This window comes from Onychostruthus taczanowskii, unplaced genomic scaffold (genome assembly GCF_017590055.1).
Source record: "Onychostruthus taczanowskii isolate IOZ18803 unplaced genomic scaffold, ASM1759005v1 scaffold229, whole genome shotgun sequence".
Lineage (NCBI taxonomy): Eukaryota > Metazoa > Chordata > Aves > Passeriformes > Passeridae > Onychostruthus > Onychostruthus taczanowskii.
In genome coordinates, this window is record NW_024499562.1 from 1 (window position 1) to 246,509 (window position 246,509).

The 246,509-nt window shown below is 42.1% G+C and overlaps 1 protein-coding gene across 1 annotated transcript; it reads left to right on the plus strand.

Annotated features, from left to right (window-relative positions):
* Positions 1–105,000: 105,000 nt before the first annotated feature.
* LOC121336283 (metalloprotease TIKI1-like) lies at positions 105,001–227,324 on the plus strand (the record flags this gene model as incomplete). The annotated part of the gene is made up of 12 exons (XM_041405284.1): positions 105,001–105,391; positions 106,429–106,559; positions 107,115–107,220; positions 108,705–108,975; positions 110,476–110,611; positions 144,456–144,524; positions 152,367–152,927; positions 200,684–200,830; positions 202,980–203,154; positions 216,386–216,476; positions 223,359–223,610; positions 227,164–227,324. Coding segments are annotated over exons 1-12 (2,491 nt in total), but the record flags the coding sequence as incomplete, so codon positions are not given.
* Positions 227,325–246,509: the final 19,185 nt, after the last annotated feature.

Sequence of the window (246,509 nt, forward strand, 5' to 3'; positions counted from 1 at the left end):
ATATTTTTATTCATAACAGATTTGTTCATTGTTCGTACTAATTTCAAGTTTATAAACATTTTTACTTTATCGAAGTGCTGTTAGTGAATTGTTGCACCAGAGGGACAAATTATGTAGTAGGCGCTCAGATATGATGCTTTCTACTGAATGATATTTTAAATCATACTTCTGGAAGGACTTCACCTAGCTTTTAAGTGATGAATAAACTCCCCTGCTGGAATCCTCTCCTCGCCTTCTTTTCCGGTCCCCAGCTCCATCTTCCTCACCAGTACACTTCCTCTCTTTGCCTTCCTTCTGCTTTGGTAGAAAGAAGCATAACTCTTACAAACTTGGGTGGTAAAAGCAGCTTTGTGTTCACCACCTACCTTTCACAGGTCAAGGACAGTTGTGTGAGGTTAAATTAAGAAAATGGGGGAAGAAGTGGCTCTGAACAAGCAACCCTGAATTTGTGCAACTTGTACTGCTGAACAATGCATGCAGGGGTTCCTGGTAGAACAGGGTATCTTTTGGTGGTTATCTTTTCTGTCCAGGCTGGATGCTGTGCTGGAAGCCTAGCTGGTCATGTTGCAGTAAGAGCAGTACTCTGCTTGGCTGTGACACTGGGGTGGCCATGGCACAGGCTGCCAATCCCAGCAGATGATCTAAAGGAGAGACCAGCTCTTTGTCACACAACTGTCTGCACTACCCAAATGCCATGATCACTTAGATGCAAACATTTTATCTATTTCTGTGTGTCAGGATAAAATTTATGTTTCCTGCTGTGGCACTGTGTTGATCTCTTAGACTGCATATAAAGGTATGCAAGACAGTGCAGTGGGACAGAAGGGATCCCTGCCACCTGAGGAAAGAGTGTGCTTTCTAGGCAGCAGTAACCTTTGGAGATTGAGTTCATACATGGAGATCAAGGATGAAAATTTCATCCATTTGGCAGATTATAGAATAGATGTATGCTCTGTAGAGCATCCAGATTTGTTGTGAAATGGAAAAGGAAAGTTTCTTCCCATCTTGTCTGTTCTTATCCTGCTGCCAGGTATTGTTGCAGACTGACAGGAAAAACAATAGTCATATGAGCATCAGCGATGCAGCAACAGATGCAAAAGCTCAAGACAATGCTAGAAGAATCTGACACATGCTTTCCTGGATGCTGATCATGATGTTTGGTATATGCAACATACTGTGTTACAAAAATCTTTAGTTTCCAAAAAGGTTGGACTATTAATGCCAGGTCCCCATGTATGTGTCTTCTGCCAGCCTTGCTGTCTTAGCTGTTTTACCAGTTCTTGGTCTGCAGTTCTTGGTCATAGATCTTGGTCACAGATGGCATAAATCCAGCTTTTTTTCTGAAAAAAAAAACCAAACTATGGTCAAATTATGACTTGCTTTTGACCAAATATCCCTGCCACAGCATGTTTGTCCCATAGTTGTGTTGTCTGGCTTTAAAGCTAGTCCATATTTTAGGCTGGTGATTTCTTTTGGGGCTGTGAAAAATTGTACTGGGTGCCTCTCCCATCCTAGCAAGTAATGACCTCTCCATGACTTGATGATTATGCTTTCCACAGTGGAATGACTGTACCACTTCCCGGCTGAAGCAAATGTTTGTACAATCCCTAAATATATGTATATGGCCAGAGGTGCTCAGACAGCAGACTCCCAGCCTTCTCCAAGGCTCTTTCACTGTTTTCTGCTCCCTTCCTTCTCATTTCTCCTGAGCTCTTCTAAAAGTCTTCAGTTTAGCACAAAATTAGTTTGAAGAGAAAAATAGCCATTGAATGCTTCTCACCTTCATCCTATGTGAGAAACTTGAGCTGTTGCAGTGCTGAAGATAATTTGTCTGTGGATTCTGTTGCCTGAAACTGCTCATGGGTAAAAAAACAGCATTCTTTTTAAACCACTTTCACATCACAGTCATCACACCTCTCCAAAGCACTGCAAAGCTTCACAGAGTTCCATGTTTAGCAGTAGACAGTACAAGCCTGTTGATGTTTGCTGCCACTGTGCAGAGCTAACTTGAGAAAAGCATCATCATTCTTTCTCTGTGAGGTCTTTAGTCAACATTTTTGTACTTTTGTTTCTATGAACAGCACAACTGTGGATGTGCCTCGCAGGCGGAATCCATGAGGGTTAAGTGGCTTCTGTCTGCATCATGCTTCATAAGACTCAGAAGCATTTCAGCTTATTCTGACAAGATAAATATAGAGTTGCATTTATGTTGGGAGTTTAAATCTCTGCTGTGTGATTTTCAAAGAGATTTGTCTTTAGATGGTCTTACAGATGTTTTGTGCTTCCAGCTTTATTGTGAAGTGTCTGCACTTTTACTCTGGCTTAAAAGTCATGTTGTAACTAACCAGCAAAACTGCTTCGATACCTGTCCTTCGATACTAACCAGCAATACTCCTTTGAGGAGTTTGTGCTTCCTTTGAAAAAATTCTATCTTGTCCATCTTGATGTCATGGTGTATTATCATGCTACTTCTTTGGAACGGCTAAAATGCTGTTAGAGGTGAAAGAAATGTCTGCCCTTTTAGTTCTTTTTGTGAGAAAAGCATTGATACCTTTCCTCTGTCTTAAGGCAAATGTAGTTAATAGCTCTGAAAAGGACTGAAAAAATAATGCAGACATGAATTAAGTTCAGTGTTTGAGCTGTGTTTCTTTTGGAAGGATGCTGGAGTTTGTCAGCAGACTATCTTGGAATAGCTGTTGCCAGGAAGAATATTTAATGATGCTTCCATGAAAGTTATACTTTGAAACAAATGTCTATAGTGTAAAAGGAATCTGTGAACATTCTCTCATGTTTCTTTACTCTTTTTTTCCAATTTAGTCTGCATTCAATTGATATCAACAACTTTTCATTGTATCATAATCTTCATTCTGATAAATAGGGCACTTTGGGTAAAAAAATGTTTAAAAAAATTTTTTTTCATGAATCAGTAAGACCTGTTTTAGCTTTTGGTTTTCTTTTCCTGCACCAAGAGTTCTCTGATTTTCCTTTTAACAAATCAGTCTCCTTTTGCAAGGGCACATGTCAGTATCTCCTCAAAGCAGTGAGATTTCTGGTCAACATTTGCATCAAATTTATGTTTTCTGAACTAAACTTGGGCTATCTGTGTCCCTGCTCTTCCCTGTCTCCAGCTGTACATTTGTTTTGTGTGAAGGGGCATCAAAGCATGAACACCAAGTACCTGCTCCGTCACAGCACCCATCACAACAACCACCCTACGGACTGTGTAAGAGCTGAAAAGACTATCTGCTTTAGGCCTAATGGACATTCTTGCTGAGACAGGGACATGCTGTTCCTGCATCCAGACATGTGCCCATCTTTCTCTTTGAATGACTCTGAACCTCACTGAACACTGAGTCCTCCTTCCCATGACCATCCAAGCTGGAGATTTAACAAAAGGGCTGACTCAGTAGGATGTCTGCTCTGAGAGTATTGATGGTTTTAGGTTACAGCTTTGCGATGTCTTGGGTTAGAGAAAGGGTGTGTAAGACCGAGATAAACTCTAGTAAGACTGTGTTGTAAATGCTTGAAAGCATTTTCTGTATAGCTTTCCTTAAATGCTGCCTATATGCTCCAAAGAAATGTTGCAGCCTTGGAAAGATGTGTATGGATGCGCGAGGTATTGTACATTGCTGTGTGTAGATATCTGACATCTGTGAACTGTTTCCTCCCTGTTTTCTCAATTTTTCTCTTCCTTTATGTAATCTGACCTAATGTAGTGTCTTTCAAAAAATGCCTGTGGAAATATATGCGGAAGGCTATATATTCCTGTTAGCTGGTATTCAGCATAAAATCAAAAGCAAGTGATGGGAAAACTGATGACCTACTCTCAGATACACAAACCCTAACAAGCAGAAGGTTACAGACAGTACCAAAGTTCAGATATCAGCTCACTAGTTGGTGGGCAGGAACCACTCCTTGGAGAAAGTGAGACAGGAGAAGCAGGAAGGGAAAAAATGAGGTTACCATGTGTCTCAAGGGAGAGAGAAAACTTTGTATGGGATATTTTTGAGTGCTGTAGAATTGTATAAGAGGTTATTTGAAGATGACAGTGGGAATGTGTGTTACTTATGAGATGTTCAAGCAAAGGGTCGAAGCAGGAAGGGTGGATCCATTACAGTGGATCCTGGAGAAACAGGTGTGGTGAACAGAGGGAATGGGAAAAGTAACACAGAGTGTAAAACAAGTTGCTAGCCACAGACCTTGTGTGGCTGAATCCTGCACCCGGTCACCACAGCCTGTCCTGCCACGGTACGTAACAGCCTCTTCCTATTTGTTTTCACCATCTCACTCTCTCTTCAGTGTGCATTTGTGTGGGTCTGAGTGCCAGAACACAGACTGAAAGTCTGTCCTGGGTTACAATGTGGGATATAACCAAGCTAAGCATTCTTCTCCCACCTACATTTTTCCTGGTGAACTGTGAATGGTAGGTCTCTTGCAACAGTTGCCCAGTGCACTGAACCTTTCTGCCTGAATCTGACTGTACAATCTGGGCACTCTGGGTACTTGGGACACTACCACCACTGGACAGATCCAGAGGACGACCTGAACTTCCACAGGAGGACCAGACTTTCCACAGGACCACCACTTTTGACAACACTGCAACCATCACTTCAACAGTGCAACCACTACTTAAATGGACTGCAACCGCACCCTGACCAACAGGGTGCCAGGTTTTACTTTGTGGGTTTAAACTACTTTTCCTGTATCATTGCATTTATTGTAATCTTTCTATTAAATTGTAACTCCAACCTGAAATCGCTCTCAAGGTATTTGTGTGGAGTTCATTTCTCCCACTGGTTTCAAATCAGCAAAAGTCCATAGGGACCCCTTGTTTGAGGTGTCACTAGCTGGGAAAGAATGTGTGCTATCTTTCCTAGAGGATTTCAGGTGTCTGTCTGTGTTTGTGTGCAGCAGTGCTATGAGCATGAGCAATCTGCTAGTTAACTCAGAATGGACTTGCTCATGAGGACACCTGCACCAGGAGAGACCCAGGTTAAAGACAATGACTGGGTAAATACACAAGGTTCATGTGAGACCACAATCTGTTCTTAAACAGTCATGCAGAACAATGTGAATCGGCATAGGATAAATGTGTCCTTTGAGGTGATCCCTATGAAATAATACAATGCCAAAGCCAGATCCTGCCACTAAAAGCTTTTGATTCTCACACAAACAGCCTCTGTCATATCCCATATAACTGAAATATTCAGATTGCCTTCACTGACCTGAAAGGAGCTAACAACATCTTCAGTGTCTTTATGTCTATCTGCCTGTCCTGCTGGACATGAAGGGAAATGATTCTGCTAGTCCATTTGCAGATGGGCTCTATGGGAGCTCATAGATTAAGGTTTTGAGTGGTGTTCCTTTGGAGTCAATGCCAGAGCCAATATTTTCATCAATGATGTGGATGATGGACAAAATGCACTTTATGTCCTTTGTGGGTGACAAATTTGGGATGAAAGCACATTGTTGATACACTGGATATATTGTTCCCATTACAAGAATGTCATAGTCTGGAGAAATTAACTGACAGGCCCTCAAGAAGTTCAGCAAAGGAGAGTGTGAATTCCTGTCTGTGACAGAATAACCACAAGAAAAAACTTAGGCTGGGCTCTAACTGAATAGAGAGGAGCTTTGCTAAAAAGGAACCTGATGATGGACAGCAAGATGAATAAGAGCCAGAAATGATCACTTGAAGCATTTAGGGACCACCATGTATTTTGTTACGTTATGAAAATTGTAGTCAGCATATAGAGGAAAGTATTTGTTTCCTCTGTTCAGCAGATTTGAGGCCTCATCTAGAATATTATGTAAAATTTTGGACTCTTCAGTGCAAGTGAAATACTGAGAAACTGGAGTGACTCCTGCAGAAGACAGGGATTAGGTTGAGGAGTTTGGCAGAGAACAAGGTATCTCCTGGAAGAAGATAGATTTGTTTAGCCCAGAAGTGAAATACTGAAAGAGGGAGTCTAATTTTGGGGGTGTTGTTTGACAGCCATCTGAACATGATCCAACAGTTCAGCAATAGTGTGGCCAGCAGGACCAGGGCACGGTACTCAGCTCTGGTGAGGTCACACCTTAGTCCAGTTTTGGGCTGTCATTACAAGAAGGACATTACAAGAGCTGGAGCATGTCCAGAGAAGGGCAATGGAGCTGATGAAGGATCTGGAGTACAAACGTATGAGGAGTGGCTGAGAGAACTTGGGGTGTTTAGTGGAGATGTGACCTAATTGTCCTCTACAACCACCTGAAAGGAGATTGTAAACAGGTGGGAATTGATCTCTTTTCCCAGGCAACAAGTGACAGGATGAGAGCAAACAGCTTCCAGTTGCATTAGGGGAAGTTTAAGTTGCATATTAGGAAAAATATATTTTCACAGAAAGGTTGCCAATCATTGGAACAGACTGGCTAGGAAGCTGTTCAGTCACTGTCCCTGGAGGTGTTTAAAATAGGTTAAGATAAGGGAAGGAGGGACATGGTTCAATGGTGGCCTTGGAAGTATTGGGTGAACAGTTGGACTTGATGATTTAAAAAATGTTTTTCAACCCAAATGATCCTATGATTCTGTGATTTTTATTCCCATCTTAAATTGCCCATTGGAAAGTTACAGAGAAGAAAGAGATAGACTCTGCTCAAAGGTGAATGAGGAACCATGGAAACAAGTTCCAGCAAGGGAAGTTTTGACTGAATGGAAAAAAAAAAATTCACCTGAAATCAGGATTGCCCTTGGACAGGGACCAGAGTGATGAATTCTTAGAGCCATGGAGATTTTCAAAATCAGGGTGTTGCACTGAAGACCCCCAGAGGCCTCATTCAACATAAATTGTTCCATGATTCTCTAAGGATTCAACAAATGGAATTTCTTAAGTTGGACAGCATCAGAAGCCTTGCAGAGTGACAATAATTGATTGCAGACATGAAAATGCTACCAGTAGGTCATCCTTTGAAAATAAAGGAAAGCAAATCCTAAGAGGTTATTTAACTCTTGAGACAGTCTCCAGACATATGTTGGCTTGACAGGGATTTTACTGAGGGTCCAACTACACCTGAAACATAATTGTTATAAAATATAGTGGATATGGAATAAGATGTAAAAACATTGTCACTGATTTATTTCTGAAGGTGAGTCTGTATGGTACTCTGGAAGCAGATAAGGGGTCAATCATTCCATGCCCTGAGCCAAAATCAGTGTAGAAGTTCTATCGTTGTGATATTACTTAGGGAAGAGTCACCACATAGGCACAGGACATTAACTTAGCCCCAGCAGTTTCAAGCTTCCAGTCAGCACAAAAGCTGCAAATCGAGCTCTTTCTGCAAAACTTGATGAAGATATAACTCATCTCTTATTCCCCAAGCAGGTACTACAATAATTTGCTGGCAGTATCTGCATGTACTTTTATTCCCCCTATGTAGAAATTTAGTCTCTAAAGTCGAGGGATATGAACCAGTTTATAAACCATTTTTTTTTTTTTTGGAGATTTTTGTCATCTTCACTATTTTGAGGTATTTACTGAAAAGAACATATTGCTAAGGAAAATGAGTCAGGCGTTCTCAGAGAGGAAAGGGTGATGAAAGAAGATTAGGCAAGCAGTTTTTAGGAAGTTCTTTTTTTATTTGATTTTTTATAAAGGATGCCATTCTTTTATTTAGGTTTCATTGTTTGTGGTTACTTGCCATACTCCTGGGATGCTTTTCAAGTTATAAATTGCTCATTGAAGTTCTTGATATTAAAGGTAAGACTGGGTGTATGCTGGTTAATTTAGAGTGGTCACATGTGGGGCACCACATGTCCCTGTTCCTTTTTATTCTCTAGATTGGAAATGTAGAACAAACACTTGCCCTTCACACTGAAGACTCAGTGTATGTTCTTCAATTTTCATGGTTTTTTTTTTTTTTTTTTTTTTTGTTTAGAACTTGCAGGGAAAGCAAGTATGCAAGTTAATATGCACTGAGGTTATTTATTTGCTATGGATTGGCAGTTCTGGTGTCCAGATAAACGGAGATGGAGTTTTGATATTAAACACTATATGCTGTGTGAGCTTTGGCTGATTCAGCAAAAGTTCCTTCAGGCTGCTAAAAATGATTTTTAAAAAAGTATGAAAGAGAATGGACTTCATGCTGGAATAGTTAAGAAGTGCCATTTCTTAACTTCAGAGATTTTGGAATAAGCTTGCAGGAAAATTTCCCCACACTATTTTATAATATCACTGTACTTTGATTTGATAAGACTTGGGTCAAAAGATTACTTTACTTTTAAGGAATGGGAGCTTGAGTTAAGAAAGATTTCAGTTGCTAAGGCAACCATCTCACAACAGTGCAGTATTGCAGAAAATAATAACCATTGTTCAATGATGTAATGAAATTAATGATCTTTCGGAAACATGTTTTGTTTTGATGTTTTAAGCAGCTATGAGAGAAGGCTATTACATGATAGTAAGGTTGGGCAACATATTCTTCTATGAGCACCTGTTTTAATTTGTTTGTAACTTTTTTTCTGCTTGAAGAACAATGAGGACCTATCTTTTCTTACTTCCTCAGACTGGCTGTTTTGAAATATTGTTTGGTTTTAGAACAAACATTTAAACTTTCTCTGAAATAAAATGTGGTAGGTAAGGAAGATGAAAACATGTTCACCTTTAAAATAAATTCTTAAATTATCTCATTGTTTCTCCTACTTACTTCCCTAACTTAGGTAAGGAATTTGTCGTTCAAGAACAGATTAGTATTTTAGTAAGAAAAAAAAGCAAACCAAACCATGGTTATGTTAATGTTTTTGTTTCTTTCTGAAGTGCATCAAGTTGTTCTTAATGAACTGGAAAAGTGGGCTGAATCAGAAAGATGAAATTCAGTGAGGAAAAATAAATCAAATGCTCAATTACAAAAAGAGAATAAGAAAATGATGAGGAGATGTCAGAGCCTAGTATTAGGTTCTTTAGAATATATTGTTGTGAAAAAGCCAGATTTTGTCCTTGAATTTAATAATAGCATAGTCTGTGAGACAGAAAAGACAATTATTCCGAGGTTGGTAAGGTTGTAATGCACATGTACGCAATCTACTGCATTACAGTAACTCTTGAAGCTGTATGCCAGCTCTAAAAATATACAGGCAAATTGGAGAGAGGCAAATTTTAAAAGGCTTAAAACATGAGTTCTGAAGAAAGGCTAGAGCTGGATCTAGAAAAAGGTGTGGTTAAAAAGGACTTGGCAAATCTTCAAAAGTATAGAAAAGATGGAAGAGGATGATCATTAATTGTACCTTGTAGACAAATGAAGCAGAACAAAAAGTAGTTTGTTTAATTTTGGGGACAGAAATACAGATTAGGTGTTAAAAGCTTTTTCATAATTTTGCTATCATTACATGCTGTAACTGAGGCAGTCATTAAACAGGAGTCATGAAGAAATGGTGGGCCCTGACTCACTGGATGCCCTCCCATATGGGCAAACTGGAGGAATATTAGTCAAGAGTGGTTTAGATGTTGTTTGTTCTGCCATGGGGCTTGGTCTTCTTATCACTGTGTTACAGTGTGCATTATTTAAACACACCACAACCTTACCAACCTTACTATCAGTCTGCCCTTTAAATGCTCTGTTAAGCAAATGCCATGAATTTAGGAAAATCAAAATTACTAGCAGCAAGTGTAGTTTCCCATTCAAATTGTTTTCTCCTTTGGCAGTAACCCATAACTGAGAAACACAAGAAGTCATGGTATGTGTAGAAAGAAGCAGGAAAGAGGACAACCATTCATGGATCAGGAAAAAGAGTGAAAAAGAAATAACAAATTTTAGTCTGGTTGAGATTTCCAAGACCCTCTGGAGTGTCTGGACTGACACGACACACAGCTTGACCACATAATTTACCTACAGATAGCAAAGTGTGAGTTCAAATGAGGCCTGAAGAGTAGAAATTCAGAGTTGTATGTGATCCTGGTACCTTGTTTCCTTAAGAAAGGTGTATTTTTCTTGTGCTAAAACCTTGACCTGTTCAAATTAGCCCTGCTTGCAATACAAGGCATTGATTGAATTTAAGCTGTAAGCCTCTTGTCTGATGAAGTGAGTTGAAATACTAGCTTTTTTTTTTCTGATTTATTTTCTTTTACTATCATAATTTTTCTTTCTAAGACATTTTTTTCTAAGTATTTTTATTTCTTCCTCTGTAGACTTCTAAAATACACACTTTCTTCTCAGTGTCTCCCACTAAATTCCTTGTTCATTTCTAATGTCAGCTACTGTAGGATCCACCTACCAAAGCCCACCTAATTGTTAGTCATCTCTCCACCTCACCATCTGCAGGCCATGCCATTCATGGCATCAAATCCCTGCTCACCATATTTCAGTTACTCATATCTTCCTTTCAAGGTACCATTTACTTGGGTGCTCTGTTGTTTTTTCCTCCTTCCTTCACACCTCTCCTTCTTAAACCTGTTTTCCTTAAAATGAGGCTTCAAAGTTACAAGCAAAATATTTGGTTGTATAATAAGAGAGATGGTCTAGTAATGTGGTGTGCAACAGCCTTCATCCTTAATTTCTGAGATCCAGGTCCCTGCATGGTCATGGCTGAATGGTTCATAGGAGAAGAAAACAAAAAAAAAAGTGACCGACCTCAGGTACTCCTTGTTTGTCTTCCCCTTGAGGCCCTTCACCATCTTCACTGCCCTTCTTTGGTCACTCTAAAAGCTTTTTGTGCTTCTTATATTGTGGCACTCAGAACTGCCCCCATCACTGCAGGTGAGGCTGCCCCAGCACAGAGCAGAGCGGGACACTCCCCTGTCCTGCCTGGCTGTGATGCTGTGTCTGATGCCCCCCAGGGCAGAGCTGTTCTCTTGGCTTCCAGGACACTGCTCACTCACTTTCAACTTGCTGTCAACCAGTATCCCCCTGGTCCTTTTCCATGGCACTGCTCTCCAGCAGCTTTTGAAATAATAGCTTCTAAAATTTAATAATTGCTGGCTGTTACTCATATACAAGCTAATTTCAGGACGTTATCTCAGTGACATAGATACCAGAATGATAGACTCATATTATTATATAGGTTGGAAAAGAACTGTAAGATTTTTGAGTCCAACTTTAACGTACTGCTGACAAATCTTCCACTAAACCATGTTGCTGTGTGCCATATCTACACCTTTTTAAAGTACCTTTGGGGATAGTGACTAAACACTTCCCTGGACAGCCTTTTCCAAAGCCTTTTGGCAAAGTTCTAGTGAAGAAATTTTTCCTAATATATTTGCAGTGAAGTGAGACACTCAACAGTTATTTGATCTTGAGATTTTTAGTCATGCTGGACATTTGTTGGGAGATGGAGTATTGGCTACAATATTAGTGGGATGGAAAATGATTATGTGTAGCATTTCAGGGGTAGTAATGACAGAAACAGGATATACGAAGGCATAACTGCGACCCCCTGAAAACTGGAGCAGGCAAACAGACCAGATGAGCTGTAGATTTTTGATTACTGGGGAGACTGTGCCACTGTACTGGATGAGTGGGCAGTGAGATGAGAGAATTTGCTGAATGGCAGATCCCAGAACTCCATCATCAATGGCACAGGGTCAAGTTGGAGGCCTGTCACTGCTGGGGTCTCACAAGGTTCAATATTGGGCCCAGTGTTATTTAATTTATTCATCAATGACTTGGATGAAGGGGCAGATGCCTTTTCACCAAGTTTACAGATGACACAAAGCTGGGAGCAGCAGCTGATGCCCTAGAGGGCTGTGTAATCTTTCAGAAGGACCTTGACAGGCTGGAGGGATGGGAAGAGAAGAAACATTTGAAATTAAACGAAGGCAAGTTCAGGGTCCTGCACCTGGAGAGGAACAACCCGAGGCACCACCAGAAGCTGGGGGTGACCTGCTAGGGAGCAGCTCTGTGCAAAAGGACCTGGGGGTCCTGATGGACAATAAACTGTCCATGAGCCAGCAGTGTGTCCTGGGGGCCAAGAAGACTAACGGGATCCCGAGGAACAGGAAGAGCATTGTCAGCAGGTTGTGGGAGGTGATCTTGTCCCTCTGCTCAGCCCTGTGAGGCACATCTGGAATGCTGTGTCCAGTTCTGGGCTCCTCAGGACAAGAGAGTCAAGGAGCTCCTGCAGAGGGTCCAACACAGGGCTAGGAAGATGATGAGAAGCCTGGAGGATCTCTCTCATGAAGAAAATCTGAGGTAGCTGCGCTGGTTCAGCCTGAAGGAGAGACAACTGAGAGGGCACCTTAGCAATGTCCCTGGGGGTTATGTCCCTGAGTCTCAATGTATCTGAGTATCTGAAGAGAGGGTGTCAAGGGAAAGGTTATCTCCAGTAGTGTCCAGCAACAGGACAAGGAGCAATGGGCACAAGCAAAACACAGAAAGTTCCATTTGAATGTGAGGAAAAAATTATTTATTTTGGGGGTGAGAGAGCACTGTGAAACAGGCTGCCTGGAGAGATTTTAAAGTCTTCTCTGGATGTATACAAACTCCATCTTGATGTAACCCTGTGCAATATGGTATAGGATGGCCCTGCCTGAGCAGGGAGGCTGGACTACATGACCCTACTGGTGGTCCTTTTAAACCCTACCTATTCTGTGATTTTGTGGTTCTGTTTTAAAAAGGCAAAGGGGCAAGGAGGCAGCCGTATGACAATTCATGTAATGCAGTGAGAAGAGTGTAAAAAAGTGACATGCACAGATGCATTCCTGTGGCATTAATCCGACAGGTATAAGTGCAGCCATCAGGAGGGTCAGATGGATCAACACCTAACCTCCATTTATTCACCCAACAGCAGTGAGAGAGAGGACAGCAGTGGATTTTGTCTATTTCATATGAGGAGTATGATCAATTTTTGCTGGAAAGCAAATCAGAAGGCTAAACAACCTCTTCTGTCTCACTGCATGATTCTGTTTGACAGCCTGATCTGAGCCATGTGTCCCACTCAGGCATGGATGTCTTCCCTGACTTGCTGGAATCAGTCATGCAGGAGTATTCCAGGCAGGGCTGCTGGCAAGCAGCACATTTTACCTGAAAGCTGGCTGCTTGTAGGAGCATTGTTCATATTCATGCAAGGGTGAGACCCTGCGTTTCAGAAAGGAGAGTAATTTAGCAGTATGAGAGTTTTGGAAGGACACGTGAAGATCCTTCTCTTCTGCTGTCTGTGGGAGGGAGGGTGAGCAAAAGAAAGCTTATTTTAAACATGAACTAAGTGATTTTAATGACTTCTTTGAAGAAAGAAAAGACACATTTTTTAGTCTTCCTGAGTAATTTAAAGTGACAGAATCTGGTGAGAGACAGCAACATTTTATTCGGCATAAAATCCTGAAAAATATCTCACAGTTGTAACTCTGAGACAGAAATAGAGGTGCAAAAATTTTGTAATATTTTGAGTGGCTTGGTAATATCAGCATCCTCAATCCTCTCTTTTTAAAAATATGTCAGCCATCAGTGAAAGGAGTGTGGCGGGTGAGAAGACTAGTTTGATCAGGGATGGAGAAGCTTCTTCTGAAGTTCCTCCTACAGCAAAGTCTCCTTTACATTACAGCCTGGAAGAAGATAGAGAAGGAGATATTTTGCCCATCCCTGTTGTTACACCCAAGTCAGAAGTAATTTTTGAAGCAATTTGTGTATTAGCTGAAAACAATACCTGAATCTGATGCTGTCTATGGGGAAACACTATGATGTTTTACAAAAAGGGAAAATGAAACACAGGGCCTTACAATCTTGGAAGCATTTCAACATGGCAAAGAGAAAGAATACCAGGAAATAAGTAATGATAGGGATTGCAAAAAGGAGAGCATAACAACATTTTCAACATAGTGAGGTTTTAGAAAGATTCAGTCCAAACAACGTGCAAACCATTTGTATCTACCACAGCATGAGAAACATTGAAAGGCAATTCTATTGTTGCTTCCCACAAGGGTAACAACTTTTCCAGCATGGTGCAGGGAAAGTAGGTAGGTCAGTGTTTTGCTTTTACCTTTTAGGGTAGAGATTAAAGTGCCTTGCAGATGTGTCTCTGGTTGGTAAATAGCAGGAAAAAAGCCAGGCAGACTGTCAAGCATGAACTCTGAGCTGCTGTTCATGGTAATGGTACCAGCTGCTCTCTGCTCACATGTAGTTTGTCAAGAATATGAATCAGGATCTCAGAGGCAGTAGCTTGCAGCTGACACCATGAAGACCTTAAAGTGGGCTCTTGTCATTTATAATACCACTATCCAGCCTCTCCTCCACCCGTGGGTACAGAATTCAGCCTCTATTCTCATGGGTCCCTGCTGAGTTTTACTCGCATGGTGTTTATAAGGTATGGGAAGCATGTCACTCTTCCTGACTCAGTACAGGCACACTTGCATGAGATATTTTTTTGGACACATTTTGTGTAGCCAGGTCAAGAGTTTCCATAAACACGTGTGCAGTCCATTTATGTTGTAAGTTGCATGTTTTATGTAGACTGTGCAGAAAAGCAGTGAATCCATGAGAGATATTTGGTGTCAGCTGTGATCAATGATCACAGATTGCATCTGTGCACCTTCCATCTCTTTTATCTCCTTCAACCTACCTGTGTTCAACAGAGCAGCACCCTTTTAAGATGCCTGTTTCTCTTCATGGAAAATTGGAAGCATTTTAGAGTTTGCCTACCCCATGCAATGAAGAAGCATTGATCTCAGGTACAGAAATGTAATTCAGGTGTGTTAATACAGCCTCTATTTGATGGCAGCTAGCTTAAATAAAAGGTAAGATGGATTAACCAATGTGAAGTAGCAATCTGAGGTGTCCTCTGTACTTCTGTTGTCCCAGGTTTCTCCATAAGCTGCTGCATCATGCTGCCTAAGCTCACCCTTGCTTGAGTTTGATGGGAACTGGGTCAGGCTAGTACTGCCAGTCTGAAATTATTCAAACTGCGAAGTCTGGGGGTGTTTTCACAGCTTCCTCAGGAAGAATTGGATGGAAAGGTGCCCACAAATCTTGCCTTATTCAAAATTGGTCACCCTCTGTAGCTGACTGTAAGACAGAGCCAAGTCAAATGGATGCTCTTCTTCACTTATATCCTAAAGTGTACCATCCCTTTTCAGCTGTGTTGAAGGGATGCCCAAAAGCAAAAAGACAGCTGCTCCAAGTTTGGGGAGGGTGAGATGCTGTGCGGAGCCTAGCATGAAAAAGTGAAAGGGTGCAAGTAGTACTGGAGGAGAGAGACATGACAGAAAGAGAAGAGTTCAGCTTGGAAGAAGAGCGAAGTGTGGCATGGAAGGTTATTGAGTCCTTGACCAGAAAAGGGGGACAGAAATGTGGCATTACCACCCTCATTAGCTGGGGGGGAGCAGGCAAGGCAGGAAATCTCAAGGATATAGGAGGGATACTGGTTTTCAGAGCGGTGGGAGGAGAAAGGTAAAGAGGAACAAAATGTCTTTCATTCTGTTTGGGAAATCATAATTAAAAGATTTGAAGCAATCACGTTCAGATAAATAGAAATTATGTGCTTTGAAAGTATAGGAATAAAAGATTAAAATTACCCACAGACTGTAATTATAGCTCCTGCCCTCTGATCAGATTAAAGGGTTTCCAACAGGTGTAAATGTGGCAGCTATTGTAAAAATATTGTTTTAGTCTTACATGTAAAGCGCTGTGCAGTTCACACAAGATTTAACAAAAAAATTACTTGGTAACTGGATACATGAAGACAAATTTTTCTTATGGTAGCTATGGCCATTCATTTTCACTCTATTTTCTTTGTGCTGGAGGGAAATTTCAAACTGGGGTGAAAATGAGGAAGAAGTGGGAACTGTAAAAAATAAAGGGTGCTTGTTTCTGTGGCTGGGGAGGGTACATGGAAGGGAAGCAAATTCTATAACCAAGCATCCAGGCTGAATCATGGCTACTTGCATATCACTTATGTCTGACTTTGGAACTGAATGTATTATACATGCTTTGGCAGAAGCATAAGGAGGCATAGCCATTTTAGAGGTTTGGCTGAGGACTGTGGTTTGTGTTTTCTCTTCTCTTGCTTTCAATCCCACAGTGGTTGTAAGGGTTCGATGGACATATTTTCCCATGTCATAGAGGAATCTGGATAGCTAGCAGTACTGAGGATGACAAAAGATTACCTTGCTGAAGGCAGTGTTTCTAAAGTCTTGCAAAGGTCAGACATAGGTCCCCTGCTCCCTTCCTTGAGAGTCAGACATCACCCGTGTCTGGAGTACAATACTTTCTGTGCTCCTGCCTGTGTTTCCCCCTGCACTCTGGAGAGGAATGGCAGTTCTCCACCTAGAAACTGGCAGTTTTTCACAGCTGCCGAAAGGAGAAGACGTGCTGATTTCTACTGTGTGGACCTCATTAAAAGGATCCTGCAGGCTACATGAAAAGCAGATGAGGTAGTATTAATTGAGGTACTTGTGCAGTCCAGATTCCTCACAGCACCCCAGCTCTTCTCTGATTGACAGCTACATTAGAAAAATGAAATTTGAACACAGCTTTGCAGGCAATGCAGAATGTGGGTCATATGAGTTTTCCACCTGAGTGTCTTCCATTATCTGTGTTCAGTCAGGGTAAAAGAGAAAGCAAAACTCTGACATTGCCAGTGTTATGCAGATTGTGTTTTCATAGATTTTACTTTTGAGAGTGGAGTGACTTGCCAAACCTCTGATGTGGAGATAAATTTCCATATGCTGTTTAAACCTTGTCACTATCACAGTTCACTTGTCATTTATAAAAAGAATACTCATACCTTAAGTGGAAATATCAACATGCAGAGTTACTACCTTGTAGATATTGCCATCCTGCAGATCTCTTGTCCCAATCCATTCCAACTTTATAGCAGTGTTAGATGTAATGCCAGGATGCAACAGCTAACCTGAAGTCTGTCAATAGGGATTATGAAGTTCTCTGTATTTCTGAAAGAAATATAAAAGAAAGCATCTTTAGCTAGGTAATTAATTGCTCAGTATCCCTGTGTCTCAGCAGCCACATACTAAGTCTTAACATTCTCATTTCACCTTTCCCATCTGTTCTATAAATATTTATTATACCTTGATCTACCTGATCTTTGTTTTGCATTAACATTGGTTTGGATATTACAGGGTCTCTGTCTCTGAACCTGGTTTTCATAGCAGAACATTTTTAACCTTTTTTGAGTGAGCTTCTTTGTAACTCTGGATGTGTCCCAGAGAAGGAGGGACAGTTGCTCGACTTTAAGTGGAAGAGACAGTCACATAAAGATTGACAGGAACAACCTGAAAATCTTGTGAAGTATTTGTTAGGTGCTTGTTTTTATGACTACAATGCTGTTAGCATTCCCAGAATTTGTACCCATTCAAATATTGAACTTTGAATTTTCTGTTTTGCTTTTATGACAGTTGATGTGAGACAAGTATTCCATCTGGTCTATTAAAAGGAATGAAGAAAAATCAATATTTCAGCATTTAATTGTAATTGAATACTTAAAGCTACTTTTGTTATTTTTTCTTTTCTTTCCAATCTGGATGCACAGAAAATATTTTTATCCAATGGATAAAATACAGCTACACTCTGAAAGATCATATTTCTGACGTGCAATTTTAGTGTTCCTCTTGCTTTTGTTTCCTCTGTTAGCAATTTTTTTGCACCAGCATTGTATCATTTCTGTCTCATAACTACTAATCAGAATGAGAACTCTCTAGTAGAAAGAGCGCTGTGCTAGGATGTGCTCATCCAAACAGGGGTAAGGGGCAAACAGGAGTAAGGATATGTATTACTATTTAGCTTTTGGGCTCCTGGGCATCACTGTAGTACAAAAAAAAAAAAAAAAAAAAAAAAAAAAAAAAGCAATCTAGCATAGATTGGACACTAGATATCTTCCTGCCTTAAGTCCCTAAATCCCATTGAAAATGGGCCAGATCTGATTTTCAGATGGTACATTTCATTGTACCATGACTGCCTGATTTTCAGGCAGTCATGGTACAATTAAGAAGCAGTATCAATGTTAGGACCTTTCATTTTGCTAGTTTAAGGTGCCAAAGACAATTTAAGCTCCTCAATTATTTCCTGCCATGAATTCATAGTCAGGTAATTATTAGCAGTGAGTCTTATTTATTTAGATTGCTTGAGCAGAAAGAATCTTTGTTCACAGGATCGTTGTGTGGGGGATGTGAAACAGCCACCTGAATATCCTCAGTTAATTCTGCTTGAACACGAAAAGTCTTTGCCCCTGAAGAGGCAAGTGTGTGCACCTTTCAGGAGAGAATGTCGCATCACAAAACTGTGTTACAGGAATAGGCAATGGAGCACTTTGTGGGGTTGCTGCTCTTAAATAGCTACCAAAGGAAGGAGTAGTCACGCTAATGACACCATTGCTATGCATAATCTGTTGTCCTGAAGACAAAAGAACAAATGGGGAAACTGGGACAAGGGGTATTCCTGGAAGGATGCTTGCTGGGATTGATCTTTACAGACCAATGTGAAGTAAAGGACTTAGGACATGAGTCATTGATTCAACTTTCCAGTGTTTAACCAGCCTCTGTGTACTATGCCTGTGTGGGTACAAGATTTCATCTCTATTAGGATACAGATCCCTCACCATACTGCCAGCCTTCCCTAGCTGCATTTTGTCTTGTCCTGTCTGTCAGTTCCCTTCTATGGACACCAACATCATTTCCAATCCTTTTGCACAAGGATATGCGGGCTAAATCCTGCTGCCATTATACCCACAAAGACAGGAACTGGATGGACTTTGGCATCCTGAGGACGTGGTGACATGCCTTGGCGTGTTTGCTGAGTCACAGTGGAGACCCATGTCAGTGCAGCACAGGCTTTGTCTGGCACAGTGCATCGCTGCTTGGTGGGATAGCTCTGTCTGCATTACCAGAAGGAAGTGGGAGATGAGAATGGCTGTAGAGAGCAGAATAAGGTGAAACAGTAACCAACAATCCTGAACAGTGGTTGCTGGCAGAAATAAAAGGTGCCCATGTGGCTTCTTCTTGTAAAATACATGTGGGCCAAACATGCTAGTAACGCTAGGGATGAAAGAAAACAGAGTGAGCAAAAGCAATTGCAGAAGGTCATTGTGAAAATCCTCAGAAGAAAAGGGAGAAATGTATGAAATCTTTGGGTCACACATTTAGATTGTGTGAAAATCCTCAGCTGATTTTAACAGGGTTCATCTGTTTTATGTCGTCATGATGGTATTTCTTTGGAGGCCATGTCACAGAAAGTGAGGCAGTTGTGGGGGAGTCATGTTGGGAGACTCATGAACCTCTGTAAGAGACAAAAAGCAAAGGAAGGGCAAAATCATTGAGTTTCTCTTTGAAGAAAGCTTAGGAAGGGACAGGGAAAGTCATATGTGTGCTTTGGCACTACCACATGGATGTGTCCTCCCTCTGCCAAAACCTTTATCACAACAGGGCTGCCTCATCAGCAGGCGAGTGATCATCAGACTCTTGTGGTGCATTGTCTTCACTAGTCCTGGTAGCCTGGGAGTCTGGGATGGGCTGTGTTTGGAGACAACAAGCATATCTGCCCAAGCTGCATGGGTCTGCCTCCTATCCTTCTCCCTCTAGAGAGTGCAAGACCACAATTTGCACCCTAGATGCTTCTCAGGGGCCTGGTGCTGGGCTGCCTGAGATCTTGGGAGATTCATCCCATGTTTTCTGACTCTGACCTTTATTGTATCACGAATTTGAGACAACATCATATATGTCCTCTTATATTGTAACAATAAGGAAGACAAAGAAAAATCAAGGCAGAGAAAAGCTTCCAGTAAGTCATTAGTTTGCAATCATTAGGGTTTTTTCTCCCATGCAATGATTGTTTCCATGGAGACTGGAGCAAACCAGTGGCTACAAGTGTGCATTCTGCTGGTCCCAGTTTCCACAGAAACATGTACACTGGATTGGAAGAAATTACTCTTGTCCAGACAAACAAAGTGGCATGGTTCAGGAGTAACAAGTTTCCCTCCAATTTTGTGCTCAGATGATCAGTCACAGAGTCCGGGCTTGGCAGAGCATGTCACAGCAATCCTTTTAACAGGTGCAGTGTGCTAATCCCAAAGAGTTTTGCTAGCTGTGGGGTGGGATTACCAAACCGAAGACACCATTGCAACCTAGAAAAAAGCAGGGGTGTAATATGGTCAGTAAGTGTTGCTGATTGCTCTGCCACTAGAGACTGCCCTGCCACTGCATTTGGGTGCTGCCCTCGGCAGGCTGCGGGAGCAGGAAGAGGTGCCTTGTACATACGCGGAGCACACAAGTGCCCTTGTGAAGGGCATCCAGCCACAGTATAAAGATTTCCCAGAAATGAACACTTGTTCCTTTCAGAATCTGGGGACAGCTACTCCATTATTTTCTCTGCTGAAGCTTTTGGATGACCAAGAAAATAATCTGCTTAGGTGACTTGCGCTCGCTGCTGTACAAGTTCTCCCTTTTTATTGGTGTAACTGCTGAGGTTGTCTTGCTGGCTGGTACAAAACCAATGAGCATTTTGGAAGCAGACAGTCAGCTAATGTGTGCTTCAAGTTGCATAGGGAATATACTATCGTGTACAACATTGTCAAAAACTGAGTTTATTTAGATGCCAGATTTGACTTAATTTCTTATCAACCCTTATATAAACTGCTTTATATGCAACACACAGAAGACAAGTTGATCCCTTGTGTGGCTATAAATGTGCAACATTTTCTATTCTTTTGTTTGTAGGATTTCTGTCACTGGAAACTGTTGGTTCTGTCTAGAAGATACACATTTTTTTACTGCAGTTTTCCTGCTCTTCAGACAAACTCTAAAAATATTGTTCTTGGCACAGCAGGCCACTGGAGAAGAGCTTAGAAAATGACGCCCACTCTGGCTTAACAATGGCTTCAGTTGGGGCATTAGATCAATTTCATGTGGATCCAATTGAAGTTCTTTAGGAATAAAAAAGGAAATTATTTTGAGATTGGAGATATGGTTTTAATGTGCTGGATTGTCATAAATAGCCAGATTAAGGGCCATTGTGAGATTAAAAGGTATCTCACAAGTCTGACACTTACCTTCAAACGGGTGTTTGCAATAATTGTTGGGTTTAGTATTTTTTACCTCATTTCAGAGAAAGACAGATATGAAGGCCAGAAGAGACATCCAGCCCAAACTGCTGCAATAGAGATGATATGCTTTCATCTATTACTGCTATATAGGACCATAACCTTGTGGAATAAGCTTCCCTGCCAAGAAAATATTCTTTCAGAATTTCAGTAGAAAAAAAGAATCCACTGCTTTCAGAAATGTCTTGTTCTAATGGTTAATCATCCTTGCTGTAACAAATTGTTCCTTGTTTCTAATTTGTCTGGCATTAACTTCCAGACAGTGAGTTTATGCATGGCTTTTTTATCCATTTTAAAAATCCCTTTAAAATTTGTGATTTTCTCTCAGTGAATCTGCCTGTACTCTGTAATCAAGTCACCCCTATACTGGATTTTTTTTTTTTTTTTTTTTTTGGTGATAAGGTAAGCAGCTCAGGCTCCTTGAATCACTTATACAATAAGGCTGTCCTGAAACCACAATTTCTTTTCTCATGAAAGTCCCTTCAATTTTTTTTTTGACATCTCTTTGCAAGTATAAGGAAATCTATTTTTAACATCCCTTTAAAAGCATAGACAAGTGAACAATTTATGGGATTCTGACATTGAACTCATCAGTTCTGTTTAGAAAGCTGGAAAGACCTCAGTGCTAAATCCTATTCCCTCATTCATACATATGGAAACCCATTTACTTTTTAAATATCATGTTGCACTAGGAGCTTATGTGTTATTTTTTTCTCTTGTTAGTCTTGAATAATTTTTTGCCTCCTTTTATCACATAGTTTGCTGCTGAGGCTTAGGTCTTAAAGCTGGCTGGTGGTACTTGTTTAAATCAGATAATAGCTTATGCCTCTTAACTCAAAGATGTAAATTTTGTGACCCAAGCCTCACTCATTTGTCCAATTTTATGAATAATTATGGGTGTCTAGACATGGGACTTTATCACAGAGCTGCTCTAGTGGATTCAGTGTGGTACTGGGTCTGAGTGACCAGGTGCTGCTTGTCATAATCTGGCTTCAAAGACTCAGTCTTCCTAGAGACCTGGCAAAGAAATTAAAATGTGCATAATACATGTGCTCTGTACTAAGGATTTGTACAGCTGCAGTGCAGGGAACTGGAAATGCTCTTCACATTGGAGTGGTTACCTTCCCTGCAACCACTACTCATTTGCCTTCCCATGTGTTACGCTGTGGAGCCTTTCATCTTCTGCAAATAACATTCATTTCTTTAAAAGATATTCATTTTAAGTGGATGTATTCTATTTTTGACACATCCATTTCATATCATTAGAATATCACCCTGCAGTGCTGGGGTGTATTTATTTATTTCTTTTTAATTTTCAGTTTCTCTCATATCTGCAACTGGCTGTCACTATGGCATCTTTCCTCCATGTGAGTCAGGAGGGGAGCCAATTTCTCAAGTCATCTGTATCTTCCATGTGTCAGCTGTCAGCTGTACACCAACACGGGTGGAACAAAGCAATCAGCTGCAAATTGCTTTGGGGCTCTGCTGAAGGGAGAGGCATGGTCTTCTCCCACACCACTGGGATGCTGGGATGCTTGAGTGGGACAGCTAACTGTCCCATTAAAGCCACTGATCTCTAGCTGCTGCAGCCCTGAGCACAGCCATGGCTGAGCCTGGGACTGAATTCGGCTGCCTCGTGCTAGGCTTTGCTTCACCACCTGACTGTCAAGAGACGAACGAGGGAGCCAATAGGGCAGGCAACCTCTACCACGATGCAGAGAGGTGTCCAGGTGCCCTTGACCTTGGTGGGAAGGGGATAGAGCACACAGCAGGAAGTGGGCTGCTCAGGGCTACCTCTGTATCTTAGAGGTCTCTACCAACCTAAATGTTTCCATCACTCTCACATCACTCTGTGTTGGCTGTGCTCCTGCACAGCTGTAAGGGCAAGTATGGAGAAGCTCAATTTTCCAGTAAACTTCTCCATAAGGAGAATAACCCTTTTTGTCCTGGATCTCTGGAATGAACTGAAAAATATCTGACCTACTGGTTACTGCAGATGGAACTTTGAGAGCAAGGATCAAACTTGCAATATTAATTATTTTGTTATTGCAGGGTGGTTTTTTGTTATTCTGTTGGTAGCTGTCTGAACAAGATTCTGGACTAATCAGTGCTGGCTCCGCTTGCTGGCAACTGTTCTTCTGTTCACAGAAATGCTGATGATATGACGAGCAGAAAAGAAATGTATTAGAGTAAAAACAAGTAACCCTTTGGACCAGAATGGATACTCTTTGGACCAGAATTTAGAACCTGAATGTGAGAAAATAACAGCTGGATACATTTGTTAGTTTTTGTGATGTAAAGTACTTGAAGTATTTACACAGTAAAAGCATAGTAAGAAACCAAATGACTCCTTCAGCTCCAACAGTTGGAAAAGTAATCAAAAAAAAAAAAAAAAGGTTAAATAACTTATTATAAATTCATGAGCAGTTTTTGCTGAATTAGTTACTAAGTGCACTCCAGTGCTTTTCTTTCCCTGTCAGGTTGTTTTACGGTAGCGGGATGATACAGGCACCAGGCTGCCTGCAGTCAGCTTGGCCTGCACAGGGAGCAGGACTGAGGGATTCCCAGCCAAGAGAGGACAGTCTGTTGGAGCTCAACACACTCCTGTTTGCTAATTTGGAAGGAGCATATCTGGAACAGGCATACTGAGGCAACAGGTGAACAGCAGTGCAAACAGCATTTAATTTAATTCCTGTTCATAGGATGGCTGATCTATTTCAGAGTGGGAGAGAAACAAAACACAGTGAAGCTGACCTGGGCATGTTTGTCACTCAGGGCCTTCACTTCAGCTCTTTCCAGGTTATGCCCCCTGTAAATAAAGGTTGTGCTGTTGAATGCAGAACTGACTTCAGGGCTACATAACTAAGAGTGCATACAGGTCTGTGCTGCTGCCAGGAGGGCAAGAAGAAGACTAGCTCCTGAGTGTAGAATCCTAGAAGACAAGGGGGCTCCTCTGTGTGTCTCAAACACACACATATCCGATAGCCAGATAGCTGTGGAGCCAGGATTGTTGCTGATAACAGCCAAGAATTGTTGGTAAAAATCAAATGAGAAAGAACAGGATGTGGCTTGAGGAGAGGCCTTAAGGAGGTAGCGCACATTTCTGGCTCATGGATATGAGCACAACGCTGCACAAGTGCATGGATGAGGCTGGGAAGTGGGCATGGACCACCCAAGACCCCTGAAGCCCTCCAACTCTTTTCCTGAAAAGTCTAGAGGAATGGGCTCTGCATGAAAACAAATCTGCATAGAAAGTGAAAAGGGTGCAGAAATAGTAAGCCCAGGTGTATAGGCACCCCCAGGACACTCCAGCTGGTTTGCCACTGGAGCCAGGAATGGTGATCCCTCTTCCTCTTTACCTTTCATTCTCTCTCCTCATCTTTAATTCATGTCTCTTTCTCTCTTTCCTTTCATTCTACTCCTTTATTCAAAACCCACTGCCACATGTTTGTATAGGATATCAGGAACTTATACAAATTTCCATGCCAAGAGTGTAATTTACTAATAGAACTCTGAAAGCTTTTGTGGACCCCCAGAATTTTGTCATTACTTGTGACCATGAGCATTTATGAATGTTGTGTGTTCCCTTCCCTTTAAGGGTCAGGGTGCGATGTCACAATGAGATAAACATAAGGCACCTATGAAACTGAGTGTAAATGCTGGCACAAGCTCCACTTCTCTGTAACATCTGGCATACAGCCCCAGTCCAGTCAACAATTGTTGCTTCACCAAGTTTCATCTCTGCCCTGGTAGCAAGAACATGGCATGGTACATATTTCACACATGTCTGCTCGTGGGTTGAGAATTGTAATCTGAAGAGCAAACCTGTGTTCAGGTGTCACTGCTCAGAGAGCTGTCAGCTGTCAGTTGTCACTGCCTTCCCCACTCCAGCGCATGATGGTGTTTTTTAGCAAAACTACCCTCAAGTCTGAGACATGAGTGCTATCATATTCTGCCAACAGCATGGCTGCTTACAGTGGGTAGCAGTGGTGGGAATATCTCAGCCCAGCACACCCAGAGTCACAGCTCTCCCCATCGAACAGCTGTTTGGAGATCACAAATCAGATGACACAGACAACACTTGTCCATGCTTTTCCAGTGGTATCTGATACATGTCACGTACAGCACTGAGCACCCTGATGCTGAGCAGGTGTTACTAAGGAAGCCATGTCCCTCTGTGCTCCTGGCCCCAAAAGAAAGTAGTAAGACAGGATACATGAGTGCTGCAGTATGTAGAGGATAGAGTGGTGCCATAGAGTATGGATGAAGGGCTATTCTGCACATAACGGGAGGTCTGTGTTCTCTGTACCTGCAGGGAAGGAGAAAGACAATCAGGAGGAAACTTGGTGCAAGCCTGGTCCTTGGCTCTTGTGTGTTTATATGAAGCATGTTCTAGATACATTGCCAAGGATTATAGCATCTCTGGAGTTTGCAGTAAATTCAGCAGTCAGCCCATTAGGCTTACAGAAGAGGATTTACAGTTATTGTGAAACCTCCCAGGAGATGCTGTTATGTATAGGCTTAAGTTCATCTTGGTGTGGAAATGGTACAGCCCTCGAAGGAACACTTTTATTCTTGAATTTCTGATGTAGAAACTTCTCTGGAATATATCTGTAGCTTTCCTGGCTTTAGTTTTCTCTGTGCTTTTTTTCTTCGCTTAGCATCAGTTCAGGGAAACCAGCCATAATTGTTTTGAGTTGTGGTTTATGAGTAGTGTTGCTACAATGTGAGAAATATACTAGTATCCTGACAGAAATAAAATTAGTTATATGGTGTTATGCAAACTTCATATCTTTTACTTCTTTACAAATTCATCCTATAAAACTTTGACATGTGCTACCTCTCAGCAGAGGGGCTTTTCTAAAAATTATCATTTTAATCACTACAGTTACTTCATATTCTCACCAGCAAGTCAATAGTTTACTGTTTCCTTGCAACTGTGCCTCTACATTACACAAAGTGTCTAGCAGGAGAAAAATTCAGACACTAAAAGCTTTTGCGAATGGATTTTTCTCAAGAAACCAGATATTGATCATTGTTTGCTAGATATGTATCAAGAGATGGTTAAGAAAGTATGTTTTTTGTTACAGCAGAGGAAGAGAAATACTTTAGTTTATGGAAAGCCAAGGTCATATTAAAGAAACTGTAGTACCTTTTAGATATCTGCTGAATACACCTGCAGAGTAGACATATTTCTAGTGCTGATGCAAGTGCGTTGTGATTACTAGGCTGGGAGAGACATTGTCACATTGGACAAAGAAAAAGAATTCATTTTTGGCAGTTCAGGTACCAAGAAAATAGGTGGATAAAAGGTGAAGAACATTTATCTTCTGAGAGGAAGATGAAGGACTGAGCAGTTGTAGCAAAAAAGTAATTTTCACATTCATGGCGTGTGTTTGCATTAGTATACAGAGAGAGAGAGAGAGAGAGAGCAGTGCCTTTATATTCCTTTCCTGAAGAAGTCAGCTTAGCTTTAATGAATCTTTTTTGAGTGCTATATCTCAGCCATGATTTACATGGCCAAGAAATCCTGGCCCCTACAAGTCCTGTAAGACTGTATTCAGAAGTGCAGCAAGGGTTGAACCTTGGCTAGTCCACAAAGTGGAGGCAGCTGACACCGCAGGTGAGTGAGTGGCTTGGGGTAGTCCTCTCTGTCCTAGGGACATCCAAGTTGTTATGATCAGTCTTGCAGAGAGAAGGCTCCTTGCAAGGATGAAGGGTCTGTTGTGCTAGCTAGAGGCAGAAGAACAAGGTAAAAACCTCACTGAGGCAGCCTGTCCATGTAGTGCCTATCTTCTCTGGCTGGAGAAGTGGAACAACAGCTCACAGTCACTCTTTTTGATCCCATCTAGGTGCTCTGCAGCATCACATAATCCTCATGTTCTTCTCTGGAAACATCTTACCCAGAATGATGACTTCTTTTTCAGCTGGAGAATGGACAGGTTGAGAAGAGATGCTGTGCAGTACGTTTTTGAAGTGGAGAGGCTGGCTAGGGAATCTGTCCCAGCTCCATGGTGGTAATTAAACTGGATGACTGCTATCTGCCCTACAGGTAGCAAATAATGCCTCATTTCCTACTACCTGTTTAATTTTGAACATGAAAACTCTATGGTAGGTATATATTATGTGGAGTGTGGAGGTTTACATTTTAGATTTCATTTTGCTCCCTAATAACAATGTGCTGTAGATTTACCACATAGCACTCTCCAAGTTAATTTGTATTTGTTCAGCCTGATGTAGAAAATCTTAAATGCATCTAAATGATAACCATTTGCCATAGTTCAGGCTGTAGCTTTCTGGACCACTTTCATATAAGGCACAGATGTAGCAGAAAATCTAGCATTTCTAGGGAGAATCATCAGTTGTACATTGGGAACAATTAACATAAATAAGAATGAAAAAATCTCCCTAAAATAAAGATTTTGTTCAGAGATCAAATACATATTAGAGTAAGTATCCACCAATTGCCAGAGGAAGGTCTGGGACTGATTACGTTTTAAGCCTGAGAAAATCCATTCATTAAAGATGACACAGTTTTAAAAATACACTTGATTCTCATGCTTATGCACCAGTCAATTTGCAGATACAGGTTTTGAACACACCACTGAAAATGGTGTTTTCACAGCCCATCGCAATTACAGCCTGTTAATTGACTGCAGCACCAGGGGATGCGGATTAAGAAAGGGTTTGGGAGGTGGAGAAGCAGGCACACCAGGGAGGATGAAAGGATACTTGCTGGAATTGGAGAAGAAATTTCTATACTCTAGCCCTTTCTCTATTATTTAGGTAAATAGGCCTGGATTCTAAACAAGATAAGATTCCTGTCAGCCTGTTTCAGGGCATTTCTCAGTACTGTAGTTAAACTCAGATGGCAACTAAGTACCATACAGCCATTTGTGTATGTCTCTTCCCTGAGGTGGGATGTGGAGGAGAATTGGAAAATGGCAAAAACACCATGGTTGAGACAAGAACAGTTTAATAAATAAAATAAGGTAAATATCTAATAACAACAACAATAGAAAAGAAAAAAGATATAACAAAAAGATAAAGCGGAATAAAACTCAACTTTAAATAAGTGATATGTAATAAAATTGCTCACCACCCAGTTAGGACTGCTCAGTCCATCCCTGACCAGTAATGGATGCCCTCTGGGCAACTTCCTTCATATAGTGAGCATAAAGTTCTGGGATATGGAATATCCCTTTGGTCAGTTCAGGTCATCTGTCCTGGCCATGCTCCCTCTCAGTTTCTTGTACATCTGCTCACTGGCTGAGCACATGAAACTGGAGGAGTCTTTGACTTAGAGTAAGCACTCCATAACAACAGCTAAAATATCAGTGTCTTGTTGACATTATTCTCACAGTAAATTCAAACTACAGCACTGCACCAAATACTAGGGAAAAAAAAATTATCCCACTCGGAATCAAGGCACTCAGGAAGCAAGAAACATGGCAACCAATGCATCAGACCTTGTCTGAAAACTGGCAGTAACCTTACAGACAAGGGTCACTGAGTTGGTTTGTGTCTGTTCAAGAATTTGTCTTATTATTCCTGGGCTATTTACAGCAGGAACCTCCTCCCTGTGATCTCCTATCTTCACAGGACTTTGTAATTAAACTGTCCCTCAGAATTCTGGAACTTTTCAGTAGCATTCCAGGCAGTTCACTGGTTACAAAAAAACTGCTCATGCAAAAGCTATTGATTTTAATCAGATGAGCAAAGCCAAGCCCCAATTCCCTGTCATCCCTAGTCCCCTTTGACAGATGCCTTAGGTCCAGTTCCACCAACAATTTCTGGGCTGTGCACCAGTTCTGCAAGTTCACCTGATCTTGGAGCCTTAAAGGGGCTCGTCCCTGGTGCAGGACTTCCTGGCTCAGAAATCTCTAATGCCTTTTTGCTATAGTATATATATGTATATATTTATATATATATAAATTTTTAATATATTTAAATTTTTACGTATATGAGTGGCTAGGAGAAGAGAAAAAGTAGCAGGATAAAGAGGCAACAAGTCCATGTTAAACTGAATTGCAAGTTTGTCAATCTCTTGTCCAGGTCACTGCCCTTAGTACTTGCCAGCACCACTCATCCTATGCTTTTCTGCTGGGCCAAAGGGACCTATATGTAGTAGTAGGTTACTCCTAGGATTTGATTCTTCCTCAAGTTATTCATTCTCTCCTCCTGACTTGCCTCATGCAGAATGGCACACCTTGGCTTATTGATGTGCCTGAGCAATTCCACAAAGAGTGGCACTGCAGCGCACTCAAGGGAGGTTTTGCACTGTCAGCCATCACTCTGACTAGCTCTCAGTGGGGCCAGCTTCCCTCACGTGAGAACAGTACCATCAGAAGAGCTGGTTGGAGTCATTGTTAAAGAAAGGAGAAAGGGGGGAAAAAAGCACCTTACTTGGCACCCTGTATCATAGCAGCTGGGTGTCCTCTGTCTCCGCTCTCCCAGCTTCTGGATGAGTTACATATGGAGCATTTGAGCAACGCGCAGGCTTCATAAAACAGTGATGTTCCTTCATGAATATTTCAGTAATTTCATCAGATTACAGATACAATGTTTTTTGTTCCCTAGTTTCATCATTATGCCTTTTTCTGTGACTGTAGATAGCTATGTACTGCAGCTCTGTTTTCCTTCATGACTCTGGGCAACAGCTTTCTACAACAATTGGTGATATGGGTGTCTCTTTTTCCTAATTTCTGGATGAAAGAGGATCTTGTTCTAATTGGTTGGTTCCTAGATTTTTTTTTTTTTTTTAACAAAATCAGATATTATTAACAATTCCAGCACCAGAAAATGTTTTCTAAACTGGAGACTTCTACTTTTGGCAGGCATAGCCTAGGAAGAGACATTGGTTCTTGTGATTTTTGGAAAAAAAGTTTTCACTGGGGGAAAATAGCTCTGGCCTTAGCATCTCCTGTGCTGTCCATGCAGAATAATTTTCAGTAGTAGGGAGGCCAATGTCATCTCTGTCTTTATTGATGATTTGCATGTCTTTTTCATGGCTGAGTTCTACATCTGCCACTTTTCATGCTGTTTCTACTGACAGTATTATTATACAGACTTTTCAATACTTTGCCCAGACATTATCACTTCTAGCAGTGCATGGCTTCCAAGACTTGGCAGACATCTATTGCCTTTTTGCAAGCACAAATCCATTTCCCTTAATAACCTCTCTCCCAGCTCCTTGTCAGTCACATGGAAAACAATTTTTTCTCTAAGCATATCATTTTTGGTAATCTCAGACTGTTGCTGCTGCTCATTGTGTCTCAGTTTGGCTGTATATGTGTCAGTTCCATTTGTTACAACATGATGAGGCAAAAATTGCTGCTGCTCAAATAAAATGTTCAATTTAGGGTTACAGTGTTTCCTAAGTATTTTTAAAATGTCCAGCAAAATAGATTTATCTTCTAGTTGCAGTGCTGATACTATGTGTTGATAGAGTTCAAAAACTTCCTCACCCACTGTGTGGAGAAAAACCCATGCACCACTGTTGCTTGAAAACTTTCTCCTATTTCACTTAACTTTTAGGCTTTAATTACCTAGTAAAAGCATTTGCACTCTTTCTCCAGTTCTCTCCTGTAACCCAGAAAGTCTGGTAGCTGCCTGAATAAATCTGGGATGCACTGCTTTGGCTTTGGGCTGTGCAACCAGTTCTGCACTTTTCTCTCCTTCTGTTCTCTTTTTAAACCACATGTTAGAATCCCATGGTACATAATATGAATATTGTCACTATGATCATAATCCAAGAGGTAAATGAGGGTCTGTCAATGCACTAAGCTTTTTCTAATATTTCATAAGTTTGTGAGTGAAATGTAATATCCTTCTTTTGGCGCCAGTCATAATTTCCCCCTCTTTATGCATATATACTGTATAGCCTGTAGTGAGCAGGATGGGAATGTGTCGGGGGTGGATCAGTCTCAGGCCTGCTTGAGCAGGTCTGCCGGAGGGCAGCACGTCATCCCACTGCACCAGACTGCAGAGTGACACTGCCCTTTCCCTTTGCAGGACACAGGGTGGAAGGTAGAGTTGTCATGACCTCACCTGATTCCTGGTTGTGGTGGAAAAAAGTGGCAGCAGGAGAGTGCTGCACCTTCACTGATCCTTGGGGCAATCCTGCCAGTGTGGACTAATGGGTGGAAACAACAAGTCTGTAATTTTTGCTCAGGGTAGAAACAAAAGCTGAAGAAGCAGTTGCAAACTAAAAATGTGCAAGTGCCTTTGGGCAGGCAGGGAAGGAAGGCGAATATGTGCTTTAGCAAGTGAAAAGAGTGCCAGTTTACAGCTTTGCACACGCTTTGCTGATAGGAGCCACAGATGCTGTCCTGCCTGGCTCTGAATCATCAGTGGCCTCAGCTGACAACACAAGAAAAATAGACAAAGACTTTTAACTGCAACAGAGTCATTTTTCCATACCAGATCCGGCAATATTTTAAATAAATTTAATTGAATCCACTGCATTGTGAACAATGGCAGTTGTGGGAATGAGAGATGCATGTGGTCTTTTTTGGGAAGAGTTCATGGTCCTGCTTACCCTGTGGATATGCTTTCATGGCCTGATGTCTGTGAGAGCTTTAGCTGAGGCCAGCGACAGTGTGAACAGCATGGTGTAATTCCCTCTGGGTGACTGGGCTGGCACCATAGAGGCTGGTGCTGCTCCTCTGCATTCACGGTCTGCTTCCTTTGCAGCCTCACTGCATGTCAGCACGGCAGCCACGGCCCGAAACCTCAGCAGCAGCATCCCTGCTCTCCCACCACTGCACCTCATCTGTTCCTGGGTCAATATCCTTGTGAAGGGCAGGAGCAGTTCCAGTAGCCATGTCCTTCTCACAGCCAGGTCTTTTGTTAGGATGCATCCAGCATAACACAGGTAGAAAAAACAGCCATGCATGAGTCAAAAAGGTGAAGAGGGTTATGTTTTGGCTCTTATAAGAAGGGCTAAGCAAGGTCAAGGTTATAAAAGATGTCAGACTGCTGCCTAGTTCCTGCCAGTTGTTGGCCTTACATGTGTGGAGTCTCAGATTTCTATTAAGTGTATAGAGACAGACTCACCACAGCCCACAACCAAATGCTGTGGCAAAACTAATGAACCTGGAGGAAGAGCTGTACTAAGAGATCATGTTGGTATACCACCCATGCCCTGGCTTTTTCTCTATTTTGTGTAAGCTCTGAATTTGTGTTAAATCTGTTAGTGGTCCTCTCCTCCTCTTTTTTTTTTTTTTTTTTTTTTAAATCTCCCTGTGTCTTCATCTAGGACAGGTCATGAAACCAGATGAACTATTATACTCACATTATATAGTTTATCAGAAGAAATAAAGGTGGGTTTTTGCAGCACAGAAGAGATGGTAGGAAGATACATTCCAAGTGGTTTAGATCTCAAAGAAAGGCTAATGAATCTGTTTTCCAATAATGACAGATAATTTAATAGTGACTTTAGTGATAATGGAAATGAAAATAAGTATGAAGTTTATGGCCTGTAGGTAGCATATCTGCTCTTATTTTTTTTTTCTCTCTGTTCTGTTACTCAGATTCTCTTTCCTAGTTTCTTTACTCTCCTGAATGTATTTTCTTACAATTTTGTATTGATCTTAAACATTATGAAGCCTTTACCTTCTTTCTGAACTGGTGGAGGAGAAAATACAGAGGGAGTAAACAACTTAACTAGGGCTATCCTTAAAAAGAAGTATTTAAACAAGGACCTAGGGTGAAATAATTCATGTAACAGGATATGACAGGGCTATGAGATTACTTGGAACTGTCTGCACAACGAGCAGATGATAGCTCTCTGAGTGCAGACCTCTTGGGAGGGCCCAGAGACAGGTACCTAGATTTGTTGTGGCACTAATACAGCAGAAAGGCTTTGGGCTCAGAGCTGTCTTTTAACCAGATATCTCAGATATCAGTTATCTCGTCAAGTACCTTTTAAGGCATTGTTTCTAGTTTTCTCTCTGCATGATAGATAGATAGATAGATATCCCATTCCCTTATTCCAAACCAGGAGTGCCTGAGATTCAGACTAACTCTGTCATCCTTGGAATTGCCTCTGCTGCCCTATTCCCCTCCGCACACACACTTTCCCTGCTGTTGAAGAAGTACACGATGGGGGAGGGTAGCATGAAGACATATTGCATAACTTTGTTCTGCATTTGTGTTGCTAGTGGTTACCTTCTGAATTCTGGTATTACCATACCCATTTAAAGTCCCCTGACACCTGTAGGGTTGAAGTAGAATGAGGCATTATAGTATTACCACATTAGTCACAGAGTGCATTTGTATTGCACATAGATTTCTAATTAAAAAGGTAGCTTTAGCTGTCTGGATGGGTCAGGAGAACCTGATTTTCCAGTGTTCTCCCTGTAGAAAGAATGCCAGCTGAAGACTTTATGGCATCACTAGAATTACACAAAGGGAGTCTTCTGTGGCAGGGTGCTTTTTTCCTGAAAGATCTAGCAAACACCAGCATTTTTCTCAAATGGAGTGAGTAAAATTGAGATTAGCTCTGGCATCTCTCTAAGTGGTCCTTCAGAAGTGACTGGTGAGGATGGAGTAGTGCACTTCACTCATAAGAGAGAAGCAACAGTATACTTCAGTATATTGGTATAAAGTAGTAAGCTGACAAAGTTTAATGATGAAGTGGCAGTGGTTGAACTGCATGGTACACTTGATTATTGATTTCATAGGTATAGGGCCGGACAAAATACTCAGGGAGATCCTGCTATTGAGTCATAAGCTTCAGAAAGGATCCCATTGCTTTCTATACTTCACAGAAGTGAATCTAGATGCACCTGGGTTCAATTCTAGCCCTAGAATTGGTCAACACTTTATATCTAAAGGATTGTATGAACAAAATAATCTCTTTACTTAGCTAAAATTCCTAAGTTTAGTATGCTACTAATCACTCACCAAAAATGTGCCAAGGAATCTCTTGGCCTCAAAGAGTAACCTGGGGAGGTGTCTCTGCTCAAGAGGACATCCTGTTGTGCAGCCTGCTGCCAGTGAGCTCTGCGCTGTCCACTTCTTACAGAGTAAGATGGGTATGGAGACAGAAACATCTTGGCAGCAACAGAGTTTCTGCTGGTAGAAACTCTTTTACTGGAATGCTTCACTTCAATGTCAAGTTCCCTTTACATTACCTTTCCAATAAACATGTCTTCTGCTCTTTGCTGTGTTCAAGTTCAAGGAAGAGTCAATGCAGAGACCATGCAGAGAGAGACCCAAGACACAAGTATATTTTGAAGGCTAGTCACTGTTTTGACTCCCTGCAGTTGAATTCCTCTCTGAGACTTGCCAGTGGACCACCCTACTGGCTTCATTTTGTTGGCACAGAAAAAGATCAAGGCATGATGCAGCTGAGCTCAGCAAGAGTGTCTGCAGCACCTTGTTCTGTCAGAGGGTTTCTTGCTATGATGTTCAGCAGGAAGCCATGTATTAGTGATCTGCCTCCTTCCGCTGTTTTATGGTGCTATGTCTGGCATTATCTGCTACTCACTAATAGTGTAGGACGTATTCAAATTGTTCTAACTGCTCTGCTTTCTGTTTGACTCCCATCTTTTAGGTAAGTCTGTCACTTGGAAACAAGATATTTTCTTTCTATGTTGTAATGCCCCTGCGCATGAGAAATGGAAGCAATGCTGAGGAAGACCTTTGTAGTCCTGTTAATTTCCTGTTTGCTGTAGTTAGCTGCAAAGACCAAGAAAATTGTTGGATGATCTTTCAATGCTGCTTCCACAGGGCTTAGGAGGTGACCAGCACGGCTGCTATCCAAGATATACTTACTGAAGTTGTGCTGAATCTGCTGCTAACAGTGAAATTTCAGGGTCTCCGAGCTAGGTGAAACTCTGACTGGAGCTGCACAGATTGCACTCCCACTGAAGCTGAAGTTTTCAATGGATTCAGACTGTTAAACTACATTTAAACAGTGTAATTTGCACAAATTTTCCACCAAATAATTTCATCCAAATTGCCCACTAACTTGCCAAATTATCCTGCAATTTATTGCACCAATTTGTGACATTTAGATGGTCCAAAGGAACAGAGAATAAAAATTTACTCTAAGTCTAAAAAAGTCTTATAGTTTGGTCAAGTAATGATTATTAATCTGTTAAATGAGGCTAACACTTATAGTTCAAATTATATACAGTCAGTTTTTCCAGTCCATATCTGAATTCACCATTTATGGAGACTTCTTTATATAGAACACCTCTTGCTTGTTCTCTTTGCTACATCTGAAGCTGACGTTACTCAGATCATAAGGTTGCATTCATTTGCTGACCAGTAGCTGACCTTTTAGTAGTGAGTTTTAGTAGCCCTGTTACTGTTCTGGTTATATTAATGAAGTTGTATTTTCAAGTCCTCTGCTCTCTTCCCATGCCTGTGCTCCTCTGTGCTACATTTTTATTCTAGGCTGACAAGTTGTTAGGAAGAATACCTACTTGCTATTGCTGTCTGTCATTCAAAAGCAAAAACAACATTTGGGGTCCTGTCCCGGTGAAGGCTATATAGTTCAGGCACACAACTGCTGTTTGTATTCACCAATTTTCTCATTTGTCAATGAACTTCCAGAAGAGATCAACAGGAAAACAATAAAGCTATTCTTTTCCTGACAGAAATGCTTTTCCTTGATTTTCTTCTAGCAATGCAGTGTGAAGCATCCTGAAAACTTGCAGTTCTGGAGTCCTTTAAAAGTGATTTTGATGGTATTTTAAACTAATTCAATTTTCTTTTATGCATTGAAACATTTGGTTTTTAAAAAATTAATAGTCCTCTTCTAGTTACAGGAAAAAAAGCTGAATATCTTAAACACTTTATTTTAAATAGGTAAACTGTTCTCATTGGTTTCACCTCTTTTTTCCCTTTCTTTTTCCAATAACTCTCCTGAAACAGACTTGTTTTTTCTCTTGAAAGTAACTGAGCTACTAGAATACAAAGGGTCACACTTAGGATACCATACTTACTTACAAGAGGTCCACATTTGCAGAAAAGTGTGCTGTTTTGTCCCTTTCATTTAAAAATGATGCATTTCTACTTTTATATATATATATACTGGAATTTTGCAGGTTTTATAAGACTTGAAATTTTTATTTTGCTTCTTAATTCAATTGTGTTCAGCTGAATTAGAAAACAACAAAAGCATTGCAAGCTTGTTTTCTTGAAAATGGAAGTGAAAAGTAATAGTGGGTGATCAGTGTTTGAAAAGGCTGAAAGAAGAGCCTCCCTCACTTAGGACAAAACAGCCATTTCCTGGGAAAGAAAACAGTGCAGGAACTGCACAGAAAATGAAAGAGCACTAGTTGGGTACAGAATATGAATTGCTACATGTCTGCACATCTGGGCAAATCCATGCTCATGTTCAGAGCTGCAGCAGCAGGAAGCAGCTGCAGCTTTGTGCAGGACTATTTTGGGACCTTGCTTCCTCAGATGGAGATGGCTGTTTGCCAAAGCACCTCAATCTAAGATTCTTCCTTGGACATTTGTGGGAAAACACAATTTCCCAGCAAATAGGTTTTAACTCATTTTTTCTGTAAAAAGAGCTACTCTCTGATCTTACAGCTTCCTTATGTTATAGAGCCTCTGGTGAAAGCTTGTGAGATGTCTTCCCAGCCTGGGCAATCCCTTGGGGAAAATGGGCCATCTTGTCAGATAATGTCTTTTCTTTCATGGTAGCTATGGTAACCAGTGGCACCTGAGCTCAGATTGACCAGAGGAGCTGCTCGGCAGGTTGTGTCACCCAAATGTTTTCAGAATTTTCCCATTCATGGAAATTGTCTGCTTCATGCTACATGAGGGTTTTGTTTTGTTTTGTTTTGTTTTGTTTTGTTTTTATTTGGTTTTGGAGTTTTATCCCACATTTTCTCTAGGATGAGTGAAAGTCTACTTCTACTGTCATTAGTTGAAAAAGAAGCCAGCAGTGGCTAGTGATTTTGTTTGAGGTCTGCATGCACATTAACATTGCAGTAAATTGGTATACACCTAAGGAAAAAAATTGACAGTCTTTTAAAAAGCAAACTGTTCAAACAAATATAGGCTGGATACTCCCCTCACTGGCACTTCATAAATAGTTTATTACTTTTGAAGTTTAAAAATATCGTATCTGGAGCTGCTAAATGTCCTTGATTTCTCTGCTTTTAAGTAAAAGTGCGTATGGTTGCACATCAGCCATCCACAAAGCTCTGATTAATGTGATGTCTAAGACAGTAAGCATCAAAGGGAGGTACTGTGTTTTAAATCACTCTTTCTTCCAACAGCAGAGTTCACCAGTGCCTTGAAGGCTGTGCTCTCCCTCTGGAAAACAAGAATTTCTCTTCTTTCACTTTTCAATGATTCAGAAATATCAGATGTTCATACAATATGCTGCTATGTGCAATGCAGCAAAAGAAAATTCAGAAGAGTTGCTCAAGTCCTGGGTTAGAATTGCAGTGGGAGTTGGTCACTATACAGGCTGCTTTCGGCAGCTCAGGTGTCCTGACTGCTCAGGGTGGGTTCTCCATTCGACAATTCTAGTTCACCCTGGGGCAGAGAGCTTCCTTGCTAGTATTAGAGTGGGAGACTCTCTGGGGGCTGCACCAGGGCTGCATGCTTCAGGGAATACTAGTAGGATGGCTCAGTGTCTCAGAGCTGCAGCTCTGCTGGCAGAACTGGAAGCACGTCTCTGGAAAGGTTTGGAACACCTGATGGAAACTTTATAGTTTAGTTATGACAAGGTTTCCTTTTTGAAGGGACCCTGCCCTCAGCTTGACTGTCATCTCAGACATGTAGAGTAGATAGTAGATTTGCATTTGAACATTGTCATGGTTGTTATTTGTGTTTATTAAGAGTGCCAGCTGGCTTAAGACAGGGAAGTGGGCACAGTGCCTCTATAACCACTGTGAATATCCATGAGCCTGTGTCCTGTCTGTCCACAGGGAAAGATGGGCCTTGCAGAGGCTCAGCTGGAGCTGGAAGGCTGCTCAGTGGGTTATGCTGCCCTCTCTTACACTGCCTGCTTGTGCTCCTCTGCTGGACCTCCTCCAGCACCTAGGAGAGAGCTGGATAGGGTTGTTGGCAGAAAGGCGGTGTGCAACATGCATAGATCAGCCTAGCAGAGGGGAGGCAGCTTTTAGAAACCACTAAAAAGATAGTGAAATAGGAATTTGCAACTTCATCCTAAACTCCATAACACAGTATTCTTCTGGGGAGATCCTGAATATTCCTTTTGATGCTGACGTGAGCCCTCTGTTCTGAGAAATATGAAGGAAGGCACTTAGGCCACAGTATGGAGTTCCACCTTGCAAAACAGCCTTCAGTACTTTTACCACTCACTCACATCTGAGCTGCAGAAAGAAGATTAACCAGGGCCTAACATCTTGTGTAACCCTTGCTGTTTTTAGGATTAATCTTTGCACAAAATATTCGTTTAAATCCTGATGAAGCTTACTAGTAAGGCTGAGAAACTGTTGTACTATGCAATAACTCAGTAACATTTGCATTTTCTGTAATAGCAAATTCATTCTCTGTAAAACCATTTCAAGGTTGACAGAAGGACTGATTGCTGCTGATAAATTGATAATTTATCATTCTAACCTGTTATAAAGTATTAAGCAGGTGAATTTGCTGTTACCTTAACTCTCTCCCTGTTGCATATGGATTATGTTTTAGTATACAATAATGCTATCAGCATTATTCAAATAATGCATTATGCTACCACATATTTTGCAAATGTATTCTGGCAATTTGGTGTAGTTATCTCTTGATTTAGCTCTCTTCCATCCCCCAGTTACCTTTTGTCTATATCCTGCTTACCATAATCATTTCTTTCTAGACTGCACCTTCTGAGAGGCGGCACTGCATCCAAAGAAGGGAGAAGGGGAGTGCTTGTTGATATTTTAGTCTTTTCTAGGGCTGAGAGAGTAAGTGTTCTGTTGGAGGCATGGGGGTGGAGTCCACAGTTGTTAGGTTAGGTGCTGATTACCAGCACTAGCTGGGCTGTGTGAGGACAGTAAATGTTCTGCCCTGAATGAAGAAGTAACAGGTGATGGGGAAGAAGCTGCACATTTATCTTCCTATACCATCAGCTGCCTGCTATCCTCTCTCCCTCTCTCCAATCCAGAGGGCAGGGCTATTAGACAGTTTCTTCCCTAAGCCCATCACAGCAGTGATGTCCAAAAGCCCTCCCACTGTTTGTTTTAGTTTTTTACCCGTACTATTCCCTTTTCTCTACCCTCTGGCTAGTCTTCAATACAGGGAAGGCCCACAGGCTACCAGGTAATGAGGAAAGTTCATTGCAGCTCCTGGCTGGTTAGTAGTAGGAGAATGGGTGTGGGTGGCCTTCACAAACTCTGTTAACTAGGTAGCCTGAAAGAATCAATCATGTTCTGCAAGAATGGGTGTGAGGGTCCTTGCAAACATCAAACCACCCAAGTTTGTTACAGAATCCAGCTGGGTCTAAACTTTTGAGCTTTAGGGAAGAGCGTGCATGCTTAATGGCTTGTGAGTAGTAACTTTTCTGCCAGGGTGGGCTTTGAGCTAATTTTAATGATCACATAATGTATGATATGTGGGGGTACATGTTAAAGGGGGAATATGTATTAGGCAGTCTGGGTTCCTCAGTCAGTTGAGAAAGGAAGAGAGCAAGCTGTGGTTGGGAATTTAGAATAAAAAGGGAGCTACGTGTTCCAAAATCTCGAGAGATGCCACAGGGTTATTGCTCCACTGGACTCTCTTTTATATTTGAATAAAGTTGATTCTTGCAGGACTTTGTCTTCCTTATGGACAGTGGCCTTTGGCAGGTGATTTTTTGCACAACTGGGGACTCACACAGGAAAGCTTTCACCTTCCAGGAATGGCAGACCACAAACAAAGTTCATGGTGCACCTCACCCACTATTAGATGACCACTCCCTTCAGTGGCAGCCAGCACTGAATGACTGATTGGGTACTTGAGGGCACCAGGGAGCGATGGACCAAAGGGGTCTGTGAAAAGGTCCACAGGGAGGGTCCACTGAAAATCTCACCACAGACTGCAATGGGAATTTTGGGGACTAAGCACGAAAGGATGGCCAGGGGAAGCAGTGAAGGAAAGATGAGAAGAGATGTCAACAACAGTGATTGCAATCATGGAGTATCTCCGGATAGTTCCTTGGGGAGAATGCTGAGGTTCTGAGATAGTTTGTGCATCCCCTCAGAGGTGGCTAAGGAAATAATCATAGAATATTGTTATCTTATCTGGCCAGAATATGATCTGTCAAGTGGATTTAAATGGCCTCCTTCTGGGACAGATGATGTTAGTCTTCGTCAAAATTTTCATTATATTAAATTATTCTGGGAAAGGATTGGTTGAAAAGAAATGTGGAAAAATATGGTTAAGGCAAGTACCAGCAGGAGTCCATGTAGTAAGAAAAAAGAAGGAGGAAAAGGAAATGGGGAAAATAGGGATAACTGGGACGTTTTCCAGTACCTTCTCTTCAAAATCTACAAAGATCCAGAGTAGGATACAGATCCCTGTATGTCCAACTTCCAGGACAGGGAAAACAAGAAAATACTGTTCCTACAGCCCCCCTCAGATACAGCAAGGCGAAAGGACAGGATACCATATCCCACTCCAGAACTAGAGAGGGAGCCCAGTGTAAGACATAAGTGCCCCTAGGACACTGGAGACAGAGATCTATCAGATGCCCCTATGTCAGGTTCCATTGGGAGCCCAGGGTGGAAGATTTGGGTTTTTAATTCTGCCAGTTATCATTCAGATTATAAGAGGGTTGAAAAATGAATAAACTCCTATATTTGGATGAGTCCATAGGGGTGGGGGAAAAGATAGAGGAATATTTGAGAAGTGCAGATTATGCTTGGAAAGATTGGGATTTCCTTTTTTCAGGATATAGGAAAATTGGATGATTTGCAGAAAGCTCACCAGCTGTGGGAGGATGAACACCCAGAGGCCATGGGAAGGACTGGACAAAATTTACCTGCAGTGGTTGATGCAATTCCCCAGGCAGATTCTCACTGGGACCTGAATAGTTAAGACTGGCCTACATTTGAGATGACAATGGCTATTTAATTAGAGCAATGAAAATGGTGGTTCCTAGAACTAACAATTGTATGTTCTTACAGCAGAAAAAAAATCAAGAGTCCCTTCTCATTGCCTAGAAAGGACTAGGGGTGCCTTAAGGAAAGAAGGAAGTCCGTCTTGGACACTGAGGGACCAGCCTTTGATACATTGCTGAAGGTAAAGTTTGTTACCAAATCCTGGCCTGATAAAAGAATACAGAAATATGGGGAGTGGCAGGATAGGCCCGTCAGTCAGCTGGTTGGAAAGACAAGCTCTATGAGGTCTGGTCTTTCTAACTAGAGTAGGTGTATGTAAGAAGGGATGAGGAAAAGGCAAATGTGAAGGCAAGAATAATAGCACAGTTTTTGCAACCTCTGAAGCTAAAAGTGCAGTGATGTGCAGGACAAAAGGGAAGGGGGAATTAACCAGGAATTAACTAGGAATTTAACAGGAATATATCTTCCCCAGTGGTAGAGGCTCAGCCAAGAGAGCATTGAGGAGTTAATGTCTATTTTCAAGAAAGAAGGACATTGGAAGAGGGAAGGTCCCCAGGGGTAAGTGGGCCCTTGTGCGGATGAAGTCCACTGGCTGATGGAAATGGTTAGTTAAGGATGTCAGGGACTTCCATTACACCAAGGATCCACCACACAGGATTCCTTAATAACATACAATCTGGGTCTGGATCAAGAGGAAATACACTTTCTAGCAGACACAGGAGCTTCTTGGTCTACTTTGAATCTTATGCCAAAGTAGGGGCAATTGTCAAAATGGTCTTTGTTTATTCAAGGGATAGATGGAAAAGATGAGTGAGTGTGTCTCATTCAACAACTCCTAGTGGATGTGGGAGAGAAATACAGGATGCGTGAATTTTAACTTGTTCCAAATTGTGATTGTAACCTATTGGGAAGAGAATTAATGGCTAAATTGGGAATGCAAATCCCAATTATAAAAGGTGATACAGAGGCTAAAGCTTCTGTAACACTGTGTAAAGCTAAAGTGGATCCAGAAGTGTGGGCAGTCTCAGGGAAACATGGAAAATTAGATATGGAAAATTATACTCTGCAGATTATTTTGAAATAGCCTAGACAAGTGGTTTCTAAGAAACAATGCCCTATTTCAAGAGATGGAAGAAAGGGATTACAGCCTGTTCTTGAGATTTCAATAAAGATAGATCTTTTGGAGCCAAGCATCTTTTGGAGAGTGTCCCTATAATTCTCCCATCCTGATGGTAAAAAACCAGATAGAACCTATAGAATGGTGCAGGACCTAAGAATAATAAATGAGATTATTAATCCAAGGCATCCCATGGTCCCAAATCCTTATACTGTCTTGAGCCATTTTCCTTCCTTCATTTAAAAGATGCTTTCTGGGGATGCTGACTTAGAGGATAGTAAACAGTATTTTACTTTGGAGTGGAAACTCAAAGATGAAGAAGAGAAAATAAGAAAGCAGCAATTGACATAGGCAGACCTTCAGCAGGGATATATGGTCCTATTTGGACCAGCCTCACAAAAAATATTAAAATAATTTACTCTGCTCCCAGGGATTAAGACTGCATCCACTGCAACGTGTGGATGGTTTGCTCCTATCAGGAGAACAAGAGGAAGTGATAGAAGAAGCCACTGTGAAATTGACTAATTTTTCAGCTAAAAAGGATCTTAGAGTACCTGAAAAGAAAGCACAAATGGTGGAGAAAAAGGTTAAATATTTGGGGTATACTTTGACTGAAGGCTTGCGATATATTGACCTAGAGGAGGTCCAAGGAATTTTAGAAGTACTGTTACCCAGGACTAAAAAGGATTTGTGACCACTTTTAGGACTAATAGGGTGTTGCAGAACCTAGATTGAGGACTTTTCTCTCTTAGCCAGACCCCTGCATGACCTTTAACAGAAGACAGCCCCAGTGTTGTGATATGGACATCAGAAGGAAAGCAGAACCTCAAAACTTTAAAAAGCAGATTAACCAAGGCTCCAGCCCTAGCCCTTCCAGACAGGGAAAAGGAATTTGAATTACATGTGGATGTAAGGGGTTTAATAGGGCCATGCCAAAGGTATTCTAGTGCAAGGACATGGGGTACTCAAAGACAAATGGTTTATTTTTCCATAATGTTAGGGCCAGTGGCAAGGGGATGACCCCATTTTTTACAATATCATGTAGCCACAGCTTTATTGGTGACTGAGACATGAAAATTAACAGCAGAAGGATCTCTTATGGAGACTTTAGTCGCGTATGAAGTTAAGGTTTTGTTAACAAAAAGAGCTTCAAAAGAGATGACCAGCATTAGGTTATTACAGTATGAAACTTGTTTGATGGAACAGGAGGATTTAGAATTGAGAAGCAGGAAAGAATTTAAATCTTTTAGCCTGGAGAAAGGTTTAACCCAGCCTCTAGTTTAACTGGTCCCAAACCACCTGAAGGAAACTCATGGCTGTATTCAATTAATAGAGCTCCAGACCCCAGCTAGAGAAGATTTACAGGATACCACTTGGCCAAAAGGTGTTTATTGATGGATCTTCAAGAGAAATAGATGGAAAATTAGTTACAGGGTATGCTATAGTAAAAGGAAGGCATTTGTGTGAAAGAGGGAATCTACCATCCACATGGTCAGCACAGACTACAGAATAATATGCCTTAGTAAGAGCCTGCAAATTGTGTCAAAGAAAGGAGGCAATATATTTACAGAGTCAAAGGATGCATGTGGGGTGGTACATGCATTTGGAAAACTGGGACAAAAGAGTTCCATTAAATTGCAGATGCTCATGAGGGTTTAATGACTCACCTATTGGAGGGAGTCAATTTACCAAAAGAGGTGGCAATGATACATGTTAGGGGACATCACATGGGATACTCAGGGGAGGCAATAGCTAATTCAAGGGTGGATGAAGAAGCTCAAAAATCAGCACTTTTCCCAGAAATCTCTAAGAGCCTCCTTTTGCTCCCAGTGGCTCAAAGGATGCTGGATGGTAACCAAGTGGATACTGAAGGTTTTGGCCACACAATTATTAAAACAACTCCATGAAGGGAGTCACTGGGGCTCTCGGAAACCTTCCTCAAGGTGTATGCTGCCTTGGGTCTTTTTTCTCTGGCAAAGTGAGCAGCAGAAGGTTGCTAGATATGTGCCAAAGCCAACAGGCAGATTACAGAGAAACCTGTCAAGGAGGGAGGCCTTGGGCTCTATGCCCATTTTGATGCTGCCAAGAGGATTTTAGTGAAATGCCCTAAGTGAGGAGACTTAAATAACTTCTGGTGATAGTCTGAGCTAACAGGGTCACCGGAAGTGTTTCCAGCTTTTTCAGCAGCTACTGGATGAGATATTAATATAGTTTTGGAACCAATAATTGCAAAATTTGGGATTGTGAAAGCAATAGACTCTGATAGGGAACTTATTTTACAGAAAAATTCCTCAAGGGCAGCTTTAAGAATATAATGGGACATCCATATCCCCTGGCACTCACAGAGTTTGGGCCAAGCAGAAAGAATGAGTGGAGAAATAAAGAAACCCTTTTTGAAGCTGGTGTTAGAAACTAAGATGCCACGGATATGGTTTTTGCCATTCACTTTAGCCAGAATACGAGCCACATGCAGAGAAAATATCAAATTTTCTCCCTTTGAATTATTGTTTGGGGTTCCTTACCCTGCTACCCTTCCCTGTCAGCTCAGCTGGGGAGGTGGAGACAAGGGGTGTATATTTAAAACTGTAGATGGCCAGAATACTGTCTCTCATGAAATCTCTTCAACAGGAAGCCAAATTAGCACACACGCTGCTTTTGGACTTTACTGAGTCCTAGCTGAGAACTGGAAATAAGCACTGCTGGTGGCAAAGTGGCATAGGCCATACTAATTTTTATTGCCCACAGAAACCACAGCCATGAGAGCCGAACATGGGTGGATCCATCCATCATGTTCAAGTCTCTACAACTGCAGAAATTTGGACTTCAGATGGAGGAAAAAGATGGGAAAAAGACTCTGGCTAACTCTCTACAAAAGTGGACCAGATCAGTAGCCACAGATCATCTACAAGGACCTCTCTCCACTTTGGATTTCCAGTGACTGGGGGGGCTAATACAAGCTGTCACTCTTTCCTTTGTGCTAAGTTTTTTCTGTGTATTTACATAGCACATCTGGTGTGGAGGACAACATACAAATTAAATCAGTTAATCTTGTTGGCAAATAGATGACAATGGAAAAGTGATAAAACAAATAGCAAAAGAAATAAGAAAGTTAGCACATGTACTAGTCCAGACGTGGAAAGGTTGTGAGTGGGACATATTTTCGTGGTTATCTGGTGGGCCGTGGATCAAACAAATGCTATTCTTTTACCTTTTTGCAATAACAGCTTTAATTTTTATACTATGCCAAGACTAAAAAAGTCGAGTTAATGGTAATTAAAATTTACAATGACAAGTATTGAGAAATAAGAAGAGGAGAGATTTGTAGGAGAATCGGTGTATATGTCTATACAAACAAACTCTGTAACTAGGTAGCTTGAAAGAACCAATCATGTTCTGCAAGAATGGGTGTGAGGGTCCTTGCAAACATCAAACCACCCAAGTTTGTTACAGAATCCAGCTGGGTCTAAACTTTTGAGCTTTAGGGAAGAGCGTGCATGCTTAATGGCTTGTGAGTAGTAACTTTTCTGCCAGGGTGGGCTTTGAGCTAATTTTAATGATCACATAATGTATGATATGTGGGGGTACATGTTAAAGGGGGAATATGTATTAGGCAGTCTGGGTTCCTCAGTCAGTTGAGAAAGGAAGAGAGCAAGCTGTGGTTGGGAATTTAGAATAAAAAGGAAGCTACATGTTCCAAAATCTTCAGAGATGCCACAGAGGTATGTCCCAGTGGACTCTCTTTTATATTTGAATAAAGTTGATTCTTGCAGGACTTTTCTGTCTTCTTTTCCGACTGTCACCTTTGGTAGCATGATTTCCCACATATTAGCATGGGTCAGTCATGAATAGGGAAAGGAAGTTCACTTATTGAGCTCTGTCAGGCCACTGCTGTGACCACCTCCCTGGGGAGCCTGTTCCAATGTCCAACCACCCTCTGTGTGAAGAACCTTTTTCTAATATCCAACCTAAACCTGGCAGAGTTCATATCATTCTCTTGGGTCCTGTAACTGGTGACCACCAAGAAGAGATCAGTGCCTGCCCCTCCTCTTCCCCTCGCAAGGAAGTTGTAGACTGCAATGAGGTCTCTTCTTGGTCTCCTCCACCTTGAACAAACAAAGCGACCTCAGCTGCTCCTTGTTTGTCTTCCCCTTGAGGCCCGTCACCATCTTCACTGCCTTCCTTTGGTCACTCTCTAAAAGCTTTATGTCCTTCTTATATTGTGGCGCCCAGAGCTGCTCCCAGCACCCACAGTGAAGCAGCCCCAGAGCAGAGCAGAGAGGGACAATCCCCTCCCTGCCTGGCTGTGATGCTGTGCCTGATGCAGCCCAGGATATGGCTGACTTACACTAACACTAGTGTTAGTGGTTAGCTACGTAGAGTCATGGCTGGATGCCCACACCTGGAGACACATTGTGGAGTTGCATGTTCCCCACTGGCTGTGGGGTAACAGATTATGGCCAAAATGTGCTCTTTTTCTCAGATGGTTTTCTCATATCAGTCTCATTTGGGACAAAATCTTTATATTGCAGTTAGAGGTTGGCGAATAACCGTGATGTGTTTTTACTAGATTCATTCCTGCTCGTGCTGGCCAAAGGGTTAGCTGTTGAGAATATTAGGATGTTCACGCATTTTGTTTATTCAGATGACTTCGCTGAGTAATATCATTATCAGCCTAAGTACTCAGAGTGAGAACTGCATTATCCACCACAATCTCCAAATATATCAGAAGAGACTTGGAAAGAGATATTTTTAATTGGAAAAGCTTAGAACAGATGATAGCCACACATTAAAACTACTATCCACCATTCTGTTTCAAATTTTCCTCTTGTCCAAAGCCCCTGAATGGTGCTGTGAGTCCATGGCAGTGGAGGTGTTGCTTAGAATTAGGCTTGACTTTTTGGCAAGTGATTGTCTCCTTCCCTCATGGGATTGTTGTGTGTCAGTGGAATGCCCACATTCTCCTTCTGTGTGGATGGAGGCTGATGGAAGGATCCCTATCAAAACTGTGCTGCTCTGATGTCTTTGTGGCATGTGCTCTGCAAGTTGCACTGTCTTGCAATGCCTCAGACACCTTCTGTGAAAGGAATATAATCACCTATATGACTGAGAGGTCCTGTATATTTCTAAGACTTAATTTATTTTAAAAATTGCATGACCATAATTGAAATTTTCAGGAAGAACTCAAACCTAAGATTCTGTGCTGTCCTTTCTGATCCGTTCCATTGTCCCTGCAGAATTCAAGAACCTTCTATTATCATACTGAGCAACATATGTTATGTCTGACTAAGCCATGTCAGTGCTGTGCTGTTTTCCATTCTCTCCTGGCATCTCTGGGGAAAATGGTTTATGTAGCACAGTACTCTCAACAACCTACTGTGTTTCACTTCTTTCACAGGGGTATGTAGTTCTCTGTTTCCTGATGGGCTTGCAAGCTGAGGAGGCTTAGGGATACTGATTATTCACGTAATCAGATTTTAGAGGATCCCACCCACTGATTTGTGCCGAGAATAATTTCTATCCTTGCTTATTTAGAGCAGGATGGGGTGGAGGGTAGCACGATATCTGGCAGCTAATGATGCTCTAACCTATACAAATATGTTCAGCTTTGGAAAAGCCTTATCAGTATGCATATCTTTGCTCTGGCTTTCACAGCATTTTTGCTTTTGAGAGAGAAATCAGAAACTGGTAATGCAGGTGTGCTTGACTGTTGCAATTGGGTGGATAAGCTCATTTAAAAATGAGTTGCACCACTAATTGTTTTGTCAGCATAGGAGCTCTAAGACATATTTTGCATTTTTTAGGGCTTTGCAGAATCTGGAATTCCAGAAAGTGCATAGACTGTGAAGGTTGTAACTTTTCCTTGCACATGATCTTGCCAGGCAGTTTTACACTTTCAGTGGTGATTACATTGCTCTACGGTAACTCTGCATTCTGTTTAGAAACCCATGAAAAAATATTTGACTTTATTAAATTTTAACTGTTAATTAAAACAGATTTAGCTCTCAAGATTAAAAACACCCCTGTGCTAAAGCAAACCAATGAAAGCTACTTAGCCATACCTTGGAGAAAGTGGGTTAGTGCATGTTGCCTACTTGACTGTTAATGACTGATTTCTCATGATCCTGAGCTCTGCATTGTTCTTTGCATTAGGTATCACCTCTTTTCAGTACCTCACAATATACAATCCAGAGCAAAGCTGAGACACAAGGAAGCAGTGGGTATGTGCTTCCAGGCACAAGTTTTGCAAAGAAAAACATAGGGAGGCATTCTACTGCAAGGATATCCCCTCTATAGTTATCATCTCTGTGGGCTCCATTTCATTGCTTACCATCATGAGATTGTGTTTTCTTTAGCAAAAGCAACAGTGGTGATTTGAATGATTTGTCTCCTTACTTTGGCCTTACTGCTCTCTTCACACTCACCCAAAGTTTTTGTTAATGCAAAAACAAGTACTCAGGCTCTGAAATAACCCATAAGCTTCCAGGTGATGTCTGATAAGCAGAGTTTTCTTGCTGCCAGTCAGGAAAGGTTGAGAATTGATCCATCTAGCTGTGATTTTTTTATATGTTAATATAGCCCTCAAATAGAATAACTTATTGGTTTAAAGAAAGTAATTCTTAAAATAATGATGATATTTGTGTTCTTCTTACAAAGTGTAGGGAGGAGATCTCACAGTAGATAACATCTATCTCTGCTAGTCTCAATGTTTCTTAAAGAGCTAAAACTTTTTGATTCATCTTACAGTTCACACTGGAGTTTAATAGCATAGTCTCATTGCAGTGCAACGTGTGCCTTCTGGCCCTGCATGCTCCTTCTTGATCTATCTGTAGTTCTGGTTTATCAGTAAAGTGGAGGAATGTCTGTGTAAAACACAAATAACTTTAAAGTAAGTTATCTCAGTGTTTTTAAAAGTAAAAGCTGAGAGTTTTGCAAATTCAGATTCTGGAAGCAGAATTATGGCTTAAATCAACATTTGTACTTACTAACTGTAACTCCAAGTGTCTTTCACTCTCCTGATGCAGCTGTGTCAGAATCATCATATTTATTTATTTATTTATTTATTTATTTATTTATTTATTTATTGACTTACTTACTTATTCATATTTCAGCTAAACTTAAGCTATTATAGCCCAACAAAGGCCCTACTGATATCCAGAATATAATTGTAAATTAGAAATATCCAGATACTCTACTGTATGTAAACACAGCGATATCAGCTGCACTTGGAGCAGCTCCAAGTCCTCAAGCCCCTCAGTGCTCTGCCTTCTCTCACAGAGAGCACATAACTGGTGCCTAGAAAAGATAACCACAACCTATGTGTAGCTTTATTCCTTGTCACAAGTTCTAAGCTTCCAGTGATTTGTAAATCATGGCTCAGGGACAGGAATGAAGGGTTAGAGCCCTTTATTACATCATGTCAGACCTCTAGCTCTCTAGCAAAGATATGCTGGGTCAGAAAGTGCTGGAAATACTGAAACTACGGTAGAGGTGTAGCAGTGTCTCGTCCTTAACCCTGGGGCTGTGGAGGAAACTGAAGGGGAAATGCTCTCTTTTAGCGTTATCTCAATCTCATTCTGGCTAAATCTGTAAAAACCGTACTAGGGGCATTTCCCAAATGTACGTTCTCATTGTTTCACCAACTCTGGACATGCTCCTGGGCCATGATGGGAGGACAGACCAGGGACATAGGGTCTTAACAGGTTCATCTTGGAAAAATATGTAAAGAAACACCTTTAAGATTTTCAGAAGAGAGTGAAGACATGTTAGTATTATGGTTACATAGTACACAAGGGTTTGCTCTTCTTGCTGAATTTTTTTTTTTTTCAAGTCCAGAAACTTGAAAATCTTTCCAACATATTGAAAAATCACCTAGCATTAAGATAGGGCTTTAGGATGACAAGAAGAGTGGTTCTGCACATGGCCATTTTGATGTCAGTGACGCAGGAGTGACAACATTAGTGGTCTTGATTGTTATGCCAGTCATCTAGTCCTCATTGACTGCAGAGTGAATATGGTGGCCAAGACTGTTGTAATGAGATCCTGGAAAAATAATGGCACTTTCTGAGCTCAAGTAAAAGTAAAAAAGTATCTCCCTCCTTAAGCCAGGGTACCCTCTTTTCTCAATCATATATTTTTTTTTTAAATATTTGTGTCCCCTGAAGGATGGCACGGAGGCTGCCTGATGATTCACAGTATGTGATTTGTGATCAGACAAAACAGACTTTCCGTCAGATATGCTGTTAGTCTCTTGGTACATCCATCTTCATCTTTCCTTGCTGTCTTCTGAAAAGAGCAAGAAAGAAAGCAAAGGCTTTGTTTCTGACCAGGCTAGGGGTCCTCCTAAAACTGGGTGAGGCACGCTTTTGGAGATTTGTCTGGGCTTTCAACAACCTCCCGTTTTACTCGGGGAGCAGGGAGGAAGTTAGGAGGCACTATCATCATGTATACATTGGTGTAGACATTATTTTTGCTGAGCACCACTGCTAGATATTCCCTTCCCCCTGCACCAGCATATTTTCATGGATAATGAGTGGGTTCCAACAATTCTAAAAACACAACTGTGACTGCAGCAGAGGAGTATGTTTTCTGGGTACATTACCACCCACAGGAAACGACAAGAGGTTTTTGTTGCTTATTTGGTTTTTTTTTAAATTTGGTTAGAATAATGGTATACCTCTAAATCAAGTAGACTGAAACGAGTTCCACATTTATGTTTGTTGTGTGATTTGTGGTGACACACAATACACCTAAATCCCCAGACATGTGATTGTGGCTCAACTCTCTCTGTAAACTCCTGTCCGCTTTTGAGCACTTCTACAATTGCATTATCATCTCTCCCTGAAGCCTGGCTCCTGGTTCTCTGTCATCAAGATTCAATCTTAAAAGCAGCAATCAGGATGTAATGATCAGCAGTAGCTTTGGAGCTAGCAAGGACTCTGAAGCAAGAAACATGGTGTTCATCTCACTTCAGCCTCTGGAAACAAAGAAATTGTATATTACTGAAGGACATCAGAGGAAAGGAGCTGCTCAGTTCTGTGTGCCTGCAGACCTCAGCACAGACAGGTCACACTGGAGGGCAGAGGGTGCTTCTGTGGTGTGGATGTCTATGATTTATGAACCTATGCCCTCAGATCTCACTGACCTCAGCACCTTGTAGGACTGAGAGAAGAGAAGCCTTGGTTCTGGCTCTGACACCAGGGAACAGGTTGTTGAAACTCCTGAGAGTACACAGTGGCATCCAAGCCTAGGCATGAGTATAGATTTGCCCTGAATCCTCTTTCTGTTCCATTCTTGCTCCTGATTTGGGAAAACTTCTACTTATTCCTTTGGTGAAGGAAGGACCTTCAGGCTCTGCACCATGGTCATTCATGTCCATTCATACCTTTCCCTGATGCCAGGACACCATGGCTTCACTGTGACTTTTCCACATAGCAGCCTCCTCCCTGGAAGGGAAAACAGCTCGCTCTCTGTGGCCTCAACATCTCTGGCACCTGCATCTAAAGAGGCATCAAAGCAAGAGCTAAATCTAGGGAACAAAATAGCTCTCTCATGTCTGTACGGGAGGATGAAAGTTCCTGTTTCTGTTAATCATGGCCAAATAGGAAGTAAAACCCAAGGTCTCTTCCTTGGTGGAGGCAGAAGGATGGGGTTAAGTGGCAGGAATAATAGCGCATCTTGCCTCCTTCATCACTTTGTGAATCTACAGGCAACCCCCGTGGCTCTTCATGTTGTCAGGCTGTCGCAGAAACCTCTGCAATGTTTTGTGAAGGACCTGCAGAAAACAAAGAAAGGGAGTTCCAAAAGAAGATGGAAGCACTTAGAGAGCTCAGAAGAGTAGGAAAGCCCACAAGGCAAAACATGTATTTGCTCTTTATTACTCAACTGATGATTTTCTATTCCTTAACTGTCCCCTGTCCACAGTCTGCTTTTAATAAGAAAGTAAACCACTAGCGAGTGAAAAGTATTTCAAAGATCATGAGTTATGTGCCAAAAATTCATTCTGTAGTAACTTTTCATTTTAAAGCTTCTCTCCCTACAACTTCAAAGATATCTTGCCCTTCATAAAAACATTGTTTTTCTCCTGAATTCAGTACCTGGGGCTAGAAATGAGGAAAATAACTTCAAGCTAAATATAAAAGTGTAAAAAAAAAAAAAAAAAAAAAAAAAAAAAAAACTGAGAAATTTTTAAATTGTAAGTTTTCTGATTTGATGACACTGAACTACTGATGATATTAGTGTATAGGCTATGTATATGTATATGTATTTGTACTGGTGGGTTCAGGGCAATAATCTATTCTGATCTTAATCTAAAGAAAACATGAAAGGCTCTTTTGTAGCATTGGAATTTGGTAGAACACACAAATATCTAGCAAGTTTCTATTTGTTTGCAAAATCAAGACAGAAGAACTCTGGCTGCCTTTTTTGTAGATCCAGTATGAAATACAATACAGTTTGGCATCAGTCTTCATGCATGAAGAATCAGAGTAGAGTCTGGTATGTATGAGTGATGTAAAAGCACATATATTTTTGAGCGCTTAGTACCAGGATGTTTTTGGGAACATGGGGAAGCTGGTGGGAATAGTACAATGATGGTGGAGTATTATGAAAAGAGATGGATGCAGGATAGAAGAAGCGTAAGAAACACTGAAGGTAGCGTTCTCAAAATGCAGATGTAACTCCTTGCTCAGGCACAAAAATAAATGGCTTGCTAACTCCATTCTCTGTCCAAATGGAGCTATGGGAGGTCTTGGACACATGGTGGCTCTTCCGTTCTTCCCTTTCTTCTGTTGCTGCAGTAGGATGTAGGGGTAGAAAAAAGGCCCAGGTAGGAACCGTCCTATCCAGCCCCCAGCCACAGACAGAGACAGTACTAGATCTGTATTTCCTGTGGTGTGTGGCCATAACATAACAAGGCAGTCTTGCCTGGGGTTATGGTTTCTGAAAACTAGTTATTCATGCTGTGGTGAGAGGAGGGAGTTTGCTGCTCGGTGGGGCAGATGCACCCCTGACCTGCATGCGGGAGCACCTGCTGGCTCAGCACAGGTTGGTCCTATTCACAGAAAGAGGAGCAATTTACTTTCTTTTTTTCCAGTTCCTTTCCTGGGGGCAAAATGAAAGCTGTGCCTGTTATGTACACAAAGATGAGGAATATTTTTGCAATGCTCCTGTCCCACTTGCAGTGGCATTTTTCCTGTCTGTTAAAAACCCTCTCCAGTCTCCTTATTTCCTTATTTAGCTGCTTTCACCTAGATTTGGTAGGGTACAGGGTTTTGGAGGGTAGAAAGTGGGGAAAAAAAAAAAAAAAAAGAAAAAAGGGGAATATGGTTAGAAGAAAGGGGAGAGGGTCCTGGTTTGTGTGCCAAGCAAGGGCACACAAAAAGTCAGCAGTGTTGCAAGATCAGCCTCTGCTCAGTGCTAGTGGATTTGTACTGCAGACTGCACCGATAGGAGCCAAGCTGCATTCACTCTCTTTGTGGTGGAACCATTTGTATGAAGCAAATAATGGGTATTTTTTAAACAGCTTTTTACTGACTTTTCACTGATTTTTACTGAGCTTTCATATTGATGGGATGTGCAATTTTCAGTGTCAATCACTCAGAAGAAAATCAAAAACTGGTGCTGAAATTGACTCTTTCCAGGAAGACAAAAATTTGGTTGGACTAGGATGTCATTTATGTCCTTCCTATTGGATGCACATTGTGTGTGGTGACAGCATCTTCAATACAGATGTGCTAACACATCTGGGAGCTTAAGCTGGGTGAAACTGAATGTGTAAGGGAACAGAATGTCAGATTATTGAGTGTTTGGGAATGTCTGTATTTTGTGACTCTAAAATGCTAGCTGAATAAGCAGCATTAGAGATCATAATAGCATTGCATGGGTTTTAGACCTAGCACTTATGTGGTTCTTTCCTCTCTGAGATATTACTTTTGGATCTTAGTTATTCTAGTACAATAGAGATAGCCCATGGAATTGCTTAACTGTGCTACAATGAATTATTTTCATTAGTGTCTAGGACAACCTAAGACAATAGCTCCATTATGTTAGGCACTGCTGATGCCGGTTGTAAGATAAAATCCCTCCTACAGAGGTTTTGCTATGTAAATAATCGGTCACAGACTGCGAGGAGAAGGTAGAAGAAAAATCCAAAGTGTTACTTTTGAGAAACTTTGTAGAAATTGCAATAATTTTCCTTTTTAAGCATTTGAGATTTTGAGGACCTTGTTTAATCAAAAGAACAAGCCATGCTAATTTCACAGTCAGAAATTATTCAGGGACTATCCACTAAAATTGCTTTTCTCTACCATCTTGGTAAGAGAATTTCTTCATACAGGAGGGAGCACTGCCCCAACAGGAGCCATCCCTTGAAGGGATGCCAGTGAGGTCAAGGCCAGCTGGTGGTTTAGCCCTCAGATAAGACCAGTTTGGCACTTGTCCCACCAGCCCCTAGTGATGTCCTTTCCAGTTTTGGTGAGCACAGCACACACACAATCTGCCCCCATGAGTCATATGGTAAAAATGGGCCATCTTCTGCTGTTAAGTTTCACTTTGCTGATGCTTTAGACTTTGAACGGAGGCTTTTCAGATCTGGTCGCATTCATTTTTTATTGTGGGAAAGTGTATTTTATCCACTTGTTTTGTATGCAAAGTGTCTGTCCTGCTACAGCTCAAACTTGCACAAAAAATTTACCATAGAACAGAACTGAGCATAAAAAATGTGAGCCTGCACAGATGTTCCTGCAAGCCCTAGCCAGGTAACTTTCAGGGTGTGGATTTAAGGCCTTGGTAGACAAGACCCCCACTCCTCCTCCCCCTTACTTATATGCAAGCAATTTAGCAAGACTCAGCCCTTATAGAGGAGCTTCTCCAGTCATTATGCAAATCAATCCTTTCAGCTGCATTTGCATAATTGAGGAGCTGCAGGGAGGGGCTGTGTCCCTCCTCCCTGACTGTTGGAAAGGATTGCTTTAGCTTGTTTGCTGAGCTGTTGAACATGTAACCATTTTTCTAAGTGATCCTGTTTGTTCATGAGCCTATTAGACTGTGCTATTTTTAATTCTTTAATACAGTGTATTATATAAAAAAATACAAAAAGCAAATTAAGTTAGTTACCATAGCAGGTAGCCTCTTGGACTGCAATCAGTAAAGCAGATATTAACATGGAGAAAGGCTCATTAACTTTAGCAAAGAGACTCTTTCCTTGCAGCTAATAAGTGAGTCATACAGGTACGTATTCTTGCAGAAACTACTTTTTCCCATCACAGCCAATTGAACTGCCCATATTTTATAGTCATCTGTCTGCTTAGTGGTGTGTGTGTGTGAATTGTGTAATGTACTTTAAAATCCTAGCTTCAAAAGCAGAAGTAAGAATAAAGGATTTGTTTACTCTTCAATATTTCCATTAAGACTGGGTAAAATCTTCTAAGTAGCACAGCACTGTTGCCTGATATTATGTCATTTAAGGAGCTGAATATAGTGTGTATCTTATAAGCTGAGGACTTGTAACAGAATAACTTTGATCCTGTGATATGGATTTTAATTGTGTATCTGGGGCTCTGATCCTCAGGATTCATTACCCATCCCCTCGTCTAACCCTCCTCTCATTAGCTGCTACCTGACACCTTTGTAGCTGTCCCCAGCTTTGGGAAGGGCCTGTGATAAATAAGACCACATTGTGGCAAAAGGTAAAATGGTTTTGTTCAGTGCATACTGCATTTGCGGGGAGCTGCACACCCTGACAAACATTTGATAAACTCTGACCAATGAGGCTGACCATGGCTCTGTGCAAAGCACATCAATCCTTACCTTCTTCTTGGTCAAATGCAAGGACGTTTTCTGCTGTATCTTCTCTGCTAATACATTTTCTTGTATTCAAAAGTAATAACAACTTTCTGAAGATATGAGTGATCACCACCATATATGCTGGCCAGTCTTCAGTGAGAGAGGTAATGTGAATATATAACACAGTAAAACACAGGTTTCTGTAAATATTAGACCTTAGCCCTCCAATATGATTTTCAAACTGAAACAGCTGATTTCTCTGGTTTGCAGCTGAATAAATAAAGAGTAGATTAGATTGTGTCATTCAGTTTGTGCTACTACTTCTTGCATCTTTAGACACAAATATTCCTTTTGACATTATAACACAACACCTTCGCCTGAAAGGAGAGCAGAAGAGCTTCCATGTTTAGGCCAGCAACACCAAGGCAGCAATGGTCACAGTGAAGGCTTCATATAGATTAAGATGGAGGGCACTAGCACTTCAAATCCAACTATTTGTTATTCTGGTCAACCAAAGTTGTTGAATGGTACCTGACAGGGTTTTTTTTCTGACAATACAGAGAATTTGAAGTTAGGTCCCCTACTATCAAGTAAAAATAGTCCCCCACTGTCAAAGTGCCACAGCGGCACAATGCAAGAAAAGTCACCCTGCCCATCCATGATTGTCATAGACATTTTGCCAGAGTTAAATGGGGTTTTTTTGTTTGGTTTCTTTTTGGTGCCAGAAGGTTTCTTGGATCTCTCTTTCTGTAGCCAGAGCAAGCTAAAGTGAACCATGTCTTCTGGCTAGCACACAGAAATTGTACTTTTGGTTTGCTGGCATTGTTCTGATGCTGGGGCTGGGGAAGCTGGGCCTGGGTTTTTTAGCGCTTGAGAACTGAAGTGTTAGACACATACATGAGAAGAGAGTACCAAGACAAACTAAATCATGAACACCTTCTCTCTGAACTGCAAAAATAAGAGCAATAACCAGTCCTTTAGTTGGTATGATTTGGGCTCTGAATGTACAGTATCCTCTGCCTTATCCAAAAAAAAGATGACAAGACTTAGAATGTGTATGTTTTCCTGAGGCATGGTGTGGACAGTTGCTTAGAATTCAAACCTCAGGAGACACAAATTGGTCTTATGTAGCTGATTGCAAGAAGAAAACACTTCTATAATCTGGTGGACATTTGGTCTTCCTTATTCTACTTTTTTTTTTTTCTTTTTTTTTTCTTTTTTTTTTTTCAAGGCAGAAAATCAGCCAGGTATCACACAAATCATAAGAGCAAGGACATTACTTTGAGAATCTCAAATTAACATTACTTCCACTAGAGGAAATAATCCTCTTGAACCAATCAGGGAGAAACAGAAATCATTCTCTGAAATTAAAGTTGTCTTTTTATTTCACTGTTCATATAATTTATTTTTTTTAATACAAGCATTGCCATTCCAGTATTCAAATTACAAGTTAGCCTTTGATCTAGATAGATTTTTTTCAGCAAACACATGCATTGCACTCTTATACTTGGTATATTTAATTAGATCCTCCTTATTTTAGAGAAACAACTTCTTTAGGCTAAAAAATGCAGTAAAGCCTATTGATTAAATGAGCTCACATATCACATATACATATGGTTGATAAAAGCCACTTAGTATTTCCTGAGTAGAAAAGAGAATTCAGCATTTTCATGTGGCCTCTATTAGTGTCTTATTAAACATTCATGTAATTTTCTTCCTTTTCCCTTACTTGTCTAATAAATATACCATTATAGCCATTAATTGCCCAGAGTTAAGTTGTTTAAGTGCTATAAGATATGCCAAGTAAATTGTTGGCTCCTGAGGTATTGTTTTTCTGTCTAGCTATCTGGTATTTTCGCAGTCCCTTGAAACTCCAAATTCAATCATCTCCACAGCAGCAGAGAGGTAATTGAAACATTAGGCACAGCTGAGTCCCCAAGGGAATGAACAAACAAAAGACAGGCAAGCTTACAGTGGTGTTCTATGAAGGTGAGTATATTCCATACTAGGGGAAAAAAAATTTTATTATTAGAATAAAAAACCTGCTGCAGTTGCAATTCATAACTTTGTTGGAGTAGTACAAATGTAAATTATGTTTTTCCTGTTAATTGCATAAACATGGTGTTATAAAATGGTTTAAGTAGCCTGGCAGGTCAACAGATAGAGCTTTTGGGAGCTTTGAAATACACAGCTCACGATCATTCCTGATTTGGGGAAATCTGGAAATGTCAATCCTCACCTTAGATTATTATTCCATAAAACAATCACATTTATTTCACTTAACACATATCCCGTGCGAAGCACTCGCAGGTCTTCCAGAAGTATAGTTCCCCCATCAAAGGACAAGGTAGATATGCCAACAAACATTAGGAAAGGAGGACAAGAGGTGATTCATGCACAAGTCACCTTGAGGCATTGCAAGTAGGGCTGCTGCTGCTGTTTAGGAGTACCATGAAGTGAGAGGAGACTCTTTGTGGGTAGGCCTGGACAAAATAAGCCCTGAGCTGCTTTTTTCAAGGCAAGACTTGTAAAGAGGAGAATAAGGTGGAGTTAGGCAGTGGAGACTCAGACATGACAAGCAGGCAAATGGAGAATGACAAGGGGCTCTGAATGTAGCTCCAGGAAGAAGTGAGATGATAATTAGGGAAGCAGACAAGGGAGTGGACGTGTGGAGGTGATTGCTTTTGGCAAAAGCCAACAGACAAGAAGGGAAAGCTGAGCACCAGAGAATCCAAAACCAGGATATGTTGGCCACTGAAGGAAGATTTAATGAGATTGTCTTCAAAAAAGAGCACTAAAAAATGAATGTGATTTCATAAGAAAGATGATAGCTGCCTGCTGACTTCTTCCAAAAGCTGACACCCTAAATCCACCTGTTCCCTCTGTCTGAGTGTATGATATGGTCTCCCAAAATTATTTTGGCAGGTTGACTTTTAATCTCCCCTCCAGCTTCTCCTGCAGAGCCATTATTTCAGCAGAGGCTGCACAACAGCTGCAGATAAGAAACAGAGGTGTTTTGACTTACAGGTATTTCTCAGCCAGTGACTGTCACCTGGGATTGTCCAGGTGACATGGAGCAGCAGTAGAGCCTGTTCAGCGTGACATGGAAGGCAAGTTGAAGCAAGCAGGATGGCCTCTTGGCATAGAATTGTCACGAGGTCCTTACAGGAGCTCACTGGAGACCACATTGCTGAATGAGAAAACATAATTTTTATACTTGCATTTCACTTTTGTTGCAGGACACCATTTGTGTCAGGGGTACTACACATTTGTATCTACTTCTTAAACACTTCAGCAGACACGGCCTCAGTTACCCACACTAAAGCTCTTCTGGGACCAGCCCAGTGCATGGGTCCTGGCCTCAACCCACTTTGGGGAATAACAGACAAATGGTAGATGTATTATCTCTTCAGACAAATGTTTTGTGATTGAGTCTGTCACTTTGAACTTTATATTTCTAAATTAATCCCCACCTCAGCAATTTATGAACAGAGGTTTTGTCTCCATCTCTCCAGTGCTTTTAGGTCTGCAGTGTGGTTTGTAGAATGTTCCCAGTTTCTAGGCTTTGTGTTTCACTGTTCTCCCTTCTGCTTTAAAGATCTTCTGCTCCGGCAAACTACAGGTGCCTCAGCAGCACATCATAAATCAGAGCCAGTAAAGAAAACCTGCCCTCAGTACACTTTAGGAAAGCCTTTTCCTCTCTCACACTTTGAAGATGTTATCAGCTTTGCAATTACTCTTCTGCTCACAAAACAACCAGGACACCCTTTGTTAGTCTGATCATGATGCTGGAAAGAGGAGAACGATCTCATTACACCTCTGTCACTGTCTTGGTGTTTTACAGGAAGGGTATTGTCCTGAACAGCAGGACTTATTGCACTGAAATGTTTCTAAGATCCTCCCACTTGTGAACCGTAAAGTCAACTTTTTCTTGCAAAAAAAGGAGCAAAGATATTATTTGTTTGTTGAAGCTACCATCCTCTTCTACTCCAGTTTATCTCCAGTTAATCGTAACTATGTTAACCAAAATCATTCCTTGGGAAGTAAAGGGCATGACTGACTTAGCTCTCGCGTCTTCCATGCAGAAGAAAATCCTTCTGTTTAAGGGGCAGGATCCTCTGCAGGTGATCACTCTCCACCAGTCTTTACTCAGGCATGAGTCAGCTGTTGCACAAAGTCAGTAGGGGCCTTTGTGCATCTTCAAACAGCTGCTGGATCAGATGCTGCCTGAATGTGCTTGCTGAATAGGAGGGAGCAGAAAGCCTTTTGCTGCCTGTGCTGTCTGAAGCTTGACAAAGCTGAATCTTACAATTTACTCCCTCTCTGCCTTGAACATGCTTTTCATAGAAAGCTACACTGGGTACCTGCTGCTCACTGTGCACAAGTGAGCTCAGCTTGCCTCTACAGCCAAAATGTTCTACTGCAGCAGAGTTTGAGCCACAAGAGAGAAAGCCAAGTGGGAGATGGGTGTGAGGGATGCAGTCAGGTGTGGGAAGTGACTAGGCTGTCCCCAAAGTCCCGTAAGGAACAGAGTGCCCAGGCATCATCCCTCTTCACTGCTGTTTGCTGACTTCTTTGTCAGGCATGTTGTGCAAGCACCATTTCACAGAAAATCTTTGCTTGTGGTCAGATATTTCTGACATCCCTAGTCTGTCATCATTAAAAGTTACAACCTAGCTTTTTAATGAAGTTTTTTCCACCAGTTATAAATATTCAGCAATGACTAAATACTTAAGAATCACTTTTTATTCTTACAAAATTCCATCTTTGCATTTCCTGTGAATAAATTAATGCATGTGGGAACTACAGGGATCTTGTGCCAGGAGATCTCTATCACCATGTTCTGCTGAACCACAGAACTGAGTGGAACATTTTCATGTACATAAATTAGTTTCACACGCAAAAATTGGCAGATGTCACAAATCATTTCTTGAAAAATGCAGCCTAATAAAGCATAGACAACCCCACTGGAATAAGCAGGATCTCCCAAAGCACGTAGCATTTTGACTGTGTGTCTTGAAGCTATTATAATGTAAGTCGAGTAAACATTTGGCGAGTACAGAAAATGGGCAAATCTCCCACTTATGAACCCTGCTGTGATTTCTGCATTCACTAGGCAAGGGCTGTGGGATTGGTTTCCATAGGAACCATGGGAAAACGAAGGAAAAACATTTACCTGAAAACCAGTTGCATAATATTACCACTGCAAGACTGTAGTGAGGCACTGGGTACAGACCATGGCCACTAATCAGACCCTTTGAAGTGTAAGGTATCCCTGCCATTCCCACAGCATTGGAAGGCACATGGGGCTCTGGTGTGGCTGGGCTCCAAAACCTGCAATGGAAGATGGATATGCAGCAGTGAACACCCAGAATTACAGAGGACTCTTCAAACACAAAGCATTCAGCACAACCCCCTTAGAGGCCTCCTGATTTTCAGAGCAGTGTTTGGATGATGGCAGAATTGAGCACCTCCTCAATGTTTCCTCTGGACGGGTATGCAAAATGCAGGGGTGTGCAGTCCAAGGACATAATCCCAAGTGGGCTTGGCTGCTTCATCTTTGTGCTTTTAGTTCCTTCTACTTCTCAGAAAAGCAACTGTGTCTGCCTCTCTTCTTTTCCTTCTGCTTTGCTACATCAGCTGAAGGAGAAAGGCTCATTTTGTTCCCTCCCTGGGTCTGGGATCACAAAACCAAGACTCTGTCTCCCTTAGCTTTAGGCCCAAAGGCAGACTGGCAGTGGTGACAGCCCAGCATGGGGAACACACCTTGATGTGCATGATTTAATGGAGCATGTTCATAAAGCCTGGTCCACACCATCAGCTCCCACTCCTCACTTACACCTCCACTGTTTCTGACTTTGGAGTCTCAGGGATACTTTCCTCAGCCTGCAATCTGCACTGCAATAAGCAATTCCTTGCCTCTTTTAAGATGAAAAATGTATCTGGCACTAAAGCTCAAAATTAGCAAATTTCCTCTGCAAAACACTATCACTGGTCCAACAACTTCTTGTGGCTTTCAAAGTGTGACAGTGTTCTGTATCTAAAGGCAATACCAGCATTATGGTGAGCTGAGGGAAGAGAAAAATTGCTGTGTTCAAAGGTTTCAGAGGGGCATGAGTACCTTGCGGAATGCATACAGTAGTCAGTACAAAGACGTGTAAGGCACAGGTAATCACTCCCTCATAAATGCAAATACAGAGGAATGGCAAGTTAAATTACTTGCTCTGTTGAGAAATTGCAGTATTTTTCAGGGCTGATACTGAAACCATTGCAAACTATCTTGGAAGCCTATTTATGAATATGAGTTTCTGGAATTTGTTTACCCACCTGGGCTTCTCTGCGTGTGATGTAAACTGGGGAGTCTACTACAAACTTGACATTTATTATGCAGATTGGTCTGAAAAAGCAGGTGAGAATTGTCTGCTTCTTGGTCTTTAAACATCAGAAAAATAAAATTGTTTTAAAATCATGGCTCTACTTTTTAAGATCAAGAAGAGTCACTTGTAATTTATTTCCATCCCATTTCAGTGGAGCGTTGCTCTCCGAAGGATATTAAGAGAGTGGTGATGACTTATTGTTGAAAACAAAGTGACTGTGTTAGCTGTCATACCCATCAAAGAAGCAGATCACTGTGAGAGCTACTTTGCGAAAACTAGAAAGTAACTAGGTTTGGTTTTATTTGAGTGCCACGTTTCTTTTGGTCCAACGAAAACCTCCAAATGTGCCCTGGAACCTAAAACATGGGCTTGATAAAATCATGAGATCTCTGTCTTTGTCTTCTGCAAGTGCTAGCAGATTGGCTTGAACTACACCTGAGAACATAATTCATGTAATCCAGAAAGGAGTGAAGTCCTTGGTCTCTCCTAGTTCTTTCTCTGCTTGGTTGCTGTACTGGATGACATCATATTCTCAGTTCTGAAGTTGTAGATGACTATTTATGAAGGAAGGCAAGTGTTGAATGGCTTGAGACAAATTGATTTGAGGAGCTGTTCCCAGGAGCCATGCTAGAAACTATACTCATTGACTCTGGTATCCCTATGAATTGTAGATAGGCCTTGCATTTTGTCTGGCTGCTGCCAGTGACATTGCAGGACTTGGCTTGTTCACTTGCCCTTCTACTTCCACACTCTGCCTATATAAAGATATTTGTGGGAAAAGAGGTGCTTTGTCCATGGGAGAACTTGGACTGGACACTGAAGCTACAGGAACTTCCAGGCTGATGACTGACAAATGCAGTCCTGATATTCAAGTGACCGCTTCAGCCCCTCTGCCTGCTCATGTGTCTCAACATCCCTGTCATGCACAGATAGCAAGGCACCCTTCCTTGTGTCCTATACTTCGCTCCAGCAGAATCTGTGTGGCTGTTCCTGGATGAATGCCTAGATCTGGAGCTCATCATTGTGTGATGAGCCAGTTCTGCTCAGCATGTAGCCTGATGCCTAAGTATCTGGTTTGGGATCCTGGGCAGCAGAGATTTCTCAAGGGGAAAGGTCTACAAAAGCACTCGTCTGCGAGTCGATGAATGCTTCGGAAAATTTAGTGTGTCTGACTGTGCACTGCAGCACCTTGCCACAGTATTTTGGAACTGGTTTTGAGATGGGAGAAAATGGATTTTGCATGTAACACGTTTTTGCATATTACTTATAACTCACATTGAAACACACACATTAGGCAACAGCACACATCTGTAGTAGTAGCAGCCTTTGATTCACACAGAGAGTCACAGGAAGTATGTATCATTCAGAAGGCAAAAGAGGAAACAGAAAGCACTGTGGTGAAATGGCAAAGAGTAGGGATATATTAATACAAAAATATTGTTTAAGAAATGGAAATCTAGTTCTTGTAATGATAATGAAGTGGAAACTAATCTCCCGCCTTATCTGCTAGAGTGGAAGGACGATAAAAGGAAATTTCAAGAGCAAATAGCCAAGGATACCAAGGGCAATAATAAATTATTTGCTGCGTATCAGAAATATGAAGTTTGCAAGAAAGTCAGTGTCTGTACTAGACCAGTAGAGTGTGAAATGGTCAGTCCCATTGTACAGATACTAAATAGTACTTTTCTCTTGGCTTTAAAGGCAAAAGTTATTGGAAAATAAGGATTCTCAGTATATTTTCTGTTACAGCTGTAGCTGGTAAGCATGAACTATGGAGGCCTCAAAAAACCTCAACACATTCCTTAGTAATGAGGTACTAAAAATAAGGCAGAATTTATATATACTAAAAGAAAGAAAGAAAAAAATAAGGGCAACTATCTTTAGCCTACATACAGCTGTAGTGGTAGCAGACAATGCTGGAAGAGACCAGGACTGTACAATCTGAGCAGGCAAGATGAAGGGACTAGACCTCAATGAAAGATTCAAGAAGAAGATGACCCCATGGAGTTTGTACCCAAATTTTCAGATTGTTTACTATTCCGTTCCTGACTTGTCTGACACATAAAATTTTCTTCTGTCTTTCTCCAAAATGCACTGTCCACAGGGAAAACTACTCTTTTTTTATCCTTCTCTGGCTGGGCAGGAGCAATGGTTGTGACTAACTCAGAACCCACCGGTACATTCAAGTTGTTTCAGTTGTTTCTTTTCTTTGTGCACCGCCAGTTTGCAATGCCTTTCCTTAAACTGAAATATAACTACAATTGTGTGGCCAAATAGTCATTTTCTCTAGGGACTTTCTGATGGTCTTCATAAGGCTCTCCTCACTGATCTAAATCATCAGGGAATCTGCCACCTAACTAGTCCCTTCCCTCTTCAGTCCATTACAAAACATGCTGAAGCACAGTGGCCCTAATGCTTCTCCTGACAGTGCCCTGCTTTCTTGCTGAAAAATTGCTGGTTTTGTATGCTGTTCATTACCTACCTATTAACAACATTTTAATATATTACAAGACCTATGCACCTCACTGCCACTGCTCCAATAGCCCTGATAAAAGCCTTCAGAAATCCTGAGGAAACATCAGTTCTAATGTAACGAGGTAGTTTATCTCGAAGCCTTCGTTTGGGATCCAGTCACTTAATCTTGCTGAAGCCACAAAAAGAAAGGGAGAAGGTAGGGAAGGTAGCAAACATGAGAGACATGGAAGGAAAGGAATATTGCCTTCTGTGAGATTGTAAGACTGAGGGCTGTAAAAACAACTTTGTCTTCTCCCTGTGATAGTAATAAGATAAATAAAATAGAAGTACAGAGTAAAACCACAGAAATCAGGAGCACCAGTAAGACCTGCCCAAACAGTCCATTGAGTTAACTTTCCCCAGTCAGATCAGTTCTGATGTGGGGAAGGTGTTCATGGCTGCTGCTCTGGGTCCCCAACCACCCATCTCCCAAGACTGAGCTCCCCTTTGTAGGGATTTGGGGCAGTAGTCATCAGCTGAAGGCTTTTCTGCAAGACTGAAGCTGTGGTTTTCCCCACTTCAGGAACCAGCACCTCTGCTGCTTGGCACTGCCTTTCCAGAGAGCCTGCATGGCCCAGGAAATGGTTCTGCCAAGTAACTGCGTCTGCATAGTAAGCTGGAATTCACTTCAAAAAGGCTAGATTCACATTACTGACACAGAGATGTCATTTGGAGTCCCTCTTTGCAAAACTCCTCTCCTCTGCCTGGTTGGTGGAAACAGGATCATTAAAATTTCACATCCTGGGCCCCAGGATTCTTCAATCTACTCTTATCTGGGCTTTTCAGTCCTTAAGAAGCAAGCAATTACTTTTCTCCTTATGGACAACTTTCTACATCTTGTTAAATAGCACACTCAGAGATGTGCTGTCACTGAGGTGTCTCCATTAGCCCATTCACTGTGGAAGCAGTCTGACATGCATGACTAGGTAGAATGAAATGGTTGCAGAGTTCCTTAGAGAGTTCCCTTGAGCCACATTTGTGGCAGTGGGAGTCCAAGCAGCTTCAGCTCATGTAAAGCAGGCAAGCTGACTCCCCACATTTTTCTCCTGTGCTTCAAATCACAGTCTTCTTACAGATAGCACTCCACATAGATTCCATATCAATCAAGTGGGTGAATGATGTTCTCCTTTCCTCTTTGCCCCAACAAAAGGGTCCATGAAGAGCTGAATTCTCTATGGGGATGCAATGGACTGATCTGGGATTTATCCTGTGTGTGCATTGCTTCAGGTTGCCTTGGCAGAGGAGACTGTGGATGGCAACATGAGGTGATGTGACCTCAGTCTGCACTCAGAGCACCATCATGTTGAGAATCCAAGCTCTGGCTTCAGTGTATTTTCTGCTGCTTACTTTTCTTTGACAATTCCTCCCTGCCCAGACTGCGATATCTGCATGAAATGAATGCCTTTCTCTCTCTCTCTGTGTAGGCTTGTAATAGCAAGCAGACAATCAGGTAGCAGATCAGTTATACGTCATATTGTTGTGCAAGGTGTGATGCACAATGCATGAAGATTTGTAGGCAGAGTTCATAGCTGACGACTTGCACTGATTCTAACGATAAAATAATTATTTTTAGATGAAAAAAAAACAAGCCAGGGAGATTAAAACAAGCCAGGGAGATTAAAGGTAAATTCAACTAAATACTAAAAAAAAAATTAAACAAAGGTTGTATCTCTGAGATATCTGTTGTCTAAACTGGCTGGGCGTGTCACTGTGGTGGGACCCAATGCTATTCAAGCACAAATGTCAGGAGACAACTCATCATCCAGAACAGGGCAGCTGTGGCAAAGAATAGCCATGGCCCCTCATACACCCACTTCAGGGGAAGCTGGGGCTGGGGTCTGCATAAGGGATATGGCAGGTCTTCTCCTGCTGCTCTACTAAGTGATCTGATCCCAGTTAGCTCCTTCTGCCACGAGCTGACCTTGACCCTGGCAGAAGACTAAAGACTAGATCAGTTCTGGACACTGCCTTTTCTGACCTAACAAAACGATTCTTGGTAGAGAGAGCTTCAAATGTAGTGATTTTGTCAAGCATCACATATTTGTCTTTCTTTGTGGTCTGTTATGAAACTTGGCTCATTGCTGTTAATGTTCTGATTTTGTTTTCTACAGCTGTACTCTGTATGGTTCTCAGTGTTAACCAAATACACTTTAGAATTCAATTCGGCTTCCCCTAAGGAACAACCACAGGAATTGGAAGAGATTTTTGCATAATGCTGGATCATACTAGGCAACTTCTCAGCACTTTGTACATTTAACAGATTCTGAGTCTTGATTCTTGTGGAAGAAAGTAGTAACCCTCACAGGTACTAAGTGCTCTTGTGATTGAAGACAAAGAATTACCAGTGGGCTGCATGATTCATCTCTGCCCTCACTGCTGAATATATGAGACAAAAATAAAGTGTTTCAAAATCATCTATCCTATCCCAAAAAAAAAATTTAAAAATCAATACTAAAATAGTACAATCTGGGCAAAGTTCCCCTAAAACAGTAGGATGGCAGTTTCTATTTTCAAATTGATTGTCTGTTGTTTTTTTTTTTTTCTTTTCTGTAGTACAGGAAACAGCTGCAGTGCTGTGAGAAGGAAAACTCAATCAAATAAAGCGGGAGAAAAAAGTATCCTATCTTTACATTAAACACATCCTAGAGGTTCTTTACTAACACATAACTGTGTTAATAGTTTCTCATCATCACAACTGCTGACGCAAGCCATGGACTCATTCTGACTCAGAATACATTCTGAGAGAAGATATGGAGTGAGGTGACACCAACCTGGACATTCTGCTCCCGATGCAGCAGCCTCTGGAGTATAAATCAGACCCTGACTTTACTTTAGCCACAGTTTCTCACTTTGATACCGATGCTTTTGCTCTGTTAGATGTACAGAGGATATCATAATAGTGTCCTACCTGCAAAAACTAGACCAAACATCAGTGGATTCATTGAAAGGGTGCAAATGGCAAGACAGATATAATATCCTGCAGATTGTCTTTAGAACAGGTTTCCCAGGAAACTGAGTTCTGCTCCTGTCCCAGACCTACATTCCTGACAGGATTAACTCTAGTGGGCTGAGTAAATATCCCCCTGCTCTTCTGTGAGCAAACTTTTTTCAGCCTCAGTGGCTCTTAGCCATGTTTTCAGCACACAAACCTGTACAATGCTCAGCTTTTTGTAAGACGGGTTCCCTGGAACTCCATTGCTTCCCAGACATCCAATGCAGATTATTCTTTGGTCTGGTCATTTTTAAAGCCTATCATGATTGTTCTCTAAGCTGTGCCCTTAGCTCCACTATTGATCAGTGGCTGCCCACCTGTAGCTGTGAGCTACACCCATGCATCTTGCTGTTGCTGTTTATCCCTGGGAAGCAGCATTTAGCTTGAGATTGGACCTTGCTGTGTTTCAATATCCCTCCACTTCCTTTAAGACCTTTGACTTGGGCCCAGTTGTCCATGGCCACACGACACTAGGATCCCAGTACTACAGATGAAGTGAAAAAGATAAAAGAAATAAGGAGTAGAGAGGGAATGCGTTGGTTTTGAGAATGATCCTTTGCCAGGTACATTCACCAGTGGTGCCCCCTTCTCCCTCATTGGCTGCAGTCATCAGGTGGTTGACTCCATGCACTCTGGGAATTGTATGCAGGTGCAGGTGAGAGCGCAGAGGGCAAAGCTCTCAATTTCAGTATACTCTCTTAGCAGCACCTCCTGCAGTCAGACAGTGCTGGCTATGCCTTTTGTAGGTTTCTATCTGTGGGCTTTTGTGCACAGGGCTGTGGGCTTCTGCCATGTGGCTTCCCCATCCTACTGTATCCTAGTTCAGATATCAGTCCTGCAGCTCTTGAGAAAAGTAAACACTCCAAAAATGTGAATTTGCCCCCTTCTGGCATGTCCCTTCTTTGTACTATATATTTCGGCTGAGCAGCTCAGTTTCTTGTCCTGTCTTGCCACTTTCTTTAACCCAATTTAATGCAAACAGCGCTTTAGGTGATGTTTGAGCTGTACAATGAAAGAGTAAGCCATTACCAGCACTGGCCTAGCAAACACTCTAACTTTACAGTGAGAAAACATTTTAGTTTGTAAGAATTAGAATCAGATAGTTGTCATAGTACTGACAGGCAATTATAATGATGATCTCTGGTCTGGGTGGCAGTGATTGTCTCCAGGCTCTGGCATGGATCTTGACCTTACTCAATAAGTTAGAGAAGAGCAGAAAAAAAGTGCCTTTCAGTGCCACCAGCAAATGCCTTGACTCTCCCAGTACTGCATTGCTGAAGATATGTGAATTAGCCATCAGTAAGAAAAATCCCTTGATGGCTGTTACACTGCCTCCCTATCATGTTAAATAACCAATGGCAAGACACAAGCCAGATGAGCTGGGAATGTATAAGTTTATAATCAAGTAGAAGAAGTGCTTTTGTTGTTTCATTTTTGAGGATAAGTCCCTTGTAAGCTCTGTTCACGCAATAAAAAAAAAAGTAAAGGAATTCCTGGGGGAATGATGAATAGAATGTAGGAAGGCAATATCTTGGCTGATTGAGGGTTATTTGTGCTTCTTTTTTTCCCTTCCAGCCTGCAGTGTTATTTTGAGTAGCAGAGTTCAAGATAAACACTCTTTTGGAAATTTAAAACATGGAACTCTTTGTCCTCACTTAAAGGCCTTAGAGCCTTCATTTGTTTTCTGTTGCTCCAAATGAACTACAGCAAAAATACATGGTAGTTTGTTTCTCCTTTGTTATTTAACAACCTCAGGTGGAGGGTGTACTCTGGGATGGCAGCAGCTCAGCTGGCTGAGATATTGGCTCAGAAGGAGGACTCTGCTCCCATCAGCTGACAGAGATCACAGCTCCACTCCCAGGAGATCCCCAGCACATAATATATACAACAGAAATATAAAAACTTACCTCATGTTTTTCTTGCTCACAAAGCAAGCTGTATTTAAAACAAACCAAAACAAAACTGGTTAAAATGGACAGTTCTATTCAATTTTTGTTTTGATTCTGAAACTTAGCTCACATTGAGAGTTTTAAATCTTTTCTAGAAACACTAGTATTGCTGTCAGGAAGACCATGAATCATCTGATGGTCACCTTATTAATGATGTCTTCTCTTGGAATGAGCAGAAAGATTTGAACAGTGAAAAGGAAGGAGGGATATGTATGACTATGTATGGCTACTCTAGGTCTGGGTCTGAAAACTAAAAGATGAATCCAGGTGGAGGAAGCCTAGGTAGATGTATTTCCTTGGAAATACACACACATACAGCCTAAACCTGTTTGGTATATGTCACCCTGAATGACACTCCTCAAAATAGCGGTCAAGATGAGCATTTTTTGTCGAATTTTGCCAAATCTGCCAGCAAATTATACCTCAGTCATGCTGATTTGCTAATAGAAACTAGACCACTTTAACTACCAATGCCACAAAACTAATCTCTTGTCCAGAAAATGAAACTTGTCTTATGTGCTCCCCACATAGTCACCAACCTATTTTGGAGGAGGAATAGTTATACCACCAATGATTGCAGCATAATCTCATGGAGGGGAGACACGGCAGCATCACTGCCGGTGTCAAATAGGGGCCACTGCCACTAAAAAATGACAGCAGAACATTCAAATCTGTACAATCTTCAGATACTTCCACTAATTTCCTTTATGTTTCAAGAAACACGGGACCACACCATCTTCCTTTGGTGCTGGTGGAAGAAGTGTAGGTGGCTGAAGACCTGCACTTCTCCACATCCGTCTTTTAAGCAGAAAAGATTGCTGACGTTGAAGGACAATGGTATCCTGTTCAGCATGTCCTCAGCTCCTGCAGGCAGCAACTACTGAGGACAGCAGGATAGCCTGTGTGAGCAGCAACAGCAGAAAAGAACAGAAATGGATCTCAGAGTGTTCCCAGAGCAAGGCTTGTCTGAATAACCTCGCACTGTCTGCCATACTGTCATCTGCACACAGGCCTGCTCTGGAGCAGCAACCCTACCCTTCCTTAGGGCATGAGAGTGTTGCTGCAATGCAAGTTCTCTCTGGAAAACCTCTCAATTTCTTGCCAGCCTTTCACCCATTTAGATGCATTTACAGTCCTTTTCTGGTTTGATTTTTGTTTTGTTTTGTTTTGCTTTGCTGTGTTTTCTTCTGTGTGTGACACTGAGAACAAGGAAGAGATTTGTAAAAACTTGAGCCTAAGATGCATTTTGTATGCTGGCTTCATACCTTAAAGGGATTTAACTTGCATAGTAGAACCAGATCCTTGCTGTAGCTGAGCATTTTGCACAAGGTCATTGCAAAAGGAATTGCTTCTTTTGTTTCTTAGCAAATTATGCTGCTCTCCTCAAATAAAGTGTTCAAGAGAAAGGCATAGCAATTCTGTATTTAGACAGGTATACAAATAATACAGTCATGATACATAAATATACTTCTCTGCTCCCTGCTCTCAAGTGACTTGATTTTGAAAAATAACTATAAGAGGTGAATAGGTGAGGAGTTTTCTCTCAGCATAACCACAGTGAGGCAATTTTCCTTTTCCCCTCTTCTTTGGTCTATAACTGGATCAGTTATACAATGTAACTTTAATTATCTGAATACAAAATTTATTTCAGTTTCTCATGACTCAGATAAACATGAACATTCTGAGTCTGCAAATGCTACAAGGAAAAGCTCAAATAGTCTTAGAAATGCAGGGGAAAGGGTTTTGCCTGTTTTGCTAGGATTTCTTTTTGTTTAGTTTGTTTTTTTGGAAGCATTATTATTGCTGTCATCATCCTTATCATCAGATTTCTTTGCATTTTTCCTCATCAGCAAGGAAGCTGGAGTTAACCAGGGTTTGGATAAAGTACACAGTGACTGGGAGACACCATTTTTATTGCAGAGGGTACAGCACTCTGTCTCACCTGCCCCTGCTGTAGCAGCAATACAGAAATTTTCCCGTGTTTAAAGGGTAACTGCTTTTCATTAAAATATTTTTTTAATGAAAATGTTTTTTTTTACTGGGTCTTCAGACAGAATCAGCTGTGTAAGTAAAAAGTGGAAACAGATAGGCTTTCTTGTGTTCACCCATGCAGCTGTGTTTGTGCTGCAGCTCAAAGCATTCAGCACCAGCAAGCAGCAAAACTTACTCTGTCCTGCTGCCTCTAAGAAAGCCCTTCCCAAAGGATGCACTTTAGGGTCAGAGAATACAATGGTAGGTTATTCCAATATTTCTGAGGGTATTAAGCACATACAGCTGATATTTCTGTGTTCACTGATGCTTACTTCATGAAATGAGACACAGACTCGAGGTACTCTAGAGAGGCTTTGTATGAATATGTAGGAGTATCAGAGGCATAAATTTCAAAGCTCTGTACCAGTCAGTGCGCTTTAAGAAGCCTGGGAGACCTCCTACTCAGCAAAATTGCTCTTAAATGGCAGGTGTATTGCAGGCAAGTGATGTTACCTTCATCAGAAAAAGCCCAGGCAAGCACAGATGCATTTTTCAACTTAGTGGGCACTACCTGTTTTATGCTTTTATTGTCCATAGAGATATTATTGCCTCTATGACTTAAAAGAAGTCCTTGCTTTGAAAAGTGTGGATGGAGGTATTATACCATCTTTGATTCTCTTTTCTGCAGGGCTCTTTTATTCTCACTTTAGTGGCTCGACCCTGTCCTAGTGTAACTTTTCTCCCACAGAGATGGATAGGTTATGCTTACTGTATAAAGAATCATTTAGCTCTTGGATAAATTATCCAAGATTATATGGAAATTTCCTGTTGTTTTTGCATTAATTTGCTTACAGTTGGCTTTGCAATATCCTTTAAAGAACATCCATTTGCATGCACTTGATCTTGTAATATGTAATTCTTGAACTTGAATGAATGATGAAAAATAGTTTTCCTCCACAATAAAAAAAAAGGAAATAAAATTAAGAGTTCAGAATTAATTAACTGTTGCAATTCAAGACTTCAGAATCTTAAACAACCTTTTTTTTTTCAGTATCTTTTAATACAAGAAGAGGTACTTATCACAAATAAAGGTATTTGGGATGAAAATCTTGTTAGTGAATCTTTTGATGACAATGATATGATGATGATGTTGAGGCAGTGTTACTGTCATTCCAGTTCCACTAAAGTGGCTAAGACACATAACCAAATACCACTTTGGAGTGTCATGGACATTGTACTTTAGTTTCAGAGTAGAGCATTAATGTTGGTCCTCATTTGCAATGAGGAAGTCTTAGTAATTTCTTCTGAATATAGGATCTTAGTGTAAATTTGAGACTGTTGATTACATCTCACTGCAATGCAGGACAAAGAGATATAGACATGAGCATCCAGTGCTTCATAAAAAATGCATTAATGTCATATTAATGTGTAAAATATGAATTACACATTATCCCTCTCCTCTCCTCCAGTTGAAGAAATGAGTACCAGTATTGTCCTTAAAACCACTAATTACACCTTTCTGTTTATGTCATAGTTAATGTTACACTTCCACGGAATACAGTGATTTGAGGGGCATAAACTTTCACATTATAGACAGATTGTAAATAATAAAAATCAAAAGTCAAAGTTTTATACAGTTTATTGATAATATCTGTTAATTTTTAGATAGCCTTTCAGATTCTGTAACACTACAGCTTTTGTCAAATGTGTTATGGGACTGTAAAGAACTTGAGCTTGTTGAGCTTCTCTCTGAATTACCTTGTGGCTATTTAGTGCAGCAAGCATGTGCCATATTCTGCCAAACACAAGACAATGTGAAGCTAGGAAAGCAAACAGCAAGCTGCTTTATTCCCAATCACAGGGTAGAGAAAAATAGCTGTTTACTATCTTTCATCTGAAAGATGGTTTCAAGCATTTTGTGATATATATGGTTGCCTTCTTACTGTGCAGGGAACTACACCGTTAGTATTGAAGAATATGTACAGAAACAAAGCATGAGGGAAATGGGAATATATTCTTGTGGCTGTACTTCTTTGAGCACATATGAAACATTCCTCCATTTCTGATGATACTTGGTCTGGAATTTGTCACTTTAAAGTCTGAACTGCAGGGAACCCAGCAAGGCACCTACTCCAGCATCAAGCCCTAAACATCAGGTCTCCTCCACTGCAAGTGAGAATTGTCCTCTGCAAAGGTGCAGTGGGTCTGCTGTGCTGTTTAGCGTCACAGAGATAGAGTGAATGATGACTGGTAATGGATCTGGATGCCAGGGTTTATTTAAAACCCACAAAGATTACAGCTTTTACCCTTCTTGGTATCTTACATAGACATTATTTGCTCTTTGGCGTTACATTGGTGAGGTCTCAGCTGCTCTCCCTGCAGTGAGGTTTTTGCCGGTGCAGGATACTTAAGCAGAAAGTCATGTTGCTTTGTGCTGTACCACTACACAGAACTACCTAACTTTGGCATCAGCAGCTGAGGACTGTGGTAATTTAATTTCATTTTTCTCCATCTCTCTGATCTCTAGAATCCTCCACTACTTTCAGGATCTTTCCTCCAGCTAGGTGGTTTATCTTCCTCCTTTCTCATCTCATTTTCTTTCTAAAACCACATCTTTAAGGGAGAATTTTTCTTTTGGCAACAGGTCTCCTTTCTGATTTTCTCAATTCAAATCATCTACCTGCAGAAAGATAATGTATGATAAGCCTCCTAACTGGTGGTGCTGTCTGATGGCACTCTACTCACTGGGTGATTTGGAATGTGCCCCTTTTCTGTAGTCCAGTTGCTGCCAGGTTTACAACCAGTCTGTTCTGTTGGTGGGTAGTAAACTCTCAGGCTTCTGCCTATGTGCTCAAGACCCCAATCAAAGTCTGTCTCGCACACCTTTACACATACTTAATTATTTGCCACCTGTGATACCATGCTACTGCCTCTTCAGTTTTTATCACAATGCAGCACAATGTATGACACTTGAATATTGGGCCCCCATCTCCTCAAATGTCTTGTTATTACTGTGCATGTGAAAAGGCTCTGAGAACCTCTGCTACTACCTGCTATGCATTAGATTCCAGCATCATCTAGCCACCTCTCCAAGCACCACAGCCTCATTGCAGGGCTCCTTGAAGCCAAATGCTGCTTTGCTGCTTGCCACCTTCATGGAAATCCTGCTTAGGTGGAATTACAGCTTATACATGCAAGGGCACTGCAGCACAGCAAGTATGACAGCGGCATAGTGCCACAGAACTCTGGCAGGTTTATGCTTTCTGTCATGAGACAACACATGAAACAAGGTGGTACATTTTGTTTCCTCACACTGCCATCATAATCATAACAACATGCCCAGGAGAGACATGGGGGTAAGCAGTGAGCAACAGCCAAGAAGAAGTTCCTTGGAGCTAGCCAAAGCCAAGGGCCTTTTCAAGATGAAGAGCTAGAGATGGGCCCTGAGAAGAGGCCTGGATCACTCTACGCAATGCATCAGGCCAAATCTAGTTACATTTATACTGAAAAAAGTGAGGATTCAAATATATGTATAATGTGTTCTCAAGAACCCTTCATCAACTCCTGTTAAGAACACTTTTTCTACAGGCCAGTAGAAGTTTTCCTGCTGAATTATTAATCCTGTGAATTTTTGTTCTACCCAGCAAGGATAAGAACTCCTTTTTCTCTTTCACTTTGCAAATTACTCTTAGGCTTTTTATGTAGCTTGTAGGTTGCTTCTGTTCCACTCTCTGCAGGGGTTGTCCAGTCCTCCATTTATGCTGTAGAAGTTGACATGATTCATGGTGACATTCTGAAAATTTTACTGGTATGAAGATTTTTAGTTCAACTTTTTTTCCAGGTAGTCATTTCTTCAGAAAACTATGCGAGGTATTAAGGGCACTATTTTCACAGAACTTACATTTTGGAGAAATGTTAATATTAAGCTTGCATGGTCATTGTTCTTCAAAGCAATAAGTCTGTGCAATTCCTTTCAGGTAGTTCAATCCCTCCATAAGGATTGCCAAATATACCTTACTATAGCACAGTAATGCCCTGCAAAGTCTCTTCTATTCCAGACAAAGGGTTTGGTTTTTCTGTAGGTGGAAACAGTTTTGCAGCAGGTTCTCCAATTCATTTCCTCCTGTAGTTGTTCTTTGTGCTCATGAAGTGCAGTTTTATCCTAGATAGTTTGAAATTGAGCTTAAACATCCCACTTTAAGACAAGTAATAGGGATTTATGTTTTTGTAGGTTACCAAAGATTTGCAACTTTATGTTTCTAAGCATCAACTTCTGCATGGAGACAGATCTGAAGATCAGTTTCTTCAGATTCAGATTAACTAACTTCTCAATATCTCCTTACCAAAAAAAATATATATAAAAAATACCTGTTCAACAGTTTACTTCTGCATTGCAGTTGAGCTTTGTCCCTGAGCCATTCCTTCTTATGAACCTCAATTCAAATATTCAGTTCTCCAGCTGGTCTGAAACTAATTAATGGAAGAAAGCAAGTGTTGGGTCTCTTTCTAGTTCAGAAATTGGAATTACATGTCAATGAAGTAACATGCAAGCTCACAGACCAATTTTCCATCATTTTCCTGAAAACTGCTAGTAAGTTCTCAATGACTGTCTTGGAACCAACTTGGAAAGAACAAGATATATCTAATAGTTAACCAAAACATTAAATTTCTATAATGACATAACATCAGTGTAGCTCCATCAGTACTCAAACAACCCTGACCCTGATTCAGGAATTATTGTTATTGTGCAAAATGTTACAGGCTGCCATCCTAAGTAGCACTAGATTAATCATTTGGCTATCTTAATTTCTAGGAAACAGATGAAAGGAGAAGTGTTACTCTGCATCAGCAGTTCAAATATATTTTTGCTGCAGACTCTGATGGAAAATTCTAGTGTATTGGATATGTCATCTAGCAAACAATTTTTCATGTGGTTGGTAATCATCTCAAGATTTGTTATTATTTTAAATGTGTGGCTCTTCCAGGCCACTGAAAAGAATGTGTAGCTCTCCTCTATTTTCTTTAGACAATCTCAGCTAAAATAATTTGGGAAGCAGTGAAATCATTACTCATCAGCAGAAGGACACTGACTTCTTGTTGGGTTACTCTCTAACAAGTAGGTGAGAACAGTGAGTGGGGTGATCAGTGGATGAGTCTCTGCCTTCAAGGCAGAGGCAAGTGCATGGCAGGGACATGTTTCCTCTGTCTAGGGCTGAGCTACTTTCACAGGGTGGATTGTCATCCTCTCAGTACTTTGCTTTTATATATATTCCTAATAGCAGCACTCTGACACAAAGGAGAACAAGTGTATGCACAAAGAGACAACATCTGGGTCTTAGGCAGGACTATAGACAGGCCTTTAAGAGTTGCACCCAGAAAAAAAATACACAGCAGGCAAATGTTCTTGACATAGTAACAAGCTCCTTGGCTGTAATATGAGATTGTTGTGTGTAATACAGAAGAGGCAGAATCTTAGACTGGTTTAGGTTGGAAGGGGCCTTAAAGATCATCTCATGCCAACCTCCCTGCCATAGGCAGGGACATATTCCACCAGACAGGATTCTCAGAGGCCCCATCCAACATGGCCTTGAACACTCCCAGGGATGGAGCATCCACAGCTTCTCTGAGTAACCAGTGCCTTACCATCCTTCACAGCAAAGAACTTTTACCTCATATATAATCTAAAAATGTTCTTGTAAAAATCCCCCTCTGGCTTTGCTGTAGGCTCCCTTCAAGTACTGAAAGGCCACAGGTAGGTCACCCCGAAGCCTTCTCTTCTCTAGGCTGAACAAACCAAATTCTTTCAGCTGTTCTTTATATGAGAGATGCTCCATCCCTCCCATGATGTTGGTGTCCTTCCTCTGGACTCACTCCAACAGTTCCGTGCCCTCCCTGTGCTGGGACCCCAGAGCTGGATGCAGGGTTCCAGGTGGGCTCTCAGCAGAGCAGAGCAGAGCAGAGGGGCAGAATCCCCTCCCTCCCCTGCTGCCCACGCTGCTTTGGATGCAGCCCAGGACACGTTTGGCTTTCCGGGCTGGGAGTGCCCATGGCTGGGGCATGTCCAGCCTCTCAGCCACCAGCACCCCAAGTCCTTCTCACAGGGCTGCTCTCCATTTGTTCGTGCTTAGCCAGTGCTGCTTCTGGGTGTTGGCATAATGAAAGATAAATAATTGAGTCTACAAAAGAGGTATGAGGGAGATAAGTGATATATAAAACCCAAGGGATTTGGAATTTTTGGTTTTGATGTGGGGCAAGTAAAATTACCACCAAAAAAAAGAAAAAGGTATAAAGATAGAAGATCAATATGCTAGACATTTCTAAAAGGGAGTTAGACAAATACACATTGAAGTTGAATTGATATTCCCAGGAAATAAATTACATTACTTCCAGAGAGATCTTCAAGCCTTTCATTGAAAGCTCCATCCTTGAAGAGACTGTGTGGGAGCAGGTTACCTGGGCCAACATTAAAATTCCACTCCCAAAACCAAACCAAGACTGTGCTGTCCTGCACCAGCATCTCCTCCTCATCACAGAAGGACAAACACATAGAATGACAAAAGCTAATCTTTACACTGACAACATCAAGACTTTAATACTGCTTTAATGATTGCAAAAGATAAAAACTAGATTTTGGTCTCATCCTGGTATATCTCCTTCTCTGTATCCGCTTTCCTGCAGACACATTGCTGCAACTGATAGCCCATCCAAATTCCCTGTGCAGGCAGGACTTCGGCCCGGGTGAGTGAGGCCATCCATCATATCCCAAGAGTCAGCACTGGGTCATGCATTCCCACCAGAAGCATGCTGCACCTGCATCTGGGTACAGAGCAGAGATTCCTGTGTAGGCGACGTGTTTGGGAACAGGTAGTGAAGCAAGCAGAGTTTTCTCCTTGTGTTGTCTCTTTTCTCCTTGTGTTGTCTCTTTCATGAATGTGTTTAGATGCTATCTTTCATTTGCCAAAACATTACTTCTGAAAGGTTTCCTGGAGAGGATGATTGCATCAGGAAGGTCCTGGAGATGTCACTCTGAATGCTGGGACACCACAACATGAAGGCAGTGCTTTATGATAAGCACATGCCTTTCCCTTTGATCTTCATTGAGACTTCCATTCCAAAGCCTCAAATAAAATAGATAAGTGAAATAGTAATTAAAAAGCAAGGCCTGGTCCTTCTCATATTCACAGCTGTGCAAATCTGGTGGAATTCTGGTGCAATTATTCCTATTTAATTGCTGTTGAAATGAGCTAAGAATTAAACCTACTGTATCTATGCCTTCTTACATTTGCAAAGAAGCATTCTAACACTTTTAGAGGCTTTTAGGGCTCTGTGAAGTCTTTAACAAAACTACAGAAACACAGAAAATGGAGACTGAGAATCAGAGAACATTGCAACATCTAGTGATACAATTGTAGTTTTCAAATGGCTGATAAAGGTGCCATTAATGTTTAAAAACCTGGAACCACTGCGCATACATTTTTATACACATGCAATGCCAGCCCTAAGCAAGTTTTGAGGTATAGGGGGGGAAAGTAATTTTGCATTTTTATGTCAGATTTGTCCAAATTTTTAGGGTTTTAGCTTAATCATTTCTTGGGAGAAAATATTTTTTGATTATTTGGCAATAGCAGCACATTTCTTCAATTTTTTTGTTTTTAATTTTCTGTGTGTACAGTGACACATACACTTATTTCAAATTCTGTGCAAGGAAAGATACCCAGTTTCTACTATAAATAAACAATGACTGTATCTATCCCTTGTGCGGATGTGACAGTTCGTAAACACAGGTGTGCTGTATTTGAACTGTGCAGTAAGATTGGACAAGCACTTAAAAATTAGCAAATACTACAGTTTTGGCGTTTTTTAAATTCAGATTATAACAACTACTACTACATTTAAGCTTAAGCATGGATTTAAAAAAAATAAGACACAGGGGAAATAGAGTGCTTTTGAAATATTTTCATTAATGTTTAAATTCTATGCACTTAAGCTAGAGATCAGTATATTGGAAGAAAAATCCAACCAGCTTGTCTCCAAAGACAGAGCAGTAACTGGGGACTGCAATGAGAGTGAGCAGCTGGGAAACAAGAAAAACAACATGAGTAAGGATGTTTAAAAAAATTAAATGTGCCACTGCCAACATCTCTGTGATTTTCTTCCTAAGAGTTTAACATAGGATCATGGTGCTTAGGGACGTGGTACAGTGGTGAACTTGGCAGTGTTGGGTTAATAGTTGAACTTGATGATCTGAAAGGTCTTCTGCAGCCTAAATGATTCCATAATTTTATGATTTTATGAGCATGTTGAAGTTACATCAGCCTTTCAGCCAGATTGCTTGTGTGTCATATCCAGGAAAGAAAACAGCGAAGGTCTTCAGGAGAGCCATCAGTGATTTAATTCAAGGAAAATCTACTTTGTGCTTGAGTGCAAGGCAGGCATAAGGAGGAGGTGAAGGACTTCCCTCCTTTGGTTTCATAACATTCAGTCATAGCAAGCTCTCAGCAGATCTGGTAAGTGTTGAAATTCAGACTGTGCTTCTGAAGTGCAGACAAAACATAGTTTTCAAGAGAACTAGTGTATAAGGAGAACAAGAGCTCCCTAAGGTTGGAAGGGTACCCCAGGGTCCGGATGAGCAAGGCTCCTGCACAGCTATATGTGTTCACTTTGTTAACACTCACACATATTAAAGATTATGCATTTTTAATTTTTGAGCAGAAATTCTGAATCTGAACAACAGTACAATTCTTTTCACTGAAAGAGAAACCTCTAATGTGAACTAAATACTAGATGTTAATAAATGATGAAAATGAAATGGTATCATTTCAATCAACAGTCACAACAGGCACATCTCTATTTGCACAGCAATAATAGGTTTTCATGGCGATATGAGTGGTTTGCTTCAAAGAAGTGATTGTGCATTTTAAGAGTAGGTAGGTCAGACCTGCAGAGAGCAAGGGAATGGTAAGCCTGAATCAGAAATGGCTTTTATTGAGAAGGAAGACTCTGATTTAAAGTCAAAGTAAAAGCTGAAGAGAATCTAAATAATTGTGGCAACTTGGCTTATTCGTCAGGAAAGTTATAAAAAAGAAAAGTCCAGGAACTTGCTAGAGCAGATTGTACCTGACTGGTAGGTATTTGCCATGGAACAGCTCCAACATAAACAAGAGCTCTCCTGTCAGTGTACGTGCAGCAAAACCCATACCTAATAAGCAAATAACATATGTTTTTAACTAGGTGTTGGTACTTGAAAGTAAAAACAAAGCTTACATATTTCTACAAGATACTCTTTTAAACTGAAAAATATATTGCAATTTATACTACATATGCATTCAGATAGGCATAGGAAAAGCTGATGAGCAGTGCAAGGAATTATAGGGCTTGGCATTCTGGTTGAGTGACACATAGGACTTACGTCTTCGGCTCCTGAAAAGATACAGTTTTGTTAAATTATTTTAGTTATTTCAAATGCCTCTCCAAATCTTTGGTGCTTGTTGTGCCCATTATATATTTATACTGCAAGCTGTTGAGAGATGTCATGAACATCATCCACTAACAACAGATTCTCCCTGCTGACTGGACGATCTTCAGTGGCAGGGAGTTCAGGAAGGAGCTTGGTACTTTGCCTTGTTTTGTATGTGCTTACAGCCTCTCAGTACACCCATGACTTAAGTTACATTATTCCAACCAGTTCAGCTAAGTGCACTGAATTGCGAATTCTAGTCAAAGCCTTTCCAGGAACTGCAAAGCACAGTTGCAAGTCCATTAAATTTCTTGATTTTGTAAAATGCTTTGAGGTGTGAGGATGGCAGCCAAAGTGGTTCTCCTGTGGTTAATTAGATACCACTTGCAGAAAGCAGTTGCTCTCACATTTTGTTCCTGGAAGAACTTTTGGGCAGCTAGTTCTTTACCTGATCTGAAGAAACTAAACAGCTTTGATTAAGACAAAACTGGAGCAAAACACCTTTAGTAAGGTCTCATCCTAACTGAGAAATTTAAAATGGAAAGATGGAGCCAGAGGCCCACAAACCCCTCACAGCTGGTGGCAGGGCCTGCATTCATTGCCCAGGGCCTGCAACATAGGCTCCTGCTAAATAAACGTAGTATACTTCACGTACATGGGAAGCATTCTTGGGTGGGATCTCTCAGAGACCGAGATATTTAAAAGAGGAGGGGCTTTTGTTCACCCTTCTTTATAAATAGTGTGCTGTCCAGACCCGTATGGTTTCAGGACACAGCACAAAACATCTTTCTCTCCTAAGAAAGGAAAAACACAAACACACCCTTGTCCCTTGTGTCCTGCCCCCACTCTCCCAAAAGGGAGGTAGCCCTTTTTGGAAGGATTAATTAGTAGGGAGGTAAGTTTTTGTCTGAGGGGGCAGTTGCTTAGGGAGGGGTAAATGCAGCAAAACTCTAGACTTAAGGTTGTATGAAATGGTCCTTGCTAAGGGATGCAGCAAAACCAGTGAATGTCAACATTGTCCGTGTCCAAACTGACCCTGTATGTGAGTAACTTAATGTTATTGCCTTGAAACATCAACAGCCCTTTGTCCAAGGTCTCATTGTCAAAGGACTCCAGGAGGCTGGTCCAGCTCCCTGAAAGGCTTTCCAAGGTATAACAAAACCTTTGCTAAAGGGGCAGGCAATCTTTCCAGGGATCAGAGATAGCAGCTGAGTGAAGCAGTGGGAACCAGATGTCAACTCACCATGCAGAAAGCAAAATACAAAATATTTTGCTGGACCCAACTTTCCTATAGTTGTACACCACTGGTAAACAGACATTCTTGCTTTTCTATTTCTGTGATGTGGGCAGCTCTGGGGCTTCCTGGAAAGGCTTCAGGCTCCTCTGTGGACGTGTCATCAGTTCTTGTGCTGCTGCTGGCATCCCAGTGTAAGCAGGGAGCTGTCCAGGAACCCCGCTAACACCAGGTGACAGAATTTAAGGGTGGTGCCAGTCTGAATTAACATGAATTACAATGTCTCTGCCTGGTCTTTGTTGCCATAAATGACTGTTACTTCAGGGGTGTTCCTGCATTGTGACCCAGTGTTTAAGTGATGTCCCAATGGACACTTCCCTATGCCAGTCAGAGGGCAAGGACTAGATCCCAAATTTGCTCACTGCTCTTCTTTTATAGAGGCAGGTGAGTAAAATTAATGAGGCAGTTTGCTTTCTTCCCTTTCTTTGTACTTACAAATTCTTTGTAAAACAAAGATGCTTTTTTCGGAGGTCAGAACACCAGTTTTGTGCGGAAATACACTCCTTCTGCTTTGCTTTGCTGTTGTTAGCAGACTGATTTCAGGGAAAAGCAGGAGCATCTCTCCTTCCTTGAAGTGGTTCAGCTTTGGACATTACATTGTACTCACTGAAACTATTCTTTCAGTTTGTGAAATTCCTGTGTAAGTAAGGGATAGACCAGCACTTTATCACGCTGTAATAACTGGCTTATCCCAAGGAGAAGACCAAAAATCATTTAGATGATGTAATGCATGATGGCAGAAGAATATGGAAGAATTATTTTCTATCTCTTCACCATACATACTTCAGCTTTAGAGGACTCATCCTAATTATTTCACATATTCATGGGTTTTTCTAAATAAATATTTGGTATTATTTCTATGTGATGCATGCTAAAAAAATTCACTTTGACTGTGGGTAAAACACATCTATGAAATGCCTGTAAATATAGTAAGCCAACTTACTTATACTAGAAATAGTCCATTATGAGAGGTCATCTTTTCATGTGCACAGCTGGGAAAAAAATTGGAAGCCTGATATTTATAGAATCAAAAGTTCAACAATCACATCTTCAAGCTAAGTTCAGCATATAATTTCAAACAAGGTAAAATGGTGACGGGCAGGAATTAAGACCCTACACAGTAGGGTCTTAATTCCTTAAACTTCCTGCCTTGTTTTTAGAAATTAATCTAGTTAATGGTTTGAATGACAGAAGGGAAGAGCTTGGTCTCTCCAGAGGGCTGCTTGGGTAAGCCACCCACATGTGTTCCCCATGCAGATGGAACAAGAAACCCAAAGGGACCCTTGATGCCTTTTCCTGTCATGCCTGTGGAGAGCAAGACATGCCTATCATATCCACAGCTTACCTTTGGATATGGCAATTCGTTCTGTGGGGAGACTGAAGGTGACATGGTGGATTTACAGGGTGGGGAAAACTATGTTCTTCTGCTATTTGCACACACAGTGGCTGCAAGAAACTGCAGTTACAGGTGTGGCAGATGTCTTCTTTCTTCTGCAGATGTCTGCAGTTGTCTGCAGTGCTTTGTGCTGAGCACTGAGGAACAGTCATACAAGACTGCTGTAGCTCGCTGTCAGGGATCTGGAAAGCAAAAATTTCCAAGCTTGCTGTCAACAGACCGTCCAGCTTGCTTTGGATTTTCATGGTGGCAGCTGTCACTGCTGTAAGATGTGAAGAAAAGTGTAGGGCTTTGTACTGTGACATTCTTGGATAGTCTGCCTGGCACAAGGTTCATCCTAAACACTTGGTGAGATGGGTTTAAGTATTAAAGCATGGCATTTAGTATCCCTCTGCTCTCACCACTCATCACAGTCATTAGCTGCAATAACTACAGATGATAAAATTATACACAATTTACCTTTATTTGCATGCTTAGCACCAGTAATGACATCTTTATGCTGTTACTCATTCAAATATTTTGAAATGTGCTATATACATCACTGCTATATAGGAATTTATCATACAGAAATTAGTTTTTACGCTATGAATTTGTCTACATGTAGAAGAATGAATGCTCTGTATACAATGTCTTCAAAAGAAATCATCAAAAGGTCTTTAGACAGATAAAGACATCATATTTAAATAGGTGACAAATGATGTTAAACATTTCAAAGTATTCTTTCTTCACATTTTCCTAATCTTTTATCATCTCAGATGTATACGTCACTACCTCTCTACAGTACCAAATATCCTTGGGAGACTTTTTTGGAGGATCTGCAGGACATTCAGGGTGCAGGGTGAGATACAATCTTCCATCAATGGAAAACTGTATTCAATTTGAAGACTTATTTCTCATACTTTTTGGCATGCAGTTCTGAACAGGCAGAATGTGTCTTAATATTAATTAGGAAGCTGCTTTGCTTCTTTGTGCTTGGTACTCACTAGTCTAGAGCAATGGCAGAAGACATTTGCTCTTAGTCTTCCAAAAGACAAAAAAAAAAAAAAAGAAAAAAATCACATCCTCAGGAGCTGACTGTTAATCAGAAGCTGTTAAAGATGACCTGGAGATCTTTCTCTCTCTCTCCATGTCTCACATGTGCTAATGTAATTGGAGCTGCCATTCACTGCATCATGTTTTTGTGCTATGATACATTTCTCTGTACCCAGTGGTGACTTTAATGTTGAACCAAACAAAATTGACCATGTCTGAAAGCTTTAGACTTTGGATATCTGGTATGAGGAACATTAGGTCAAGAACACCACTGGACATCTGTCTTTTCCTCTAGCCAGAAAATTCAGAAGATATTGTACTCCTTAGTCACAAAAGATTTTTGAGTTACCAAAGACCAATTCTGCACCTCTCTGAGGAATGTTGGGGAGAATGTTAATGTCAGGTTAACAATGTTACTGCAGAGATAATACAGTAAAAGTGAAATAAAATAACTTTTATGGGGATTGACGTGGAATTTTTTAAAAACTTTTTTTTTTTTTTTTTTTTTTTTTTTTTTTTTTTTTTTTTTTTTTTTTTTTTTTTTAAGAGTAGAAAGAACATCAAAAACACCTTAAATAACTCCTGAAGTATTTGACATGTGGGATGGCTCCAAAGACAGGGTGTAACAGCTGGCCATTACTACTGTGGCCAGAAATCAAAATGCACTTTGTAAAAATCTTACTTTCTACTCAGGAAAATACTCAAATTAAGTAATTTATCTGCAATGAAGAAGACTGCCATGTGGTACAGGTAGCTCTGGTAAGTCCTGGAAAGTAAATTTTGTTTGGAAAGGCCTGTTCCCAATGACAGTCCCAGACAAGGGAGTTTTCATAGCGCTGAGAATGTGACCACCAGTTAGTCTGTTGATGGTATATCCATAGGTCAGCCCCATTGCCTGGTTAGCAGTGAAACAGTGAAGAAACACTGTCACAAAGGACACATCAGTACGGCAACTAAAATCTTGCTGTCATCAGCTGAGAAGTCAGAAGTCCCACCAGGGATACAACAAACAGTGCATGCCAGTAGATTGCTGAAGCTGTTTAGACTGTAAAATCTATGAGTTCCAGAAAAGGGAACTATAGGGTGGAGCCAAACTTTGTAAAAAGCCTTGGAAGGTCTGGTCTGGAGAAATCAGAGGTAGAAAATGGTTTCCAGCTCATACAGAGGTGACCTTGCAAGAGAGGAAGTGAAATTGTCATGACCAAGGAGTGAGGATGCAAATCACCAACCATTAACCAGTGAAGGGAGAAACACTGTCCATTTTTCCTAGTCCCCACCCTGTGAGGCTGGAAGAGGAAGAAGAAATGCAATTTGTCATGTCTAGAGACAGATGACAGAGGGCTGTCTGACAGGCCAAGTCTCCTGACTGATTTAAATGCAATTGTATGCCTTGTGCATGCTAAGCACAGCTCTCCTTCCTATAGCTTAAGTCCCTCCACCCCCTACAGACACCAAGCACAAGCAGCCGCTGCTGGAGAGGATGCAAGCAGCAGCACAGATGAGGGATGGAGTCTGGATCCACACAAGAGGCTGGCATTTGCAAGCTGTCATTGAGCCCTGCTGTGAAACTGAAGTCTGCATCTCATTGATCAGGTATGGCTCTCAGTGTGCATTTCTGAGAGCGTAGCTGAGATACCATGCCAGCACAATGCTCAGCAGCAGCAGCAGCAGGATGCTCTGGGGTAACTGGAATTCAGACTTTGAGCATCACAGTATCTAACTGGACTGTCTCTCCTGTTATGTAGCAGATAGTTACGCTTTTACCAGTTTGTTTTCTAATCCCATTCTCTGGAGATCTTTCTGTGACTATGCCTGAAAAAAGAGCATGATCAAGTCATGTGTCTCTTTCTTCCCAATCTGGTTTGCCCCTGCAAGCTGCCTAAAGTGCTTATGGTTTGGAAAACCCTGGCCTGTGGGTATGAAGAAGGGGGAAGCATTAAATACAGCAAAGTTCAGAAGCATTTATCTCAGGTGACTTAAAATAGAAAGGTTGCAAATCTACCCTAATTTAGCCCTTTCAGTTTGCTATATTTAAGACCCACTCCCACAAGGTTTTGTGGACATTGTCTATTCATTGGAAATTGCTGAAAACAGTGAGGTGGGATTCCTGAGAAAGAGCAGCTTCCTTTTGCTAGGACAGTATAATAATGTTGCACGGTGTTTTTACACTCTTACACTGTCAAGATTTACTGCTTGAATGTTTCTTTCGCTTCTGCCTAATCAATAGTGACATTCACCAAGGAACCCTAGAAATCCATGCTGAGTCCAAACTTCAATAATGTTAGCCAGATTGATAACACACAACTTTGTTATGATCCCATGGTGTTCATGTGGAATTTGAGACCACATCAATTTGAGTTCAGCTCCTGGTCAGCTCTCATAAGCTTGAATGTGGGTGAAATCACACTTTAAAAGACGTATTATTTTTGAAAATTTCCTGTCTGTCTGTTTACCCACACACAAACATGTGCTTACATCCCCATATGAAGTACAGATTGGCAGAGGGAGTAAACAGTCTGATAAGGCTCTTTGCACTTCAAGGACTGTCCTTAAGGAGCAGGACACGCCCTCAGCTACTATAAATCAGTGCCAATCCCCTGCAGTCTAGCTGAGCAGCTCTGGAGAAGACACGGGTTAAACCCTGCTTGAATCCAGTGCCAGGCCTGTGATGGTGGTGCTGGCTGTGGACTGGAGAGGACAGCTCTGCTGGAGAAGCTGTGTCATTTTACACCAGCTGGGCACACAGCCCAGGGCCCTCTCTCTTCCCATTGCCCAGGGAAACACATCTCAGAGTGGAGATAAGGCAGAGACCAGGAGGCTTGTGACATGCAGAATACTCTCTCAACATGAGAGTATATGCTCTCCCTTTACTCTTTGAGGTAAAAAGCTGAGAGCTGAAAAGATTTGTTACTTTGCTTTGGGTTCAGCACTCTCCTCTGCTTATCAGTGTCCCTCTGGGAGCAAAGGGAGTTTTCAAAAATATTTCTGTCTCTGGGAATTAGACAGAATTCACTAGATTTTTTTCCTGCCATGTTCCTAATTGTGCTCCCACTGAAGCTGTCTGGCAGACTGTCTTTGTGCACAGAAGCAGGCAGGACTGCACCTGCTGAGGTGGTCCATGCACTGCAGGCAGAGAGTGAGAGAGTAACCTCACCATGCACCGCACACTCTTCTGCAGGTCAGAAAGCGGGTGTTGCTTGCAAGCTGGTGGCATGATTTGTTCAAGGTCTCCATACTCTCACAATAGGATAGCAAATGCGTCTGGAGTTGAAAAAAAGAGTGCCTGGTCTAATCCAGTCCACCAGAGCTCTTGTGGCCTTGGCTTTGAACCGTGTAAAGCTGACAGACAATCTGACCTGCATCCTTCTCTGACTGAGAAACTGATTTTAAGCATCACATTGGAGGTGCAGGAGGATTTTAGCCATGTAGAAAATGTTCCCTCTTCACTTGATTTCTTTCCTCTGTGTCTTTGTTTCTCCCTTTAACACAAGACATGATCAATATTTAATTTTTCTCTTTATTATATACTCTGCACTGTGGGTCTGGCTTTGCTGCAAGCGTTACTATCTGTCACTCTTGGCCAAAAGTTAAGGGATATTTTGCAAATATATTTTTCAAAATATATTTGCAAAATATATTTTTCATTTTTCAAAATATGCTTTTTCAAAATATGCTTTCCTGTTTTTCAGTCTAACTCCCGTGAATGTTTTGGAAATCCTCTTCCTGGTACCTCAGTGAGCTGGGCTGTTTTTTCTCACAGCAAAGCCTAGACAATGAATACACAATGGTGAGAACTGGCTGAACAAAAACATTGACTTCAGTTTATGTCAAATGCAGATAGAGTCTGATAAAGTGAAGGTGCTTCCCAGGTGAGGGGACAGTGGGTAGAAACATATGTTTGACATAAGCCAGGCAGCTATCTGCATGTTGAGCTAATCATCTGGGTTGCTGTACAATGATCATTATTTATAACAGCAGCACAATACTGTGAAAAGAAGGTAGTCTGTCATAATTTGTACATTTCCATGCAGCCTGGTGAGTGTCAGTGTCTGCTTTCTGCTCTGGCAAAGTGTCCTGCTGCCTAAAGACGGTGCTGAGTTACTTTTTTTTTCTCTACTAAGTAACACAAGTGAGAGGTGAAGCCTTTTTTCCCCCCACCCACTTCTTTTGACATCTTTGGCCCTTGCTATAAATGGTTTCTTCAGTTGTGCTCTGCAAATACGTCTTCATAAACATGTGTGTTTATAAAAGTGTGCGCCTTCACTCCATCATACACAGGTTATTTCCATACTGGGGTTTCAGGGATTTCCACCCACCAAGTATTTTTCCACGGCTTACCTCTGGAAGAAATGAGCTATGGGGAGATGAATAGGTTTTTTTGATATAGCCTAAAAGAGCTTCATTAATCTTCCTGTAGGGTTTTAAAAGCATTTTTGAATCATTGTAGGGATTTAACTATGCAGCTAATAACCATGTAATTCTTTGCCAGTTTTGAAATGTATAAAATTTATTTATTTAATACAGAAAAAATTTATATTAGCAATATGGGATAACGGATAAGATATTTTGGGCTGCAGGATGTACAAATCAGAAGGCAGACTGATTTCCAGCAGCTAAATTACTTGCTCCATTGACTGTCTTTTTCTAATAGGCTGAGCTGAAGGCTCAGAAGCACGATTTGACAAACTCAGAAAATAACAAGAAAAGGGGAATGCAAAACCTGACTGAAAGAAAAGGTTTAGGAAAAATTGTTCTGGGACATTGAGAAAGATTTAAAGTTGAGAGAGTGTCACTACTTTCCAAGCAGCACAAATGGGGGCGGAGGCAGTGATGATGGTGATGAGAGGACACGGGGCTAGTGAAGAAAACTACTGTCAAAGGACCTGCAGACCACACCAGTGCTCTGGTTCTGGCAAGGACAGGGCTAATTTCTTGCAATAGCTGGGAGGAGGCATGGCTGGGGCATTGAGGTTATTCTGTACCACTTCACATCATTGCTGGGGCAAAAGGACTGTCTTCTGGGGAGAAGTGGTTCTGTCTGGAGGAGAAAACATGGTGAAGGGAGCTGTCTGGCTTTGCCTATTATCAGGGGTTTTTTGTATCTTTCCTTATACCTTTTGTTATTGATATTGTTGCTGTTACTGCTTGTTTTCTTATGTCATTGCTATTTTCAGGAAATAGTTCTTTTCTCAACATGTTCTTTAGTGATAATATTAAACTGGAGAACAACATTCTTAAACTGCAATCACCACTTGCCTTCAAAGTTTTGTCTCAGCTTTCTCATGTTGCCAATGTGGACTTCACTTCTTAGTACACTTCAAACAGAGAAAAGAAGTGGGGGACAGGCCTTTCCTTCTCCCCTGCTCCATGCAATATGGCCACAAAGAATGGGGAGAAAATTGTGAAATGTGTGATAGAAACATTTCAAAGGCATGGAACAAACAGAGATGATGTTAACACAAACTCCCCTGTCACCTTTCTCAACAGTAAACCTCCTCTTAGCTTCTGCTCTTCATAGTTTTGGCATCATTTTCTAGTTGTTTCCCTTCTTGGAAAGATACCTGTTTTAACTTGTTTCAGGCTTATCAGACACCCATTTTATTTTGTTGGAGGACTTGTTTGTCAGTTTACTCTTCAGTATGCATTAGCATACATTTATTTCAGTTGGAGTGAAATGTCAAAATCCTCTAAGCCACTTTTCTTTTTTTCCCTTTTGTTTCACAAAGATCTCACTTTCCAGTGAAAGTTAGCATTTTTTGAAATTTCACATATTTCAACCAATTTGTAGCTAACTTCCATCTCTTGATGATATAAATTCCCAGTAATTATTCTGAATTTAAAATGTCTGGTATTTTGGGATTTGGTTTGTCACTTCCAAAAAAATGGCTGAGATTGCTTTTCTGAAATTCCCTGAGTTACCTTACAGACAGTTTCAGTCACTGGTTGTCTTCAGGATCCAGAACAGGACTCTCCATTAGGTGCTGTGGCTGAAAGCTAACATTCAGAGAAGCATGTGTGGATTATGAATTCAAGGTTGAATCCCCCATCACTGGATCACTGAAACAATTGCTCAGCTGTCAGTTTGGAGACAGAATTGTCATCTCCACTAATGGTTTTCATAGGTAGCCATTCCTGTTGCTTATTTCAGGAAAGTGCTTGTGAAGGTGACATTTGAGTTCTGACAAGCATCCCTTCATTTTTCTTGTTGCTTCAGGATCTGACAGCTCATTTTCAGCCATTAACTGGTCCTGGGTTTCTGCTGTGTCCAGATCTTTTATTACCTGAGAAAAAGAGTTAGAGGGTGTTGAGGAAAGCCTCAGTTTTGACATGTTTACTGGAAGCTGTTACGTTCATTCCAGACCATTAAGTAAGGCATGGTAAACCTAGGGAAAGAAAATAGTTCTTCATCTGCATTTCCAGGTGACACACAGTTTTTAGTGTCTGAGAAAACAAAACCAAGCTAAACCACCCTGCTCAAAAACATTGTGATGGCAGTTGAAGAAAAAGGTAATTTCCCTATTCCTCGGTGGGAATAAACTCACTTTTTTATTTCATTTTTAATTGTCAAATGAAAACTACATACACGTCTATACTTGGTGTGCTTTAATAAAGTCATTAATTTATGAAGCAATGTCTAAACAGTAAACCTTAATCATTTATGTGTACAAGTAGCACCAATATATTGAAGCCTTCTCTAACTCACTTCCTAATGAGCCTCCAAAGCTCTTTTCCCTGGTGCATTTTTCCCAGTTACACTAGCTGTGCAAATCCTGAACTCATTTGTATCACCTTCCTGAAGGAAGCAATGCATTGAATATATAATAATTTGAATACCATCTACTATTTTTTCAATTCCAAATCATGTGTTAGGTCAAGTTTTGTGACTATTTTTCCTTTCAGTGTTACTGTGATTCTCATTGCAGGAAGCAAAAAAATTTCAGCAGTTAGTGGAGGTTTTGCAGCCTTAGTAATTCAGTTGACTATTCTGAAAGATGTGGGCTAACATTCACAGCAATAAATGAATGGATGACTTTCAAGGTTGTTGTGATATACATATCAAACTTCAAAAATTTTGTCTTTGAAGCAAGAGTTGTTTGATTTGTGATGGCAGGAAAAATTGTGTGGTTTCACTGATTTGTTAGTTTTGTCTTTCTAACAAAACACAGGATGAGATGAATTGTGACCTGGTTCCAGTGAAATGTTCTGCATGCCACATGTGTTGTGCCTTTGTGCTTTCCTTTGAATTTGTGTATAATGGACCCAAGGGCATTCTTTTGACACATACATCTGCTACCTGGAAGTTCAAGTAATATTCTGACCTATTTTGAGATTTCTAAACCTCATAATCAACTAAACGTGAAACCCCTCACAGTTACAAGTTTTAGCATTGTGCTCCTGCTTTTAGAAATCCTTGCACTAGTTTTTAAATGCTAGGAACACAGGGAAGAAAAGTAATTTAAAGATTAATTTGTTTTGACAAAGGGTGAATGTGACTGGGATTACTTTAGGAAATGAGGAGGCCAGTACAACAGCACTGAAGCAGTAATGTGCTATGATCAGCCAGACTGTCAGCAGTGGTAGCCAGAAAAGTCTTGGACGGCTTTGAATATCCAAGTCTAACTGTTTCTGCACTTTTTATCTGCAAAGGCAGGGAAAATGCTGCTGTTAGACAAGTTGGAAAGACAACCAAAGGACTGGAAGAAGATGTAGATATCTTAATGATACTGGCTTTCACTAGAATTGCTACCATTTAATCACTTTTGTCTTGAATACTTTGAACAGCATGAGGGAGTACTTTGAATAGCAGAGATATTCAGGAGTGCAATGTGCCATGGGACTCTCTAGTGTCAGACAGGATTTCTACTAAAAGAGGTATGAGGGATTCTACCTATTTTGGGCTGTAAACATATGGATATGAGATACAGGATTTCCTGTAGTTTGGGTTTCATTACAAAGTTCAACTTCTGGTTTCTGTTGGTTTGCCATGATCTTTTAAAGATCCCCTGTGTTCTATAGCCTGCAGCAGAATAAAACTCCCATGTGGGTGAAGAACTTGTTGCGTAACTTGTGTCTTTACTGCTCTGTATCAGCAGAGGTGCACCCAGAGCAGTTTAGGCCCAGCCTTGGTGCTGTAGACCAGAAGTTTTCTGATGGGATGGCTACCCTGTACGGACTTTTCTGTGCTGACTGCCATGGCTAACCCAGTGTTGGTCTGGATTGGCTATGGGTTGCAAAGGTCTGAACTCTTCTGCAATCTGTTCTTCCTCTTGCAAGAGCTTTCCAAACATCAGTTACTTCAGCTACAGAGTGTGAGAGTACCACTGACTGTCTGACATTCCCGTCTCTGTGGCTGACACCATGGCCTCTTCTCCACGTCGTATGGCCAAGTTATGCATATATTCTCTGTTGTGCTTTGTGGAGTTTTTCAGGTACCTCTGACCTATTCAGCGATCTCAGCTTCCTCCTGCCTTGGACTTCCTTCACATGTCTGTATTTATCCACAGACCTTTGCCCTGTCCAGCAGAGAACTATACTGTACTTCCATGTACACCATATTACCTAGCCAGCTGAGATACAAGTGCCTCTGCATTAGCAAAGCTGTGGAGGAAATTTGTGTTTCTCATAAAAGCAGGGTGGTTTATGTTTCCAGACATCCACACAGTCCATTATGAACCTTTCTACCTCTTTGCTTCTAGATTTTTCTTTATTATGTAATAGAACTGTCACCACAAAAAGTTAGTTACCTTAGAACTACATATATGCTACAGATGTGTTTAAAATCTCACTACAGATTCATGGGGTATTTGTGTTCCTGTATCTGTTCATGGAAAGATCTGATCTTCATTCTGTGGGAAACTCTCAGCAGAAAGGACTATAATCAGTAATAGACAACTGGGACAGGACAGAGGAGAAACTCTGCTCTGACTCATGGATGCTCCAGGTCTGGGTTGGGCTGTATCCTCGGGGAAGCAGCCTGAGGATCCTTGCATTGCTAGAGCCTGTGCTGTTTCACTGCTAACAAATAAAGACTTTCATCCCTTGAGTCTGCATTTTTTCCCTTGAGACAGTATCAGCAAGTGGGATTTCAAAAGCACAGGAAATTGCTTTACCCTTCTGCCACTGAAATCACTGAGTGTTTTACCCTTGGGATCAGTAGAAGGAGAATTAGGCCCATATTGAGCTCTTCTGAAAATCCCATTCTTTAATAAAAATAAAAATGGGATGTTGATGGCTGTGTTCTAAAATCTCTTCATGAAGATGGAATTTTAAAAGCATGGATGCATGCTGCAATTGCCTGTGTGACCTGCTATTTCATCCCCAGACAATAGTTTTTTCTTTGAATGATACTTGTAATTGCTTGTGAGATACTATGCCTCATCTAGTGAACATAAATGTGACAGAGCAGATTCTATGGAAAAACTGATAATCTATAGTAACAGAATTCAGCTATTCTGAAGTGGATGACTTTGTGTTCCAGCATGATAATAGAGAAAAAAAATAGGTGTATTTTGTGACTAGCACTGAGACAGACTAATTGCTCTTTTTTTTTTTTTTTTTTTTTTTTTTTTTTTTTTTGTGAATACAGTGGTCAAGTGAGCAGTTGTAGCTCCCATAACAACAGACAACAATTTTGAAAGAGCATATATTTCCTCTTAAAATAGTCTCTAACAAAGCACATGTTATACATTAATATACATTAATTTAGAAAACATCTGTCTGAAAGCATCTGTAGGTGAAACTGGCTTCATTTCTGCAGAAATATAGGCTAAGCAATTATACAAGATGAAAAATTGATGTCCTGTTCTTCTGTTATGAAATGGAGCAAAATGGATGGCAAGCACCCTTTGAGAACCCAGTACTCAAGACAGTCAAGGATAATACAGCCCCCAAACCCTGAAGCTTTCCTGACAGTATCTGCCTACTGAAAGATACAAAGTCTCAAGTTTACACCAGTCATAAATGTTTTGGAATCCTTCCTTCATGATGAGTTGGACTTTTGCTCTTTTCCCCATTACTCAGTGGACTTTTGCTCAGCAGTGTGGCCGCTTATAGCTTTGCTCTCAGACTGCCTCTCCCTTCTTCCCTCATCTTCTTTGTTCTCAGCACTGCACACTTCCTTCTGCAGACTGATCTGAGTGTCAGGGCTCTGTAACGCATGACTTATGCAGCAAGGCTGCATCTGGCACAGCTGCAACCCCTTCAGTGGTTGTTTGATCACCTTTTTTTCATTTCCAGCTAAAAGGCAAAGAGAAGAAAGTTCCATCTCAGTGAAGGTAACTGAGAACTTCTTGGTATCTACACTTTTGCACCCACTCTCAGTGGATAAAGGAAAGAGTTAAGAAAATCCTGTGCCTGACTTCTGATTCTTTTTCAGACAGGTGAGCAGCTGCCCTGGAGAAAGGTTCATTAATGCTGGTAACGTTGAAACAAGACTCCAAGTCTTAAATACTCACCTTGGCCCATCTCTGCCTGATCCTTGACTCTTTGGTAGAAGACAGCATGTGAATAATCTTTGCCTTCCAGATGTGCTTTGAATGCATTATGGGTCAAGGCCAGCTCATTAATTTTATCTGCATGTTCCCTCTCACTCTTAGCTTGAGCTGTCATATGTCCCTCTCTGTTTGCTTGAAGACAACCAACTAAATCCCCACTGCACAGGTATGTATGTGCATAAGAGCTGTACAGTGTGGTTAAGATTCAGTCAAAAGGGAAAAAAAAAGTACAGAGAAACTTGGGTAAACTATAACAATTTCTTCCTTTTTGTAATTTTTTACTCACTTAGGATGTCGCTGTCTATGCCCCAGCTCACTGGGACATGCAGGGAGAAACAGGGGTTGACTGTGAAGGAGTCACACAAGAAAAGGCTACACAGTCCATTACAAGACCTCTGCTGGTTTTTTTGTTTTTTTTTTTTTTTTTTTTTTTTTTTTTTTTTTTTTTTTGTTTTTTTTTTTTTTTTTTTTTTTTTTGGTTTTTTTTTGTTTTGTTTTGTTTTGTTTTGTTTTGTTTTTTTGCAATAGCATTTTTGCCAATGAATTTCCTGCAGTGTTCTTGGTTCGTACAACTTACCTGTCTTTAACGCTGCTGTACCATACTGTCACTGCAAGCCAACATCAAAACAAAGAAACATTTTAACAAGGTTCTGTCAGGGTGGTCTCTGCTGACCTCAAGGCGACAGACAACCCACTTTATGTGTAAACTGTAATATACCAGCAATAGGGAAACCCAAAGGCTTCACCTGGGCTGAGCAAAATAAATACAGGCAGGAAGTAAATCTGCAACCACTTGTTTCTACACACACATAGCATTGCAAAACCTTTGACCGCTGGGAAGAAGTCACTGTGGTGCCAAGTTTTGGCCAAAAGAAGATTAGCTTGTGAAGCTAAGGAGAGCCCTTCCCTTCCCTTCCCGGCCCGGCCCGGCCCTTCCGGGCCCTTCCCTGCCGTCTGGCGCTCTCGGCTGAGCTGTGCTTTTTCTCTCCCGGCACTCGAGGGCACTCTTGTTTTACTTTTGCAGCAGCCGCGGCGCTCCCACACCGTTCCAAGCCCGTCTCTCCGAATCCCGCAGGCAAGAGCCGGCCCCCCCCTCGGACGTGCAGTTTTTGGCCTTTTCCAGGTAAAGAAATCCCATTGCTTTGCTACCCGAGTCTTCCTTTTCAGTCGTGTCTCTTGACACTTGCGGAGGTAAATGTGGCGACTGCACAAGGAGGAACAAAAACTTCGTGTGCGGTGGGATGTCTTTGAGGACTTGAAATGTTGGCAGGTTTGAAGCAGCTAGAGTTACATTTAATGAAGGCTTTACTATGGAGAACACAACAGGAGATTTTGAAAATACAGAAGTTTGTGTGGAACAGAGCAAACAGGAGCAATTATTACACGTTTGGATAACTTAAACCAATTTAAACAGTTCTTCCACATTTAGACTACCATATAATAAGGCAGCCAGGGAAAGGTAGTAACGTCTATGCGCGTGAGAAAATGACAGCCTTGAAATCTTGAAAAGACACTCAGGGCCTGTGGGCACCCCGGATGTCTTCAGGAGCACATTGTGTTTTGCCTTAACCTTACCTCAGCACCTTAACAAGGTGTGAATTGCTACAGATTCCCAACACTAGGAAGTGCCTGCTGCCCACTTTTCTTCTGGACCAGCCACTCTGCAACCCTTCATACATAGGTGCAACTGGTCAGTGTTCTCTAGTTAGTACTGCATTTAGTGGGGTCTGAAGAAAAGCTGTGATACCAAATCTGCTTTCACCTGTCAGAAGGATAATTGAGATGCTGAATAACCCAGTTTTTTGGCTGAAATAGGAACAGTCTCCAGGCAGATTTGCACAATCTGACTTTCCCCTCATATCCACACCCTAGTCACTTTCTCTGTGCTTGGACATTTGCATCTATTCCTGCATAGATGCAGGTGGTGATCTTAGCACTAAGTGCCAAAAACCATTCTCTGGAACATTTGCTGGGCATCAGGGACCACACAATTATTTCAGCCTTTTTTATGAGCCCTGGTTTGTGTTTGAAACCAGCTGTGTGGCTTTATGACTTTACACCAGATTATCTAGTTTTATTCTTGGGGATGGAACAAAATATTTCTAACAGTTAAGGTCAATATTTCAACAAGCCATCAAAAAAAGGGGTAAATGGTGTATTTACTGATGACTCAACAGCAAGAACCGCAGGACCACATTATGTGCATCTTTACTACAGCTAAACGAGGCTGAATGGTCTAAAAGATCACAGATCAGTCAGATGTTCATGTGAACAGAAACATGCCAAAAAGTTAGCACTATTAAAGACACTTCATAATGCAGACCCTCCTAAAGCTGTTTTAAAAAATAAAAAAACTCATAAAATTAAAGTGGAACTGGAGGTCAAAATAAAAATTATAAGGTTCAGTGGACCTGTTGTGTTTTAAATCTTGAAGGCTGAATTTCCAGACTTCCTAAAAGCTTGGGACTTTTCAGAAATGAGGAAAGAGTTAGATATGATTTACTTTAAGTGCAAGTAGAAGCTCTCATATTTTTCAGGCAAAGACTAAACTTGTTGGGTTTTTTAAAAGACATCAAATTCTCACTCTTGACCATTTCTAAAAACAGATATGGACAATACCATCTATTGTTCATGAGGTATGGAAGTGTGTTACCCTACTAGCATCAGTAAAACTAAGCATGAATCCAAAATCTAGTGTTTTTTCACAACTACTTAGAAAGAAACAAGTACTTTTTTCTTCAAAAGAATTCGGGGCTCTATGTTTTGAATTTCTTGGAAGATTTTAGTTCAGTTCTTGTGTTTATTACAGCCAATATACTGACTCTTCATGACCCAAAAGGTAGGGACAGGGGATGGTTTTGTTGTCCTACTTATCAAACGCTTTTTGCTTTGTCCACATCTGCTGGAACTGCACACAGTTTGGACTTGTTGACACTTTTGAAGGCACAGGGAGCTAAAGCTGCTTTTCCTGGGGCCTGGCTCAGTGAATAAACCTTCCCCTGAATGTTCATCACTTCATGCAGCCCACTCTGTGCAAAGATATCATTCCTCCTTTGAAGCACAAAGACTTTTTGCACAAGTTCATCAGACTTTTACTGATGACATTGATTTTCAGACATTGGAATTTATTTTTACCAGCACTAAGCTACTCCATGGGCTGAAATGAGTAGCAGTCTATACCAGTTCCTAATCTCACATCACTCTGACCGTGTCCTTACTGAGGGTTTTCCTCATCTTTGGCGAGCCTTGTCATGCACTCTCTGTCTTCCAGGGATTTGGAAAGATGTGACAGATTCAATCCCACTGAAGTCAGATGCACTAATGTGTAAGGGGTAGGGGCCCAGGGGTAGGGTGGGGGGAAGGAGCAGCCTGAGTGGCCTTCAGGACTCTGGTCATGCTACAGCACAGAAAAACTTGCCCAGTATCAGCCCTGAGGATGTAAAATCTGGAGGTTAAGGCCTCCTAGGAGACATGACTCAGTAGACAATGCTATGGAAATAGAAAAGCTTATCAACTCTCATACTTTTATGTCATGCATGTCACTACCCTCAATAATTCTGCTTAGTGTATTGTCCACCAATAAAGTAACTTCCAGGCATCTTGGAGGAACACATACTCTGTCATGCAAGTGACAGGTGAAGTACCATCCATAAAAGTACATAAAACAACATTTGGGCAAGCTGACTTTTCCTGCTGCATTTTTTTGGAAGTATCTATCAAGGAATGCTTGGCTTGCCCTCCCCAACAAAATGAAGTCTCAGAGAAAGCATGGGAAATATGCAGAGGAAAAAGTGCTGTTCAACCCAAACAACATACCACCAGTAAAAAAAGGTGTATGCTATCCTAGGATAGAAAAGTGGAAAGCAGATGTGACAGTGGAAAGGCTTCTGGTCTCGGATGTAAGAACAGTGGCAGGTGGGAGGATGAGACATTTCTGCACTGATAAGGTGGGAATTAATCCCTCAAAAAAAGAGCATGTTAATCTGCAAAACAAGGTACTGGAGTTCTATCCTAGATGTCCTGCTAATCTCCTTTCCTGTGTTGACCAAGTGATTCAGCACATGAAATGTCCTAGTTGTGCACAAGAACACTGCCTGGAGCACTGAAAGCAATGAAAACCTAAGGCTTGTCCAGTATGAGTAGCTTGAAGACACTTTGCAGTCCATACAGTTGTGCAAGTTTCCTGATGTGTTATTTCACACCTAAAAAAAAAAAAAAAAAAGTCTATCAAATACCAGAGGTCACACCTCTGGAAGTGCATGTATATATTGGATACATTAGAAGATTCAGACACATCATAATTCAGGTCTTTTAGGCCAAATACATCAGTTTCACACTCAGGGTTAAGGATATATGTCCAGCCAACCCATAATGACTGAAGTCCTGTCCTGTGCAATTCTGGAGTTTCCACTCTGCCTGAGGATGTTTTGGTCCATTTCTTCTTAATTTATTAAGTCAATTTATCATGGCCCTACTGAGATGCAAATATGCCTGAGGAAGTCTGTGGACTGCTTTCATGAAAGTGTCAACATTCTTCATGTTAGTTGGTGTGATTTCTTGTCTTTCTACATGGTGATGGTTGTATGTCACACAGCCCTTGGTGACAATGCTCTGGAAAGGAGAAAGGCACCCAAGAAGCCCAGAGCCACCTGACTTTTTTCTTTTTCCCTGGTCTTGGTAGCAGGTGCATTAGAAAACCATCTCTAATACACCACAGGATAAGATCTTTTGGTAGGTCACCACAGCACTGTTGCAATCAGTTAATAAAGTCTTTTTCTGAGTATCCATCTATTCTAGGCAATTTGTCCCAAGTTGAACAGGGCTGGCGTGCAAGTTCATAAAACTGCAGAGAGTCCTTGAACTTCTGAAGATCTCCTTGGACATCTGCTTTCACACATTCTGAATTCCTGCTTGTAACACTGACTGGGGATAACTGCTTGCCCTTTCATCTTAGATTTTATCTTACATTACATATGAATGGTCTTCAGCAGACCTGCCTGCTCTAGCTGAAAATTCCACTTCATCAGAACTAAGCAATTCTAATGAAGTTCATTAGGGAGAAAGAGAAGGCAAAAGATATAAACAATTTTTTTTTAAAGTGTTGAAAATGTGACCTAGGGAAATGTTTCAATGGAAAAAACATATCCTCTAAAATGACTTTTCATGCATCAGGGTTCATTAGGTATGTCAGTATTGGCTCTTCCAGAAAGTGGCATTAAAGAAACTAATTTCCCAGAGTTTAACTGAAAAACATAACCACTGTTGCACTGTTACTTTCACCTGCAAGTAAATAAGCAGTTTAAACCCTAACACAGGGAAAAGTTAGTGTAAGTAGGAACTCCAGTGTTATCAGGGAACACTTGAACTGAAAAACAATGGTCAGAATAACAGCTTTACATCTCTAGTCTTATGGAAGAAAAAGAGCTGCAAATATATTTTGTCTGTATTGAGCAATGAAAAAAGGTCACTTTATTTTGTTTGTCATACCAGGCCTTAGTGTTTACCTGATTTCATTCCTGCCTTCAGTACCTTTGCTTAAACAATAGCACATGCTTTTCTGGGCCTTCCTAATGACTCAGATATCTGTTCTCTATTGAAACTGCACCACATTTCTGGTTCAAATTTATCTCAATTCAGCTTGCACTGCCCAAGGGACCTCTATGCCTATGCTGCTGCCAGCTCAGAGACCCTGTTATGATCAAATTTCCCATGGATGCATTTTGAGTGTGTAGATCAATCCCTCCCTCCCTTTATGCCCCAGGAGTCTCTTATGTTAATGCTTCTAAATTCTAATTGTTCTGAGATTTCTTGCTAGAAGTCTCTGCAGCTAAATTCTGTTCTTCTGGAAACAGTGCTTCCTGAATTTGTTCCCATACTCTTTTCACTTGTACCCTTTTGCACTTCTTAAGAAAGACTACAGGTTCTTTTTGCACAAGGCTGGAAAAGCAGCATGAATATTGTAATTGTTTCCTCGGGGAAAACAGCCTCTTGAAATCAAGGTTGTTTTTTTTTTGTTTTTTTTGGGTTTTTTTGGGGTTTTTTTTTTTTTTTTTTTTTTTTTTTTTTTTTTTTTTTTTTTCTCTCTGTATTGTTAATATTTTTTTTTGGTGGGGGATGGTGGGAGTGTGGGAAGGGACACCTTTGGCAAGTCTTATTTTATCTTTTCATTTGCCAGACAGGAAATAATCTTCCTCTCACAGTAGAGATTATGCTCCTTATACAAGTATTTCTTTTGCACTTAATCACCCCTACAAATGCAGAAAAAGTAATATTCCCTATGCTGCAACTTCAATACAATGCATCAGTCTTTGAGGATGGTTGAAAATATCTGACTTGTCTCCTGAGGAAAAATCATGCCTGTAGCTCTAACTTCAAAGGCAGTGCTTTCTCTTGGGACAGAAGTTGGAATAAATTCCAAAAGTCCACAACTCCTTCTTGTGGAATAACATTGGTTGAGTCTACGTGCCTCAAACTTGTAAGCACAGTACTCAGCTTTGAGGGTAATATGGTTTTCTCGTGCCAGTCTTTTCCAAGCAGCAGGTAACTTTTCTAGAGCATCCATGAACTTTCAGTTTTGTTGACGTGAGTGATATAGAATCACAGAAAAGTTGCGGATGACCCATACCTATCAGAATTCCCTGTCAGAGGCCAGACTGGATGGGACTTTGAGCAACCTGGTCTAGTGGAAAGTGTCCCTGTTCATGGTGGGGGTGGTTGAAATAAGATGATCTTTAAGGTCCCCACCAAGCCAAGCCATTCTATGATTCTATGAAAATTCACTCTCTGCACAAAGGTGGGGAGTTGTTCCAGTTATTTGGAGCACTATTCTTTCCTGCCTCAAGGCCATGCTTCTGATACCTGGCTCTTGTGACAAACTGCCTTCACAGATAAACCTTTTTGCTATCACTAGTTTAATGCGCAGAATGGTTGTTTTGCAATTTCAGAGTCCTTGCATATCTTGTACTTTTTCTCTTCTAGTCAGGCCCACTCACTGCATTGCTGGCACCAACAGAAACATACACACAGCTGTTGTGTTCAGCCACTTTGCTGTGGTGGCCAGTGACAGCACGAGACAGCACTGAAAAGTGGGAGGTTCCTTCTGAACATCTGGAAACCCTTTTCCACTGTGAGCATGGCCAAGCACTGCACAGGTTACTCAGATAGATGGTAGATGTTAGGAATATGATAGAAATTCGTGCCTATGAAATATAGATTTGTGTATTAAACATGTTATTAAGGGGGGGGACCAAGATTTAATCCTAGGATAACAAAACCGCGGCTGGCTGACAAGGGTGGAACTCGGCAATAACACACCAAGGAAAGCTCGGCTGCACAGAACATGGTCATTCACGGTGGCATGTACCCAAGGACACCCAGTGATGATGGTCCATGAAGATACACATCTGAGATAACCAGGGCCATCAACACCTTCCACCTGAATACAGGATTCCGGGAATCAGAGGAGGAACATTGATCTCTTCCCGAACGAGGTTTTGTGCAGCTTTGAGTGAAGAAAGAAACCAACATGAATATGATGAACTTTGAAAGGAGACAAAGGGACTCTGCTGCAGGCAAGAAAAAGAGCATAAGAACTGTCTCTGTGGAGCAGCAAGTCAGGATGAAAGGGGGATTCGGTGCGATAGAGGCCGAATCTGTTCACCCAGCCTGTATCCCGGGGTCTGTGCTGTCATTTTTGATTGGTGGCTGTTGGGACTGTAATACGGTCGCGAATAATTTTTTTTTTTTTATTTTTATTGCAATTGGGTCTATTTATATTCTTACCTATAACAATCTTGGTGACCTAGCCTGACATGATCTGATATCGGATTCCAGGGTCCCCTCTCCAGGTCCGGGCGGTGCCCTCCTGAGTTCAGCGGCCAGACAGGATTGGCAAAAGCCCAATGGAACCAATCAGATAACACAAACTATTAGCCAAAAGCCACAATCAAAAGGTTAAAAACGGGCCCCGAGCTCTCAGGGAAATGGAGTAAATTCTCCAAAGCTGGCAAATTTTTTCCCTCATAAAACTACGTGCACAAAGATTCCACACGGGAAAAGGACCGTAAGTATCATGTGGTTGAGTGGGATGTGATTGAGTGTGTGTGTGAGATGTGATATTATCACGAAGCGAGCGTGGACCCCAAGATCGCAGTTCCACTCTTCAGCGAGGAAAGTGGTTGTTCGCGGGGGAAGCGGGGGAAAAACTCATTAAAAGCTCACACACACACCAACCCAAAATCCTGGGAATTGCGGGAGGAAAGGGGGGGTGTTTTTTGATCACGGGCTGGAGAGGACAAAGGTCCATTGATGACCAGGAAAAACAGAACCTCACTGGATCCAGGAGAAAGGTAAGAGAGCTCTTTTTTTTTGTCGATCGAAAATCTACAGATCGGTTCACTGTACAACTAGTAGGTTGGCAAAAGTTTTTTTGTAACTAAGAATCAAGGATTGTACCCGTAAAAGGAAAGCAGGTCAGTTTGGGAGCCTATCTACCCAAAAAGGAAAAAGGTAAGCAAGATTAAGAAACATGGGACTGAAAAAGAGTAAACTACAAGGGAAAATCCAGGGGAAACCAGAAAAGGTGGAAAAATATTGTACTCCCAATATACCAAGAAATAGTCCTCTGGGGTGGATGTTGGAACATTGGGAGGATTGCTCCACGAGGAGGGGGAGGTCTAAGGAGACAAAGATATATTATGGTGTGGAGAAATGGGCTCATGTGGAGGTCAAGAAATACTTATTTTGGCCTATGTTTGGGACTTTTGAGAAGGAAACATGTGTCAGGCATTGGAGGAATTTATATTGGAGGAAGAGGGGTCAACAAATGGGGAAAGGGTGTATGCATGGCTGTGGGAACATGCCAGTACCAGGGTTAGTTCCTGTAAAAACCTATAAACAACCTAAGAACCTCAAAAAAACCTGGGAACCCCTGGGAAACCTCCCTCCCCCATACCCGAATCCCCAGGTACAGGGTGCCCTCCGCGAATCCGGCGCATCAACAGGCAGCGGTGCAGGCGCCGCCATCTGAAGCAATGCCTCTACAAGGGCAAGCTTCGGCAATGCCGCTCACACACAAACAAACCCTTCCCCTTCCCACTCCTACACAACCGGAGGGGAACACAGCACACACACACGTCTGCAGGGAACAAGTCCCTGCCCTCCAGCTGAACGAGACGCAAGACTTGGAAGGCTAATGCGGATGATAGTGAGGACAAGGAATGGCAGCAGAGTCTCTTTCCGCTCAGGGAAGCCCAATGGCTCCAGGAGTCCTTGGATATGTGAATGTGCCAATAAACTCGGGGGATGTGCATGCGTTCAAAAAGGAAATGGGGAAAATAATGGATGATCCATTGGGGGTGGCGGAGAGGTTGGATGAGTTTTTGGGGAACAGTATTTATTCATATGATGATATTAGTGCCATAATGAGGTCTTTGTTTAATGCAGAAGAATGAGATATTATAAGGGTGGCAGCAATAAAGGATTGGGAACATCGGAACCCACAAGTGGGGAGTGGGGAGGTGTCAAATGGCCCAGGCAAAGGCCATTGTGGAATGCACAAGCAGAAGAGGACTGGCAAAATATTGTAGATCTTAGAAATATGGTGATTCAGAGTATTCGGGGGGCGGTACCAAAGGGGCAGAATCTGAGTAAAGAATTGGGGGAATGCCAAGGAAGGGATGAAACTCCTACTGAGTGGCTGGAGAGGTTAAGAAAGATTCTCCAGATGTACTCGGGAACGGACCTGGATTCCCTAGTGGGAGCCATTTTGTTAAAAACACAATTTGTGGCTAAATCCTGGGAGGCCATAAGGAGAAAAATGGAGAAGCTGGAAAATTGGCAGGAAAGAATGTTACAGGAATTGTTGCGGGAGGTTCAAAAAGTCTATATGAGGAGGGAGGATGAAAAGCAGAAGGCACAGGCAAAGGTCCTAGTGGTGGCGGTAAGGGAAGCACAAAAACAGGAACGAGACACAAACACTGGGAAAGCCGGTCAGGCACAAAAAGCCTCGGGGAAACCCACATATCCAACAAGGAGGCCTGTGCCCTGACAGAGGGAGGCGCCAGAGTGCTATTACTGCAAGCAAAGAGGTCACTTTAAAAGGGAATGTAAAAAGAGAATGAAGGACGAGAAAATTTTTCAAGAGGACTAGAGGTGCCAGGGGCTTTTTAACATGGGGTCTGTAACACCAAAGGAGCCCTTGATAAAACTAAAAATAGGACCCCAAAAGAAGGAACTGGTGTTTTTGGTGGATTTAGGGGCCAAAAGGAGTATTGTCCAACACCTACCATGGGGGTGCTCAAAGAACAAGGATTCCATTATGGTAATCGGGGTGAAGGGGGAACATTTCAAGGTACTGGTAATTAAAGATGTGGAAATTGAATCCGAAAATAAATTGTGTTTGGGGAATATACTGTTGGTGGAAGAAGCAGATTATAATTTGCTGGGGAGGGATTTAATGATGAATTTGCGTATTAGTCTAACTGCACAAGACTCTCAACTTATGGTAAGCTTTTATAAACTCACTGCTGAGGATGAGGGAAAAATAAACCCTAAAGTGTGGCACAAAAAGGGGGAGGTGGGGAAGTTGGAAATGGAACCTATACACATAGAAATTGAGAAACCAGAAGACCCTATTAGGGTCAAACAATATCCAATACCCATGGAGGGAAGGTGGGGGTTAAAACCAATAATTGAGGATCTAACAAAAAAGGGCACCTTAGAGCCGTGTATGTCTAGACATAATACTCCCATTCTTGCGGTCTGTAAACCGGACGGGAGTTATCACTTGGTGCAGGATCTAAGAGCTGTTAACCAGTGAACAAAAACCTTATTTCTCACATCTCAAATCCCTATACACTCCTCAATAATGTGTCACCGAATGATATCTGGTATAGTGTAATACACCAGAAAGATGCCTTTTGGACTTGGCCTCTAGCAAAGGAGGGTTGGGACTGTTTTGCATTTCAATGGGAGGACCCAGAGACAAACCGTAAACAACAACTTAGGTGGACCTCCCTCCCTAAAGGGTTTGTGGATTCACCGAACCTGTTCGGTCAGGCTCTCGAGCAATTATTGAGTGAGTTTGTCCCAATGGAGGGAACAAAACTATTACATTATGTAGATGACTTGTTAATAGTGAGTCCTGATGAAGATGGGGTAAGAGCAAACACGACAGCTCTCCTAAACGTTTTAGGGGATAAAGGTTTAAAGGTTTCAAAATCTAAGCTGCAATTCACAGAGCCCATGAAATATTTAGGACACTGGTTGGTGAAAGGTAAGAAAAAGCTAGACCCTGACAGGGTGGCGGGGATTATTGCATTACCCTCCCCTCAGTCAAAAAGGGAAGTAAAACAAGTACTTGGCTTCTGGGGTTCTGTAGACAATGGATCGAGGGGTACAGTGAGAAAGTAAAATTTTTATATGAAAAACTAACCATGGACAAACGTAAATGGACTGAACCGGACAAAAAAAAAATTAGAGAATTAAAGAAGGCCCTTATAGTTGCTCCAGATTTAGGAAGAAAGAGGTCTAATTAATACAAAAGGGAGGGGGCTGATGCATGGGGGATTAATAAAACAAATTCTAGAGGCTCTCTGAGAGCCAGAGGCAATTGCTGTAGTCCATGTAAAAGGACACCAAACAGGAGCACAATTCCAAACCAGGGGAAACAGTTTGGCAGATCAGGAGGCTAAAAACACAGCACTCCTGCAGGTCAGCACTCCAGAGATTTGTGAGGGGGAGATTCGGAAGTATCCTCCACAACTCTCTCAAAAGGAGATTGAGGGGTATGAAAATATCAGAGGAAAATTAGATGGAGGTAAGTGGAAATTACCAGATGGAAGGGAATTACTGTCAAAGGAATATACTCAGAAAATTTTGAGAAGGTTACATTCACAAACTCACTGGGGAGCTCAGGCTTTAGCAGAACAATTTTTAAAATTTTTCGGGTGTAAAGTGATACATGAATTACCAAAACAGGAAGTACAAGGGTGCATCATATGCCAAAATGTGAATTGGAGCCAAGCCAGGCAAGTAGCACTGGTGAGCCGACCAGTAGCGTACAGACTCTTTTGAGAGGGTCCAGGTGGATTTTACCGATCTACCAAAGGTAGGTAGGTACAGGTGTCTGCTAGTAACAGTAGACAAACTGACTCACTGGGTGGAAGCATTTATAAGTTCCAGGGCTACTGCACAACTAGTGTCTGAATTGCTGCTAGAAGAAATTGTGCCCCTGTATGGACTGGTAAAATACTTAGATTCGGATCAAGTCACACACTTCACTTCTAGGGTAATAAAACAAATGACTGAAGCTTTAGGGATCCGATGGGAGTACCATACCCCATAGCATCCTCAGAGTTCTGGACAGGTTGAACAAATGAATCAAACCCTAAACAATTATCCAAACTGATATTAGAAACAAAAATGTGTTGGGTAAAACACCTCCCTCTAACCCTGCTAAATATTAGAACACTGCCCCACTCGGAGACCAGAATATCACCCTTTGAAATGCTGTATGGGATGCCCTACAAACATGGGATGCCTGTAGGGCATCCTAAAATTGAGGATGGGCAAATAAGACCATATCTCATAGCAATAAACAAAAATCTGCAGGAGCTGTGGAAACAAGGTATCATAATGCAAGGTACTCCACCAGGCTTTGCTATACACCCCATCCAGCCCGGAGATTACGTCCTTATAAAAACTTGGAAAGATGTACCCCCACACCATTGCTTGTTCTTTTAACTACAGATACAGCAGTGCAAATGGCAGAAAAAGGCTGGACTCATGTGTCAAGGGTAAAGTGAGTGGAACCCCAAGCAGAGACGCCAGAGAGGGAGGTTGTTTCACCTCCCGGAGACTTGAAGCTCACACTGCGTCAACCAAGCTAATGACTGAGAACAACCTGATAAAATTTCAAGAGTCTGACTGTCCAGTATTATCCTTTGCTCAGTTCAAGTGTCTGTATTGTAACAAATTGTGGATGGTGCCTTGCAAAAGGGGGATCCGACCAAGGGGTTTGTGTTATAAGTGTTTTGATAACGAAGTGTGTCTAACTAACCTGATCTTGACATTCCTCACAGAATCACGGGTGATTGAAAGAGACTCACTAGTGTGGTTTCAGCTTTTCCAAAATGGGGTAAGGGGAAAATTGCAATCTTGAGGCCACGTCTTAGCAGTTGAGTGCCGGAGATTAAGCAAAGCACCTTGCAGTGCCTTCCTGGTAAAACTCACACGGTGGGGTGTGTTTAAATGGAGATACATGGCTCGATCAGAATATGACCTCCGGAATATTCATTCCAGCTGCCAAGAAGATGGTCTTCCCCGCCGCTGGTGGCACCCCAGTGAGCGTAGGTGGAGGCAGAGGAATGATAGTGGGAGTGGTGCTGATGAGCCTGAGTCTAGTCACGTGCCTCAGGACTAGCACTCATGTCGAGAACCAGGCTAGCCTGGAACAGCGGGATCCCAACCACGAATGTGGAGTTTGCACACAGATCCTCCAGGAAGGACAGGGTGAAGCAGAAGTTTCAGCCTACCTAACCTCGGGGGGATGTGAACAAGGCACTGAAAGCAGGTATTGTTTTATTAATGGCACTCGGTACGGGGTCTGTATTATAGAGGGAAAATAAGTCTTCATACCACAGAGGACCGCTTCTAAGGGTAAGTCAGAACACACAAGGCAAAAACGGTGTATCGAGTCTATAAAGATACCCATCTGTGATAAATGTAATTGTACTGTTTGGACTGCGGGAAAGATGGAGTCAGTTTTTGTTGGATACTATCAGGTAAATAAGCTGTGCTGTAATAATGACCAATTAGAAATATGTGCAATAGGGGGTAAGACTTATTGGGTGGGGAAAAATTTAAAATATGAAAATAAGCTTCCTCTTAAAAAGGAACCGGTTATCATCGATCTGCTCGAGGATCATGATGACCAAGCTTGTCTACAATATGATAAAACATTTTGTTTCTCTAAAAACAGGGAAGGGGTGGATCCGGAAAGCAAAATACAGCAGGTTGCACAAGAATTGAAGAAACAAGAATCAGAAATGAGAAAATGAAGGGTAGAGCAAGAAAGGTTAAAAACTTTAAGCGAACAGTATGATCAATTGGGGAATCAATATAATGATTTTTGTTTACCCACATCTGACAAAAATCTGTTCATGGACCTAATGCAAGAAATTGCCACAGAGTTAAGTTTGTCTAATTGTTAGATTTGTGGGGGGCTGAAATCAACAGAAAAATGGCCTAGGAAAGGTGAAGGGTTAACCCCAGAGCAATTACTAAAAGGGGATAACACAAAAATCTCAAAATTAATACAATGACCTGAGGGATGGGTCTTGGACAAACAAGTAATTGGGATGATTTGCATAAGTCGAGAGGGGAAGGAATACACTGAAGTGGTAGGGTATATCCTTTGCATCTCCACTCTAGCTGTAAATTCGGACACAAAAAGTATAAACTGGCAGCCAGAGCCCCCTTCAGGGTATTGGAGTCAAGAGAAAGATAACAAAGGTGAGTGGAGTGATAAAATTGGGCTCTGTTGGAATAAAATGGCTGGGGCTAACCCTTACCAATCTTTGAAGGAACTAAGAGATTACCGGAATGGGCCAGGAAATGTGAATAGTAATTGGAAAGCACCTAATGGTATTTATTGGATTTGTGAAAAGAAAGCCTATAGCGAATTGCCTCGGAAATGGAAGGGGTCATGCACTCTGGGACTGATTAGACCAGTTTTCTTCACCTTACCTCGATGAGAAAGCAGATCCTTGGGGGTTCCGTTATATGAGACCCTGGACCACCAAAAGAGGGAGGTAAGAAAGAAATTTCCTATATTTGGGGGTAACCAAAAATGGGGGGAAGAGGAGTGGCTGGCAGAACGCATTATTGAATATTATGGGCCAGCCACTTGGGCTCAGGACAGTAGCTGGGGTTATCATACCCCAATATATCTCCTGAACTGGCTGATTAGTCTCCAGGCAGTGGTGGAAATTGTCTCAAACCACACTGCAGATGCTCTCGAGTTGCTGTCAAAACTGCACTCCCAAATGAGGGCTTTTGTTTACCAAAATAGGATAGCCCTGGACTGCCCACTGGCTGAAGAAGGGGGAGTCTGCGGGAAATGCAACGAATCAGAATGTTGCATTGAGATTGATGATTACGGGGAGACCATCCGAGGTCTGGCCGCTGAAATCAAAAGAGTGGCTCATGTACCCATCCAGAAATGGAATTCAATTTTGAATGCTTCCTGGTGGGACAACTTATTTAATGGTGATTGGTAGAAGAAATTAATATTCTTTATATTCTGTTCCATAGCCAGAATCATCTTCTTACCCTGCCTGATTCCTTGTTTTATTAGACTAATACATTCGGTGGTACAAGGTATGCAAATTGCAGCTATGCCTATTGACCCAGAATGCGCGACCGGAAAAACAAATCCAGTTTCAAAAATTATGAAATTAGAGGAGGAAGATCCAACAAGTGGGCTGCAAATTGCCTTAGCAAAATTTGAAAAACAATTAAATGGTAATGAATCAGAATATCAAAACTATTGAGAGACACCTCAGGAAGATTGGGAAAATGAGACTATCTAGATACAAAAAGTGTTATATATAATATATAGGGTGCATTGCTTAAATTTATGGGAAACGGGTATTAAAAGTTGGCTAAAAATAAAATACATAGAAATATTTTTAGAAAACTGCATGAATTAATGTGTTTATAAAGAAGGGGAGGGAATTGTTAGGGATATGATAGAAATTCGTGCCTATGAAATATAGATTTGTGTATTAAACATGTTATTAAGGGGAGACCAAGGTTTAATCCTAGGATGACAAAACCGCAGCTGGCTGACAAGGGTGGAACTCAGCATTAACACACGAAGGAAAACTCAGCTGCACAGGAGATGGTCGTTCATGTGGCATGTACCCAAGGACACCCAGTGATGATGGCCCATGAAGATACACATCTGAGATAACCAGGGCCATCAACACCTTCCACCTGAATACAGGATTCCGGGAATCAGAGGAGGAACATCGATCTCTTCCCGAACGAGGTTTTGTGCAGCTTTGAGTGAAGAAAGAAACCAACATGGATATGATGAACTTTGAAAGGAGACAAAGGGACTCTGCCGCAGGCAAGAAAAAGAGCATAAGAACTGTCCCTGTGGAGCAGCAAGTGTGGATGAAAGGGGGTTCGGTGCGATAGAGGCCGGATCTGTTCACCCAGCCTGTAACCCAGGGTCTGCACTGTCATTTTTGGTTGGTGGCTGTTGGGACTGTAATATGGTCGCGAATAAATTTTTATTTTTTTATTTCTATTACGATTGCGTCTATTTCTATTTTTACCTATAACAGTGGAATTTTCTTCTTTGCAGGTATTCAAAAGCTGTCTAGACAATGTCCTGGGCAAGTGGCTCTTGATAGTCATGCTACAGTAGTGGTGTTGGACCAGATGCTCTCCAGAGGTCCCTTCCAATTTCAGCCAGACTGTGATTCTGGATGACTTAGTATCACCAAAATCAGCATTTGTCTTCTGGAAATATGTACCTTTTGATATCTATGTTACTATTATGTTAAGGAAAAGTTCTGCCTGAAAGGTTCAGACCACTGTATTATGAGCACATCACACATGTAACATATATATATTGCTTTGAAGTACTTGCTGAAGGTCATACCAAGTAGGGGACAGCACAGAAACCACTCTTGGTATTTCATGATATAAATATATTAATGGAAAAATGCTACTGTCCTGAAAATAGATAGAAAAGAACCAGACATTGCCAGTGTCTCTCAAAAGTTATCTTTAGCAAAAAGTTACAATTTTCTAATGTTAAATATTTATAGGGATATGGGAATACCAGTACTGCTCATCATCAAGATGGCTTTGAAATAGGTTATTTGAGATAGCAAATCTATATGACAGGACTCGGGAAAATGAAATATCTAAATGAGGTGAAGCACATTTAAAAGTGTAGAAAGAATTTACTGCAGCATGTAACGGAGCTGTCAGGCAGACTAGATCCCTCACTTGTTGTTACTGTTGCTTCACTGCACTTTCATATGACAAGGCTCTGCTTTCTCTAAGGAGACTGCTGAGTTCGGCTGCGTTGGATTCTGTAACACATATGCTTCCCCCAATGCAAGAAACAGCTGGGTAGTGGCAGGAATAGTCTGTGTCTCAGTGAACTTGAGAGACCTGTCAGAAATGGATGCAAATGTTTAAATGATCCTGTCAATACAAGTAGTCTCATCTACTGCAGCAAGATGATGGAGCAGGCTCCTGGTGCAAGTAGGAGGTTGGGCTCTTATTTTATAAGCCTGTGTCTTCAGGTGAGATATTGAGCTTTTGCAGCTGTCTAGGGCTGTTGGAATGGCTCGACCATGATGCACAGAACATGACTTGTCAGTCACCAAATGCCATCCAAATCACCATTTCTCCTTGTAGCATTTTGGGACTAACCTACAAAGACTCCAGGACCATAGGGCATGGGAGAAACAGACATTCAGGTCAGACAGCAGCTGTTGTAAATGCAGCCAGTAAACTGTTGGGCCAGTAACCAAATGAAAGCCACAGTGGGCAGCCATTCACAGTGCATAGACTTTACTAGTTCTGCAGGCCCTGATGATGGTGCTACTATCCCTTCTGGAGATTCATCTATCAGGATTAAGTATATGGAAGCAAAGTGTATTCCTGTAAAAATGGCATTTTTCACTGTTGATAGATCTTGTTACAGAAAGGACTTTCTTACACTGTGAAGCAGTTGGATACAATGGGGCTAAGCATAGTGTAAATGTCAAGAGGGATTACAGCAAAACAGAAAATTTAGAAAGGGCTGGACTTTGGCCACGTGCTTCATAATTGTCATAGGAAGCAGTGGGGGAGACCCAAAGCTCCCAACTTTTTTACACCCATCAGTGCCCCAGGGTAGAGTGCAGCCAGGGTGCACCCCTCCCCAGTGGAAGTGCTGCGCTTTGCCTTTGCAGTGGTCTTCTTCACCAGTGTACTGGCCTTCCTAATGACTGTGATATCTGTTCCCTATTGAAACTGCACCAGTTTCAATAGAAAACAGGGGCAATGTTGCATGTAGCTTGCTTCAGCTTTTCCCAGACAATTCAGCATGGAGCCAAGCATTCAGCTCTGTCTCTGCAGAATGCAGAGATGCAGGGAGCAAAGCAGTGGTCGAATTTTTCATTCCATTAAGAATTCACACTTTCTTCCCCTGTGTTGCTGTTGTTGTCTCGAAACATGACAGACAAAAATCAGAAAACAAAAGCATTTACATTCTCTCCACTGTCAAAGCAGCGCATTCACAACCAACATCAAAGGTGGGTTTAGTGATCATTAGTGCAATACTGCACTCCAACATGATCAAAGCAATTGGTGCCCAAACACAATGAAGAAGATGGAGCTGTGATTCAGCTTTTCTATAAAAGGCAATGATGAAGTGATCTGGGGAGAAGGTGAAAGCACAGTAAGTATATGAGGGCATGCAGCTGAGATATTCTTTTACATCAAAACAATTTCTCATTTCATATCCAATTATACCTCTGAGCTGTTCAGACCAACATTTCTGTCATCTCTGGCTTTCAATTGACATTGCAAATTAAAGAATAAAAAACTACAATAAAACATGTCTCAGTTGAAATTCCTCCTGAAGTGTGTCATTGCAGATGGAAAACTGTTTGAGAGCTGGGATACTTGTGCTGGCCTTACTCATGCTGCCAGCCAGCTTCAATCAATCACATTTGGGTGAGGGACTCTTTAGTTACTGCCTAGTCAATGAAAAAGCCTTTTTGCTTTACTGTCTGAATCACAGAATGGTCTAGGTTGGAAGGGACCTTAAAGATTGCCTGCTTCCAACCCCCGTGCCATGGACAGCAACACCTTTCAATACACCACATTGCTCAGAACCTCATCCAGCCTAGTCTTACACACTTCCAGGGATGGGGCATCCACAACTTCTCTGGGCAACCTGTTCCTGTGCCTCACTAGTCTCACAGGAAAGAATTTCTTCCAAATATCTAATCTAAACCTACTATCTCTCAGTTTGAAGGCATTTCCTATTGTCCTCCTCCATATTTCTTGTAAGCTCCTTCCACGTACTGGAAGGTTGCAATTAGGTCACCCCAAAGTCTTCTCTTTTCCAGGGTGAAAAAAACCCTTTCTCTCAGCCTTTCCTCAGATGACAGGTGCTCCATTCCCCTAGTCAACCTGGTGGTCTCCCGATGTCCCTCCTGTGCTGGGCCCCCAGAGCTGGGTGCAGGGCTCCAGGAGCACCCCAAGTCCTTCTTACAAGGCTGCTCTCCATCTGTTCATCCAAAGCCTGTGTTGATAACAGGAGCTGGCTGCACCAAGGGAGAAGGTTCAAAGTAGAAAGCTCCAAGTGCAAGAACAATGGACTTTATGATGTTGGGTATCCATAGCCAGGGTATCAAATGTCATTGAAGTCAAAAGTGAAGTAGATGTGGCATTAATCAAGCCACTGTAATGGACTGATCTTTTTGTCTCTTGGACTTGTGCAGCTCACACCACACAAGTGCATCTTGGAAGTCCCACAGGAAGCCCTCATCTTCTGCTTGATTCGGTGCAAATTGAAATTCTGAACTCAGCTTTTTCTTAAAATCATTGAAACAGTATCTTCTATATGAGAGAGTCATCATTTTAATGGCTTAGCACAGCAGTTATGACAACAGTATATTCAAAATTACCAAGGGGGGCTGGGGGAAGGGAGGCTGTGAGAATTAGTGGTTTGGAGTTTGGGGATGGGAGGGGCTTTGTAGGGGGCAGTTAGGATTAACAAGACCTCAGATCCAGGAGTCTGGTCCCTAAGTATGTTTACTGTGACTGCAACTGAGTCACTCTGTCTTCTCTTGTGTAAGCTAAACCACAAGATCTTCTTAAGCCTTTCTCTGGAAGACGGATTTTCCACACTCGGAATGGCTTGTAAAGAAGATGCTTTAAAGCAGCATCTCAGGGGAAGAATACAAACAAAAGCCCCAGGAAAAATAAAGGCATTCAGCGATACTTAGCAAGGCATGGCAGTGGTTTGGAAGCAGTAAAGCATCAAGGACTATTGGCATGTTGTGTGGACAGCAAATTAAGCCAGTAAGAAAGGGAAGAAACTGAGTCATGTGTTCAAAGGAGGAGCCATGGCAAGCCAGACAGGATACAGGGCAACTCAGTAGTGGAGCAAAGGTGTTCTGCAGGGGGAGGAGACTATTTTGCTTTGAAAGATGAGATGAGTAATAAAGTTTGAGGTAAAGAGATGCTTAACTGTGTTGGCAGTGAGTGTGAAACTGATGCTGTTGCACTCACTCTCACGAAGCTTCATCAGTGAGCTCTTTGTCTATATCATGAAATGGCTTCAACTGGGTAGCATTCCCATTTTTGCTTTATAAATACTCGCTGTCCTCTGGGTAACAGCAGCATAAGCTTGACTTCTACCGAGTGGAACTTTTTAAAATTAGCCTACCTCCTCTTTCAGAAAGAAAATAAATTTTCTTCTAGCTTCTAGGACACACAATGAGGGGGTCGTAATGATCTCTGGCTTTTCAGCACTGAGTCAAACATATATATAATTCTTGAAAAGAGCACAGTATGCAGGTATGGAAGTTTTGGGGGCTGCCCCACAGAGCAGAGGGTGTAAACCAGCAAGAAGAGAGCACAAACAGCAAGCAAAGAGCACTGGGAGAATTACAATCTGACCTGAAAGACACCCAGGCACTTTTTGCTGCTCTGGATTTCCACTGTGAATGGGATCCTGGCCAAGCACTGCCTTTGTCCATTACTTACTGCTCAGTCCTATTCCTGCTCTTCCCATAAGAAGCTCATGTATTTGGTATGCACTTGGGGAAGAGAAGTGAAGAATTTTGATCTATAAGTGTAAATAAAGTCATAGAATTGCTGTTTTAAGTTGATTTAGGTCTTCATTGAAGACAGTGTCTTCTTTCCAGACTTTCCTGTAGAAAAGTAACTCTCCCCTGGGAATCTTGCTGGTATTGGGGAAGCAGGCTGCAACTCAGGTAGTGTGACCTTCCAGAAAATACTTTGCTCACATTATTCATTAGGAATCGTCTACTTATTTCTGTTACCTTCTGCAGGAAATAGTTAATAATTTTTAAATTATCATCTATGAGAGCCCCTCCACATTTGTGGTGTGGTGGGATTTTGCAGAGGACTGGATTTCTGTGCAAAACAGTAATATGTCCCCACCCTGATCAGCGCCACCACCTTTTTTATGTTAACATCCTGCATCCAGGCAAAGGATATACAGGGAGGATTCCTGTCTGCTTTCTGCAAGTGAGGAGGAAGAGATGGCACAGACAGTGGCACAGACAATGGCTCAGCTCTTCTTTCTCTTCCTGAAGTGTTAGAGTAGCAGAGGCCGAGTGCATTGGATTTTTGCTGCAGAACAGTGCAGCAATACAACAGAGAAGAAGAAAGTACCAGCAATTACCCATTTGCCAAGAAGTGGCTGCTTACCAGCTGTTGTATGTTTATGAATTTCCCTAAAGCTACCTTCAAATTCAGACTTTCTGTGTATAGTCTGTTCTGTGCCCAGAAGAAATACAGAACATTTCCTTTTCTGCCACCCATTTTTGTGAAACCCATTTTCACCATATGAAAATAGCTATGGGACAGATCACCCTTGAAAAGTCTGTATATACAGAAGAAATATTCAGTATGGTCCTACAAATAGAATAAAGGGCATGTATCTCAAGGCTTAGCTCACACATGATTTCATGTTTCTTACGTTGTTGTGATAAGAAATTGGTCCTGCCTCTCAACAGCAAGGAAATTTGAATAGTACAGGCAGTTTCACAGAGCAAGGGTGTGCAGAGCTTGGCTTCAGGCTTATATTTGTATGAGGTAGTGTGACTCACGCTGAGGTGGCGTGACTGCTGCTGTCAGAGGTCTGAGACAGAGCGTGAAGCCTTGAAGGAACCCATTCCAGCCTACACATTTTCCCAAGCAGATTTTCATGTCCTCTGTGAGCACCAGGTTATCTAAATATACTGTTCCTTATTTACATTGAGAGACAGAGGTATAATGCACCCAAAACTATCTCACACAGGCTGAATCCCTGTCCTGAGGGCACCCTCATGAGCAGAGCTGACACTGTAACTCAGCTCTAAGGACACAGCTGTATTTACTGTGAAAAAAAGGCAGATCCCGTGCCAGCTCTGGCTTTCCAGTTTGCCTTTCTGATCTCCCTCACCTAGGGAGACTCCAATCTGACAGTGGAAGTGTATCTGCCTCTCCTCCGATGGGCAGCTGGAGGGAGTGGCCTGGCCTTTGCGCACAGGGTTGGAGTGCAGATGTGCTCAAGTGTCACCTCTGTGCCATGGTGGGGAGAAGGCCACATGGAAGTGTGTGTGGGTGGGGTGCCAAGCACACCCAAGTGTGCCAAGCAACCCCATCACAAGGGAAAGATGTGCATAAGCAGCAGTGATTCTCCTGGAGAAGGAGAGTGCTTTCCCCACAGATGAAACGGCACCAACTGGGAGTTCCTGAGAGGCAGATGCACTGTGATGGAAGGGTGACACCACCAGCAGAAATTGTACATTATCTTTCAGAGCAGTGGTTTATTTGAAACCTGTTTCCAACTGACCTGACAAATTCATTTCCAAAGCAGCAACAGATGGCAGCAGACAGATGGCTTAGTAATTTCAAAGCCTCTCCAGAGAAAGGAAGTGTCACTATAAGCCTGCACTATCTTAACATTAAGAAATAATGGGATCTTAACATCTGCATTAGCTGAAAATAGTGTGAGGATACATGTTGTAGGCTGGATTTTTGCAGCTATTCTCATGGTTTCCACTGGCATAGCTCCACAATTCTTAAACCTTCTCTTTATCTCATAATGGCATTTTGAATATTTAAATATTGAAATGATTGACTATAGATGTTTCCCTACATCATCTTGGTCCAACCACATAGTTCCTCAAAGCTTCGGTTTCTTGTCTGCAAAACACAGATAAAAATCCTGTATTGTCCCTGTGCTTTTAGACAGCAGACTCCTTGACAGAGTATTTTTCCATATTTCCACATGTTCTGTCTTTTTCTTTTTTGTTGATGCTGGACTCTGGTTGGCTGGAACCTTATCCCCTGCAAGAAACAATGCTGAGAGGGCTGTATTCCTTTGCTATCAACTGATGAGTAAGGGAGCCTCAATCTTGACAGATTTTGGGGTTTGGTTTTTAGTTTTTTTAATTTATGCTAAAGGTTCACTTTTCTTTGTTGCAATTTTACTTTTGCCTGTCCCATCCCAAAACTGAACTCTTTTGATAGTTTTTGCTATTTCATTTTCCCTTTCTCTTATATATTTTACTGCAGAAGTTTTTGGAAAGAATTAAGTTTGTCCTCCCTTCTGCATCCTCATCACATCCCATTAAATGCTGGAACCAATAATTAAAACATAAGGATTGACCTCTTCTTTCTGAAGCCAAGTTCCATACAATCTCAGCTCTGACCTGTCCTCCAGAGTACAGGTAACTTCCTCATCTTCTGAGAAGGTAATCAAACCTAATCAAAAGGAATCAAAGGGATGACTCTGTCTTGTCATCTGGTGCATACCTATTAAGCAAAATCAGGAGACAGGAGGCTTGTGGCACAGCATGATTGATCTTTGGAGATATGAAGTCATGGGCATGGATAAGACTCTTATTTCTCTCACTTGAGACAATTCATAGCTAAACCCAGTGGAATTATATACTTACAAAGTTTGTATAACTAAAAAGAAGCACCAGTTTTCCTTGTTCCAGGAAGCCCAGTCCCTCTGTACCACTGTGGCTGCACTTCAGGGGTTTGCTGTTTGGTACCCTGAATTTTCCTTTCTCCTCTTCTAGTGAAGAGCAGGTTTGGCCACTTAGACCTGTGGCAGTTCAGAAAAGGTAAGGCTTTGTCTGGTGGTGATGGAGCTATATCAAGCTCAAGCCCAGAATTCCATGAGGGTTTAAAAATTAGGAGGGGTAGAAGTGATAGTGTGTGGGTACTGTGCAGTCAAAAAGAAAGGTGTAATAATAAGTGTATAGGCTAAACAGACAATAAAAGATTGTGACATAACCTTAGCATAGGAAGGGATAAGCTGAGGAGCAAAAAATGGCAATGCCTGTTGAAACTAGCATGCAAAACTGAACTTCAGCAGCTACCGTGGGGCTGTTCACTGTTCACTCTTTAGACCGCCCTTGGTTAGGTGTTGTGATGTTGTGATACAGGCCTGCTGGACACAAAAGGACAGATCACCCCGAAATAGAGCATGGCTAGGGAAGACTGGTCTGGAACAGCTGTGATACAGAGGTGCATTAGGATGGAAATTATAGACCACTGCAGGCCTCCCATAATGGGAAAGGGGTTGAATCTGCCTCTTGAGACACACAGGTCTGGAAAAACTCTGGTTCTGCTAGCTGCTGGAGAGAGGACATACAAGCTTAGAAGACAGAAGATGCTGGGAACAATGTCATTTAATTCCCAGCTTTTACCAAAATGTTCTTACCATCCTCTTGCCTCTCATTTTTTCTCATCAGAGCTGAGTCAGTAAGAGCTATCCTGTTTACAGAATGTACCCTAAGATCAAACAGGATCTGGGGACTGACTATGTTCCTCTAGCAGAGATCTGGGTTCAGGCCTATCATTGCTCATCCAAGTCAAAATTTTGATGCTCTCTTGGTAGCTAGATGAGATGGGTGGATTTCCACTAGAGAGCAATGGTATCTCCTACGCAAAGGAGTCTGCCTTGCCAGTTGAAGGAAGGACATTTAAAAAAGCATATGAGTAACCATGGGGATTGGCACCAGCTGCTGTACATGGAAACGACACCAGTCCCTGAACAGACACAAATACAAAACTCAAAGTACAAGGACTGAGTTCACTGTTTCTGGACCAGGGGAAGGCAGGTGGAAAAGCACAGCCGTCTTACTTTCTGTGAAGCCAGCACTGCATAAATTGCAGTCTCAGCTCCAGCAAATATTCATCTGTCTCCACAGATAAAATTATTATTGCATACAAGCTGTGAAAATAGAGAATTAACTGCTGGGTACATCAGAAGGATTCTGAGTACAACAGAGACATCTGCAAATATTCAATAAACCCAAATGTGGACTGTTAATACCAATATAGCTTCTACCATTAGAAGAAAAGTGGGGGGAGCCCAGCCACTGCTCCAATGACTTCAGCAAAAATTATGCAAATAAAGCCAGGTTATTTTTCAAAAAGTATGTTTTTGAACTTGTTTCCTAAAAATTACATTTCTGCCAGAAGCCTTCCTACAGTTGGGATCCTTTCCTCAGCAGACAGGAAGCAGGTGCTGGTCTCAGCGGCATCTGGCTGTGAGGGCAATTGAATAGTACAGCAGAGCAGGATTGGGACTCATCAACTCTCATGGGCATTAAAATGAGATTACACGGTTCTTTAAATAAATCGTCTATATTCTAGCCTCTAATAAAAATGCTATTGCTGGATGAAACTCCTCGGGGTTTTTTACAGCACTAAAATAGAGCAAACATGTTGTCTCTGCTGCCCAGTGTGGTATTCACCAGTCTTGACCATGTGCTTGGAGGTCTTCTGATCACCACAGATGAGGAAGGGAATTCATGTCATGTGACAGTCATGTTCTTCTGTTAGAGCTTCCTAAGAGAGGCTTTAAAGTTTTCAAGTTCGAGAGAGAAAGTCAGACAAGAGCTGGACTTGACAAGATACTCTTCTGTACTTACAGAAGTTATCGGTTGTTCTGCCATAGCCAAATGAGACATTAATTCTTTCCAGTCAATCAAGGTGACTTTTTGGTCATAAAAATGTGTGTTTTGCATGTTTGTCCAGAACTTGCCATCAGTCTTGCTGCCTTTTATTTCTGATAAGCCAGGATTGCATAACTCATTGGAAAAGTAATTAGCATGGTAGATGATAGGGAATTTTTAAGGTATATTTTGAGGTAAATAAAACAGACATTTTTGTTTAAATATAAAAGAAAAGCTTAATGAACAGTACCCTGAGCAAAGTCCTACAGCAACAAAAAGTTCTACATAGACTCTGCAAAGTTCCATCTCAAGTATATACACTGCAGCAGCACTGATCCCAAAAGTGGATGGACATCTCAGCCCAGCTGTGAGTCTGTTCCCCAGCCCAGTTCTGCTGGGTGTCCAAGGGTGTTCCCTGAGTTTGAGCTCCTCTTGGATCCCATTCTAGGATGGCTACAAGAAAATGCTGAGGCTATTGATCATCTCATAACTGCGTGAAGGGAAAGTTCACAGCCTTTATGTTCCCAGCCTTTACGTTTCTGACATTCCTGCTTCCAGTCAGATTAACACCTCCTTCCTGATGGGCCTTCTTTCCCTCCATGCCACATCATACTTTGGGCACAAATTTCTACTACTAAGCACTTACAATTAGATTTTCACCTTCAGATCTGACTGGCTGATGAAGGGATCTTTTTATTCTCTTAAAAATTAATCCTGAGGAGCATTTTAAGTAGTGGGACAGAGATTCTGAAATGGATTTTTTTGTCAAAAGAAGAGCCAATGTATACTTATTTTGCCCAGTACTGTTAAGTGACATAAATAAGGCAGGAGATCTTTCTCCTTTTCAATGCCTTTATTAAAGAGATTCAGCTCAGGTGGGGAGAAATCGACGGGTCGCGCCCACACCGCCGCTGTCCCCAAGAGTGGCACGGAGGAGGAGGGTGATGGAGCTCTGTCCGCTGGTCTGCAGGCAGAGCTGGGGACTGCGTCCTCACGGGAGATTGGCAGATTCCTCCTTTTCGGTCCAACACTTCGGGTCCCCTCCGTAGTGAACATCTCTTGAGGTCAGGGTGTGAAGCAAAAAGGATCCAAGCAGGCACTGGACTTCACGCCCATCCTTAGACATCACCTAGGGTCCTCTAATTCTATATTGGTTCGTTGTTTTTAGGGGTTTTCTAGGAAAACGGGAAAATTTTGGCGCGGTGCATTTCTCATTTGCATACGTGGTCCCAGGCCACTCCTATTCTCCTGGGCTGCGTGTCCAGGTGTAGCTCCGGGGCAAGCATTGGGAGGACAATGGCTAAATCACCAACCATTAACGGGCAATTAAAGAACTCTTTACAATTAAGCTAATTTAACAGCAACTGGTCCCACCGTTTTTTTTTTTTTTTCTGTAACCTTAAATAAAAATAGGTATATTTTTATTCATAACATTAAGGAGATGGTCTCCAGCCATTCACAATTTCAGGTCTGCTTAAAGAAAAGGGAAGCTGAGGCCAGGCTGTTGGAACTGCTTGGGAGGCATTAGATACGGCATATGGGAATCAGTTAATGCGCAGACTCTGTGACATGCCATGTACCCCCACCTCTGACCCCTGTCCTGTACAATGGCACTGAGAGAAGCCTCAGAGAGCCTGTGTGCATTGCCCAAGGTCACAAGAGTGTCTGAGCTGAAAATGGTGCCCTAGTCCCCTGGGACACCACATCCCTACTATCCTGCTATCCTTAGCCCAACTTTTCTCTGCTTAAACAGTAATGCACATTCCCATTCACCTATAGTTAATTAGCAAGAAATAATTTATTCCCTGAGAGAAAAAATATCTTTCTGAGCTTGTTGTGTATTTAGACAACTATAAATCTCTTGAATAAATTGATACAATAATTATGCTGAACTTCTAAATCCTTATGAAAAATAACCATTACAGTTTTTATGTGTTTTACGTACTATTAACTCAACACCTCCTGAGGGAAGATGAGAGATGGCAGCTCTGAATGGGCACTGGAGTTCAGAAGTGAGAAACAGGGCTGCAAGTGCCTTGCTGGCATCACTCATTTCTCTACCACCTTGCAGCAGAAATGATGTCTTGTGCTTCCTGGGGTTGTAATGTCACCCCCTCATAGCCATAGAGCCCAGGTATCCTCAGGCAAGGAACAGCTCTGAAAAGCAGTGGGTTTGAAGGGTACAGGACAGAGCCCTGCCCATGCAGCGATCCCTGTGGCACACGGAGCACAGCAGCCATTACTCGCTGTTATCCTCTTCGTGGCTGTGCTGATTTCAAAGCTGCTGCATCTTCATTCTTTCAGCGGTGTGGTGTCCCTGTGTTAACCACGGGTGGCTTGTGCTCTCACGCTGGTTTCTGGGACCACTAAACTCGCTCTGCAGGCTCAGAGTCTGTTGCACGAACCAGAAGAAAAACATCAGTGAAACGGATGGTGCCATCTACTGGGAACTGAGATTTTTACATACAAGATCACGAACTGATCTGATGCAATCAGTTTTACTCTCTCTCCAGGTTTATCTGATACTTTTGCAGCAAGATGTTTATGGACAGCCCACTGGCACCGCTGAAACTCAGAATCCAAATCTGTCTGTTTAGAAATTTCTATAGGGCACCTCCCTCCCACAGAATACTAGTGTAAGAGCACATGGAAAGGTCAAGAAAACTGCTCCTGGCTTTTGCACCTAGGGAAGAGAATATGCTGCTGTGGTAAAGTGGAGATTAAATGCCCTGCAGCTGTGACAGACAGTTGTCTTGGGGGTCTCATCGGAGAGGAAAGTGTTGAGCTTTCAAAAGAGTCTTGGAGAGATTCTCGCTTCTGCTTTTGCCAAAGTTGTTTCCCAAATATTTACATAGAACACCCTTATAAAACAGGATATAAATTTGTCACTAACCTTTGCCTCAGTACCTAAAGTATCCAATAACCAGAGAGCTCTGGGGCCTGGGAAGAGATGTTTTGCAGCTCCCTTTTCTAGACACCTGTATTACTGGATTTGGCCATCATTTTGATTATGAAATAGATGGGGTTCAGACTGTTCAGCAACTCTCGTGTCATTTGGAGCAGCAGTTTCTCTTTGCTGTTCATTAAAACCCCTCCTTGTTCATAGTAGTCATAGCCAAAGACCGAGCCAGGTTTTGCTGCAGTGTGCTGTCATTTTGTCAAGCTCCAAAGCTGAGACACGCCATCAATAAGCCATTTGCTGCTGGCCTAAGACTGTCCACATTTGATTCAGTGGGTGTTTCATCTCTGATTTCTGTGGGGAAATTATCATGAATGTCTCAGAAAATGTCTCCCTTCTGAAGTGCAAATTTCTCTCCTTGTAATATCTGGAGCCTCCCTCCTTGTCTCTATTTATTGCTAACATATAATGTCTAACAAGCAAAAGCCAATTAAGTACTAATACTTTAAATGCCGTCTCCAGCAGTTATTTTAGATGAGCTATTTGCTGTACTAGAGCTGCAGGTCCCTCTTTTGCTTTCTAAAATAGTCACAAATTCATTATGTTGGCCTAGTAACAGAAATTCATCAATGCTTTAATGCCCTGAGAAACAGACCTGAGACATTTTTAGAGAAACAGGTTAACCCATGGTTTGGGTCCTGAGTTGGACTGCAAGTCAGACACAGCATGGATGCATGAAGGTTCACTCCAAATCCTAATCTAGCAAATTTCTCTTTAAGTGAAACACACTTAGTGAAGGTACTTGAGAGCAGCCCTTTCCAATGTGCTCCGCTGTGAGCTAGGATGGGCAGGCTGTGCCAGAGGATTCTGAAGGTAGTTTTCCTCACTGATGGGCTCCTGTTTAGAGATGGATCATTCACCTCTCTGTTTTGCAGGATTTGCTAGGTGTTTTTTTTTGTTTGTTTGTTTGTTTTTTGTTTGTTTGTTTGTTTTTTGGTGGGGTTTTTTTGTTTGTTTGTTTTGGTTTGTTTTTTTTTTTTGTTTGTTTTGGTTTTTTTTTGTTTTTTTAGTCCAACTGCTCTATCCTTGATGCTCTAATATGTGCCCAGAATAGGGTCTTGTATTTGGGTAGGAAAAAAAAAAAACCACCCAAGACTGACTCCAAGAGATTTTAATTCTATCAGAGACAAACCATGATAAAAACTGAGTAGACCCCTGGTCTGTAAATCTTTCAGTGTTGTAACTTTTTAATGTGTAGGGGAGAGAAAAGCCCTTTCAAAATCTCTAATGTCCAAATCCCAACCTGAAGTACTAATATTCCTGGGACAAGCCAAAAGAATCTGTTGGGAAATTGCCTTTGGATCTCTTGTGCTACTGTTTGATGTGAATGGCAATAATCTTCCAATTACTGTGCTGCAAGGTACTGAGAGCTTCAAGGGTTTTTATACCTGAGACTGGTTTTACTCAAATCCTGAAAGGGAGAATTGTAGCCTACTTCTTGGAAGTATTCAAATGCAGAGTTCCATGTGGAGAAACACCCTTAATGTTCTCCATTTCTTAATCCTTGACTTTGAGAGGGTTTCAGTGTATCCTTAAAAGGAAGAGCTGGGAAAAATCTTTATTTGGGAGAGAAATATAATGCTACCAACCTTAGGAAGTGGAAATATAGTGCTCTTCTGAAAATCCTGTGTAAGAGGGAGAGGAACAGAGGTGAGTGAAAGTTAACAGGCTGAGAAGGCTGGGAAGGGCAAGTGGGGACAAGACACTTTAAGTTATTTCCTGCTTAACCATTATGTTAATCTGTGTGTCAGAAATCCTCTTCAGATAGAATTTTAAGTGAAAACATGTCTGAATAATATGTGTGTTTTCTTTCAAGAGGTGAAGCAGCCTCAGAAAAAAAAAAGAGAAGTTGTTAGTTTTTTTGTCTGCTAGAAGGGGTTTATTCTCAAACTCTGAGGCCTGATGACATTTCTTGTTTACGCAGCTTTCACATTCATGAAAATGGGTTTCACTGGCTCTAACAGATTTGCTCCTGATTTGCATCCATATCCAGCATTCCAGCTAAAGAACAGTAAAAACATTTAGAGAGGAGGAGCAGGAGTAAACCCAGTGGTGAACAAGAATGTCTCCACAAGCTTCAGAGCTGGAGCTTAAGGCAGTGAAAAGCATATGTCACATCCCTTGCCCTGTAAGCCAGTGACCGCAGAAACTCCAGTTTATACACCTTCACCCTTCATTTGCTAAAAGGGAAGGGAAAAGATTGTCATGGTACATTAACATGAAGGCTATGCGTGCAAGAGGCTCAAGGGAGATTTATAACCTTGGAGCTTTCTTTACAAATAGTCCTTGAAATAGTGGTTTGGGAGGGGGGAAGTCAAACTTTCCTCTAGTACCAGATGGAATAAGCAGCTTAGATTTTTTTTCTCCTCTTTCTGTGATCCAAGGAGAGTAGAGCTGGTCTTGTCTGAGCTGCCTCACAGAAGCAGTGGTAATATTGATATTGATTTTTTTCCTGTGCATCCCTGGAGTATTTGCTGGGCACAAGGGGGAATGTTGTCTCCTTGGCCCCTGTGAGGAACAACTATTACTAACAATTGCTAGAGGGGAGTGGATCTGTTCTGAAAAACATGTTAGGGGATATTAGGAGCAAAGAAGAGATTTCTACTGCTTTCAAGTACTTTTGGGACAAGAACATAACCCAGCCCAGTTCAGGCTGAATTGTGCGTGTGTGCTGAAGCCCTGCCAGCACATCTGGCAACAGCACTTTTCAGCAGCAGCCTACTTATCAGTATGTGCTAACAAAAACTTGTGCCCTGACTCCAGTGAATGATTAACTCTGTGTCTCTGGTGGCCATGTGCACCATATGCCTTCGCAGGCTAGTGCTGCCTGCTCTGGGAGCACAGTATTCATTTTCCTTACCTCTCCTGACCGTGCCTGAGATGTGACTTATGTGCTTTCGAGGAGGATTTTGCTAAAGGTGGCATTGTTGAAGAGTGTGATTTGCTCCACATGCATGGGAGTCACCAAAAGCCACTGAACCCTTCACGTTTGGTGACACAAGTGTAGTCAAGTGGAGAGCAGCTGTGAATGCATGACCCTCTATTTCAACAATGTGCTTTGTCATGCCAAATGATGTCACGGGTTGCACATAATCCCTCCTGCTTATGGCTCTGAGTGGCACCTGTACCCACTTTGACAGACAAGGCTTCTCTGGAACAGGCTTCCTGCTGGTAAAACTTTGGGGAACATGTGATGAAGAGAGACTACAACAACAACAACAACAACAACATGACTACTATATTTCAGTCACACAGAGAAGGACATGCAGGACGTGAGGGATCACAGGAGCAGTAACATAATACACACCTCGGAAGTGCTCCACTTTCAGTGGGTGAGTAACTCTACTGGATATGGCACAGCAGAGGGGAAGGGAGGCTGCTGACATATATCTGCTTTCCTTCCCCAGGCAGGCTTTCCTGTAACCACCAAACACCATCCAGCAAGCCTATGTGAAGCTGTGTCAGACTAGCAACATTTCCATGCTGTACCTGAAAGTTATGGTTTGACTTCTAGTGCCTTTGCACAGTAAATACTTGCATAATGTAAAGGAAAATGGGGACATCCCAGCCTAAAACCTTTCCTGCCCCTTCTTCTGCGCATGATACTTTTTGGTGTAGCCACACATAGTCCTGCCCATTCCCCAGATGACCATGCTCAGAGTACTCTAGAGACCATGGAATGTGATTTCTGGTAGAACTCAGTGAGTTAGCCACCTTGGAAACTGGAATTCAGGTTAGCAACATTGTAGGACACATTTGTGAATATTGCGTTCAAGTGACAAACAAGCCATGTTTCAAATGCAGTGCCTTATAGTCTCCTTCAGCTGTGAATATGCCCAGTTATGAAACTCCCCCTTCATGTGAAGCCTCTCACGTTCCACTGGGTGTTTGATCCTGGTAGCTCTCCCCATGCACCAGTGTCTCTGCCACTTCTCCCATCTTCAGGCCAGCTGGTGGTCTCCATGCCCACCAGTGTCACTGTGGGCTAGGGGGAAGTAGACACAGCTGTAAGGATGAAGTAACTCCCTTTTGTAACTGCAAAATGTCTTCCAAGGATCTTTCCCATGCTCTTTCTTTGGAAGCGAGACTAACCTCTCTGTTTCTGCACACCGAGCTCTTGCCAATGTGTTGGTTGCACTGTGAAGGGCCCAGGCCCTGACATGTCCCATGCCTGCTTCCCGCAGCTATTACCACCTACCAGCACTTCTATTTTCTGGGAAGGAGTTTCCCTGTGTGCACTGTGTCTTAAACATGACAAAAGAGGTGCTTGCCCTTGTATCCTTGCTCTCCCTACGGGGTTTAGAAGCCTAGATTGGTTGTAGGAGTCCTGAGCAACCCAGTAATATGAGACTGCAGTATCAGAGAGGCAGGTTCCCACCTCTGCCTCAACAAAGCACTGGCACCCATGTCTGGATTTTCTAGATGTCTAGATTTTCTAGATGTCCAGATTTCTAGATCTTCAGCCTGTGAAAACTCTTGTTGGCTACTCTGTGTATTTAAGGACTGCAGAGAATGAGGGCCAAGGCCAGGTCAAGCCAAAAGGATTATTTGTACTTTTCAGTATGATGGATAAAGAGTGTCCATCTCTCTTTCTGGGATGACAGTGCCATGCTTGCAGATGCATTCATGCCATCAACTTTTTGCTACCAGGTACAACAACTTGGAAACTGGTCTATTTTAACACTTACTGTGGAGGTAACACTCATGAGACAGTAAAACCTACCACATGACTTCTGTAGGAGTCTGCAGAAGTGGCATAAGATGGAAGGACCTGGAGGGGATAATACTGCAGGCATGCACTGTCATGGGGTTTGTCAAGATGAGAGCACCACACAGTACACACATGGCTTTGGTGCTTTCATCTCCTCCTCTGACATCCTAGGTGTGTATGGAAACCACTGGAACTAAGAGATCTCTTATTTAAGTCCCTGTCCACTCTGGTCCCAGGTGCCTTCACTTCCTCATGTACTTTCTGTGATCTCTGTGGGTACATTGTCACAGCCAGGACTCGGAGAACTTGTCCCAGGCGCTTTGTAGTGAAGGTGCAGCTACACTCAGGGCTGAGACACATCATCATCCTGGCAGCTGGGGCACCTCTAAACAGAAATTACTAAGCAGGAATTGCACATAAGGGACCAAGTGTTGGAGGCCTGGCTGCACAACACCATGCATTGATTGTGTTTTCTAAGGAAGGAATTTGAGTACTTTAACTTGTTGTCTGGAACAAGTCTATGATGAACAGGTGCTTTCTGATGATCAGTAAGTGTTCAAATACTATGAAGAAATTCAGGAAAAAGACATCAGATGACTTAGTCCTTGATGAAAGTTCTCTGTAATGTTGAATTTCATGGTAGCATGAATGGCTGTTCAGGGCCAGAGACTACCATAACTTCTGTCAGTGGTGGCCTTTGGTTATGCCTGGTTGTGTCACGAAGGGCAGATTTGTCTTAGATATCTGTCTAAAATCAATATACTGCATGTTTGAAGGAGACAGCACAAGACACATCACTTCTCTGAGTAACACATTGGCCATCACAGGGAGGACCACTGCTGTCTGCTTTCAAGCCTTTCGAGTCAGGCAGGGCAAGGGTTGAATTTACATTGTCTGGTTCTGCTGTGGGAGTGTTGTGGATGGGGGGAAGGCCATCAGCCTAGCACTTGGATACTGCAAGTGGTGTAGGACACTTGCTCTTTGGGGCTCCTGAGGCAGTCAGCTGTAGCTAGTATCACAGGTGCCTGCCACAGACAAATAGTTTTGATGAGGTTTTTTTCTGTCTTTAGAAGTTTTTTTGTTGCAGGAGTTGTTTGCTCCCATGTAGGTAAATAGGTAACAGGAAAAAGCCCAGAATTCTTGGTGACAACCCGTTTTCATAGAGGAGGCTCTGATAAGAGTTGTGATCATGAAGAAAAATGTGAAAACTTGATTCATCAAGTGCTCAAAAAACATAGAAAACAAATTCCACCTGTATTTATTTTCTATTTGATATTTTCATATCCACTCCATGATTTCTGAGGATCCAGAATGATGGCACAGATGTTTTTGGTGCTAAGCTAAAGACTTCAGCGCTGCTAAGCTGGTGGTTTGTCACACCCCAGCTACAGCCCTGACTGTAGTAACTGGCCCACAGACATGCTGCTCAACAGGCTGGCTGAACCTCCCCACTGAAAGAATAAGCCAGCTAAGCAGCTGTAGCTTTGATTTCAAACACAGTTCTCACTATTGGCTGATAGTCGAAAGTGCCTTTTGAACAGATAAAACAGTTTCATGTGCTTAAGCAATGGCTTTAGGGATATTCCTTTCTTAGAAGCAACACCTACAATGCAGCCAACAGCAAAATCCCACCATCCTCGCTGAGAGTCCCCCTTTGGTTTTCTCTAGAGACTGCTGCACTGGCTGACCAAAAGTAAAATGCATAAATTTTAACATTTATTTACAGCGGATGGAGGAGTTTCTGACTTTTTTGCAACATCTGTGAATGATCAGGATTCTGTCTGATTGCTGGATAGCTAGCAAATCCAAGTTGAAACATCTGTGCATGAGATATGCATCATTGCTGATCCATCTGCAAAACACATCAGATTCAGTTGATTGATTTGACCTTGATGGGATTAGATAACCAAGCAGTAGGAAAAGAGAAACTAGATGGCACAGTGAGAGTTGTTCCCCCTGCCCCTCCTTCTTTTCAACTCTATATAGTTCCACTCTTTATGTTTTTGCAGTTGTTTTTCTTATGTGGTGCAATTATTGTGTTGAATATGTATAAGGGAATGAAAGCCCACGTCTCAAAAATGTGGGAACACATCTGTCCTTGGCAAAAATTACTTTATCTGTGATGGCCATCACCAAACCCATAAATGAATGTCATCAAATCTTCCAGAAACTGCATTGGGATCTCAGTGGTAATATGGAGGGTAGCATTCAGATTCTGCTATAGGGATTTTAACATTTTTGTGTGTCTTCTCTTTTAATTTTTAAATCAGGTTGATACCAATGCAGTCGTGGCACTGGAGATTGTTATTTAAAGCTGAAGTCTTATTTCCCATCTTCCTAATCCCCAACTGCATTTACTGGTTACCACCACTCCTCATTGCTTCATACTGCCCACTTCCTATAGCACATGCACATGCAGTAATTGCCCTTCTGTTCTGTTCTTTATTGCCTTCTGGAAGTGCAGACATGCATGATGATGATTAAGAAGACTCTCATTTTTAGTTTTTTAATGTGGTGTGCAAGGGGATGTGACTGGTTTATGACTGTGCATCTGTTGCAGCAAATACAGTATCCCTCAGTGCTGCAAAATCAGCCTATACCTGGGGCTTGTATTTCCCTTCCAGCAATTAATGGATTCAGCAATTATCACTTGAGTAGCAGGTCTCCAAACAGTGCCTGAGAGCAGAAATTGAAAATCTGTCTCACTTAACCCTACCTTGCATCATCATGGGAAGTGACAGCAGCATGTAGCTGTGAGGTTTTCAGGCAGATATGACCACCCAGACATGATACAGGCAGCAGGTACAAAGTCAGAAAGTGACACCTTTTTATAGACATCTTTCTGATTCTAACTGCTGTTGATGTGCCACATCTGGATAGCCAGCAACCAAATCCTCTGCTGAGACCATGTCATGCTCTAGTTTTTTTTTATGCTGCTCTGAGAGCAGTGAGTGTAGAGAGTCTCTGTGCAGGCAGAACTGGTAAAACCCTATTTCTGAGACAGGGAGAGATGAAGGCTCGCTTTAGCAGCCTTGTGGGACTCTGTGACTATTATAGCTGACAGAGAGGATCTGCCACACAGTTTAAAATCACAGCCATCAGCCAGCCTGTTAAATGATCTTCCCTCTGCCATTCAATGGTAGCTTGTTAGCACAGTAGTTCAAACTTCCCAGTAAGACTGTGATGCCTGGGTAAGTGCTTTGCAGACTGTATTTTATTCCTGGTAGGAGCAGAGCAGTCACTGAGCAGCTGGCTGGCCTAGCAGATGAATCCCCTCTTCTGTAAGCATTCCCTGTGTGAGATTACAGATGTCGACATGAGAAAGGAGATCTTCTCCTTGAAGGCTGTGGTTGAGGTGTTATGCATGAGCTGTTTTATTTGTACCATGCCATCTGGAAGAAAGGCCTTTTTGCATCAAAAGGAACTAGCAGAAAATCACAACTGGAGAGAAAACCGTGGATCTCATAACTATGTATAAATACCTGAAAAAGTGTGCAAATACTTTTCAGCTACTCTCTTTTTAGTGATGCTGGGTAATGGGACCAGAGGAAATGGACACAAATTGAAACACAAGAGGTTTTCTCTGAACACCAGGAAACATTTTTTTTACTGTAAGGGTGACCAAGCAATGATGCAGATTGGCCAGAGAGGTGGTAAATCTCTGTCCTTGGAGATATTCAAAAGTCAACTGGACTCAGTCCTGGGCAACTGGCTCTAAGTGGCTTTGCTGGACTTTGGGAGTGATTCTGTGACAGTGGACTCAGGACCACTGGCATCTCTTCAGATCAGTCTAATATGAGCATGGTCTTCACCCAGATAATGGGAGTCCACCAGCTCAGTGGCACATGGCAGTGAAATGCCTTGGCCATGATCATCTGTGAGTAGCAGTGCTTCCTCTTGTGCAGCTTCTCTCTGTTGCAGACACAGAAGCACATTAAAAAGGACCCACATTTCACAACCATGGGAAAATGAGGCCCTGGAAAGTTGATATGGGGTCATTTAGGTATAAAACAGATCCAGAAGCCAACACACTAGGCAATACCAGTTAGTGTGTGAGGTGGCTACGCAATATTGTCCTAGGGAATAAAAGAAGCAATGCATTCCAGCCTTTTCTCCTAGAAAAACTCTGCGACATTCCCTTTTGCTTCTGTCCTTTATGCCGGGGGCAATTTAACTGGTAAGAGACAAAACTGAGATTGCTGCAAGTGTGCCCTGCTCAGATCTAATAAATAACATAAAAGTAGAAGAGGAACAGAACTGGAAATGTCTCTGAATAATCAGCAAATGCAAAACCTTTTACAATCTACTAAACTTGAAACACAGGCAAAGATTTGGTCAGTTTTGTTTCAGAACTAAGTAATTCTGTGGTATAAATTAAATAAAAAGCCAGCAAGAACTTTTTTTTTCCACTGTGTGGGGGAAATATGCTCCAGATGCTTCCAGTCTGTTGGTAACAAGCAGCAGTATAATGGACTGGATGGATTTTGAAATTATGCCTCTGACCATAAGAAAAAATAATGATAAAAATGTTCATCAACTATCTAGGTGGAAATAACAAATGGAATGCTGTAACCCAGACCTCAGAGATGCCTCTTGCTGTGCTTCATTTGGCAATTTTCAGAGGCAAGACCCAAAACCAGCCCTAATGTTAAGTGATCTATTCTCTCAAAGTATGGATAGATGTAGTGAAAATTTTCCTGTGACTGTCTGGTCTAAGACCTGAACCATGGTTCTGAGCATGCAGCACTGGAAATGCAGAAGAGCAACATTACTGCTGAGATAGTTTGCTCTCTGTGGAAATCAGCCTTGACTCTGAGGGCTTTTGGGATCTTTGCCACAGCAAGTTTTCTCTTGAGGAAGAGCACAGGCAGTGGGAAAAACATTGCTAAGCATTTAAAACATGAAGTTTCTGAAGCTGATACAAAAGGGAATTTTGTCTCAGAGCACCAGCTATGTGAGATATCAATGCCATTTTGCAGGGGGTTTTGCCCTTCTGATGTTATGGCTAAGTTAGTTTGGAATTCTGGTGACAGGATCAACCTAGCCTTACTATGCCATAATCAGTGGCATAGTAAGACCCTGGGACCTATGCTCTTACTGGTTCTTACTTACAAAGTACTTTTAAGATAACTGTGTTCAGAGTTAGCAGAGGTTTTATGGCTAGAAGACAAGCAAGTGTGCCCATGGATCAGTGTGGTGACTTTGAACAAAATCCCTCTTACTGCTCAGCAGATTACTGCAGCATGGATGTCCCATTTCTCCAGTGGCTTCTGTGTCTGCTGAACTCATCTGTGCTGTTCACAGTAGCAAAGGTGAAGCCACCGTTTTTTGTGAGATTGAAAACTTTTCCTTACTATAGTTATCACATATAACTATATGTTAAAGTTGCAGAGTTATAGTTATCAAATCAGCCTTTTTTTTCCTATTAAAAATGTAATTTCTTAACTCTTGGTTTTGCTTACACCAGCAGTAGGTAATGATTATGACAGTGCTGGCTGCCACAGAGGTATCAAGATGCTTGACTACAATGCTTCACTTTGGGACACTTTTCATCCTCACTCAGGATGGCTTCAGGACCCTGTCCACCACAACAGGCAGTGGACACAGCACACAACCTGGCCCCTGCATATTGCTGCCCTATGGAGTTGTGCAACCCTACCAGCCTTTGAACTAGCTTTGTTACCTCAGCACAACACTACGTGTTTATTTGACATCCATCTCATTGTCTATCAAGGACCTTTGGCCCCTGTATACTTCCAAGCAAATGTGAACACCTGGCTGTCAAACAGTACTCCTCAAATTTTCTGAAAACACAAACTGTAAAAATATGAGTCTTCTATTGGCTAGAGTGAGGTGACCAATCCCAAAAAGTTAGGCTCTTCTGACACAGCAGGCAGTTTGAAAATATGAATTCTCCCAGCATTTCCATATATGCAACAAGATCTGCCTATGGAGATGTGTGAGAACAGACAGGCAGGAAAAATTATTGTAAAAATGTTTCTGGATGCCAGACCATGTTCTGGGGTGAAAAACACTACCTTAAAATTAGACTATAAGGGGCAAACCCACACTAGATTTCCATCCCTCCACTGAAAATTTTCTTGAAGAGAATCAGAGAGAGCAATCCCATGGAAATCTGCTGGAGTCTGTCAATAAACTGACATCTTGGTAGGTGCTGGTAAGCAAAAAAGGGTGCATTAAAGCCAGAAGGATTTGAATCCCAGGCAAGGAATGACAAGTTTTCATTGTGTCTCCCAGAGTGATGGGGAGAATCCCAGAAAGTCAGGTGTAAATGATCTGGTTTCCTCCACTGGGGTCTAGCCAAGAATTTAACACCCTTGTTTGCTTAGCAGAGGTCCTGCAGTGCTTTTAGTGTCTGTAAGGGCCCCCTTACACTGCTGCTGTCTCATGCAAATGTGCTGAAAGAGCACTTCTGAGCAAGTGTCATGAATCAACACTGGCCCAGGCTCTCCAGGAAAAAAAATAGTCCGTCCTCCAATCTTTACTGGGGGTATCTCTGTAATTTATGGATGCCTGGAGGCATACTTTTTAAGGAAGTGCAAGATCCTCCTTTCGTTTAGGGTTACAGCCTGAAAGCCATTTTCAGAACTGACAAGGATGTGTCATGTGCCAGCACAGGAAGAAAGTGTCCTGGCACACTGCATCTCATCATGGTCTCCACTGTAGGCATATTAACTGGTCCTGATGAGCAGCTGGAGGGAGTGTTCTTCCAGGATGACATTTTGCACAGCCACAGAATTGTTACCACAGAGGTCTATTTTTTAAGTGATGGTAATTTTTTAAAGTGATTATCTTAGGTGGAAAGGCTGACTTGATTAAGCTTACTGTAATGAAAATCCCTTTCATATATAACTGATGCTCTGGTATCCGCTCCATTTATTCAGCCTGCAGCTAAGCCCTGTCAGCCCATAGTCACTTCAGGGGCCCCATGCCTGGGACTAGTAATTTTGCTGTGTGTGCAAGGCACTGAGCCCAAAATTAGAAGTCAAGTCTGAAGTGTCATTCTGGCAGCAGTGCCAAGCAGAATGGAGGAGCAAGAGGTTGGGGAAAGGAAATCCCTACTAGAAGAGCACCTTGAGGATGTGCTAAGTGCAAACAGGCAGAAAACTTCTCCTTTCTTAGTCAGGGCCAGGAAAGCAATCTTGTGGGTGATGCAAAAGATAAAAAGGCAATGCAAAGACTGGATGAGCAGCAGATGCAGCAAGGCTGCTGAGCTGGTGTGCAGAGTGTTCAGGGGTAAGGCAGGTAGTGAACAAAACCAAGCTCTGGCACCACAGGTTTGTGACATGCAGAAAAATTCTTGTGCCCTAGTCCCAAAATACAGAATGATTATGTTGGGCTCTTTCCTCTTTCCTCACCAGAGGAAACAAAGATTCTGCCAGAATGCATTGTATGAATTCTCATCCAGGCAAAAGGCATATACAGGCTGGAGTAGGGAACCATCCAACTCCAGCCTGCATACAGCTTTTAGAATTAGTAGTAGCCATACTAGCAGTAATGAAAACTTTGTTTCGGTTTAACAATTAATTCACTGTCAAACATTTGGAGAAAAAACACTACCTCTTCCTGCCTTAACTTCCACTTCTATCTGTTCTTCTGATTTGATAGTGACCAGGATATATTCTAAAAGACTTGGTATTCATCTGACAAAGCTTTCATAAATTTTTAGACAGGAAATGCTATTGTCTTTGATACCACTTTCCCCCCAAATTTTCATACCTTTAGGACACAGTCTCTGGATTGTTGATGTTAAAACATTTTCTTTCCACTTCAGTTGTTTGACTGCCACTCCATTTCATTGCTGCATCTGTGCAAAGACAGACTGACACATCTAGATACTGACTATTCTTGGTTTATTGTCCTATTGCTTGATAATAGAAGGAGGCACAATGAAGAAGACAGCAAAGGAAAGAAATATTCTTTAACTGGATTTAAAAATGTTAAATAGGACCAGGAAATTAGATTCCAGAAAAAAATAAGGCCTCCCTTATTTCTTGTAGTAGAACTAGTCAAAGTTGTTTCCTGTGCTGAACCTAGATGATTTTGTTTGAGCATATGGTCCTCTTGACTTCTGTGCAGAGCTGTGAGAGCTGGTTTGTAATGGCACTGGATGCTTGGTACCAGTCTGCACTCTCTCAGTGTGCAGTCTAGATCTTGCCCTGCCATTGAGCTGTGATGTCAGCAGCTATTAAGCAGGAGGACCCAAAGGCAGATGGTTCATAATATCTAACAGATATTGAGGCCTGAAGCCTTCCACAGTGGGGAGAATCTCATGAAGATGGGTAAGGGGAAAGAGAGCATCCTAGGAAATGTATGGTGCTATGCTATAGGATGAATCCATAGAAATTATAATGCCATCTTCTGATCAGAATGTCTTAATGAATCGGAAGAAAAGGAGAAGAAAACAAGGCATCCTAACTCCCTTTATCTGCCAAGAAAGAAGACTGGAGTCAATGCTGAGTGCTGCTCAAAACCCCGTCTGAACAGTATCTTGTGCAGATCCCATCTGTGAATAGGTGTGCACTTGGGCTGCATCCTGTGCAATCTGGGCTACCGGGAAAGAAGCCCTGGCCCTTTGTGTGCAGATTCAAGAAAGCAGCTGAGATGAGCTTCTGTTACTGATAAAATCTAACCCCATGGCCTGGGGAGAGCAAAGGTGTAGCAGCTGCCTTAACTGCTTCTCAGGTGTGGAGATGAAGTGACCTGAGAGATTCATAGAAGTCCTGCTTTGCATCTTGAAATTTTTAGTGAAAATACAAGATCCAAAGCAGGAGTTCTAGTGAAAATTAGTGACAGATAGGTGTCCCTATCTGTCTGAAGAAAGGCTACAGGCCTCATGAAATGTTAAAGCTAATTCTAGCAAATACCTCTGAAGCTTGAAAAATTAGGATATGCTTTAAAATAGTTGCAGATAGTCACAGTAATTAAGTAGGAGTGCTGTCCACCACCAGAAGGCAAATAAGCAGGGTGAAGTAGCTTCTGTGCATGTACCTGAATCATGGAAGAAGGGGTTGTCTTGCTAATGGTTTGGCACATATGGCTCAGTACCAGGTCTTTAATCTTCATATGGTGAGGAGATATCCTTGGGAAATAACTGTTTCCCCAGGAACTTCCCTCCTAAATGTTTTTACATGTATTCAGTATTAAACACACAGACCAGTGAGAGTTCAATTTCCTTTGATTGTTCTGGTTTGGGTTTGTTTTCTGCACAACAGAGCATTTGACCAGATTTCAGCCTCAAGTGGAGATCTGGTTCAGCTGTGGTACTGTCCATCTGCTTCAAGTTAAGCTTGCTTCCAAGAACCCTCCTGGTTTGGATGAGTATGGTCCTGCTGCTTTCATGTCCCTGGCAATTCGCTCACTTGAAAGACACCACAAAGATGAAAAAAAAATGTTTTATGTCATCATAGTGGGTGCAGAGGAGGCATGTTTGTGTAGCACATCTTTAACACAGGATTTAGGGAGTAATCCTGTGGTCACTGAAATCCTGGACAGAGCTGTCAGTGTAGAGAGTGCAAATCAGATGCAGACTGGCTAAGAAAGTTACATGGCATTTCCAGCAGAAATGTTCACGGTGCCTGATAAAGGTTTGGACAGTGTTTCAGCTCTTCAAGATCACCTGCTTGGCAAAGTGAGGTGCAACAGCTGTGACTAAAGGCAGGTATTAGTCCCCTCCTCATCCAAAAATGCTGTTTCAGCAAATAATTTCAGCATTTAGAATTGTCAAACTAGAGTAGTGCCATTTCTTGGAATAAGTAGAAAGTACATTAATTTGCTCTTTTAAATTTATCGTCTGTAATCCTGATGAAGAAGTGTAGGCATTTTCTTCAGTATTTAGTGAGGAGAAAGAAAATTCCCAATTGACAGAAAGCAAAGCAAGTGCTGACTAAAAGAAAATTACCCATGAAAGTAGACCTAGAATAAAAACTTAATTTCAGCTCTGCTACACTTGATGGGCTGACAAGAAACAAGAATCTTTACAAGTCAAGTAAAGGATAATTAATCACTGACAGGCTCATATCCAGCGATGTGGTCTTGTGAGAGAGCTCAAGGCTAATCCAGATTCGCATGAAACTTTCTCAGTAAGATGTTTCTTAATTTTCCTGGGACATTTTGCAGTCAGTGAAGCAAACTGTCTATGCAACTCTTCACAAGACCTGAGCTTTAAATGCTTTGAGGCAGGGATGGTCATTAGCTGTGCAGGGCTGCATAGCAAATAACCCAGCAGGATAAGCAGTGGCTCTTTGCCGAGCAAGGACACATTCAAGTGCTTCTCAGAAGGTAGGTCTGAAAGGGTTGGAAAATACATGGCAATTCTTTGATGCCACAAATGACTGATCTGATCTTCACCACCCCGAAGAAAAATTCCACCCCACTGAAGTCAGTATCCTGAAAAACACCAAAAATGTTTTCCCTTGTGCTGGAGCTTCACTCCCATGATGCACTCTGTGGCTCTGTTTCTGCCTCAGCAAACGCAAGCAGCATTCACAGTGTATTTATATGGTTTAAAAAAAAAACCAAAAAAACAAGGCACCTTACATACTGTTAAGACAACATTTTGTAACAAGTTACTGTTGCTGATGTATTGTCTTCAACTCTGACATGCTTGCTCATACTTTTTAGAGCAAGCTACAAAACCAGGAGAAAATAAGTCTTATGTCTTGGAAAACTCCTCTCTGCTTTGTGGAAAATCCTTAATTACAATTGCTAAAAAAAAAAAAAAAAAAAAAAAAAAAAAAAAAAAAAAAAAAAAAAAAAAAAAAGCTAATTTAATGGATAAACTGAATTCAATGCATATTTAAATGGTTTAAATTTCCTTCAGTTGTTCCAAAGCAAAGCTGTCCTGATATTTTCTAGAAGGCATCAGAAATATACCTATGTAAACTAAAGATTTTACAAATTTTGGAGCCTTCCTGAGGGTCCCAGTCTTTCCAGCTGCTTCCCAGATGGATGCTTATGTGCACAGGACTAAGGCTCACTGGAGTTTTCAGGACTGATTTCTCCTGCATCTTTCCTGCATCCCAGTGAAGGGCTTGAAAGGGAGTGCAAAGAGAAGAGGGACTGTTGCATCCCTCCTTTCCAAGGCCTAAGGAGCTGTTTTTCTGCCAGTAGGGCTGAGGGCCATATATGGGCTAGCAGTGGGGCTACAGTTCTCACACAGAGAGAGGGACTAAATCCCTATTTACTAAATTTAATAAAATTATGCATTAGTCACATTCATTTTTTCCAATCCTTTGCTTTTTTCCTTCCAACATTATGAACTACTGACTAACTCATGCTACTTCTTACTATCTTGCTAGCACTTTAGTCTCACATTATAAATAGTTTGGGTTTTGATTGCACTCTTATAAAAATACTTTCAGTCTGGGGAAAGTGGTTTGTAAACCATCATCTAATGCCTTCCAGCCTAGCTTCAAGTGATCCTCTCCTTTATTTCAAAAGTGCTGGGGCCTAGCACAATTCAGAGCTCCCTGTTATGGTCATGTACTTTCTCTTCACCTCCTTTCAATGTTGAAGAGATATATTTTTGTTCAGCTTTCTATCTCCATTCAAATTGAGATTACTACCATTAAGATGCATTTGGAGAATGCATCTCTTTTGAAGAATTCTACTCTTTCCTGTTCATTTTTGGCTTTTAGATAACTATACTTGATAATTACATGTAACCACTTCACTTTGTAATATATTCCCCATATTTCCCTTCCAGCTGACCTAATACATTCATACAGTAACATACTACAAAGTTCACTAACCCTTTTTTATCTGGAGGCATAATTGGGACTCTGTGTTCATGAATCTCTGAAGTCCACATCAATCCTTCTAAGCAAACTTCCTTTCAAATGCAGATAGAGTACTTTTTCTCAACTCAGTGAAAAAAAGCTCCTTTGCTCCTTCATTATGTGCTTTATGATATGTTTCATAATTTTAAATGGTGAGAAATGCTCATGCTTAAATTTCATGGTCTTTAAAATCAGTTTTGAATTCATGTTCAACAGTGGGTGAATCGGAGTTGACCTGCCTGTTAAAGGACTATGAATATAATTCTGTCCTGAACTCTGTGCAAACCTCTTTTGTGGCAGCTTCTTTCACTCAAGGTTTACTGTGTTTGCCTGTATGGGGTGGCTTTCTTTCCCACTGCAAGTTAATGTTAGGTAACAAAGAATCTGGAGGTCTCTCAGGCATGTGTGTCACATGTACACATGGATGCATGCCATCCCAATTAGCACATGCCAGAGTTTTGGACTGTGATGCTCTGCAGACCTGCCACCAGTAACAAGTAACACCCACTCGAGGAGACTTGTACCTCTGACAGCCTCTCAGCCATTTCCACATAAAAGCTCCTATGGTCCAGGAAACTAACTGAAGTTAAGCATCAGCTGATGTACCAAAAAAAAAAAAAAAAAAAAAAAAAAAAAAAAAAAAAAATTTTGTTTTTCCACAGAGCCCAGGTGACCTCCTGGCCCCACCTGTAGAAATTCCTAAACCTTGGGATGTGAATGTGAGCAACTGCTTGTGCATGACAGCTGCTCAAACTGCGCTGCTGTAGCAGACACAGCTCCTTCAATCACCTTGAATTAAGTACCAGCTAGTGACAACTCAGGACACAGACTCTCTGTGGTCTAAGGCCCTGATCCAGAAAATCATTTAAGTGCGTGCTTGTTTATCCTTTCTGTACAATGTTCATAAGCACATGCATAGATATAAGGACATTTTGAAGTCCTATTGAAATAATTTTGTGAGAGACTGGGATAAGCAAATCCTGGCCATGCTATAGAGAGAAATTTGTTAAATAAAAATGTTGTGTTTATCTCTTAGATTTCTGCTAATAGAACTAGGGTGTGGCTTTCTACTGAAATGTTGCAGTGCAAGTAAAAATTACTTTGGAAGTCTCTTTAAGACACTGCCTTTGTCTTTTTTCGTTCCCTATTTTTCATTAGCAGTTCACCACAAATAATGCATTTCCCACCAATTCAAAAATAAGGCCAAGCAGCATGTTAATCTGCATTGCCTGTAATTGCCATGTGGTGTACTTCAGAAAACAATGTTACATATTTTGCTACTTTAAAACAAAAAGCAAACCAAATGGTCACACAGAAGATACCTAATCAGTCTGCCAGCACATCTCTCTGCCATGAAAAATTTATTCTCTCTAGATTGATCAGGGTCTTGTATGAGTATGAATGCTATCTGGCTTTCAAGCCCAGACATACATATGACCAAGTGTATGGCTAAGAGTGATGTTCAGCAAAGTTGCTTGACTATCTGTGACTGGTGGGAAAACTCGCTATTTGGTGCTCCAGTGTTGAATCAGGGTTATATTTGGGGGGCAGATGAAGAAAGAGGTACCACCTGCACTTCTTATTCTGATTGTTACAGGAGTATTTGAATGGCTGGTAAAATGCTAGTAGTATTTTTCCCTGCTGAAAAAAAAAAAAAAAAGAATAAATTAAAATATCCTTGGCCATATAATGCTCTTTGCTCTAAATGGTTGGTGTGACCTAACAAAAGAAGATGCACTTCATGTATTACTCTAGAATAATTTGCCTCATCAAAATCCAGAAGATTCATATATACAGTAATGCATATAAGAGAAGGCAAAACAATTAAGGGTTTTGGCTCTGCCTACTTTCTTCTGGAGGCACTTAATTTGCACCAAAAAAAAAAAAAAAACCCAGACAAAAGTAAAGGATGGCATCTTTTCTTTCTTTGAGCTGATGTGAAATTTGCATTCGACTCTAAACCTGAATTTAACCTTGGGTCTGGATCTCAGGAGTAGAAAAAGATGTTTAGAAGTAAGAATATAGGAAAGCTAAAGATACAGTAACTATCTGAGTCTGCAAACAGCCAGAAATGCTTTCATGTATTGCTTTTTGCATTGTATTTTCATATACACAGCTTTGGAAGGAATGGTCCGCATTAATAAAGAAATTATAGTGGTCTTTTAAGACCATCTTTGTTCACTCTGTGTACTAAGCCTCAGGGTTGGTCAGGACCACCAGCAATTTAAAAAAAAAAAAAACAATCCAAATCAGAAGAAAGCCCCTCAGGACAGTGAGCATAATGGTCATTACTAAGAAATTGTAACAATGCTATTACTGGATAGTAAAATTGACTAATATATTAATATAATATATATTGCTAATATAATAGTATATATTACTAATATAATTATACTATATTAATGTATTATGTATAACTAATATAATTATATATAATCATACTGACAAAAGATGGAAAAATTCATCATAGAGAATGAGCTGCAAAAAAGCAACACCTTATTCTTCTACTTAAACAAAAAGATACTGCTTTGTAGAGTGACATGCCTTTAACCTTTCATTTGACCTCTACTGTGTTTTTATTTAAGGCTTCAATAGATTTTGTCTTTGTGGTTGGGAAGTATTTAATTAAAACAAGTAGGAATGAGCAACAAGGGTTGTTCCATACAATAATGCCGCACACCTTAGTGAGCCACAAATTGTTAGCATTTTAACTTTGAAGATTTACCCAGTTTAAGCTTTAAAAATGCTAACAGTTTTGCTATATATTAATTATTTATGCATGCCATGATGAAATTATTAGGAGGAAACTATTGAATATTTTGAGAGCTATAAAAGCTCATTCTTTTAATTAGCACTGGATTAATCTCAATATTTTTAAGACTGTATTAGCAGCAAGGTGTACTTTTGTGAAGATTTAAACACGAGCCTCCTCGGCAGGGACAGCTGAATTTCACTATTAGAGACTGATACATTCTTCGACATTTTTTTCTTCATGTAAGGATCACAGAGCACGGTACTAATAACGCCCAGGGCGCATGTTCGATCCCTGTATAGGCCATTCCCTGAAAAGTTGGGCTCAACAGTCCCTGGGGGTCCTTCCAACTCAGACTATTCTGGTGATGCTGTGAACACGGTTTACGCAAAGCACACTGGACGCACAACTTTGGAACGGCCGCCCATGAAACAAGAATGAGTCAAAATAATTCAAGCCAAGGGACAATATAAAAGCTTGTGAAGAATCACAATATTCCATTTTATATTCTCTTAAGGAGAGCAGTAGGAAGGGCAGAGACACAGGCGGGCAGAGACACAGGCGGGCTGGCCCAGGGCGGACAGAGCCGGGGTGCTGCGCTCCCTGCGGGCCCGGGCGCGGCGGGTTCGGCGAGGGCAGCGGGACGGGGCGCGGCCGCCCCAGCCCCTCGGGGCCAGGAGAGGTCCCAGCGTGGCACTGCCCGGCCGGAGGCTCCGGGACCCCCCCGGTGCCGCCCCACCGCCCGCCTCCGCCGCCACGGGCCCCGCGCCCTCCCCTTCCTCCCCCCGCCCCGCAGGGACCTTTTAAGAGGAGGGGGGCAGAGGCTGGAGGGCTTGGCCGGGGGATGGGGCTGCTCCTGCGGGAGCTGTCGGATTGAATCGGACGGCCAGAACAAAAACCTAACAGGGAGAGCAGGGAAAAAAAAAAAAAAAAAAAAAAAAAGAAAGTAAAACGGGAGGTGCGGAAGCACGGAAAGGTGGGGGGACAAAACAGAAACCGCAGGGGGACGCGGTGCGCAGGCTGCGCGCAGCGCGGCGATGGTGCGCCCCGGCGGGCTGTGCCGCCTGCTGCTGCTGCTACTGCTGCTGCTGCTGCAGGGCTCCCTCCTCCTGCTGGCCACAGCCCTGCACGGCCGCGCCGCCGCCTGCCCGCTCCGCAGAAAGGTAAGCGCCGCCCGTGGTGCCCTCCTGCCCCGGGGTGCCCTCCTGCCCGGGGTGCCCTCCTGCCCCGGGGTGCCCTCCTGCCCCGGAGTGCCCTCCTGCCCGGGGCGCGCTGCTGCCCCGCCCCGCCCCGGCAGCGCGGGGGACGCGGTCAGGTCCCTTCGGGGTGCGGTGGCGGGAGGGCGCGGCGTGCGGGGCCGCCCCGGCCGCGGCTGAGTCCCTTCTGTCAGGCGGGCGCGGTGCGCCGAGCTCGGGCGGCAAGCGCTCGGCAGCGGCACCGCGGCTTCCCGGGACGGAGAGGCAGGGTGCCGGGAGCGTGCATGGGGGAGGAGGACCCTGGGGTGAGGCCCAGCAGGATCTTTTGCCTGCGGTGAGTAGGACGAGCTGCGCTGCCCGCCAAACTATAGACTGGCCGGGAGTGACTTGCTCATGCCATCCCGCGCAGGGTTGCCGCCTAGTCCCACTTGAGAACGCCGAGCGTGCTGGAACAGGTTCGGACCAGGAAATGGCCGTTTGGTGTGAAAACGCGGGTTACACGTTATGTTAGGTTTTGCTCGTCTCCTAAACTTAGCAGCTTGACTGCAGTAGCTGGGAGCAGCATGCACTGGCTTAGCTCCGGTGGGTGGTTAGGACAGCAGCCGATCCCTGCTGCAAGTTAGGGGTGATGGTACAGCCACTGTGAAGCTTGTGTAGACCGTGTTTGCCATTTTCACAAAGGATCAGAAAAAAGTCGTTCCAGTTGAAGCTTGACTCTTCTGAGACAAAAGTACCAAAAATCATGTAGGAAAAGCCTTCTTGAACTAACTTTGTGTTAACAGGCCATCTGTGCTGTCTGTTGGCATCTACTTGGACCTGACGTGCTTCTGTGATATGTGTACCGTCACTTCAGCTTCCCTCCCAGGTTAATTCCACTCTTAAGGAAACTGGAAGCCCTTAGAAGTAAATGCAGACCTGCTGCACCGGGGAGGTGCCAAAGCCACAGCAGGCTCACTGCAGGGTAGGTGTGAGAAAGTTTTGCAACTGAAGAAGGTCTGCTCTGTGACTTCACTCCGCTCTCTCACCTGCTCATGCACCTACATGTAGCCCTTGTTCTTGGGGGCCTTCCTGCCTCTGTGAGCATGCTGGTTCCCCAGAATATCTTCTCCTAGGATTTAGGGCATTATGGAATCAGCTACATGCCAAGCTACATGTGCTTCGCTAGAGGTGTCTGTCTGAGCTTGAGTTAAACAGAGCCTAGCCCTACTTTGTGGGATGGTGTCGTTACAATTTGCTGGGAACTAGTTTGTCAACTGGATTTGTAGGTGGCCAGCTGTGACACTGCCATAAAGCCAGGTCAAGCCTTTGGAGTGGGTACCCCCTTCTCCTTGAGGGCATGAGGTGCAAAAGATGTGGGCTGGTATGAAACTACTGCAAGGAGCTAGTGAGAGCAAGTACAAAGAGGACAGCTCCTGAGCAGAAGTCATACTTGTGGAAATGGATAACTTCACAGGTTGGGTGGGACATGCAGGAAGAGTTTTTTCAGAAACAATTGACTGGACTTCTGCCAGTTGCTAGCAGGACTGGAGGTGAAATGTCTTAATGGTAGGTAATTATCTGCTGATTACGCTGTCATTAAAATGTGAGACCACCTGTAGTTCTGGAATAGGCAGGCCGTTTCTGAGGGTCATTAGGACAATGGTAATAACCCCACTGTCTAGGAATGGCAGTGTCTGCCTTATTTACAAAACTGTTGAGTCTATCCTTATGAATATTTACATGAACTTCTTAGGGAAAATATACTGTCTTGTTCCTGCATCACCACAGATGGGTTTTAATTTACTTTAGTTCTTTATAGGATTCCTTTTCATACCTCTCTTAGACAGGTCTAACTTTCTTTTTGTTAGGTTGCCTCAGTCTCTGCCATGAAAGAAGCATGTGCATTGTTGCCTGAAAAGCTGCTATTTCAAGGAATGAACCTACAGTATTTCAGGAGGCTTTCTCATCATGACTCAAAATTATAGTTAAAGCTACAACCAATAATGTGCCTTATCATTCTCAAGGAAAAAAAAAGACATTGAAAACAATTATTTTAAAATAAAGTATGCGGGAATCCTTTTGGGTTGTATTCCAGATACTATGTAATGTGGTCTGGTACTGTTTTCTTTTTGCTTAACATTGGAGTGCACTGGAAAAATCAAAGCCAGAAATCAGGGATTAATTGTGGAATGCTTGTAGTTGTAGTTGGTTAGTATTTTATGATGTGTTGTTCCTGATAGAGGGCCAATTAATTTATGTGGCTGCTTTTCCCCATATATGCCCTTCAGCAGAGCAAGTCAAATGTCTTGTTCTTAACCTGTGGCTTTTTAGTTAAAAACTTCATTTTTCATTTCTGGCACTTTGGATGTGTTCTTTTAGTAGCTGTAGCCAGGTGTTTATTCCCCAAGTGAGTTCTACTTTCAGTCTTAAGCTGAGTTTGAGCGTGTCAGTAATGCAGGTGGGCAAAAGCTCAAGTACCATTAAAAACGTGGCTAACATTCTTGTGTGCATTACCATAGTTGCATGGGCATGTAGCGTGTTGAGTAAAATCTTTGCCCCGATTAGGTATAAAGGAACATGACAAGATAGGATGCCAGGATAGATAAGAGAGAGGGAGAAGGCCATAATAGGTAGGGTTATAGGGCTGCCTGCCTGGGTGAAATATTGCATGCCATATGCTTTGGCTTCTGTAGCTAGCAAGAAAAATAAGGCACAAGAATATTGTAGATTGAGAAACAGTGCAGTTCTGGGCTGAGGTTTGGAAGGTGTGGTTGTGAGGTCAAGTGGTGAATATTAGGGGTCCTGAAAGACAATGAAGCCACAGAGGGCATCTGCCTGCACAGTGAGGTATAAAATGCATAGTCTACATAGATGAGATAGAAGATGGAAGGAAGCAGAACTTGTGTAGAAGGAAGCAGACTAAGTCTAGGTTGTCCATGTCTGAAGTTCTCGTCCAGTTCTTCAGTCTCTAGACTGTCTTCCTTTCCCTCTGAGCCTTCATTCCCTGCATCGCCACAGCCTTCTGTTTATACTTATACTTTTGTGGTTAGTTTTTTATACTCTCATGCTCTTCTAGACATTTGGAGTGCTGTCACTAGATAAATTCTTTTCTCCTCTTGGTGTTTTTCTGAATTGTTTTCTGGATGTTTGCCAATTTTATTCTTGTTAGTATGTCATTCAGCCCAATTTTAAATAGATTCTGTTGGGAAAAAAAAAAAAAAAAAAAGGACACTTTCTCTGATTGTCTTTGGCATTTCTCTTCCAGAAAAATCATTGCTGCCTCACTTGAAGCTATGTATGATGTCTGACAAACACAGTAGTGTTTGTGTATTTGAAGACTACAGGCTGCATCCTATAATGGATCTCTAAATAGTGCTGGAAAAGCAAGCTGTTGGTGCTAGTTAAAACAAACAAAATCTGAGGCTTGGGGTTTTTTAATAAAAAAGAAGGAACCTCAGCTCCCAAGAAGTACCCTTGATGTGCACCATGCTTTCACAGAATTTTTGCAGTGGCTGACACTGTTGTCCTGTCACGCTGGGGAAGTGTTGTCCATCCCTGTGCATCCCCATTGCACCTCAGTGGACGGTGGAGTTTGTCCTGTGTGCAGCCTTAGCTGAGAAGGAGGCTGTCCAAGTCTTGTGGTAGGGAGTGGATCCCACAAGTCCCAGTGCATTCTCTGTGACAGTGTCAGCTTTTTCACCTGGGGAGGTGAAGGCATCATGCTGTAGTGCTGAGCATTCAGAAATACCCTGATCTGGTGATTCCTTGGACCTTTGTGTGGCAGCAAGTTGGGAGACCTGTGTTGTCTTGTGAGACTTTCCCCTTGCTCAGGGTTTTTCCTGTGATGAGTAATGCATTGACTACCACCTGTAAGTTGTAGAGTGGAGACAGAAATATGTATCTATGCATCTTGATCTATTCATGAACCTTTTTGTTGTTACGCTGCTGAAACTGAAATTCCTCAAGCTGCATAGCCCAGCTGCCACAAGCCTCCAGGACAACAATTTGACTGTAATTTGTTTGTTTTAAAGCACCTTTTTTTTTTTGTTGCAGCATCTGTATTAAAGGATCTTACTGCAGATGAAAATTGGGCTGTAGCATGCTCTCAGGGAAGCGAGGTGCCACAGTAATGGTGTATGGTGTGATGCTGAGCAAGCCTCGGCACTGCTCCTGTGGTATTTCATGGCTACCTAGAGCACTGTTTAACAACTTCCCTTTTATGGTATTGGGGTGAGATTATATCCTTGCCTTTCCCTCTCTGAAGCTGCATTGAGACATGCAAGAGGTCTGCAGGGAGATGGGAGTGCCTGAAGGTACAGCAGGGCAAGACAGGCCTGCTCAGGCACACCAAGGGCTTTTCTCCTTCCCCACTCATACAGGAAGCTGTTTGCAGGATCTGGCACAGAGGCAGAGAACTGCTAGGATTCCAGTCTCCACTTTGGAAGGAAAAGGAGATGCCAAAGGAGTGTGAGGCACTAGCATGTCCAAAGCAGCTGTAGTACCAACTTTTAGAGGGAGAGTGAGCTTTGGGAGCTCCCCATGTACCATCACTTGGTGATGATAACACCTGCTGGTGCCCAGAAACTTATTCTGCAGGGTCCGGGGAGTTTCCCTGTCAGTGGTGGGACACTGAGGTTTTATGTCCTCGCATGCTGGCTCCAAGCTTTCTGTGGAGGTCTGAGTGGTGCTTAGGGTGATTTCTCAAGTTCACGACTACTTTTGACATGCGAGTGCCAGCAAGAGTGCTCAGCTGCATTGCTTTGTAATGTCAGGGCGTGGAGAACTGTGTGAAAACTTTTTCTACATCTCAGCCTGCTTTCCTTCTGCCTGTGCTACAGGCTCTTTAAAGAAAAACTTCCATGTACTCTGTGCCTAATGGCCTGTTTTATTTCTTCAGAGGTACCATTGGTACCAGGCAGTTACTACCCTGCTTTCAGTATCCGATTATGAAAGTTGTGGGGATAAGCAGAGAAAAAAACCCCAGAGTATAATGCCAAAAGCCTTTCTAGCTGGGCTGTGTGCAGTAGTCCAGAGCAATGCTAATGATTGTGTTAAAGTCTGTTACCAGTCATCTGGGCTTGAGCCTCTTGCTACGTTTATTGAGGAGCTTAAAAGCTGGCTGGTGACCACTTGTTCTGTACAATTCCTTGAAGTTGTAGCTGGTTTTGTGCACTCCCACCTAAACGATCAGATCTGTGCAAAGAGAATTATCGACCTCCTAACCTCATGCCTGCCCTGAATGCCTCCTCTGTCTTTACACTTGCAGTAGATGGAAAGCAGCACTTTTGGCCCTTCCTCCTTGCTGCCTGACTGCTACTTCCAGTTCATTTCTCACAGCAGTGACATGCCGTTTCATTTTCCCCTTCTGACTAAGGTTGGGGAAGAATCCTGTCTCATTTTCCCTCTTGTTTTACTTTGCATATTCATTCTTCTGTATTCTTCCGGGGTCTATGTTAGATTTTTACTCACCTGTTGTGCTGTATCTCTGGTACCCCCTAGGGCTCTTCATGTTTCTTAACCCTTCTTCCTATGGTCTTCAGGAGAGTTTTTGTGCTCTGTAATTCAGGTGTAGGATTTGGAGTTGTAGGATGGTGTTGCCAGGATCTGAAGTATCCTTCAGATTCTTTACATGATGCAGAACAGTCTGAAGAGCCCTTTGGAATACATTTGGTTTCTACAATGCTCTTGGGCACGTGGTGCAGTTCTTGGGTTTCTCCCATGCAGCTCCAGGAGTTGGACTTCAATGATCCCTATGTGTCCCTTTCAGCTCAGGATATTCTATATGCTATAGTCCATGCAGGTGAAGTGGACTGGTGGTAGCACTTTGCTGAAGTGCTGCCTGATCTGTGGCCTGGTTTTGATGTACAGAGCTGCTGGAGAAGGTTGTCTGGGATGAGCCATTGCAGAGCAGTCTTTAAGATTAACCTTTCTGACCCCGAGTCTTTAGTGTCAGAAGTTTATAGGCAATGTGCTTCCAGTAAATTCCTCCAAGCAGCCTGTTCTGCTTTTGGCAGTCAGGCAGGCTCCTTAGATCAGCACACATGCACAGTTTGCCCCAGTGCTGAGGTTAGAGTTATCTGCTGGCTCAAGACTGACCAGATGTTTGAGTGCATCTGGAAGTCTGTTCTCTTACTTAGACATGCAAAGGCTACCTCTTCCTGTTTGTGCAGACAGACACCGCTTGTATCCATTGTTCCAGTAAGTACTGTGGCACCAGTGGGGTGCGGTGGGTGATGAAGGCTGTGCCTGCTGCTGCTGTAAAGTGAGTTGAAAGGATTCAAGCAGGATCCATGTTGTCCCATCTGCTCTTCTGTCCCGTGGGAACACCACAAGCCTGTATTGAGGTATCTCAGGTGATGCTGTGAGGTGTATTTTCCAGCAGAACAAATTTAAATCTGATTCTGACTTCGTGATGGCTGTGGGTTTTGAGAGGTTTTAAAAGCCAATTTTAAAAAAGATGCTTTTTTTATCCCTCTGTGTTTACTTTATTAAGTGGATACCTTGAAACCACAGGCCTGCAGAAATTTTTTTTCACTTATTTTCTACGCTCTTCTCTGCTACTTAAGAAAGAGTACTGGACCATGAGGGGTCTTTACTGGGTGTCTGTCTGCCTTGTGAAAAATTTTATTTCTGCCTGTTCCAGCAGGTCTGCCTGCCAGCTGTGTTTTGTGTTACTCATTTTCTTGGTGCCTTGCTGTTGTGTTATAATCCCAGCTGTCAACCAAGCACTGCACTCATTAAATTCCCATTCCATGCAAGAGAGGTTGCAAGAGAGTACTGGAAGGGTGAATTGTTGGGTTCAGATAATGACAGTTTAATAGCTAAAGCAAAGTCATGCACACAAGCAAAGCAAAACAAGGAATTCATGCATCACTTCCCAGGGCAGGCAGGTGTTCAGCCATCCCCAGTAAAGCAGGCTCTATCACGTGTAGCAGTGACTTGAGAAGACAAACCCCATCATTCTGAATGTCCTCTCTCCTCTTCCCCCATCCTCCCCAGCTTTTTGTGCTGAGCGTGATGCCATATGGTATGGAATATTGCTTTGGTCAGTTAGGGTCAGCTGTCCTGGCTATATCCCCTCCCAATATCTTGTGCACCTTCAGCATGTATGCTCACAGTCATACGACAGGGAGAAAAGGCCTTGACTCTGCGCAAGCATTGCTCAGCACTAACAAAAACATCTCTATAATATCAGCACCTTTTTCAGCACAAATCCAAAACTCAGCCCCATACCAGCCACTGTGAAGAAAATTAACTCCACCCCAACCAAAACCGGCATAGTCACATGGGAAGTCATAGTCACCCATGATGCTGCACCACCTTCTGACTGTCACAGCAGTTTCTTTGATGAAAGGTGCCTTGCTGTGCTGAAGTGAGAGGTGAAAGTGACAGAAATCCTGCTGTCCTGCTTTGCTTGAGCAAGTGGTGCCAATTTTTGACTTGATGAAAGGCAGAAGTTGGGTAAGTATTGTGCCTGAATCATGGTGTGCTAGGGCTGTGCTCTGCTGTTGCTTTTGGTAGATACCCAGATGATGTATCAGCTGATACTACTGTTGAGAAGATGCAGTGTTACCTTTCAGGAGGAGAAAGGCCAAGACAATATTCTTATGTTTTTATTTAATGAAAATGGAATTTTTACCTCAGGACCTGAGAAAAACAATGGTCAAAGAGGACTTTATGAGAGCAAAGTCACTTTAGGAAAAGTTCGTGCTGGCAAGCTGCTGAGCCAGGTGACCTGCTGGCTTGGCAGCATGTTTTCCTTAAGCCCTCTGCTGCAGTGGCGTGGCATAAATGTGTGTACTTACTCAGCTGTGTCTCCCTTTCTCCCAGCAAAATGAGCTGAACTCCTTCCTGTGGACAATCAAGAGAGATCCCCCATCTTATTTCTTTGGCACCATCCATGTCCCATACACGCGTGTCTGGGATTTTATCCCAGAGAACTCCAAGAAAGCCTTCCAACAGAGCCACATCGTGTACTTTGAGCTGGATCTCACTGACCCCTACACCATCTCAGCTCTCACCAGCTGCCAACTCCTGCCACAGGGGAAGAACCTCCAAGATGTGCTGCCCCGAGACATCTACCGCCGGCTGAAGCGGCACCTGGAGTATGTCAAGCTCATGATGCCATCCTGGATGACCCCAGACCAACGGGGCAAAGGGCTGTATGCGGACTACCTCTTCAATGCCATTGCTGGCAACTGGGAACAGAAGAGGCCGGTCTGGGTGATGCTGATGGTGAACTCCCTGACAGAGGTAGACATCAAGTCACGAGGCGTGCCTGTCCTGGATCTGTTCCTGGCCCAGGAAGCAGAGCGGCTGAGGAAGCAAACGGGTGCTGTGGAGAAAGTAGAAGAGCAATGCCACCCGCTCAATGGGCTGAACTTCTCCCAGGTGAGGTGGAGTGCAGGGTGCCAGGCTAGCTGTTGAGCTGGATATCACAGCAGAAACAGCATGGTGTGGGGTAAGTGGTTTCTACCTTGAGACTTGTGTCTGCTCCCTGCAGCCCATGCCTCTGCCTGTATCCTCAGGAGAATTTGCTAGCGCAGGATCAGGCCAGAGCTGAATTCATTCAGGCCTGGCCTGGGAAGACCCCTGTTCTCTTCCTTGGGCAGCCTTGGGCATGTTCCATGCTCAGAGACACTGGACCTTTGAATGTGTGCTCTCTGACTCTGACTGGGCTGCTGTGCAGGAGCTCAGGACAGGCTGGGGCTCAGTCTCCAAACTTGTTTTTGTAATAGCAAGTTAAAAAGAAAGAAGTGATTACTTGGGGAAAGCAGGGGTGCTGTGAGTAGTGCTGAGAAATAATTGCTGGTTGGAAAGCGTCACAGTGAATATTTTGATGCCCTCAGAAATAGGGGCCCATCATCTGCAATGGGAAAAGTATTTTTTGTTTGTTGGGTTTTTTTTTCCCTTTCTTTGTTACTAGGTGAGGGTCAGCACAGCTTTCTTCAGGGAGCTTCACAGACTAGTACAGGCCCTGGTGCAAATGCCTTTGTGTCTGCAAACCTGTTGGAGTTCAGCACTGTTTTTCATGCAGCAGAATGACCTATATTTTCCATGAGGTGCTCCTCTCTGAACAAAATACACCAGGCAGTAGTGTCAGTTGTTGTCTCTGCCCAGTGGGATCACAGGCATAACGTTGCTGTCTGACTTGGGGTAACTTTGCTGAAGGGTGGTGCTAGTTTGGGGAGTGGAGTGGCATTTGCTTAGTAATAATCAAGACTTGCATTTTGCAGTATGCCCTAGTAGCACAATATGTACTTTAGTCATAATGCTGGGGAGTTTTGACTGATGCTCAACCTTTACCCCTGCATCCTGAAGTCTATCCTGTCACTGATGTGTGGTTTGGAAGGGAAAGAACAGAAGGCAAGTGCAGCTCAGCAAGGGCAGGGACAGCAGTCCTGGACAAATGTCTGAAGTGCTGTGATCCCCCCAGACAGTGTTGGTGTGGGGACCATGGTGCAGGGAATAGCACAGCAGCCCAGTGTACATCACTTGAGCAGTCCTTAACTGCCTGCAGACCTTCTGCACTTCTCTTTTCCATTGTTTGGAGCTGGGCAACCTCATTTGCATCTCCAGTCAATTGCTTAACACGGTGCTTTGAATCCTGTCACAGCTACCCTGGGAATAGGCTGGGAAGTCCCTCTTCCAGCTCTTACCTGGTTGAGGATTTATAAGCATTATTGCCCATGTTTTTCTTTTGCTGGCATTGCCCCTATAGTTTATCATGATAGAAGTGGAGGTATGGGCATTTTTCTCCACTGCCTTTTAAGAAAGTGGTAGGGAGACTGAGATATGTTGATTGCAAATCATATCCCTGCTAAGTTCATGTAAATTAGGCCTTCACAGTTTTCTTCAAAGAGCAGCTGGTTTTCTGCTGTTTTGCGGATGGGATAAATACCCAGTGATCCAAGAAGCTGCATGGGCAAGGGACACGGAGCTGCAACATCCAGAATTGCCCAGCCTTCTGAGAAGGCCAGAGAGACAAAAACTGCAAAAGAATCTAGCCTCTAGTTAGGAAAATCATACCCCTTTATTGCCCCATGGTGAGTGGAGATGTGCATTTGCATCACGAAGGCTGCAGCTCCTTCCCTGCCTGCTCACTTCCCAGGGAAGAGGCATGCTGTCCCTTGAGGGAGCAGGTCTGGAGCAGCTACTGCACTGCACATTCATACCTCCGCTGCTGCCCGCTACTAGATTTCCAATACAGGCAGCTCAAGGAAAAGGAAAACCAGAGGCAGATGATTTTTGTGGTTCTAAGCCAATTTCATGGCTGTTTCAGAAACTGACTTGTGAACTCTCATGGTTGGCAGTTGTGTAAGTCTTTGATTTCAGAGCTTTCTTCTCAGTTTGTTCAGGCAGTAGAGTTAATTACGTGTTTAATAGAAACCAAACAAAGAGTTTGAAGTAGGCTCTTTGGAAAATATTTTCTTTAGTGTGCTGCTGTTTGGAAACCCCCAGCACTGGGCCACTTCTGTGCAAACACACAGGCATGACTTAGAAAGTACTATTGGGGAAAGTGGAACAAAACCCATAAGGAATAGTTTAAAACTGTACAAGAAATATCATAGAATCACAGAATGGCCTGAGTTGGAAGGGACCTCGAAGATCACTTAATTCCATTCCCTCTGCCATAGGCAGGGACACCTTTCGCTGAGACCAGGTTGCTCAGAGCCCCATGCAACCTGGCTTCAAACACTTCCAGGAATGGGGCATCCAGCTTCTCTGGGCAATCTGTGCCAGTGCCTTACCACTCTCACAGTAAAGAATTTCTTCATATTATCTAACCTAAACCCATTCTCTTTCACTGTGAAGCCATTGCCCCTTGTCCCTTGTAAAAAGTCTTTCTTGTAGGCTTCTTTCCCATACTGGAACGTGCATTATAGGTCACCCCAAAGCATTCTCTTTTCCAGGATGAACAATCCCAATTGCCTCAGCCTTTTTCTATAGGAGAGGTGCTCCTTTCTTCTAATCCATCTTGGTGGCCTCCTCTGGACCTACTCCAACACATGTATGGTGCTGGGACCCCAGAGCTGGATGCAGGGTTCCAGGGATCTCACCGGAGTAGAGCAGAGGGGCAGAATCCCCTCCCTCCCCTGCTGCCCACGCTGCTTTGGATGCAGCCCAGGACACGTTTGGCTTTCTGGGCTGGCAGTGCCCATGGCTGGGTCATGTCCAGCCTCTCAGCCACCAGCACCCCAAGTTCTTCTCTCAGGGCTGCTCTCCATCCGTTCATACCCAGGGATTGCCCTGACCCAGATGTAGCACCTGGCACTTAGTCTTCTTAAGCTGCATAAGATTCCTGTGGACCCATTTGTCAAGTTTGTCCAGGTTCCTCTGGATGTCATCTAGGGAGATGCTTCTTTTCTTACAGCAGAATCACAGAGAAATTATTTACTTAGCAGAGAAGCAAGTTCAGTGTTTTCAGTTTGTTTCTGTGTAGGGTTTTTTTTCTTTCACATCCAAAATTATTCTTCTGGCTTGTAAGGCAGACTCCCAAGCCATTCCAAACCATACATTTTTACTGGCTAGGTCCTTGTTTTGATCTATTCTATTGACCAAGGCCTTGTTGGTGTATGTTATTTCAGGTGAAGGTCTGGAACACTTTATTGTTGTCTCGCTGGGCACAATGCTCAGTAACTGCAAAGTACAGACAAACCCAAATTAGGAACTTCCTTCTCCTTGAGAAGAGAAAACAGTAAAAATGAAAAAAAAAGCGCCACAAAAAACACATACAACAGCCAACAGTGCCTGTCAAGGGGCTCTTTTTCTTTGGGCTTTTGAACCAAAGAGTTTTGGTTTATGACTCTCTTATTTTACCTGCCAAATCTCTCTGTTCATGCTCAGCTCAGGCTGCCTGCCCACACTGCCAAGTCATAAAAGTATCATTTTTGTTCAGTACACAATGATGTGTACACAATCTGTGAAATACTTCACTGCCTTCTCAGTCCGTCTCTCTTGTGGTATTCACATTCTCTGGGACATAATTCTCTGTCCCAGGATCTTTTCCTGGGGAAGGCAGTGAGAAAGCTCAGAGAAAGAAGAAGGAAAACAATTCTTATCTCTACTTTCTGCTCCTGTTGTTTGGCACATGTGGAATGTGTTATGGAGATTGCTTACTCAAAGGGATTTGTTAATTGGACTCTGCTGATTGGTTGTTTGGACTGATTGACCAGTTAGATCAAAGCTGTGTCGTAACTGTCTGAAAGGGTCATGGGTTTTTCTTTAGTATAGTATAGTTTTAGTATACAGTAGTAATATAGTATTATATAATATAGCTTAATAAAGCATTTCTTCAGCCTTCTGAATCATAGAATCAGAGCACATTATTCCCTGGATGGGGGTTGCTTTTCTATGATATGCTTTTTCCAAGATCTGTGTAACTTCAGGAGTATGCAAAGATTAGTGTGCCTCCATGCCAGGGCCATGGTGTTTATTTTTCCTCTTTCATGCTGTTTCCATCCTAGTTTGTCTTACAGACTTGTTCTCCCACTCCACCTTCTTGGCTGGGTAGTGCTCTCTTGTCGCAATACCCTGCATAGGTGTCATTCCTAGCTGTGTCTGGGCTTTGTAGTTATGTATGATCTGCCACTGCTGACTTCCAGCACGGAGTCAGTCCCTCCCAACTCTTCCTTACATGTTTGCTGTATTGCAGCATTAGTGCTCCAGCCCAAAACAGCTTTGCTGTTGGCTTCAGTAGTGTCATGAACATCAGCTTAGTGCTGGCTCAGATGATAAGCAAGTGTTGCCCCTTGTACTATGCCAGACACTTGCTTTGGTATGCTAAGGTGATGTCCAGGCTGTATTCCTCACAAACTGGTCTCTGCTTGAACACAAGAAGGTTAGACTTATATCTACCCTTTGTGTGGACCCATGGTTTAGCATGTAAACACTGTCGAGCTATCACTGCTTCCTAGCCACAACCCTGGCCAGTTTGGCTTTTTCAATACTGGGGCACTTGGTAGAAGATTCTTTTACCTGTTCTTGATTTGAGAATTGTTTCCCCACGTGACTTTCCTGTGGTTATACCTTGACACAGCATTTTTCCTACCTGAGTGTCTGATTACATTGCAGCATATTCAGATGCAGTCTTCAGAGCTGCTTGGGATGCAGTAGGAAGCTAGGAGCCACTAAGGGCTGCTCATGAAATCCTGGCTCCTGTCGCCACTGTTCCAGCTGCGAGGCGACAATTAATGCTTAACGTTGCCTGTCCTCAGGGACGCCAACTATCGTCACCGATGAAAGAGGCAGGAACGATTGAGGGTTGATTAGAAGCTCATTTATGAGAGCATCAGACATAATTGCATTTAGGACGGTCAGCCTCAGAAGACAAGATAATGCAGGAGACACGCTAATATATACCCTTGACTATAGTTCTTCTGTATCCTATCTAACTAATCAACAATTTTATTACCTTATATGGAAACATAGCTTACCAATCACTAACAATGTTACCTTATATGAAACTATGACATAGTCTTTACTAGCATAACAATCCCACAATCCTCTAGGCAAAACCCCTTAACAGGCTACTTAAGTAACTCAAAGTAAAGTACTTAAGTACTTTAGCATAGCTTATTCAGCTGTAAATTTAATCAACCTATAATATTATGTAATGCCTAAACTGGCAGGCTCTTAGTTCAACAATGGCACCCGTCTTGATGGTACCCGCCCAACTCTCTATACCATGTCTAGACATTCTCTCTCTTCAGCACTTTGCATCCTATGGTTTTAGGTTGATAACTTCTGTATAGTCAGGCTAACCAATTCATTGTCAGTCCCTGCCAGTCCAGCTCCCACATCTCCCACTTTCTGCTGGGCAATAAAAATTCCTTACAAAGATTTTTGTAAAATCTTCTGTGAAGAACTCACTAAATGTCGTAATAACATCAACACAACAACTATTACAAGAACTAACAATCATGACTTAACCAGAGATAACAACCAACCTAATAAGCCACAACCTTTAAACAGTCTGTTTAACCAGTTCTTGGCATTTTCTACTTGTAGTTTCTCAACTCCTTCCTTTAATAGCTGGATGCTCCAGTGACTCGCTATGATCAGACAGATTCATGCAGCATAACTCTTCAAAGTCTTGGCATCCATGCCCTTATGCCAGCAGCAGAAAGTCACCTTTTCTAGCAGAAAGCAACCGTGTTATATAGAGTGGCATGCCAAACACTACTGACATGTGTTAATAGACCCCTTAGTGCAAGGGATGTAGCATTGGTTTGCTTGCTCAGCCAACACCCCAAACTATCCAATTGTTTTAGTGCTTTTGCTGCATTAACCCAAGATGCCAATATGGATGCTGCAACTCTTTTTCTTTGTTCCAATAAATAACTTCATCTTTACATTCTGATTCAAGTTGATGGATGAATCTTTTTTCTTGAATTTCTCTATTGTGAATTAAGTGTGATGTTGGGTGTTAGTAGAGTAAGTCTACCCAGGCTACATGGTCCACCTTTAAATTGTGATGGAAGGGCAGGCCAGGCCCTATCCCCACAAATGAAAAACATTCCTGGTGGCAGCTGCAGGGGTTTGTTACTGGACCATGAACGTATGGGTGATGTGTAATTGCACCAAAGGTTTTCATTTTTATAGATGGGGTAGTAAGGGGAAACATCTCACAGAGCTGACTGATCTTTTGTTAAACTCCAGCTTGAATAATTGAAGTCTACACAATAGTCCATTCTAACTGAACCAAGAAGGTCTAGCTCCTGAGGTTCCAAGGTTGCTGGTAGCTATGAGATAAGGTATTGAAGCTCTGGGCTGCTGGGCCTCTGATGGTTGCAGGCATAGGTGGCGGGGTCATTTTTGTCATTGCACAGGGCTGCCCTGTGCTCTGCTTGAGGCTTCCCGGCAGTGGCTTGCTGTCAACGACATATTGTGAGCAACATTGGCTATGGTGATGTCCACTTCTCTTACATCTGGTGCATATATTAAGAGCCTTAGATTTAAACCAGTCTCTTTTAATGTGCCCTTGCTTGCCACACCCATAATATGGGCCAGGACCTTGCTGTTGCAGCCCTTTTGGACTGGCTTGCATTGCTATTAAAGCTTCAGCAAGCTCTTGGCCTACAGTTTGTGCATGCCAGGGCTACAGAGTGCTCTGATGGCCCAAGGCGATTACAAGCCTTCACCATTCGCATTGTGCAGGCTCTGGTGGAAGGGCGCGTAATACCTTTTTACACTGTGAATTTGCATTAGATACAACCAATTTCTTTACCAATTCATATTGGTGTGTAACTTGTCTGTCTAGGGCTTGCCTTTGGTGATCAGTGCAGGACTCATTAGGCCCTTGCTTTTTGTACAAAGTCTAGTGTAGGTGTATTGCCATCGGGCACTTGCATAAGTGCCTTTCTTGCAGCATTTTGATTGTCATCTAAGGCTTGCCTCGGGAGGTTTGCGGCCTGGTTCTCAGGTTGATTGTGCGCTCCTTCACCAGAAAGATGATCTATGCTGACAAAGCTTAAATTACTCATGTAGTCCATCAACAATTGGTCTAACAGCCTTTTCCATCCTCACTCCCATAAGGTATACTATGTTGGTGATAGCAACATTGTCATTAAATACTTCAGATCATAAGGGGTTAAAACATAAACTGTGAGGGTTTTATGAAATAAATTATTAAAAAATGGTGATTCCCTCCCATAGTCCTTAGCTGCTTTACATAGTTCCTTTATTTTCCCATAAGTCAATGGCTCCCATTATGGATTTGCTCCCTCCCCTTCCATACCATCCCAGTGCCACAATAAACTTTGCTGCCACTTCCAGATCCCTTTCTTCAATCGCAGCTTTTTGGATCTTTTTCCAGTGGTCTGTCCATTGGAACCTGACAGGCACAGTGGAAGTTCATCAAGTCCAGGATTGCCAAGATCTTATTCCAAGACAGAATAACTTGACATAAAAGTAGCTTTATTCTTAGAAAGGCTGTGGCAGTGATGTTTAGCTGCAGCAGCGGAGAGTGGTAGACCACAAGACAACAATGCAGCCTCTGGAGCTGAGGTTCTGGTTCTGGTTTCCGCCTCCACAGAGGAGGTGTGGCCCATGGAGAGGGCAGAGTCATGGGAGGGGGCCTGGACAAGATGGTGGCTTGGGAGGACGCAGGAAAATGGCAGCTGGCAGAAGGGGAGGAGGGAGAAAGAGGCAGAGCAGCAGGAAGGAGTGGGTCCAGGATGGTGTGGCTACCACCATCTTGGGCTGAAGGAGGAGGAGGAGGAGACAAGATGGCGGAAGGACTGCAGCTCATCTGCACCTCTGGGCAGGTTCCATCTTGTATTCTGCTCACAGGGGCCAAAGGGCAAGAAGCAGAGGACTGTGCTGCTTTGGATTTAATAGGGATAACAGAAGTACCAGAGTTATTAAACTTAACTTCTAATTTTAAGGTTTCCAAAATAATGCGAAAAGCAGGCAGCATATGGGGTGCTTCAGGGTCTCTCTTAGTAGCTAGATTATAACATTTAACACCCACAGAGTCCCAGAAATCAACAGTAATGATAATCAGAGTCATAGCATCAGGAAAATTACGAAGATCCACTTCATTATCCTCTTATGCAATTGTTTGCCATGCTCAATTTAAAGTAGCTTGAGACATCTATATACACTTCTCTCTTCCGTGGACATTCCTTGTCCCGTGGTGATTCCCCACAGGCTCACCTGCACTCTCGCTGCAGATGAGTAGTTGGATCCAGATGCTTTTTCTCCCAGAAGCTCCAAGTGCCTGCTTCTTGCAGCACTCAGAATTCCTGGGGGCCTCGCTGACCAGATCAGCTAACCGCTGCTGCCTGATAGCTGATTCCCCAACCAGCCAGATCTTCTGTCAAACCAGAGAGGTTCCTGTTCAGGCGCCACTTGCTCCATCCACGCCCACGAGGACAGGCAATGATTGTGACGGGTTGGCGCGGAAGAAAAGCGGGTGACAGGTCTTAGGTGGAAAAATCTGAGTCCTTTATTCTTCTGCTGCAGTAACAGGAGCACTCCCAAACACAGCCAAACGCTAAGACCTGGAACAAGGGGTGAGCCCAACTTACTAACATGGAACATGCTAACAACATTCCAACCAATCATAACTGGCAGCGTAGCCCATATTAATATAGTAACTCCCATGATCCCCTGCAAACAAACTTTAACTCTCCCGAACTTCAAACAATGTTCCTGAACTTAGGGTGTTACTTTCCATGGCCTCAGGGTGATCCTGGCTATGGCTGGCTCACTGGCTGGACTTGGCCCTGGGACCTGCACAGGCTCCAACCCTGGCACTGTGTGCTTGAAATTCCTGTCATTTCCATCTTCCAGCCAGTCTCTCATATAGCTCATTGCAGATAAAAAAGGAAGCAAAATTTTCTTCATTGACCATTTTATATAATTAGGACATTATTTGTTTATGTTCCTATTCAAAAAACAGCCTTCGCAAGCAACAAAGTGCTGAGAGATTCTTGCTTTTCCCAGCGCTTCCAGGATCTGGATTATTAACATGACCATGAAAACTGTAGGCTTCTGCTTAGTAAATGCAGCCCTTCTGACATAACAGTAACATCATTTTTACTGTTTAATCTATGTACCTGCTTGGGTGAAAGGGCCACCCTTGATAACCCCTTGTATAAAGTCATTATGTAGGAAAAGCCTGTATTTATAGGAAAAGTAGGAAGCAAAGACACCATTGCTTTGTTAACAAGTGCTACATGATTTATTGGTTGGTTTGGATTTTTTCCCATTCTCAAGGAGTTAGAAGCGAAAAAAAAAAACCAAAAAACAAAACAAAACCAAAAGAATAACAAAAAAACCCCAGCAGGCTTAAAACAGCCCTGCCTCTAGACAGGTAGAGACTAAGAAAACTGTGTTTTCTAGACTGTGTAAATTCATTAACCTAACACATCTAAACCACCAAAGTATATAAAGTTTTAGTCAATACTAGTGCACAATACACACTAATCCCATGAAAACATGTGGAAACACATTAATCCCATCAAAACATGTGGAAACAGAATCTGTTTCTATTACTGGTGTAACAAAAAAAGTCACAAAATTTCACTTTAGTAAAAGCTGATATAAACCTAACTAAAAATGAATAAAAAACACCTTATTGTGACTAAGCCAAAAACTCCATATATTTTAAGCATAAATTACCTCTGAAGTAAGTATTTCAAAAACCCAAAAAGTCTCAAATAAACATTTAAAATAACAGCTGTAGTAACAAAAAGCATCCAACAATTGAACACCTTACCCAGACTGTCTGAAAATCCATCTACAATAAAACTTCTAAAAAAAACCCCAACAAATACCAATTACTACTTCCACAATGCATTTTCAACAATATTTGCATCTTACGCTTCTACTCCACTGGGCAGATGTGTTCTTGCTGTACTTGATTGGCCAGTTATAATAGTTGTCTTCAATTTCTGGTATGGTGAGGCCAGATTTGGCAGTGCTTCTATTCATAAAACCTTGGTTCAGGCTCACCTCTGACAAGAACAATAATGGAGAATCTCAAAGAAAGAAAAAGCAAGGAAGGGCACACAGTACAAAATCTGCAAAGAGTATATTAGATTCTGTAATTTAGGTCCAGATTTGGATCTGAGCAAGCCAAAGAGCAGCTGCTTGATGAAGGAGCAGACGGAGGAGCAGAGCATTTTATTGCTAAACAAGTTGGATGGGACACTGCTTGCAATAATCTGGTTGTATTTGCTGCCCCATGGGTGTAACTCCAATACTTATTTGTTAGGATTGGCCTTCTTTCCTCAGGTGATGGGAACAACAGGGTTTTGTGCACATGAACCTGAGCTGGAACAACTGAATTGGTCCTATATGCATCTTTAGTTCCTGGAGTCTGTCACCTAGATTTGTTTTTGTTTTCAGTTTTGCAGTTTTCAGTTTTGCAGACTCCATGTCTAGACATCAGGGATGGGGAATGGGCTGGCTGGTGGGAACCAAAATTATTAAAGCTTTGCCTATCTATTGAAATAATTACAGTTCAATTAAGTTCTTTTTAACTGTCTAGGGATTTCAGGGCTCTTCCCTCAGTGAAAGTGGCATTCAGTGGTGATATGCTGCCTCTGCATTCAGAAGGGTGGGGGATTTGCTTCAAACAGCCTGGACTCTGTGGTAGGGCTTTGAAATCCCAAACTGTGAACTTTGCTCCTTGAACTTGCACTCCATATGCCTATTAGCTAGTTGGATTTTCCCATTAAAAATGCCCTTAGCTCAGCACATTACACAGCAGAAACAGAAGATGCCAGGTGGCTTCTTGTGTCCTTGTTGCTCCCAAGGAGGTTCCTTGCCAGTTTTACAGCGTGAGCATGCCAGTGCACTTTCTTTTTCACTCAGTGAGCAAGGGTGGGGCAATGAAATTTGTGCACTGCTCTGAGAGCTCTTGTGACTGGGTAATCCTGCTAACTTCTGGCAAGTGACTAGACTGGGTTATCCTGCTGTCCTCGGATAAGTAGTGCTAAACTGGTGGGCTGGTTGGCAGTGCATGTCTTTGTGGCAGTGTGACTGTGTGTCACTTGAGATCCTCCAGTTTTGGGTGAAGGCACTGTTGCTGCAGAGGAGCAGCCCTGTCAGCAGGCTGAGGGATGCCAGGCATCGTGGCCACTCAAGCTAGCACACAGAACCTCTGAGCAGAATGCTTTTTGGAACAGCTCAGCCAAAAGTAAGGAGTGTGGAGCAGGGCAGAGCTATGGCCTTGGCTTAGTCAGCTGTTCAGGAGTTGAGTGCCCCTGCATGAAGCTTTGTTCTGCATGTTCTCATGTTCTGATAGAATTACAGTGATGGATCATGGTGGTCTGATACTGTGGCTCTGTCAGATGTCTGATCCCAAGAGCTCACGAATTGCCATTAGAGAACCCAAAGCATGGGACTGTGGCTGCCAGCTTTTCCCTTGGACAAAGGATTGCAACTGGTCTGGACACATTAAAGGCACATGCCTGTGGAAGTTGTGGAATACAGCTTCCTTTCACACGTGAGAGCTGGACTGCACTCCTATCATCCTCCTGTCCTCACCATCCTGGTACTTCTGGTACCACTGGACACACTCCAGCACCTCAATATCCTTAATACCAAATACCAACCTTCATATTCGGTATTAAGGATATTGAGGTGCTGGAGTGTGTCCAGTGCAGGGAAACAAGGCTTGTGAAGGGTCTAGGAAACTTGCCTTTTGAGAAGTTGCTGAGGTAGCTTTGTTTACTCATGAGGAGGTCCAGGGGAGACCTGGCCCAGACTGGATTGCAAGATCCAAGAGGATCCGTGTCGGCTCCTGCATCCCAACTGACATGATTCATGGCAGTGGTTCTGAAGACTGATTTTTAGTTTTCGTCAACAAAATTAGATGAAAAATAAAACCTAGCTTTAGTTTTCATCTGTTTGATTTTGTGAGGGTTTGCATTCCACTGCAGAGCCTCTGCTGTACTGTGAGCATTTCAGCTGCAACCAGTTTGTCCTTTAATGTTCTATTTGTTGAGCCTGTCCCAGAAGTGTGCATATTCTATGTGTTAACTGTTGACTCAGCTCTTCCCAGGCCTAGCAGCATCTGTCTTATGACATGGCAGTCACACGTGTGCTTGGTGCAGTGGCATTGTCACAGTCCTCATCTTTCCTTGTTTGTGCATCTGTGTTTGGCCGTGGCTCTGTCAGGCACAGCAGATTTCTGAGCACTCCTGCTTGGGGCTGTCAAAGTCCTTTTTACTACTTCCCAGGGAAGAGAAAGTGTTGCTGTTGTGGTTGGTCCAGTCCCTGTCTGCTCCCTGGTCAAGGTGAACATGCAAGCCAACTTACATGTTCTTTCTCATTTGTATTTTTAGGCCTTCTGAGTACTGTTTCTGTTCCCCATGTCTTCAGTATGTGAAGTGTTTTGTATTTCTCTAAATTCCTACTGCCATACAATCTCCTGAGAAAACTATTCATTGATGCTGCACAAAACTTGCAAAACATTATCAAGATTTTTGGAAAGGGTATGGTTTCCATTATACTTATTGACTTAAAGTGTTTATAATTATTTGCAATAATCTTCATGAAGGCTTTTGTTAGATAATTTGAAAGATTGATTGCAAGTAGGATGAGGCTGAAAATAAGTTTTAAGATAACTGTTTATTTTTCTGACCTAAGGTAAAAAGGAAAGAGTAGGAACAGTTCTTCATTTTTTTGTTGATAATAGAGGAAAGATTGGGTTCCTCAATAAAATTCTTATAATCCAGCAAACTTAGCAGCTATATGCACGTCCACACTAGACATCACCCATTTCCAGCATGCCTGGATGAAAGATGCTCAGATACTGAGGTGTGTGAACAGTTTCAAAGGGATTAGACAGATGGATGAAGGATAGTCACACCAGGGAAACTCATACATGTCCCAAGTGCCGTCTCTGGCTCAAGAAATCTCTCAGCTCCTGAAGGCTTGAATTGAGGGCAAGTGTGAGGGGAGGAGTTGTTCTGGAGGTTGTGGGCTTCTGCTACCCTGGGCAGATATGGACAGTTTGTTCCCAAAATGTAACTGAGATGGGCTTGGAAGCTGATATGGAATGGGTCAGCTGAAGTAAGTTTGGCAGTGTCCCTGCTGGAGCATTCAGATGCCCACATGTTCTCCCTTTTCACAAAACTTGTATTTCTTGAGCACGCAGAGGTCACATGTGAACAGTTGAGTATGTGGGGAGCAGTTGACTGTGAAGTCTGAAACCAGGGAGAAGTCTAGGAAGGTTTATCCATGGATCTTGAGAACAGTCCTGTCAATTAAGACCAAATGTGTAAGTGTTTAGTCTGCAATTACTTTGATATCAATCTGTCCTGTTTAAGGGAAGATTTAGGTAACTGGCCTTGTGCATTTCTCAATCCCTTTGTTCTTAACAAGATTAACTGGATTGCTAGCTTCAGCCAGAACTCAGATTAATCTTTGACGAAAATAGATACACTCACTTGACTTCCACAAAATCAGGTCTGGTACATGAATTACAAGACTGTTCTCGCAAATAAAATTTTTAATTTTTTGATGGCAGATTTTATGTGCTTTTTTGTGATCTGCTTTTCTTTTTGGGTGCGTTTATTAGCATCACATAGTGTTAGAGACACTGATAGATGTGATTTGCATCTTACACACTCAAACCCTTCATTTCTATATGGATCATCAGTGTATTCCACTCCATCCATATTCCCCAGACAGCACCATATGTGAAAAATATTTTTATGTATTTTAGGACCATCAGGCTGTTGAACCTCAAATTACTTGGGTTTGCAGCTGTGTATCAAATTTGGCTGAAATCGCTGCAAAGACATCGGTTCTTCCAGGTGCTACTTGATGCAGAGGACAAGCATTATCCCATTCTTTCCAAGATACCAGCTGCGATTTTGGTCGCCTTTGCTGAGTATATCTGGTGGACAGGTATGGTCACACTGGCCACTTCTAATAGCTGTAGGGAGAGACCCCACTGAGACATGGTTTGTGGTGAGAATAGTGTGCCTTGTTGCTGTCTTGAGAGCATGCCATTTAGAGTTAGCCCCTCTGCCTTTCATTTGGCTCATTGGGATGTCACACAGGATGAGCCATCCTACTGCCACCAAGGACACGAGTTTCATGGTGTGCTTCACTTGGCTGAGTGAGGAGGCATTCAAGCCTTTTTTCACTTCTGCTTGAGAGAAGTCAGCACAGGATGGGATCATGCAGTTTCTTGGCTTTGCTCTTCCATCATCTTTTGGCGTTTTGAAGAGCTTCCTCCAAGCTCAGGGGGAGTGTTTGTGTTTCTCAGGGGATCATATTGTATAAATAACACCAGATGGTCTACACTAGCAGGAGAGCTGCAGCCCCGCTCTGATGTGCTGCTGGAGGTATCCCAGCACAAAGTGTTGTTGAGGACTCTAGAACTGACACTACAGTTTGCTCAATTCAGGAATGTAGGCCAAATTTTTTGGTTGTGTCAGGTAAAAGCTTTACCTTTATTTTGGATACTGGATTAATTTCTTAAAGATTCTAACCACTGAGAAAATGTCATCTAGACATTGTCCTAAATCTTCTTGCCTCTCCAACTGCAAATATTTGAGTCCTGGTTCCTGCATACACCTAAATAACCAGGGTGAAAAGCAGGTATTGATTTGGACTTGTTTTGCTGAGGGGAACTGGCTAAATCACTCAGATGCTCAAAATCCACCGGTTTCTTTGTAGGCTTTTACCTCTCTGCCTTCTGAAAGGTGGGTAAGTTATGTCAGAATCCATTACTAAAGAAAACTAAAGCAGCTTAACTTTCCATGGTTACACCGGATCAACACAAAGCTAACTCTCCCAGGTCCTTCACTAGACATCTCACTCAGGGCTATGGCTACTTCATTATTGCTAGCCAAGACCAGAGCTGTCTCAGCAGGAAAGGCATGCCCTTGGCCCCTGCTAGGCAGATAGATCTGCTGCTCTTCTGAGCTCAGTTTTCAAGCTCCTGCCTTATCCTGGCCAAAACAGCCCATTCTCCTGGGAATGTGCAGCAGTTTGATCACCTGATCATGGAACCACAATTTCCAGATTACAGAATATTCAGAGTTGGAAGCAACTCACAAGGATTATCAAGTCCAGCTTTTAAGTGAATGGTCCATGCAGAGTTGAATCACAACCTTGGTGTTAGTAGCACCATGCTCTGACCAAATGAGCTAACCGTAGGGCCACCTGTGATAGCCGATGCCTATGATCTTGTAACAACTCCCCCGACTTCCGTGTATGCCTGAGGAAATTCCTGCCCCTGGAGTTTCAGGGTATCCCCCAAAGTGCAAACGTACCAAACTCCTCAGTAGCTCTTTGAGAGAGGAACTAAGCTCCGGTCACTGTTGATATATTTGGCAAAATGGTCTCTGGAAGTTTTTAAGGTTGAAATGTCTGTACTCAAGTACTTGCAGATATCCTGAGATGAGGTGTACCCATAGTCTCCTTGAGACCAGAGTGACTAATACAGATTCGTGTTGGACATTACATTTCCAGTTTCACAGCAGCCTGTATATATGGTTTGACTCTGTAAAATGCAGGCATGTCAGGAGTGGTTGGAAGCTTCTAACAGAGGCATTTCTGATTAAATAAATCACACCGCGCAGCCTGAGTCTGAGCTCCTGCACAGTCTCTGCTGCTCAGCCAGTGTACAGTAACTTGTTATGCTAGGGTAATTTGATCATAAGTTTCACCCCTGTGTGAATTTATAAGGCCTGTTTATAAAGATAAATGGGCTATTGTCCCATGGGATAAGCTGCATTTTTGTAATGTTCAAAAACAAAGTAGCTACAGCCATGTTTTCTAGGAAGGATGAAATGGAGAAAGAAGAGAAGGTAACACCACATATATTTTTATTAGCTTTGAAGATGTTGGTAAGTCAAAAGAAGAAGACATGGAAAGCTCAAGGTTTTAGTTGATCAGCAGTAATGCAGGGGATGGAAGTACTTGTTACCAGTATTTCACAGTGCATGGGTGAGCATCTCCTGCCAGAAACTTTACCAGAGAAGAACAAGAGAAAAATTCCCATTCAGCACTCCAAGAAAGCTATTTACCTAAAACACATACGTGAATAACACTGTCTAGAAAGTATTGATGCTGTCTTGGAGTAGTGCAATTTCAGACCTCATGCAGGTTAATGAAAAATGAATTAATCACTGAACTGAAAAGGATGCTTCCTTAGGTACAAATAATAATGACTGAACTTTATTTTTATGTGAAAAGAGAATATATAGTCCCAGCCAATAATATGTATGATTGGTGCTCTACAGGGGGTCAGTTTTTTGAAACAGGAAAGAATTAGAGACCAAATAAAGTAGAAGGAAGAACTTAAGCATAAAAATAGGAATGATAATTGGGAGTTGTTCAAGAATCCTAATTCGGTCCCCAATAAGCCACAGTTCTGCATTTGCAAAGACAAAATTTTTAGTTTTAAAGAAAGCTGATTTGGTTTAAAAAAGGAGATTAAAGCATTAAAAAACCTCAAAATACAATGAATAGAAAAATATAGCAAGTAACATAAGCAAATAATCTGCAAGCAAAGGCAGACAATTGATGGAGAAACTGAAGGGTACCAGTGAAGACCTTTTGGGCAGCAGATTTGAACAATATATTCTTTAAATGTATCAGGGATTCCTGAAATCCTAGCAGTGCTCTAGGCTCCATACCAACCAGGAGTGAAAAAGCATACTAAAAAAGCAGTGGCAGAAATAATCATTATTTATTTTGTTATGTTTGGAAAAGACTGTATTCGTAGCTTGGTCATAAGAGAATGTTTTCTGCTCTGCTGACAAATTGCTTCCAGTAATTGGCAAAAATGTTAAATGTCATTGTTTTTAAATGTTCAAAACAATGGTTAACTTACAGTGCACAATTTTTAGAGACTAAGCCAAGGAGCTCTTTGAATCATTGATTGCACTTGAAAAAATTCAGGGGAGTGGAAAACAAAACTACTGTAAGAGCATTATTCTGGGACAGTAAGGGGGTAGCTTGCCAGACTACCCAAAGTTCAGTTTGGTCAGAGCACAGAAAGTCTGATAAGCTCTGCAGCTGGTGAAGAATTGAGAGAATACAGTGTGGTACTAGACAGTTTTCCCTGAATGGGAAACTGGCTTTGTCAGACAACTTCTTCATATGAGTATGATTTTTGGTAATAATTGGTGACATAATTACAGATGGCTTCAGAAGCTTTTGACCTTGTTCCTGGTGATGCTCTGATATAGGAGTACACACCAGACAAAATCAAAGTGGCTTTTTATAAATAGCCCAGAATATTTGTGCATTCTTGTGAAGCAGCTGCAGATGGGGAGTCATCCTCCACCCAGGAGTAGGGAAGCTAAAAATACCTCGTAAAGAAATACTAAAGGTGTCTGTTCCTGGTCCTGCGTTACCCAGTGGCTTTGCCAGTGATACAAATACTGCATAAGCGTTGGCACAAGCATGGAGATGCTGCAATTGCAGGGGGTGTAAACAGGTCAGCTCTTCTGTGTGAGGCTGTACATCTAGAGCAAGGCACAGATGTCAAGACTGGCGGCCTTGTCTGGAATATCCTGGTGGTGCAGCAGGCTTGGAAGATTGTCAGTTAACATGACTGCCAAGCTCAGTAGTTCAGCTGAGAGGGAACTTGCAGTCCTCATGTGGGTGATAGAAGTAGGGGAGAGGTGTTATGAGGACCCTAGTGCAGGAATGCTGCCTGGTCCTGGTACTTCAGAGAGCAATGAAGAGCTGGATAATGGCCAGGAATGAGCTACACGATTATTCTGGGACCTGAAGACCATGCTTTTATAACAGGAAAGTTTAAAAAAACCGCAAAAACTCGAACTTGATCTGAAAAGTTGTGTCCAGAGAAACAGACAAATAATTCCTTAAGTTTGCTTGGGTATTTGAGGCAGCAGGATAATATAAGAAATGCTGTGTGTCTAGAGGCCTAGATGTTGAGGAAACACCCTATCAGATTCAATATAATTGGTCTCTAGTGAAGGCAATTAGCCAGTTTAACAAATTTCCTTAGGACCAAGTGGAGCTACCATTATTTAGACTTCAAGTTGCCACTAGATAGCTCTCTGAAACAGAAACTGCTTCTAGGTAGCTGCTGATTTGTGCAGGATATCCATGTACACTTTGATCTATCTGGCCAGTGACTGTTTTTATGCTAATGTGAAATTAGACTTTTTTCTTAAAATGAGGCATAGGAAAATAAGGTTTTCTAAAACAGAAGTACTGCAATTTCAGCAGCAAGAATGGGGTGGCAGCTGTAGGTCAAAGCTGTATGCTCTTGCTGCACATCCTCTGCAAATGGGCTGGGCTTTTAGGAACATTTAAATGAACATTGATAAGAGGGGGTCCTGAGGTACTGGAGGCCCTTGCTGCCTTGTTTGAAATGCCCTCAGACATTAGCTCTGTGTGTGTGTATGACAGGAACCAAAAGACTTGTAGGTCTGCATGCAGTGCTGCAATGCCTGCGGAGAAAGATCCCTAAGGAGCAGGTACCCCCTCCTCCGGACTCTGTTTAGCTGCTTAGCAAGGAATGAAGTGGGACCTTAAAACCATAATGCTGCCTGGAAGGCGCATTCCTGCTCAGGTTAGTCAGGAATGAGCCACTGGTGTTCAACAGCGCCTTCATTTCACTAAGGCCCTGCCTTAACCTTAATGGTTTACCTCTGTTCCAGGCCACTGTGTAAAGGGCCTGTTTCTGTCTGGCACAGGGTAGGGGATGGTCCCCAGAGTGTGACAGGTGCAGGGATGCACAGCAGGTGGACAGAGTGCCCTGTGAGCATGTGGTGTGACACTAGTCCCTTCATATCCACAAAAGTCCTTGCCGTACCTCGTGCTGTTAAGTCGGGGCTAGGATTTTGGTAAGTGATAACAGCCCCAGCTTGTCATTGGTTTGTGGCGCTGAGCACAGGGAGCACCAGACAGATGAAGGATGGTTTAAAAAGTATCTGTGTTTCTAGGTCCCATTAATTCAAGGCTGTTCTGGAATGCTAGAGACTTTCCTGTGTGCTGTTGTTAAGGTGTTTGAGTTGGTCCCGAGAGCAGTGCTTTGTGAAGGTTACTGGGACAGCAGCAGTGTCAGGGACCCTGTGGTACATCAAGGTGGGAAATTGTGGCAGCAGTGGTAATGGTAGGTACCTGAATTCATTCACTCTCCTTGTTCATATTCTCGGTATTTCCTCCCCAGCTGAGGTTTGAACTGTCTGAGGAAGCTGCAGCATGTATATGCAGTGGCACTGTAGTGAATTCTCTGGGAGTAATCTACTTTCTTTTGGCCAAAAAGATTGTTATTTTAGGCTTGTCCAGTTGGACCATAAAAGTTGTCCAGTTGGACCATAATTTCCAGCTTACCAAAGGAATAGTTTGAGCTCATTGCCACAATTTCAAATCTGCTTCCAAAATGTCATTATGTTGTCACTGTTAGAGATAGCATTGTAGTTAGGTGGGGGTATCTCTTCTGTCCTCCCCATGCTCAGTGAGGGTTGGAAATCTGGCCAAAGACATTGTCTTGCTCAGGTAATTTTCTGTAGGTAGTGTTTCAAGGCTCTTGTGGTGTTTTGAAGACCTGTTTTGAGTGTATCTGCTCCTTGTGGATTAGGGAAGATAGGTTGCCTCTGTTGTTGGATCATAATGTCTTTGTAACTTCCAGAGATCATGGGCTTGCAGGGGAAAGTCCATGGCGCTGCTTTCATGTTCCATTTGCCATGTATGATTGTGCACATGCAGCTAAGCAGACATCTAAAATTTAGAACAGTTATGTCCTTAGCTCAGAATCCTAAATGAATTAGAGTCTGGTTTAGTTGATAAGGTGGTGTCAAGTCATAGGCTGGACTTGATGACCTCAAAGGTCTTTTCCAACCTAGTTAATTCTGTGTTTCTGTGTGACTGTGAGACAGGAGAAACGGGTGTTTCCACGTATCATTGCCTTTAGGAGATGTATGTTCATCCATAATTGTTGCTTCTATGTATCCTCCTGCCAGCAATACCTCTCTGGAAGGAACCACCCTATGGGCTCTTTGCTGAACTCAGAGCTGGTGGCTGTGGTTAGTCAGGGAGTGCAGGACTGGATGCTGGCTTAAAGCAAGTTCTCAGGCAATGCGGTGGAGTGATGGAGTGACTTGGTACTATCTGCCTAGTTTACACAGTTGTGTCCCATGTTTTGCATAGATGCTGGGGATCTGTTGAGAGCCTGTTGGTTCAAGCAGGTCTGTAGAACTGCTACATGGCACTAGACCTCAACAAGTCAGGGCATTTGCCATGCAATGTGGAGACAGAGTGGTCAAGAGCTTTGGACACAGTGTTAATAAAAACACTTGTGTTCAGTTCTACTTTCCCTTGAGCTGGTTTTTTTCCTTCTCTCCTTATCTTAACAGCAATGTGTTTTAGGGCAGATGTCACTGCTGATTGCAGAAGTTAAATGAAATGTTACTTGGTGCTCACATGGTTGTATTCACAGCAACAACAAACCCCAAGGTGTGTGTGTCTAGCTGAAGAAGGGGAGAGGCAAAAGCACAGAGATTTGAGTTACTCCCATTTTCTGCTTCAGATGGTCATTCTTCCTTTTGTCCCACATCCAGGGCCTAGTTTTATAGGAACTCTCAAGTCAGGTCTGGTTTGCCTGGTACTATGATGCTCCATATAATCCTGCTGCTGTCATTTTCTCTGCTGCCTCTGAACTCCACAGGCATCAGAAATTCAGTTCCTCTTCAGGATGAGCAGAATTCTTTTCTCTTTCCCCCTGTCAAATTCTAGGCTCATGCTCTTTTCTGGAATAAGCACAAAGGGACAGATCTAGAACTCTTTTTTAACTGCATTCTTGCCTGGCTTCTTTTTACAGTTTAAAATCAAAACTTGGCCAGAAGTTTGTTGGTTTGGTTTGGCTTGGTTTTTTCCTTTCATGTATTTTTCCTGGAATACACACTGTTATTCACAGTTGGATAGGTCTGATGCAAACCAGTGGAGTGCCTGAGCTCTGATTATAATCAAGCAAGTGCTTTTGCTTCGTGTTTAAAGACCAAGGCAACCATTAAGCAAACTTTCCTAACTGTTGGGCGACAGACATCAGCCCAACAGACAGACAAAAGCATTGCTGTTTGAACTCCCTGTTGTAGTGGCAGCAAGCCTTCTGGAAGCTGGTGTCTGCTGAAGGTTTCTTCCTCCCGCATTGCATGCAGTATGTGTGATGTCCTGGCAGATGGGTGCAGGGCCCGGGGCAGCAGGTCTCCCCACTGTGCTCCTGACCTCAGTGTATCAGGTGGTGCCAGGAGATGACCAAGAAGGAAGCCCAAAGTCCTGCCAGTCTCACTGCCAAGACTTTGCTACACACTGCTTGAAAATACTCTCCAGGCAGGACTGCATTCCTGGCTGGATTTGTACATCTGCATGCTCTGCAGGTTGCACAGCTAGAGGTGCAGAGAGGGGTGGGATAAGGCTTAGGTTTCCACTCACTGACAGCCCCTTGTGAAGTAAAAAGGAATGCTCTTTCCTCCAGCTGGGAAAGAGAAGCCAGAGCATGGTCTGATGATGTGGGTTCATCAGGACACGTGCTGTACGTAGACAGTGCCATTCTACTGAAAGTTAAAGAGCTTCCCAGGGTCTGGTGGTGAGAGCTGTGCAGACATTTGTCATCTTCTGCCTGGCAGAGGGAACAAAAACGTGACTTCTTTCAAGGCTGGCAACAAGGTGTTTGCTCTAGTGCTGCTGCATTTTCTCAGTTATTTTCTCCCTAGCTGTGGTTCCTGGTTTTATATGCTCACTTGCCTTTCTCAAGGACGTTCAGTGAGCCAGAGGTTCTCCATGTTGCCACACTGTCTCAGGGCACAATGCAGCGCTTCTTTTCAGAGCCTTTTTCTTCCCCCTCTTTCTCCCCTCTTTTTTCTCCCAGTCACCCATGACAGGCAGAGGTGCAGTACCACTGAATTAGGTGGAACATCTGCTTTGAAGCTGGGATCTCATACCAAATTGACCATGATCTTCTTCAGTCCCTGGATCTCTGCTTGCAAATGCCTGCCTCTACAGTGTCAGAGTTCAAGTGTTTGCACTGACACCACTGGTTTGCCTGAACTCCTGTTTGCTCTCTGTTCAAACTATGTTTTAATCCAGCCTGGCACTCCTAGAAACCAGTCAATTTATCATCCAGGGTCTAGCTGTATGTCATAGAATGGAAACCTGGAGATTCACCAATGTATGAGTATTCACATTAGGTATTGTAAGTATTACATGAGGTTTTCAAACATTCTGTAGATAGCTTACTCTGGTTCTAATAGCATTTGTCCTGAACAAGATGCCTTCTTCCATCCCCTTCAGTCCCTAGAGGTGAGTGATTGCAGATTAGTTAGATAGCAGGAATTACAGATAGCAGGATTTTTATCCTGGCCACAGACAGTTCCAGCAGGGGATTTTATTGATGGGCTTTCATAGCTAAGAGTTAATACAGTTGGGAAAGCACTCTTCTGAAAGCTATACTGCATTTAGTTTTAATGAAGGCAGAAACTGTACTTGCCTCAGAGTGATTTGAGTAGGAGCAGTCATCCCTTATCTCTGCTATGACCTCTAATACGAGTGGCAGGAGAAAATTAAGGCATTATCTTGTTGCTAAGACTCACAGGAATGAAAATCCGGTGAAGTGTCTGGGTCTTAGAGAGTGGTGACTGAAGCCAATCCATTTCTCACTTCAGTTCCTACCAGGAAGATGATCTTATTGTCAGTCACATGCCATCTTTTTTTAGTCGTGGCAGGACCATGGTAGGAAACAGCTCTGTCCCAGCATGAGTTAAACAGCAAAGGGATTGCTAGTTTAGGCTTCAAAACTGCCCAGCATGAGCAGCTGTGGGAAAACGGGTTGTGAAATGGTTGGTGCAGGAGTGGAGAGGGCTGAAGTCAAATTTCTCAAGGACAGAGACTATAAGTCTCAGAGATACTGCAGTCATTGAGTAAGTGACAGTGCATGATAAGTGGCACAATGGAACAGCTCCTAGTGTTGGCATCACTGCTTTCCCCTCTGCTTCTCCAAGCTATGTCAGTGGCAGGCACTTGGCATGTCCTGTAGATGTCTGGTTGCTCTTAAGTGTTTACATTTCATGCATATCTGCTCTTACTCCTTTTAACTGATGTTCAAGCAATGTGTAGCCGTGCAGGATTTGGCTCTAAGGTTTTGCAAGGTGGTTATTCTTACACCAGGCTCTGCCTCTGATATGTAGGGGTGAATCACTTGTAATGCATCGCTTCATGTGGCAAAAGGAGTGACAGCTACATAAAGCAATGCTTAACTGCAGAGTTAAAGACACAGGGTACAGCTCGTGAGAGAGATGCTTGATGTCATATATCACTTCAGGTTTTAGATGTCCAGGTTGTTTGAGGTCCCCTGTGGAGAGTCTCACAACTTGTCTTGGTGAAACAGTGAGGACTCCACGAGGCTTTGCCAGCCATGAATCCCTTTGCTGATTTGTGGCTAGGCAGGGCTTTGTAGACTCACAAGAAAGGCTTGTGTTGGGAAGAAGCAGACAGCTTGTGGTGTGGAATGACAGGTGTGGGGCCCATTGGATCATAGCCCTTTATAGTTTCTATTTGACTGCAATCTTATAATGCTGTACTGCAACTTGTCTGCAGAAATGTACCAAAGATTGCCTAGCACTACATCAGTGATTATTACTGGCATCACCTGTGATAGCAGAGAGCCCTCTTCCTGTGTGGTTGATAAAAGTATTACCTTTTCATCTTTTGATTTGTGCTGACACGACTAGTAAATCTGTCCCTGCTGTGCAGCCTGCTACATTGTAGACTCTACTGAATTTAATTTGCAGTTCTGTGCTCCATCTAATCAGACATTACAAGGACTTCAGTTTTGTTTTGTAGATCAGTTACCTTCTCCTGAGCTAGCAGTTTACAACTGAAAATTGCACAAGACATCTTTTATTCACTTACATTCTTTCCAGTAAGCAGTGAAACATTAAATTCCTGGACAGATATTGAACATAGCAGTTCCCACCATCGCAGCTCAGCCTGACTCATTAATGTCAATTTTGCATTCACTGCTTATCTGTAAAAACTAGGAATTATGATTCTAGCTTGTCATTCCAAAATCTAGGGATCGGATTACTCAGAAAACATAGAAGACATATACTTAATGGCTTACAAACCAGAGAAGGGTCCAGTGAAGACTGGGCACAGCACAGCATAGTGGAAAATACATGCAGAAAATTGCATTTAGAAGCAAGGAAATTAGAAAGGATGAGAGGAGGATCCAGATATACTCTTAGCAGTGGTATACTGTAGAAAAAGATCATTGTGTCTTCTACAGGAGAATGAGACACATTAACAGACTTACTTATCTGTTGTCTCCACTGATCTTTCAAGGTGGAAGTAGATAACTTCCCTAGAAGTGGGAAGAGAGCCCAGGAAAAGGAACTAGTTCGGGACTGGATCTTCAAGAGAAGTTTCCATTCAACCATCTACCTTGTAATGTGACTTTTGTGTCTGCTGATCTGGACCTTCTGATAAACAGTGTTACTTGTTCCTGTGTTGGTGGGTTTTTTCACAAACAGGATGGGACTGCTGGGGTATGTTCCTTGAGCTTTTATTGCAGCATCATCCTCATTACATAGTTGCGACAATAGAAAGATGGCAATAACTCATCTTGGCAGCAGCAGCTGAAGATTTCTTTGTTACAGAGCATTTTAAAAACTTTCTAGCCAATAGCATATTGCTAAAGCTTACAGACAGTTGTTCTAACCAATCACTGAAAGCACACATACACTTGCTTCACACAATGCTAGCTTGTCTGCTCTCTATTAACAATACACAATACTTCATTATTAGGATTAAAACTTTCCACTATCTTGCTAAGCATATTTTTATGCACTCTTAAGGTCTATCTTAGACAAGCCTAAAACTCAAGCTATTGTTTCATGTCCTTGCTTGCTGTACTATTGTAACCTTTTCTACTTTCAGATTTTGCAGCTGCAGCTATTTCTAAGTTTTCTGTTCTTTCTGTTTCTAAGGTCTGCTTTTACAGCTTTCTGGAAATCTTTTTCCCTTTACTATTTCCCACAGTTCCAACAGGTCAAAGCATGTTAATCAGGTCAGCTGAATTAATAAGTGTTTGCCTTAAATGTTTTCCAGGATTTTTATTCTCTGAGGTAAGGGTTTCCTTTTACTTTGTCTGCTAGCAGCAAGCAGTGTAGTGTTTTACTAGGTAGCTGGGATGCAGTGCAGTAGCAGATGAACTGGTACTACAACTGGTGCATCCCTCCAAGGCCTGGCTAACTTCTTATCCAGCCGGGAGGGAGAGTTGAACAAGATGCGGTTCTGTACGGGAGTGAATCAGAATGCAACAAACGCTACTGCACAATCAGCTCACTGTAATAGGTTCAGAGGAACAGTGTGCTGAAATATCCATATTAATTGTTCACATGACATAAGCTAGGCTGGCCTGGACCCTGCATTGCAGTGTAGCGTGTTTTGCAAGTGCCCTGCTTTTGGAAATGAAGCTCCCCTTGAAGAGGTGAACATAGAACACTGATGACGTTGTAGGACTGGGGTATGTAAAGTGGGAGATCAGGGATCAGAAGCTCCGAACATGTGCTCTTGGTGTCAGAACACCTGGCTGCATAATCTCTTCTCCCTTACCTCTGCTCCGTCGTTGTCTCCAGTGATTACTTCTGACACATACCAGAGGCTGGCATACAGTGGAAAGGAAAGAAGGCTGAGCCCAAAGGATGTGTCAAGGATGCCAGGCAAAGCTTGTAAGACAAGGTCTAGAGTGGGAGCAGGCTTTGGTATTCAGGAGAAGGAGAGCCTTACTTGCCAGTGGTGGCTGGAGGCAAGTTTCTGCAAACAGGTCCTGTGTGGGTCCAGGGGTGTGGGCGCTGTTGCTGTTGTGTTCCTGCAGACTCCTGTGTACAGGGTGATCAGACTCCTGTGTACAGGGTGATCAGGTGATGTAGTGCCCTCCATGTCTCACCTATGCCCTGTGTCCTTGGCCAGCTCTGTGGCTGCACTGCAGTTCTGTAGTGGGCTTTGACTAGAACTGCTCTGAGGATCTAGGGGAAACTCTTTTCTACCAAAAGTTTTGTGAAAAGGCCAGAGAGGCCTAAGTTTGAAAGAAAGCCATGAACATGTTAATGTAATCTTGATGATAGTTTGAAAAAACTATACTGTGACTGTTACATAGATTTGGGTTTTGTTTGGGATTGTTTTTGGCAAAACATTCTTTTCCATTGAAGGATGCTTGGGATAATATGGGATGGAAAAAGAACCTGGTGTTTCCAGGCTGAGAAATTATAATAGGAAGACCTGGCTTTAATTCCACAACCTGCCATTGCATTTCTGCCTGTACTGTGCCTTCTGTTCCATGTATAATATCAGGATTAACAGTGCTGTGTGGAGCTGTCACGGAGATGTTGCAAGGAATACTGCTGTGCCGGTACTTGGAAATAGCAGTAGCAAAAGAGTCCACAGGAGCAGAGGATGGTAGCATACTGCTTCTGCTGTTGACTTTCCTAAACAAATACAGCCTGGCCACATGCTGTAGTCACACTCTAGGTTAATTTTTTTTTTTTTTAATCCTTTCCTAGCCTGAGATTCTAGTTCCCTTATTAGTAACAAGCCATTTCAGTAGCCTTTTAGGGAGGTAGAACTGGGTTGTCACTGCAAAGCAAGCTGAGGTGACGTGTGAAGTAGTCTGTTTGCTTTGAATGAAGGTGGATTTATTTCCCTAGGAAGTCTAGGTTTTTCATATGCAGTGAAGCTATGTTAATAAATTAGAATTCAAATATTTTCTTTCAAGAGCTAAGAATGTATTTTTGGTAAAAAAGTGAAAAGCATGCATCAAGATTATGACACATACACTTTCCTGGATGAGTACAAAATCTGTCCTGTAAGCTTCAGCCAAATAATTACCTAGGAGAAAAGCAGATACCAGAACAGGGTTATTTTGCTTACTCTCTCCACTGATCTCTTAATATGTCTTTTAATCTCAGGTGATGATGCTGTGGATTTAGTGAATGTGGATTTTGTTAATTTATGTTAGTTTAATTTTAGCACAAATTTCATTAAGATTGACAGTGGCCCAGTATTGCAGAGACCCAGAAGTTGCTGGGTGCTTTGTGTTTTGCCTCTTAATAGACTTAGTTTCTCCAGCAGGAATTAGATTGTCGTGTTTGCAAAGATTATATTCTAATACACAAGTGCTTCAGAGGATAGTGTTGCAGTGACTTTATATACTTTTGTGGAGGGGAGGATAGGTGTTGTCTCCTGATTTCCTTATTTGCAGGGTTCTAGTGAGTGTAAATTGAATTATTTTGGAGATCAGAAGAGTATTTCACACTTCTGTCACCAATGGGCCTGTTAAGAAAACGGCAGGAGGGTAAGTGCCTTTAGGCTGGGGAAGAGGGTGTGTTGGCAGATGCTGCTTTGCATCCTGAAGATAATGTTCTTGAGAGTTTAGTCTCATGAGTGCTTTGTCTTATGGTTAAATGAGTTATGCTGGGTCATGGCAAGTTTTAGTTCAAGTGTATGTGTCATGTTGGTGGGTTTGTGTGTAGTGCAGGGGGTGATGTACAATTTCCTGTAGGCTTTTTGCAATATGAAGAGCATCTCTTTGCTCCTGGATGTGATGTTTGCCAGTAAATTCTAAGATAAGTAAATATGTATTGGCTGAAGCAGATTTTGAAAAGGGTCAGGTGGGTTACAAGAACAAATCTTTCTAGTCTCAATATTATTTGGACTCTTATATTCCAGTCTGCATCAAAAAATCTTTGCTGGGATAACCCAGAGTCTCCATAATTCTGGATTTTTGAAAGAGCTATTTAAAGGGTCCTATTTCTTTTCAGTGAGACTGTTTGTTAGAAGATGTTAGATCTGAATCTTCTCACTATTACTTTGCCTGTGTTGTGACAGCCCCATCATCAATGTCAGTGCAGAAGGAGTGTGAACAAGTGATTTTGCAGCTGTTAGTGCAATGTAACTGCTCAAATTGCTGGAGGTGAGAAGATGGCTTCTGGCTGGTTTGGCCGTGCTCTCAGCTGTGTTGCTATGTAACAGAGATGCCGAGGGAAAGCATCAGCACACTTTCTGGCCTAGAGCAGAGTGGAGGCTGTGGCTTACTTTCCTTTGCTGAGTATCTTTTCCATGGATTAAACTTACAGCAAAGATGGCGGGGTAGACAAAGACAGGTGCAAACAATCATCTTTCAGTGATCTCAGATGGTGATGTTTTTCGCTTTTTTAAAATATGCACAGTGTAAGGAGAGTCAAAGGAGATTTCTACCTTTTGCACATATAACTCACACTTTTAGTTTTGATATAGCATTGTTATCACAGGAAATAAAACAGGAGGAAGACTGACTTGGGGAAGACAAGCCATGTCCTTGAATCCTGTAGCTTTAAGGGTCTTTCAGCACAACCCTGGTAGCTGATGCTAATTCTCTCTCCCCACTGGATTGTCCATAGCCAGAAGGCAAGGAGTCATATTTTCTCTGGTCTGGCTTTCAAAGGTACAACTAAAAGTGTTTGAGAAAGGGTTTATTTTTTCACTAGAAATTTCTAGGTTTCAGTAAGATCTACCTGTTTTGAATTGCAGTGTGACTTTAATTTTGTTACAACAGGAAACTTAGAAGGTCTCTGACCTTTTTGTATCTCCAAATTTTTAAATTTTAAATCTCCTTATATTTGTATGTAAAAGTTAAATATTTTTAGAGGTACGGATTGCCAGTGATTTTTAATTGGGCTGAAAGAGTCACAGGATTTTTGAAATGCAGTATCTTATATACAGGAACTCAATCATAGGTTGATTCTCTTTGGACAGCCTTTTTGAAAAAACATCACTCTGATTTTCAGAAAGCTGCATTGTTCTGGCATCCTGGTCTTGTTCTGAAATTCTGATAACTTTGATTTCCTTCTGACCAGTGTTTCCGAGAGTGCCTGTTTGCTTGTTATCTTGGCAGTCATTAAAAGATCCGGCTGTTCTAGCAAGATTCTCATGGGCTTTTAAGTTTCTGATGGTGTAAGGCAGTAGGGAAAGACTAGAACTCTCTACCTGTGAATTCTGTTAGGTTGGAATCAGGAGAAGTTGTATTCTCAGAAAGGCTGAGCAGACATTGGAACAGGCTGCCCAGGGAGGTGGTGGAGTCACCGTCCCTGGAGGTGTTTAAGAAAAGACTAGACATGGCACTTGCTGTGGTGCTGTGGTCTGTTTGACGAGGTGGTGTTTGGTCATAGGTTGGATTTATGATCTCAAAGGTGTTTTCCAACCTAGATGACTCTGTGATTTCTGTGATTCTGTGACACACATTCCTGTTCAAGTGTGTGTGTGTGTGTATGTGTGTGTGTGTGTACATATGAGTGTGTTAAGCTGAAGCAGCACTGTGATGGGAGGTGACCCAAGTGAAGGGGATCTGAGAAAGACATGGACTTGAGAGGTAGGGTTTGGCAGAGACATGATTTGTCAAGAAGGATTAGACTTCTGAGAAATCAGAATTCTCTTTGTGAGACTTATTATTTCAGTGGGATTTTTTGGGTTTTTTTGCCTTCTGGCATAAAGACTTGTAGAAGGGACTCATCTGTGGCAGAGATTAGTGTAGTCCCTTGGCTGCAGTCTCACTTTCAGCAACCTTTTCTGGTTACTAGAAATATCTTGAGAGTGTGTCTGTGCTGTATGAGCCAGTTGAGCCTCTGAGCTCTGTGGGTATGTATCCCTGAATAATTTATGCTCAGTAACTAAATTAACAGCTACTTCAACAATGACACTTGGCATATTAAGTAGGTTTATAAGATAAACTGACTGGTTTAATTTAATAAAATTGAAATTGAAGGACCTGCAGTTGGCAGTTATTAAAGTTCCTGACTGAGCTGTTTGGCAGACAGCTACTGAGCTCGTATGATGTGGATGATATTATTATCACTAGGTCTCATGATTCCAAGAAAATTATAACCACCACTATGTAAATAATCTCCAATATTAATTGTTTTGTCATGTAACAAACAGAAACATTTCATATCTTGTTGGTTTGTGGAGTTTAACAAAACTTCCATGGAGCATATGCTTTTCTATAGTCTGTCTTCCCAGAAATTAATCTTCGGGAAGATTATCGTATTATTTTGATCACTGAATTTCTCTCTGCGTACATTTATTTTCACTGCTCTAGATGGTTCTTAATTATTGTGTGTACAATATTTGTTTTTTACACAATTTCAGGTGTGTAGTTGTTGTGGTTTAGTCCCAGACAGCAACCCAGCAACCAAGGCCCAGGCAGCAGCTTGGTTACTCCCCCATGAATAGGATCGGGGAGAGAAGTGGAAGGGTAAGAGGTAGAAAACTCATGGGTTGAGATAAAGACAGTTTAAAAGGAAAAGCAAAAGCCACACACATTCCCTGCTTCCAATGGGCAGGCAGGGGTTTCGCATCTCCAGGACAGCAGGGCCCCCTCATGCCTCTCAGTGACTTGGGAGTACAAATACCATCACTCCAAATGTTCCCCATTCCTCCTTCTTCTCCCCACTCTGAAATACTGAGCAAGAAGTCTCATGGTCTGGAATATCCCTTTGGTCAGTTTGGGTCACCTTTACTGACTGTGTCCCCTCCCATCCTTCCAGGCATCCCTCAACTTCCTCACCTGCTTGAAAGTACAAAAAGCAGGAAAGGCCTTGGCTCTGTGCAAACCCTGCTCAGTAATAACAAAAACATCTCTGTGTTATCAACCATGTGTGCAGCACTAACCCAAAACACAGGCCCATACCTGACACTGTGAAGAAAGTTAACTCTACGCCATCCAAAGCCAGCACAGTGTTACAGCAGCAGCTAAAACCTTTTTAATAGGGAGGAAAAAAATGTGCAAAAAATACTAGAGCCTGGAGCAACCTATCAGTCAATAGAGCTCTTGGTTTCATTTCAGCTATCACTTCTTCAGGGCTGGTATTGTGGTATCACTTGAAACAGGAAAGTTCTGGGCAAAGTAGCCTGACCTAGAAGATGAGGAGTGTTTCAGAGATAACTGGGAAAATAAGGCAACAACCTTATAGAAAGCAAAAATCCCCAAGTATTACATCAGTTCAAAATGGAGATGGACCTGGGCAATTCAATTGATACTACTGTTGTAGGAAATGACAGTTTGAGATACCTTGCTTGGTTTTGTCTGTGAATTTTAGAGTGGCTTGTAAAAACAGAACTTGTTCCCTTTTTGCCTTTTTTTTTTTTTTTTACTGAATACAGGTCATATACTGTGTTCTACTTACTTTACTTCTTGAAATGAGTCCTTTTTTTTAAGCGTCATTTCCTTAAGAATGTAACTCAACAAGAGTGGTAAGCACATGATGTGTTAGGCATCAAAGGCTGAAGAACTATCACACAGATTTTGCAACTCAGCCTTTCCCAACAGTTTATCTAGAGTTGCTGTCTTCATGCCTGAAGAAGGATATACTCTACAGCATGAGAGCATTTGGTTATGACCACTAAAAAGACTTCCTGAATCTGTGGAAATTAAATTAATTTTTTTATCCCATGGTAGAAGAAATGATGTATGGAAATAAAGCTAATGGTGTCTTAATTGCAGTGCTGGAGACTGTACAGTGACCCAGGAAAATCCATTCCTCTTCTTTTCTTCCCATATTAGCTTCACCTGGTACCCAACACATTTGCTTTTGCAAGCTGATGTCTTCTTCTTGTGGACCGTAGCTTGCTGATCGTTTTGTTAACTGTCTTCTGTAGGCAGACTGAGCTGTGGTGATGCCTGTTTCTTTCCTCAGGCTTCTTTTGTCCTGAATTGCTTATGTCAGTTTCTTCATCCTTTCTGGTACCTTATGTTTGCAAACCCCTGAACAGTCCTCCTTTTCTCCTCAGGACTCTACATTTGTTTCTGTCTCAGTAGTGTAAAAAACAGAATGCAAGAGACTGGCAGAGACCTTGACAGGACTGCATAGGACAGCTTAATTACTTCCCAGTTGTTATGTGTTACACTTCTGGAAACTGCTTTGGCAAAAACATCATGTTGTTGATTCACAAATTTTCTAATGCACTGCCACCCACAGATCCTGTGATGGTATGACTGCCTTCCCAATAATTCCTCATGTTTATTTTTGTATTGATCCTGATTTTTGCTTCCCACATTTTGATTTGATCCACCTGAGATTATCCTTTCGTTCTGCCATAACTGTTGTGAAATACTCACTATCTCCAAAGAGGAAGTTCTGGTGAACTTTTTGACCTTGGAATTAAAACAACACTGACAAAAAAGGAAAAAATCAAACCAAACCAAACCAAAATCCCACCAAAATTTGTTGTAATAGATCTTCATGGACTGAGATAAAGACCCAGGAGTTCATAATCAATTTTGTTATTTTTAGCTCCTTACAGAAAGGCACAGTCAGTTTGCAGTGAGAGCCCCTGTCCTGGGAAGACCTCATAAATTAGCTTGCCTAAACATACTGCCTATTTCTAAGTCTAAAAAGTCCTTTGATTTCTGTGCCCATTTGGTTTGGAAGCTCAAGAAATATGACAGGCTTGAAACCCAGATTTGCCAGAAATGTTACAAATTAATTGTAATTGCGCATTTATTCCATTAATGTAGTAAATCCCATAAGCATTTACTGGATATTAAGTACTCATTAAATAATGTCAGAACATATGAAGAATAAAATGAAATGCGGAAGGATTATGGTGTTTTAGCTCATTCAGCTGTGCCAGTTTGTGCAGTGATGCTGAGTGCAGTGTGTTTTGCAGTGCTGCGCGGGTCCCAGGCCATGCATGAGTGCAGACCCCTAAGCCGTGGTACAGCTGTGCCCAGTAGCACAGGGCAGAGTGTGTGCTCTAGCTACAGTTCGTGTTTGGGGTGCATTGCTTGGAAAGAGAAGCAGCAAATGTCTTGGGAGCTCTCGCAGTGTGTCTGAGGTTGTGGTATTTCTCATCTGCAGAGGAGCTTCTGCAATTAGAAGCTTTAGTACCAGCAGGGAGCCCATGCTCCAGGTTTCTGGTAGTTCCTGGTGAGCTGTTTCAACAGGCTTGGTTCATCCATCTGGTCACCCTGTGAAAAGTGAATCTGGTGGTAGCACTTGGGCTGTTTGTTAACTGTGGGGTTTTTCCCCTCCAGAGTGTGTGCTTTCTGCGAGGCTTCTTTTGTATGTTAGCTGTAGTTCTTGCCAACACCTTTGAAAGACACCCCATGCTTGGTTTTTGAAGAGAACGGGGCTGAGGATTAAGGACCTCATGACAAAAGCAGACATATTTTCTTGTGTCAGCAGTTAAGAATTTAAAAGACTGCAAAAAAACTTTTTACAGAAGCGACCATGGGACTCTAGTAACCTGTAAATGTATAGCTGCCATTCAAAACTAGGATAAAAGTTTCAGAGGACTTTGGGTATAGCCAAAACAGTTACTTATGCAGCTGATGCTTTATTACTTACATTCCCTTCCAAATGAGGGAAGTTGATTGTGCAGATTGGTGCTCATTTAATACTTTATTTTCTTTGACTCGTTAAATTAGGAATTTTCTTATAGGGTAGATAAAGCCATGAAGTCTAATGAGCCTGATAAGAAAATGGAATGGATGTAAGCAAGACATGTACTAAATATTTTTTCTGGTGGCCAGTTTTTTTGAGGACTGTCCACCAGCAGGTCTGCCTTGTTATGCCCAAATATTCATTGCACCATTTTGCAGCAGGGGAGCAGAAGCTGTGGAAGTAGGAGAGGAAGATGAGAGGAGAGGAGAGAAGGGCTTGAAAGAACAGCCATGGACTACCTGAGCATGGCAGAAAGGCTGAAGTAAGCAAGTATTTTTGTTTAAAAAAAAGTGCTGTTATGGACCATCAGGAAAAGAATAGAACTGATACTGGTTTAGTCAAAACCTTACTGATGAGGGGAGGGTGAGGGTATACCCGGTAAAACTAACTGTTTAAAAACCAGCAGGAGCAGGCACATGCAGCCAAGACTTCTAAAGAACTAGAACAGAGACTGCAAACTGACACGCAGCCTGTTTGAACTTTCATGGAAAACAAATGAGATCCAAGGAAACTAAACTAGGCAAATGTAGTAAAGTAACAGTTTTTAAAAAGATAAAAGCCGTGTCCCTGGAAAATGTTAAGCAGAAAGTTGAATTAAAATGATTTTCAAATTTAATGAAGGTCAAACATGTCAGCACTCATATCAAAAACAGTTTTTCAGCTATTTTGAATCAAAATTGAATTAGGCCTTTCTGCTGGTAGAGGATTGCAGACCATTCTGTGCAGTGCTGTTGCAACAATTCCATCAGCACAGAAAAAAGTTATGATAGGCTTAAAGTATGAATTCTCTTTATTTCATGATTGCCAGGGTTTGATTTTTGATGATGGTTTTCAAAATGTGCAATCATTTCATGTATGATTGCCTGGTGTCCCTGGACGACATCCTCTGTCTGACCAAAATTTAAATCATCATTGTGCTGCACCAAATACATCTTTGACACAACTGAGGGTTGGCCTTGTTGCTTTTGAGTTTCGTGTAGCCATTCAAGACAAAAGGTTGTGCTGACAAAATTTTCAGGGCCTCTGGAGCAGAGCTATGTGATTGCTGAGTAAACTGAAAACATGGGCCTGGGTTAATTGAAATGTGAGTAAAATTGTCTCTATGTTCCATCCTGGAGGAAAAATAAATGTATTTTCTAAGGGCCTCTGCAGAGGGATGATATATTCCCAGCAGAGGCTGTGTATCTCTAGCAGACAGTCTGGGAACACATTTATTATTTGGATTGACATTTATCTGACCGTCCCTCTTGCAAAAAGAGGACTTCAGAGAAATGTCATGTTCATTGCTGGAATAGCATGTTTCTCTAGCCAAGGACAGAGAATGAAGTAGTTCCTTGCCAGGGTGTACAGCCTTCAAGTTTTGTTTTACTTGGTTTGAACTGTTCAGGAGTGTGTTTGCAGTTGGACATGCTAGCTGAGAGCCTGCTGTATGACTCAGGCTTGCACCTTTTGAGCAGTGCTGCTGCTGTTTTTGTTTGTGAGCTTGCACTGTTCTGGTGTGAACAAGACAAGCAGGACTGTTCTCAGGTAGCAGTTCTGGCCACTTCATCTGAAAGTTCTCCTGGAAGGAACTGTACCGGGGGATTGCAGTAGAGGCTGCAGAGGATTGGGGCTCTGGGTTTGGCATTAAGCTTTGATGCTGAGCAGAGGACATACCAAGGGAGTGAATTGTTTCCCTGTGATCTCATTCTCACCATTTATGGAGGGATGTGAAAGCGCTTCCTTCCACAGTGTTTCTTGTCATCAGGCAGAGAATCAATACTGCCATGTCAGGAGAATCTGATACACCACCCTGCAACTTGAATTTCATACTGAAATATTGACACCTTTTGCTGTTGCATCTGGGAGGTACTGAGAGCCTCATTATAAAAAGCAAATGTTACAGCACTTCACGTGTCCATTAGGAATGGACCCTACCCTTCTTCCCACCTTTGCAGCAGAAAACTGGGAACACTGAATTGAGTGAGCTCTGACTGAACTTGTCAGGTCTCCAGCCCACCAATGGCACTTTCATTGACTCAGTGGCTTATTTGGATAGTCACACAGTCAAAGTGGATGCCAGTAGGTCGCAAGCAAGCAGAAGGGGAAGACTAAGCCTGGAAAAGGGGGCTTGGAATGGAAAAAGGAAGAGAATTTATATAGACTTCTGGTTTGTGTAGCAAGAAGAAAGCCCATATGTCACAACCAGCTCATTGTGCTCATATAGTGTGAAATCCTATTTTTGAGTGCAAGAAGGTGAGTAGAAGCAATGAAGTGAGACACTAGCAAGTGTTAGACCTAATCTTCAGTACTGTTCAGCTGGAAGCATGCAGCTGATTAGAGCTGAATGTTTGGAAAGTGGTGTACATGCACATGACAAAAGGCTTTAGTGTCCTCTATGCTTGAAATTCACATGTGCATTCACTGTGTTTTGGGTTCACAGAGATCACAGTGAGGCTGATAGGCAAAGTATCCAGTGGCTTCTGAAATCTCTTCAAAAACTTACATTTCCTTTTTACATTAATTCCAAACCTTTCAGCAGATTCTGGAAGTGTGACCATGTTTTGGAGGTTTTTTGGGATTTAAGTAAGAGTTTGAAATGCAGTTTTGAGGGATGGTGATTTCTTTTCATGTTTGATCTGTCACAAACAGATGTTATTCTATATAAGGTTTGTTGTATCTATACAATATGTTTGATGTGAATTTAATTTTCAGAACCAAGTGCATTGAACAACACAATAAATATGGCATGTTCTGAACAGGAACCTCTGTTGTCCTGTTAGGTTTCTGTTTAGTTTTATTAAATCTTGAATGGTGCAGAGCCTGAAAAACTGGCATGGCTGGGAGAAACACAAGTCTGGTTTTGGTGGAGGGGTGGTTTTGCATGAGTGTTCTTAGGGCAATGTCTAGGAAGATTCCTACACTAGCAGGGCTCTTGTGGGCTTTTCTTCCTGGATGAAATACTGCTGTGTCTGAAAAAAATAGGCAAGAAGTAATACTGATATTTCTCTGTTGTCAGTGAGTCCCTGTCCTGCTCATGTGTAAAGAGGCAAAACAACTTCCAAGCTTGGACTTGAGTAGAAATCAAGCGAGTGCAAATGAGAAAAAAACAGCTGCTAGAAAGGAAGGGGAGGTTTGTAGTTAGGGTTGCTTGAAGAATGCACTGTAAGAACTGCAGCGTTAGGGTGTACTGAGTGTTGTGGCGTGCTGGTGTGTGTAGTGCTGGGAAGGGCTGCATTGGGCTACCTGTGAGCCGTGACACAGCCAAGTCCATAGGGGCCCTCACGGTTAATGACTCTGGTAAAAGATTCCCTCCCTGGGAATGACGCCTCGCTGGCTCTCAGACCCATGTGTCCACTTCTTAGGAGGCAACTTTGTGTCAGAAATTGTTAGTGAGAAAGTTTACAGATGAGTGAAAAATACCAACGGCGTGGCATTTTTCCTAAGATGATCAAAGGAAGAATTTGTTCGTGTTTATGAGAGTTTCTTTCTTCTGTGTGATGGATTTTGACACAAGTTTTTCAATTCCAGCTTTATTTTCCTTGCATATGCCTTTGGGAGGAGTGTTTTAATCCTTTCATGTATATGAATATTTTAAAAAACCCCATAGAAGCTATATGATGTGGGATGTGTAGAATATTGCAAGGGCTGAATATGTGCTTTGTGTTACTTATTCTGCATCACAATTGATAGCATCAGTGGTTGATATCAGAGTAATCTCTGAACTCTTTTATCCTTAATCCAGTGTCACAACACAAGGCTTGTGGACCTGCATCTCAGATTTTAACTGAAGATACAGAAGCATAAGGAGCTCCAGTAGGTGTTGCCTGACACTGAGAAGGTGCACACTACTAGCAGTGTAATGATGCAGGAGAGAGGCATACTTCACCAGATCTTTGGGGTGGATAACAGCATTGAAATTTAACCCAGGACTTTGAACGTGTTGTGTTCTCATTCAAATGTAAGTTTTAAGGATAGACTTTTTGTATTACAAGTCTCATGCCTATGTAGTATAAACCTTCTTGAGGGTTTGTTGTTCAAAAACTAGAGTTGAGTCACTTGATAATGCCTGGGAAAGATCCCGTTAGTCTGTAAGTACAGCTTGTCAGAATTTACCTAGCTTGGGCAGGGTGAATATTTCAGCCACTTAAATTATTTCTCCCTGATTATCTGCTTGTTGTTTTGTTTTTGTAACAGTTTTAACAACTACTCACTAAGCAACTGCTGTTGTACAAAATTGTTTGTTATTTTTAAAATTGTGTTTGGAGAAAGATGTTTTCACATCCTTTACAATCTTTTGCACCAGAGCTTTTTGCTTTGGTGCTGAATGTTACAGACCATAAGTCAATACATTCTTGCATTTTTCATTATAGTGAGTTGCTGGTTTAGTTGATACCAGTTATATTGTGGCTTTTTCACTGCCTAGTCCAGGAAAACTACCCAGTAATTCACTTTGAGGCCAAAGTGTAACATGCCCATAAGATAAATCCTGACATCCTTTGTTCTTGTTTCTGTTCATTTCATCACACCCCACAGCCTGCCTGCTTATCTTGGACCATTTTAATCTTGACAGTCAGACTTACATAATCATGGTGACTTTGCAGAAATTTTGAGCTCTTGGCAGATAGCTCTGCTTTTCTCAGGGATCTTTGAGCAAATGTTTACCCTGACAATAAGTGTGTGTGACCATGTGTTGGAACTGCTGTGGGAAGGTGACCTGCCCTGGCCTTTAAAAAAAAAATTATTTGACTATCTAGGGCTCAAAAGTGCTAAAGAAGACAGGGTTAGCTGTTGGAACAGTTGTCTGCCTTGTTCATTGAGATGTTTAAGACATTTCTGTTCAGTTGGTCTAAAAGATTTGAGTTCAGAGGTATACTCATGGCTTTTTTGCCTTTTTTGCCCCACAAATCTTGCAATACTTTTTTTTTTTTTTTTTTTTTTTTTTTTTTTTTTTTTTTTTTTTCCTTTTCCAAGTTTCGTTTTTTTTTTTTTTTTTTTTTTTGTTCCATTCCAAGTGGTAGTGATGGAGGAGACCTTTAATAAAGCTTCTGCTCTCCAATTTGACCTAGCATCCTTCTGCCTTCTTATCTTGATGGACTGCAGTTACATTTTGATGATATAGTACTTTTATTTTCAAATGTAGGCAGCAGGAAAATTTGAATAATAAAGGCAAGTAGTACAGTGAACAAATCTCAGGTCCAGCAGAGGAAAATAAGACTCTTTTCTTCTGGCTTTGGATGCATTGAAACTGGCTCAGAAGTCCACAGGTTAAAATCTTCCATATTTTGCCAGTAACAGTTTACCTTATAGGAGATGTCTTGCAAATAATTTGAATTTAGACAGCCACTTAAAATTCCTGAGGGATCCTTGTTGGCATGCAACAGTCCTTTTCAAGAGTAAAATAAAGAGAAAAACATAACAAAACCACCCAGATACTTTCTAGCCTTTTGCTCCAAAGTGCCGAACAGCAGCTTCCTCATGGTGTTGGCAGAAGATGGATTTTCCTGGGTCTGAAAATCTAAATATTTTAGATTGATGTATTGGCTGAATTGGGACAACTGGTCATGTCCTAATGTGGACAGCCATGGAGGTGAGTAGAGGTGCCGTCTGGCAGTGGATGGATCCATGTGACTCATTCCAAGAGTATCATCTTATGGGATTCTTACTGCACAGCTGGTGGCTTGTAAATTCCCATCCTACCTTGGGACATGCTATTTTTTCTGTGTGGCTGAGGTCACAGGTACTATGAAGAGCACAGATTTAGGTCTGTGTCTCACTGTTTGAAAGTTTCGTCAGCTATTCCTCTTGGTCAGCTTTTGCATTGAGAACTTCCAGCCTTTGATTCTCTTGAAACCAGCTAGGGACCATTCCAGCAGTTCTTGTTTGAAGTTTTTTGTTGTGAGTGTAACATTATATAACAACATAGAAATATAATGTAAATTCTTCCTTTCACCCCTGTATCCATGGAAAGGTCATCTGGTGCTCTGCTGGGCTCCTTTGGGAAGCCAGAGCCTTCTCTTAAAGATGTTTCTAGGCGCCTGCAACATAAAGAGTAGTTCAAAACTGCTGTTCTGTTTGGAACAGCAGGCAAAGTCCTGGCCTAATTGTTCTATTGAGGGGAAAAATGTTTTATCGGTGTTCAATGTTTTATACAGAACATGCTTTCCTAGTTGGCAGAACTTCAAGAAAATTCAAAGATCTTGTTGCATGGTTGCCAGAAGATACATGATAACTGTCTGGGCCTGTTCACGGCATTGCAAGGGTAGGTTGATTACTCTAGCAACCTTATAGTCTTGATTTGTTCACACATACAGGAATCATGCAAGTAATGTACATCAGTTTTGCAGAAAGAGGGAGAAGCATTCCAGCCAATTAAAAAAAAAAAAAAAAAGGTTGTACAAATACTGATGAGAATACATTCAGTATTCTAGATTTCTAAGGAAGCAATCTTTGAAACTGTTGTTGAGTTTAAGCTATAAATGGCCTATGGTAGAGAGGACAAATAAAAAAAATATGGAAGGCAAGCAGGGACTTGTAAGAATTTTTCTTTTGTCTAGCAGCATTCCAAAGAGCATCTGTGAGCACTGAGTGAAAAAAACCATGGCAGCTAAACCCCAGGTCAGTAATACCAAGTTTGTTTAGTTTCTGTAATTGTGGGTCAAGAAGATAAAAAGTGCTTCTAAATGTTGTCCTTGAAGCTGTGAAAAATAGTCTTCAGCAGTTTTACTACTTACAGTCTTTACTACTTACTTACAGCTTACAGTCACAAATGCAGTGAAATGTCATCATTTCTACATTTTTTATATGCTTTCTACAATTGGAAAGCCACTTTGTTTCCTTTCTAAGATAATTTTCCTGTATGGATGTTAAAAAGTGTAAAAAGAAGTCTGTTTTATTAACCTCAGTATTTTAGTTTTGTTTCAACTGCATTTAAGATTATCCAGCAAAAAGGAAGGAGGAGGAAGTGGATCAAAGCAACTATTTTAGTGGAAGATTATTTAAAACAAAAAAACAAAATGCCAACTAAAACATCAGTTGCAGATGTTGAATTTTAAAAGTATAGCTATTCTCAGCCCAGGAAACCCTAGTGTCAGGTTTTTTGTCTTGCAACTTGCTTAATTTTTAAATACAATCTTGAGGCTGCTCTGTTAAGTGTCTTGTGAAGTAATATTGTACAAAAGAGAGAAATGATTGCTACTAGTGTACTGGTTAGACAAGTCTGTAAATTGGAAAGCGAGTAAATTCTAAGAGAAATCAGAATTGCTAGTATTTCCTTTTCATTATTGTTCCCAATGATTTTGAAGCTGGACGTTGTTAACTGAAGAAGTGCTGAGTAGGGGAGAGGTAGGAATTCTAAGTGTAGTAGGTTGAAAATAGAGGGAATTTTTTTTTGCCTTCAACTTTGTTTCAGGACTGTAGTAATCTGAAATTAGACAAAGGGCTAGTCTGTTTCTTGAAGTAAAAATGTATCTGATGGAGATTTGATGTGTGAAGGTTTTAGAAACAAACTTTGCTAACATTTACAGATTAATCCGTCTCCAGTAATACGCAAATACGGATCACCAGTTCAAGGATTTCCTACATTATACGAAGAATGCTCTTCATGAAAGCTTGGGAGATTCCTGCAGGAGAGGGAGGAATCCCAATAAGCTTAGATGGAGATTTCTCAGGATAAGAACAGCTGCAGGTTCATAGTCACATAATTAACCCTCTAGAAAGATGGGAGCAAGTTCCTGTGAGGTCTTGGAGGTGTCCAGATGTAAATTACAAGACATCCTGAGAAATGGGAACAATCTACACTACTGCTGGTCTTGTTCCACATTCAGCACATAGTGGGGGATTTATTTCTGCTGCAGTCAGTAGAAACATAAAAATTGTATTTTACACTGTAGATTATTGTAAATTACTCGGTCAAAAGGCTATGTATTAGTGCAGTCTATTATAAGTAAATGGGTTGCACTTCTTCCAGCAGTGCTGTAAGTAATGTTCTTTGATTCAGCATTATCAACCATCCTTCTGCAACACAAAGAGAAGGAAAAATTCATTAATTGCTTCTAAAGCCTTGTTTTTTATAGCTCCTGGTTGAAAAAGGGTTGGTTTGTGTATTCCTATTTAAATTCCAGATAACAACTTAAAACTTTCAGTGTCTTCTGTTTGGTCCTGGTAAGACACACTGCAAAAATTTGGCATAAGGTGTGTTAGTGTGAGTTTATTGTCAGCAGAGACAGATCAAATTCTACACTGCCTTTACCTGTGTCAGCATTTTTATTGTCTGACTTGAGGTAAACTGGGTGTCATCTAAGTGACTTTGATGATCCTACTACGGAAAAGGTGCTTCCTATCCTTGCAATGATGGCTTTGAGAAAAAACAAACAAACAAACAAATATAAATAATACTAAGCCCATGGGAAATGTGTAACTCATAAGTAATCTAAAGTAGTGTCCATTTCCTTTTATTTCACTGACTTCTACTGTTCATCTCTTGCCTGCTGGGCGGGTCCCTCATGCCACCTGTCTCTGCTAATGGCTTCAATCCAGTCTTTCTCACTGAAGTTGTTCAAGTTTGAGAATTTGCCTCTTTTTTCTCTCTTCATTACTAAAGCAGCAGTTCTGAAAGTGACTTAGTCTGCTCTGAAGGCTGCAGATGGTGGGTTAAACCTCCTTTTGCCATTTTCAGCCTATGCCAAAATGAGACTTCTCCCGCCTGTGTGTGCAGGAGCTCCTCATGGAAGGTGGGTTCAGGCTTCCAGGCTCTGGCATTGCCTGTCCCAGCTTTCTGTTGAAGGCTCACCAGACTTCTAAGGAGCTGCGTCACACTGGAGCAAGAAATCCTGATTTCTTCTCAACACTTGGCCTCCTGGATCATTACCATGACAAAGGGGGATTATTGACTTTGATAGTCATGATGCTTTTGATTTAAGGCCTGGTTTGATTTGGGGCAATGGTGTTCATTGGCCCAGAGAAGCAGTGGTCTCCTCCAGGTGAAGAGCAAGGAGAGAAACGTGCTTTTGAGAAGGAGGAGAAAAAGGGAAAGAATTGGCTGAAGAGGCTGAATGGAAGCTGTAATGGATGCAGATTGTCTCTGGGAAGGACCCAAAAGCAGCCCATGATTCCTTAAGACAATTAAAAGCAAATTGTCCGGCTGAGCGATCCCAGAGCAAGGAAGATGCTCCCCAGGCTATAATTCAAGGGGCTGAATGGCCCTCAAAAACTGAGAGCAGAAAGAAAAAAACCCCGAAGATGAGGCAAATGATGGAACAGATGTGAGTGCTTTTGTTGGGAAGACTTGGAGGCTAGCGGGATGGCGATAGGCTAATTTGAGGCAAATAATGCCAGGTTCCTTTCATATGCAGAATAGCACTTTGATCCAATGTGGATGAAAGTACTGAAAAGTGGAGAGGATGGCAGGGGGTCTTTTGTCTTTGACAAAAAAGGCATCTGCCAGGCTCTAACTCCCTTTTCCCCACCCCGGTAGCCTAGCAGGCCACTCCAACAATGCTAGCAAAGGGGACAAGTGTCTCCTGACAGCTGAAGAAATCTCCAGGAGGAGAATGAGGCTTGCAGCAATATGAATACTGGAGAGCTTAATCGATTTTTTCCACAGTTTAAAAAAAAGGAGAGGGTTGGGGAAAAACAGAGATCACAGTGAAAATGGGAGGTGGGAGATAAAAAATCCCTTTCTAATAAACTTGTTACTTTTGTTCTCCAAATGCATCTTTTCAGAAGATGCTTTGATGCTAGTATGAATACACTTAATGGAGCAGAGTAGGATCGAATTGCTGGAGGGGGTGTGTGAAATGAGGAAGAATAGTCTTGCAAGGAGGATGAATGTAGAGTGATTTCTGTGGATTCTGACACAGGAAAGAGCTTGGAAATAGTAAAATAGTGTAATGCAAGAGATATCTGCAAGGCAGAGAAATACTTTTTGTACCACCTGCTGGAGGAGCTCACATCTGCCCAAATTCTTAGGTTTCATTTCTAAGAAAAATCAAAAATTTCTTTTTAACCTTTCCATATTTGCTGTTTTCTTAACTGCTTGGAATTACTAGCAATGAAAGAACTGCAAGATCGAATGGGGATTTCAGAATGCAAGCAATATTTGTGCCTATCAAATATAACAATTTCAGACCAGCTGCTGATGTGGTACCTGCTTCTGCTCTGTTGACTTTCTTCAGTTTTTCACATCTGGTAAACAAGACTGAGAGCCAGTTTGCAGAGTTTGATGGCTGTAGTCTTCTTTAAGCATCACTTTGCACCTAGTCTGATGTTTTCTTTGAGAAGTAATGACAGATAGTGAGTTATCAACTTCTGAGCAAGACCCATCTCAGTAAATTAAATCCTTCAAGAACAGTAGGTTCAGGAATCTTACCTTTTTTTTTGAGACCCTGACAGTGTTTATCCATTACTATTTACTGAAGATAATCTTCTCACCAGAGCAGAGCTTTAAGCAACCTCTGCTAGCACAAACAGATCCTGCCCCTTTACCCCCATGTCCCCTTCTCTTTCTGCTGAGGATTTTCAATTCCTCCAAGAAGGTAGGAGTGATAGAGGAATTGAGAGGAATTACCACATTGCTTTGAGAGGCTGTACACTTATACTGATGGCAAATTGTAATCCTGTGTAGCTGTTCAGTAGGTGTGCCATCATCCCTCCCCCCAGAGATGGCACCGTTCCGTTCATACCAGCTGATGTGGAGAGTGTTTTTGACAACAGAATTTCCTGTACTCCAGCTGTGCAAAGTGTGATGCATGAATTACTGTAACTCATTAGGGAGGGCTGATTGTCAAGGACATTGATGCTCTCTTGATTTCTGCCTCTTTGTTGTATCTTGATTTTCTTGCTTCTGGTGCAGAAGGACTTAAGCTGCTGCTGCTGTCCTCAAAGGAGGGAGGCCACCCCTGTCCCTCACAGCACCATGGTGGAGGTCCACTCTCTATGTGGGGGACTTCAGGTGGCTCTTGTGTGACCCCCCTCCTCATGTACTATGTACAGTGACAGGATGCAGGTCTAGGTCTAAGTGGGGGAAAATGTTGCTTGTGGGGAAGTCTGAGCTGTCAGGGAACAGCTGTAGTCCTCCATGACGAAGAAAAGCAACCGATGCATTGCTACACAAACCACCAGTGCGGCCATGGGGTCCAAGGCAGGCTGCTGGATGCTCTGTCAGCGGGCAGTTGTGGTTAGGATGGGATGTAGGAGTCTTGAGCAGTGAGCTGGGGCTCTTTGTTCTTTGAGATGAAACATGCACAACCCCATTGTAAAAGGTCTTTCATGCTTTCCCATTTGGGCAGGCAAGCCCTTCAGCTGCTGCCATCCTGAAATTTTTTCATATGTCCAGTATCGACTCTCACACCTCCATCCAGAAAGATGTGCTCTTAGCAAAGGCCATAGAGCTGCCAAAGCTGACTCACTGGGGCAGTTTTTCGTCATGTCAGCAGTAAGATTAGAGATATGGAGGAAGACGGGGTGAGTTGCCTCTATTCCTGTGTAATGTGTGCAGTGATCCTCCATAACTGTAGGTCATCATTGAAATTTATGCTGTGCTTTTGGGACAGATTTATGTAGCTCTTTGCAGCTTACTGTGTGCTCACAGGAAGGAAGGTGACTGCATGGCTTGGCCTGGCTGCTGCAATGCAGGCCCAGTCTGTCTGGAGGCAAGACTGGATCTATTTCACCTGAAGCACATTGCAAGGGAGGAGAGAAGAGATCTGTATGGACGTGAGGGCAGCAGAGCAAGTGACAGCAGGAGTACAGGCTGCAGGGGTACAGCAGAGAGAGGAAGATTGTCTTTTTTCTCGTGTCCCACCTGGCAGGCTGGTGTTTTCTCCCCAGAAGCCAGTTACTGAAGCCAGTTACTGGCTCAGTTACCTTCTACTGATTTGTGTTTGGATGAAAATCAAACAGTAAAGATCGCAAAGCCTCTTTGATGTGCTTAGTCTACATTGAGGCAGTGCTACCTGACCAGCTCAGGAGGCTGTTACATTTCCTGGCTTCTGTCTGGACAGGGACTGTCTGGTCCTTGTTTCGAAGTCTGGAAAGGGACATACTGCTTTAATGGTAAATAATCAAGCAGGTGGTATCCAACAGCTTAAAAATAGGCCATTCTCATGGAAGTGCTTTTGGCTGGACTGATTGTACATATGACATTTTCCTGGCATGACCTAGCAGACATGGCTGTAGGAGTTCCATATTTTCAGGATGGGTTTGGCTTGTCTCTCAGTGAATGTTGTCTGGTCATTAGCATCCACTAAGAGTTCTCTGAAGCCAAACAAATGGAAAATTGTGACTTTGGAGTACAATAAACCCCAGCCTGCATGCAAACCTTTGTTCAAATGTAAAGTGCTTTCAAATTGGTTTTGTTCAATTTACTTTAAAATGTAACAGAGGTCCTTTGCAAAATAGCTGCTGCTCAGTTAGATGTAACTTGCCCAAGTGTGCACATGGAGTTATTATTTTAGTTGAGTGCAATTCGTACCAACAAAGTGAATTCTTTCCCTTTTTACAAACATGAGATGTGAGTGAATGCTGCTATTTACCCTCCCAGAATTAATGCTGCATTATATGCTTTCATATTGGGTTACATACACAGTGATTTGGATCCAAAGAGGTAAGTCTAGCTGTAGTGGGGACAGCATGATTTCAAGTCCGAAGGAATTTGCACCTTTCTGTAGAAGACAGATGGTTGTGGTAGGGGAGGGAAGTTGCACCTGTTTGTTTCCACATCTGCTCTGTGATCCCAAAATTTGGTTCACACAGTCTCAGTACATTGAGTATGCTTACTCATGTGTGAGTTTCATAATGTTGGCAAATACTTTCAGTTCTAGAATGCCTTTGATGGTGTTTGAGGCAAATGTCCAGGAGGAGTTAATTACATGGAGAGTAACCAGAGCTTACAAAATAACACTCTCATGAGTAAAAATTTTTTGAAAAAATTCAAGGCAGTACATCTGAGCTTACTTCCTTTAAAAATAATAAACCAGTAGGTAGTCAGAAAGCTTGGTACGGTTGTCCAGTTTTGGTGTGAAAACCAGTGGTAGCATGAGTGTAAGCATGAAGAGATGTGCTCGGAAGAGATGGTAGTGTTTTACTTGCCAGGTGCTGACAGAGGACTGGTCCCTGCACAGGGGAATATGCAGCTCCATGCCTCACCAAAGATGCTACAGGCATTCCATGTTCACCCTGGGGAGATTCCACCTTAAATCTTTCCTTGGCTTCCTGCCACTGGTGGCCAAGAAGCTTGGTGGCCGCTACCTGCAGTGGCTGGATGTACAGAGATTCTGCATCTGTTGGGCTTCGGAGATACCTGTTGGTCCAAAGTGCTCTCTTGCTCCTTTTAAGTGGCTACCACCCTCATGGACTGTGCAGTGCCCAAGGGAGGGGGCAGTTGGATCAGCAGCCAGTGTCTGGGTCAGGCCCTGAGGCCACCACCTTGGGAGAGCCCTGCTGTGCAGGAGGTGGAGAGGCAGCCACATCTGGAGGGTGATCTTCTCTAATCTTCTCTCTTTATGGGGGTAGGAGCTGTAGCAGCCACATAGTTTTCATTGAGGCAAAGGGGGTGGGAATGTTTGCATTCCCAGGGGTCAGCTGAGGAGGAAGGAATGCTGTCAGCACCCTGCCTGTGGAGGCAGTCAACTGGAGAGGAGGGAGTGGAGGGAGAGACTGAAGCTGAGCAGCTGCAGGGAGAGCAGCTCCCCGTGTCCCCCAACAGCCACCAGTCTTCCCTGGCCTGCTCTAGAGAGCCATTCCTGCCTGAAATAGATGTGGTGTCTGAGAGGAGACACAAAACAGGAAAAAAAACCTCTGACTGTTCTTGCAGATGAGGAAGGAAGGGCAAACAAGGAGAAGCCATGCTTAATTTAGGTAGGTTGCTGAGGAGATATGAAGATAGGAGCCTGTCAGGCCCTGGGACTCTGTTGTGGTCAGGCAAACTGTCACCTAAGGGAGTAAGATTGCCCCTGCTTCAGCCTGCCTTGGTAGCATTTGTATTAATCAAGTCACAGGGAAAACCTCATTGAGTTAAATGTGGTGAGTCCATTCCCTCTGAGCAGCCAGGAGCCAAGGTGAGGGTACCTGTGAAGCTGTAGGAGGCAAGGGTTGGTGATGTCTAGACTGGCAGGCTCAGAGCAGGGAGCAGCTTCAGAGAGCCTTCAGCCAGTGGCTGTGTGTCTGTGACCTTCTCATGGGATGAAAAGAGAACTTACCAGGAACTCTGTCTTTTCCTCCCTTCTCCCCCTCCCTCAGGTTGTGTTTGCTTTGAATCAGACTCTCTTGCAGCAGGAGAGCCTCCGAGCAGGCAGTTTCCAGATCCCCTATACAACAGAAGACCTTATCAAGCATTACAACTGTGGGGACCTCAGCTCCATCATCTTCAACCATGACACTTCTCAAGTGAGTCTTGCCACTGCAGCCCTTGTACTGCACACCTCTCCCTGTAGTGCTAACCCCTGTAACACGTGTGCTCGTCTCTCCTCGGGCAGGCCCTTTCTGGGTGAGGGCCAGGGGTATGTTGCTGGCTGTCTGGCACATCTGCTTTTCTGAGCCTTCTGTTCCAGGAGTTTGCACCACCTCAACCCCTCTCTTGCACCGAAGCAGCGAAGGTGCACCTGGCTTTCACTTTTGGATGAGTGCCGTGTTCACTTTAAGATCAAAGATCTATGAGTTAATCATTTACTTTCTTAAGGATCCTGTGGAATTATGCTAGTTTAGGTATGAGCAAAGCTAACGACAACAGAAAGGAACAGCAGGCGCTCTTGTGCGAATAGGAACAGAGAAATGCACTCATGACTTGGATGCTTGTGTAAGGCTGGGCAAGTTACAAGCTTTTAAATGTCCCCTATCAGGTATGATTGTGTGCTGTGGACAAGGCCCAAAGAAGGGAAATTGAGTGAAACAAAGAAAAGAATGATTTAGACTGAACGTGAAGGAAGAGAGACCTTCTGAGACCACACAGACTTGGGTTTATGGAGATGTTTCCTAAGCAGCACAATGGAATGCAACACTGATCTTTAAACCATGAGAAAATGCCCAGCAGGGACCAATTTGGTGTATTTGGGCTGTTAGATTAACTAACCTCAGGCTGAGACATCAGGCCTCTCTGTTCTTGTTTGTGAGGTATTGCCTGGCAATTCGTGCACATCAGTGAAAACACAGGCTTTATCCTTGGAGTGCTGAACCTGAGGTTCACCTGGAGGTGTTGATACCTGAGCTTTCTGTGCTGAATAACCATTTTGCTATGACATTCAGTGCAGAGCTGCAGAGTCATACTAACTCCTGCTTCTCTGGTGCTGAGCTTTGTGTGTGTGCTGCTGCCTTCCATCCTGCACACCCACCCTCCTGCAGGTGCAGGCATCCTGATCATCAATCTGCCTAGCTTTTACACCATGCACTCCATGCATAGGTTTCAAAGCATTTTTCAGAGGAGACCAGCATTTTAAGAGGATGCAGATACTGCATCACTATCCTGTGGAGATGTTACAGACTGCAGACATTGCCCCTAGGTCCTTGGAGAGAGCAGCTGTATGAGACCAGCCTGTTGCCAGGGGAAAAACTGTACTTAATGTGAGGGGCTCCACCTCAGGGCACTGTTCTTGGCAGCAGAGCTGAATATTGATAGCTTGCCACACTGTCAGTTTATGTTTTAAGCAGAACTTCTCAGTAAGTTGTATCTGACTCCATGCTTTCCCAGCAGATGACTACTTCCAGGCTAACTACCCTTTGGAAAGATTCTGTAATAGTCTCTGCGGGAATCCAAAGTCTCTGTGTCTGCTGAAAGGGAAAGCACCTGGCTTATTAGTGGGTCTGCTCTCCAGAAATCACTGCTTGCAGGCCCTTTAGTTAACCATCCCCATAGCTGAATGCCTAAAGCTACTTGTCAAGAAGCCAGGATTGCTGCAACAATAGCAGACCCATGTTTTCTCTCCACTGGCAAGAGGTCAGGGTAGTGTGCAGCCACAGCTGTCCTTGGGGGCCTCAGGGGAGGAAGCCAGCATTTTAAAAGATACCATCAGGACAGGGCAACTGGAGGTGGCAACACGTTCTTTCTTGACAAAATCTGGCCCTCTTAAAGTTTTTTTTTAACTACTTCAAATTGCACAGTTATTCTTTGGCCGCCTGATGGCTCTGATACAAGGCAAATTCTCTTAGAAGAGCATAATTTTCATTATAGTTATGGCATACCTGTAGCAATTTAAGAAAGAGGTATGTAGCTAAAGACAGTTAGAGGCAAATACTTACTTTCTTCAACTGATCAATCAGGATTTAGGGTCTTCAACGTGGCAAAATGATAATATTTGTTGACTTTGAATAAAAAAAAAATCCATCTGGCTAGCTTATGAAATGATGCATTGAGAAATGAGGCACCATGCATCATTAGAAGTTTACTAAGTATTTTTTAGCTTGCTTTGGGTTTTGTCCTACTGGCTGTGCCTTGAGGGATGGGGCAGTTGCTACACTCTGTGTGGAGCAAAAATGCCTGTGCATAATGGTTGCCTGTGACATAAATTCCCCTTTCATGAAGATTTTTTTTTTTGTACCTTAGGTCCCAAATTTCATTAATGCTACACTTCCAGCCCATGAACGCATTACTGCCCAAGAAATAGACAGCTACTTCCGTCAGGAGCTCATCTACAAACGAAATGAGCGAATGGGCAGGAGGGTGAAGGACCTGCTGGAAGAGCACCCAGACAAGAGTTTCTTCTTTGCATTTGGAGCTGGTAGGTGACTGTGGTGCCATTCAACCTGAACTCATCCTTTCCATGTCATTTAGAAGCATTTTGCAAATTCTTGCCTCAGTTTAAAGAGGGGTCAGTGTTTTTACTGTGATGGACACAGAACTCAGCTTTCCCCTGATAGTGGTACCCTAGTAGGAAAACCTTTTCAGTGCAGGAGACTGTTTTCCTGCAGTGTGCAAAGAGCTCACAGTGCATGTGCTTACTGCAATATCTGTTAATTGCAGACATATTTGTTGTATGCAGAGGCAAAGATACTGAGTCAACTACAGTGCACGCACAGGAGGAACAGGTCATTGACACATACATGTGTTTATTGTCTGGGCAACCAGTGCAAGAGGATAGGAGCAATAGGGAGCTGAGATGAAAGGCAGCACATCTGAGGCTGCACCAGTGCTTGAATTAACCTTTCAAGGACATGTTCAAAAGAAGAATATGCCAAATTATGTGAATCTAAGGGACTCGATAAATGCAAAGGAATAAGCAAGGCACGATTTCACCTTTCTCTCCCTCCTACACCTTCCTTGACTCTTTCACTGCACTTCCACAAGGAAGTTGTGTCTGCTCCTATTTTGGAGCAGCACAGTAGGTCCACCTGGGGAAAACGTACTCCATTTTCTGCCTCTTAGCAGTCAGCAGGACTCTACAGGCACATCCAGCAGCACATCCAACTCAGTAAGGTTAGCATCTACACTTCAGACCAGTGGAGGATATGAACATAATTGTTTTGCCGTGACTCCCATCCTTTATTCTAGCTCCAGGGAAAGGAAGAAATTAGGATCAGTGTTAAAAAAGATAGGTGCTAATTCCCAGAGAAGTATCACATCCCCTCCACCAGGAGCCATATGGCCTTTGGGAAAGGGGGAAAACTGAGACTGGTGTCAGCATCCATGTGTGGTTTTCTAATCTCAGTGCATATTGCTTTAGTGAGGATGAAGGCTCTAGACAAGGCAAGGAAAATATTACTTGAACACTAAAAGCATTTGTATTCAGAGTCTGTGAGAATTTCTGTACTTGCAACAGGGAGTTGTGGTTACAAATTTAGCTTGACAAGGGCCAAATGTGTGAGAGCCAGAATGTCAGGAAAGATGGCTGCCCATGTTTGTTCAGATGTGTGTGAAGATTGTAACCTGCAATCTTCCTACAGTATCACTGCTCCGTGCAACTTGCTGTCACAAAAAACAGTGAAGCAGGCCCTGGTTGTGTAGATTCGTTATGTCTTTCTGTAGGTTCAGACCAGGGCGTTGCTGCACTCCACTGCTGAAGTTCTAACCACATTTGAATCTGTTTCTGACAAAAGCATGCACCAGCCCCAAGGCCAAGTTGCATCTGCTGCAAGTAGCTACTCTTCTGTCAGGAGGCCAGTTGCAGATATTTGGGCTTTGGTTGCTGCCTGACAGCTTGAGTGGTGAGCAGCCCACGTAGGCAGACATATGTGCTTCTCTGACATGTTCCGAGAGCAAGAGCTTTTGAGAGGAGAGAGCTTCTTCCCCTCCTTGCACAGACTCGGAATCCCAGCAGCTGCAAATCACATGTCTTTAGATGGTTTTGTGTCATTTGTTTCCCCTCCCATCAATTTCTTTCTGTTCCTGCCCTTCTGCCCCAGAGGGTCTTCATTGTCAGGGGTGTGCACAACACTGCTCCAGAACCCAGAAGGACTGCAGGACCAGGACAGATTCCTGTCCTTCTTAATTTCTCGGCTTTCTTGTTCTCAGCTTTCATGATAGTACTAAAATCCTTTCCCGGGCTTACTAGAATCTTGCTTTTCTTTTTCCTTTTATTTTTCCAGTTCCCCCTTTTCTGTGTCCTGATTGCCAACATTTCTATACTGCAGCACTCCCAGGAGCCTTGTGCCTAAATGAACACCCTTGATCTTTGGCTTATGTGTACATGGCTTGATGTCCAAGCACACGGTGGGGCCTTCTCATGCTTTTCCATCATACTTTTGAACCCAGACAGATTCCCTGTCTTCTCTGGGGACTTTGGACTAATTTTGAAATTGTGTCTAATTACTCTCTGGCTTTGATACCAGTCTGTACTCTGTTCTCGTCTGCTTTTCCAAATAGTTCTGTTCAAAGGATAGTGACACCCTCCCACATTTAGCAGCACAATTCTTGATTGCATCCTTGTTTGACTGCATGTGGTTTTTTGTTTGTTTGTTTGTTTGTTTGTTTGCTTTGTTGGTTTCATTTGTTTCTTATTAAGCATCTAAGCGAGAAGTAGCATCACAGGATATATTGCAGAAAACAGATCAATTTTTACAGATTTCAGAGGTTTCCTGAGTGCATATTGCAATTATGAATGCAGTCTTTCATTGTTTTCCAGGAAGCTAATTCAGCCATTTGCTTATGCAGATTGCTGTATGTGGTAGATAATTATGTAGAAAAGTAATTTTTATGCCAGCAAGCAGTGAAGATGAACAAATAGCTCGTGATCAGTTTTAAGCATTGCTTGGAGTTGTACTGCTGTTAATTACTGTGAAAAGGTTCCAGAAAAGTGCTCATACAAGGCAGGTTAGAATGAGTAGTAGGAAAAGAGAAGGAAAAAAAAAAAAAGGTTGTAGGAATGGAAATAAATCATGACGGCATGGTGGTTTGCCCCCTTCTGACCACCAGTGAAGAAAGTATCTCCTAGGAGATGCTTATAAACTGCAGGACAAGGTTGTATTAAAATGGTAGTAGGATATTTAAGGGTCACCCAGTTAGAAGGGGAGAAAGACTTTCAGTTGTTTCCTTACAGATTGTTTTCACCCTCTATTTATTTTTAAACAGCTGGGCTTTTTGTAAGGAAAGCCCAGTCTTTCAATTAACAAAAAACACCATTTAAAAAACAACTTTTATCATCAATTATATGCAAGCAAGATCATGGTTTGTGGGTGACTGTGGGTGACTGTGGTATTACATATACCTTCTCTTGTTTAAACTACTCTTGGTATTTTTATTTTAAAGGGAGAAAAAACAGAAAATTCTGACTTATTTTATATTCTAACTGGATTGATGGGATTTATATATGTGTAATACATTGTGCAGAAGAAGTCTCCTCCCTTTTCAGGTCTTGATATAGCTGCATGGCTATAGATGTTAACTTCTTACATTGAATTATGTGTGTTAATTTGGGCCATAATCAATTTTATCATTAGATTCAGTACAGTTTATGCCTTTCTTAAAATCAATCAGGCAAACTCTCCCTATATTTGCTCAAAAAATGCTTCACAGTCAGCTAATTTGTTGAACTATTTTTGTTTGGTAGTAATTTACACCAAAGTGGAGAACTAAAAACCAGCAGATTTTGCTGGTTTTCAAAACACTTTCCTTCTGGCCAGAGCGCAACAAGGAAAGTTTCAAGCCAAAGTAAGTCTCTTTGAGGGAATTAGAGGAAAGCATGGGGAGAGAGAGCTGGCAATGTGAGCAGCATTCCACTATGTTCAGTAAAGATTTATCTTAATTGTGGACAGGCCTTTATGTATGTAGGCACCAGGGTTACGAGCCAGGCCTACTCCCTTTTGCCAGTGGTGGAACTTGTGAAGCAAAGCCAGCTATAATCTTTTACCAGCAGTCTTCCTTTTGTATGCATTTCTAATTTCACTGCATTCTGGAGTGGCACGTTCAGGATCTGGGTGCTGAGCCACTGTAAGTGATGGCACACGTGATTCTGTAGCCAGCCAGCCAGGTAATGCCATAGGTTTCTGGTTTGTCTAGGAAGGGAACACTGACGTAGTGAGGGCTGCATTGTCCTGCTGTACTGTGGAGAGTTTTACCACTTGTCCAGGTTTTACAAGGGTGCTGTGTGCTGGCTAAACCTTCCCAGAATCAAGGTATAGTTGATACTGGCAGAGAGCTCTGGAAATTGTCTGATTCATCCCTCTGCTCAGAGCAGGATTATGTAGAGCAAGCAGTTTTCGTAGCACTGGAGTATGGACAAGGATGAAGACTCCAGAATCCCTCTGGGTAATCTCTTCTAGTGTTTAATCACTAAAGATGCTTTTTCTTATGTTTAAGTCAGACTTCCTGAATATCAGATTTTGTCCATTGCCTCTTGTCCTTTCATGGCACATTACTACTGGGAAAAGTTCTGCTTCGATTTGCAACCTCCTATGAGGTATTTATGCATAAGTTATAGCCCCCAAGCCTTCTCTTGTCCAGGCAGAATAGTCTCAGCCTCTCCTAGAATTACACATGTTCTAATTGTTTCATCATCTTTGTGGCCCTTTGCAGCACTCTCTCCAGTATGTCCTCATCTCTTTTGGACTGGAAGCTCAGAGCTAGACACTGGATGGACCCAGGTATGTGTTACTAGGGCTGAGGAGCAGGAAACGACCATCCCCCTCAATCTTCTGGCAGCACTTCTCCTCACACAGCCCACGGGGCCATTGGCCTTGCCATTGGCAAGGACACCTTGCTGGCTTAAGACCTACTTGATGACCACCAAGACACCGCATCTTTTTCTGCCAAACTAGTCTTCAGCCAGTTGGTGCTCAGCCTGTCGTGGTGCCTGAAGCTATTCCTGCCCAGGTGCAGAACTTGATTTGCCGAACTTTATGAACTGAGTTTCCCCTCATCATAAATCCATACTGACCACGCCCAACCATTTCCTTATCCCTGACACATTTGGAAATAATTTGCAGGCTGATTTGCCCCACCACTTCCCCCAGGAACAGAGGTGTGGTTGAGCAGTTTTTAATTCCCCAGATCCTTTTTCCTGCACTTCTTGAAGACAAGAGTTATACTTGCTTTCTTTCAGTCCTCAGGGACCTTCTCCACTTGCCATGACCTTTTGAAGTTAATTGAGAGTGGCCTCTAGTGACATTAAGCAAGTTAAAACAGTTTCTCTGGATGTATCCTATAGGGACTTGAAGATGGCTGGTCTATTTGAATGTTCCTTAACCTGATCCTTTTCCATCCATAGTGAACCTTCTTTGTCCTAGACTTTCCCCCTAGTCGTAGGAACCTGAAGTTCCTGAAGGTTGGTTAGACCACTAAATAAAGTAACAAAGACATTTAGTACTTGGCCTTTCCCACATTCTTTGTCATCAGGTCTTCTGCCCCCTTCAGTGCTTAGATTATTATATATCTAGTCTACAGTTTACTGCTGCCATGCCAGTAGAGGCATTCCATGTTCCCATTCATGTTTCAAACCAGATTCAATTCTAGATGGGTTTTTCTTCAGCATGTTCATTTTATTTCCTTTTATTCCTTTAGCTCACTTATGGTTTCTCTTGGAGAAGCTGAAGAATAAGAGAGAGGGGAAAAAAAAAAGTGTTGGGGTTTTTATTAGGTAGGAGGAAGCATATTTAGCAGCTTGAGATCTTGACTTTATTTTGACAGACAAGACCTCTGCTGAAGTCAGATTTCTAGGAGACAAGTTTAAATTCCCTCTAGTCTCTCCTGCCTCTTTGAATAGTTGAGAAACTCCAAAATGTCAGTTCATGAATAAGAAGTACAGAGGGATCTAAGATTCCTTATATCCCTGTGGAAGAAATTACTGACTTCAGTGAGAGACGCTGGCTGATTTGACAACCTTGGAAGGTGGTCCTCTTAATCTTGAGAACACTGGAAAATTCCTTCTTCTCTTAGAGCTGTTTTTCCTTGCTCCTGAAAAAAACATCATTCTGAGGCTTTAAAGTATATTGGATGGTGGTAAGCCACCACTAATACAAAGAAAAAAAAGGATATCAGTGAGAACTTCTTCAGCTACCATTTCTTCTAATTTCTAAAGGAAATAACAAATGTGTTTATTTGGCATTAGTCAGACTGTATGGAGTCAAACCTCCAGGGACTGACTGGTTTTTTTCCCAGACAGAATGTGTTACCACCAATGGTTATCCCAGTCTGCTGTAATCCACCAAATGGCTTCCTTCAGCTTCTGCAGGTTTTGAGGCAATCCTTGTGATGTGAGAGGTCAGTTTTGTGTCAGCCTTAGGAGCCACATAGGCATGTCTAAACCCCTTTTCCATCAATCCTTATGTCATAAAAAGAAAAAAAAAAAACACACACAAAAACAAAACAAAACAAAACAAAACAACAAACCCACAAAACCAAAAAACCCCAAACAAACAAACAAACAAACAAAAAAACCACAACAAAACCCCAGAAAACAAAAATAAAAACCCACCAAACAACAAAAAATACCCCACAACCCCACAAAAACCACCACCAAAAAACCCACAACCACAAAAAACAAAACAAAACAAAAATTTCAGGGGCAAGTGTGCTGAATCTGAGTGATGTGTTCGGTGGTGCTATTTCCATGTAGAGCTGTTCAGTCTTCTTGACATTTTCTGTTCCATCTGGAATCTTTAGATGTGAAATTATGCAAGAAGACCAAGATTTATTGTCTCTGGGTACGAAAAGATGGCAGAAAGGATCTATCAGCAGTGGGTGTAAAAAGCAGCCAAGAGTGCTAAGCCCAGCATGTGTCTGTCCAGCTTGTATGGGTGTTTATACTCATAAAACAAAATCAAACAAAAACCTGCCATGGGAATACAAAAGTTGCTCAGGGAAATGAGATATCACTTTGAAATTTGGTGGGAATTCAGAATCCACCATGGAAAATTCGAAGCTGTAATCAGTACATTTGGAATTGGAGATATGGTCTGCACAGAGAATGCAGATTTACCTTGCCTTATGTAAAAGATTTGAAATGTTTAATGAGTAAGCTCATGAAAATTCTGTAAGCGGGTGAATATTTGTGGAACCTAGAAGAGGTAAAAAAAAAGCTGATGGGAGGGGCAGGAAGACAACATAGTGATAAAATTGATTTTAAAAACAGATTAAATGAGTCCTGTGAGGCCACCTCACTTCTCCCTGGGCTCAAAGGGCTTGCTGATTGCCTGCATGCTTCTGTCTCTGGAATGCAGCAGCATTTTAACTTCCTTGGGTGGGAGGAAAGGCTGAGTGCCTGAAGGTGTGCCTGTACCTCTGTAATCTGAGAATGCCAGATACAACCCAGCAGCTTTGAGACTGTTTTCCTTAGTAGGCTCTTTGAGTCTTCAGAATGCTAATGACAGGGTTTATTAGAACAACAACCCCTGAAGGGGAAAGATAATGTTGTGTGGAGGCAGGACCCACATCCAGCGCCTCAGGGTTCATATGAAGGGCACTACTCCTGACATCTCTGACACCAAAACGAAGAAAGCTTTGCATTTCTCCATTAGAGGCAGTAACCTCTGTTCTGATATATTAGTGCAGCTGTCAAAGTCAGCCCGACTGAAATACTGTGCTGTTTCTGCTCAGGTACTGACAGTCTTCTTATCAGTGCTGGGTTTGCCCATTACTGGCTTTACTGGGCAGCCAAAGTGGGAAAACTTTCATCATGTAATGTGTGTTTTGAGCTATGGGAATTTTGAGTCCTTAATAACTTTTTTTGCAGGAAAGGAAGGAGTGGTGTGTAATGGGAGCAGGTCCAGTGGCAGAGGTATCTGTGAGTAGTGTAGGTCAGATATTACACTGGTAATTCCTTCCCTTTCTGGCAGCACAGTGCTGGCTGCTAGCATAGCTCCTCTGTAGGGATCTTCTTGTTTCATAACCTAAGGAAAACTCTCAGTAAATGGATACGCAGTAGCTAAGACTGCCTGCATATGAACTGTTCCTCTTAACTAATTTTTTTACAAAACAAACAATATGGGCATGTAAACTTTTCTTCTTTGTTAATTTAGCCATAAATTCAATCTTATAATAAGTGAAAGAACCTTTTATAACTTCAATTTTTGGGGATTGTCAGGATGCTTGACTTTGCCCAAAGGTTAAATGGGAATCCCTATGATAAAAAATACTCACATCTTACATTTAAGAGGCTTAATTTTCAACAGAAACAGGTAATGAATATCTTCTTATCTTTCACAAGAAAAATGCCTTAATTTTGTCTCATGCAAATTGTAACTCCACATGCTTCTTTTCCATGGTATTAGACCATTTTTCGTGTTGCATAACATCTACTACTTTGAGAAGTTACACAGGTGAGTTGATTAGCAAACCACACCACTTTTGAAGAAATTAAAGATTATATTTTTCCTCCTGAGTGAATTTAAGTTTGAGGCACTTTCTTTAAGCCTTTTCATGTCTAGGGAAAGTACTTTCTTAAGCATTGAGAACACCACTGTTCCTCAATTTTACCCGCCAGATTTTCCTGTTTGGTTCAAAAGTAGTGAAGTATAGTCCACTAAGGCTTTGTACTAATAAAAGATTTGCAGGAAATCATGTTTTTGTGGACAAATACTTATCATGGTCTCAGTAGGATAAAAACTTGTTTCGAAGTTTATGGAGTAGTATTTCGTTAATATTTCATCTTATAGGTAATCAAAGGAAGGATTTTGTTTGGAGTTTGAAAAATACTGAAGGGCATGGGAGGGCTGTTTGTATGGGATTTGACCTGCAAGCCTCCAGAAGTGTTTTAATGCGGCATCCTTATACTCCTACACCTAATGTGAATTCAGGGATTCTTTAAGTTGACTTACAGCATCACTGGTCATCCCTTTACTAGCTACCTCATCCCTTTCAATCTTTGTTATTTCCTTCTCCCTGCAGTATTAAATTTGTGAGACCACCATACTCTTTGTCCTTTGGTTTCTGTTCTGGTACCTGGACTCTTCTGGACTTGGAAATACCGTGAGAAGCAAGAAATTACTGGATATAGTATTACATGTTTTGCATTTGGTACATTTAAATGGCAGATTTGGAATTCCAGCCACTTATGACTGATCTCTGTTTCCATATGTTGCTTGGATTGTCTGATGTAACTGTGCAAAATTTCTTCCTCCTGGTTCTTGGAGAAGTGTGAGCTGTGTATAGTACTCATGCTTGAAAACAGTGTCTTCCTCTTGAAAAGTGTGTGCAGAAAGCATATGTATGAAGGAAACTGATTTGTAATTTAATTGATCATATCACATGCTTTCCAGCTTTTGCTTGGGATCATAATAAATATTTTCCTCCATAATTGTACTAGCTGAGTTAAAATTACTCCAAGTTCTGCATCCCAGTGTCTACTTAAAAAATATAACTGTGTTTATGTTAAAGGCAAAGTTATGAAGAATGAATGCGGATGATAATTGCTATAGGCATTTCCAGGAAGCTTCTAAATAATTGTAAGATCCATAACTCTGAAACTTTCTTGAAAGTATTTGTTTCAGTGATGCATAGAGTCTTTGGCAACAAAAGTCCATTCAAGTGCTTGTAGTCCAAATAAACATCCAGCTCTATGATGTCCCTAGTGGCTGGACTAATTTGTGCTGTTCTGTGATTGCCGTGCTATAATTCTGTGCTTTAGCTGTTCCCACAATGTCTTGGAAGTCAACAGTCAAGATCAGGTTTCCTGACAAACAGTTTGGTGTCTTCACATGTATGTCCAGTGATTCATTGTCTTGGGATGTTTGTAAACGGTGAGGTCTTGACATGCTTTTGGGGCAGATGGGAAGTGCTATCTTTCTACTAAAGAAAACACAGAATTATGTATACTTGGGGGATTCCTTTTACATGACTGTAAGAGGTCAAAGAACTTCATTTATCTGCTTGGAATAGTCAATTTTATTGAAATTCGGAGAGGAGTATAGTTTTCATGAGTCTTACAGACTTGGTTTCAGTGAAAAATTAAAATTTATTAACAGAAACAGAACCTTTGTCTTGCAATATTTCCTAGTTCCTTTTGCTGGATGCAGAAATATTTCAGACTCAAAATGGCTCAAATTTGGGTTCAACAATCTCTGCTGAAACCCACAGTCATCTAGATAAAACTCACCTAAACAGGCACGGTTATAGAAGCATCTCTGCGAGGGCTGACAGTAAAAGCTGCAAGCAGGAGGCACAGGTTTCAGGGCAGTGATAGGAGCCCGTGTTCTGCACGGTTGGGTATGGCTGCTGAGGAAGGTCAGAAGCACACAATGCCTGGTGAAGTCTGCAAGTGCACATTGGTCAAGCTGTGTTGTTCTTTGAGCATATTGCCTGTTGTGGTCCCTGCATGCCATCTCCTTTCAGTGCAGATTAAAGGCCTGGGTCTTGTTTACTCTCCAGTAGAGTGCATGGCTGAGCTGGTCCACACAACAGCTTCTTAGTTTCTCTTTGAGCTTGAACACAGAAGAATAAAGATTCATGACTCCCCACCCTCTGCCTGAGTAAGCTGACCTCTTGGAGGCATCTCTTCACCTAGTGGTGTGAGGATAATGCAGGGCTATGTACAGAAAGAGAAGAGCAGGCTTTCTGATAGGACAGAGCCCAGGGCCTTTCATTTGGGGAGCATTCAAGTGTGTTACGCTAAAATAGAAAACAGGTGAAATAGGCCTGCACCCTGTCACATGAATTGCCATCTAAGTTTCCCTTGCAGCAATAGATGCTTCATCTTAAACCTTGGGGAGTGACTCTTTCTTGTGTTTCTTACAGTTTTTTGGGGTTTTTTTTACCAATCTGATCTCCCATACACCACTGAGTGTTTTTTGTGGTGGTCCCCAGTAGTGACTCAAAAGTTCTGACTCTAGAGAGGCTCCTGATGGGGTCCTGTACCTCAAATCCTCACCCTTCTGCCACTTTTTAAATTTTGCATCTCATTCAGTTGAACCTGTAGATCCTCTGGGCCACAAACAAGCTCTGTCTCAGGAAGAGCATATGACCCACCTTTTGGATAGTGAATATTGCATCACTCAACCCTTTATGTTCCTAGTCTGAGTGGCTCCTGATTGATCATGTGTTGTGAACAATATAATATCCCATGGCTCTTTGTATTTGTATGCATCTCTTTTATACATATTTATTCAATTGGTCTGTTCTCTTTTGCACAATATTAGCCCATCACTTTTCTCTCACATGCAGACATTGTTGCCTTGGCAACAAAGAGCAAGGGCACTCAGTGAAAGTATGTACAGATAACTGTGATAAAAAATATATTCTTATCACTGCATTAAATTAAATTAAAAATAAAGAGCCCAGCTATAGAAAATCACTCAAGCAGGTTGACTGATTGAAATGGGATTCATTCATGTGCTACAGTGATTTCCTACATTCTACTCTAAATCACTGCTCTGTGCAAGGATGACTGAAGATTGATGGAGCAGTAGTATGTTTAATGGTGTGGCATCAGCAGCTATTCAGTAGCTCACTCACACATGAAATCCATGTAACTGTCAGCTCTTAAACTGGCTTGAGGAAAATTATTTTAAGACAATACATTGCTTTACAGATTGCTTGTCTTTATGTCTTGTCCCTTTCCTCCTGAAAGATTGGGATTAGGAAATATGAGTTCAGAGACTTGGCACTGCTTTTCACTTCTGAAGATGAGATTTGGCTCATGCATCATTGCCTGCATGAGATGAATGCCTCATCTGAACTTGGAATATACACTGCCCCTATCCTTGTCAGTTGAGAGGCATTTCTCTACAAGTCCAAGTTGTCCTACCTCCCTGTCACTTGAAAGGAATGGATCACCCTTTGGAAGCACCCCTTCCTCTGCTGTGTGGAGACAGAGAAGGAGGAATGAATCCCCCTCCCCTTCCCTTTGCACATACCTCTCCTCTGTGTTCAAGGTGAGAGATGGAAACTAGGTCTGGCATCTTATATACCTAGTGTTTGTTTTACATTAGCTAATTTTACTCAATTACAGTCATTCTTGTTCCCTGGTCTTTTTTGCTGACATGATGGAATTCTTGCTTAGGTGGACCTGGAGCTGAGCCACTGGGAAACATCAGATACCATCAGTATTAGTTTAGGTCACCATAATGGTGCATAAGCTTTGCTCCTTCTGAAGACAAAATTTAATCTGAGGAGGTGAGGCAAAATCCAATTACTCTGTGAGAAAATATGGTACCCAGTGGGTGTGCATTGCAGTGTTCAGTTAAAAGGTTTCATTTGAGCTAGATTGGTTTATGCTCTTAGGCTCTGGGGGAAAGTCCATCTTGTGCTCAAATGGTACCATCCAACTCATGCCTTAAGCTGGTACATAATAAGCAGTTTGCCGTTGTGGTGTGAGAAACTGGAATTTTGGCACTCCAATTCATTCAACCTCTTTTGGAATGAAAAGTCATGAATCCCTTCTGTTTAGTCTGCTGATATTCTCAGCACTGTCAGAATTCTGTTTATAACTTCTTGCTTTCCCTGGCTACTGGAATAATTCTGCTGGTTCTATTGTCATGTATTTATGAACAGTATTATCAGAAAACAGTTCTTCTGGAGTTACTTTGCTGTAACTTTGCTATCAGTTTTAGCACTGTGTGCATCTACAGAAGCAAGGAATCACTCCAATGAGTAATTTGCTGAAGGCTAATTTTAATTTATGTAGGCTGTTAAATGAAGAAATGTTTAATGAAAGCTGGACCTATGAGGAAGTGTGCAAGGCCTTTGTTCTCTCTTTGTTCTCTCTTTCTTCTGCTTCTCAGCAGCCTGGTCTGATGACAGGTTAGAGTGATGGTGGAAGATATTCTGTGAGCAGAGCATAGAGTCAGGAAAGCTCCTGCAGTCTTTGAGTAGTCATTTATTCACTATGATGCCAAAATACAATCTTACCAGCCACAACAGCTGCCTGAGAATGGAGAAGAGATGTAAATCACAGAATTAGGGCAGAACTGTCTAAGTCCTTCTAAAACTAAGTCCTTTCATCAGCATGGCTGAGGTCAAGCTTCTGGCCCCAGTGGCATATAATGAAGAAGGCGATCGGTTTGATGATCTAAGTCATTGGGTTTCAGAGTGGAGAGTCTTAAAATGTAGCCAGATTCTGACCTTTGCATCACCACCAGTGGTAGACTCACTGCTGCTCTTGAACAAGGGTGTCCAAACTTCACCTCTTATTCCCTCAAGTAATCCACAATGGCCTGATAATCACAGAGCCAGTTAGGTTGAAAAAGACACCTAAGATGATAAAGTCCAGCCTTTGACCAATCACCACCATGCCAACTATACCATGGCTCTAAGTGACACATTCAGTCTTTTTTTAAACACTTCCAAGGGATGGTGACTCCACCACCTCCGTGGGCAGCCCATTATGCAACAACCTGTGGGACCAGAGTAATTGCAATCACATCTGCATTTTAGAAAGGCAGACTGTAGTAATTGGAGTGACCTTGGGAAAGTTCAGCAATCACTCATTAGAGATCCCATGTTTCTGGTGCATGTTGATGGAGAGTGATAAAGCCTTGCCTGCCTTGAGTGTGGCACATCTCCTGTGATGAGGAAGGACTTTGTTATTCTTCTCCCTCTTTCCATGTGGTTGGTGAGTTCTGATGTCATTTTTCTTTTAACTGCAGGTCACTTCATGGGCAACAACACAGTGATTGATGTTTTAAGGAGAGAAGGGTACGAGGTAGAGCACACTCCAGCTGGACAAGCCATCAACAAGTAATGCATGCTTTTACCTAGCTGAGCAGCCATTGGCAGGGTGGGTTTGTAAACAATTATGAAACAGGAAGGGTAGATAGAATTACAGCTAAGAGACAGCTAGGCTTTTTCTCTCCTTCCCAGCAGTTTGCTTTTCTCTTCTATGAGCTAGTTTGGAAAGGGGATTTTATTTGGTTTTGTTTCAGTTTGTTGTTGTTGTTTGGGGTTTTTTTTGTTTCATTTGTTTTTTGGCTTTTATTGTTGGGTTGGGGCTCTTTGGTTTGTTGTTGGTTTTGTGGTGGTTTTTTTTGTGGGTTTGGGGTTTTTTCGGTCTTTTTTTTTTTTTGGTTTGTTGGGGTTTTTTGTATTTTTTTTTGTCTTGTTTTGTTGTTCTTATTGTTGTTAATAAAATTTCCATCCTTGTGCATTTTTAACTGTTAAGTGAACAGCCACAGAATATGCATGCTTGCTTCATCAGATTTGGATGCTGTCTCGTATCACACAGGTTCCCAGGTTTCTCTTTCCTCTCTTTTATAGGTTTGACGGCCCTGCCTTTTAATAATCCCTTTCTTTTATACTGCTATTTTTTATTCTTTCTGTTTACTCTCTTCCAGCCTGGAATCTCATTGCCCAGAGTCTTTGCAAGCTGTCTCTATGACTGATTGCTCTCATGTCCCCTGTTTTCTTCTGCATTTTTAAGCTAGGGTACTTGTTGTTCTGGTTCATCCTGCAGCTGTCCTTTGGGATATACCCTTCCTTCTTCTTTTTATCTCTCACTGGATGCTTTTATCCACCTCCATGGTTTCAGTAACTAGAGAATGCCAGATAATCTCCTCCTCCACTCTCTACCGAGAATTACTTGTGCTTTGACTCACCTCTTCCTGGAATTATTGCCACCAGCTTAGGGTCTGCAATCTTTGCTTTCCCCTTCTCCAAACTCTTACCAGAGATGTAGCTGTCAGATATACTCACTCTTCACTCCTAAAAAACCACAAAGGAGAAAACTGGAAATTGGTCTCAATTATGGTACTGTTTCCCTTTTATCTTCTGTGCTGGGCATAGTGTCCCTTTTTACATCTCTCCCCCACATTTCTGATGTGGGACTCTCAGGCAGGACTACTGCCTTTTGATAGGATTTGTGCAGAGGGCACAGTTGAGTCTTGGTCTGTGTCAAGGGCTCTACAGGTGTGGTGCAAATTAGTAACAGCTGTTTTTCTCATACTCTGATTGCTTCATCTTTCTCTTTATACCACCTTAGCTGTTGTCTGAAAACATGATACTGAAATTCTGGCAGGTCATGTTTCTGCAATGATTCTTGATATGGACATACATCATTAACTCTACATGCACTGAAAAAAATTGATTCAAGACGTAGCCCATGATTATATGAATGCCAGCCCCTAACCCTCTTTCTGCCAGTGGGCACATGGTCTGACAACAAGAAGCATCTGTGCTTAAGCACAAAACTTCATGATTCTGTGACATTGGAGTTGTGCTAGAAAATCCAGTGTATCAGTGTTTACAAGCGTGATAAAAACTAACAAACAAAAAAAGACCTCAAACCCAAACCAGCCTACACTGATATTTTCATGCTGTCTTTTCATTCTTAGCTTAGGTATTCCTAAAACAGCTTCAGCAGCTTCTTAAAGCTTAAAGAAAGATAACTTATATAGCTTATATACTTGAGAATAAACAAGATCTGATACTGCACTGTAAAGATGTAAGGGCAGACAGCTGAATAAAGAAGGGATAGATTTTCACCTATCAGGAAGGTGGGTATCAAGGTTACTTGGAGTAGCTGGGCACTCAGTTCCATAACCACATCATGGGAGTTCATTGTGCAGCCTCTTGTGCCTTTGAAAGCCCTCAGTCTGGCATCAGTTGCATCTTAAACCTCTTATTAGGACTATTAGACAGAACTTCTTCCCTGGAGTCTTAATATTAAACCTGAGCAACAAGATGGCACTTTGCTGTTAGCATTTCTGTATAACTTGGAAACAGATTTAAAAATATTAAATGCATTTTAAGAAAAATGTGGTTCAAAGGAAAAGAGCATTTAAGGTGAGGGAAAGGACCTGTGGCAAGAGATATTCAGACTCCTAGGGCTTGGAAGGAAGATTTCACTTGATTGTTATCCTGGGCTTGTTCTAGGAGCAAATAGAGAGCAGCCTGTGACAGTAAACCCAGCGTTGATCATGTGAACGTAGAGCTGTATCCAGCTATTGTGGCATGTAGTGCTGCATGCAGTCCAGTTGGTACCTGTGGACTATCTCACTGTTCATGATTGAGATAGGATAAAAAAGCAAGTGGTTGAACTGAGACAGAGAGTTTAAATGACTGCTCTGGTGTCAGACACAGTAGGGATATTAATTGAGAGGTTCTAAAATACAAGGAGGAGGAAGGCTGCAGCCATCTTCTTTCCCTCCTACATGACATTTCCCTGTAGCAGCACAGTCTGCTGCTTCCTGTGCTCTGGCTAAACAAAAAGTTCCTTGTGAGATATGTTGTAGATTTCTGGGTGTAGGAACCAATAAGGATGAAGGATAGTCATGCTCTTTTTCCTGTAGCAGGCAGGGCTGCCTGAGGGGTGCTTTCCATCTGCAGAGCAAATGGGGTGGATGCCTCTAGTTGGAGACAGAAAGGTTCCTCCTCCCTGGTGTCTCCCAGGCAGGGAAGGCAAAAGAGGTGCTCCAAGCAGGCAGTATTGCAAAGGATCGTTTATAAATAGTACCACAAGTTCAGTCAAGCTCCTGTTGACTCACTTTGGTCTTTAACTGTTGCTCCTGATTTTAGAATGTAGTTATATTTTGTAAAATATTCAACACAATCGCAGCCATAATTAAGGTGCTTGCTGACTGTCCCTTAGCTGCTGTGATGGGAAATTGGCCTGAGGGGAAGAAGGATGGGCTTTTGAATCTGTGTGCCTTTTCCAGTGGTCTCTAAAATAATTGCCTGCAGGAGGCGTTGCAAAGGAGGTTTGGTATATGGAAGTGTCTGACACTGCATCTGACAGAATAAATGTCTGACCATGCAGGATGCAGGTCGTCTTCTACCTGTAGCAGTGCTGAGCTCCAGCATGGTGGGGCCATTGGTTCAGAAGGGAAGGCTGTAGGCAGCATCGTACTCTAATCTACAGGGGCAGGAGGCTGCCCACTCTGTGACTTGGTTAAGGAATGAAAACAGTGAAGAGAATGGTGGAAAAGGGAGTCATGGGCAAAAGACCTTGAAACAGAATAAATCAGATTGCTGGAGAGAGCTAATGAGAGATCATCACTCTGCAAGGTGGAGTAAAGAGTGGATGATGTGAAGCAGCTGATGAGGAGAGCTAAAGGGTGATGACAGTTCAGGGGCGATAAAGTGTGACAGTGTGTGACACCACAATGATTTTGAATGAGATTGATTACCAAGGTCCATTCTGCAATAGACTCTCTCATATAAACTTCAACATGTGATCACTCTGATTTTCCTTGCAGCGAAGACAAATTATCTTTGTTTTACATCTACTCTCTATGTTCTAGTCCCCAACTTCATTTCCCCTTCTCCAGGAACTAGAAACTATTTGCTATCCAATAAGTGTGCATACAGTCATGGGCTAGCTTGAAATCTGCACCCATGCTGAAATATTTCTCCTTCCAGACCACCTCCTTTTCATGTCATTGGAAGCTGAAAAAGGAACACAGCTCTGGGGAAGTTTCATTGATTAAAGGCAGATTTCTACTCAGTGGTCTGTGGTTTTGTTACTTTCCTGAATTTCAGCCCAAGCCAGTCTGCACTTTCATTACAGAAGACTGTTGCATTTCTTCTCTTTATGAAGTAGCCATAAAGATCAGTTAGATATTCCTGCTAGGTTCTGTGTGTACACAGAGTGGTTTGAGTTTGTGGTTTTGTCCAAGATGCTCATAAACAAGTAACAAGGGAAAATTGTTCCAAACAATGAGAAATGTGGGCCAGCAAAGCCATGAGTGAATATGACACTGCAGACTGCCTGCCTTAGAGTATAGATGAGATGTTGTTTGCTCTAAAAATAAAGAAACAGCTTCAGTAATCAGGGTGAAGCTGATTGTTGTTTTTTTTTTTTTTAATTTATCATCTTTGTAGGAAGCTGAGTAGTCATAGCCCTGAGAGCTTTTTCTGGGAGCTCAGCTTGGGGTTTCCAAGATTTGCCTTGTAAGACAGTCTGTACATGCCCATAGTCTCAGTGACGTATCTCTCTGGAGCTCTTTGAAATTCCTAATAATGCTACCAGCCTAATACAGGATCTGGGCAGCTGGAAGGCTAAGGCCTGACTCCCACTCCCTTGGTACTTGCTATATAAATGTGTGCAAAGCTCAGCTCTGTTTATGAGAGAGATGCAATTTCTCAGTTTCTTCCACTTCATATGGACCTCCATATTTGTCCATAAAACCCACTAAGACAACCATTTCATGCTCCTTGGTGTGCTTTACCTGAGTGGCAAAACAGCATTACACCCTTTTGCATTCAACCCTAGAAGCCAATGCCACAATGGTGGTGAGCTCTGGTCTCTTATGAGTCAGGCACGTCCTCTGACGTGATGTTTTGTAAAGGCTGTGAATCCACTGCTTTGTGCTATCTGCCTTCATCAAGAAGAAAATGAGAAGAGGGTGAACTTGGTGGTGCCAAAACTAATCTGCTTTCGGTTGATGCAGACTGGATGGCCCAAAGGATTCCTTAATCATAGAATCATAGACTGTTAAGGGATTGGAAAGGACTTCAAAGATCATCTATTCCTATTCCCCCTGCCATGGGCAGGGGCACCTCCCACTAGACAGCTTGCTCAAGGTCTTATGCAACCTGGGTTTGAAAAGTGCCAGGGTTGGGGCACCACAACCTCCCTGGGCAACATCTTCCAGTATTTCACCACCCTCATAGTAAAGAATTTCTTCTCAATACCTGGCCTAAATGCATTCCTTCAGTTTGTGTCTGTTACTCCTGTCACTACAATTCCTGACAAAGAGTCCCTCTCCAGCTTCCCAGCTGGACCCTTCAGACACTGGGAAGTTGCCATGAGGTCTCTACTCAACCTTCTGTTCTCCAGGATGAACAGATCCAGCTTCCTCAGTCTGTCTTGACAGGGGAGGTGCTCCAGCCCTCTTACCAGTGTTGTGGCTTCCTCTGGACTTGCTCCAACAGTTCCATGTCCTTCTTATGCTGAGGACCCCACAGCTGGATGCCGGGTGAGAGTGGGCTCTCACCAGAGCAGAAGAGAGGGGCAGAATCCCCTTCCTCGCCCTGCTGCCCACGCTGCTCTGGATTCAGCCCAGGATCCCATTGCCTTTCTGGGCTGTGGGTGCTCATGGCTGGTCATGTTAAGGTTTTCATCAACCATCACCCAAAATTCCTTCTCCTCAGGGCTGCTGCTGTAAGTTCTCCACTCAACCTCTAGCTGTGTCTGGGATTGCCACAACCCAGGTACAGGACCCTGCACTTTCCCGTGTTGAGCTCCATGGACTTTGCACAGACCTACCTCTCTATCCTCTCCAGGCCTTTCTGGGTGATATCACTTCCCTCCAGCGTGTTAGCTGCTCCGCAGAGCTTTGTGTTGGTGCCAAACTTTCTGAGGGTGCCCTTGATCCCACTGTACATGCCACTGACAAAGATCTTGAACAGCCGTGACCCCGGAGGGAGACCACTCGTCACTGCTTTTCATGTGGACAAGGAGCTGTTGACCACAATTGTTTGTGTGTGGCCTTCCAGCCAGTTCTTTATCCACCAGGCATCAAATCCATCAAATCTATGTCTATCTAGTTTGGAGACAAGGATATCATGTGGGACAGTGTCAAACACTTTGCCTAAGTCCAGGCAGATGATGGCAGCTGCTCTGCCACATCCATCAATGCTGCAGCCCTGTCACAGAAGGTAATCAAATTTAACAGGCATTGTTTGCCCTTGGTAAAATCTGCTCAGGACAATCTGCTCCATGATCTTGCCTCACACAAAAGGTGAGACTTTTACTTTCTTCTTTTTAAAAATGAGGGTTACATTTCCCTTTTTCCAGGTGTTGGGAATTTTACCTGAGTGCCACAAGTTTTCAAAAATTATTAATAGTGGCTTAGCAATTTATCTGCCAGCTTCCTTAGAACCCACAGATGAATCTCATGAGGTCCCATGCACTTGTGCACATTCAGGCTCTTTAGATGGTCTCAAGCTCTATTCTCTCCTGCATTGTGCTTAGGGCCTTCATACTCCCATTTGCCGTTCCTGACTTGGCAGCTTGGCTGGAACACTTGCCATTGAACATTGAGATATAGAGGTCATTGAGAACCTCAACTATCTCTGGATCCAGCAGGCAACCAGGTTACTGGTAATGGTATGCTAAGCCTTTCCCTTCAGAGGCAGTAATTTTCAAGATGTGTTTCTGTAGCCATGGTCGTAGTCTGTGGGCTAGCTTGTTTCTTACTTTCTACACCAGTGAGGTGCTGATCCAGACCTGGTTTCATCAGCTGGTGTGCTTTAGTTGTTTTGTTTGCCTCTTCCCTTTGTCCCCCAAGTTAGTTTGCTCTGGGCAGGAATGTTGAAAGGAATAATCTGGTCTGTGTTCTGCAGCACATCAGACTAGAGGAGTGTGGTTTGACTCTGACTTAGAAGTTATTCTGATTTTGTCTCTTTCTAGATATGCAAGCTTATTACCAAGAGCTACTCCACCCTTATCCAGACTGCATTCTTTCCTCTGACACAGACTGCCTCTTTTCCAAAGATCTCTTTTTACTAAAGAGCACTATTTTGATGATAAAATCAATGTTGACTTAACAAAGAGGGAGCAGGAATAGACAGCAGAGAAATGAGCATCCAGGGAGAAACTTCTATTTTATATGTATGTGCCTTGATACAGGATTTTGCCTCAAAGCCCTTTTAAATGTTAACTGTGTTCTCTCTTTCTTCCAGCCGAAAATCTCCCAAAACCTTGTTAGCCTTTTCATCATCACACAGTCCCTATGTCATGTCCCATGAGCTCCCAGTGCACCCCCAGAAGGAGGAGGAAGAGGAGGAGGAAGAGTTCCTGCCTCACCTGCTATTCCCTGACAGCATTGATGTGCTCATGAAAGTAGACAGGAAGTACAAAAAGAAGAAGAAAAAGCAGCAGAAGAAGCAAAAACTGCGACAATTTAATGACCTCTGGGTTCGCCTTGAAGAAAGGTAGCTAATGGCTGGGTAGGGGGAGGATGGCTTGTCAAACTGGACTTTAACTTAGATTAATACAGACCCTCAATCTTCTGCAGGAGTAGATATATCCTGTGGAGAGGATCTCACCTTCTCCACTGCTGTGATTCTTTCTGAAGCATTTGCACAAGGTTTCTTGTGCTTTTAGTGGCAAAAAAAAAAAAAGCTTTCATTTTTTTTCTTTGCATAGTTAGATTTGTGGAAAACTAGGCATAAAACAAATGGAAGTCTTGTCTAGATCATTCTGCATGTGGGTTTGGGGGATTGTGGGCTTATGGCAGTCCTCTCTTCCATAGAAGGCTGGGTCCAGTGGTAGATGGTACAGATCAAAGCCTCGGACCATTAACCAAAAGCTGCTGTGTATGAGGAAACTATCAACCCTGGCATGTGCTCTCCTTGCACTTGGGCAATAGTCAGGCAGCGTTTTCAGTCTCTGTATTATTTCAGTCTGAAAAAGCATGACAGCCTAATGGATGGCAGAGTTTATATTAAAAAATTAGTGTGTTGTGGGGTAGATGTTCACAAGCATCCCTTACTTTTCATCCAGAAAAGCTTGCTTACTTACCAGAACTATAGCAACCCAGAAAAAAAATTTGAAAAGCCAATTTCTCTCATTACCTATAATAGGGCCTGTGACTGAATGTATACCTTAATGTTTCCCTCCTGTAGGTAACACACATGCCCAAATTTGCTTTCTTTTGGACTTTGTGTGTCTGTATCTGTGCCGTACTCAGCTTGAGGGCATTAAATTTTTGTGATACCATAAACAACCAGACAGGTGGGGGTAATGGAAAAAAGTCTGACAGTTCTTGAAATGAAGCCTGTACATTATTTGGGTTTTTTTCCTCTCTGAAGAATACTTCTTCCTGCTCCCCAGGTTACTGAGTATAGCACAGTTCTCCTAGCCTTTCCTATCACATCCCTGGATCCTAATTGTACCACTGCTATGATTGATACGTGGCTCAGGCTGGCGGCAAGTGACTGCAGCAGCTGTTCTCTTTGAGGCATTCAGCTATTGTCAGATCTTTTAGACCACATTCCCTTCTTTGCTCCTCCCTTCAGCCTTAGTATTAAGTATTTGGGAGACAGATGCTCATGTAACATGTCCTCGGACAAACCCACATACAGTCCAAAACTCACCAATATAACAAATCCTATACTGATCACACTTGATTTTGGCTCTTAATGTGCCATTTACTTTCTGTTAATGTCGTTGATACTAACTGATTGTGAATGGATTTTTGGGGTTTCTGTTGATAGTCTGTTTAGCTGAAATGCTAAGGAATGTCTGTCTTAATCTGCCGCCGTGCTTCCACAGTGCTGTGTTCAGTGTTTCACATGCAGTTGCTCCTGCAAAGCTCAGGGAAGTCAGTGGTCAGTGACTCTTAAGACACCTGTGCACTTGCAGTATCAAGCCTTCAGAAGAAGAGGGAAGGTGGGAAGATGTGCTACCATGACCAGATTGAAGGCACATTAGGGCTGCGTACTAGATTTGAAGTACTGAAGTAGTGAGGTAAAAGCAAAACAAATTATGGCAGCCTAGGAAACTACTGCATAAATATGAGAACAGGAAATGCTGCTTTTCTTGTCTTCTTTTTATGTTTCCTTTCTTCCCCTACTATTTAAGCTGTCCTTTAAGCTTTGCGCTAGAAGCTTACCCCGGTGCTAGGTGACGAACGCTTTGTAGGGGCGACTCCTTAGCAGCAGAGAGGAGCTTAAACGTCTGGAGATGGAGATGTTGCATGGCAGTGCTGGGAAAGACGAAGGATGCCTGAGAGATAGTGCCGAGGGAGGGCAGCTGTCCCTCAGGCAGGAGCCCCACCCGTGCGCTGGGTTTCTGTAAGTCCTGCTGTCTGTCTGCCGGGCTCTGCCGCAGCGCCCGTGCCGCTCTGGGCTGGGCTGGGCTGGGCTGGGCTGGGCTGGGCTGGGCTGGGCTGGGCTGGGCTGGGCTGGCAGCCCCACCTCGCGGCGCATCCCTTCCCAGGGAAATCCAGCGCCTCTGCGCTCCCCCTCGCCTCTGCAGGGCACATCTGACTGGGAGTCTCACGCTCTAAACATTCCTCAGGGTGTGCAGACACAGGTAAAGCTGTCGGGTTTCTTACGAATGGGCCATTCACAGCTTTCAGGTTTACAAATGGGCTTGATGACCTTAAAGGTCTTTTCCAACCTACATAATTCTATGATTCCTCCTGTGAGCCTGAAAATGTGAAAGGTGCAGCTCAAGTGCTTTAGTAGTGTTGTAGTGGGCTTGTCAGAATGGCTTTGTTTCATGCTCCTGTATGCATCAGCTGCTGGCTGTATTTCCTTGATGTGCTGCCAGCTGGCTTCTCTCCAGCTATTGTTCAGATCTTCTGGGGAGCCCTTTGGGTAAGGAAGAGTAAAGTGTTTTTAAAATGGATAGTAGTTGCCTTTAATTTCCCACTAAGCATCTTTGCTTAGTGGACTGAAATTAGACAAGAATGGTGCACAGCACGTGGGGATTGGGTGCAGAAGAAATTACTTGATTTTTGTATTTGCCAGGTGGTCTTGCTTTTAGTTTTGGTTTTAGATTTGTCTTCAGGTTCTACACAACACCATGTGGTCCGGGGGGGGGTATGTCAGTCGCATAGCTGTGGTGTCAAGCATTGCTTTCAGTCCATTGCCAAAGAGAGGAACAGCCTGTGTAGTATCTGACCCTTCTGACTCTTGACCTACTGTGGTGTGTGATCTCCCCCAGTTCAGGTAATTTGGTGTTAGGAGCCTGGAGCATACAAATTTCTCTCCTCCATCATGGGTTGCCCTTATGGGAGTTCAGCTTATGTATGCTGTAATCCAGTTCTTGTTCATCACGATGTCAGAGAACTCTCTACCACTGGGAGATACTCTGAAATGTGGCGGTCCAGGATGTGTTTCTGGAAACCATTTTTCCTCTGCTAGAAGTATGTCACGTAAATCTTTGTAATTCCTGACCTGTGGGAGAGATCATACAGTATGGAAACAAGGTGGGTCCATATGAATTGCAGTGCATGAAGCATGGCTGAGGAAGATGTATTCAGAAAACAGGAGTGCGTCACTCCAGCTGTGCTCAGCAAGTGCTCCTGCAGTGACACTCCTCTGCAACAACACTTGTTTTATTCTTATCTATTTCCTGCTTAGCTGACAGAGGTTAGGAATATGGTCATCTTACCCACTTCTGTGGGAGCAATGAGGAGGCTGGATAGACTTGAGACAGGGCCAGGATTTTGGTGCTGTCATCACCCTCCTCTGTCTCTTCACTGTTCCCCATCAAGTCTACTTCACAGTTTGGCTGGGTAGCACCTCATCCTTGTGGGCTGGTGTGGGAGCTGTCCAGATGCGTGAGGAAGGGACAAAACAGAACTCTGCCATTTAGGAGGCACAGACTTTTGGCCACTGTGTAACTTGTACAAGAGACCATTCACACGCACCCAGAAAACTGAGAGTGGGTCACAGCGGCTGACCACCTCCTGCTATGTGTTTGTTGGGCAGCTGTGGGCTGGGTCAGGACTGATGTTCTTCTCTTGCCTTGCAGTGCTACTGATCCTCCTCCACGGATCCGCATCATTAATGGCTACATCACGGTCGAGCCCCAGCCCTGGGGCCATGGACGGTCCAGCCACACTCGCGCAGACACCAGCAGTGCTCACCAGATTTCCCATTCTCTCTTCCTTCCACTACTGACTTTGACTTTGTGTAAGATAATGCTTCATTGAAACACAGGAGGACCCAAGCTACAAGACTCTTGCCTTAAAAATCAAAAAAGAAACTTATGCAAAAAAGAAATTTATGCAAAAAAGAAATAGTAGACAATGAGTGGGACACCTATTCTTTGGGGTGTTCTTAAACTGCCTCCTTTTCCTGAGTCTGGATCATTAACTCTATTAACTGGTTTGACCTTCCCAATAGAGGAGAAGATATTTTAATGAAAGTGTTATTTATCCTTCTTTTGCAGAAGAATGATTTCATGTTATCCCATAATACTTTGGGGAGATTATAATGCCGCTATAACATAGCTGTTTTTTAGCTGTTTGAGCCCAATTAAAGTACTTTCCACCTTCAGTGCTTTGTAAAAGGATTTACATACTACTGACTTGTCTCTAAGAACAGAATATTTTGATCATATGAGCACAGCTGGGAAAGAGAGTTGGTACTTTATGTCTCTACTGGTAATGCTTTTAATTCTTGCTTGCTAGGGCTCCAGATTACATATAAAGGTTCATGGCAACACCTACAGTAGAACAAACCTGTGAACACTTGTGAACAGAATGTGTCTGCTGTCTGTTTGGTGCTATTTAAGATGGGTACCCCTCAAGCTCTAGTGGCCAGGAAAGTCTCATAAGTGCAAACTAATGTACATTTAAGAACAAAACAATTCTGTGGGAACTTAACAAATCATAATGTTGGAGTCTCTCAAAATAAGTTCTCAAGAGGTGATTTTCACAATTAAGACTAAATTCTAGAAAATACTTTCAAGTTTTCTACTAAGTTCATTGCTCAGACCTTCCAAATTGTTTTAAGTCTCTGCTTAATTGTTTGCTGTCTCTGTGGAGTAGATGTGTTGTTGAGTATTGAATGTAAAGAAGCTTGGAAGTGGTGATGAATTTTCTGTATTTGTATAGGACATTCTCTTGTGATCACACTTAACTCAATTTGTGAGCAATATTTCACCCCCATCTGTTAGCAGGGTTTCATTGCCTGGGAAGATTTCTTAAGTTTCACCCATGGGTGAACTTAGAGCCACTGTGTGGAGCTTAGTGACTTGGAAAGATAGTAATCATCTACCCCAGTGAGACAACAAACCTTCAGGTTTCCTTTCGCTATGCCTTTACACATACTTCACTGCTTTTTCCATTGACTGTAAAAAGTAGTTCTTTTTCGTAGCTTTCTATAGAATGTCAGAGGAGGAACAACAAAGGTTCCAGCTTTCCTAACAGGCTTTTCTTCCCTTGATCTCAAATTTCAGTTCATTTCCAGAAAGGCTGAACCTGAACATAGCCTCTGTTTGCTGAGGAAAGCAGAGAAAGGAGAGGCTAAGTGTCACAGTGAGCAGCAGCGTTGTGAGGAATTAAATATATCTGGGCTGGAGTAGAAGACAGCACCACCTCATTGTGCATTCCTTCTTACACATAGTAGTGGAAGACTTGGAGTACCTGAATGCATTCTGTCTTCCTTAGCTTTCACAGCAGCCAGGCTGATGATGTATTCTCCCCCGTCTCTCTGTCCCTCTGGTTGGTCTTTCACTGGTCATAGACCTGCTGGGACTGGACCTTATTTTCCTTGACCTGAATGTGACCTGAAGGGAGCAGATTGTATGAAATGTAGGTTACTTTAAAAATGCACTGCAGGACAAACTGGGCAGATAGGATCATAGAATGGTTTGGTTTGGTTTGGTTTGGTTTGGTTTGGTTTGGTTTGGTTTGGTTTGGAAGGGACCTTAGAAGTTCATCTCCTTCCTGTGGCACAGGTCCAAAGAGCCCTGCAAGCACTGTGAGAAAGTGGTTGAAGCAGAGTTTTCATTTCTTTTCTCCATTACAAGGCTGCTGTGTAAAACAGCCCCAGGCTGCCTTTTCTCTTTGCTTTCTCCTCCATGGTGGCTCCTGAGCTTCATATCTGTGGGGGTAACCGAGTTGAGTGAAACAGCCGTAAATGTTTTTCTTAGGTTGGCATGAGGAAAGATGGTCATAAAACACTTCGAAAATAACGGAGACCTGAAGTAGCACTGTGGATAATTCAGTTCTGGTGGTGTAACTCATTTTGTAGCCTGTTTCCAAGTGCCTGATTGTCAGAGAAATAGAAATGTACTTAAACTGTGATGGATAGTGTGCCTACAGAGGCTGCATCCTGGGAGTTTTTCTGCAAAGTAATCAAATAAAGAATGTTTTGAGGGTCACATGGACTTGGGTTGATATCTGTGAACTAAACTAGTGGTTCCAGTCCCTACTTTTCCTTCCAGACCAGTCATTACTGATTGTCCTCTCTGCTGCCCCACCCAGCAGCAGCTGGATAGTACCAGCAGGAGATCAGAGGTCCAGCTTTCTACTTGTGGACACCCAGTGGAGGAACTGCTTCTGGATTCCCAAGAAAAAATGGAGCAGAGCCTTTTTGCTCTAAGGTAGCTCTGAGATTAAAATGTTGGCTAAGATATTGGTTTTCAGCTCTCTGCTAGAGGGGATTTGGAACCAGAGCTCCTCCTGGTGGCCTCTTACCTGCCTCTGAAAAGTTGGTTAGGGAGACATTCTCTGTATGGAGGTGACCTTTTCTAAAGAAATGGTATCAATCAGATATTCGGATTATGTTCACATTAGCAGTAGAATAAAATAAGACACTGTCTTTTCAAGTTGCGTTGCAGTAGATATGCAGCTGCATGCAGTCATACATTATATTATTGTGATTTTCCACCTGGCTTTTTGGGTCATGCCAGGTGGAAATATGAATGCCAGGAAAGGCATTTCATATGTCTGATTTTAACATAGTGGAATGTTGTAAGTATAAACTCACTTGGTCCATCCCAGAGCTTGGTAGCAGGCAAGGCTGTTCTCTGATACCTTCCAGTGGTGGGTTTGGACCTCAGTTGCATGTGGAATGCACATTAAGTTTTTTGCTGGACTTTTTCAGCAAACTGAATAATTATTTGCCAGTACAGCTTCAAGGATATAAACTCACACCTAAGTGGATAAAATGGACAAAGGCCATTAAAAGTACTGGAACAGCAATGCTGTAAGCAACAACCATCTTGAGTATCAGTCTCCTGCCCTGGAATGGAAGGCAAAAAGATGTACAACACAAGACAGCCCTCTCTTTGTCTTGGGGACTTAATGTTTCCAAGCACTTTTCTGCTGTGCAAACACCCCAGCCATGCTGGGAACTTTGTCACTATGCAGACATCCCATACCCAGGCTCCTGTGAATGTACACAGACTGCTTTTCCCTCAACACGAGTGCCAGCTTCTCAAATGCCACTCAGTGCTACCTGGGTTTTTTGCAGTGTTGTTAGCCTGCGCTGCTACCTATGGAACCAGAATGTAGTAATCAAAATACCACTTGGCAAAGGAACTTATTCTCTAGAAGGTAACTTGTGTCACTGGTACAGTTTGTTCATATTAACAGTGATGCAAGAAAATACAGAGTCTTTGCACTAGAGATCACCAAACATTGCCTGGGATGCATTCATATTTTGCCAAAGGGTCATGGGCTGGCAGAAGAGCCTCTTCAAATTTGTTCAAGCTTTTTCAAGCTTCATGCCTAAATTGTCTGGATGTGTGGAGCTTACACACACTAAAAGTACTACACTCAGCAGAATTATCTGCATTGTTTATTTATTATTGTGGGTATACTTGTCCATTGTCTGCTTGGGAGGTAAAGCTGTAAAGTTGTTTTCCATGGTAAGACTCATCTGAGGAAAATCAGTTAGGTTTCAGAATTCTGAAAACACCTTTTTTTTTGAGCCCAAGAACTGATTGTCTATAAAGGAAATTAGGCAAGTAGAGAAGTTTGCAGAAGAGCTGGCAAATAATGCCTCACCAGTTCACCACCTAGTCAGCAGGAATGGAAGCTGATAATCCATGAAATGTTTAGGTGTACCACTGTGAATGAATATACAATAAATTGCCCAGGAATTGTGATGTCAATGATGAAGTACAGTACAGAGATTGGTTTACAGCCTGAAAATTGGCCAAAAAACCCTTTCCAAAATTTCAATGGCAGCTGCTAAAAAGCAGCTGAATATTCTTCAAATGTCCAGTACTTTACTGAATTTATCTGCTTTGTCTAGTCTGCTTTCTCTACTAATTTATTCAAGCTTTACGTGGAATTTCTTGCACCTTAATTTCATTAAAACCCAAATTTGTTTTAAAACTTCTTCATGTTTGCAATTTAGCAACTGCATTTCTTAATGTGTCAGTTCCAATTTTTTCAATTTTTTTTTTTTTTTTTTTTAATGCAGAGTAAGTGTGCTGTACAACTGGAGGTGTTATGTCAGTTCTGTATGTGGTAAAACATAACACATTAGGTGTCTCTGTAGCACCTCTGCCTTACTGCACACAATCATAGCCCACCTCTCTGTCTATCCACCACTCCCACTGGATCCTGAATCCTTTTCTGTGCTTCACAAGCCTCCTACTCATCATTTTGTACAGTTAACAGATCCAGAACTCACACACTCCTCTGACAGGTCCCATACAATCACAGGTGCCCTCAGGTACCAGCTCTGCTCCTCTGCCTACTTGGTACTTCTGCTCAGACCCAGCAGCTTCTGCTTGCTGATGGGTACAACTTGAGGTTTGCCAGTGAAGTGCACCCCAGACCTGCACACAGTGGGTTGGCAGAAGATACAGACCCCCTTCTGCTCCATGGCAAATGGAGCCATGCACGTGTGCCTGTGACTTGAGGTCTCAGTCCAGCTGCTGGAGCTGTGCCTCTCACCTTCTTTGTTCTCCCTCACAGTTTCTGTTTTTCAGGATGCCCATTGTTGTCACAGTGCCTGGTGGCAAAGACCACCACCCACTGTATTTATGGAAAGATTTAGTAAAGAGGATAGGACCAAGTTCCTTGATCAGGCACAGGGTGTGTTCAGACAAGTGTAGAGACCAGCAAACCAGGCTGTTTTATATCACTTCCTGTCTACTCCCTCTCCTTGTTTCTTCCCAATCCCATTTCACTAAACATTCTTGTGTAAATTTTTCTTAGTCACTACACCTCTCCCCTTGAACATCTCTAATCCTCACAATCCTCTTTTTTCCCCTTTTCTTATCAGTTATGAGGGTGGCCATCTCCAAAGCTGGGCCTGGGAGTCCCTTTCAATCATCCATCAATTAGTAACTAGAAACTTATAATCCTTGGCATTGTCTCTTTTATCTGTTGTGTATCAGGTTTGTCTTTTTGTGTTCTTCCTTATCACTTCCCCTCTCATTTATTTTCCTTTTTGCACTGAATAGATCCTTGATTAAGCTTAATTGGAATGATGCTCTTACCTTCACATACCTACAGGACAAGATATTTTCCCAGAAAAATGACAAAAAGACAAACAATTTTTGTTGTTTGCAATGTGGATTTGAGTCAGGAATAGTACAGACCAGGGCAAAAAGAGTATCAAACTCATCTTAAAGCTTCCTTTGCTGAAATCAGTTCTACATGGCTAAACCCAAGAAATATAACAGTATTCCTGTCTTTGAAAGCATGGAAAGAAAAACTCTAGGTGATGCAGTTAAAAGGTGATGCATGACACCTGGATCTAATAGCTTGTCTGACCTCATGGTGCAGCAGTGGTGCCACCAGCACCTTGCACTGAGCCCAGTGGAAGCAAATGACAGCACCTTTTTTTTAGCTTACCTGTGGCTTGTGAATGATGTGTAGCTTGCAGGAAGCGTGGCTGCTGGATGATTCCCAGAGCAGATACAGGTTTACCCTGTGGATTAGAAACTTATTTGTCTAAAACACATCACTTCTGAATTGAAACTGTACCTTTAACCTACTTTCTCAAGGTACAAACTGTTTATTAGTAAGTTTAAAATGGACACCAAGAGATTAGACCACTTACAGCAGTCAGACATTGAGAAAACGGAAGCAAATACATGATGCATGCCTTTTGTGGTAATACCTGTGATCTCTGGGATGCATCCTCTTGACCTGACCAAGAGTTTTCAAGGAAACTCTTGCATAGTCACGGATTGTCCATAATCCAGGTGTTGAACTGTTCACGGAGGTGCCTGAATGTGCAGTATGCCTCAGCTAACACTAGATGTTGCCATTGTACTTCAGAAGCTGGTAGTCATCATGCAAAAGGAAACAGCCTTGAGGCTTTAGGAAAACTACCCTAGGTACATAGCTATGGGCTCCCTACTTCAGAATTATTTCAGTCAGCAGTACAACTATATTTCTGCCTCACTTTAAATGGTGGTTATGTTTTCTTATTCTTCTCACCATTGTTCATATCTGGCCAGTCCTGTCTGAATGGTGATTTGAAAGGAAACTCTTACCTGCCTTAAAATTTCCTTTGTTTTTTTGGGGGTTTTTTTGTTACCTCTGTGTGAAGCAGTGCTACCCAGGGTGGAAATATGCACACTGTAAGTGGATGGGCAAAGTTGTTACTAAGCCTTCAGTACATGCTCACTGTTTTCTGTCTTTGTACTCCGTGTCTTGTTCTGTTTGTCATCTTCTTCTCTCTTGAACAAAAAATCTTATGTGGTTAAAATGCTGAAGTAGGAAATTGGAGTACTTTGATCAGGTTCCTGCTCATCCAGGCATTATTTACCTGTTTTAGATTAGTTTTGCTCTATTTGGGCCTTGCTGTCTCTTTTCTTAAGAAGGGCCCTAGGGGTTCTTCCTCCCCACATAGGGGTGTTACATTCTTAAATATATATCTAAGGTTTGAACGGGACTGATAAAATTATGTGGGAGAAAAGTACACTTAGAGATAAAACTATTACCTATATTAAAGATGAGAATTCTATCCCATAATATTCAGCTCTCTAGAGTGTCATGTATTTGGAGGAATTAATGGCCAGTGTACATACATTCCTGGCAGCCAATTCCTCTGAACTCCGGCCAGACCACTGCTCTTGTTCTTTTGAGGCATACCTTGAAGTCTTTGCCATATGCAAGTCCTTCAAAGTGCTTTAATCATGACTCTTTCACAGAAAATAAAACACAGGAGCCCTGAATTCCATCCAATGACCATAATTAAATATCAGGCCGGCTGTATATCTATCACCCTGCTGCAGGAGAGACTCTGCACTATTTCTGCCTCTTTACCTGTGAGAGAAAGCCACTTCCACTCCCAGTCCTACTGCCTTTCTTGAAGAAAATCCCTTCCTTCCCAGTGTGCTAACAAAAAGTATCATCTTTGATTTTTTGGTTTTACTGCTCTTCTTCTTGGGATTGCTATCACTCTTGGTTTTTATATCAGTTATTCTCCCAATGGAATCAGTGTGCTTCATCTTAATGTTATACAGCATTTTAAATACAGACTGTCTGGATGATAAATCCATGTACTCTGTCAGACATGCTCAAGGCCTGAATGATTGGCTATTAGCAAGCAAAACATAGCTACCTAGTGCTTGTCCTCCGGCTTACTATTTTGATTCATCTTGCACACAGAAAGAGGTCCTTAGCAGGGCAAACTCAATGACCCATTTGTCAAGGATGTCTGACTTTATAGAGAAATCTCACCAGGTCATTATCTTTCTCTGGACTGGTCTGAAGTGTCTTCTCTGTAGTCAGACTGAATTAGAAAAATCTACAGCACAGACTTCATTTGTTTGAAGAGAGAAAATAGAAGATTTGATATTTAATTGCTGCAAAGTTAGACAGCAGGAGTGTTTGAGCTGTTGTGGCTTTGTCCTGGCAGGCAGCTGAACCAGACCGCCACTTGCTCAGTCTCCCACAGTGGCATGGGGTAAAATGGAAGGGTAAAAGTGACAAAACTTGTGGGTTGACACAAAGTCAGTTTGATAGGTAAAGCAAAAACTATGTGTGCAAATGAAGCTTCAGCAGGCAGGTGTTTAATTGGCTCTGGGAAAGCAGGGTTTCATCACATGTAATGATTGCTTGGGAAGACAAATACCACAACTCCAAATGCCCGTACTCCTCCTTTTTTCCCCCTCAGCTTTATATGCTGAGCATGATGACATACAATATGGAATATTGTTTTGGTCAGTTGGTGTCAGCTGTCCAGCTGTGTCCCTTCCCAACCTTTTGTGCACTCCCCTCCTGCTCACCAGCCAAGCACGATGAGAAACAGAAGAGGACGTACATTGTTCAAGCACTGTTCAGCAGCATCTAAAACACATGGATGTCATCACTCAGCACCAATCCAAAACACAGAACCATATAAGCTACTATGTAGAAAATTAACATTATTGAGCAAAACCCAGTACAGCTATGGAGGAAGAGATTATACATGCATTTGAAGTCTTATATTTGAAGTTGCCAAAACTTTGTTCTTTTTCTTTAACAGATAATATACGTTTCATTTGTAAGTAATGACGTCTAAGAAGCTCTCTCATTGATGTCTAATCCTTCTGTTAGAGCAAACAGCACATTTGACAGATATTCAAATGAGGGGCTATTAAGTGCTGTCAATAATACCAGCAGTCCAGAAGAAAGTGCCTTGAGATTTGTGCATAACACAGAACTACAAGACAGAAAGACAGCAAGTTATAAGTGTGGAACCTTTTGTATGTTGAAAGATATAATAATGTTTTAAAGATCTGCATTTGAATCTGCTTATTTGTAGACTTAAAAATTTAGGAAAAATGTTGTCTAAATGGTTCTTTCAAAACTGTGATACTGACTCTTAAGGAATATTCTCTATCATGGTCTGAGTGAGGATGACCTGGTGCCACCTACTGGGAATTTATCTGTGCTTGCTAACATAGGTTAGATGATTAAAGGGGCTGGAGCATCTCTCTAATGAGGAAAGGCTGAGAGATATCCAGGGTTGTTCAGCCTCGAGAAGAAATGACTGAGAGAGGACCTCACCAATGTCTATAAATTTCTCAAGGGAGCATATTAGGAGCATAGATGAGACCATCTTCTCAGTGGTGCCCAGCAGTAGGACAAGAGGCAACCAGCAGAAACTGATGCACAGGAAGTTCCACCTGAAACAAGGAAGAACTTTGTTACTATGCAGGTGACTGGGCATGGAACAGATTGCCCAGAGAAGGTGCAGAGTGTCCCTCACTGCAGGTATTCAAGAACCATCTGATCACAACCCTTTGCCCAGTGCTCTCGGATGACTGTGCTCGAGCAAGGAGGCCAGACCAGGTGATCCACAGTGGTCCGTTCTGACCTGAACCATTCTGTGATTCTGTTTATAGTTACAGTGTTCAGAACTGGAGATCTCAGTTTCTGAAACAGTACTCTCTGGAGCACAGGCCTGTTTAATAAATGAGCATGTTATTTTTCTTATGAAAATTATTATGACTCATTGAATGTATCTCAAGTCTGTAATATTATAGACCCCCTTCAGGGTCTGTTTCTTTCTACTGACAAGTTAATCTTTTTGATCTGTAATCAGAGGTTGAGGAGTGGGTAGAGCAGACTGCTCAGAAATGTGTAGAACCTGCCTGTGTATACGGTACTGAAGTGAAAACATCATCAAAGTTCTGTGTAAGAAGTAGAAAGAACGCAGAACAGGCTGTTCTGCTCTTGGCAGTCCTATGTGCTGTAGGAACCTGAAAAACTTTGACAACTAGTCCCAAAATTGCTTTTATGGTGAGGACAATGAATACAGAGGCATAGGACAGGCCTGAGTTTGTAAACGTTCTCAGCTGTCAACAGTTCTTGGTTTTGGCACTTTTCTAAGCTAGATGTGTTTTTGTGTACTTAGTAACATCTTACAGATTTATCTTCCATAAACTTGTTCCATCTCCCTTTAGACCCTTGTAATAGCATTTGCAGTATGTTTTGTCAAATGTTTCTGTGGATGTGCTTGTTCCTATATGAAGAACTATATCCCTATATATTTCATCTGCAATACCTAGTTTTGGTAGAAAAAATTTTCTGGGATAATATGGTAATTCATTGTTCCGAAGCAGCAGACATTCCAGGTGCGATGTGTGATATCCTGGGCACATTGGCTTGTGCTGCTGTGTGTCCCTGGAAGTGGAGGGGAGTAGTGTAGCAACCTGTTGCAAAGTGAACTGGAAAAATGAATGAATGACTTGTATCTGTTTCACATCTTCCGTTACTTTGAATTATATCATGGAACTGCGTACAGTATTCCATAATTCAGCATAAAATGGAGGCATCCATGGATATACTGTGCTTGTAGCTGGAAATGTGCTATAGTTGTTATTAAAAGTTCCTTTTTCTGTCTGATGTCTGTAGCTACAACTAATACAAGATATTAAAGGCTGTGCCAATTTATCTAAATTTCTCTGCTCAGACAGCATCAAGTACCCAAGAGATTATTGAATCCAAATTGAAAAACACAAAGAATTACATTTGAGGTAATTCTTTTCCTAATTATTTCTCTATTTGAGTATCAAGATATTGAAATACTTTCTGCTGCAGATTTTGATATCCTAGAGTTCCACTGGAAAGCCACCAAGGTAGTGAGGGGATTGTTAACACCTGACATATTAACAATGTCTTAGAGAACATTAAAAATGTCTGAGACAACAGGGTTTGTTAATTTGCCTAGACAAGACTCTAAGGAGTCTTCTAAGTTGTTTGGGGTTGGGTTTTTTTTTTTTTTGTGCTTTGTCCTTTTTTTTTTTTTACCATGTGTGTGAGAAAACACTGGAATAGTTTGCTCACAGAGATTTTTAAACATCCATCCTTGGAAATACTTAACACTCTACTGGACAAGCAGAGACAAGTGCTCTACTGGAAAAGAGACGTGACTTGATTAGTCCCACTTTGAGCAGGAGGTTCATATACAAGATCCTGGAGATTTCTTTTGGCCTATAATATGTCATGACTCTATTGTTTGTGATTCTATTATATATTAAGGGCCATTGTGACTTTGCTTTTAACAAATGTGGTCCTCAAATTTTCACAGTTAAGCAAAAAACTGAGGTATCTCATGGTTCAATGTTTTTATTTTTTTTTACCTTGTAGCCTGTTATATGGCAAAGTTTTAGAAATTATTGCCACTATCTTTTCTAATGTGATTTCAATCACAACCATATAGTCTGGCATTACAATTTATTTTGGATTATATTTATAGTATATTATCACTCAGGCAACTTACTAGCAGTGGTAGAAAGAAAACCTGTCCACAATTAATTCCACATTTAATCCACATCTAGGCTTAGCCCTGACAGTTAAACTGAACAATTCCAGGCTCTTCTGCTGAGCTGTAAACTGAATTTTATTATCAATATTTTTGTCTGTAATGCAACCATTCTTCTTCTCACAAAGTATATTGACTCCATAATCCAAACAGCAGTTACCTACCTATAAAAACATGATATAAAATAAACAAAAGATGACATTTTTAGGAACCCAAAGAACACAGCTGAAAAGAAATGGCAGTGTACAACAACTGCCTTTATGGAACTGATAAAAATTATTCATTGGGGAGCTTCTCAAAATTTGGCAATTCCTGTTGCTTTATGTAATTCTTCTCTTTTGTCAACGCTGATGGCAAAATATTAAATTGCAGCAGTGAAGAAACACCACATGTTTATTTGAATGTTTTTTGGTTTACTTTCAAAATTTTATGACGTTGGACTTTCCTGAAAGTTGAATGTTTTTTTGAAGTGTGATTTGTTTGTCATTGGTAGATCATAGAAGACAGTTAAGATGTCTGGGACAGTAAAATCTCTTGCCTTGATTCATTTAGACCTTGAATGAGACAATATAACGAACACTGAGGAAGTTTGGTCATCTTGAGACTATCTATGATTTAGAGTGATGGTTAAAAAGTACTTGCCTGATTTAAGCACTTACCTGCTCTTTGAGATTCAATACAAAATTACATGAAAATATTTATTTTCTTTCCTATCTGTCCTTAATTTACTCTTTCTTTAATACCCACCCTGTTTTCATGCTTAGTGAATGGGGTGGGGTTTTCTGGTGGGCTTTATTTGGTTGGTTGGTTGGTTGGTTGGTTGGTTGGTTGGTTGGTTGGTTGGTTGGTTGGGGGCTTTTTGTTTGGTTGGTTTTGGTTTTGTTTTGGGAGATTGTTTGTTTGTTTGTTTGTTTGTAGGTTGTTTTTTTTTTGAGGGGGGTTGATTGGTTGGTTTTTTACTGACTCAGCAGGTTTTTCTCTTAAGTTTCACGGCACAAGGATGCAAATAAAACTATTAGCTAGATGTCTGCATCATGACTGGGTCTGTAGGATGGTGTTCCTTTGACCTAACACTATAACCTTTTGCATAGTGAATACCTCAGATGTTACATGAAATTAAACAACAAAACAACAAAGAAGCTTGTATTCCTTGTTTGAAGTGAACACTTTTGAGATAAGAAATATGAGAATTTGCCAGGTAAAGAGAAGTGAGTCAGTGGAAATCTCATAAGGGTTTAATAAGACCAAATTCAGGGTGCTGTGTCAGTGTTAGGGCATCAGCACAGGCTGGGGATGAACAGATGGAGAGCAGCCCTGAGAGAAGGACTTGGGATGCCGGTGGCTGAGAGGCTGGACATGACCCAGCCATGGGCACTGCCAGCCCAGAAAGCCAAACGTGTCCTGGGCTGCATCCAAAGCAGTGTGGGCAGCAGGGGAGGGAGGGGATTCTGCCCCTCTGCTCTGATGAAGGATGGAGCATGTCTTCTGTGAGGACAGGTTAAGAAACTTGGTATTGTTCAACCTTGAGAGGAGAATGCATCAGCGTGACCAAGGTGTAGCATCCAGATCCCTCTGGATGGCATCCTGTCCTCCAGGAGTGTCAACTGCACCACTCAGCTTGGTGTCATCTGCAAATTCATTGAGGGAGCACTCAATCCCTTCATCTGTGTCACTAATAAAGACATTAAGTAATACTGGTCTCAATATGGACCCCTGGGGGACACTACTTATTATTGATGCCCATCGAGACTCTAAGCCATTAATCAACTACCCTCAGGATGCAATTTGATGAGTTCACTCATCAAATCCATTTCTCTGCAGTTTAGAGAGAGGAATCTTGTGGGGGACTGTGTCAAAGGCTTTGCAGAAGTTCAGATAAATGACAGCTGATCCACTAATGGAATCACTTCGTCAGAGAAGGCCACTGTAGGCTGATCAGGAAGGACTTGCCCTTGGTGAAGCCTTACTGGCTGTCACAAATCACATCCCAGTCCTCCATGTGCCTTTACATTTAGCAGGAAAATTAATTTTCAGCACTTATTATGAAATGGCTGCAAATGACTGTATTAATAAAAGAGTGTGCTGTCCAGCTGTGGTCCCAGACTGTCAAAAAGCAAGTTTCCCCTTGTGAATAGCCTGAACTACACGTAACACTAATTACTTTAGCTCATGAGGTCCAAGTACTTAAAAGGACCTGCTAAAAATTCTGAAAATAAAATGATAAGTGGAAGTTTGATCTGTTAGTCACAGAAGTAGCTGATCTCTTTTCCAGCAGAGCAAGCTGCTGATGCTTGGAAGCTGTTAATAGTAACGTGCTTGTAGCTGCTATGGCAAGGATTTGACAGTGCAACTTCTCCAGCAGCAATGTTGTCTGAAAACGTCCCAGCTTCTGTCAGCTGTTTCTTATTCTACTATATGCCATTTCTTCCTTAGTACCTGAATTGTGGAGCTGCAGAGTAAGGTCATTCAGCCTTTTCTAACAAAATAAGTTTAAAAAACCCCATTGAAATATACTTCCTTTTATTTATTTTTTTTTTTTTTAAAGCTTGCTTTCAAATTTTACATCTTAATTGTAATGGCTGAAATTAAGTTATTCCCCCTTCAGTGAGATTTATTGGATAGACAAGTGAGGTTCCACAGTAGTTCGAGTTAGCAGATATACATACCAATATAGATACCAATAACAGGGAGCACTAATTATTCTCCCTGCCTCTTTGCAGGTCCCAGGGGAGTGTAAATTACGCACAACAATTTGATCATTCAGCACCAAGGGAACAAAGGGGAAAGGAATCTGTCACTGACACCGCTGGTTTTACACTAAACTCCAGACTGAATGAATTTTTTTAAAAAAATTAATTTCCCCAAAACAATTATGCTTTAAAGGAATTTAAGTAATTACAACAAATTTAAACTAGATAATTTTCAATAAAAAGATCAGATCACTTAACTATTTATCAGAAGAGAGTTTCAGAGGCAATCACCTTTTGCAAAGATGTTTCTACTCTTCTCTGATAAACAAAGGTTTTATTGTGTTTTGTTTGACTTCTGTAAGTGGAAACTTAGGACATTCTAGGAATTCCTTTCCACCTAGTCCCAGAAGATATCTCATTGTAGTGGTAGGAAGTATTAATTTGTCATGTAAGTAAGCAAGGATATGTGTATGAGATAAGAGGTGACAATAACTGAAATATTCCACCTGCATTGTGAGAGTGACTTGACAGAAAATGAGGCATGAAACACAATTTAATTTGTAATTACAATAAGCTGATTGGCTATTGTAACCTATATTGAAAGATGAGAGTGTGGAGCTTTTAATGAGCTGAAAAGCTAAACTGAAGATTGAGATAAGAGTGTAAGCACACTGGAAAAATCAAGCACGGATTTTAAGAATCAGGTTTTGATTCTTAAAATATTTTGAAAATGTGGCCCAGTAGACTTTAGGATGTTTTACAACTGTGCTACTTTATATAGTTTTCCAGTTATTCAAGTTTTATATATTATTTTCTATAGTTATCCAATTTTTCCAGTTTTTTTTTTCTTCAGATAATTTACACTCAATTTGGAACATAAAAAACTGGTGGGCTGCATGAAGATCTGGCTGACATGGCAACAAACAAATTGTGTTAATCCTGACACTGAAGATAATCTGTGGTAACCTAAAACTGAAGGAGTCAATTGTAATTTACTGGAAATGTCTCCCATACTGAGTGCTGGGATGAGGAGCTCAAGCTGTACAGAAAGTCATGGGTTGGCTTGACTTGGGATTGCAGTGTAACCAGGGATGTTGCATAGCTTTGTATCCATGGCTTGGATATACAATACAGAGCACACATCCTTCTCAGGAGCTCTGCTTTGTCTAAAACAAAAATCAGTGTAGGAGGCTACCTGTCCATATTACTATTTTTATGAGACGTGTTTATCTATGGTGATTGTTTGTATCAAAAGGAGTTGGTTTTTCAGCTTCTCAGATCTTCTGTACAATCGGAAGGGTTTCAATGGCCATCCTTCTATTCAAGTATTTCCGAATCTATTCTCACTTGCAGTCTAAATTCCCTTTTATGGACATTTGAAAGCTCTCATGCCTTTGTGTCTTTGGCTTCTATCAGGACCTTTTCATGATGAAGGTGACCCATGAACCACACCCACACAATATGAAAGATGCTATGGGTCTTTCTGACTCCACGACTTAGGAACATAAAATGGAAACTGCAAAGAATATGTTGGGGATTTTTGTGGATTTGAAGGAGTGGTCATGGATTTTTTTTTTTTGGGCCCTTTTTAACCGTTTGCAATGCTTTTCAAAGTTTTTTAAATCCATCTTCTATAGGTTTTATAATGTAAGTATTTATGCCATTAAAACCAATTATTGTGGTTACTTTGTCTGTGTTCATTGTTGCAAATGATAATCAATAGTATGTACAATCTTACCTGTAGATTGTAATACAGATGTTCTTGAAAGATATAAATATTCTTCATTTTGTGGAATCCTGTAATATATTTGTAATGGAGGGATTAGATAGGCAACTATCAGACCTAAAGTAAGAGAAATAGAAATACCAGATTGGATTATAGCAGACAGCATTTTGCATGAAAATCAAGATACTTGTTTTGAAAGAAGGAAAAGAGAAATTTTAGTCAGTGTCTTTTGTTAATCTTTTATTTATTTCATTTGAACAGAGAAGGATGTTACATTTGCTCTATAACTGAAAAGACCACTGTGTAGGATTTATGATTAATACAGTGATATGTCAGGTCTGGATAGAATATTGATAGCCTGCTTTTAGTGAGAGTCAGTAGGTAAATAAGTATTTCAGAAAGGTGACCTAAGTTCATAGTCAAAACTGAATTATTTTCTGGCATCATCAGAGGAATGATTACTAATCAGTTGGAAAGGCTGAAGCTTAATGTTGCCAATTTAACTTACTTTACCTTGTAGAAATAGTGTTCTTAGTTGAAGGAGAAAAAGTAATAGGAAGGTCCAAATATGCATCTTTCCACATGGCAATACAGAAAGAGAAAAATTAAAGAGGAAAAAAAGACAAAGGATGTCCTTAAAATCAAATACATTTTTGCATATCTCTGAGCGCTTATGTATATAAATGTAGGCAAATACTTTGTAAGAAGGTGCATAAAAAACAGGCTACCCTTTAAGTGAACAATAATATCATGATCTTTGTCCTTGATGTTGTACTATGGTCAATGTTTTACTTTTCTTTTTCAGAGCCTAATATTTCAAGAGTACTGAGCAAGCCTCATACCTAAAATGGTCCAAATTCTTCAAAAATATTGATTGCTGTCAATAGTTTAACCAAATGAAAAGTTGAAGGACTTTTGAGCTCTTCGTAATGGCCCTCTTTGAACAAACTACAGTAATCACTCATTGTGCATCAAACAAGACCAGAGATGCTGTCTAAAAAAGGGATTCCCCCAAAGACTGCTTCTTGTAGAGAACAGTTCTCAGTTTGTGAGATGGTGTGAAAGAAGGAACTCAACATAATTATCTCTGCCTAATAACCCCAAAGGGTCAATCTGTTAATTTAAAACATATTTCCTGGTTTTCTGAACATAAAATTCTTTATTATTAAAAAATATATATATATGAGGGGGGAAATTAATGAGAAAACAGCAGAGCTTAAGGCTGTGATTCGGGTGGAAGGACATTAAATTTAAGACAACATAGCAGTGCTGTTTGATTTTAATTACTGATGGCAACCCCCACAGACAAGACTACAGCGAGAAGAAAAGGTGGCAAAGATTCTTGATACCTTTTGAGAAGGACAAAAAGGCAGAGGAAGAGAAACTACAGAAACCAGATCTATGAAAGCCGAAGTTAGAAAAACTTTGGAGGAAGCAGTAAGTTTACTGACATATCTGGAGAGAAACAGTATGCAGTGGCACCCTTTCCCTGGTGTTACCTATTGGACAGGCTACAGAGAATTCACACTTTCCCTGCCTACCCAGCAGGTGGCATCCAAAGACACAAATCATACCAAATTTCTAGTTTCTTCCTGTAAACCGTAAATAAGAAATTTCTTCTTTGATGTTTTCACCTACTTCCCTGGGGTGATGAAAACAGTTTTGTGACCGGAACTTTTGACTGCCTTATGTGTGACCTCTCCCTGTACCATAGCAGTCAGCAAAAAGAAAAAAAAATCCCCTTTGAACTAAGACTGGCATTGTATAAATTATAAATGAGCATCCTAATCTAGTAACTTGAACAGGTAGTAGCACAGCAGAAAAATGCTTCCTCCCAAAGTGTTGTTGGGGTTCAAAACGTAGAGTATTGCCCAGAGGCTTCAAAACCATTGATGTGTAGGACACAAGAATACTTTGTTATGGTTACCTAGGATGGTTTGCCTTTACTATCCAAGTATTCTTCAGAAGAATAATTTCTGCTCCTTTGGAAGCACAAAAAAGAGTTCTAATTCTAAGTCAGCCATGCTAAAATGTTTGATTAGGTAATTTCAATACTTGAGTGTCATAATCCCCTCTTTATTCCATTAAATCTGTTTTTCTCAGAAAATTAAAATACACAGGAAATCAGTTTCTATCATGACGTTTACTCTCTGAAATCCATTCTTTGTGAAGATTTTACAAACCATTTATGCCAAGCTCTAGTCCATAAGACACTTCTTCATTTATAACTCTGAAAAATGTTGCTTCTTTATTGTTTCTATGCCATTGCTATGATTGATTCTCAATGCTGTGTATTTATAATTTTTTAATGTAATTCTGTCTGCTTTTTAATTATATTGTTAATACTGTGCCATTTTTTTGCACAATGGGCATATTTATCGTATACATGTGAAGGATGCTGGTTGCCAGGCTGTTCTTTAGTTGAGGTACTTTTGTAAGAGGGGCCAGCTAAGAGAGGAAGAGCTCAGAGCCAGGAAAGGCAGCAGTTTGCAGAGCTCAGAGCCAAGAAGTTTGGAAGAGCTCAGAGCAGTTTGCAGAGCAGGCTGCACAGAGTGGGGCTCAGCAGCTTGGCTTAGGAAGGTGTGTGTGTCCTCAGCAGCGGTGTCACTGCACCACAGAGCAGCCCTCAACAGCTGCTGGGGTACCTGTCCCTGTGGCACTTGAGCTGCTATCCAGTCAGAGCTCCGGTGGTGGATGCTGCCTTCCAGGAGAGCCTAAGGCCTCTTGCTGGGAATGGAGTAGTGGGCAAAGGCTCCCTGTGCTGCTGGAAGTGTGGCTGTGCTAAGACATGGTGTTGCCAAATGAAGAAGCTGTGGGAAAAGGTCCACAGATTGTGAAGCAGCAGAGATGATGGAGAGAAGATTAAGCATGTTTTTTCCAAGATTCCGACTTCAAGAACTTGAACTTAAAAGTGTACTGAAGTGGTGGTATGAGAGGTAGACATTCCCATTATGGCAAGTGTTAGAAGTTTGTACATTCAGGCAACAGGAGAACGTACAAAGAATTGCTCTATCTGTAGAATTGCTAATAAGGAGTAGGTGCGGTGCTTTTTTAGCTGTCAAGGGCTGACAGCTCTGTCAAATGAAGCCTCTAATTGGGCTGAGTTTGAGCCCTGCAACAGCACCAGGATGAAGCGGCAAGTTACGGAAGTGTGAGACTCTACAGTGATCCCTTTATGACACTTAAGAGGTGAATAAACAGAAAAGGATCTGTTTCAGTTTTGTTGAGGTAAAGTGAGACTTTGTGAAGTACTGAATCGAAGAAAAGGACAACAAGGATCACTAGTGTCAGGGCAACCAACAGAAATACAAATCTTCCCTAGTAATAATGCGCATCTATGGAAATCAGAGCTTGAAGATCAAAGGATTCAAATCACTGTGGGCACCAATGCTGCCAAAAAAAGTACAAAAATCTGGGCCATTGAAGACAAAATTCTGAGAAAGATTCTCATGGAAACACTCTGGACAATGAAGAACTCATTAATCTACTGCAGCAATCAAATGCAGGGAGACATGCTTGCAATTCCCCAGCAGAAATCAGAATAAATTATCAATGTGCTGATTTTTGGTTTTGTGTTTCTCCAGGATGGGATTATTTCTACAGAGGAAGTGTTGCTCTCTGTTCCATGTCAGGGACTTGCTGGAGTGGATGGAGTTCTGCCCTGGGGTGAATGAGGAGCCAAGTAAGAGCTCATGGATGTGGATTAAAGGCAGGGCAGGGACAGGT